Raw genomic sequence first — 224,963 nt, forward strand, 5'->3', positions numbered from 1 at the left:
TGTTTTATGGCTTAATCTAAAATTTAAGCATTGTAAAATGCCACCATATCGTAGCCTAATGAATCAGCCTTAAAGAAATCTTTCGTTGTTCAAGTTAGTTCTGGATACTAATATCAGTAGTGGCTCAGGATGAGAGAATATCTAGATAAAGGAGTCTGGAATCTGTAAATATTGTAGTGAATAAGATTTTCCTCTAATGCTAAAGCGCAATGCATACAGCTCTAAAGTGCAAAACAGCGCAACAGCCGCATTAGTCCTCATTCTTCTCTCTTCCAACACAAAAAGCTCACTCAGATAAATATTTTTTTGGGGAAAAAAAACAAACAAACAATAATTTAGCAATACTGTAAACCACCGCATACAGAAGTCCTGTCAAACGCATGTTCACCACATCAGTAAAAACAGTCAAAATATGTTTTACATCCAGCACTGAGGCATAGAAGCCCCGAAACACATGATAACACTGATGATCAATCAGCATAGCGTAACAAACCTGCACTCTCGCTCTGTGAGAATGCACAGACGTACACTAAAGTCACCAAACGTCTCCACACGCTGTTTCACAGTTGCAAAAAAAGGCTAAAATTCATTAAACCCTATATAATGTACAGCATCAGTACAGTATTTGGCAAATAAAAGTTGAGTGCACACGTGCATGGCATTTGCAAGTATACATTCATTTAAGATACAAGCTAGCTCCATACAAACGCCCCAACGACGTTTGCTCCGAGGCTCGTTTCCCAGTACTTTCCCTCCACCACTGAGTCAGAAGGTATCGCGTATAGTACAGTACAGTAGTTTAAAAGCCTTTGGCATAAACTGGGACAGGAAGCTAGCTGCCAAGTGCTCACCGACAAACCGACCCCAGTTTCTGTCGCTAGCGCCAAGAGAAACCTCGCGACCAATCTAGGCACAAGAGCTTGTAATGGTGGCGTAATATTTTTTAGAAATTCGTTTCTAGGAAGCAACATTCAGAGACAAGAATGATATTGACAACGATATAGACAAATGAATTGCTTAAATATCCTCCTTTTGACCAGGTGGAAGAACTGGTGTCTGCAGTGCATTCTGGGTGCTGCAGAGAGTACGTACGTGAGGCTTTATGACTGAGAATTGTATTGCATGTATGAGGAAGAAGTGCAGCCGGAGACATTTATAAGATTGTTATTGTGTTGTTTTTGTGCTTTGTTTTTGCAAGCACCGCATCAGTACTCCGTGTCAGAGCCGTCCGCTGGGTCGGTGTTGCGGGACAGCATGTAGTTGTCCATGTCTATGGAGGGGCAGTTGTGGATGGAATAGCGTAGGCGCTCAGCTAATATGGCCTGGCTTGTGTAGGGAGGGAGGCGGAGCTGAAAGAAACACGTCTGGGCCGTAGGAAGGCCGTTCATAGGCTGTTGAGAGAACATAAAGAGAAAGTAAAGACACAATGCACATACTGCATGGAAAGTACATACTACAGTATGCTGACTATGCCTTCCAGACACCTTTAATCAATCAGCCAGGCTGATTAATCATAGGCAGATAACTCTAACCCTTTCAGTAACTTCTCTTTTAGTTACCAAATCTACGGACTACGAACCTTTTCATAAAAAAACATTAATAATAGTATAAATAAAATAAGTAATTTCCAAATTCATTTTTGGGTGAATTTTAAATAAATAATTCTAAATTTTATATTCAAAAGTTAATTTCAGTGTAGAAATCTTGTCTACATCTCATTTGCAGTCATTACATTATTATATATTAAAATAATATTATATATTAAATTACCCCCAGTTTTATATATATATATAGTTGTACATAAAATTATCTGTTTATGCATTAAATTTATCAATGACACTAAGACATATACAATGTTACAAAAGATTTTTAATTCAAATAAATACCGTTTTTTTTTTTTTACTTTCTATTCATCAAATAATTTTTATAAAAATCAGCATATTAGATTTCAATTTCAGAAGGATCATGTGACAGTAAAAACTGGAGGAATTATGCTTTACCAAATAAATTATATTTGAAATTATATTAAAGTAGTTCAAAATCAAAATTTTATCAAATAAATGCATGCATACACTTATTTCAAAAACATAAAAAAATCTTACTGACCCCAAACTTTACATATTTTAATGAAATATTTAAGTAAAATAATATTTAAATGTAATATTTAATCATGTGACGGTGGTCTTACCCGATCAACTTTGATGATCTGAAACTTCTGTGTGATGTCTGCCGGATTGGATGGCAGTCTGGAGCGTCCGGACACAAAACGCAGGAACAGGACTCTCTCCTCATTGGTGAATTCCTCGAGGCTCTGCCACAGCCAGCCAATGAGTTGGTGGCTGTCGGTAACATCACGGTATCGTACCACCTTCTTCAGCATTTCCACAGAGACCTCGGGCAGGCCACAAACCAGCTGTTCCAGCTGCCGAGCCGTGAGCAGAGAGAGCAACGGGACTGGGATGATGGAGGACATGCCCTCCCTCACTGCTGCCACCTACATAAACACAGATGCACACTTGCTGCATTAACACTGCTCATGTTCTGTTGGCATGCAAGATCAGTTTATTGTCATTATTATACACTGCAGAGCCACTAACACTGCTTTATGTGGCATTAGTTGTTTTCATTTACCTCTACACATAGAGAGAGGTAAATGAGTCATTGAGTCAATCTGTGTGGAGGTTTGGGGTAATACTTATAAATGCAGACTATCATATGTTGCAAAAAAGAGTCATAAGGATAATTCATAATACCGATTAAAGAGATCACACAAATTTTTTAAATCAAAGACATTGAAATTCACTGATGTGGTTCATGTTCAAATAATGTATAAAGCATAAAACAACCTACTTCCTGGCAATATTCAAAAACTGTTTTTTAATAGAGAAGGGAGGTATAATTTTAGGGGTGAGTGCAACTTTAAACATTTCTGTGTCCGTACAACATTAAAAAGTTTTTGTATTTCTATATGTGGAGTGAAGCTTTGGAACAAATTAAGTTTAGTGCTCAAACAAGCATGACTCCGTTCAAAAGATATGGTTTTCACAAGGTATAGGGATGAAGAAGGTCATTGACTAGGTGTTCTCACAGTTTATTTATATATTTATTTTTTACACAATTTATTATTTATGGTGGATATAAACATAGGTAATTATGTATGTTATTTTTGTATTTCTTGGTGTGTGGAGATAAACAGATTAAGATGATCGGCCAACCGGATGATTTTTAACGAGTAGTGAAGATGAGGTAGGATTAAATAAGCTTATGCTTCTTCCTACTCCTTTTCAGACATGTATAAGTTAATATTGTTTTGCTTTCTGTTTTGTTGAGTATTTGTTTGTTTATTTGTTTCTTGTCCATTAGCTTTTATTGCATTATTATTATTGTTTCTTTTACATGTTCGAAATAAAGCCATTCATTCATTCATTCATTCATTCAGTCAGTTATTGTGGATTTTAGTTCATGTCTGTTAGCTTGGAGATCATCTATATGCTAATATGCTCCAAATGTTGACAAATTCCCTTTTAGCAGAAAAGTGCATTGAACATTTAGACATTTCCAGGAAAACAGATAAAATACTGATGATTTCACAGGTGTATGCACACTTTTGTACATAAAAATACTACACCATTATGAAAGGACTAATAAAGTTCCTCTATCGGCAGCCATTGCAAAGCTATTGTGCATTCTGACTAAATACGATGTCATATTATATTATTTCATAATATTTGTAATGAGAAGCGTTTAATAGCACCCTGCAGTTTTATTCTTTTTTAAATAATAACAGATCATAATAAAATCACATTATTATTATTATTATTATCATCATCATTTTCAGTTATATTGATTTAATTATCACAATATTATTTTTTTTGGCCAAATTGTCCAGCCCTACAAACAAGCACAGCAAACCTTTAAAATAACATTTGTAACTTTTTCACACATTTTACATTTTTTCAAAGAAAAATCACATATTTCCCCCCACACACAAATCGTTCAGCCCTAGTGAATTCCCAACATCTGATTATTTTAATCATGTCACTTTTTCAACATTATGATTTGACATATTATTTAATTATCATTATGGGGCGTCTCAAGATGGCAGTATGCAAATCATGCAGTACAATTCTTCTAAAACCTCCTATGGTGTTTAATGGGAAAAAAAACCCATATGGGTTTGGAACAATAATGGCAGAATTTCCATTTTCGGTTGACTTGTGGCTTTAATTGAGTATTTAGTGAATATAATCCCATTCTGTAAATACAAAGTGTCCAAAAGAGAGGCAGATACCTGTCTGTCCATCTCATGAAGTCTGTAGTGCAGGGCTCTCTCCACATAATCGTTCCTGTTGGAGAATGTCAGGGGGAAGTTATGCCCACCAGGAATCACTGGAACCAATGTGCCATCAGCACTGTGAGCCACAAACGAGTCCAGAGGGATCATCTACAAATCCAGAAAAAAGACCAGACAGTGAGCAAGTGATGTGTTTGATGTCTGGATGGGTAATCTCTATTAGTCTCTCAGGACTGTATGGCTCACCACTGTGAAGTTCTCTTCATTGATCGCGCTGTTGTCCAGGTGTAAGATGCCCTGAAGTGAGCGGTACGTGAGCAGGTCCACCTCCTCCAGGTCGCCGGCTCCCAGAGGAATGCAGCACATTTGTTTCCACACCCACGGCGCCAGGTGCAGATCCAAGGGCTTTTTGGTTCGAATGGCCACCGCCATTAGGATCCCCAAGAAGCGAAACTGCACCATGTGATCATCTGAGACTGCAGCTGGGCTCAGCAAGAACCTGTCCAGACAACGGAGGTTAGCAGAAAAAGAGTCTCTTTTTTCTTTTTCTACCAATACAGTGCTGCAGGGATGACGTATTTTTGTAGGCCAAAACCCAGAAACAAGTTAACATTTTAGCACTTCCGGTTTCAGCGTCCTGGGTTTTCAATGGCCCATCAACTGTTTGGTTACCAAAGAAATTCATATAGGTTTAGAACAACTTATTTACATCTTTTTAATGATGGTTATGTTTAAGTTATTTGACCGTGGTGTAGTTTGTTTATAGCTTGCATTTTCACTTTTTACTTCCGTCGATTGTATTCAGGCTAGTTGTGTTCATTTGTGAAGATTATCATAATGAACAAAACATGTAAGAATCATAAACTTTTGTCGGTCACAGAGCTTATTTTCTAAATTAGTCCAAAAGCAAATGAAAAAAAACAACAATTGGGTTTTTGTCGAGGGAATCAGGGTGATGCGAACTTCTGGGTCGGTCTACAAAAACCCATCATCACTGCAGCACTCTATTACATTCTGCTTACACATCCCAATGTCTACAACGTACCGGTCCGTGTTACTACCAACATCTGCAGTGCTGTTAGGAGTGTGAATAAGAAGGTCGACCACACCAGACTGCAACTCCTGGGAAAAGAGAATTCGGTTTTGAATGCATGAATACAGTGAAAAGCGACCCCCTGGATGTTGGAGTTGGAGTTACCTGGCACATCTCAGTGATGGTGTCATCAAACACGCCCCCGGCGTCATCCGCCCCCTCTCCAACCAACTTCACCTTCCATGCTCTGGAGGGCAGACGCAGCTCAGTAGGGTTCAGGTTCACCACCTGCTTGGCGATCTGCACGAAAATGGGCTTGCTAGAGCGCCCCCTGTGAATTTGGCAAAAACAAATCTTTAGCTAAAAACACGAACATTATCAACTATCTGTCTATACATTCTCTAATAGTGTTGTCAAAAGTACCGACTTCGGTACCAACTGGATACTGAAATTTTAAAAATGTGACGATACCAGCATTTCCCTCTAGCATTTTGAGCGGTGTTGAACTTTAACACCTCTGGTTGGCCATTGCGTTCACGCTCTCAACATGTATGTCTCTGATTGGTAATTGTGTTCATGTGCTCAACATCTAGTCTGTGATTGGCTACAATGATCAACGCTTCAAAGACATGTCATTTTCAGAGTGCTTACACAGATACACATGGGAGCATTGGAAAGCAGTCATCTATCAGCAGATCAGTCTATCAGCAGATATAATAGGGATCCGCTGATAGACGCCTGTGCTTTCCGTGCGTATCTGTGTAAACGCTCGGTATTGTCACATTTTTAAATTTTCAGTACCGACTTGGTACCGAAGTCGGTACTTTTGACAACACTATTCTCCACACTTCTTGTGTTCCTCTAATCCATTGGTTCTCAAACTTTTACGTTTGACTCCAAGGCCTCCTATTTTCCACAATAATATTGTGGCCCCATGAATTTTCCATCTTTTTTGTGATTTATTGGATAAGAATTAAGGATATGATTTAACTTTCTAATTTCTATCTGAAACAATATTTCTGAGCTTAGCAAAACTAGAAAAATTAATATTCATTACAAAAATTTCCATGGAGCTCTAAGATTTACATTTACAAGACTTTTCCAGGTCTAGAAATCACACTTTTAAAAGTAGGATAATTCATATATCCAGGTTTTTCACAATTTCGGTTTTATTTCGATTAATTGTGCAGCTTTGGTTAAATTATTCTTGCACCTGGTGGAGATCCGTTTGACTGTGATCTGTGGGCCGTAGGTCTTTCCTTGTGTCATGGTTCTGCCGATAGTGCGAACGAGAGGAAGAGTGTTGACTTTCGGGGACAGGAGGCCTCGGAGTTGGCCTTGTACGATGGCAGCGGTACCTGAGCTGTAGCGAGAAGCATTCACCTGGAAACCAGCCAGAGAGTTACATGGTCAGACAAAACCCTTGCTCAGATATCGAGCGACAGAGACCTATTAGTCTGGAGGTAAAAAACAGCTATCGTAACAACACTTTCACACTGGACACAAATTCAGCTGAGCTTAGAAAATGATGAAAGGTTCTTGGCAGGAAATCAGAGTACAGTTTCTTTCCAGTGAAACAGCAGGCAATGCAGTGATTAATATGAATGTGTGAGTGTATTTATGTTTTATTATTGATTATGCATACTTGACTGCGAGGGTCGAGGTTCAGAAGCCTCCAGGACTTGTACATAAGATCAGAGAAGTGGTACAGAACTCTGAGGCGGGTGTTTAGCACTTCAGAGCTGCAGTCTTTAAGGGCGTTATACTGCGGGGGCACGGACTGAGGCAAACCCAGCTGAATCCCTGAACAACCTGCAAAACACAGAGTCAGAGTTGTTGACATGAGATGCAAAAACAAATCTCACATCCAACTGCTGAGGAACTGATCCTAGAACAGTACGGTTCACTGAGAAGGTCAGAACCTATGGAGATGTTAAACAAGATGAATTATGCCAGGATTCAGCAGAAAAATATTGCATATCTGAATTGTGTATATTAGCGGATTTCCATACATTTTGACCAATAAATAAAGGATTTTTTCCAGTTGTTTGTGAATACTAGATAAGGTATTCAGAAATCATTCTAATGTGCTGATTTGGTGCTTAAGAAACATTTTTATTATCAATGCTGAAAATGTGAAATTATTTGTGATAATATTTTTTTTAAAGATCCTTTAATGAACTGGATGTTTTTCAGAACTAAATGTAAGGTTTGTGCCACAGCTGCCCTAAACTAACAGTATTGGTGATAACCAAAATATTGTTTTATGTTTCTGTAATGGTTAATTCACCAGTATGTGTAAGCTCTTTAGTCACAGTTGGCGTTCCAAAAAGTTTACTTATGAGGTTCCAACCCAGCTCACAAGGATTTGTTTCCAAGCCTGTGGTGTGTACCTGATGCTCTGGTTGACAGAGCCGGTGTGGTCCAGGCCGAGGTATGACAGCGTCCAGCAGAGATCTGCTTGATGTTCTTGCCCTGTAGAACAGTAACTAGAGCGGGCTCTTTGACGGGATTGGAATGGCCCAGACCCAGCTGCAATGTACACATAGAGGACATAAGCTCAACTAAATATTCACCCAATCACACATGATGGTAAAGGGTCAGTGCAGTATTTCAGCTGACTTTACCTGGGCCTCGCAGTTGCAGCCCCATGCGTACACGTCTCCGGTGTTGGATAAAGCAAGAATGTGCTCGCAGCCCACAGCGATGTCCTCAATAAACACTCCCTCCAAAGCAGGAATAATCTGTGGCCGGTTGTGATTCTTTAGCATGGCGTCCGGCAGACCTATCAGACGCTCTGTGAAAACATGCACACACATCAGGGCTGTCTTAACATCATAAAGGTGCTTTTGAAAAACACACAGTCAGCTTTACGTTCAGACATCTCATTTCAAAAATGTAAATGATGCCACATTTACACACAAACACATTTGGATGAAGATTCCTGAAGGGACTACCTTGGCCAAATGTGTAGACGTGCCCATCTTTTGCCAGAACCACTGAGAAATGCGTTCCACATCCAACCTTTTTGATGCCTTTATTGCAAAGAGCCTCCACTTTCTGCCAACCAATAGAAACGCAGGTCAATCAGCCAATGGACAAAACACATACAGTACAGTTCTGTTTGAAAGTTTGGGGTCAGTAGGATTTTCTTTTTACTTTTATTTGGTAAGGATACTTTACATTGATCAAAAGTGACCTTAAGGGCATTTATCATTCAACATTGATAATAATAATAATAATAATAAATGTATCTTGAGCACCAAATCAGCATATCAGAATGATTTCTGAAGGATCGTGACACTGAAGACTGGATTAATGATGCTGAAAATTCAGCTTTGCCATCACAGGAATAAATTACATAACAAAATATAATAAAATAGAAAACAGTTATTTTAAATTGTAAAAATATTTCACAAAGTTACTGTTTTTACTGTATTTTTGATCAAATAAATGCAGCTTTGGTGAGCATAAGAGATTTCTTTCAAAAATATCTGACCAAATCTTACCAAACCCAAACTTTGAACAGTATTTTAGCTAATGATCAGCCAGTGAGAAGATCAGTACGACGGTACCTGTGGGTAGCACTTCACTGTGCATGGCCCGATACCCAGTTTACCATAATCACCATCTCCGAAGGCCCAAACGGTCAGGCCGTCTGATGAGAGGACCAAAGTATGATTGATACCACATGACACCTAAACAAGAGAGGAAAGGTCATCTACAGGCCATCACGCATTGGTCAAAGGTCATATACACACACAGTAGCATGAAAGTCAAAACAAGACAAAGTAGCACCTGTCCAATGTGACATCCATCTAATGCTGTAACCCTCTCCGGGATCATCTTGTTCGAAGTTGACCTTTGCCCCAAGCGTCCAGAATCTCCGCTGCCAAAGGTGAAGAGTTTTCCGTCTGCTGTGACGACAGCTGAGTGTTTGAACCCACAGGCCAGCTGAGAAGGGGAAAGGTTGTTCAAATGAAAGTGGATCATGTGATGGTTTTGGCGATTATCTTGGACAGTGATTTCCTATACCTGCACAACTTCCTCTCCCTGCAGAGCCTCGATCTGTTTGGGTCGCCTTTGCCGTTCGCTGTTCCCGTGGCCGAGTTTCCCATAATCCCCATCACCCCAGCTGAACACCTCTCCGGTCTCGGTGAGAGCCAGTGAGTGTCCATCTGACCCGTATGATGTCACTAGCTGTGTCACTACATAACCTATTACAGGAAAAAAATAAATAAATCATATTCCATGCAATACATGCAATATATATATTTCCTGCACAAGGACATTACATTGAATTCAAGTTATTTGTATTACCTTGTAAAGCTGAGATGATAGTTGGGGTGTAGAGGTCGTCTGAGTTACCCTGTCCGAGTCGCCCATAACTGCCTTCCCCTACAGCCAGAACTGAACCATTAGCCTGAACCAGGAATGTGCAGTTCTGACCGCACACCACCTAAGAGAAACACACATCAGACATAAACGGATAGGATAACTCTTTCATTAAATGAATGAACATGTGTTGTGGTAGTTTTGCATGTGTTGGCACTCCACCTGTTGAGTCTGAGAGAGGGAGGGCGCAAGGCTGGGCACAGATGCGCTGGTTCCAGCATCCGCCAGCTGCCCGTGACGTCCGTTACCCCACAGGTACACCTCACTTTTACCACCCTGCTGCCAGTCCTGTAAAACACACAAACCCAATTTTATTAGATTCAAATAAGATGTTTAAACTGCCCATATTATGCTATTTTTAAGGTTCATACTTTTGTTTTGGAGGTCACCTCCAATAGGTTTACATGCATCCAAGGTCAGCACTTGATACACAGTGATACGAACTATAACGATGGAGTCGGTTTCACCGCGGGAAAAACGTATTTCTACATTTCGACGACACGATTGATGCGGTTCACGGGCAGCCAATGAAGACCATAGGCTGGTATTATGCAAATTTGTTCCAAACCTACATAGGTTAGTGCAAGAAGAATTACTGGATCTACAGATGACTCGTTTAAGACAGTTCAGGAATGGTTATTTCTTTTGGGAGAAAATCACACTTTAGATTAGGGTCCAATTCTCACTATTAACTAACTATTAACTATGACTTTTGCCTCAATAAACACTTAATTGCTGCTTATTCATAGTTAGTAAGGTAGTTTAGGTATTGGGTAGGATTTATGGTCATTGCAGAATAAGGCATTAATACATGCTTTATAAGTACTAATAAACAGCCAATATCCTAGTAATATGTATGTTAATATGCAACTAGTTAATAGTGAGAGTTGGACCCTAAACTGAAGTGTTACCATAACTTTGTTGTGCACTTTGATCTTTGAAACTTTGCAGACCTTTTACATTCACAAACAGATATTACACACTAAATGAAAGGTAATATCTGCAAAAGCCTAACTGGGACACTTAAAAATAACAACATTATTTCCTTTATACACAAAGCATTTTTCTTTAATGCAATCTCAATGTACTGATGCGAAATAAGGCCATGTCCATTAAATAGCCAATTCAGCAAGCTGTAAAGATTAAAAAAATGCACAGAGATATGCTTTTTATGAGGACAAAAAGAGTTTTATGTAGAGACAGCCAGGTTGTGTGTGCAGCTAGCTGGTAGAGTTTGTGTGAGGTAATTTATAAAAGAAGAATGAATAAAAACATGTGAAGAGCGATAAAAAACTGCCTGAAAGAACAATGCTGAACACAAAGACTATACTGACAGAGACGAATGAGGAAGATCGAGGAAGATCCGGATGCCTTAACGCACACTTTCACATATCTGCTAAACCTCACACACGTCCAGGAACACACAGACTTACTTCAGGTCTGCTGGTCGCCCAGGACATGAGTTGTTCATCCATCATGAAACTCCATTTACTGTTGTCCTATAAAAAGAACAAAAGAAACTCTGCATAAATTCTCATTTCAAAATAACCTTTAAAGGAGAAGTTCACTTTCAAAAAAACTTTTGCTGATAATTTACTCACCCCCATGTCATCCAAGATGTCCATGTCTTTCTTTCTTCAGTCGCAAAGAAATTAAGGTTTTTGATGAAAACATTCCAGGATTTCCCCCCATGTAATGGATTCTATTGGGACCCAAACGGTAGAAGGTCCAAATGACAGTTTAAGTGCAGCTTCAAAGGGCTTTAAACGATACCAGACGATGAATAAGGGTCTTATCTAGCGAAACGATCGGTCATTTCCAAAATAAATAAAAAAGTTTAAGTTTTATAAGCACAAATGTTCGCCTTGCTCTGTTCTGTGATGCGCGTTCGTGACGTCACGTAATACGCAATTACGTTGAAAAGGTCACGCTTGAAAAATTTCTGTCCTGAAGAAAATGTTCTTTTTGGCTTTTTAATATTAAAACACCCAGGATACGCACACGAAATGGGCATTTTAAACGATAAACTGACACAAATACATTTGAAAATGTGTATATGGTCCTCCTTCCGCACATTTGTAAACACGTCAAGTGTGACCTTTTCAACGTAATTGCGTATTACGTGACGTCTTCAACGCGCATCACAGAACAGAGCAAGGCGAGCGTTTGTGCTTATAAAACTTAAACTTTTTTATTTATTTTGGAAATGACCGATCGTTTCGCTAGATAAGACCCTTATTCATCGTCTGGTATCGTTTAAAGCCCTTTGAAGCTGCACTTAAACTGTCATTTGGACCTTCTACCGTTTGGGTCCCAATAGAATCCATTACATGGGGGGAAATCCTGGAATGTTTTCATCAAAAACCTTAATTTCTTTGCGACTGAAGAAAGAAAGACATGGACATCTTGGATGACATGGGGGTGAGTAAATTATCAGCAAAAGTTTTTTTGAAAGTGAACTTCTCCTTTAAGAGGCATATTATGGAAAACAGGATTATCTGTGCTCTGTTGAAACAATGAATCATAACATTACAAGATTTAATACCAAGAAAAAAAGTTATTTGAATTTGTAAATATGTACACCAAGTACACTTATTACTGGAGTACTGTAGTGATTCGGGATAAGACAAAAACACAGTTTGGAAGATAGATTCATGATGTACATGCTCATTACATACATTTTGTAAATTTTGAACAAAAAAAAGTTACATAGTATACCTTTAAAATTCCAAAGGGTCAGTGGAACAGTCAAATATATATGACTGTCATGAATAAGTCATTTATAACTGTTTTTGGTGCAAAAAACTTCACTAGCATGCTAAAAACAGTGTAGAATGTTGTTCCTTTAAATATCCAATTAGCTAAATTACAGATTTGACAAGGATTAACTTCAGCTTCCTTAGCTTCTTACCAGAGGTTTGGTGAACTCTGTGGCTCCAGAATGATGGAACTCAGGTGCGATGAAGGCTTCTGGGAAGGGCGTACCACGAGCAAATGCCTCTGCGCTCTTCACTGTGGTTGAATATGTGGAAAGCCAGTTCCACTCTGAGGGGCAGAAGGATCCAGGGGCCCCGTCCCGATCAGGCCCCGTCCCGCTGTGATGAGGAGGTCTGGGCTGACGGCACAGTAAGTGATCCAAGAAGAGACCCACGGCCAGTGTGGCCAGACTCTGAAGAAAGGCACTGTGGGTCAACTGATCACCCGCCATCACATGACTCTGAGGAGCAAGACACACATGAAGGAATATGAAGTGATATAATACCTAAAATGCACAGAGAATACCTTTGTAATGCATTACAATACACTACCTGTTATAAGTTTAGAATAATTAAGTTTTTTATGTTTTTGAAAGAAGTCTCTTATGCTCACCAAGGCTGCATTTATTTGATCAAAAATAGTGTGGAATTGTGAAATATTATTAGGTTTTCTATTTTGAATATATTTTAAAATATAATTGATTCCTCTTATAGCAAAGCTGAATTTTCAGCATCATTTCTCCAGTCTTCAGTGCCACCTTTAGAAATCATTCCAATATGCTGATTTTGTGCTAAGTTTTTAAGTTTTTTTTTAAAGTTTTTTATTAATAATGGTTCTTATAATTATCAATATTGAAAACTGTTTTTGGTGCTAAATATTTTTTGTGCAAAATGTGCTACTTTTTTTTTCAGAATTCTTTGATGAATATAAAGTTTAAAGAACAGCATGTCACATTCCATCCATGTAATGTTCTTGTTGAATAAAAGTATTCATTTCTAAAAAAAAAAAAAAATAGATAATTAAATAAATAAATAAATAAATAATAATAACAATATATATATATTGAATAAAACATATTTCAAATTGCGATAATATTTCACAATATTACTGTTTTTAGTGTATTTTAGAACAAATAACATAACATGAACATAATAAAAATATCTTCATATTCCTAATGTTTGACTGAAAGTGTACAAGCTAAAAGCTTCATGGAAAGTTTCTTTGATGGTTTTTACAGAGCTGTTTTGGAATATCTGATGTGTGATGTTCATTCAACTATTGCATCTCAATAACTTTACTGACATAAACAGGAACATTTTAATATTTAAAGTACTTGGGCTGTTTAAAAAGCTCCAATGAAGTAAAAATAGGTGGTGCTGAGGTGTCGTTGACCCAGAGAGCTGCAGTTCATTTATCAGAGCAGACGCTGCAGTGTGAACTCTCTCACAGGACTGCAGTTTAACCAAGGACATAATCAGCTGTTAATACAGAGAGACTGTTAAGTGAAAATCTGCAGCAGAACTGGGCAAAGAGTCAATGTTCCAGCAGAACCGCAGATTCAGATTCAGATTATTTTATTTAATGCCATGTCAGCACTCAAAGCTATTTTCATGGCAAAAATACAATTACAAAAATACAAATATCATATAAATACAATAAAAAACAAAACAATTAAACACAGCAAGTCATATTATATGAGATTTTTTAAATTAACACATGATAAAAATTCCAAAACCTTTTCAGGCATAATCTCATTAAATATGTCCTTAAGTGAAGTAACTTTGTAAAAGAGCATTCTGCTTGTAATAAGTCCAGGACAATCCAATAAAATATGTTTAACAGATAAGGGAATTTTACAAAACATGCATAGAGTTGGATCTTCACCCTTAAGCAAAAAACCATGGGTCAAACTTGTGTGACCCACACGACATCTAGTGTAGACAACTTGATCAAGTCTAGTTTTAAAATTAATAAAAAGTCTATTTGTAATTTCCGGATTAGTTCCATACAATTTATTATTCTTGTGCATATTCCACTCTTCTTGCCACTTATTTAAAATATATCGATTAATAATCGGTCTCATATCTGAAGGAGGAATTTGACATTCATTAACTTCCTGATTAAGAGCGTCCTTAGCAGCTGCATCAGCTCGTTCATTTCCTGAAAGACCAACATGTCCTGGAACCCAACAAAAGACAATACTGAAGAACTGATTTAGTAGATAATCCACTTTTGTTAAAATGCAGTCCACTAAAGGATGATCAGTTTTTAAAGTGTCCAATGCTTGAAGACAAGATTTCGAGTCTGTAAAAATTATAGATTTTTTTTGTTGTGCATTTTCAATATGCTCCAAAGCTAAAAGTAAAGCACGTGCTTCAGCAGAAAAAATTGAGCACTGTTTTGGAATACGGATTCCATAGCGTTGATGTCCAGTCACCATTGCTGCCGTTACACTATTTTCCACCTTCGAACCATCTGTGAATACAGGTACGTGAAAAGGGAATTGGTTTCTTATGTCCAAATATTGCTGTCTATATACATTTGGATGGGTCACTCCTTTCCTCTGATGAGCCAAATCCAAATTGATATTAGGCTTCTTTAATTTCCAGGGAGATATAGAATTGAATTGTATTTGATTTAAAATGTTCAAATTTGTATTTAAGTTCTCCAAATGTGTTTTAATACGAATAGCAAAAGATCTGATGCTTTTAGGTTTGCTCTCATACAAAGGAGTAAATTGTGGGTTGAAGACTGTAGAATAAGCAGGATTGGTTTTATTTGCCTTTATTTTGACAGCATATTGGAGTGAGAGCTTCAATCGTCTATTTTGAAGAGAAGGTTCATTGGCTTCAATGTACAAACTTTGCACTGGCGAAGTTCTAAATGCTCCCAAGGCAAGTCGTAAGCCTTGATGATGTACTGAGTCAAGCATCTGCTTATATGATTTTCTGGCAGAGTCATATATTATGCTTCCATAATCAAGACGGGAACGAATTAGTGTTCTATAGAGTCTCAAAAGAACAATATAATCTGCTCCCCATTTTGTTTTTGCCAATACTCTCATTATATTCATAGCTTTAAGACACTTGTTTTTTAGTGATTTCAAATGAGGAATGAAAGTCATTTTGTTGTCAAATAGAAGACCCAAGTACTTGATTTCCTTAACAACATTAATCGGTTCTCTATTAATGAAGAGTTCTGGATCATGATGAAGGGATCGCTGGATACAGAAGTGGGTACAAACTGTTTTTGATTTAGAGAACTTGAATCCATTTTCAACTGACCACTGATATATTTTGTGAATACATAACTGCAGTTGCCTTTCAATTGTACTCATGTTCTTCCCCCTATAACAGATACAGAGATCATCCACATATAGGCTGCAGAATATATTAGATCCGATGATATTCTCAATGCTGTTTATTTTAATGCTGAAAAGAGTGACAGAGAGAATACTTCCCTGAGGAACTCCAAGTTCTTGTTTGTGAATATCCGACAAGATGTTTCCTACTTGGACTTTAAAATATCTGCTAGCCAAAAAATTTAAAATGAAGATGGGTAATCGTCCTCTAAAACCCATGTGGTAAAGATCTTTTAAGATTCCATATCTCCATGTTGTATCATATGCTTTTTCCAAATCAAAAAAGACAGCGACAACATGTTCTTTTCTAATGAAACCATCTCTGATATAAGTTTCCAGTCGGATTAATTGATCCAAAGTGCACTTTCCACGTCTAAAGCCACATTGATAATCACTTATTTGTTTCTTCGATTCCAGTGTCCAAACAAGTCGATTATTTACCATTCTCTCCATTGTTTTACAGAGGCAACTGGTAAGAGCGATTGGTCGATAATTATTTGGATCTGTATGGTCTTTTCCTGGTTTAGGTATTGGGATTACGGTTGCTTCTTTCCAAGAGGGTGGTATTTGTCCAGAAGACCATACAAGATTGAAGTTATCCAAAAGAAGAGATAATATACTTTGGGGTAAGTGCTTTAAGAATTGATAATGAATTTTGTCTGGACCAACAGCAGTATCATGTGAACATTTTATAGAGTGTATTAATTCTTCTATCTTAAAAGGTTGATTATATACTTCTTTGTTATCTGAATAGAAGTTCAATTTTTTCCTTTCCTGCTGTGTTCGTATTAACTGGAATTCAGGGAGGCAGTTTTCTATTGACGAATTCTTTTCAAAAGATTCTCAGAACCGCAGAAACTCAGATTCAGACTGGGTCAGAATTGAGGCAAATATGTGTCAGTTATTCTAATGTATGCAATACAGTTTTGTCATTTCTATAGTGTTCTAGGAGTTTAGTGTTGCTATGTCATAAGAACTCATTTTAACACAAAGGACACATATAATTACAGATTTCCCTGTTTTATGAGCATATTTTATTACCTAAACATATTAAATACCTAATATAACCGTTGGTCCATTAAGCGTTTTCTTGGTTTTCTATGGGAGGGAAACGCTTAACTTGTAATTAAACGTGTTGCGTTTATATTCTGGGCTCATCTGCTTTTCTGTACATAGTATGCATTATTAGTATGGTGTTTACTGAGTTTGATAATATCATGTATTTCTTTTAATATCACTGTCTAATGCATTAAGCCCCGTTCAGAACGTCTCAGAGGAGGATTTCATGACATCATTGCGTACAAAATAGGTCCCATTTCATTGGCTAGGCGCCAACCAATAAAATGACTCCTTTGCCCCCTTGCCCCCTCCCCCGCCTTTCTCTCTCGCCGCCACTGAGTTGCAAGTGCACAAGTTAGTTTTGCATCTAATATAACGCGAAAAGAGTAGCAAAAGTCAAGGCGCGACATTTGAAATTGCAGTGACAGATTTGAGAAGTTGCAAGTGCCTAATTGTGGTTGTACTGCGAACGTGAATGAAAGAATAAGTGCAACTATGTACTACAGGTTTGTCTGTCATTGTATTTTTGTGAATGGCATTTTACACATTTGTGACTACTTGTCTGCAGCTTCAAATTCAGAATACAGGTTTGTGACTATTGTCTGCGAGTGCAAATCTCAAAAGTCAGCTTCAGATTTGTATTTTACAGGTTTTCACATCGGAGCTGTGAGTGTAAATTTTAGCGTACAAGTACGAATATTTATTGTACAAGTTCTCAAATTCACATCGACATGCTCTTGAGTTTTGCTACTCTTTTACCTTCATAGTTATCAGCCATAACATGAAGAGAGCAAAATATAACTCATTAAAAGGACAATATATGTAGCTAATTTAGAATTTTCAGTTTTGATGAGAAAGTGTATGTACCTTTTCATAGCTGTACTGCTCCTGAAGCAGTGTGGGAAGGCGCTCAAGAAAGACAGCCATGCAGGGAGCACGATTCAATCCCAGAATGCCCTGACTGCGTAGAACAGAGCGGCAGGAGGCCAGAATGTGATTCTGAGAGATCCAGTCTGGGGTACAGCGAATTAGCAAAACATCCTGAGATTGGAGAAACAGATAGGTACATGCATTAAGCATTGCTTAAACCATTTTTAAATTAAATATTTATTAAATTAAACACATTTTCCGGAAGTATTTAGTACCTTTGACCTTCCAGAACAAGCAGTCACCCCTATGTGTTGTATCCAGGTGGTACAAACTACAGAGCCCATTCCTGTAACTACAGTCTGCAGGACTGAACCATCCTAGAACAGATGAGAGGAGTGTTTACAATCAAAAACAGGAGTTTTGTAAAGCTAATAAAAGAAACGCCAAAAAGAAGCGTTTGACTCACCCTGAGAGACCAGATGTTGAGCACCCCTCCGATTCCTCCAGACACCAGAGCAAGCCCACTGGGGCAAAATGACAGCGTCTTTACCGCGGTAATGTGTCCACTTAGTCGGAACACACATTTAGCATTTCCTCGCTGAAACACACACACAAAAAACTTCTTTAGAGACACATTTAATCTAACAGCGCGAAAGTGAATTAAAAGGTAAGGTTAAACAGGTAATAAATAAGACAGCTTAATTTATCCCAAGCAAATTATCTCCCAAAAAAAAGATAAATATATTATTCTGACCTTGATGGCACTGCTCTTGTCTTGGCTGGTAGATGGGGTGAGGAAATTGGGCACTGAGACATTAGTGCCCCCTTGAGGAAGAGTCCACACATACAGGAGGCCATTTTGACATCCACTGAGGAAATGAAGAAAGGAAAATCAAAACACTTGGATGACGGATTATACACCTGTGCATCCTTGAGTACCAACATGACAGCTAAATGTCTACATATCCTAAAAATACTTCATGAAGTACAGGTTTAAAGCTCTCAAAAGCTCCTCTGAGATATCTGTTACCCATTATTCAAGTAAATGGTGTGAAGAAATAATAAAAGTGCCATATTATACACTTTTGCAGCACCTTTTAAAGCCACTTATAATGTTAGTCAAGGTTTCATCCACCAAAGCTGTCGTAATTTAATTTAACACATTTTCCTCTATTTTCACCCCCCCTAAGACCTTAAAGTCGGCATGAAATGAAAATACACCCTATCTATTTTGTAAATGCAAATTTTAAATTGTAATGTTTAATCAACATGTCATAACTGGATCTTCAAGTGAAAACGACAGAATTTCGTATCTATTGGCGTATGCAGGACTTTCCGCCTTCTGTGTCAACCACATCTCCTCTTGCTTAATTCTATATGTAAATGGATTCTGTTAGTATTGGCTCACTTTTTCACATGTGAAATGAGTAGTAACACCACCAGCAAGTTGCTAAATACTGAAGCGGTTGGGAATATGTTAATGTGCACTAGTTCTGAACATATATGTCTGCTTTAATGATTATTAAACATATGCCACACTCACACTGCCATCATAAGACGAGGCTCCGCCCCTCTCCCGGGCAGAGGGCACCACTCGGCCGTGTTGACGTTGCCCGTGTGGAACAGAGAGTGGAGGGTGACCCACGCGCCGCTGGCACGACCCCATATCTTCACCACCTCAGAGCGGCCAACAGACAGCAGCAGATGTCCTGTAGGGTCCCACCTGAGTGCACTCACACTCTCCTGGAAAACAAAAAAAATAATAAAAAGCGTCACTCTCAAAAAATATGGGTTTATTTGTGTAAAAGAATGGGTTGGGTTTCACACAAAATCCCAAACTGTCTAGGCTGTGTAGAGTTAAGACGTTTTATTTTATTAAATCAGTTTATTTGTATGGTTTATTTATATAAAAAAATGGGTCATCATTTAAAAGTGTTCCAATCCCCATGTAGCATTTTATTTAAGAATGACATTTATTTTTGTGATTAAATACTGAATCTTTAATGTTTTTGAAAGCTCTCATGTTCATCAAGGCTGCATTTATATGATCGAAAATACAGTAAAAACAGTAATACTGTGAAATATTACTTCAATTAAAAATAAATATTTTCTGATTTAATATATTTTAAAATGTAATTTATTCCTGTGATGCAAAGCTAAATTTTCAGTATCATTACATAAATCGCATTGACCCCAAACTTTTGAATGTTAGTGTAAATATTTAAAAGCTACTATTCCTAACTACTAGGAACTAACATCAGTATTGATTCAATTATATAAATGAGAGTGTTTTTACTCCTTTAATGATGTCACACAAATCAGATCAATAAAAAAAAATATATATATAAAAAACTAACTAAGAAAATATTTTCTAAATCCACGTCACTTATCACTTACAGTCTAGTGATTTATAAATGCTTACAAACTTCGATTCAACTGAATTTCAACTATTCAACTATTTTTCCTTTAATCCTCGCTTATCGGGCTTATGCTACTCTGAACAATGCCTGAACTTCATATTTTGAGCACTTCTTGCGTTGTTTTTGCCTCTTCACGATGACTCGCTTAATTTAGTCCTAATTGTAAATCGCTTTGGACAAAAGCATCTGCTAAATGACTAAATGTAAATGTAAACTGAATCATTAAAATGAGTTGGTGTCTACCTGGTACCAACTCAGAAAGTATGCGATTTCACATGCAGCGCATGAGTGTTTTGATGACTTCTTACTCACAGGAAATGCTGTTAGCAGAATGGGTGGCTCGGTTTCATAGCTCTCTGCTGTTGCGAGGAGAATTTTGCCATCAGGATAGCCCACAGCAAAGGGTTTATCAACACTGTACCAGGCCAGACACTGAGGTGCTGAACAGGAGGAAAAACACACACAAAGTTCATTCGCTACAGAATTTCTCCAAGCACATTAAAACAGAGAGATCTTTAGCACTTTTTTTGCCACCAACCTTCTTTTCTGTGGCAGTGAGTGAGCTCTGTTCTCTCCACCCTCAAGTCCTCTGTGACCTCCAGCCAGCAGAGGGAGCCGTCCAGCCGTCCCACCAGCAGACTCTCAGGAGGACTGACCTGACTACAGGCTTCCTGACTGAGGAACGGAGAGGAGGTCTGAACCCATGAGAGCGCCGTGACCCAGGACGACTGAGCCTCTATGTGTGCCTGAGTACCTACAGGAAAGAAGACAAACACAAATAAAGGTGCTTGTACTAAATCCAATATGTCCAGGACATTTTCAGATGCACGTATATATACTGCGGGACGTTTCTATCCATCAGGATTTGGCTGGATTGGGAATGTTAGACTATGAAATTATTAGTCAAGACAAGCACCACTAAAAGATGATAGAATTTGTGAAAAACATTGCATAGAACACCATAGAACTGCATAACAACTAGCCCCATCACTCAAACATTTTTGGCAAAAATGACGCAAACTTTTTTTGGTTGATATTTAAATTTTACAGTAATTGAAATAAAATTGAAATAAAATAAAAATAAATATTAGATGAAAAATATACACTAATATTTTGCTAGTTTATATTTCCAGTTTCAATTTAATTTCAGTTAGTTTTAGTAATTGTGTTTATTAAAAATATATCTATATAGATATAGATACCACACCGACCAACCGTCACATTCTGCTAGTACAACGATAACAAATGACAACAACAAGCACATCTCTTCATCCAAAACTAGTGCCAGAGCAAGTACGTCACATTGTGTTGACATTTTTATATTCAGAAACAAACGATTTACGAAATCAGACACTAGTAACAGTTCCACGGATATTCCGTATAGCAAGGCATTTTCAGAAGAGTGCTGGCGTTACTCTTACAATCAACTATCAAGTACATTATACATGTTCGATTACACAAGACTTGGCAGCAGAAGAGCTGTAACTGTGTGTGTGCAGGTATGTGACAGTGTAATGCTGGTCTGACCGTTGATGGTCCAGATGTTGATGAGTTTGTTCTGGAACGCAGCCAGTAGAGTTCCCCCTGCGCTCCACAAGACAGCAGACAGCAGATGAGATCCCATCGACCCATCTGAGCTCTGAGCGTCCTCACTGCAGAGAAGACACACACAAACACAGAGCTGTCAGAGCCCAAAGCATCCATTTCCATCTCATTCTACAGAAAAATGTATTTCCCATCAGACCTATGAAACATTTGGATTTCTCCCTATCCTAATCAAAGAGACGAAAAGCAAGGAGTCTCACCTGACAGTGCAGGTGTGTGTGTGCTGCAGCTCTGTTGTGTTTGGTGTTATGGCCCACAGTCGAACCGTTCCGTCCTGTGAGCCGGTGGCCAACAGACCTTGTTCTGTATTCCAGCTGCAGCTGCTCACCTACAAACACAACAGCCAATTACAAACAAGTTAAGACATTCTGTGATGCCCTGGACAAAGTTCACAGTAAGAATAGCTCTGTTTATATTTAGAATGAGACAGACAGACAGACAGACAGATAGATAGATAGATAGATAGATAGATAGATAGATAGATAGATAGATAGATAGATAGATAGATAGACAGATAATTATCAATGTTGAAAACATTGTAGCATGATACAATGTTTTCAGAACTTGAAAAATAGAAAGTTCAAAATATGGTTTTAATATGAAATACAAATCTTCTGTATTATTTTAACATTATTTACTGTTATTTACATTATTTACAAGTATTTACCGTCACTTTTGATCAATTTAATGCATCCTTGCTGAATAAAAGTATTATTTTCTTTTACAAAAATCTAATATACATGTATATAACATATTATTTTTATTTAAATATATTTAAATTTTAATGCAAAGCTTAAGCAGGTTAAGCATCAAACTTTCTGATTGTGTCTATTAGCAGTTGTGTACCAATGAATACATTTTTTCTATAAGTGTTCTATCTCTGTCCTCTTTACCCTGTTCTGATGTCCTTCCAGCTTCCTTACGGGGCACTTGCGCAGATCTCCGGCCATGTCACTGTATGTCTGGGGTCTGGCGGTGTTGTCTTTCTCAAAAACCGCCAGGGCCTGGACCAGCTGTTGTGTTGCCCATTGACGGTGTCTGCTGGTCAGCCTGGCCGACAGGGCACAGGCAGCGAGCGCATTAGTCAGCTCCAGCGGTCCGACCCGTACCCCTGCTTGAGAGAGAGGCGGACCTGAGGGTGGAGGGGTTCCACCTTCTGTCCAATGACATGTGCCGTTAATTAGGATAAATTAATAGCAAATCTTTTATTGGCATTTAAAGTTGATATATGGGTAGACAAGTGAGTCACTAGAACCAAAACCAGCAGGGTTCCCAAAACCACTGTCCATGACTTTTCCAGTCATTCATGATCACTGGTTAGTTAGACTAAACTAACTAAAAATAAATCAAATAATCAAATATAATCACATACTAAAAAAAGAAATATTTTATTTTATTAATTTATTTAAATAAATATTGTATTACTGTTTAACCACCGTCAAAGCACCATAAATATGCAAATGTGCTGTTAAATTATTTAAACATTAACTTAAAATGTTAATTGATCAATTAATCATTTTAGGTCCAATGGGTTTGGCTGACAATACATTTTGGGAATTCCTGGTCTAAATTAAACAAAACTTTTATGGAGCATGAAATAAAAAAATGTTTTTATTATATAAAAAATAATTATAACCATATAATATATATATGTACCTGTTTGAGTCAAGAAAATGTAATTTTTTACCCTTTGATTCAGTGGATTCGCTTCTTTCCACCTTGTAACGGAATCGGATGCCTTTCTCAGTCAGGAGGGACACCAGACTCTGTGTGACCAGGAAGGTGGGCGGAGTCAGTTCTCTCGGCTCCTGCATCGCTCCCTTCAGGGCGGAGCTTTGCCTCATTCTCTGCTGCGGATCGCTGATAGCACTGATGTTCATCCCTGTAGCTGCTGCCATGAGATCCTGAGAGGAAGGACATGCAGGTGAGACAGCATGATTAGGAGGAAGACAGGATGATTAAATGAGCTCAAAGGAGAGAATGATGAAGAGCGTAACAAGGATAATGAGGTGAGAAACATTAGCAGAGTAGTAGGGAGGATGGATAGATAGAGAGAGAGAGAGAGAGAGAGAGAGAGAGAGAGAGAGAGAGAGAGAGAGAGAGAGTGTGTGAGTGAGAGTGTGTGTACCTGGGTGCAGATATCCACTAACTCTCTGTAGGCAGCAGGACTGTGGGCCACTAAACTGCCGATTGCTGAACTGAGGAACGACAGAAAGGCGGAGCCTGTGCGATCGTTCACAGAGCCACGCCCCATCCCCTGCTGGTCCACGCCTGTGTGGACAGTCTGGACACGCCCCCCTGCTGCCAGACACATCAGTCGCACCAGGATACGGATGTCAGCCAGACCCAGAGCTTCCAGACCACTGGACTGATTACACACTGAACTACTGTAACACACAGGGACAGAGAGAGCTTTGAGAGACAGTTCATAATGTACATCGTAATGTACAATAACATATACACATTGTATATATACATTTGTATATAAAAACAGACTATGTTGCGATGTAATGGAAGTAGCAACAGATTATTTGTTTTGTATTGTTATGCACATCTGAAAAACAGATTACAGAAAAAGACAGGACAGGGACAGGGACTTGGTTCTATCCATATGATGTTAACTGGATGGAGGCAGATCTAAATGAGAGCATGTGGTTGATTGTAAGGAAGGGGTTGAATTCCTGGTGAGTTATTTACCATTAAACATCTTGGAAAAATCAGTCAGAATCTGATGGATCATCACAGTAAGAAGATTCTGGATATGTCTGAAGGGATTTATGACTGTGAGAATGCATTGTGCAGAATGCATTTAAATGAAGTAAACAGTGTTAAAAAGAACAGAGTAATATACCTGTATTAGTATTTGAAAGAATGAACAAACTGGTCAAATTAAATTAAAGGGCCAAGGGAAGGGTAAAACATTTTTGTGAGTGAATGATGGAATTCTGCAAGGCTGAGGTCAGTCAGACATTGATGGATCAATCACAGTGTGACATGTCAGACTCGCTGTGAAGGTGATATTCTGCAGGGCAGTCAGGCGGAGGTGAGCGAGTGGTTGTTACCTGGAGTAGGTCTGTGAGAGAGCTCTCATCACCATACTGTAGGCTAGCAGGATCTGAGTGGTGGAGGTGACTCTCCTCAGAGCCAACAGTCTCTCCTGGGGTTCCCGAAGGGATGCTGCCTGCTCCCCTAGACTCAGAGGAACCGAGGAGCTCTTCAGCTCAGTGCTAACAACACCTACACACAATGAATAAACAACAATGTGATGCATTTCACTGTGATTTTGGGAAGCTCTTACATGCAATATGTATCGGACAACTGTAAACATAGCTTTTGATTATGAGAATATTACCTTTGTAAAGAAGGTTGTTGTCACCAGTGGCCAGGCCACTGACCAGAGCTCCAAGAGGGTCGTGTTCCATGAAGGGGATGGGGTCGGGCACGGGCTTCTTCTCACTCAGACCCAAAGGTCTCAGAAGAATCCCAAAGTCCTCCAAACCCGTAAGCCGGTCCGAGTCAGAGTCTTCCTGGTTGCCTGGATCCCACTCATCTAACACACACATTCAAATCATTACACATGAATTCATGGCAAGACACCCCTGGTGAATACAGTAGTTTAAAGCAATTACCTAATAGATATCACTATAATTCCACATTAAATTTAGAATTGTTAACCTTTTTTGCATTACCAGTTTTCTGAAATGTTATGTTTAAAAATGCAAATCAGGCATTATCTAATTAACTTCCATAAATTTCCAGAACAGAAATCTGAACATTGAATAAAGCCAGGTTCAAAATTATTGTTTTATTTTGTTGACATATCCCCATTGGGGATTTTGCATATCTCTTTTTATCGCTCCATATATCTGAAAATACTGTCAACAGCCAAATAAAAAAACAAAAAGATTTACCATGTTTCAAGGAATAAAACGTTGTATAAAGCCAGACAAACTATTTATGAATAAACCCCTCTGTAAAAACCTTCAGTATATAACTCATATATACCCATAGGCGTAATTTGCGGGTGGGACGGGTGGGACATGTCCCCACCAGTTTTTGCCAGGGTCGATATTGTCCCCACCACTTTTTAAAACATCTCACGGCAGGGGCGGTTCTAGAGGCGGGGCCACAGGGGCCCTGGCCCCTGCTGAAATCTGATTGGCCCCTGATTGGCCCCCGTTCCTAGGGGTGGGGGAAAAATCGATTCTTAGATGCATCGCGATGCAGACGTGGACGATTCTGAATCGATTCACAAATGTCAAAAATCGGTTTTCTAAAAATATATATATATATTTTATTTTTTTTCCTAATAACGTAATATTGACGGAAAGCAAAAGGCGGAACTTAAAGCGGACGTGCAGTGCGCGGACAGTCTGTGGCGTGCACAATAGAGACGCGCACATAACAGAGTCGCGTGATGATGGCTGAGCACCAAATTCGAACAGCACCCTCTTCGTTAAAAGCTAACGTATGGAAAATTGGCAATTTCATTGTGACCTATTTAGTATTTTTTGTATGAGAGTTGCTTTCTGTATTGTTTAGTTTTAACATCAATATGCTGTAAACCGATCTGTTATACGTACGTTATACTGCCCTGCAATATGTGCAATGCCAGTCACAAAAAGTTACATTTTGACTGTGCTCTCTGCAGATGGTCATTCACTTTTTTTGTATAAGCTGTTTTTGATTGTGGTAGCCTATACAGCAAACATTTCAAGTCATAACTCTTTATTATTTAGTTGTGAATAAGAGCGGCTTTGTATGTTAGGCTACTAATTATTCAGAATATGCGTAAGTCAAGCATTATGTTTGTATGAGAGCTGCTGGTACATAATTCTATATTTTTGAATGAAAACTGTTTGTGAATTTGCTACAGCAAAATGTTTTTTTGTCTGAAGGATTATATTGCTCATTGGAAATAACAGGAGGATGTTGGTTAGAAGTCTATTATTAAATGCTAGAGATTCAGAATATGCTGAAGTTTGTATTAATTTACTACAAGTACGCTGCTAGTACAGGCACACATTTATTTTCCTGTTGGTTCTTTGCAATGTTGGGACATATGCTGGCAAATGTAACCTTAGTTGACTTGCCAAATCACTTCCATTTGTTTTATTAATAAAATTAATATAGGAAGTATTGGAAGTAAGTTCGTTATGGGTCATCATAAATACTTTGCTTTAAAAGTACAAAGTAGTAAAAAACAAAAAAAAAAAAAAAAAAAAAAAACTTAATAATCGATAATCGTTACCCTCTGAATCGTAATCGAATCGTGAGGTGCCTAGAGATTCCCACCCATCAATCGTCGACGAGAAGAGCAACCGGAGAATTCTTCACAACGATCACAGATGCAATTCCACCCCCAAACAATTAACAATAATTTACTGTTTATAAGCGACGACATGATTATGAAACTTAAAAGGTGGAATTCAGAAAGAAATGCATTGTGTCCTTTATGCACAGTATAAATAAATGGGAAAAAAATCATTAAGAACTTTACTGGCTCATAATTTTTTATTAGACCGTTTGAAAAAGGAATGACTGCCGAAATGTATTTGCACCGTACTGAATAAATTATTTTGTGTGCTTGAATGTACCCTGTGTTTGGCCCCTGAATGTAACATGTGGCCCCTTAATGGCCCCTGTTACAGAAAAATCCTAGAACCGTCACTGTCTCACGGCACGAATGTACCAATTCTACAAATATATAAAACATCTCGCAGAGCATTCATTTCGTTTGTTTTTTAAATAAGAGACGATCTAGCGCTGAAATGTGTTTTTTTAAATCAAGCGATCAAAGTGCTCGTTGCCGCTGTGATCAGTGCACACGCCGCGAGGTAACTCGGGTAACTGCAAGGTAACTGTCTTCACTCGGACGCGCGCTTCAATCCGTTGCGGATACTCTCTATTCGTTCTGGTGAAATCACAAAACCTAATGCACACAAACGTGTCCCTGCTTGATATACAACCACTGATGAACATAATCGGTTTTGATGAGAAAAAAAAAAACTATAAGAGAAAAATAAAAATAATTATACGAGTGCGGATTAGAACCCAGAACCTCTGACACGCTTGGCGAAAGTTCTGCTACTGGACCATTAAGATACATGTTGGTCAAATAGGCGGATCTATGTATTTATTCACACGAAAATTCTCGGCACTGACATATATTACTATTTAAATCAATTGCTGGACATCGTAATGTTATTGTACATATATCTGATTTAGCATTGTATTAGCAAACCCCCCACTCCACCTGTCCCAACCACTTTTTAAAACAAAGTTACGCCACTGTATATACCGGCAATAAAATAAACTGATATTTTCTTTCCACTAGTATGAAAAGTCATGAAGAGCCAAAAAGCTCAAAATTGACCAGTGCATAAAAAAACAACGTTTTTGCCTGTAGTGTTTTGCCTTAATAAACAGCACAAGTTTGTTTTAACAGAAAAATAACTGGAAAAATACCTTCTGATGTACCATCCAACTGACCAATCAGATCAGACGCCAAACCTCTTGCCCTGAAGAAGAAGAAGAACAAAAGAAATCATCTGGGTTGATGTATATAAAAAAAGGTAAATGGCTAAAACATGCTCATAATTTCCTCATCATCACCTATCCTGTTTGGAGTTCATAACGCCCAGGTTGGAAGCCAGATACTTTTCCCTGCATGCACTGCACAGGAGGTAGTATGGGCTTCCTGATCCGCATTCGCCTCCGAACCAGCCGTCCACGTAGGCCCCATTGCTGCGGTAACCACGGCGACCGGCGCTCTGACCGCAGCCTGGGTGGTGACGCTTCATGTGGTTGTTGAACTGCAGGGTGAGAGTGTTACACAGCTCACACTCCACCATCTCATGGGGATCTGGGTGCTCTTCTCTTCCCTGAGACAAAACACACATATGTTGGTAAAGTGAAGGAGAAATGAAAAATACATTCATACACGGACAAACAATATTCACGCAACAGAACAACAGACAGACAGAACAAAACAAACAACAGAAATAATACACAAAAGACAGAACGATGAAAGAACAGACCGACAAATGATACACAGAACGATAAAGTGATAAATGAAAAATGACAGAATGGAAAACAATAAATCATATTTGATTGAAATATAAATCAATGGACATATGGATGGAAAAATAAAATGGTAAATGAGAAAATGATAGATAGATAGATAGATAGATAGATAGATAGATAGATAGATAGATAGATAGATAGAATGATACATGATAGAGTGATAAACAATAGAATAGATAGAACGATAGAATGATAAACGATAGACCGATACATTGAACGATAGAATGAACGATAGTATGATAGTCAGTCTCCAGCACCTCTACCATCCACAGCGTGTCCCTCTCAGAGGTGATGAACTCTGGGGTGAGCAGCTCCTCATAGGGCTCTTCGTGGTACGGATCATCCATATAGCCCAGCTCAGAGTCTTCTTCAGCAGCAAACGGGTGCGTTTCAGCCCGCTCCGGCCACTCTGCCACTCCCACGTCCTGTCTGTACAGCGATGGGACAGGACTGGGAGACGGGGAGTCTGAAACAGATAAGATAGGGGAGCAAACTTCAGGGCAGAGTCACTGAAATGTGTCCTTCTTAATGTACGGTACACTCTGGGTAATCACTTCACATCCACATACATTTACATACCCATGAACACTACCATTTAAAAGTTAAAGGTCGGTTAGATTTTTTATGTTTCTTAAAGAAGTCTCTCATGCTGCATTTATTTTATCAAAAATACAGTAAAAACAGTCATACTGTGAAATATTATTTACAATTTAAATTATTACAAATTATTATTATTTTATTTAATTTATTCCTGTGATGAAAGGCTCATTTCAGCATCATTACTCCAGTCTTCGGTGTCACATGATCCTTCAGAAATCATTCTAATATGCTGATTTGCTGCTCGAGAAACATTTCTTATTATTACACTTTTGTGGAAACCGTGATACATTTTTTCAGGATTCTTTGATGAATAGAAAATTCAATGGAACAGAATTTATTTGAAATAGAACTCTGACCCCAAACTTTTGAACGGTAGTGTGCATTAGTGTACACTGTGTGAAATCTGACCTGCTCTCCTGAAGGATGTTCTCTGACCCACTCCAGACCGCTGTCTCCGTGCAGGAGGAGGTCTGTTCCTCGTGAGGTGAACATCTAAGAAGTTCTCTCTCTCCACCAGGTCCAAACCTGCTAACAGACTGGAAAACACATCAGAATACACACAGTGAATACATACAATATTCCATGCAGTGTGCTCTGTTGTGTACCCCAATTTGTTTGCATAAAAATAGGTGGATGGAAACATAGCTACTGAAACCAAGTGGCCATCAAAATATCTTACTATCAGTTGCGGTTGATTAGGATTCAGATTAATATGCAAGAGATGTGATTTATTGCTTGTCACTTTGTGTTGTGCCTGGATGTGTGAATTCACCTCTCGTTGGGTTCTCTGCTCTCCTGTAAGGTCAGAGGAGCAGGAGACTCGGGGCACTGGACCGTCTCGGGCCCTTCAGATGAGGGTGTATCAGTGGCGCCCCCTACAGACGAGCCCTCTCCCGCCTGCTGCTCCTCTGTGATGGGATGTTCCAGCATCCAGCTGGCCAGCACCTCGATGGTGCGTGAGTCCACCTCTCCAGTGACCCCTAAGAGATGTCACAAAAAGGGTCAGGGAGAATACCCCCAAAAACCTTTGGACACACTTGACTGAATTTATGATTTCTCATAAACTTAAAAAGCTTGAAATGAGCTTGAAATTAGTCCAATTATGTCTGAGAATTAATTTCTTAAGAATTTTTTTAATTTAATTTAAAAACAAAAACAATGAACAATTGAACCAGATAGCGAAGGAAAAGCAGGCAAAATGTAAAAAAAAATTTTTGGAACTGACTAATTTTTAAAGTTGGCTTTGCAATCAAAAATAAATAAAATATATATAACATTTTATTTTTGTAAACCTGTAATGCTCAAGAAAATGTAAGTATGCAATAAAAATTATACAAAGCATACAGAACATACACATACACACACACACACACACACACACACACACACACACACACACACACTTTTTATTTTGATAGCAATAAGTATGCAAAAAATATGCAAAACATTATTAAGAATTTAGTTAAATTGCTAACATTTGTTAGCACTTAATAAGACTTCATGCGGTGCTCCACTAATATTTCCCGTGATTCAGCCGAGTGTTCCAGTGGGGAAGAACAGTGAGGGGTGAATTGAAGCAGGATCTCACAGGGGAAGTGTAATGAGTGAATCACCAGTAAATAATTATTCAGTTACAAAAACAATCAAATGCAATACAAAACTCGACATTGTTATCCAATATTTCTATTTCTGAATAACTGCATTGCTTTGAAAATTCAGTAAAACTGACTATTGCAATCGTATAAGAGGAGTTTAACAGTAATCTAATAACATGATTGTCTCCTCCTCAAACGGGTAAGAATGAGTCTAGATGTTGCAAGCACTTGTTGGTACCTGCTGCCTCCATGGCCCTGTAGATGTGTCTCATTGAGAAGCCCATTTCAAGCAAGCGAACTGGGACAAACATTTGGGGCTGTTCTGAAGGACAGAAATAAAAATTATTAAGTGATGAATCAGAATATGTCTGGACTGGGCTGACTGATCCAGTCAGGAAAATAAGATTAATTAATTATTTATAAAATATATCCATTTAAAAAATAAAGTAAAAGTGCTAAAGCAGGCTGAGGACTTGGACTACAAATTCAATTATTATTAAATTATTAATTTATTTTTACCATTTTATATATTATATTTTATTTTATCTTATCTTATATATTTTATAAAGGTTATATTTGAAGTAAAAAAAAAAAATGCCCAAGATCATTTTTCTTAGTCACTAATCAAATTTGTGATATATATATAAAAAAAATGAATTTCATAATGCCTAATTTTTATTTATTTATTTGTCAATTTACTTTTCACTCAGATTATGCTGATAATATAATTAAATATATTAAGTATCATATACAAATATTTTGTAATATATTCTATTAATTATTACAAATATATTTATTTATTTACTTTATTATAATAACAATATTTTCATAAAAGAAATTGCATAAAAATATAAATATATGTATAGAAGCAATTGGTCTTGTAATGCATTGTGATATTCAAGGTGCCATTTAACTGGGTGTGAAAAACACATTTCTTGCAATCAGTGAGTAAGCAAACAAAAAAAACTTCCTAAGCAAGACACAAGTGTAAAACATGCACTGGCCGTCAGGGTTAAGTTAAAGGAAACTTCTCAAATTCCGGTGCTACATAAACCAATCTTGATGTTAGTTTGTTAAAAAAAACAATTAAATAATCACAGGAACATCATCTGACCAGATAAACCATGTTCATGGACTCCATATGCTAGACATCCACTTTTACTAGTCCCTTATATTCCAAGAGTTTGTCTGGACGTTATGAAACCTGCGCTGCCAGTCTTACCCACGGGGGTCCTGGTCTGACCACAGGGCTCCAGGAAGCTGGTCTGCTGCTCAGTGAAGCCCTCACAGGACGCTGAGCTCGTCAGGCTGAGCCCGGGGGGCAGAACCGGACTGTGGACAAGACCTGCCAATGTGGGAAAACGGGCCAGCACCATCCGCCTAGAGGAGCCCAGCCACACACACATGCACACACAGACACAGGAGAACCGCTAGCACCAGCTCTAGAACAAACATTCTGTTGAGCGTGTGTTATGTTGAGGTGTTAAATCACCCTTGTGTCATTAAGCCATGCTCAGACACTTGAGGTTAAGAGAGGAGCATGTGTTTGTGGGGTTATAACGCACACAGCCACAGCTTTACACTCACACACTTACCTGTATTCTCATTCAAACTCTCAGTAACCTGTGTGAGTGTCTCAGACGACAGCGATCTGGAGTGAGAACATCCAGACACGTCAGAGAGTTTACAGTGTGTGTGTTAGACTGAAACCCTTTTCATGTCCCTTTGGTTTTGTCTTCAAACTGACAGTGAATGGCAGAGTAATTACAAACTGTATACATTTTAAGTGCCAGAACAATCGCCACTAAGGAGATGTTACAGGAGATGTCATCATTAAACTGCCATTACTTCATAGTACTTCATAATTATTTCGCTAATTCATAGGTTCCTTTGAGGCCAACTCAAACTGCACCGACAGACGGCGACAGACACGTTCATCGGGTTTTGGCTGTTGGAGCTTGTTTTCACTGATTAAACATGTTGAATCGGCACTTGTCGGTCTGAGAAGTGGTGGAATCTGGTGATGGTCTACGTTTGTGGAATATATTATATTATTGCTTAATATTTTCATTTCTATTCTATTCTATTTTATTACATAATATGGTGACACTAATGGTGCAGATATTGTTCACTTCACATTTGAGAGCTCACTGCAATGAGATCATATAGAGAATAAATTGTAACGGGATCAAAGAGAAACTCACTGGAGCAGGTTGATGGGCAGGAAAGGGTTAAAGTTGTCCAGGCCGTCAGCCTGCAGGGCGGTGAGGAGGGAGGCTGTGAGGTCATTGGTGGAGGGTGAAGCTGACTGGCCGAAGATGGCGGTGCCCTCAGAGCCGTTGCTGTAAAGCGAGACTGAACTGGAGGATTTGGACACTGGCTGAGAGGAAGAGTGACCCCCTGAATCTATGTACACAAACACAAATTAATTAATTAATACATAAGAAAACAAAGAAATTAAAAATATATCTGTTAGAATTATTAGCATTATCATCATCATCATCAGCTATTATTACAGACTTTTACTTTTCTAAGCTAAATGAAATAATACAACTACTGCTACTATTAATAATATTAATAAATGAAATTATATTATCTTGGTATCAGTCTATGCTTGGTATAGTAGTTATATACAGTATATATACTTGGTATAATAGTAGTTATATATAAATTATATATAAAGTATATATATAAATAAATAAATACTCTGTGTGTGTGTGTGTGTGTGTGTGTGTGTATATATTAACTTATTGTTATTTTTGAACAGTAAAGGTGGTAAACAACTGAATAAAGCACATTCAGCATTTCAGCTTGTTCAGATGTTCATGCAAAAGCAACAAACCTTTGTGTTCCTTGCTTCCATCCTCATGCAGTCTGTTCAATGCTCCTTTAAAGATGATGATCTGGGCCCTCTCGAGGTCTGATAAAGCTATGGCCTGTTTAATGGGACAGGGTCTGACGGCCCACTTCACCATGCTCCGCACCACAAACTGCAGCACAGAGCGCGTTTCGGCGTTCTCCTCCCCACCGGCAGAGGTCCTCGCTGGGTCAGGGCTAGTTACGCTGACCCCTGCATCTGATTTGGGAACCAGGAGAAGATCCGTGAACTTCCCGCAGCTCAGAATGACAGCCAGAGATTTTAGCGCCCCCAAGAGGAGGTAGGAAATGCGGACTGCACGAAGTTCCAGAGCAAAGAAGTCCACCCTGGGTTGGAGTGCGAGTATTGGTGGACAGGGGGCGCCAGCACGGTCCTCGTTCGACTGTGTGAGGGTTCTGAACATGTCATCTTGGTGCTCCTCTCTCCTCTCCTCTGGGTTATTTTCGCCCTCATCCACGGGACAGCTCATTCCCTCTTCGTCCATCATAATGCGAGCGATGTCCTCATCCAAACGTCTCTCCAGCTCATTACGCGGACCGCCCTCTGAGCTGATTCGGTTCCTTGGCAATGCGGATGATCCGGAAGGAAGCTCCTGCTCATCCAAGATGCCGGTCATCAGGATGAGGTCGAACAACACCGAAGCTTTGAGGCCACGGCAGCGGGACACGTCCAGCTGGGGGATGTCACACGGCTCCAGGGAGGAAAGAGGCGTGTCGCTAGGTGACCAAGAATTCAGGAAGCTTTGGGTTAGTGGGACCACAGCAGGTCACAAGCAGAATGAAGATGAGAAGAGGAGTGAGAGGAAGGGGGCAAGACAGAAATAAAAGAGTGGAAAGGAAAGGATACCATGATTAGAAAAAAATGAAGAGGACAAAAGACAATACAAGAAAAGGGAAGTGAAGAAATCGAAAAGGAAAAATGCATGCAACTGGCAAAAAGAACAGGACAGATATAACATACAAAATATACATAAATTACAATGGCAGAAGCCAATGACAGTGCTGGAGAACATTATATTTTACTCTAAAACAAGGGTTTTATATAAATAAATAAAATAAAATAGCAAAATAAAATAGCAAAATAATTATACTGAACTTGGTAAAGGTGTTGAAAATATATTGTGTTAAGAATAAGATACTTGATATATTCAGTTACGGTAACACTAGTAATAGTAATAGTAATAGTAATGTCATAGTCTTGTTTCTCTTAATTTTTTTGCAGACCCCCAAACACCCCCAGAGCCCAGCTTGAAACTAGATTTACACCGAGCATTTTCACTGCCAACTGAATTAAAAATAGGGCAAAGGAAAAAAGTTTTTTGTTTTTGTTTTTTTTGTCTGCATTTAAGAATATTATCACATAGCTCTTGGTGTGAAAGGCTCTTACTCCCTAATTTGATATTACAGCATATTAAAATATAAACTTTCAATTATTTGCATGTCTGTAAGAGTGCTGTATATGTGTGCTTACCTCACAGTAAAATCGGTCTCCTCCCACTGAAGCTTAGCCAGGGGGCTTCCGTCTTTCAAGACCCCAAGCAGGGTGGCCCGTCGACCGCTGGGTTTGTGCAGGCAGGTCCCCCCGGCACGGAGACCGCTGTCCACCCCTCCGATGAGGGCCATGACAGGCCAGACCTCAGTGCACAACATGCTGAGCTGGGCGTCAGAGAGCCCCGCCGGGCCAGAGAGGTGGTCTGTCGACATCCCGACATCTACCCAAGCAGAGCCCCTCTCTCTGTTCACCCTACATTTCTCTTCAGACTCATTACTGGCACGACCTGCTGGCAGAGGACGGAATACAGAATATATTAACCTTTAAATGAGACCTCTGTTCTTCATTGTTTTAAATCATCCTCTGTCTTATAACAGGATATATTACTGTTTACCTGCACTTACTGTTTTACAATTACATAAGTAGTGTACAAACTCAACCTTTGTTTTGTGGAGAGAGAGAGAGAGAGAGAGAGAGAGAGAGAGAGAGAGAGATATAAATGAAGTAAGCATTTAAGCAGTTAACTGACCTATCTTGCCATGTCCCTCCCTCATGAGAGGGTTGATGAGCTGTAGTTTGTTCAGCATGTGCTGGTTGATATGCGGAACCCAGTCATCGTTCACGTACAGTCGTCTTAACAGCTGAATTGTGGACTCCAGCAGAACCGTGGCCCGCGGGCTGCACAGTGGCTCTCCTGGTAAAAGATCGCTAGGCATGCCACGCATCTGCAGGTCACACAGCGCCACCTAAAGGCCAGTGGAGGAACAAGAGGCTTTTGTAAGTTTAGAGTTTTTTTGTAGAGGTTTGCTTATTTATTTTTAGCAAGCTAATTATGGATTGTGTTTCTTTTCCGGTATGAATTGCTTAAAATGCTCTTTAGTGTATATGTTTAAGAGACTGACCTTTTCTCCTGGGTTACTGCTGTAGAACAGAACACAGGGGTAGAGTTCTGTGGCATCCACTCCTTCAAACGCCAGCTTGGGCTCCTACACACACACATAAAAACAGTTAAAGTACTTCGTAACTCAGTTGGCCTAAAAATTTACATTTCAAGTTCATTAGTCTTTATATATTATTATTTTATTTATGTGTGCAAAATTATTTTCTGAAGTAATACAGCTTAACCTATAATATTCCTTAAAATTTGTCAAAAAAATATCAAACAAAATTACAATTTGCAATTGAAAAACTAAAGTATTTTTGACTTTTGAATCAATATTCATTTTTATTTCACATCATCTTTAAGTGTAACTACCGTAGCTTCTAAATCAAGCAACACTTTGTGTGATGGCAATTATAATCCATATGCTATTGCGAATTGTTCTTATCTCATAAACACGCACTGACCCTGTTGTTTTTGGCGAAGGAGATAGTTCTAGCCTCCATGTCTAGGATACAGGTTATTGTGTCGCCCTGGGTGAAGGAGGGCAGGGCTCGGCCCAGTTCTCCTCCATGATACAGGCTACCGCTGTAGGCCCGGTACAGCCACATGTCTGTGGTGGTGCGATGGTTGTAGTCCCGGATGGGCCATCGGGACACTCCGATACACGTCCCTTCATTTCCCCTGTTCTCCTTAGTGATAAAAAACTAAGATATGGAGACAAAAAGCACATTAGAACATGGACCCTGTAAAGGACACCAGTGATTGTATTTTGCATTGGTACCTTCCAGATGAAGCATCCAGATGTGATGGCAGTGGTGGCCAAACCGTACCCCTTCCCCCCCGATCCATGAGATAGTACATTCCCACTCTCCAGAGAACAACAGATCAGTTTATGTGGGTCAAAAGAGAAATCACCAATAGGAATACATTCATCTTCACTTCTGCTGTCCTGGAAGACACATAAGCACATATAAAACAATCTAAAATCAATGAACACAAATACAAGTGTGTAAAATGTGTGCGATGGACACAGAGATTAAATACCCTATTTATATTATCGGAAGTTCTCTCTTTTTCTAATTTTTTTCTCAGGGCCACAGGTTCCTCCCACATGTACTTGGACAAAAGGCTAAATAACTGATCCACAATCTGAAAAAAAAAACAAAAATGACATGGTAAATGCTTATTAGTCGGAATCAATCAAGAACCAATCATCCAGTGTCAAGTGAACAGTGAAGTGAACGAAAAAAAGAAAGAAAAAAAAGCACTTCCTTTCTCACCTGTTTCATGACGACAGGGTCTGAACAGGCAGGGAGAAGAGCTTCTAGAATATGGAAGGCCAGCAGCTTCGTCCGCAGGTTGTGAAGATGTGGATTTCCCGAGTTGCATTTGTATGAGATAATTGTCATCAATGGATCGATCCACTTGACAAAAGCTGAGACTCTTTTGGCGACCCTTAGTGACAAAATGCGCCTTAGGAAGACTAGAAAGTCAGAGAGTTGGGACTCCACAACCCTGCTGCTGCGAACTATATCTGCACCTAAAATTAAACAAAGTTTATATATAATCCAATACAACATATACCATACCATTAAAAGTTTGGATTTTTAAAATGTTTTTGAAGCAAGTAAATTTTGCTTGTTTAAAAATACAGTAAAAACAGTCATATTGTGAAATAATATTATAATTGAAATACTTAATTTTCTACTTTAAAATATTTTAAAATGCAATTTATTCCTGTGATGCAAAGTTGAATTTTCAGCATTATTTCTCCAGTCTTCAGTGTCACATGATCCTTCAGAAATCATACTAATATGCTGATTTGGAACTTAAAGAACATTTCTTATTATTATCAGTGTTGAAAACAGTTGTGTAATTTTTTTTTTCAGGATTCTATGATAAATAGAAAGTTCAAAAGCATTTATCTGAAATGGAAAGCTTTTGTAACAATATACACTACCGTTCAAAGGTTTGGGGTCAGTAAGATTTTTAAAGAAATTAATACTTTTTATTCAGCAAAGATGCATTAAATTGATCAAAGGTGACAGTATAGACATTTATAATGTAGTAAAAGCTTTCTTTTGATAATAATCAACATTGATAATAATCAGAAATGTTTCTAGAGCAGAAAATCAGCATATTACAATGATTTCTGAAGGATCATGTGACACTGAAGACTGGAGTAATGATGCTGACAGTTCAGCTTTGCATCCCAGGAACAAAATACATTTTAAAATATACTAAAATAGAAAGCCATTATTTTAAATTGTAACAATATTTCACAATATTACAGGTTTTAGGATCAAATAAATGCAGCCTTGATGAGCAGAAGAGACTTCTTTTAAAAACATAAAAAATTCGTACTCATCCCAAAACTTTTGAACGGCAGTGTATATATATATATAAATATATAAAATAAATGAATATATAAAATATATAAATATATGAATAAACAAGTCTGTTGAAACAGTAACAACTACAGTAATACTACACTAAAGAACATGTAATCGTGTTGTAATGACTCACTGTCTCGTTTGGATGTTTCTTCCTGGATGTGTTCTGTAGAGTCACTCTCTAGCACCTCCTGCTGGTGGACTGCATGCAACAATCCCTGAAGCTGCTGGCTCATTACATCCATGAGAGCCTGGGACACGTCCAACGGCAAGGTCTCTTCACAGGAACTGCAGAAACACACACACGTTAACTGCAACTGTACAACCTGGATTATCTGTAGCCACGTGCTGTAGCATGTGGCCACTCATTATGGCAGAAGTAATGTTTGCTGATACTAAAGCTTTTAGATGAAATTATGTTTTGAAATTTCTAATTTCTAATTTCTTTACTATGCAAAACTGTTGCATAAAAGCAATATTATGATGTTAACATGAAGAATGCTTTGAACGTGATTATTTAAGGCAGCAGTTTTCAAAGTGTGAGGGCATATCATGAAAGGTGTTTTCTCGTTTTGTATTTAATTAACAGTTTATAATCTCACCTGGCCGCTATGGCGAATATCTGCAGGAGTCTGGCAGCGGCCAGCTTCACCGCCCCACCGAGCTGCATGTGACCCGACATGGAGGCGGCCAGCCAGCGCTGGTTCACCAGCACACAGGTGTTATCAGTCAGTGTGGACAAGATCTCCAGCACTCCACATTTAATAATCACTACCAGATCCACCGGCTGATAGTGGAAGTTCAGAGCAAAGACTGTAGCTAACAGCAGGTGCTGATAAGAGCCTGAAATGAGACAAATCTATGTTAAATCATTACTTAATTAAACTGGTGTATTACTAGAGTAATACTGTGCCAAACCACAAAATGCACTCAAGCTCAATTTTAACCACAAATCAACATCACAAATAAATGTCAATAACAATTGACAATAATAAAAATAACAATAAAAACTAAACAAACTAAATTACTATTAGTAATCACTAATACTATTGTTACTATTATTTTTAGTTTATTATTTAGAATTTGTATTAATATCATCAAGATACATTGTAAAGTACAAGATAGTTCATTTAATGTGAGTTAATATTATTTACACTGGTTGTATATGATCTACTCACTAATAACAAGAATAAAATATAAAACAAATACAATTAAGTAAAATTAAATTAGTAAAAAAAATTGCAAATACAAAACATTTAGTTTAAATGTAACCAATATTATTTACATTATTTGTATAATATTTATTTATATTGTTAATTTGAAAAGTAATTGAAGTATGAAGTTAAAAAAAAGTTAAAATTAAGTATTTATATAAAAATATAAAAAAATCTATGAAATGATACAAAAAATATTTAAGTTTAGCTGGCTTAAGAAATACAAATTTAATGTTTTTTTTTTTTTAGTTTAGATAAATTCTGCATGCGTGAATAAAGGCCCCGATATTCTTCAAGTGAAATCTAATAACGAACTGATGTGACGTCATTTAGAACAAAATCAGGCCAAAACGTTTGGAGTTCGTTTTGGGAGTTCGAAACAGCTTGCCAAAGCGAACTTTCCGGAAATGTTTGCTACGGCTAGTAAACACCTTTGGACTACCATTGGTCCATGGCGATTATGGACCGCCTTCTTTCACATGGAATTCTTTTCATTTCTCCTGCTCTGTCCGTTGAGTTCAGACGTACACAAGTGAAGACGTGAACACACTGGAGAGCCACTTTATAGCAGAAAATGAAGATGTACTTCTGATGAAACGAGACACTGACACTGTTTTTAATGTTTAATACGGTAAAGCTGCTTGTTTTTGAGCAATCTCTAGTATAAACTGCTATTTAAATGAATGTGCCAGGACTCTTTACAAGAGTGCCGAATTGCAGAGCTCATGCAAACATCCACATTGCTATGATCAGATGCTTTTCTTATGTTTTATACAAAAAGTGGTTGCTGTTTTCTCAATTGTGTTGTCTTTATTTTGTTATTGAGAGGAAAGCGTTTTTTTCATATTCATCTAAACGCAGCGTGGGCAGTGTCGGATGTTCGATAACAGTATATATCTGCTCACATAAAACCGGAGAACGAAAAAGAACTGCGCCGTGAGTATATCGGGGCCTTAAGAAGCATTACCCACCTGCTTGCTCTCTCTCTAGCGCCACCTTCTGTCTGAGCACACGCACCAGCTGCTGATAGAGCGTGTGAGCTGCAGACTGTAACTCCCTCTGAACACTGATAGGAGCCGACTGAGTCCCAGCCTACGCACAAAAACACAAACAAAGTCATCTAGGCATCTGCAATCATGTGTTTAAGATCACAGTGATTGTGCATCTAATGTAAGATAGATGTTTGTGATATAAGTGCTTTTGTCTTTGCTTGCAAACAAAAGACCATTTACCCCAAAAAATGGGTGGGAGCTCATTTTTAAACCATTTTAAAAACCAGTCAGGTCACAAAATGATTTTTGTTTTTATTCAAACAAATTATCACCTCTATAAATGTTATTTCCTCAACATTTCTTGCATTAATTTAATAAAGCTCAAAATAAGCATGATCTAAAATGAATGTGTGTTTAGGCTGATGTCATTAACAGCATGTCTTACGGTATAATGGTGAATCTTGTTGTTAGGTGCCACTGGACTGCCGGTGATCGGGGCTCCCAGGCCAAAGCAGCCAGAGAGGAACTGCAGCTGCACTGACTGCAGGAGGCCTGGGAAACGTGGGGGCGCTAGCGAGCTGACACTCTTTTCTTCCATCTCTGACAGGAAGGAGGAAATCTGACACAAGGCCTCCAAGCGCACCTGGACGGAGGGTATGAAAACAACTGTAGTGTCTACATCTTTATTACTGTGTGAGAATATTACATAACTGTTAATACACTTATTTCTTCTGAACTTTAGCCAGTTATTGAACATAAAAATGATCTGCCATGGCTTTCCCACCTGAGCTCTTTGGTGTTGCTGTGCCATGGCTACAGTGATGGCTTTGGGGTCCGCCTGTGTACCTCCATCTTTGTCCATCAGAGAAGAGGTCCGGAGGAGGCTCCCACACAGGAAATGGAAGACCTGGCTCAGGATGGTAGTGCCACCTCCGCCCGGGCACAGCGTGGTAGTGGGACTGATGCACTGCCGCAGTCGTTCCCAGGCGTCTTTCATGATGCCCAAAGAACAGAGCGGAAGGCCTAGCAAGGAACAGGACTGATTAGCTCAGAGGTGTGATATTTAAGATAACTCAAATGTATGACTCCAGTATATATGAAATGAGAGAGAGAGATGTAATGTGAGATATCAGACATGAGAGATTGAACATGTAAAATCAGATTAGATGTGAGATCAGATTTGTGACATTCTTCTGAATTCTTCAGAAATCAGATCAAACGTGAGATCAGGCAAGCGAGAGGGAGAGATCGGGACAGGTGAAAATTAAAATGGGAGAAATCAGATATGAGAGATTATTCTTTTAAGAGATCAATTATGTGGAATATGAGTTAGATGACTCAGATCAGACATGTAAGATATGTGAGATCAGACATGAGAAAACAGAAATGAGAGATTATTTATGTGAGATGAAACACATGATATTTAAAAAAGTTGAGATAAGATGTAAGATTAGACAGGTGAAAATATGAAATTTGATAAATCAGATATTAAAGATCAGGCATTTAAGAGATCAATTATGTGAAATATGTAAGATCAGACATGTAAGATATGTGAGATCAGATGTGAGAAATTAGAAATAAGAAAATATGTGAGATGAGACACGCAAGAAATTAGAAATTAGAGAAGACAGGTGAGATCAGTTATGTTAGATGAGACATGAGAAATTAGAAACATGATATCAGACATCAGACATGTGAAAAATCAGATATGTCAATGGTCTGACATGTAATATCAGATGGGTAAAAGATCACGCATGCAACAAATGCACTATGTGTGAGATCAGATATGTAAAATATGTGAGGTCAGATGTGAGAAACCATACATGTGAGATCAGATATGTTAGAGATCAGTTATATTTGATGAGACATAAGATGAAACATGAGAAATTAGAAACGCGAGATCAGACCCGAGATCAGATGTCAAAAATCTGACGTGATATTGGACACAAGAAACAAATGAGATCAGATATGCAAGATGTAAAATATCAGACATGTGAAATCATACATGCGAGATCAGATATGTGAGAGATCAGATATGTTAGATGAGTCATGATATAAGACAAGAAATTTGAAACATAAAAACGTGAGATCAGACATGTTAAAAATCAAATCTGCAACAGATCCAATATGTGTGAGATCAGATACATAACTTAATATGCTACAATATACACTCACCGATTTTATTCTTGAATGACCCTGAGGAGCTTTTAGACTGATCTAGTATCTTTAAAAGAGAGACGAAACAGACCACAGATGAAAAAAACAAACAAACAAAAAGACCCAAACGAGATATCAATTCATCAATATTAAACTAAGGGGAAACATGGGATGCATAAATACCTCTCTCTCACTGAATCTTCTCTCAGAGGAGGACTGTAACTCCATCTTTGTTCCTAACGCCTCATAGTAGGGTGGAGATCTGTGGAGTGAGAGATTTATCACTTACAGTAGGTTTATCCCATCCGCATGTGCAAGCAAATGTTCTGTAATTGTACTCAAACGCAGACCTTGCCAAACTGCTCTCAGTGGGCGTCTGTGACGACACAATCTCCTCCTGCCAAGCAGCTCGGACCCCCAGCAGAAGGAAGAGGCAGCGGGAGACCAGCAAGTGGCACGCCGCCGGGAAGGACAGGCCCTGGTCACTGGTGCTGTGGTGGTCCCAAGGCCGCTGGGGAGGCTCCCTGTCTGGCGTTCCCGGGCTCTCAGTGCTGCTGGGTAACGTGCTAGTGCCAGACGACTCGTACACGGTCTCGTTCTGTTGGAGCTGCATGGCCTCACGGGTGGCCAGAAAACACTGCAGCACCTCTGCAGGGAACATGCAAACAGTTTGCAATTACACAATACAACACCAGAGTAAGTATTTTAGAGCAAATAATGCCACACATCAATCACAACCATGACACATTGACACTGTAAAACATGATAGACTTTGGATTACAGGTAATAATGCTGTAAATTATGTTCAGTTTCTTGCATATGCCGATCGTTTGGCTTCACAAGACCTCAGTGTATTGTCAGGAGCCACGGGTATTAACTCTTTGACAGGTATTAGAGGTTTTTTTTCTAAGTTGCCATATTTTGTTGAATAAATATCTGAACATGCAATATTATCAAAAGAAAGAACAGACCCTCTGCTTTTCTAGCTTAAAGGAGCTGTATGTAAGAAATGTATTTCAATTAATCATAAAATGGCCATGATATGTCACTAGACATTAAGAAATCATGTTCATTTCAAATACTTATATCACTGACAACAGTAGTACGGCCAGGATATTGTCATTTAAAAAGTGAAGTTGCAGCCCTCAACTGATGTTGATGTTGTCATCTTGTGTTTTGGCCTGAAGCGCCACCCTCCACCTATCTACCAATCACGAAGTCAGTAGTGTTTCGGCATCCGGGTTGCCAGCTCTGCTCTAGTTACCACAGCTGCAGCTACAAACGTTCCTGCTGGATCCTGCAGCCTATCTGGCAACCTCGAGTCAGGGGGGAGGGGGAGGGGATACACTGCTCTACAGTAATTTGAAAGTGATTGCAGTACCAGTTTTGGCCACAATCTTACATACGGCTCCTTTAATGCATTTTTTATCAACACTTGAATGTAAGTTTCATAAAAAAGTAACATTTTGAGCAAAAAGCTGAGGAAAAAATAGTTTTTGTCAAAGGCTACATCCGGATCGGATTCAGAACGATGATCAAAAAAAAAATCACGTTATTTTACAAATGCATATGATTACAAGTGATATCGCTTGTTTCTGCTTCTTCATCACATGTGTTTTGATCAGGAGATTCAGCACTCTTTCAGAAGATGTGTCATTGCGTCCACTACCGCATATTAACGTATATACCGAAATTTCCGTCAATGGTGGGGAAAGAGTTAATTTTGTTTTGCCTGTATTTTTTTTTTTCTTACTCTCAAAGTGACAGTAGCCATTGACTTGTATGATATGAATCACCAAGGACCACGGTTTTAGCTAAAAATCTTTACATTTACATTTCTAGTGAAGAAAAAAAGACACCTACATCTTGGATGGCCTGAGGGTGAGTAAATGAACAGCAAATTTCCATTTTTGGGTGAACTGTCCCTTTAATTCAATGTGTTAGTTGCTGTTTGTTTGCAAGTTTACATGCAATTACTGAGTGAAATTGTTTCAAAATAAATTCTGTGACAATTTGTTTCAGTGTAATGACAACACAACCTTAAATGTTAAATATAAAATGAAAGAAACAAAAGAAAATAGGTCTCAAGATTTGAAAAACTAAGCGAAATAAAAACCATGCAAATATCCTGTGTGAATGTCCCCCTAGTCATTATAGTCAATACTTACTCTTCACTTGTATTTAATTTAAAAAAAAACTATATATTATTATTACTTAATTGATTTTAGGCATTTAATCCCAGAACAATGGCCAATAAAAGTAGGAGTGCACTGAGATTGTAGAACAGGCCTTTTTCTGAGACAAAGAAGCCTTTGGTATTTGGTCGAACAGAAGCACAGAGGGAAGAGCACAGAAAGCAGCGAGTTTACCCGGCAGGTACATACTGCTGATGCTGGGCGTCTCCTCCTCTAGGGGATCTTCCTGGTTGTGTTCAGCTGCATGGGGCGTCTGGCTGCTGGGATCTGTGTCTCTTCCTGTCTGCTCTCCTGAGCTCCCTGCCTCCTGCCTCTCCTCACTGGGGCTCTGGGAGCCCAATGAAGCCTGGAAAGGACCAAACACAAGGAGGAACAGTGATAATATTGGTTAATGCTATTTTGTTCCTGGTTGCATTCATCTGATTTATAGGTAGGGAAACTTATTACATTGCAAGTTTGTGAAAAAAAAAAAAAAAAAAAATGTTTCTAAAGAATAAGTGCATTAAATATAAATATAAAAGACAAATATATGTTAAACTAATGTTCAAAAGATTTTTTAATGTTTTTGAAAGAAATCACTCAACCAAGACTGCATTTATTTGATTAAAATATGTTAACAGTAATATTCTGAAATATTATTACCATTTAAAATAACTGTTTTCTATTTTAATATATTTTGAAATGTTATTTTCTTCCTGTCATGAAAAGGCGAATATTCAGCATCATTACTCCAGTCTTCAGTGTCACATGATCCTTCAGAAATCATTCTAATATGCTGATTTGCTGCTCAAGAAACATTTCTTATTATCAATGTTGAAAAGAGTTCAACTTTACTGATAATTGTAATCAGTTTAATGTGTCCTTGCTAATGAAATTTCTTAAAAAAAAAAAAGAAAACGGGATGTCTGGGATTTAAGATATAAATTAAATTGGGAAATAAATTGGATATGTATATAAAACAAAGACATGTTATAACAAAAAATGAAGAAGAAATATTTATAATTTTGCACTATTTCTAAGTCAATAATGAAATATAATTTGTTACATTAATCATGTGATATTTCATCATTTATGTTAATTTTAACTGAGACATTTAAACCCTATTATATATATATATATGTTTTACCTGTTTGTTGGTAGTCGTTGTTTGGACGCTGCTTGTGTTTCCGATGCTCTCTTTATAGGACAGCAGAGTGCTGCGGATTTTATACACCACTTGATATATTTCAGTCAGCACCTCACAAGGCTCATATCTGCAGTCAAACACACACACATTAATGGACTGTTTAAATCATTCCTGCTGTTGTCCAAACACTGAGGAAGGTTTATCTGGATTCATCACTGTCAATTCATATTTACCAAACTCTCACTCTCACAAATGAGTTATTATGGCCAAGGCATTTATCATGTGAGATTTCACACAGCACAGAGAGCGACAGGGACTGACACTTTAATATTCACATATAGAGCCATTCTTTAAATAGAGCATATATTCATTAAATCTGGGTCAACTAATTACAGAGTTCATTATACTATAGCATAAGTGAGACGTGGGGAGGTAAAGGTGTAAAAAAGAGATCTAGGTAAAGAGAGAGATGGAGGGCGAGGTGTGGATCTCACTCACTTATCCTGCCAGTAGGCTTCATGAAGGCCAGCGTGTTTGAGCAGAGCGGCCAAACTACAGCGACACGCCATCTCTAACAGAGAGTCTCCCACTGATCCACTACTGTCCCAGTCTACAGAAAAACACACACGTCAAGGTCAATATGTGGACATGCACATGATGACAGAGCTTAATGTAACTTGAAATTACTGACTCTTATTGGTCAATTGCAGCATTCTGCAGTCACGGCAAATGCCACAAATGGCGCAGAAATGTAAAAAAGGCAGTAAATGAATATCTTGCAATGTTTTTTACCTTCTATTCATATTCTATAAACCTCAAAAAATCCTGCCTCTCTTACCTCGATTCGCTGCAAACTCCTTCATTTTCCTCCAGAGGGCGCTGGCTGGTTCTCGCGGGGAGCCGAGGGCGAGTTCCACTAGCGTTGTGTTCTCTTCTGACAGGCACAACTCAGCTATTCTCACATCCCCACAACCCACAAACACGGCCTCAGTCAGCCAACCCATTGCCCAGTCTACAGGAACATAGATGAGTATTTATTTATTTATCTATATTTATGCATGTGTCTATGCCTTACAATACAAACATGGGCTGCTGCCCCCTGGTGGTAGGTCATTACCCAGCTGCTCAAAGTCAATCTCCAGCCCGTTTCTCAAGAGTGGGTTACACAGCCAGAACTCTGCCGTCTTCTCCTGGATGGAAGGGGGCTGGCCCTGCAACATACCTCCCAGGCAACGGCCAATGGCAAGAGCTACAGACCTCTCCAGGTCAAGAAGCCACGCCCAGTCATCTGATTCTGGTGGCAGAATTGCCTCAGAGGTTTCTGATGCTTCTGTAACAGGAAGGAAGGGTGTGTAATGATGATACACTGAATGATAAACTGTGTTACACAAGTTTGAATGCCAAACAATTCATTAAGGTATCTGAAATGTTTTCAGAGAATGATGGTGCTTACCCTGTGAGGTTCCTTCCAGCTCCATGTTCTCCAGGTGTGAAGTGTTGGGCAGGTAACAGTTGAGCTCGTTGAGATGTTCAAGCAGAGTGAGCAGGTGAGGGAGGAGGGGTTTGACAACAGCCAATGGCAGCAGGAGCAGAGAGTACATCACCTGACACAGCAGACTGCCCGCCACCGAACCAAACAGCACAGCTACAGAGAAACAGACAAACAACTCAATACTCTGGCGATGGATGGATGGATGGATGGATGGATGGATGGATGGATGGATGGATGGATGGATGGATGGATGGATGGATGGATGGATGGATGGATGGATGGATGGATGGATGGATGGATGGATGGATGGGTGGATGGGTGGATGGGTGGATGGATGGGTGGGTGGCATGTAATGTGTGTTCTTACTGTGTAGTTTCTTGATGACGTGTTTGTCCAGTGTGCTCTCCTCTAGCAGAATGGTGGATCTCCTGAAGGTCTCGGCAGCGTATGGCAGCAGCAGGCACAGGTGCTTATGTAGCAGCACTACGCTGCTGTCATCCTACACAACACACAAGCAAAACAAAAAAATGTTCTTTAAACACTTATGCAGGCTGGCTCCAATTCTGGGTTCCAGAACAAGAATAAAGCATCTTTGACTAAACAGGCTCACACAACGGAATTTTATTTCTTAAAACTACAATCCGTAACCACTGCAACTGGCAGCCTAAAGCCGCCTTTCCACCGCAACGAACATTGGCATATGATTGTCGCATTTCGCCACCCCCTAGTGTCAGTCGGTCGCACAGAACTGTCATTACGATCATACACGGCAACACGGGAGAGAAGTTGATTCTCGCAGTCTCCGAATACCCCATTCTGTATGATATTCTATATTACTGACTTAAGTTTGTACCTGAGACAAATTGCCAGGCGCTCTGCTGGGTTGATGGACTCCCGGAATGAAGTATCCTGCCTGGTAATTTTTGGGCCTGGAGCCTGGAGGATCTCATCAAATTCCTCTCGTGAGACCCGAAAATACTCACGGAAATCTTCCCCGTTTAGGTTTAGATGCATCTCTTGCACTAAACGGTGATACTCACCGAGATGTTTCCTCCGAGACAGGTAGTGTTTTACCCACACTGATTTGGAGTATTTCTTTTTGCGTCTCCAGTAAATGAGTGCAACAACAAGAGCATTTATTCTCCGTGCATTTACCATGGTTGAATGAATGAATGAATGAAAACATCAAAAATGCCTTTAAATATTAAATTCCTAATTTTTTTATTTTATTAATCGGATCCGAATTTTCCGCATACGGATATGATCGGAACTCCCCGCAGCTCCCGTACGACTCTCCATTGGAAATGAATGACTTCTGGTCCGACGGCTGTCGTTTGTCGTGTGCAGTGGAAAGGCGGCTTAAGGGAGGGAGGTATCATATGGAGCAGGTTTTAACAGTAAATGTGTTGTTGTACCTCAGTGCCTGTGTGGATGTAGCAGTGGGCCAGCAGGTGTCTGTGAAGGGCTGACAGCAGGTGGTGGAAGTGTGATGGAGCCTCCGTCTGTTTCTGGGACTGACTGGACCGCTGTTTATCACTGTTCTTCTCCAGCTCACCAAACGCACGCTCCTGTGTGTACAACAGAGTTAATGGAAAGGAGAACATGTTATGATTTGTGTTTTGATTGCTAAAAGTTTCCTCATAATATATTAAACCAAAATTCTTAACTTCACTACTGCTCAAAAGTATTATTCAGATCAAAAGTGACAGTGAAACAATTTATAATGTCACAAAAGTTTTCTATTTCCAATAAATGTTCTTTTGAACTTTCATTTCATCAAAGAATCCTAAAAATCATATCACTGTTTCCACAATAATATTAAACAGCATTTTCAACATTGATAAGAAAAAAAGTTTCTTGAACACTAAATTAGCATATTAGAATGATTTCTGAAGGATCATGTGACACTGAAGACTGGAGTAATGATGCTGAAAATTCAGCTTTGCATCACAGGAATACATTACATATTAAAATATATCAAAATAGAAAACATAATATAACGTAATAATATTTCACAGTTTTCGCTGTATTTTTTTTAAAATCTCAAATAAATGCAGTCTTGGTGAGCGACTTCTTTGAAAAACATTAGTTTTAAAACCTACAGACTCCAAACTTTTGACCACTAGTATATATTCTAAATTATTATATTAAATGTATATTATCAATTATATTTTTCTCTATATTAATTATTATTTATATATGTGACCCTGGACCACAAAACCAGTCACAAGTCGCACGGGTATATTTGTGGCAAAAGCCAACAAAACATTGTATGGGTCAAAATTATCAGTTTTTCTTTTATGCCAAAAATCTTTAGGCTATTAATTAAAGATCATGTTCCATGAAGATATTTTGTAAATTTCCTACCTTAAATATATCAAAAATGTATTTTTGTGAGTGGATGCAGCAAAATCGCCAACAGAAATGGACAACTTTAAAGGCGATTTTCTCAATATTTAGATTTTTCTGTACCCTCAGATTCCAGATTTTCAAATAGTTGTATCTCGGCCAAATATTGTCCTATCCTAACAAACCATCAATGGAAAGCTTATTTATTCAGCTTTCAAATCTCAATTTAAAAGAAAAAAAATACCCATAAGACTGGTTTTGTGGTCCAGGGTCACATATATTAAATAATGATAATCAGCAAAATTATATGATATAGAAAATAGTTTTTTGGTTTTCCAAAAGTCAAATTGTTCTAATGTAGTTCTGAATGTCAGTTTTTAAAGCATATTTCCTTTCCTAAACCAGTACAGGAAAAACTTAAAATCATGAAGTCCATTTCCAAAATATCTTTGGGAAAGAGGGAGTGTCGCAAATGAATATGCTTACTTAATGCTTTTTTTTATTCTTTAAATTAAAATTAAAACTAAACCAAGGCTTGGAAATAGAAAGAATCTTTTGTGTCTGTCAATCTGGACTGACCGTATAGAAGCCGATGCTGAGCAGCAAGGTCTTCAGGAGGACCTCGGCCAGGTGAAGGTGGTCTGGAGCTTCTGAACTTGAGCTAACACTTCCTGTGGGGCGGTCAGGGGTGGGCGGCAGTGCCAGACCTGCACTCAGCTCCCCAGGCGAGCTGTATCCCAGCAGGGACGCCACATGACTCTGTTCCTGCAGGCTGTTCAGCACCATATCCAGCTGTAGGCGCTGTAGAACGGGAAACAGTAATATCACTGAGTAATTAGCAAACATTTACTACAATACTTACATGATACGGTAAAAACAACTGGAGTGCAATGGAACGGCAGGGGTTGAGAGACATAGTTTTAACTCGAGTTGTGTTCATTTGAGGGCTTTTCTCAGCAAATGTGGATATATGCGCGTAACAGCCGAAATTTTTATAGTGTTTTGTGTATGAGTACCTGTCCTTTAGACAGGCTTTCCCAGCTCTCCGGGCCCTGAGGTAACAGAGAGTGCAGCAGCTCGGTTCTCTCCCTGAGAGGAGGCAGCAACAGAGACGCTCCGATGGACAGCGTGCTCATTACAGCCTAAACACACACACACACACACACAAAAACAACAATTAATTACCATGGTGAAGGGAATGACTCATATACTGGCATTCTGACAGATGACTCAGTCGAAGCGGTTACACTGAACTCTTGAAGGTTGTGAAAAGTCGTGTCCTCTGCAAACTCCCTCGAAGAGAAAACAGAGCAACCGATTCCATCATCTTAGTGTTTTTAACATGTGGGCAGAACTCCAGCAGCATATGTGAGCATTCTGATTGGCTGAAGTTGTTTACTGTTGTGTAAGCCAGAAAATATAGCTTGTACTGTTGCGAGTGTGTGTTTTAAAAAACCATGAACATAAAATATGTATTTTGAGATTTTGCATTTTAAAAATTCTAAATGAAAACAACCAGATTTTAATATAATCCACATAAAAAAAATACGTTTACTTGAAGCAGATAAGTTTGTTTAAAAGTATAATAATTTGAAAATATATAATTTAATACGTGTAGTAAAAGAGTCAGAGTAGATTTTACAATGACTACAACTTCCATTTCTATTAGTATTTTAGCACCAATTTCCACAGAAGATAAAGTTTGCTCTCTTGATTGCAAGGTATGGAAATGCTCTTTATTCACAATCTTTCTATCATGCATAAATGTGGATGAAAATATTGCTACTGACAACTAACATATGCCTTGCCAAGTATCATTTTCCAAAGAGCACAATAAATCACACAAGGAAATAGACATCACATCTATTCAGCACTTTCTGTGAGCTTTACTAATTTCTTATAATATGAATTTGAAGGTACAAATTACAACCGTACAATACTGTTCAAAAGTTTGGGGCCGGTATATTTTTTAATGTTTTAATTCTCTATTTAAAGTCTCTTTTGCTCAAGGCTGCAATTATCTGATTAAAAATACAGCAAAAGTAATCTTGTGAAATATTATTACATTTTTAAATAACTCTTTCCCATTTTAGAATACATATTAATATAATAATATTTCTGTGATGGCACATCTGAATGTGGGATTCTTTGATGAATAGAAAAGTCAAAGAAACTGCATAAATTGTAATTTATGTAATTTATAAATGTCTTTACAGTCACTTTTGATCAGTTTAATGTTTCCTTGCTGAAGTGTTCATTTCTTTAAAAATCCCAAACTTTTGAACAGTAGTCTTCATCAAATGGATTACATGAATATACGTGAATTATAAATATAAAAGCTCAGTGTCTGATGGCAGACCTGTTGTATGGAGTCTGGTACATTAGAGTCAATGAGTCTGAAGAGCAGGTTCCTGAGGGGCCGACCCTGAGCACCAAGCACTGTGGCCCCAGTTCCCCCTGCGTGGGCCAGCGACAGGTGGATGGACAACAGTTTCATACACAACAACACAAACTGGTGATGTTCCCTGGGAAAGAAACCGAGAGGGAGAGAGAGTGACAAGTTTAAAGATGAGAAGTCTAAAGTGACCTTTACCGAGTGCCAGGCCATATGCTGCTCTGACCCCATCCCTGTGGGTATGAAGATGGGTATGGGCTTGTGCCAGTTACCCCTGTGGCTGTGTGTGTGTCACATTCCTGTTTTATGAATGTCTTCCAGCAGCTGACGTTGACACAGATAAACCAGATTTCTTGCTTGCCCATGCAAAACTCTCTGCCACAATGCTAAGGTGTGTTAGGTGGATGCTAAGGCATTGCTATGCAGTTGTTTTGGGAGGTTGCTATGTAGTGAAAAATCAAAAACACATGCAGAAACTAAGAGGCTAAAGTTAAAGCGTTCATATGTATCAGAATGAGCAATAGTAACCATGATGCTTACCTTTGCAAGCGCCACAAAAAAAATAAAGATGCCTAAAGCAGCATATAAAGTGATAGGGTATTCTGAGAGCTTCCACATAATGGGATCATTAAGACATTTGACACACTCTCTCTCGCTCTCTTTCTTTAGAGATACTGCTGCAGAAATAACTGTTCTGACCTCAAGGTCAACATATATCACTTACCATCTTGTGGCCTCAGCTGGGAAATATCAGCGATATTATATAATCTGTATGACAGCTCTTATGTAATCTTAAATCTTGCAGTCTACAGCTGTAGACTACTGACATCTGACATTGCAAATGTCAATGCATCAGATTGGCATGGTTTAAACATTCATCCATCAATCCATATCAGGGTTATTATTATAACTGAAACTAAAACCATTTTAAAAAAATCATTGCTTGAAATAAAATAAACGTTAACTGAAATAAAATATATATATAAAAAAATAAATAAAATAAAAAAGTCATTTTGATGTACAGTACCAAAAAAACTAAAACTGAAAATAATACAACAAAACTAAACTGAAATTTAACTGAAATTAAAATGAAAAATATAAACATTAAAACTAATTTAAAATATGATAACACTGATCCATATATCCATATATTTTCATTCATTTTATAAAGTAGTATAAAATGCACTTTTAAACATTTCAGCATAAAATGAAAATATAAAAATTCAACAAACTAAAAATATAAAAACCAAAATAATTTAAAAAGTAAAATCAATTAATTACAATTTTTACAATTATTATTAAAATAAAAATAAACTGATTAAACTGATTAAAAATGAACCGATAAATATAAATAAATAAATAAATAAATAAATAAATAAAATTGTTATTAATGCCTGCTTTCTTTTTGTTGTTTATTTTCCACAAATAAATCAAATGTGAATTTAAGCATGCGTGTTGCTTCCAAGCGTTCCTTGTCAAATAACAGGTGTCTCAGGTCACCCGCCACTGTGCAAAAAGACCCCTGGATGGTAGCTTGTTATAATTTCACACCATGCATCTATCCATCTATCCACCAACCTATCTACAAGATTTGTTGCATATTTTATGTTTCTAAAACAGCAATATCTGATATTCCATGCCTCTATATACATTATACAGTCCATATTTTTGTTTAATGGTTATTGGTTCAAATCACAATTCATAGGACATCATTTGTAAATCTAGGTGGTTTGGTGCTGGTCCAAGTGTTTATTTACCTCTTAGAGGGGAAAGGTGCAGGAGGAGTGTCTCCACTGATACTATCGCAGTAACGCTCCAGGAAACTGCGCAGGTACGTAAATGTGCTCTCCTCAAGATCCACACAAAACGGCCTGTGCCAAGCCACCAGCTGCCTGCCACACACACAAGATACATAGATAATTCACATTCAGTCATGCCAGGAAAACAATGTTAAGTGAACATATTTGAATAATGGAAAATGGAAATGCGATTGCATTAATGCATTAGTGGTGAAACTCACTCCAGATGGAGCGATACGGGTTTTGATTTGCATGACGAATATGAGAATGTTGTCGTTTCCTGTGGGCTCAAACTCATTTCAGGACAAACTGCTTTTGGTTTGGGTTTATATAAGGAAATGAGGGCTTTTTATTTCCATTATCCAGACAATGAGGCACATAAATAATGAAATACTGTACATGCATTGTGGAAGCCCCTTCATATCACTAATCACAACTACTGAAGAGGTCTTTGTCTCTCTCTCCTCACCTGTCTGTAGGAACTGCTGTCCAGGCCAGGCTGTGGGACGTGCCTGCAGTGATCTGCTGTATTGAAACCCCTTCTAGACCAATCACCTTCTTGGGTTTGGTGACTGGCGTTGAGGTGTGGCCCTGCCCACACTGGCCCATGGCATTGTTGCCCCAAGCAAACACTTCGTTTTCTGTAACAAAAAACAATAAAATTGCATAAGCATTTTCGTGAATCTGAGAATTTCATTTAAGTGAATAACGACTTAGATTTAGTCCTTTCCTCACATAGGTATCATAGGGTTTCAAAAGATTTGGAATGTAGTGCATAAGTTGTATGGACTTTTATAGAGTCCGTTTTGAGGCTTGAAAGCATTATTTGCCATTTATTGTGTTTATATCGAAAATAGTACGGCTCTTCAAAACCCTCTTTTTGTGTCCCACAAAATAAAGAAATCAAAGGTTTGGAAAAAACATGAGTATTGTAATTGTCAACTATTAAAAATAGTTTTCTGTAATTAAAATAAAGCTAAAATAAATAAAAATAAAAATATTAGATTATTATTATTATTTTTTTTAATTTAACAAAATGTAGAAAAATGTAAAAAAGTAAACAAAATGTAGCCTTTGCAACTAACATAAGTTTAAATTGAAGTGAAGCTATAAGCTATATAGAAATTGCTAAAAATATAATAAAAATGACAAAGGCACATAAAAACATTAAAACAAACTAAAGTTAAAATAATAAAAAATAATAAAACTAACTAACTAACTAAATAAATATATGTAGTAAAGTTCATTCAAAATATTTATAAATATAATAGTATAAAATAAAAATAATAATAATAATAAAATATCATTGATCTACAAATAATTTCTATAAAATAAATTACTCATTAAATCATTTAATTTAATTATAAATACTGTTAACAACACAAAACTCTGTAGCCTTACTTTAGAAAAAAAGATTTTTGTCTAATAATATTGCAGACAGCAAAATTTGCCTTGTGGAGCAGAAATTACATAATATTGAATGTTTTTTAATCTTATTTAATCCTATTCTTCATTTGTTTCTCCATCTCTCTCACCGTGAGACAGAGCGAGACAGTGGCTGTCTCCACAGGAAATGTCGATGACTTTAGTGATGCTGAGTTCCTCTATCAACCGAGGTCTGAGTGAGGTGGTCTCAGATGAGCCGCAGCCGAGACACGAGCCGCAGCCCCACGCAAACACCTGCATCGCACACAGGAGAGCATAGAGACACAAGAATTTATAAGGGTGGATATAACGGTACATGTTTACTCAGTTCGAGTCTGTGGGATAAATGAGAGGTTGTATATACCTGGCCAGCAGATGTCAAAGCCAGTGATGACTGGCTCCCAGCACACACTTTTCTGATAATAAAGCCATGCAGGGCTTCTATCACTTTAGGCCTGTATACACGGTTTGTGTCCCCATGTCCCAGTTTACCTGTAACACAAACACACCATTCACACACACACAGAAAGAAATCCCTCTGACATGGACAACAGTAATTTAAGGTGTGTTAAGGCCAGCCAGTACTTGCATCAACAACAACTGTCTCTATATTTCGCCTTTATTTCAAACATGTTTAAAGAGCAACTTGCAGGTAAAAAAAAAATCTAAATGAATATATAACCGTGTATGAAAATACCATATGAAAAGATAATGCAGGATTTAAAATGTTTTAAAACGACATAATGACACCAATTTAGTAGATAAAGTGAGCGTTTCTTTGACTGCTCGTACAAACCGCTTTTTTTTCAACATCGCGTCATTTTACGTCACACGAGGGAGACGTGTGCTGTGCTCTGCCGCAGCTCAGTGCAGAGTGGGTTGGTATTCAGTAAGAGCGGTCGTGAGACAGTGTGTTTTCAGTAGTTTTTGTATTTCAATTTATCATCGTCATGGTAAATTTATGTGTTTGTGGAGCTTGCAAAAACTCCAGCCTGTCAGGACATCGAGTCCACCGGTTTCCTAACAGGAAAAAGGACGGTGCTATCTTTCGTGCCTGGGTGCGGGTTGTGCAGGTGAAGAGACGGGATTTCTCTTCCGCGTCGGCTTCGGAAAACGCGGTCGTGTGTAGCGTTCACTTCAGATCGGAGGATTATCGTCCCGGCGATATGAAGGAGTTCAACATGGGATACCGAAGTAAGAACCGGGTGAGACTCAGAGCTAGTGCGGTTCCTTCAGTGCACGCATCTTCGGGTTCTCCCGCTGGATGTAGGCGCGAGCACAACATCAACTGGCAAACGCAATGTAAGCGGAACGAAACTGAGCTAACAGTTACTCGTTATTGTGTTTGTGTGGACCGTTTATCAGTTTGGACCAGTGCAGCGCGAGCCTGATCAAGCAACACTGTAGCCTAACTGCGAGATCCAGTAAATAAAGAATTCGCCACTGAAGTAAAAACATCGCTGCGAGATCTAGTGAGAAATATTCACATTTCTCCGTTATTAACGGATCAAACAGCGCTGACGTGAAAACCAGGAATAAACATTGTGCAATGAATGAACGAACTATCCAGTGTCCACAGATCAGCAACATTCACCATGGCTTTACTGTAGTAACACTAACTGCAACCATGGAAAGTTTGGCATTTTCCACTAAGGCCCAGTATGCATCCACCTCCCTGCAACACTGACTTTCCTCAGCTGTAAACATTGCCTCGCATTTCCCACACAAGCACCTATGGAACAAAAAATGTATCAGGAATAAATATCTCTCTGTCTCTCCATGAGAAACTGCTAAGTTATATCACGTAACGTTAGTCTGGGCGGATATTAATGAGCATGACAAACGCCTGATCAAAGCTTAGTTTCTGTTATTGTAAGTTCCAATATGTTCTGTCTAACATTAATCCTGGCCTGTCCCTGCTCTCTTGGCAGCCTAGCAGGCTCATAATTGTATGGCTGTGGTCCGTAAACAATTTCCTCAGCGTCCGAAATGTCATTGCAATCCATATTTCCCTGTTGTTTGAATCGACCGCTCTCCCTCGTGCTACGTCACGACTCTCGCCCGTCACGCCCATTTTCAGATGCGGAAGTAAAATTTTCTCACAAAAACGACTCCAGAAGCCACTGTAGCATATTTATAATTTTTTTTTAAAGAAAATCTAGTTCCTACATTATTTTTCTATACATTGACTTGTTGGGTCTTCTAACCTGCAAGTTGCTCTTTAAGCTTGTCTGTGGATATTATGTCTGATAGTGCTGCACTGCAGAATTTTTCTTGCTCTACTTATGAAAAGTAAGCGTCACAATGTCCTACTCACTCTGGAGGGCAGAAGACGGAAGAATGTGTGTGTGCACATTGATTTTGATCCAGAAAGTTACCTGAACAACTGCTGTAAGCTGTGAATAGCTGTTAAAATTGTTGTGGCAAATAAAACTTGAGTCAAATACTCCCTCTTTGCATGCCATTCAATTCAAATTGTTCAATTCATGTGGGGAAAAAAGAACACAAAAATCTACTATCACAGATATTCCTTGCGTGAACAGGAGCAATTGAATTTTGAAATGATGGATGGATGGATGGATGGATGGATGGATGGATGGATGGATGGATGGATGGATGGATGGATGGATGGATGGATGGATGGATTAACTTGATAATTAAATAATTCATTCATTCATATTTTGAATAAATTTGTATCTATATATGTTAAGCTAAAAATGTTACTTTGCCTGTGAAGACCTAAATATTTGTAGAATATCAGTGTGAATATCTGTAAAAGAAATGAAATAAAATAATAAATACAATAAAAAAAAAAAAAATCAAACAAAAACAAAGAAAGAAAAAGAAAGAAAGAAAGAAAGAAAGAAGATTTTAAAAAATGGTTGAATACCAGTCTCTCTCTGTTTGAAATCCCAGGCAAAACATTATTAAAATAAAATGACTTCAGTCTTCATGAAGATTTGAGGATTTTCAATCACTAAATAGCAAATTGACTTACTAAGAGAGTCTGTACACGTTACTAACAGCCTTGAAAAAGGCGCTTTGCTAAAGGATGACTATCTTACATTTGTCTGGTAATGTCTCTAAGACTTCAGCGAGATGACGGAAAATGTTCGAAAAATTTAAATGCTTCAGAAGCATATAATATAGCCACTTCATCACAGGCTTTCACTGTCATTTGCTTCCAGTTATTTTAGCTGTACAAAACAGCACATTATGCTGCTTGATATTGCAAACTGGCATTTCTTATATTATTTTAATGTACTTACATAATTATAAACCTAATCAGAAGTCTCGCACATTCACAGAAAAGAAAAACACATTGCAAAATAAGGTGGTTATGAAATATTACCATTGTCCCCTCCTCCAAAGGACCAGACGATTCGGCCATCTTGAGCCACAGCAATGGTGTGAGAGCTGCCACAGGCCACTTGCCCGACTCCACTGATGTCCTTGACCAGAGTGGGCACGTTACGACTGTGACTGTCGCTGTGACCTACATGACAGACAGACAGACAGAGTAAAAATAAGACAGAGACAGGATAGGCAGAACTTCTGACACAACAGCCTGACTCAGTCTTGTCGACTGCCTGACAAATTATTTCTCAGAGGATTAAAAAAACAACAACCTCTGTGCACAGCAGTCTTTCAAACCATTAAAACCACCTCAAAGAAATCAATAGTGAATTGTATTTCACTGACAACACTACATCTGAGAACATATACTCAGGTCTCAAGTGTGTGTGTGTGTGTGTTCAGTGATGTTGAGGGTCTGTAAGAGGAGAGTGATGTACCGAGTCGACCGAAGTCGCCTTCCCCCCAGGTGTACAGCTCTCCGTCATTAGTCACCGCAGCACTGTGTCTGTATCCAGCAGACACACACACCACCACCTGCAATACACACACAGGAAACACGCACACTTTTACAAATGCAATGATAACACACAAACTAGTTTCTTACATTTTCTGAAGAAATATTAGTGGTTGCCAGGGTGTTTATATGCAGTTTCAGGTCATGTGGTAGCTATGGAATAAGGTAAAGGTAAAGTAATTACCAGAGTATTCGGGGAGTTGCTTACTCGCCCAAGTCAAAAGAGCCCAGGCAAATACTCTGGATAAGACACGATTAAAAAAAAAAAAAAAAAGCTACATTCTGCATGTAGAAGACATTATTTCCTCTCACCTTTCCTAAAAGAGGGCCCTGTATAATCTTAGGGTATTTCTGCGTGGCGCTGTTCCCGTGGCCCAGTTTGCCGTAATCTCCGTCTCCCCAGCTGAACACCTCTCCCTCTGCCGTGACGGCCAGCGTGTGTCCGTCTGATCCCTTGGACGATGACACCTTCCTCATGGTGCGAGGCGGTTCCAGAACCAGCTTCTTAGGCATAGACTGGTTATTAGAGTCTCCCAATCCCAGACGCCCATAACTACCCTTCCCACAAGCCTTCACTGCACCATCAGCAGATACAGAGAATGTGCAGTACTGGCCAGCCTCAATCTGCAGGTGGAAAAACAAGAGCACCATTTAGAGCCGAGTGAATTGAATCAACTGTGATCAAGGATGTCTAAACTGTATTAGTGAAAAGGCACAGTTTATTAAGATGCGGTTGCTGTTTTCTAAATTGTATTTCTCAATAATAATGAAAAGACATGTCTGTATTAAAAAAGCAGAGACTGCTGGGCCTGAATGCTACTTCAGATTAGATAACAGAACTTTCCAAAACACATATTCTGTTATCTGCAGGGCTGCCAACTTTTGAGTTTAGCTTGGAGTGAGATTTTTTTTTTTTTGACGAGGGGGGGGTATGTAAAAACAAATATTGCATCACAATAAGTGTAATTGTGATTGTCAAAACATTTGGTAACTAAATAGAATTTTATGAAGTTTAGTGACAACATGTTACAATGTTTACATTGTACAATGACTGGTATAGGATACAGTTTTTATTATTGCTTGACAAAAATTTCAAGATTTCAATTCCATTCTTGTGATTTGATTCCGATTTTGATTCAATATTGACTAATTTGAATACATGTTTATTTTAAATTTTATTTAAAAAAATAATCTCACCTAATGCTGTAAACATAGAGGGCCCAATCTGCTGGTATTATTAAAGGTTAAAAATAATATTAAATTAAATATAATGCAGTTTTTGTTATAATAACAATTATTTAATGACATAAGTAAAAATATAATAAATATGTAATATAGTGCTCAGCAAAATCTCCTCTCTAGCTATTTTTTCTATTTAATTAACATGCTATGGTCGTTAAATGGCTTTCCTGAGGTAAATGTAACGTTATGTGACATAATTGTTCTCCTGCTGTTATATTGACCTCTTTCCGTGGTTGAAAAACACTAATTGGTCGATATTATGTATACTTTCGGTAAGTTGTACTGCGTCTTTAAATAAAAAAGTAACAGGTGATCGGTTCACGTGCACTTGAACTGAGGCGCTCAGCGATCTGTCACGTCACATTTACAAGCGCCAAACGTATTTTTGTCTGAATTTCGTAATAAAATTGACGGAATCTAAGAGCTGAGAATTAGTTTAGTATTAAAAGTACCTCTTTGCTCCACAATTTTTCTGTGCGTGAGAAAATGGATGTGTGGCGTGAGAGCGTGTGAAAAGTGTCAATTGCGTGAGTCTCACGCTCAATGCGTGAGAGTTGGCAGCCCTGTATCTGCCATCCATAAAATCTGACAAAAATGGTTATAAAGCTCATATTAGACTGCAAAACTGTTAATCTAATATAAATGAGCTAACAGCCCAGACAGTGCCTTTACCAACAAAACAATTGGCTCTTTTAATTAAAAGCTATTTTGTACAGCCGTCAAATTGAGCGTTGGAATCTCTCTCATAAAATTTTTCTCCGAGTGGTCTTTCTTTTCCTTCTCATGCTGTCTCTGTTGGAACTAATGTAAGCTTCATGACAGCTTCCAGTTATTTGGGTTTTCATCACACTTGAGTAACACAAAACCCACACACACCATTTGTGCATCACTGAAGCCCTGAGCCAGTTTGGGCTGTAAAATCTTCTCCAGCGTCCCCTCGGCGAGCTGATGGCTGCTGTTGCTACCCCACACGTACACCATGACGGCGTCATTCTCCGAGCCGGAGGAAGAGGAAGAGCCCGTGTTACATGAGCACAAGCAGTTAGAGGCCAGGGTGCAGATCTACAACACACACACACAGATTAAAGATTTATTTATGAGAATAAAGACTCGAGACTCGAAAGAATAGAGGGCAAAGTCTCTCCAACTTGGCATAAGAAATCTTAACAGCCTAATATAAACACCCTATATTACAGTCTGTGAACACTTATAGATTTATTCGCACAAACACACCTCTTCAAAAAGGCAAAGAGCAACATGTGAGAGGCTACAGAGTCCGTCAGCATCTTTCTTCAGCACCTGAGTATTGACGGATTCACCACGAAAAGCCTGTAAGAACAAACAACAAATGAAATGCTGCAGTGGATCGTTCAAAAAATAAAAGGTACTGTAGAACCAAAAAAAACTGATAACATACTCTATTTTTTAACTCTGACAAAATAAAATGCTGCCTTATTGCTTGAAGTCACAATGAAACAGATGTTTTTAATGGGCGAGGACTTCTATCAATTGGCTATTTATTGAATGGAGGCTGAATGCGAGCTTGCAGTCGATAGCAAGAAACGGGTGGTTAAAGCGGAATAAATGTTTGGAAGTACAACATATATCACCAAAGAGAAGTCTGTCACTTCACAGGAAGATCAAATTAACAGCATGTATTTATGTTTTCAAATTTTGCATTCAGATGATCAATTAAAGGATTTGAAGGCAAGATGAAACCAAATTAGCAACCCATGTTCCACTTCTAGCAACCCACTTAATTGATTAAAATAAAATATGAATTGAGAAAACAACATGTAGAGTAGGACTTCTGAGGTAAAAAGTGGCCTAAATGCTAAGGTTTGCTAAAACGCAACATCTAAATAATCGATTGGCTATTGGTTAGTGTTATCCAGTGGCCAAGCAACCTAGGTGACATTATCATGAAAAGAAAATTGGTTCATTATGTTTCGACTGAAGATTACGAAGATAGTCTCAAGTCTCGATACTGGCACCAATGTGCTTAACCAGCTTTGTACTCTGGAGTAGGGGAATCTATAAACAAACAGTTGCTTCAATATGGGGAACACGTTCTGCTGAACTTCAAGCACAAAAGCCTTGAAGTAGACATATTTCCCATTAATTAAGACATGAATAAATAAGAGCATGGCAGGTCTGGTATGGCTCGTGCGGCTTTCAGTGCTGGGAAGTCGGCCAAGAGCTCCCAGTCAAATGAAAGCTGCAATCTTATTTAGAGCAAGGAAAAACGTTTGAGCCATTCCTGCCCTCCATGAGAGGAATACAGAATAATGGTATACTACTCTATGGTGCTAATGTATTAGAAGTACAGTAACAATTAGCAACAATGATTTCGTTTAAGTGCCGAGGGAGGGATGAACAAATGGAGGAAGGTGTTAGCCTAGCCTCAGTTCTGTAACTCTATACTCTCTCTGTGTGCAAAAGAGGCACAGCTTTCTATACTAGTGCCCATTACCCATTAGTATTACTGTGTATATTACTTCACTTATGCTATTAGCATGACCGTTAGGTCAACCGCATGGTGTAGGAACACACCGTGTGCTGGCGCATTTGTTGCAGTGTTTGATGGATCAGCTCGTAGCCCACTCCAACTGTTTCAGAGGTGGTGGAAGAAGCAGAGGCGGCCAACGCCACCTCCACCCACTCCAGAAGGAAGCGCAAGGACCCTCTTTGTAAGGCTAGCGAGAGAAGGAGCTCCAGGGCTAGCCTGCGACCCGCCCGATCCGCCCCGGACCCGCTGACAGCCGTCTTCTTCAGGAAGTCTCCAACTTGCGCAAGACAGTCGAGCCCCACTGTTGGGATCTTGTTCTCGTTGGCCAAGGAAAGAGGAGGCAGGGCGGCCAGGACTGAAGACGCAGTGGCCAATACCTCATTGCACAAAGCGACATCTGGTGGGTTCTCAAGACGCCCCCGCTGCCAACTCTGCCTCAGTAAAGCAAAAAGGAGACTCAACCCAGTCCGGACACCCATTTCAATAAGAACGTCCGTGCCCGACTTTGAACGGGAACTGCCTGTTGGCCAAGGCTCAGACACTGACTCCAGAGTGCCCCCTTCTGCACTGGAGGATGAGGGCTGTGGGGGGAGCGGCGCTCGGAATCGGTCATGATACTTGCTATGGAGGGCGTAGAACACCCTCTGGAGGATCACCAGCCTGTGGTGCAGGGATAGGGCAAAGGGGGTCCTTGCCAGCATGCGGTGGGCCAGGCATCGTTGACTGTGTAGCAGCGCGGATAGATATTCCTCCTTCTCCTCCTCAGCACTGGATTCGTACTGGAAGTCAGGCAAGCGTGGACCCATTAGGTCCTGCACCGGCTGGGCCAAGCCCACAACCTCCTTGTTGTAGAGCAGTTTTGCATAGAGAGCAGACGCTCCGTGCCGTGTGGCTGTCTGAACGCTGTCCTCCGCTGCCCAGGAGCTGTTCAGGTGCTCCTGCCACTTGAGCATCACGTGTGTCTGAGAAGGCACCATCACTGTACATTATTCAAACACAAGAGGCACATAGCTGGAAAAGAGAAAGAAAAAACTAAAGTAAGAGACATTTAAAAATAGTGTACAACAAAGAGTTTTAATTAGGATTGTGTATCGAGAACCGGTTCCAAATTTCCAAGAACCGGGGATTCGATAAGACACATGCATTTCGATTCCGTTTAACAATTCCTGTGTTCACATGTAAACAATAAATGTAATTTAAATAAATTCCAGGGCCTAATAGATTTGAATAAATTCTAATAAATAATCTAATTAATACAGATTCAGATTCAGATTATTTTATTTAATGCCATGTCAGCACTCAAAGCTATTTTCATGGCAAAAATACAATTACAAAAATACAAATATCATATAAATACAATAAAAAACAAAACAATTAAACACAGCAAGTCATATTATATGAGATTTTTTAAATTAACACATGATAAAAATTCCAAAACCTTTTCAGGCATAATCTCATTAAATATGTCCTTAAGTGAAGTAACTTTGTAAAAGAGCATTCTGCTTGTAATAAGTCCAGGACAATCCAATAAAATATGTTTAACAGATAAGGGAATTTTACAAAACATGCATAGAGTTGGATCTTCACCCTTAAGCAAAAAACCATGGGTCAAACTTGTGTGACCCACACGACATCTAGTGTAGACAACTTGATCAAGTCTAGTTTTAAAATTAATAAAAAGTCTATTTGTAATTTCCGGATTAGTTCCATACAATTTATTATTCTTGTGCATATTCCCTAATACATTTAAATAAATAATCTAATCAGAGTTTGTGTCTGAACTAGCATTTCCATTCATAATGGAAACCAGGACATAACCTACCACTGTAGGCATTTGAGGGGCATCTCACCCATAATATTCAGATTATTAGCCAATCAATGTGTATTAAAATGGTTGCTTTCTAAATTATTATATTTGGCCTCCCACAATCTAGAACATTTGGTTATATCCTTGTCAGAAACAGACTACAAACCGCTCTTCCCCAAAAAAAAAGATGTACATGTCTTTTCTCTAGACTAGAGCCTCTCTGAAGGAAATTTCTTGACAGACTGCACTTGTTTTCCTGTCGGGATGTAAGAAATGTATGAGATAGCATATGTAGAAGGGAATCAAGGTCATTTTCCTGAGGCACGGTTTGACAGAACATGAGGAACACATCAGCTTACTTGCCGAAGACAATAGTCATGCATTACAGCTTAGCCTAATTAGCAAATCACTGACCCCTACCCCCCCACCACCATATTTGTGACTCAATCAGAAGGTTTAGACTTCACCCTAATGTGTAAAACTGATTACAGACTCCAGCGGCTGTAACTAGCCAACGAATAACCTAATGAGAGGTGACGTCAACATGAAAACAGCCTGAAAGCACCCGGGTTTCTCCTCTCTGGGTCTCTTTCCAACCTGAGAGACAATGTATCCACTTAAAACCTGTGGAAAAAAAAAATTGTATGTGATGTATTAGCTCAAACTGTACCTGTAAACTCCAGATAAGATGGAGGCATTTTTTTTATTCCAGCATTCACTTTTTATTGCTATCCTTTTCATTTTACGTCAGGAATGTACAAAAATGTACAAATAAATCACGTTGTATTACGCAAGCATATAAATTCAACCTTGGTGAGCGAGCATGTGAGACTTCTTTTAAAAACATTTTTAAAAACTCACTGACTCCATCCTTTTGAATGGCAGCCTGACTATACATTATCTTTTACTTACCAAACACACTATATTAACTTGCACAACTTTACCAAAGCTGTGAAGAGGGATTACTTGCGTTTTTGAGAATAAAAAGAGGAAATGAGGAAACTCCGGCGGTTAGGATGAGAGACGTACTCATGATATTTTATTTCTCGGAAAACAATCATATGAATATGAAACCTCAGGAGCTGTTCAATCAGTATTGGCTGACATGATTAATCCAACATTTGGACGGAAGTATGACTCAGATTTAAAATGAAAATACAGGTCTATAATAACCTGAATGAACCAGACACCATCAGCCTGGGAATTGAGCAACCTGGACGTCTGCCTCCATCTCTGCTTGAAAACTCTCACGTCAATGAACCTAGTGACCTTCTTGTCACTTTGAGCAAGTTACCACCACTGCCCGCTGGTTAGTGTCCATGAGCAACATGACCCAGCACTTCCACGTCTGCCCACGGTCTTACAGCCCAGAATGTATTACACCTGGCAACCTCTACAGTTTCACGATGTATAAAAATAAAAAGGATGCTTCTCAAAGCTGCTTCACAGTTATGTGGGAGATGGTGTGGGACCGAGTGTCACATTCCCCAGGAACTCTGACTAATCCTGCAAAAATCATGACAACAACAAGTCCTTAATGTGGCAGACTATGTAAAGAGACGCTGAGCTTATACTCTGAGGTGTTTACCACTGACATATTGACGCGAGTACAATGCTATGGGTGTAAATATAGACAATCTTAGGTTACACGTTACTATTAATAATGAGAAAGAGGTAGTTGTGCACCCAAATAGTAATTTTAGATCATGTTTAAAAATACAGGCAGAGAACATGCAGTTTTAAACCAGTGTTGATCTGATAGCTCATGGGTGTGCTTTCCAAATTAAAATGGAGGACAAAATAACTGTTGGGTCATTCCTGTGGCGAAGTTCAGAATCATGTTCACATGTCTACATGTGTTGGATATATTAAATCATATTGGTTAATTTTCTTACACTTTTTAATGCTTATTTGATGAAAAATACAGTAAAAACAGTAATAATGTGAAATATTATTACAATTTAAAATGCCCGTTTTCTTTTTAATGTATTTTAAAATGTAATTTATTCCTGTGATGCAAAGCTGAATTTTCAGTATCATTACTCCAGTCTTCAGTGTCACATGATATTTCAGAAATCATTCTAATATGCTGATTTTCTGCTCAAGAAACATTTATTATTATTATCATGTTAAAAACAGTTGTGATGCTAAAAACTCATTTGGAAATGTGATGAATTACTTTGGTTTGAGAAAAATACAAATATCTGATCTTTCTTTGGGAATATCGTTTTAATTGGCAATCAATCTACAGGCTTTTCTGTGTCCTCAATATCACTGTCCATCCTGTTAGTGTTTTGTAAAAGCCAGTTCCTTAATAACATTATCTTCCAGGAAGTGACATCATTTTAGTGAGAAAACAACAGCTCAAACATTACTAGTATGCACCAGCAATGGATTTTATGATTTTTATGAGATACTTTTTTACATTTAGCAGACGCCTTTATCCAAAGCGACTTTTTGTGTAACTTTAAAAAATTAAATTCTGTTTGATAAAATTACAGAAATCATTGATATTATAAACTCGAAAGATGGTTAAAAATATCAACATTAAATATTAACATTGACACCCTCATGCAAGCCAAAATTTTTAATCCCTCACTAATTTTACCATCTTGTAAATTTCCTTTGTCTTTGTGTAAATAATAATCATATCTGACCAGAGCCTAAATATGAAAGTCTGTGACACCTTTTTATGAAAACACTCTCTTAAAAGGATAGTTCACCCAAAAATGTTGTCATCATTTACTCACCCTCAAGTTGTTCCAAACCTGTATGAGTTTCTTCTGCTGAACACAAAAGAAGATATTTTGACGAATGCCGGCCTGGTTACCAATCAGTCAGTAGCCAAAACTAGTTGATGGGCCCCATCGACCTCCATATGAAAAAATATATACTATGGAAGTCAATGGGGCCCATCAACTGTTTGATTACGGACATTCTTCGAAATATCTTCTTTTGTATTCAGCAGAAGAAAGAAATTCATACAGGTTTGGAACAACTTGAGGGTGAATAATGATGAACTATCCCTTTAAAAGACAACACGAGCGTATTAATTTTTAATGTTAGAGTTCAAAAGAATGCTGCATAACAGAAATGACCCAGTAAAAATGTGTATAATCATAGATATCAATCTGGTGTCTCATTTGACTTAATGGAAATAATTCATGAAATGTTTTCAGGTATTTCTTGGAATCCCAGATCCAAATTAGCTCAGTCAAATGTTGGAAACAGGAAAAAAAATGTTAACCGGAAACAAAAAGCGCATGGAACCGCAGGGTCATTCCCAGCCACAGAGGTCAAGGACTGAGCTTGAATCTGTCAGACAAACATAAAGCTGCCCAGCCAAGAGTTTCCACTGCCAAGTGCCCATCACTGCTGACCTTCTGTTGAAGTGAGAGAGCGAATTCAATTCAGCCAGTCAAAACGGGCTGATAGTCTGAACACCTGACTAATCTAGGGCAACTGCGACAACTAAAACTTCTGTCCGGTGTGATCACATTTCACACAGAGGGCATCAAAATATAGGCCAAGAAGAGAAGACGGTAAACGCACAACTGTGAACTAAAAAAGCTGAGCTTTGGGGTTTGTGCTGAGAGACACATGTCTCCTGAACACTGTATTAAAAAAAAATCCTATCAGAGGCGCCTGGCTCGTTATGAGATTTGGATCGACTTGTTTGCAGACGTAAACAATAAAGATGCGCACGCACAACACAGGGTTGCCAACTCTCACGCATCTGGCGTGACAGTCACGCATTCAGCCTCAATCTCACGCTCTCACGCTTAACAAAGAAATCTCACGCTAAATTAGACATTGTTCTGTGCTGTATTTTTTTTCACTCGTGTGCACTAAATTTCAGAATTACTATAAACAATTCAGGCTCTTAACTACTGGATGGACCACTATTTATGGCGCAAATTAGTTAAAATCTCCCGGAATCTAGAGCGAGCACGCATGCGAGACAGAAACTGTAGCGCACGCACGGCGTACGGCAGCGTTGAGCATTGTAGCCAATCACTGACATGTCTGTTGAACGCATTGGCCAATCAGAGGCGTTTAAATGAGTCGCTGTCCTGAAGATGTGTTTTGCGCGAGCTCACCGAGTTCTACACTTTCGCAAACCAGTCATTATTATTGCCTATAAACTTAAGATGCAAATAAAAGATTCACTGCAATGTATTTGATATTCTTGATGCTGTTCTGATGCGCTCCATTACGCACCGCTCTGTTTGGTGTTAGGATGACTAAAAGTTCAGCGGTCTAGCTCTTCAATGTCAGAATGATTAAAGAAGTGAACGAATGCCTGGCAAAATGTAAGTGGAAAACATTTAATATTTGACTGTTTTACAATAGAAATGTTCAACTACCGACAGTATCCGGTGACGCGAATTACTCAACTTTTTTTATTTATTTACTAAATTTAGCCTTTTTGAATTGAAAATATGCTATAATTTCTTTGATTCATTTAGAGAGAATGCATGCATAATTAAAAATAAAATGTTATTTGCAAATAGTTACAATTATTTCACTAATACAATAAGCTTTTTTTTCTTTATTCCCTTAAATCGCTTTTATAATTAATTCCTTTAAATAAAAATACCCCAAAAAAATTGGGTTGGAATACCCCCCCCCCCCCCCCCCCCCCCCGTTGGAGAAGTCTCACTCCGAGCTAAACTCAAAAGTTGGCAACCCTGACAACAATACTATCATGCGGTACGGTAAAGTTCTCCTCTCCCAGAATTGAGAAACTAACAGATTATTAATTATTAGAGCTAATTATTATCATATTAAAACTAAAATGATTATTATTTGTACATTTTTTAATTGTATTAAAAAAAAGTGTACTGATTGTCAGTACACTTCTTATGGGAACAGTAACCCTGGAGTAACCTGATGTTAAAGTTCTGTCATCATTTACACACGTCCACGTCGTTCCAAACCGACATGAATTCTTTCTTCTATGAAAAGCAAACTAATATATATTTTGCATAAAATAAATACAATTAAAGTAAATGGGGACTGGAGCTAATAAAGCTCCAAAAATGACAAAAAAAGCACCATAAAACGAATTCATAAGACTTCTGCCTTATATTCCAAATTTTCTGCATCCTTATGATAGATTTGTTTGGGAACAAATCAGAATTATTAAAGTTATTTACTACAAATTTCCATTCTGGCTCTGAAATATATTTTGCACTTGCGTACATTTAAATTAATTGACTTAACAAATGACGTGCAAGAACCAGTTATTTTTGACTTCACTGACATCAAACCTGGCTCAAGTTGGATTAGCCTAATATTCACATGAATAAATTATATGATATTTAAAGGTGCCTGTCATTTTGGAGCTTGAAATCCCTCGTGTCCATTCGCTATCATTGTATGCAACTTTGACAAAATTCTGCTAAATATTTTTTTTGTTTGCATTCCACATAGGACAGGAAAACATTAGGGTTAGGGTGAGTAAATAATGACAGTATTTTCATTTTTGGGTGAACTGTCCCTTTAAATGTATTGCTCAAAGGAACAATGGAGACAGTTCACGGTTCACCTGTTCTCTGCTGTAAAGACCAAATTGGACCAGCATGAATTTCATAGTTTGGTGCTTGTCTAGCTGGTGGACCAGTAAAACTATACTGTTAAGCAAAAAACAATGCTGGTCAACCAGTATTGTCTTTCTAATAAGGCTGGTTAACCAAGCGAGGCTTGCTTTATTAAGCTAGTTCAAATCCAGGTACGGACACTAACATTCAGGCATCTAAAGGAACACATCCAGGTCTTTTACGACAGTGGTTTGAACCTATAATCTATAACCCTAACAACACATCACCCCAAAGAATCTGCTATTTCTTAAGCATGGTGGACCAGAATGCATCAGTTATGGTCTTTCAAACAATGCTCTATCCATCTAAACCCCACAATCTTGATCAAATACAACACATTATGCAAAATGTGAACACAATTAGATCAGTTACCACAACAACATGTATGAACTGTCACTTGGACAAGACTTAACGTACATTGTTGCATCAGCTGAGACTAAAAACAACAGTGATAGATACAAAAATAGCTGACATATGACGAGCTCAACTGTTTAAAGAGCTAAACCACATTAATTACAGATACGACGAACAATTATCAGATACTGTCGAATGAAATATAAAAAAGACAGTGTAAATAACGCTTACCAAACGATTCGATATTCTCTCTTCCTTCTGTCATTCACGCCCAGCAGAACAACCCACTGCCTGCCCCCCGCAAGGCTCTTTAAACCTGCTGTCTATCAGAAAGGACGTGAATCCTCCGCTTTATTATCAACCTGGATTTACTTTCACAATTACACACTTTTGAATTAAATATAACTAAACGCCACCCGGCAAAGAGGAGTTACGCAATGCGAGGACGAAATGCCGGTTAATCTCGCGCTGGAGGGTGTTTATAGTAGGGTAGGTTGCCGCTCCGCAAGCTGTTGCCATGAAAAATAGCGGCGTTCGGTTTCGGGAATGCGCGTACAGCGGAGGATTTTACGCATACGGCGTAGTGTCGTGACGTCATGACGTTTATATCGTAAGGGTCCGTTATGTCTAGCTTTTGTTTTTGCGATATTATTTACCATTACTGTATCAGGGTTATTACCGTTAAATAAGACTATTATACCATTTTGTTTATTGAAATAACGCTGAAATAAAATTGCTGTTCTTTTAAACTTTTTATTCATCAATCAATGAATACTGAAGGTACCACAAAAAGATTAGGCAGCACAACTGTTTCCAACATTTATATTAATAAATCATATAAGGATGATTTCTGAAGGATCATGTGACACTGAAGACTGGAGTAACGTTAATGGCTGATGAAAATTCAGCTTCGCATCACAGGAATAAATTACATTTTAAAATACTTTCAAATAATAGAAAACCACTACTTTAAATTGTAATAATATTTCACAATATTACTGTTTTTATTAATTTTTTATCAAATAAAAGCTGGCTTGATGAGCATAAGAGACTTCTTTCAAAAACATTAAAAATGGCAATGTTTCCAAGGCATTATATATATACTGGATATAAAATTTAACAAAAAAAACTAACACTGAAATAAAATAAATTAAACCTAAAAAAGTATATTAAAAAATGAAAATAAAAATGACAAAAGCACATAATAAATTGACTAAAATTTTTACTAAAATTAAAACTGTGTATAAAAATAAAAGCTAATTCAAAATATTAATACAAACTACAATAGTATATAAATAACACTACAGTAACAATGTATTTAATATTGTATTCATTTTTTTCTTTTATTGGAAATATTCTATCATTCAAATTATTGAACTTAAATTTCTTTTAAATTATATATATATATATATATATATATATATATATATATATATATATATATATATATATATATATCCTCTTTCAAGCCAAGCCACAGCCATGGAATCCTTAAAGGTCAAGTCAAGGTTCTTAAAGTTTGAGCAACTCTTGGCTATGCATGTAAGATTTTTTACTTAAATTTTAATCATATTGCTTGAGAAGGCTTGAAATATGCAGGAGCAAACGAGTCATCTGGACCCATTCTTAAATACTTTTACTGTGTCATTTGGAGCTTGACAAGCCCATCACAAACCTACAACAAAAGCACACTGAAACCACAGCGTTTTTTCAAAAAGACTTTTTATTACAATTCAAAGCAAATCAAAGTCTTCTCTCTTGTCTTAACTCTGAAACGATGGAGGACAGAGAAGTCACTTTCTTCTTCAACCTTCTAATCCTGGCGCTCTGCAGTTTCAACCGTTTCCTGTAGTTTGTAAGCTCGGCATTGGCCAAGTTGAAACTGTTCTGCAGCGTCTCTGGCGATTCGGCCATGTAGGTGTGATCCATGGAATGACAAACTGTGTCTGATGGCACAGAAGGATGGCAGGGTAAATGGCCATATGAAATGTTGCATCGTCCACCGGGATGAATCTCTGATGCCCCATTGCTTTCATCCACAATAACCCTCACAATCTCCTCCACAGCTTCAGCGTTTCTCAATACAACATCTCCTCGCCTCTCAAGCCTTCGCCTGGTGTGTGGTGGCTTCTTCTGCAAGTGTTTAGGGAAGGAAAAGATGGTGGGAACAGCAGCTGTAGTAAGGCGCACTTTGCCCAGATTGCTTGTAAAGAAACAGCTATCTTCAAAGTGGACAGAACATAGGCGAGAAGAAGGAGTTGGCTTCCACTTGTCCCGCCTGATGTTCACCAGCCACTGCTGCAGCCTGCTCTTATCACCTAAGGGGAAACTGAAGGAGAGATAAAGATAAATAGACAAGTGGATATATATATAAAGAGAGAGAGAGAGAGAGAGAGAGAGAGAGAGAGAGAGAGAGAGAGAGAGAGAGAGAGAGAGAGAGAGAGAGAGAGAGACTTATTCCGACTAGATCAACCGATTCACTGAAAGATTCAAAGATTCGATTCAAAAGAAGCATCGCTGAATGCCCCCAAATAACGTTACAACTGTTGAAAATGTGATTAAATATAAGATGTACTGCTGAAAAAAAAATATATATCATTCTGTTAAAGAATCAGTTTACTTGTTGCTTATAAGAACGTCATCCAGCGGAAAATGTTTTTATAAAAATTGCAGCTTGTTGAATCAAACTCAACCAGAATGCCGATGATTTCTGACAAGGTTCTCCGCGCATAACTTTACTATTATTGTTGTTATTAGTATTAGTATTACATATTGGCAGAGAGAAATCATAAATAAAAGTCAAATCATTCATATAGTAAATATAACTTACCGAAAAAAATTTACACTACATCCTTGTGAGTGGCGATTTGTACAATTTATAGCAGCGCACGACATCATATAAAGCTACAAGTTGAAGGCAATGACTAAAAATATAAAACTACAGAAAAAATAAGTGAGTTGTGTCTGTGTTTACAACTAATGCATGAACAAGAAATACTTGCTCTGAAACTTCTGGCGTCTGACAAACCAATGGAGCATTTCCGCCATCTACTGGACTGGAGTGTAGAGAGTCAGGATGGGGTTGAATGAAAAAAGCACAATTAGTATCATAAAAGTTATCCATACGACTGCGCTCTATTACATATCTTCTGAAGCCAAAAAATGACTTTGCGTGAGGAGCAAAGTGAAGTTGAATTAGTTAAATCACCCAGTTAAAGCCTTCCCTCAACCTACCGTAGATCTCCTGCCATTATTTAATGAAACAGCGCCATCTAGTGGCGGATTACCTTCACTGCAGCGCTGCTGCATGAGTTTCTCGTGTTCCTTTCCAATATAAACATTACGAAACCGGACGCAGATTGCAGAAAAGAGAATTCAAAGACTTTGACTTTCAAGATAAGTTTATAAATGTCTAATTAATATTCAGTGGAAAGCTCTTTTATGATTAGTTAAGTGCTTAGTTAAAAAAAAAAAAAAAAACGTATTACGAATCACATAAACTAAATGGTTCATTCCCTTGTTCCATTAATATTTATTCAAAATGTTTTATTAAGCTCTAGTTTTTCTTACTCATTTAAAATTCTTAATAAAATGTAAGGATTGTTCAATTCAGTTTTATGGAATTTTACTATTAGCCTAATTGAAATGCGTAAATATTGAAAAAGGCTTACAGTTTTTAGTGTATCTTGATGTTTTCTTTAAGAAAAACTAGGAGAGAAAAGAAAAATAACCAGATTATTTTATGGAAGAAAAAAAACTGTCCGCTAAAATAGGTCAATTTATGAAATATAGGCTACTTAAAATTGTTCAGATCATAGGCTAGGCCTACTGAAAGAATGCAAATCGAAACTTTGATATATTATATTTATATTGAATGTATCCATATTCACACACACAATCTCCACAAAGACACTCTTCATGTCATTCTATGATATAGCCCAAATAAAATTAGAAATAATCTAGGTGGTTGTTTTGCTGTAGACTCACTGGTTCATTTACCTGAGCATTTAATAGGCCTATTTATTCGAATAACTGCATTAAATATTTCAAATATTTTAAGCTTTTTGTGACATAATTACAATGACAGAAGAGACTTCATTTCCTTCTCAAACTAGGAAAGGACCACTTTAATGCTCCTCTAGCCGAAAACATTGTCATGCACGTTCACGTCAGGGTCACGGGGGTCATCTTTAAAAGCCTACAAATAAACAACTCCAGACTTCAGTGATGACATCAATTCCTGGATGGCAGCACGGCTCTAATTCCACTTCCACGCCGGATTTCTAAAACAGGGAAGGGGGGGAGGCTGGCAAATAGACAACAACACCGGATTGAGGAAATTGACGAGGGCATACTATGTGCAAAACAAACTTGTTTAAAGCTGACAGGCATGCAGCCCGAGCTGTTTCACTCACTGTCCCATCTAAGAAGAGGACAGCTCCTCCCTAGTGCACAGCATCCAGCGTGGGCTTCGCTATCACTTCAAGTCATGCGTTTGTACGCGATCCCAGTGTTCCTGTTGATGGTGTTTGGAGGAGCCGACGCGTGGGGTCCCGGCGGTAAATACGCCGTTCACTGCCCGGACAAATGCAACCCCGCGCAGTGCGGCTCGACGCAGCGCTGCAGGCGCACGGTTCTGGATGACTGCGGGTGCTGTCAGGTCTGCGCTGCGGGACGGGGAGAGCACTGCTACCGCACCGTGTCCGGGATGCACGGCGTCAAGTGCGGACCGGGACTCTTCTGTGACTTCTACAAGGATGAGGATGATTATGGAGATGAATATGGCATCTGTAAAGGTACAGTCTGCTGTGTGCACCTGTTTAGGCAGATGGGATTGTGGGGAATTCACTTATTCAAAGTATTCAATGATTTTGTAATCAGTTAGCCTATGTTTTCAGTATTAACACAACTGAAGTTAAAATCAAATGCAAATTTCAGAGCAATAGAACACTTAAAAATGACTTAAATTAAGGTGACATGAAGACATAGAAAAACATTGAATTGTTACTTTTCTTTCACCAAAGAGAAGAATCACAGATCATCTCTTTATATAAATCAAATTATATATATATATATATATATATATATATATATATATATATATATATATGTGTGTGTGTGTGTGTGTGTGTATAGTCTACTTACATTTACTTACTTATCATCCATATATAATATATCTCATGTAATTTGAAGTTATCTATCTATCTATCTATCTATCTATCTATCTATCTATCTATATAGTACTCTATATAAATCAATTTACATTTATACATTTACATTTATTATATATTTCTTTGCTAAATAATTGTAAAAAAATATATATATATATATATATATATATATATATATAAATTATGTTCACAGATGTTCTAATGATACACTGTTTATTTAAATTTAAGTTATGTTATAATATTTTCTTCTATTATTTTGATGTTTTTATTATTATTCTATGTATTTGGCAATATTGTATTATTTACAGTCATGCCAATAAAGCAATTTTAAATTTGAATTTATATATATATAATCAAACCTTTAATATTGTGTCTCCTATGGTCAATATAGTTTTCATAAAGTCTTTTTTAAAGAAGAATCATAAAGGAATTTCAAAACAATTTGTGTAGAAGAAACTATGCGAATGCGAGGAAAAAAAAATATAATTACAAAATTATTATAAAATCTTTATAATATATAATATCTGTTAACTGTCTTCACAATTTCAGAATTTATTTTTGAATAGCTGATGTGTCACACAGCTTCATCTCACCTGTTCAATGCAGATTTTTCTTTTTTCTTTTTAGAATATTCATATATTTACCAAAAGCCTCATGGTTAGCTGAAGGTTTTTGTGTGGTCTCAGGTTACAGGTTAAAGACCAGTTCAGCATACTAAAGAAAACTCACCCCAGAGTGTCTTTTCTGTGGAGTCCTTCCAGGGCCCCTCAAATTATCACTTAATGTATTATGTAAGAACAACGTGAGTTGGTGAATGAACACTTTGTATAAGAGGAACACACTCCCTCCACACCAATTCCTCACACTCAGCCCTTTAATTGAGTCTTACCACCAGTGTTAGATGTAAGTGAGCCTTTCTGATCCTTTTACACTTTATACACAAATACTGGATTAGCAATGAGCAAACATCTTCAAAAAGAGAGTATTTGCCAATGACAAGTGGAAAAGTCATGGCAAATATTTACTTCCAGATTCTGTAATGGCTAAATTAGCTGTCACATGTCTTTTTTTTCTCTTATTAGAATGCATGTATGGGACGTACGGTATGGAATGTCGGAAAGTATGCAACTGTAAAGCGGGTGGACTGTGTGACAGAGAAACGGGCGCTTGTCTGTCCTTTAAATTCTTGGCTAAAATGGCCATGCTGAAATCTCATTCAAATGAAGGTGAGTTTGTGAAGTGCACAAAGTAATTCATTTTAATAATACATTTTTAAAAATCACCTTTCATATGTGTCCTTTGATATGATGTGAAATTGTGTAGAATATTATTTGTATTAAAACATTTTTTTAATCACATGACAGGTAATGAACTGGGCTCGGGTGACACGAACACTGAAACCAGCAGCAATCGGTCCTCCGCGCGCAATTTTCTCCCTCCTCGCTGACAGAAGCTCACACTCTTCAGTTTAGTTAGTGTACATGTAGCATAATATATTCAAGGAGCAAACGGATGTATTTTATTATGTTTAAAAGGGTCAAAGAAAACGATATGTTTTATTCTGTATATTTTACAGATGTGTATGCCAGTTATGTATTTATTCCAAAGCATGTCACCATGAATTCACTTGCTCACACACAAACACACACACACACACACACACACACACACACACACACACAAATATGCAATCATCCATTAGAGTTTAGTAACACAATAATAATGTTCCCTCAGCAACTCATTATGCTGAAACACTCAAATGAGATGTTAAAATTACAGTTGAACTGAATGAACACACACAAACACTTTTACATTATGAATGTATTATAATTAAACATGCAGCAGTGTTTATATAATCATATTTAATGACAAACACATTCTAAGAGTATATACCAGGCTCAGTTCCAAGACTGATCAGCATTAGCATCAGTTATGACTTTAATATGCCATCACATATTTGACCTCATGGTCTCTGTAATGCTCAAAAATGTTTTTAATGTGGTATATTAAGGCCAAGGAGATTATTATAATTTATGGAGTGTATATCCTTCTAATATGTTTGTAAATTATTATCTGTAAATCTTTGCTTTAAACCCCCATTGAAAGAGATAATATGAATTCTTACTGCTTTATGTATGAGATTTAAATTAAACCATGTCATTCTGAGAAAAAATATCTTGGTTTATTTCTTTCTTTTCTTTTTTGTCAAGTTTTTAAAGTGGAATCTCTTTTTAGAATATTTTAGAAGTGTATACACACACATACATGTACATAGGCTACATGTATATATACATACACATGCACACATATACACACATACATACACTCACCTAAAGGATTATTAGGAACACCTGTTCAATTTCTCATTAATGCAATTATCTAATCAACCAATCACATGGCAGTTGCTTCAATGCATTTAGGGGTGTGGTCCTGGTCAAGACAATCTCCTGAACTCCAAACTGAATGTCAGAATGGGAAAGAAAGGTGATTTAAGCAATTTTGAGCGTGGCATGGTTGTTGGTGCCAGACGGGCCGGTCTGAGTATTTCACAATCTGCTCAGTTACTGGGATTTTCACACACAACCATTTCTAGGGTTTACAAAGAATGGTGTGAAAAGGGAAAAACATCCAGTATGCGGCAGTCCTGTGGGCGAAAATGCCTTGTTGATGCTAGAGGTCAGAGGAGAATGGGCCGACTGATTCAAGCTGATAGAAGAGCAACTTTGACTGAAATAACCACTCGTTACAACCGAGGTATGCAGCAAAGCATTTGTGAAGCCACAACACGCACAACCTTGAGGCGGATGGGCTACAACAGCAGAAGACCCCACCGGGTACCACTCATCTCCACTACAAATAGGAAAAAGAGGCTACAATTTGCACAAGCTCACCAAAATTGGACAGTTGAAGACTGTAAAAATGTTGCCTGGTCTGATGAGTCTCGATTTCTGTTGAGACATTCAGATGGTAGAGTCAGAATTTGGCGTAAACAGAATGAGAACATGGATCCATCATGCCTTGTTACCACTGTGCAGGCTGGTGGTGGTGGTGTAATGGTGTGGGGGATGTTTTCTTGGCACACTTTAGGCCCCTTAGTGCCAATCGGGCATCGTTTAAATGCCACGGCCTACCTGAGCATTGTTTCTGACCATGTCCATCCCTTTATGACCACCATGTACCCATCCTCTGATGGCTACTTCCAGCAGGATAATGCACCATGTCACAAAGCTCAAATCATTTCAAATTGGTTTCTTGAACATGACAATGAGTTCACTGTACTAAAATGGCCCCCACAGTCACCAGATCTCAACCCAATAGAGCATCTTTGGGATGTGGTGGAACGGGAGCTTCGTGCCCTGGATGTGCATCCCACAAATCTCCATCAACTGCAAGATGCTATCCTATCAATATGGGCCAACATTTCTAAAGAATGCTTTCAGCACCTTGTTGAATCAATGCCACGTAGAATTAAGGCAGTTCTGAAGGCGAAAGGGGGTCAAACACAGTATTAGTATGGTGTTCCTAATAATCCTTTAGGTGAGTGTACATACATACAGAATATATATATACAGTGGGGGAAATAATTATTTGATCCCCTGCTGATTTTGTAAGTTCGACTTACAAAGAAATGAAGGGTCTATCATTTTTATGGTAGGTTTATTTTAACGGATAGAGACAGAATATCAACCAAAAAATCCAGAAAAACACATTTTATACAGGTTATAAATTGATTTGCTTTTGATCGAGTGAAATAAGTATTTGATCCCCAACCAACCAGCAAGAATTCTCAAGGCAGTTGGGACCACAGTCACCAAGCAAACCATTGGTAACACACTATACCGCAATGGACTGAAATTCTGCAGCGCCCGCAAGGTTCCCCGGCTCAAGAAGGCACATGTACAAGCCCGTCTGAAGTTTGCCAATGAACATCTGATGATTCAGAGAAGGCTTGGGAGAAAGTGCTATGGTCGGATGAGACCAAAATTGAGCTCTTTGGCATCAACTCAACTCCGTGTTTGGAGGAAGAGAAATGCTGATGTACCGTCAAATCTTGGACAAGAACCTCCTTCCTTCAGCCAGAACACTGAAGATGGGTCGTGGATGGGTCTTCCAGCATGACAATGACCCAAACCACCAAGACAACAAAGTAGTGGCTCAAGAAGAAGCACATTAAGGTCTTGGAGCAGGTCTCCAGACCTAATCCTATAGAAAATCTGTGGAGGGAGCTGAAACTTTCAGTTGGCAAGCGACAGAAACCTTAAGGATTTAGAGAGTATCTGTAAAGAAAATCCCTCCTGAGATGTGTGCAAACCTGGTGACTACAACTATACAACTAACTACAAGAAACGTCTTACCTCTGTGCTTGCCAACAAAGGTTTCTCCACCAAGTACTAAGGCATGTTTTGCTTGGGGATTAAATACTTATTTCACTTACTGAAATGCAAATCAATTTATAACCTGTATATAATGTGTGTTTTTTCTGGATTTTTTGGTTGATATTCTGTCTCTATCCATTAAAATAAACCTACCATAAACATTATACACCCTTCATTTCTTTGTAAGTGGGCGAACTTACAAAATCAGCAGGGGATCAAATAATTATTTCCCCCACTGTATACTATATATATATATATATATATATATATATATATATATATATATATATATATATACAGTATATAGGCTTGACAACACTGATTTGAGAATTCTACCTTTATATTATATATTTTATATATACTGTCTTTTAAAAAAAACAGTTCTAAAGCATATCTTTATTCAAAATATATTCTAGGAAAATTAATAGATTTTTAGTAAACTTTAAACAGAAAAAGTAAAAAAAAAAAATTCCATGACAGAGTTGTCTATAAGTGTCTTAAAACCAACATCCAAAACCACTGCTAGAGAATTTGTAATTAAATCAATTAAATACAATCAATTGTATTTAACAATTGAATAATTGTTTATTACCCCCCCCCCCCCATCCCCCCACATATTTAATATTACCCCCCACTATTACAAAACCAAATACAAATATTCTTAATAAAATATAAACTTTGAGAATGTATTTAAAGTTCATCCAGATGCTCAAACCTCCTTTACAGAGGTTTCTGTATGAAATCTGCCTGGTGACATGTCCTCATCCTGAACAGAACTACAGCAGATGCTCTGAAAATACCCACCGCTGACTATTAATAACCGTCAGATCCCTCACCTCGAGTTCTCATATGAGGCTGTTTCCCAGCATCCCACTTGTTTATTTCCTGTGTTTCCTGACACCTGTGAAAATGGCCTTACTTCCTGTTGTTGTTGTGTCTGCCTCTGGGACAGGATTCAAGAACGGCTGGAATTTGTCAGCTGACACACGTCACCACAGGACAGGACGCCGGGAAAAGAGGAATGTTACGCTTCCGTCACCTCGGCAGGTTAACAAAATATCTTCCGCAAGACAAATTTATTGACGTGTCTCTGAGTGAAATCAAAACTTGTTACTTAAAAGACTAAAAACATGACAAAAAGTGTCTCAGTGTAAATAGAACTCATAAACATGAACACATCCCATACTTAAGCCCAGCCTGAAATGTGTACATTCACTGACATTTGGGTCATACAATGATATAGAATGGCATATACCACCTAGTCATTTCCATCTAGGGTTTTTAATGGCCAAAAAGCTGACCTTCCTGCCAAAGCTTATTTTTAGAGTCCCGTTTCTAGAGGATTTTCCTTCTTTTCATGCATTGTTTCCTCAACAGGCGCAACGATTCTTTCCTTTATAAGCCACAATGAGCTTAAGTACGAGACACCTTTGACTTCATGGCACTGCTTTAGACACACACACACACACACACACACAGGGGGACTTTCCGCATACAGTACATACATAGTGATTTTATAGCCTACTGTACAAACTGTGTATTTTATCCCCTACCTAACCCTACCTCTAAACACAAAAACTCAGAAAACTTTCTGTATTTTTACATTTTCAAAAATAATCGTTCTGTATGATTTATAAGCTGTTTTCTCATGGGGACCAAACATTTTTTTTCTATACAAGGACAAAAATTACTGATATCTTTGTGGGGACTTTTTGTCCCAATAATGTAGGGTTACCAGGACACACACACACACACACACACACACACACACAAAGATCTAACAAAGATGAATCAGGACCTCAATCTAAAACTCAATTCTCTGACATGTTACATATGTGACAGTGAACATCCTTTAGCACTTTTGCACAATATTATGATAATACATAATTTACTGCAGTACATTTCAACAAAATGTATCTGTTAACCATTCAAACCTTTAGAGTCAACAAGGTTTTTTAATGTTTTTGAAAGAATGCTAACTTAAAGCTGCATTTTCTTGATCAAACATATAGTAAAAACAGTAATATTGTGAAATATTTAAAATGTATTTTTTTCAGCCTGATATTTTTGTGTATATTTTTGTTTGCATCACAGGAATAAAATACATTTTACAATGTATTAGAAAATAAAACAATTATTTTAAATAATTATTTACTGTATTTTGATTAAATAAATGCAGCCTTGGTGAGCATAAGAGACTTCTTTCAAAAACATTTTAAAAAAATCGTAATTATTCCAAACATTTGGCCGGAAATGTACAAGTGAAAAGAAGGACAACTGTGGCTAATAGGCTAATTTTTTTTTCTTTTTTTTTTTTCATTAAGAAAATGTGTGACCATGACCCGGTCAAGACACGAAACATGCTGACAGAGAGACAGACAACAAGAGAGAGAGAGAGAGAGAGAGAGAGAGAGAGAGAGAGAGAGAGGTCTCTGATAACACAGATCTGCTATGCTTCACTCAGGCACGAATGTAGCGGTTCATCATTCCCCTGAGAACTGAGGAGCAGGAGTCCCGCTGCCAAACAAAGGCCTTGTTCGGAAAAACAGGAAGGAGTTGGTGAGAAATACCCTTTATCTGACTCCTAACACGTCAACATCGCCCTTCAGAAACAAAGGTGTACAAAGCACCTCGTAAATATGCCTGATTTACGCCAACGGACCGTGTTGATATTTCGACGGCAACAGGTTGTTTATTAGCCTGGGCGAAGTGCATAACGGTAACCCGAATAACTGTTAGGTCACAACCTTCACAGAAATAAAGCGATGTCTGGGTCGTCCACTTCAACAACAATGAATCGGATGTCTAAATTTAGGAATAAATACGCAGACGAGAAATTGATTAGATGTTTGGAATTCCACAGGCCTACAGAGTCTTGAAATAATGTCTCGAAGTTGCTTTGAAGCCGACATTTCTGCACACAAACCGGTCACGACTTAACCCTTAAGGGTCTAAGGTGTTTTTGGGGTCTTTGAGATGTTTTGACATGCCCTGACATTTCCATACAGTTGCTTATAAACATATTAATGGAAAATGTGTCATTACACTCTATTCAGCACAAACGGCTACCATAATATGTGAGCAACATGTATGTAGCCTACATTTGTATTTTTGAGAGAATAATGTTTATGCATGGTTATTGAAAAAAACAAAAATAAATTTTCTGAAATAAGGCCATAAAAAAAAAAAACATATTAAATGTGTCCACAAGACTTTTGACTAATGGATGTTTTCGCCTAGTTTTTGCTTCAGAGTGAGGTGAAAATCATCCTGCCTACTCATTCACATAAAACAATACATTGATTTAAATTTTGTAAGACACTTTTTGTTTGGAAATGCAATATGCGTGGTGGCGTGAATGATCATGAATTATGCTATGATTCACACCTGATAAGACAATGACTTGCATAATGAGCTGCATAATGAGCCTTTCAGTTAGGTATGTGACTGAGAGGGAACCACAAGGAAGAATGCGAGGACAATATATATATATATATATATATATATATATATATATGTATTTATGTAATCCAAATATAAATGAAAGTCAAAATCACATTTTGAGTACACAGTCATACCTGGAAACAAATCCTGTTCAAATTGGTTCAAAGTTAGAGTTGGAAAAATCTTGGAAAAAAATGTTGTATGCATGCAAATTGTATAATATCCAAGGTAAACATTTCTAGTAATTGTGCAGTTAATTCTCATACTGTATTTACAGAAATTTTTGGAATATTTATCCTCTCCCCAAATTTGTCACTTATAAAATACAATAATAAATCATTTAACAATAAGGGTTTTTTTGTGCTATTTTATTAAATAGTTTTCACATGTAAATCAACAACTACAATTTTAACAATATTTCAAGTGCAATCTTTCTTTGTAAAAAGCATACATTTTATCATTAAAAGTTAAGGATTCATTAGTTTGAATTGGAACAAACACTATAATATCATCTTAGTTGATAATTCAATATACCTACTTTATTTTCGACAAAACATACCATAGGCCTACTATATATTCAACATATTAGCTGAAATTGTCAAACAAAAGCTTATTTGATGTGACAGTAGTCTATTTTACTGTAAAAACTTTATAATCTATAAACATTCATATTTCGTCTGTAACATTTCGTAATGCATTACTTTGTTACTTTTTTAGAAAAGTAATGCATTACGTTACTTTTGCGTTACTTTTTTTCCACCTGTACTGGGCTTTTTTTTTTTTTTTTTATAACAAAAAAGTTATATTTTGGGGCAAATGCAAGACCTTTCACACCAAAAGTGAAATAATAAACCTCAGGCTGAAGGGAATGCAGATTCACATGTGTACAATAGAGTACAGTAGCGTACAGTAGAGGCTCAAACAAACCTTTCAACTGCTGTTATTCTGGATAATGGAAGAATAGGATGAAGGAGAAAAAAGTGACTTTGACTTTACCAATAAAAACAAAAAATCTATAGTCATTTTTTCTTCAACTGAATCATCGAAGGTCAGAAGCAAGTACATTGGTCAATAAATTGAGATTAAATGCATACAAATTTATGTTTTATTTAACTTATTTAGTTATTGCAGGTTTGCATTGTATTCTGATTCTGCATTTCACTGATTTTATTCATTTTGAGAAATATTGAATCTTTTTTTTGTGCAAGTGAGATGAGTAAATGCACACTCACATTTAGTCTAGAACTACACACACACACGCCTCTGCATGTCGATTTGTCTCAACATGAGGACAGGAGAGCTGTCAGTCAATAAATGGGAAAAAGTAACTTGTGTTACTTATTTGAAAAAGTAACTCAGATATTTTGTTGTAAATTTTAAAAGTAATGTGTTACTTTACTAGTTACTTGAAAAAGTAATCTGATTACGTAACTTGTACTTGTAATGAGTTATCTATCGTTTATCCATCATTACTCCAGTCTTCAGTCACATGATCCTTCAGAAATCATTCTAATATGCTGATGTGCTGCTCAAGAATCATTTCTTATTATTATCAATGCTGATAACAGTTGCGCTGCTTAATATTTTTGTGGAAACTCTAATTTTTTTCAGGATTCTTGATTAACTGAAAGTTCAAAAGAACAGCATTTTGTGTTACAATTTTTTTTTGCAATATAAATGCCTTTACTCTTACTACTGACCAACTTAATGTGTCCTTGCTGAATAAAAGTATTAATGTCTTTAAAAAACAAAACAAAACTTTTTTTCTTAATCTGCTTTAAATAAGTTACATTTTCTTTAGTGGTAGATTCTTTACAGAATAAATAAATAACTAAATAAGTAGATGGGAGATTACTTTTAGCAATATTTAGAAATAATAAAAAATATTTTTTACACATCACAAATTACATTTAATTCAAAAACTGTATGATTTGTTTCTGTCAAACTGAATTGTTTTCCTTTCAGATCCCACCCATAACTGAATATAATGTTATTCAAGAGAATTTAACACATCTGTTTTTTAGTGATAAATATTCTGGGTTATTTTAACCTGCTCGTGTCTTTTAGTATGTAATCAGTCTATATTATGGTTCTACACCTTTTCTTTCTATTTTCTGACATTCCGTCACATAATAGATGCAAATATTGATGTTTTCAATTTTCTTTGTTTTTATAAGAGACACTGGCTTCTTATCACTGTTTGGGCAGATCAACATATCACATCACAGAATAATGTAGATGTCAGTGTTTTTTCCCTCCTGTCTTAGCTGGGGCTGTGTGAGCGTGCGAGCGGTGCTGTTGTTCTCATCACTGACTGTTATCTGTCCGGAAAGAAAACAATCATTTCACAAACATGATGAAACACACAAACAGCTCATTATGTCTGAGGAAATTATCTACAATTTTCAGAGATAAATGCGCATTTTTTTTTTAAAGAAAATCATTGGTCATTGCAAAACCAAATTAAAAGAACTAATGAAGGCAAATGGTGATAAAAATACAGTGAAAACATATAAGAAATGGAGAACAGTTGAGAACATCTCATAAACCTTAAATGCTAAGTAAAATCTTGACAAAATAAAGTCCATTATCCAGTGAGGTAGTTCAGAAAAAATAAAAACAAACAATTAAACGCTCAGTTTTTATCAGTGGAAATACCAGCCGTGTCAAAACAAGCGACAAGTGAGCTGACATTATAAACACTGAGGAAATTACAGTAACCCAACTGTAAACTATAATCTATTAAAAAACATGTTTTATCTTCACTCTCACACAACCATGTAATGAGGTGTTCATACACCAGGAACAAACGCTACTGTTCAAAAGTTCGGTGTCTGTAACGTTTTTAAATATTTTTGAAAGTGGTTTCGTATGCTCAGCATTTTTTTTTAATCAAAATATATAAAAACAGTAATATTGTGAAATATTATTACAATTTAAATTAACTGTTTTCTATTTTCAGATATTTTAAATTTTAATTTATTCCTGTGATGCAAAGCTGAATTTTCAGCATCATTACTCCAGTCTTCAGTGTCACATGATCCTTCAGAAATCATTATAATATACTGATTTTCAGCTCAAATAATATAATTTGTGCTGCTTAATATTTTTGTGGAAACCTTAACAATTGTAATGGTCCTTTGATGAATAGAAAGGTAACAAAAAACATTTATTTGAAAAATAAATATTTTGTAACATTACTAATGTCTTTACTGTCACTTTTGATTAATTTAACAATAAAAAACCTGACCCCATACTTTTGACCAGTATAGTGTACAGTACATAATGCAGACAGAGACATTCTGGCCACTGGAGGGCACTAATGTCCAAGAAATATTCTTTATAATCTCATTCTTCACTATAACTTTTTCCCTCCAGAGCTCTGACAAATAGCAACCCACCCAACATGACCTTGCATAATATATTGTTTATAATGATTAATACTTTGTGTGTGTGTGTGTGTGTGTGTGTGTGTGTGCTGGAGAGAGAAGTAAAGAAAATGGGGTAAAGTTAATTTAATAAATTAGATATTTATATATATTTTGTCATGTTTATATATTTTTGGTTAAGCATAAATCCATAATGCAGCCCTGCTTTTGCTTGTTGCATGCATGTAAAATCATTGGACAATTTACATATTTGTTTGTCTTCCTTCATTTTGAAGTTTGTCTCATTTTACGATTCCCAGATGGAAGATGCAGACTTTTGCAAAAAAAAAAAAAAAATGTTGTCGAAAAACTAAATGAGCTACTAAGCTACTAAATTGTTATCTGAAACACTTTTAGAAATACTCCAAATAAGACGGTCATAAAACCAACTGAGGGTGATGACCCCTGACAGCACCTGTCAGCGCGAGCAAACCCCTCGGCTTTGATACTCAAGTCCCATGCTTGTCCTAGCATGCCTGATCTGTCAGCGGATCGCTCCGACCTAACTCAGATACTTTCTTAAGACACCCCAAAACCCCTGTAAATCCTCATTAGTTGAATTATTCATTGAAAATGAACTCTATTTGATGTTAGAGCCTTTAATGCCAACTCAAGCCCAATTTTCACACTTGTAGTCTGGTGGAAATAAGAGTCAGAAACTGGCCGCTCACCTCAACTCAATAAATGGGTAAAAATCCAACAGACTTTAAGGTATAGTTCAACAAAAAATGAAAAGTTATTTATTCACCCTCAAGTAGTTCCAAATCTGTTGAACACAAAAGAAGATATTTTGAGGAATATGGGTAACCAGATAGTTGATGGGCCTCATTGACTTCCATAGTATAGAGAAAAAAACAACTATGGCATTCAATGGGGTTGAACAACTGTTTGGTTACCGACATTCACATTCTTCAAAATACCTTCTTTTGTGTTCAGCAGAAGAAAGAAATTCATACGGGTTTGGAACAACTAGAGGGTAAATGATGACAGATTTTTCATTTTTTTAATGAATTACCTCCTTTAACCCTCCTTTCTATATATTTCTGACATTTAGTGGCAAATATTTTTACTTTGTTCTTGACTAATCTCATAATTTTGATTAAATTATTCCCAACTGGAAGTCGCATACGTTCTTAGCTGCAAAAGTTCAAATGCATCTGAAGCTTAAAGCAGATTTGCAAATTCTCCATGCATTTCCCATATCTCTATTGAAACTGGCTGACTTCCGGTTTGTCAGAGATATAAAAAGGTTCTAAAAGGTGACTTTAAGTTAAAGGATATAATAGAGACTCAGCATGGGACTCTTTTGACTTTGGCTAGAAATCAAAACACCCATATTGCCTTTGCAACTGCATAAAAACAGGCCAAAAGTCCTTCAGAATAACTTAGCAACTGCAGACTCCCTGGCAACCACCCACATCACCCCTAGCAGCAATGTCTTTAGCCCATTTTTTAGAAATGTAGATCCAGATCCAAAACTAGATACAGAACCAAAGCTAGATCTAAATCAGAACCAGATTCATATCCGAGTTCTTAGATATCCTTTGCTGTTGTTGAGGTGTCCTTCTGGAGTCCCTCAAGGTTCTATATTTGGACCTTCTTTCTTTCTTTTTTTTAACCTTGCTATCTCATTCATGTTAAATGAATAAAACACTTCTATTTTGACTTTTATGAAACAAACGTCTATCTATTTCATGTGTCAGGACATGAGGGAGCTCAGAAACTGTGGAATGTGTCAACACAGAAACTATCACCACACAAGCAGATTCCTCTCTACTCCCAGCTTGGGTAAACATGGAGGTTCATCTCGAAGGGACAAACATCTCTCACGAGTTCCGTTCTCAGCAGTATTTTCCCTACTGTTCCCCGGCACAATTTATAAGGGTCTGCTTTGACCTCTGACCTGACCTGACTTCAACACTGTGAATGTCCCATCGCAAAGACAGTAAGGTTACTGCCCTGGGGCTCAGAGTTTGTGAGAAATGGAGGTCGAATCTTCGGACAGACACGCACACGCAGGAAAACATTTGCACATGGGAATAGCGACACGATTTGTGATGTTTACAGCTGGTGGAACAGATGCTTATGGTTGTTCATCAAAAGGTCAACAAGGTCTTGTGTTTATCATTCTAAAAGAAAAAACAGTTTTTCAAGATATGTCCAGGGAAACATCACACACGTAGAGTTGGACATCATGACCTCTGACCTGGGGATTTTCTCTGTAAAAGTATGTGTCTGGGCGGGCAAAAATTCTGAATTAAAGAAATCAATTAATATGTTAAATGAAATTGAATTTGAATAAAAGGAGAAGAGATTTACTGATTTCTCAAGAGAGGGATTTCATTACACCAAATATTTACTAAGACAAGTTTTACAACAAAACATAGTTTCATGTAATGATCCATTTATTTGCTGGTATGTTGAATACTGTTAACTAAAATATAATAAACATTTTATAAATCAAAGTACATTTTAATTTTGCTCTACACCCCCACAAATGGTCAACCATATTGTTGTGAGTTAAAATATGAAAGATAAATATATGAAATGTGAATATTCATATAACAATAATTATATAAATTATTATTTAATTAAGTATGCGTTCTCAGGCCACCAAAACGCGTTGTCATGTAAATGAACAGCCAGACCGCATTAAAAGTTTTCTGTTTTCAGTTGAAAATGGTGTCGTGTAAGTGACCCCTAAGTTAATAACTAATGATTTTTACAACAGAAATGAATCAATTAAACACGTACTTAAGCTAGACACTGACTTTCTTCTAGAGCTGCATACAGCCAAAACGATCTTTGTTTATTGTCACTGTAAAGCTGCTTTGAAACAATCTGTATTGTAAAAAGACTTATAAATGAAGGTGACTTGACTATATATATATACTTCCAGCTCTTAGTTTATTGCTGAATGGCACACAGCCCTGCTAAAGGTCTTTTATGCCTGACTGGTAGCAGGAAAGCATCTATTATTTTAGCGTCCAATTACAAAGACGCATGCCCTGAACAAACATGCCATGTGTTTGCATGCTCTCCCCCATCCGTCCACAAACTGTGAACCTGGCCAACTGTTCTGGACACAAGAAATGAGCCTGGTGAAGCCTCTGCAGGTCTGAACCATGCGGTTGCATTTATAGGGCCAATTGTTACTGTCAGAAAAGTTCTTTGAGTCCATTTATTTGGGTCTCCAGATTTCAATAACAATATCTTTCAAGGAGTCAGAAATCCCCACTTCAGTGTCACTTGCATACACCAAACTTTCCAGTTTTATTACTTAACAGAGTAAGAAAGTTCAACTTATTGTTTGCGCATTATATAAGCATATCCGTAATAACACTAGAGGGCATCCCAAAGGCTCCATGTCAAAGTTAATATAGCCATCGGGTCTAATGAGTAAAAATGGTGTTCAATAAATAATGAATCTTTGTGCCTCAAAAGTTAAAAAATTCAAACCTTCCATGATGAGTCAGACTTTCCAGTGGCCGTCACCACGGCAACAGTTTGATGATCCCAGTAAGCGCTGTGACCTCTGTCTCTCCTTGTGCATTGTAGGAAATAGAATATCAGCAGCTGTTGCACGGTGGGTGACTTCATCCAGCATGGCTGCCCAACATAACCACCATGATTAATTATGACACAGAGATCTGGAACCTCTTGAGTGGACGGCACACTGCGCCAATGAAGCGAGGCGGATTTCCATCTGGATACAGACAAAGGTTAATGTTTTTAATTGTTCTAATCATGATAAAGATATGTATGCTTTTTTATTATACGTTAAAGCCAGTGTAGCTTAAATCGACCTGATCAGCGGTGTGAGTTTGCACACTATCATATTGCATTAAAATCTGAGGCATCTGCCCAGAATAACAGCTCCAAAAATACTTTTAAGTTAGATTTTAAAGGGTTAGATGTTCAAACGTAATGGGCCATAAAAGCAGGTCAGAGTGATAATTGCAACCACAAGTTAAGGTTTTTATTTTTACTTGCTACTTTTTACTGACTGAATAAATAAGGTTTTCCAGATGCCTAAGTCTTCAATATGCTGTTTTTTTTTCTATTAAAACAGCACAGCAACATATAGTCTTATGTAAACAACACATATAAAAAAACGCAAAATAATAGGAACCATGCATCATTACAGACTGTACCAGGTTTTATTTAATATCAAATGCTTAGTATGAGTCAGATTTCATTCAGATCAAGATCCAAATTCAGGTACAAATCCACATTCAAATCTATAGACCCAGATCCATACCCAAAAGCAGATGCAAAAATAAGTTCAGATCCATATTGAGATCCAAATTCAGGTTCAAACCCACATTTAAATCTAGACCCGGATCCAAAACTATGTTCAAAACCAGATTCAGATCTGAATTCAGATTTAAATCCACATTTAAATTCAGACCTGGATCCAAAACTATATTCATATCCAGATTCAGATCCAAATTTAGATTCAGATCCACATTTTATTTTAGACCCGGATCAAAAACTATGTTTAGATCCGAATTCAGATTCAAATCCATATTTAAATCTATACCTGGATCCAAAACTACATTCAGATCCAGATTCAGATCTGAATTCAGATTCAAATCCACATTTAAATCTAGATCCAGATCCAAAACTATATTCAGATCCAGATTCAGGTCAAGATTGAGATTCAGGTCCCAAAAGAGATCCCATTAGGTCCAGATTAATTTATTACAAATCAGATTAAATTAAATTATTAAATTCATTAAAAACTGTTTATTAATTAAATCACATTTTAAATGTTTAGTACGAGTCAGATTTCATTCAGATCCAAAACTATATTTAGATCTAGATTCAAATTAAGATCCCAAATCACATCCCATTAGATCCAGATTCAGTTATTTAGATTCAATTGAAGTATATTCAAAGGACTGGCATGAGTCAGATTCAGATTTTTCTATGTATATTCATGTTCATGAAAATGGTACATACAGTAGCCTTTGCAACGATGGGCTGAGAGACAGTCTTATACACTTTTACAGTGTATGCCATTAGTCTCAAAGCTGTAAAAGAAAACTTAATAACTCACACCAGCAGTAATAAAGTCAGCAACAGCCGTCAATCCTCCCTCTACCCCACACACACGTCTCTCTCCTCCTGCCTGATTCTATCCACTTGAAACTGTGCAGCAATCTTGTCAACAGGAGTCAGGACTACTGAGAAAACACTACAATTTAAGAACCATCTCAAACAATAGAAAAGCATCCTGTCCTGATAAACAGAAGCAGCTTTTTGGAGAGAAATTTTCTTTTGTAGAATCGAAGAATTTTCACTTTTATGTGCCTGTATTGTACATTAAATTGATCAAAAGAGTCAGACAAGAGAATCAACCAACATTCAATTTCAGTCTCATGTTACCTCCAATCTTACATGCACACATCTGTCCACACAATATCTGGCCAGCACATTTAATTTTAAGATAATCCTCTTTCTGACACGACACTTGATTTAACCTTGCTTTGACATTTTCTCATTTCCAGCAACATTGTTTTCCCACCTTGGATTACAGTGGCACTTCCTCTTACATATATTTTCTTATCAAACGTCTTTTTTGTTTTTTTGTTTAAATGGTTGTGGATCCCCACCCCGTTGCCACATTGTGTTTGATGGTTTGATAAGACAGTCATGAAAAAGCAACGCTCAGGAATGTGGCTGTCTGATGTCAGACATCTGTTTGAAGTGTCACTATGACACAAAGATCAAGCCACAGTTAAGCTGGAATACTAAAAGGTTTGATTTTAGTCATAAATACTGTATGGATTTTATGGGAACCAAAACAATTTAGAGTCAAGTTTGAGCAGATTTAGTCAAAATAAAAGTTTTGAGCCAAGATACTAGCTACAGATTTTAATCAAATAACTGCTTTGATTCAAATAATGGCTTTAAATAAAATAATTATTATAATGGTGGTTTTCTTTAGTTCACAGACATTACAGACATTGGCCTAGTAGTTGGAGGGCAAATTTTGTTTAATTGTTCGGAAAATGTCAGTTTTAAGAGTGAGGTCATTGTGTAAGGTGATTGACAGCTATATATGACAGAGGAATATTATGACAGAGATTCATCCTCTATTCTTCTAAAACACACTGTGTTTTGTGGACTAGAATTTTGTGTTGCAAAACAAACAAACAAAGAAAAACACTATGCTAAAAACCCACGCATAAAGTCATAAACCCCAGTAAAATTATTTGTGGGATGAGGGAGTTTGGTATACTTACATGAGAAACATGTTCACTGTTGATATTTGATAAAACACGTCGTGTGTCCCGTATTTTCGCGAATGAATCGCTCTTTTGAGTCGGTTCTTTTCACTGAATCGGTCAAACGGTTCAAGGAAACGGTCTCTGAAACAATTAAATTTGAATCATTTGGAAACTCACGCACTGAATCATTTGAGGGGGAGTCTGTACAAAATAGCCTAACTCAGATCACAGAAAACAAAAGGTTCACTGGAATGAGTGGATATTTACATACATTAACTAAACTTGCAAATCCATCCCATCGTTTGCCAGCGATGTAGAAGTCACCTGCGTGAGCCGCTTGTGAACGACTCTGTACTGCAGGTGCGGACATTTTTAGACCAAAAGCGTATGAAAACACAATACTAGTATAAGAAAGACAACCATCTCGCATTTAGGGGCAGTGAGGGGGACTGTCACCGTGAGTCACTCTGTATGCAATTTGAACCGAACAGGGAGTTTGTGTGTGACTGTGAGGTGTTCGGATCTCTCCTCCTCTCACACTTCCTCAAACAAGCTCACGCTCTCTCGCTCTGAGGTCGCAGTCCTCCTGTCTGTGTATCGGCAAAGCTCGTGTAGTGTGACAGTATGTGACTGTATGTTGAGTGGCTGAACTCAAAGCCCCCAGTGGTCGTCCTGAATGAGAGCAGAGGGAGGCTGTCGATTTCCCCAAGAGACCCCATTGCAGGTGGTGTGTGAGCAGTGAGGGGAAAAGTTTATGACAGCTCTGCTGTTTTCGGTTCTCGGCTGCCCCATGGAGCTTTTTGATTTTACGGATGCAGCTACAGACTTTTTACCAGGCTGTCTGACTCAGTAATGCACTTGTATCGGACAGAGTCACGTTCGGGATTGAATCTTGGGTCACAGTGAATCCACGTACTGGATTGGTTTTGAAAAATTTCCACTTCATTTCTGTGGACGTTTTCTGGATAGCAGTTCTTAAGGTAATAATAGTCTGTTTACAGTCATTTGAATGCTGCTAATGACAAGTTGGCTGTGTGAATGTGGTTATTTTGCTGTCGTGAGACGCGTGTATTGTTTTGCTAAGCTGTATGTAGAGGTCATCCAGCACCAGAGTATGGTGTGCAGCTATATTTATGTCATAGCCACAGAAACACAGAATGAACTATAATCAGTGTGTAATAGGCTAGGTGTTGCTCTTTATATGGGTTGGCTTGACATTTCAATCAGTGACAACAGCTGTGTGACATATCGTTTATACTTTGTCTGTAACTAAACAAGTTTCAAAAAGTTTAAAATATTTTGTTATTTTAAAGTTATTTTTTGTATTTTTAAGAAATACTACATTTTTATAGGCTTGAATGACATGCTATATTTTCATTTTAAATCTTGATATGAAATAAAGTTCATGCATGTTATATTATTTGTCAACTACCCATGTTTAGCATATTGAAAAGATATTTTCTAAAACTAGAGGAGACACATGAGATGTTTTTCTCAGGTGAAAAATCAGGGCATTTAAAAGGTTAGTTCACCCCAAAATTTTGTCATTAATTACTCACCCTCATGTCGTTCCAATCCCGTAAGACATCCGTTCATCTTCGGAACACAAATTATGATATTTGATGAAATCCGAGAGCTTTCTGACCCCCTATAGACTGCAATGTAGGCTAATTGCCACTTTCAAGGCCCAGAAAGGTAGTAAAGACATTGTTGAAATAGTCCATTCGACTATTGGTTCGACCTTAAAGGGATGGTTCGGAGTAAAATCAACCTAGGGTCCTTTGCACCATGACCTCGAGCCAAACACCCCCCCCCAGAAGCCTTTTTTCCTTTGGTTGAACATTATTAAAGTTAGAGCTTATTTAGAGAAATCAGCTCTCGTTGCCTCGTTTTATGAGTACAGAACCTATTTGTACTTGTTTGGTACCATTCTGGGCATTATTAGTGGGGTAATTTACGAGATACATCATAGGATCCTGCACTAAGCCATCCAGTTCTACTTCAGAACGCCGGCTCAGTATTGGCCGGATCCTGCATCAGCAGCACACGCACGTTGTGGTGCTCACGTGAACAGCATCAGAGACTGACACAGAAGAGAAGAAATTGTTGAATAAAGTCGTTATTTTTGTTTTGTTTTTACGCACAAAAAGTATTCTCATCACTTCATAACCTTAAGGTTGAACCACTGGAGTCACATGGACTATTTAAACGATGTCTTTACTACCTTTCTGGGCCTTGAAAGTGTTATGACGTTGCAGTCAATGGGGGGTCAGAAACTCCCGGATTTAATCAAAAATATCTTCATTTGTATTCTGAAGATGAACGAAGGTAAAGGTAAAGTAATTAATGACAGAATTTACATTTTTGGGTGAACTAACCCTTTAAGCTATTTGCTGCTCTTCATTTATTCTCATTGCTATCTACAACAATTGAGATATTAAAGAGCTCTCAATTGTCGTATTTATTTTTTATGAACAGAGAAGAATCTCTCATTTTGTGTACTAATGAATTCTGCTTGGAGTCAGTTTGAGGTTCATGTTGAGTTAGAGGAGGTGTGGAGGAGAGCGGCAGAGGGGGAGAGGTAGATGGAGATGCAGATAGAAACTAATGAAAGGAAGAGGCAGGAATGAACAACAATCTGTCAGCTCTCTGACACTGTAGGAGATGATGATATCTGGAAGAGACGGAAGCACACAGTTCAACAGTAATTCAGAAACAGAATGGGCACCGTCATGCTGATCAGATCTGTGTGCTTAATTATTTAATTTCGTTATGAAACTGAGATTTTAATGACGTCTCATTTGTGATTTTTCTTTTCTATGGGTGACATCACATACAAAACATACTGTACTGGAGGTCGTAACCCTCTTCCAATCTTCTAACCTTATTACGACACATTATGTTGCTTTAACGTTGATGGAAGAATGTTATTTGCCAGTAAGGGGAGAGCGACATAACCGTAGCTATTTAGAGGAGTGATCTCCTTTCATTTTCCCCATCAAACCCTGCATGACCCAACGCTGTGATTGTGTTTGTGATGCGGGCTTGTCTGTCTCTGTCTCGTTCAGGCATTGCGTGCAGCTCGCTGACTGTAAACCATCTCATCTGCTGTTTGGGAGCATTCAAAGTCAGAGAGGCAAACTCATTGCGTCACTTTTGCGTCAGCTATATTTGAGCTTTTTCAGTCTTATTCACTTACTATATTATTTACAAATGTTAGTGTAGATTTGCTAGCAATCCTGGCAGCAGTAATTCATCGATTAGTGATGAAAGACAGAGAATAGTGTTGTAGCACACATTTGCCATTTTTAAAGGGTTGGTTTACCCAAATATTTGGATTTAAATTTAGCGGCCAATATATTGGTTATGGGCTTTCAAATACAAAGAATTACATAGTTCTGGCATGAAACTCTAAATGGTGACGGCTGATAAGTCTTTAACTTATTGGTATCAATCATGTCATTACATAGCACAGCTGATCGGTTGCTGTTGCATCAGCGGCCAATGAGCTTTCTGCACAAACATTCAAATAGCCTACTTGGCATTGTTTGCTGTTAACACTACAGTCTGCAGTGCACTTTCAGAACCCTCCCCCTTCCCTAGCTCCACCTGCATAGATCTGCTACAGGGCTAATTTATGTTACATGTGCAGCAGCATGTCTTACATGCTCACAGCTAGGCCTGTCGCGATAATTAAATAACCGTCTGATCGCGATTATTTGATCTAACCGCGATTGTTTCAGACAACCGCGATTATTGCGCTCTTTTATAGGCCTACGGCACAAGGGGAGTCATGGACCAAAATAAATAGACAAGCACTAATTACGTTTTCCAGCAATATATTCAAAGTCATCTGAAGCCATTCCATAGCTTAATGTGAGGGACAGAAGTATATTTACATTGTTAAATTAAAGTTCACAAACTCGTCTGCAGCTGTCAATCATTCCGTTCAGCATTCAAACAGCGCGCATCGTCCGGTTACTTGATGCGCGTGCATGCCCGAAGCGCGTGCAGTTGCGTCCTCTTCATAAAAGCGCTGATGGCGATCGGCGGTGCTGCTGCTGATGTGGTGCTGATGTTTTTGCGCGTGCAGATACGTTATTTCAAATGGCGCGCGGCAAGCGCGCTCATAATAGAAGCGGCGCGCTCGCTTTTCCATCCGCGTTCATGGATGCATAGCAACAACAGACGCCACGGGAGTACAAACGCTTGTGCGAACTGCGCTCTCCATGACGACGAGGAAGTGTGACATAGGCCTATTAATTGATTTCTAGCCCTTGCATTAGCTTTACTACTAGATATATTTATGGAGATGAGAAATAAAAAGCCGTCATTAATATCAGTCCGTCAGAAAAGCAGTTCTAGTCTTATTCTTGGCTGGATAACTCTTAGCAGGTTTAAAAAGCCCTTTTAAAGTTAAATATGAATACAGTTTTGGATTAAATAAAAGTATAGTCAAGTCAAATAAAACATATTTTATCTCCTGTATAGTTTGGTAATGCTACAATAAGATACCATTCATTAACATCACTTAATGCGTTATCTAACATAACACATGGAGTGAACAATATATTTTTACAACATTAATGTTTGTGAATGTTATTTAATACAAACACTTGATTGGTCATGTTTGTTCACTTCATTCATTGTGCATTAAATAATGTTAACAGAAATAATGTTAACTTTTGATTTTAAAAATGTATTTTTAAATTAACCCCTAAAGGAGAATAATTGCGACAGTATATAACTATTGTTTTTTTGTTAGGTCATTTTATCTAATGTTATCTAACAAATGGAATCTTATTGTAAAGTGTTTTTAATACTACAGTTTCCATCTTTGTAACTGTGATATACACTTTAATATAATTATGTAAATTTAATCTAAATTAAGCTTTGGTACCGAAATTGGTACCGAGAACCGTGGATTTTCACTGGTATCGGTACCGAATACTGAAATTTTGGTACCGTGACAACACTAGTGCAGATGTTTTCAAAAATTACTTTTTGCTGCTGATTTATACACTCACTAAGTTTAATAAACAAATTGTCATAGCTATTGAATATATTTATTTAATATTTAAAGGTGTTAACTGTAATCTTACACTGCAAAATGATAACTTACAAAGGATTAAATTCATCACAATTATTTAATGAATGAAGCACAAAGCCCTAAAACAGACAATTAATCGGCATAATCGCCAAAGCCCTAACACAGACAATTAATCGTCAAAGCCCTAAAACTGACAATTAATCGGCATAACCGCAATTATTTTTTAGACAATTAATCGTCAGCCAAATTTCATAATCGTGACAGGCCTACTCACAGCAATGTCCGTGAAGGTATTGGCAGTAGCAAGTCTCGGTACTTGCCCTGCAGCCGCAGCGTAGCAGATCTATTCCGCCAAGACCAAATACATTAAAGGATTAGTTCCTTTACCTTTCAACGTGATGACATAGTTCCCCGTCCGTTTGTTGATCAGCTCAATCCAAACTATTGAAGGTAAAAAGTCTATAAATTATAACTTTTTTTTTTTAAATGACCTATCGTTTCGCTAAATACCAACCTCTTCTTCAGCTGTGATTGCGTACAGCCCGTTTAAACACTTCAGAGACTTTTGAAACTGCATTGATTTGGACTTAAAAACGATGGTAACCAATGAAGTCCATTGTTAGAAGAAAAATCCAGAAATGTTTTCCTCAAAAAACATAATTTCTCTCCCACTGAGGAAAGAAAGACATGGATATCTTGGATGGCATTGGGGTGAGTAAATTATTAGGAAATTTTCATTTTGGGGTGAATTAATCCTTTAACATTGCCATATCCATTACCATGCCAATCTCTATTACCATACCAATCTCCCAAGAATTGTCACGACAGAATTATCGGTTATCGGTATCGGCCAAAATGTTCATATCGATGCATCCCTATCCCAACCTATAAGACGTTCATCTTCGGAACACAAATTAAGATATTTTTTAATGAAATCTGAGAGGTTTCTGTCCCTCTATGGAAAGTCTATTTAACTCTGACGGTTCGAAATGTTAAAAAAATATATGAATCGAGCAGTTTAATCCAAGTCTTCTGACGAGACATTATCATTTTAAAGTTTAACTCTAACAGATTTTATTTAAGCTTAAGCTTTAAGCTTTATTTAAGCACTGATAAGCGAACATATATAGAGCATTCAAATTTGGTAAACAAGTTAGAACCAGTAAGGTTCATCCTGGCGTGTCACACCTGCATGTTTGTGCTCCCACAAGAACCAATGAGGTTTGTTTTTGCGTTTTGAGCAAGTAGAGTTGAGCTTCTGTTTAACATAAATAAGTGCTTAAGTATGTTGCATGTTATCAATGTTTATGTGTGAATAAAAGCCTAAATTAAATCTGTTCATCATAATAGCTAAAGCGTTCATGTCTCTTCAGAAGACTTGGATTAAACTGCTCAATTCATGTTTTTTTTGTTTTTTTTCATAGACTTTAAGCTTTCAATGGAGGGATAGAAATCTCTCAGATTTCTGTAAGAATATCTTCATATGTTTTCCAAAGATGAACAAAGTCTTATGAGTTTGGAACGTCATAATTGATGAGGTTAACTGACTCTTTAAGAGCCAGTGCTGTGCAATTTTTTGCTATAATTTCTTTACTGAATCAGATGCTAAAACAACACAGCTTGTGAATTCTTCCCAGAACAAGTTGAATGATATCTTTGTTTGCAAAGTTCTAGGTTTGGTAAAAGTTTCTCACCTAGTTGGGAAAGCAGTAAAGGTCTAGAGACTAAGAATATGGTCTAACTTGTCTAAACCATCTGAACCTCAAAAAAAGAGTCAGTCAGGCGGCCCATTGAACTGCCAAAAGCAGAGCCAAATCCATCCCAATCTGAAGGTGGCTGCAGTATCATCATCACGATCCTTAACAATATAGGTTTCCAGAATTTCTGTTTTTAGCAAGTCTTTTTTCCCTTTGTTTGTATGAAAAAAGCCAGTGAGTTTCTTCTGAGGCCAACACCCATCGACTTACCAACCACTTCTGCTAAAATTTCCCCAAATGACTCAGACAGTCATATGCCTAGATGTGTGGTTTTGCACAGATGTAAGTAGGATTCCTCAAGGGGAGTTTATTTTAATAACCATATGGCATTATGCGATTTAGAACTTGACTTGTGGCAATGTGAAAGATATTCATATATGACCTTTTTTAATTTCTCATTAAAGTTCACCAATCTTGAAAATTGAAATATTGCTTTGATTTTGATATACACTGCCATTCAAAAGTTTGGGGTTGGTAGGATTTTTAATGTTTTCAATGATTTTTAATGATTTTGATCCAAAATACAATTAAAATGAAAAATAATTACATTTATTTTTGTAATTAGAATAAATGACATTTATTCCTGTGATAAAAAAAGTTGATCATTACTCCAGGCTTCAGTGTCACATGATCCTTCAGAAATAATAATTATAATCTAATATTGGTACTTAAGAAATATTTTTTTATTATCAGCGTAACATTGTTGATAATAAAAAAATATTTCTTAAGTACCAATATTAGATTATAATTGTTCTGCTTAATATTTTTGTGGAAACGGATACTTTTTTTCAGGATTTTATGGTAAAAAGAAAGTTCAAAAGAACAGCATTTATTTGGAATGCATATCTTTTGTAATAAAAATAAAACGTTTTTACTGTCACTTTTGATCCCTTGCTGAATAAAACCACTAATTTCTTTAAAAAAAAATACAATTAAAAAAATCTAACTGATCTTGCACATTTGAATGGTAGTGTAACAATCTAAAAAAAAACAATCTAAAATCTCTTGAAATGACTGTATTGAAACAGTGTAGATGTCTGAGTTAAAATAGAAACAGGAAGTGGAACCATACTTTTGCTAAATATACTAAAATGGGTGAAAGGAAGCAGCATGCCCTTATGACATCATACTCATTTGATTCATATGCCACATGTGTCAGTCAAACAGCAGTGACAGTCAAACCCTGACCAGAAAGACGTATCTCACAGCACTCTGTGGTTTTGGCAGGTTCTCTCCATATCAACACACTTATCCATCAGTGCGGCAAACCCTTCTTCAGCAGACACATATTCTTATATTATATATCCTTATGTCAGTTAATATCAAAATAAATTCTCTTTTAATAATAAATGTAATTGTTTTTTCAATGTCTTTTAGTACTGAATTAATGTTTTTTTCTTCCACTGAGCTCATTGCAATGCATTCTGGGATTGATTCATAAAGGAAACATGCATTGAATTTCTTTCCTTTTAATTTCTGTGCTAAAATCTTGTTACGCAACCTTACACGCAAGGTCATAACGTGACCTAAAATGCATAATTATTTCTCCTCTCTACTTTCCGTGTGTCTTTTCAGACATCAATATCTCTAATGCTCTCTGGTCTGGGTACCAGGACTTTGTGTTTCACGGTCAATTGGTCAAATGTGGCCATCAGCATTAGCAGACAGCATTAGCTGTCAGGAGCCGTGGACAGAAGTGACCAGCAGCTGTCAGACTGAAGCACAGACAGGCAGACAGACAGACAGATGGCTGGGATAAAGCCCACGACGTGCCTGTTTTAGACCACTCACTTATAGAGACACAAAGAACTGGCTGATATAAAGAATGCATGACCACACAAGAGATTTACTGCCCTTTGGGGCAACTGAACATGCCAGATTAATGGCATCTTTTCCATCTTAACGTCCCTTTAATACGCAATGTTTTGTGGGTTTTTTGTCAGTGGTTCTGGTTTAGCACAAGCAATGGCTGTTGGTTGAAAGTACTAGTTGATGAATCTGGTGCAGGTGCACTGAACTTTTCGCTAAAACCAATGGGTGTTAGGAGGTTGCTAGTGGTTTTTTAGTTGATATTCAAGTATATAATACACTTCCTTATAATATAAAACAGGAGAGACAAAACAAAATTTTTACCACACTTCATATTAACCTTAAACCACAAACATTGCAACCACAGGCATACTTACATGAATGAGTATTTAAGTAATAAACGTATGGCATATTAACACAATGAACATGTTCTAAAACATTTTAAAATCAAAAAAATATGGCAATAACGTCAGATACGCCTTTTTGGCACCAAACATTTCCAAGTGTTCTATGGACATATTGGGCGTATCTGCTGAACAATGCAGAAAATAATTGGTCAAAAGGGGAATTGATTGAATAATTAACACTTGAATAACACTTGAACAATTAATTCATTTTCATTTAACTCATTCATTAATTTTTTTTTCTCATTTCACTTTTCCATTCTGGGCATCTGCTGAACAGTACAGACTGTAATAAAAGTCACTGGACTTGCTAAACACACTTCTGATTGGCAATTCATGATTTCAATTTATTTCATTACATTCATTATTTGTTTTTTCAAATACTCTATACAATTGACAGTTCTCTCGTGTTCTTTTTACTCATTTCACTTTTCTTTTTTGTTCAACCATTTCAATTACTCTTTGAGTCTATTCATTGACCACATCCAAAGAATCATGTCGCGTCTTATTTGCTTTTCTGTTCACTAGTTTGTTTAGTTCTACTCACTGTACTCACTGTTCTACTCACTGTCCACTGTCAGAGCATTGTAGAACTCTGCGTATCTTGTGAGGAAATGCATTCAAAAACAACTCTGACTCAACTTCAACTTCTTCAATATAGGATTCATCAGTTTGTTTCATAATATTCAGCAAAATCTTTTCTGCCTCAGACAGTTCCATGTCTGCAGTTGTGTCAGCCATTTTGAATGCTGTTTTAGGGCACCAACTACACTTACGCCCTTCTGGCTCTGAACAAAAATGTGGGTTTTACATGTCCTACATGTATTTTTCAGAACAGAAACAGAAACAGAAATGTCTCCAAACATTACTCACACTTTTGTGTTAGGTCTTTACAGTTTGATCTCAGATAGGTCTTTTTGGCACCATTGGATAGAGCTCATCGAGACCTTTATTTTGATATTAAGAACTCATATTCGCCCAAAATGCCACTCTGGCTCCAAGCCCTCGATACTGTTCAAACATTTGGGCTTGCTAGGCCTATGTTTTTTATGTTTTTGAAAGTCTCTTATGTTCAAAGCTGCATTTATTTGATCAAAAATAGTAATGTAATATTGTGAAATATTATTGCAATTTAAAATTATATTTTGGATTTGAATTATTTATTTATATTTTTGTTCCTGTAATATCAAATCTGAATTTTCAGCATCATTACTCCAGTCTTCAGTGTCACAAGATCCTTTAGAAATGATTTTAATATGCATTTCTTATAAAAATCCATTTTGAAAACATTTGTGCTGGTTAATATTTTTGTGGAAACTATGACAGATATATTGCCAAGCCCGATATATAGGCTGAAATGTGGCATTTTTTAATTATCGAACAATTTATTGCTGAATAAAAGTATAAAGTTTTCTTTTTTCTTTTCTTTTTTTTTAAATCATTGAAAGAAGGTTGGGGTTGTGTGTGTGTGTGTGTGTGTGTGAAATGATGCAACGCAAATAATTGTTGATTGCCATTTGAACTACATTTGAACTACATTTTACTTTTTAGTACTTAATTACATTTTGCATCCATTCACCATCTTGGCTAAACATTTTCATTGATATCATTGCGCAGTGCATTCTGAAATCTGCATAAGATACATGAGATGCTGCCTTAGAATTTAGCCAGATATCTCAGATAGTTCAGATATCTCATTATAGTGTTCGAGCATATGCTTATAATGCCTAAAATTACAGTCCAGGTGGCCAGATCTCTCTCTCTCTCTTTTCTTCTCTCTCTCATGAGCTGGAGAAAGTGGTTCCCAGTAATAAAAGGGCCAAACAAAGCCGTGTCAAACACTGAGGCCTGCTCTGTGTGCTCAGCCCTGTCACATTCCCATGTGCAGAGCAAACATGCTTAGCAAGCAAAGAGTTCTGAGCGTGAGCAGATGCTACAAAAGGGAGATCTCAAATGAGTCCAAAATGTGTCAGATCACAATTCATAAGCACACATCACATGGTATACATTAGGATGAACCTTTCTTCTACAGGTGGTGATGGTTTTTAGAGGATCTCGCTGAGCAAATTAATTAAAGTTGAAATATTTATTGCTAGACAAATAAGTAACGACACATCTTGCTTATGTACTCAGCACGTTGGAAAAGATATCAGTGAACATGTACCATGTAGTCAGAAGATTCACGCACACACGAAAATTACGAGGTCAGAATAAATGAAGAGAATCAAAGAGATTTTTGATCTTTTTTCAAAAAGATTTTTGTCCAGGCGGGATAAAATTTGGCGCAGGATGCCCAAGTTTGCCCTCAAAACAATTGCCAATTGGGACTGAAATCACAAAATCCATGTTTGCGAGACACAAATTTACCTGACATCCTCAGGGAAAACTTGTCCTGTCTGCTTTAGTTTCCAAGTTCTTGCAGGAAAAGTCTTGTCAAGTAATCCATTAAATCTGATTGAGATGTATGTTACAGAAAACTAAACAGGATGTTTTCTTTATCCGTGTGCCAGGGAACACAAGCCAAACATTGACATACATTTAAAATCCTCTATAATGCCACAGATTGGAACAACATCCCATGGGATCTTTGTGTTCTTCATTGATCGATGTTGGCAGACATGCACACATGTCGTTTTCTGTCCATTGTAATGAAAGTCAGTGGTCTCTGAGTCCATTGTTTACTTGTTCCAAATGGATGGCTTAAAATGTTTATTTGTTCTTTGAGATTAATAAAGTGTGTGGAGTCACTGGCTGAAGATTCACCGCAGTGAATGACTGGATCTGCATGCTAATGTTACACTTTCACAGGCATGCTGCAGTTTCTGCTGAGAACAGCGAGGAGCTTTTATTTCTTTGCAAAAACACAGATGTTCTAGAACGTCATTGTGAATGTAAGTCATGTTTTCGCTGGTGCTTTTATTTGAAGCTGTTGGTTTTCTTAATTGGTTGTTTAACAGAGTTCAGACTCAGATGAAAAAGTGACAATGTCTCTGAAAAAAATAAGCTAAACTTAAATTGTTGGCTGTTAAAAATGAGAAAAGACTTGTGGGTTTTCAAAAGTTTGGTTTTACAGTTGTGTGCAAGTGTTTTGGAGGTTGCACATGATAATCTTGGACCTTGAAGATGGTTCGCAGGTTTTGAGAAAAGCAAAGCTAGGAGCAGGAAACACCTGGAATAAGAATTTCAGAATATTTACATGTTAGGCATTTGCATTTTGCATGCAAATCACTCACCCTGTTATTTTGGTGGAAATGTTGTAGATTCCTGCTAAATAATTATAATAATTTAGGGAAGTGGAAGGGATTTTTGAGTGAGGGATTTTTGTATTTACTCTACTGTTTTCATAATGAAATTACCATAGTTTGTTGTAAAGTAACCATATTTATGAATGTAATCTTGTTAATGAGGAGCCATTGGTCTATTGTTTGGTTTCCATACAGTCTTAAATAACACAGTTAAACACAGTTTAGATCAGTGTGTCCCGGTCAGAGCCGCAGTCTGAGACCGTCTAACCATCTTCTCCTTTCCATAAACATGGGATTTTGTTCCCTCTGAAGATTATATTGTATGCATGTTCCTGTTAATGGACATTATTCTCATATTCCCACACCAGACTCAGACAAACACTCGTACACAGTCCCAAGGTCAAAGAGTGTGAGATATTCAGTGTAGGATTCCAGAATTGTGATTAAAAAAAATAAACAAACAGCTGTATACTGCTGTATAGGTCAGTGTAAGGGAGAAAATTATACATTATTATTATTATTTTTATTTTGCAATAAAAAGAACACGCAGTTAACAGAGCCATTTTTTTAATGGTTTGCATGCTCTTTACCATATATTGAGCTAGAAGCAAAAAGCATGATATCATTGTTGTCCGATTTTATTGCTGATTTGAAATATAGTATTATTGAAATGTAGGTATGCATGACATATCAAATTTGACAATATGACATGCTGATAATTAACAGATAAATGTACAAAAATTTAAATACACTGTAAAAAAAAGTTGCTTAAATTTTTGAAACTTTTGAACAAATTTTTTTTTTAATTTCAGTTAATTTGTGTTATGTTTAAACGTACAGTATGGAATTTTTCTCCACTAGGGGTCGCTAACCTATTTACAATAACAAAGGCGTAGTTTGATGACGCAACACATGCTAAGAATTATGGATGTTGTCGTCAACGTCAAGCCGGCCGATCTAATAATGTTTATGGATGACTGAATACATCGATGCTTTTATCATGACTGTGATATGAAGCAGTTCGGGATTGCTAAGAGACAGCTATCAGCTCCACACGCGACGCGAGTCCCGCGGATATAAAAGGAATATGGACATTTGCATTTGAATGTGTTGAAAAGTATGTGTTAGTTTGTCTGTATGAGACTAGCAGTAAGCTAGATCAACATTAGAATAACATACAGATCATATTCTAACATTTTATCATTGTTGAACTATATAACATTGATTAGTTTTATGTAAATGTGCTCACCTGTTTAATAAAGTACATGTAGGAGCGGTCGAAGTCTCGGACGTGGAGCTCTCGTTTATATACTGTCTATGGGAGCTCTAGGCATCTCGAAAACACCGCGCTGATATTGATTCTCGTTTTAGTTCTCCTTTTTTATCCAAAGTCTGCTTGCCATGGTCCGTAATGTTTGAACGAAACAACAACAGCGTGCAAATAGACATTGCGAACTCCACAGTTGTCTGCGTCTGTCACTTTGGTTAATCAGAGGGCTCTGCTCATAGCTCTGGTTACCATGGCAGTACGAGCGGAAACCATAGGCGGAAACCAGGGACAACGCGGATATGACGCCATTGACTGCGACAAAACGGAAATAAAGAAACGTGCCGTGTCTAAAAATTAAATTAAAATTTCTCCTGGTTTGAAAGTTGTTGGAAACAGTCGGGATAATGTAAGTACACAACAAAAAAAATATATATAACGTAGATATACACTCTAAAAACTGCTGGGTTGTGTTAACCCAATTTTGGGTCAAATATGGTCTCACCCAACGTTGGGTTAAAAAATGCAATTTAAAAATGGACAAATGGGTGAGACCATATTTGACCCAAAATTGGGTTAACACAACCCAGCAGTTTTTAGAGTGTAGTGATTTTTGCTAATTTTAAAGCAAAAAAGTTACATATTGTGCCTTTAAGTCATTTCAAGTTAATTACATTAAACTGACTTAAAAAAAACGAGTTGAATCTTGTATAACTAAAAAAAGTTGAAAATTGCTTGTTTAACTTATTTTGATGAGTTAAAGCAATGTAAAAACATGATGTCATAACTTATTGATAATATAATTTTTTACAGTGTAAAAACATTAAAAACTAAAATCAGTTGTTATAAATTCTACAAGGTAATTTAGGCATCACATTATAATGTACTGTATGTAAAACATTTCAAAATGTAATGATGTTTTTCAATAAAATATAATATAATAAATGTATATTTTTGACATTTGTAAATATAAAAATAGGGGAAATAATCATGCACAATTAAGCCAATATATAATGATTATTTTTTTAAAGAAAAACAAAAATGTTATTGGTCATATTGTGTACAGTATATATTGGCTGATAATGATAAAACATAGAAAAAAACCCCACTATTTGGTAAAGATATGGTATATCGTTTACCCTTACTGAAATTATGTCTTGACTTGATGGCATGTAAAATTGCATGTAATTTCATATCTGCATTGATATATGCAGATATGTGTGATAAATATGTATGATAAATGTATGTATGTATGTATGCATGCATGTATGCATAAGTATGTATTCCTTTATTAATTCATATCTATTCCTCATTGTTTTGCTTTCTGAATCTTTAAACTAGAAAAAAACTGGAGATCTGATAAAGATTAGTATTAATAATGCACTTCTATTTAGCAGACTGCAGGGGATATTTAATTCATGAAGCTCATCAATAAACTCCTTTATGCCAGACAGAGACGCTGTGCGGGAGGACACGTCTGTCTCCGTCATCAGAAGTCCAATCATCCGCCCACATAAGTACACACACACACACACACACACACACACACACACACACACACACACACACACACACACACACACACACACACACACACACACACACACACACACACACACACACACACACACACACACACACACACACACATACTGTAGACAAGCGCCCCACTCGACGCCCATCTTGTCACCTCCGCTATTATCTTGTTATCCCATTAGCCTCATCAGTTGTTTGACATGATAATTGAGGAAAAGAGCAGGGCTTTACTAAATTGTACAAAAGGAAATTATGCAAACAGGAAAACTGAGTGTCGCTCGACTAGCAGAGACATTAGATTTCATTCACCTCTCTAATGTGTGTGTTTCCATGATTACACACATGAGGATGTGTTATGTAGCCTCATGTTGCTTTTGTACAAAGCAAACAGAAAACTATATTTTACATTTTCTGTGGAAAATGTGAGTGGTGCTTAAACAAGCTAAACTCGCTGCTGTTATTTTGGTGGAAATGTTGTAGATTCCTGCTAAATAATTTAGGGAAGTGAGGGACTTTGGGGAATTTTATTTATTTTTATTTTTTTTTTGAGTGAGGGATTTTTGTATTTACTTTACGGTTTATAAATGATAAAGTGTTTATAGATAATAAAGTGGCTAGTGTGTTGCGAGTGGTTGCCGAGATGTTGTTTTGCGGTTGCTAGGGTGTTCTGAATGTTTGTTAGGTGGTTATTCACCAAGCATCACTAATAAGAACAACAATCAAATATGTTCTAAATTATATTCGGCATCTCCAGTGCATCCAGGAGGGTTTTTTTATTAGAGAGAGAGAGAGAGAGAGAGAGAGAGAGAGAGAGAGATTCTGTTTTGCCTCTGATTATTGTGGTGTAAGAGTCTGTGTTTGATGTTTTGAGCATTCTCAGTGTCCCTGTCGCAGCTGTTGGGTCTTCAGAGAGGAGTTTATAGATGGGAAACTTCAGTGACGTCCCACACTGACAGCAGACACTGCACTAATGTATCACAGAGCCTTAGACTTGGCATATTGGCAGTGTTTTACTCTGCTGCGCTGTATTCTCATTCAAAGCAGGTGCCATTAGAAAAGTCAAATCTCAAAACATTAATGGCATCTATGTAGACTGGCCCTATTGTATTGGAGACAGGTAATTAAAACCATTGGTTTATGTATATATTTGTGTAAGGATATCTTCTGAATGAAATACTGACTGCATACTTAAAAAAATAGTATGTGAAACAGTACACAAACATTGTACAAAGATATGACTTTTCAAGCTGTAGTCACATTATCTCATATGGTAGGTAGATATTGTAAATATGACGCTAACATTAGTAGCCTACCTCAAGCGGTTAAAACTGGGAAAAAAAAATACACGCAAGTCAGACCCAAATGTCTAATGTCACGATTGTTGTCACCTATTTGCATTAGTTTATATCGAGCTGGTCGCTTTTATGCATTATTATGCAGTGAATTTGCATATATAAAGCAAGTGACATGAGGCAGAAACATGTAAACAAATCAGAAAAGCATTCGATTTCAGTTCTTTTTTTATCGACACTGTAACACGTTACATGTGCTATTTTGATTAGATAATCAAGTGTTCTACAATAGAAGTACAGAGAGTATACATACAATTTCAATGCTATGGCCTTTGTATAGATATTTATGGCAGTCTGTAAGCGTGACTGTTTAGATATATATAAAAATGGCAACACTTTACAATAAGATTCCACTTGTAACATTAACTAAGGTTAGTAAAAGTATTGTTCATTGTTAAGTTGTGTCTTTTAACATTAATGCACTATGAACTAACATAAATAATGATCAAGTTATAATTTATTTAATATTTTTTTATATATTTAAAAAGTAGAGTACATTTTCATGGTTCAGAATTGTTTTTGAATTTTTGTAATAAAGTTCAGCACTATTTTATGTGTTATGTTTTTTTTCATTCAGAATCCATTTTAAAAACTAATTAAGCTGTTATCGGCCAGCGTGGGCCAACCTACGTATCATTATCGGTAAAATCCACTATCGGTTGATCTCTAATTCTAATACATTTTGACATTTGCATCACATAACCAGCTCCATATGTAAGTTTTTTTCTGATGTAGTAAACTCGCTCGGTAGCTCACCTGGTAGCATTGTACTTCCAAATGAGTCCTATGAAACGGCAGAGTCAAAGACTTGTAGAAGCAAACTAAAATGGGATGATTGATTTTTTTTTTTTTTATCTTACATTTGCTTTGGTTTTATTTATTGGTTAGATATAGGATACAATTTAGTATGGGTGGTAAGTAGGGTGGTCCTTATTTTTAAAGTCTCCAAATGTCATGCTCTTAACCCTTCAAATTGTTCCTTTATATAAGAAAATACAGCATGCCAATTTTTATGGCAGTAACATAATAATTACTGGTAGCTCAATAGCTTTAAACTTTCTGAGATTTTGATGATTTTCGTAAAAACAGATCATTTGAATTGTTATTGTACCTGGCTAGTAAAATTCCAAAAAAATGTCCATAAAAGCATCTAATGCACCATATATTCCTAAATATGTATTTTAGATACATATCTCAGTTTACTTATTGTAGAAACTAAATCCAAATTATTTATTACCAAATTAATTATCCATGACCCAGTTTAGCAGAATTACCTTTCCTGGTGGAATCAATACATATTTCTATTGATGATCACCTTGGTTACTGTTTGGGTTTAGAGCACATTTTTTGGTTTAAAAAATTACATTACGTTCCTTGAAATTGACGCGGAACTTTGGCCGAATCAAGCAGATTATCAGGAGGCACAGGCAACCATACATGCAATGAAAGTAGTCAATGATCACGCCGAGAGAGGAGTGGCTCTGATTCAAGAATACAATGGCTATCTCACACACTCTGAAGAACAATTGCAGTTTCTCCTTCATCTTAGCTCAATCTTCCACATGATTGAGCTACCTCTAAATATAATTTTTTTTGTCAACATTTTTGCATATTTCTAATTTTTAAGTTAAAAGGAACAGTTTAAGAGGTTAAGACACTAACATTTTGCAAAAAAAAAAATTGGACTTGATAAGGACCACCCTAGTGGTAAGTTATTTTCAAATGGCATAGAGCACTAACCTTTTAGCAGCTGTCACTGCCACTGGACATTACAATTCTGAAGTGCTGCAATGAATATAACAACCAACATAATAAATCATTGATAGATTCATGTTAGCGTCACTCACAGAACATTTCATCTCGAAAGTGTCACGAAACGTGCAAAAAGCAGCATAATATTATTTTGCAGAAATGTCGCCACAGGCACATTTTCCCTAAAGTTCATGTGTTGTTTTTGGAATAATACACACAAATGAAAAAAAAAAGATGCATTATGGAAGTATAGGGTCAATTTTGAGTCCATGTTGACCTAAACTCTGGGCAGTCAGATTAGATAATAATTCAAGAATTTTTTTTGGCTGATATTACTTTGGGTTCACTTTTGGAAATGTTAAGTCAATTGTACTTTACAATCTGGCATACAGTTTTCCATGCAATGTGTGCTTAAGCTGTATGCTGTGTACTTTGGCAAATTTAGTGTCATCTGGATATCCCATGCATATTGAAAATTTACATACTGCCCACAGTTTACATACTGAATGCTGCAGAAATAATAAGAGTAGTGTGACAGTATGCGATTCCAAACATAGCTTTAGTGTGTGTGATGGCAGTACATCAGAGCCATCAGCAGGGTCTCTCTCCGCTCCGCAGCCCTGCACTTGCTAAGCATGTGACGGTAGTCGAGCAGACACATCTGGAGTTCATCGTAACCCACACACTTACACACACCGCCACCTCTGTGCATATGATAACGTGGCAGTGCTGCTTTTCTCACTGTGAAATTACTTTTACTGCAGGAAACAACACTATACAGTATTATAACTTTATAGTCCAGCTACTTTCTCAGAAGATAAATTTACACAAAATACAAATCATAATTCATCGCATATAATTCTGTGGAGTGATTTGAATTATTCTTTGAATCAGTTCATGTATGTACATGAACCATCTCAATCAACCAATTCAGAATAAATCAGACTTTCAAATTCTACATCTGAAAGAGAGCGCAAAAGTTGTTATCGGTCAAATTTATGTCAATTTTGCTCAATCACTCTAAAACACTCCCCTATTATGCTATTTTAAAAATTCCTAATTTTGTTTTGGAGGTCTCCTACAATATGTTTACATGCATCCAAGGTCAAAAAACACTTTCATTTTCTCATACATTGCACATCACCTCATTTCTCAAAGGGTCTGAAACGGTTCGTTCAAAGATTCGGTCTCTCTAAACCCCTCCTTTCTGCGAGCCTACTCTGCTCTGATTGGTTAGATGGCTCAGTCTGTTGTGATTGTTCTACTCTGCTCTGATTGGTCAGATGGCTCAGTCTGTTGTGATTGGTCTACTCTGCTCTGATTGGTCAGATGGCTCAGTCTTTTGTGATTGATCTACTCTGCTCTGATTGGTCAGATGGCTCAGTCTGTTGTGATTGGTCTACTCTGCTCTGATTGGTCAGATGGCTCAGTCTTTTGTGATTGATCTACTCTGCTCTGATTGGTCAGATGGCTCAGTCTGTTGTGATTTGTCTACTCTGCTCTGATTGGTCAGATGGCTCAGTCTGTTGTGATTGGTCTACTCTGCTCTGATTGGTCAGATGGCTCAGTCTTTTGTGATTGATCTACTCTGCTCTGATTGGTCAGATGGCTCAGTCTGTTGTGATTTGTCTACTCTGCTCTGATTGGTCAGATGGCTCAGTCTGTTGTGATTGGTCTACTCTGCTCTGATTGGTTAGATGGTCCAGTCTGTTGTGATTGATCTACTCTGCTCTGATTGGTCAGATGGTCCAGTCCAGTCTGTTGTGATTGGTCTACTCTGCTCTGATTGGTCATATTGGCCCAGTCTGTTGTGATTGGTCTACCACTTACAAACACGGAAATGAAACACCCATTACTATATCTGAATTTAAGCTCCAGAGCCTTCCTCAGAACTTGATACTCAGTGATACGGACAATGGTGTCGGTTTTTCTGAATCAATTCCAGCGCGAGTCTTCATCCTTTTGAAGTGCATGCAAAATGGATCTGAAAACAGCATCTTCTTGACATGTCCACGACACGAACCAAACTCTTCCAGGCCTCAGCTTCAACTAGTGTTTAAGGGCAGGTCAAAGTAGACATTGTTTGCAGGCAGCCAATGAGGACTTTAGGCTGGCATTATGCAAATTTGTTACATTTTTACGTATAGGCCGACTCGACTCGATTCTTTTAAGAGACAATAACTTTATGTCTTTGATCTTTAAAACTTTGCAGACCTTTTACATTCACAAACAGCTATATTACACACGTTGTGAAAGGTGATATTCGAAAAAGCCGTAATATATGGGCACTTCACAATTCTCTTAAAAGTGTTATTGGCATCTATAGTTCCATTAAGAATCTTTAAAATCCGTCCTTTCCACTGGACAAAATGCTCTTTAGGTTTTTAGTAAGTTCTTCACACTAAGAATATATGTTTTAATCTTTTCAGTTAACCAAAATGGTCCTTCTATGGCCTTGCTGTGAAAAACACTTTTTGTAACCTTTAGTTTTAAGTGTGAATGAACAGAGCAGTGATTTCTGGGATAAAAACCTTGCTTACTTATAGTTTTGAGTTGTTAAGTATTGATACTTAAATCATTTAAGCTTCCTGCTGAAGGAAAAGAAGGGAAAACAGTGTGTGCATGTTCCCGTTTGAACCTTTTTTGGGGTCTCCGGTGTTGTCAGCATTGAGAAACACCATCATCTGTGTTCATTTCCGAAGCTGTTTGAGGAAATTAGATGCAGGGGCGGTATTTCAAAATCCTGTCTGGGGCTCAACATGTTCTGGCTCTGCCACTGTCTGAATCATTAATGAGTCCCAGCGCAAGAGAAAATAAGCCTTGACCTCTAAATATGACACGAACAAGAGGATTACTTCTTTACACTTTTTTCCTCTGCATGTGTTATCTATTTTTCTCAGCATGTTCACCTCAAAATCAGATAATAAATCCTGATGTAATCTTCTCAGGGTTATGAGGGATAATGACAAGATTAAAAAAAAAATATATATATATTTTTCCAATAGTTAGCAATTCTGAATCTGAATCTTAACTATGCTATTGTTCAAATGTTTGGGGTTAGTAAGATTTTTTTTTTATATAGGCTAATATACTGTACACACACTCCTATATAAACACAAACTTTTATGTTAATTTTCTACGTAACACACACAGAGTTGATTCTAACGTTAGCATGTTGCTAAGCTAATGTTTTGGTACTCTAAAAAACAAAACTTACATACATGTAAATACTGGGTGAATTTTTTTGTCAGTGTACTTTAACACATTTTATCACGTTTACTGTATACAAGTTCTAGACAATCCAGATTTTTTTGTGTGCATATTTTGTCTTGTTCAGTACAGTTTTACTGCGTAATGTTTTGAATAGGCAAGAGTGCACCTACTTAAAACGCTTTCTAGGAAGATAGGAAAATTTGTCTGGTACAACAACAACAACACCACAGAGATTTGAAAGCTGCAGACAGACTCTGTTCTGCTCTACAAGAAGGAGGTCGTACTGAGGAAAAAAACAAACAAATGTGATGAATGTTTCCTCAGTTGAAAGTCCAGTGCCACTCTTTGATTTGAATGGGAGAAATACAAACGTACTCAAAGGAAATGGTTTCCCACACACACTAGCACACGCACAAACAGCAAATATCACACACATGCTGAGGCAGTGACTGACAAATCTACACTGACACGCGTGACATGATCTTGATGTCTCGATGGGCACTAGCATGAAGATTCTAGCTTGGCAGAACCTTCCACCCCTCCTTCTCTGAAAGATTTCATCAAAAATCATAAACACTCAGATAAAACACCCTTTTATGATTTCATGCCTTCATGTCTGTCTGTCAAACAGCCGCTTAAATGAACGTCAGGTGTTTGGCCGACTGCCCCGTTTGGCAGATATGTGATTCCCAGTCTTGTCTCTCTTTGCTGAAGCACTTGTGGTGGACAGATACACACTTATAACTCCAGCTCCCAGCAAAAGCAGCAACTGTTGAATTTTTAATGCTTTGTTCCTGGATGGCGTCTCCTGGCTCTGTGTGTGGCACCGATTTTAATCTCTTGAGCAGAATGTTGTTGAGGAAGGTCTGGTGATCTCGTAGACTAATGAAAACACACAGTCTTATTCCAACATATGAGTTTTCTTTTGGCAAGGTGAGAGAGAAGATGGAAAGGGAGAGCAAGGGGAGTGAGTGGTGGAGGAGATCAGTTAAAATGCACTTCCTCTCTGGTGATCACAGATTTGCTGAGCTTTTGATTATATTCATCGCTACCTGAGCTCATAAAGCAAAGACTTGCAAAGATCTTGTGGTCATTGTGAAAGTTAATGTCGGTAGGTCATAATATAAAGCCAGTGGGGTCAGACTGTGACTTTTTTTAAACATTTTTAAATTTAAAATTTATTTTAAAATTAACATAATATATATATACAGTGCTACTGTATGCATAAGTTTAGACACCCATGCTAAAGTTGACTAAAAAGAGGAATAAAAAATCATCTTTTGGAAATTGAACTTAATGCCTTAATTAAAAAAATTAGGAAAAATCCAACCTTTAAGGACACCAATTTTCTTTGTGAATGAATAATGTATCGTAAATAAATAAATGTTCTTCCTTAAAATACAGGGTGCATAAGTCTGGACACCCCTATGTTAAATTCCCATAGAGGCAGGCAGATTTTTATTTTTAAGGCGAGACACTACAGGTGAATAGGGTAAAATTGTTAACTTACAGATATCACCATCAAACTTTACCAGTTGATTACTCGCATGAATAGGAGAAAAAAATGTATTGCAAGTTTTTTGTAATTTTATTTTTAAATATGCTAATGAGGCTATATCTAATTAAATATGCGCTAATTTGCATATATTTTGAAGTGATGAATCTGACCATTGAAAAAAACAAGGTTCAAAATTACTTTTGCATTTTGTTGATATATTCAATGAAAAGACATGTTCAGAGGGGATTATGAATATCCCCTTTTGTTACCCTGTAAATCAAAAAATACTGGCAATAGCCTTAAAAAATTGATTTCCGCCCTATTTTTAGGCATAAAATGTCATATAAATCAGGCCAAGAATGATATATCAACAAATCCCTCTGAACAAATCTTCACAATATAGTTAGGAATACGACTGTAAAGTTTGGTGTATGTAGGTGCTACAGAAGTGGAAAATCGTCACTAGGAGTGCAAGAAAAAACTCATTTTGAGAAAACGGCCTTTAAAGATTTTTATGGCAAAATTCCACTAATTTCTATTGACAGCCATGAATTACAGACAAAATATGCTTTAGGTCCAAGTAAAATCCATGTATCACACTGTTTAACATCCAAAACTCATTATTGCTTCATCCATCACTGATCATAACATCCAAAACAACACATCAACAGTCCATCACACAGGTGGAATGGAAAAACTAAATACCGGTATCACGGTATCATTTAGTCAGGATCTGTCTCTTCTTCTCTGACAGTGTGCAGATACTCTGTCAAATAACAATTTAGTCTACTTTGTTTGCTTTCTCCAATGTTCTAAATATTGATATTTTGAATGATTCATAATTAGTTTTGTTCTGTTGAGTTGTTTTGAACCAGTGCTGAAGGGAGCCTGGTTGGTTAGCTTCACCATCAGCTGACTGAGGGGACTGTTTTCAGGATTTGGCTTGTGGGTTTTAAGTGCTTTAAAATGTAATTTGTCTTTTTGACTTACATTTAGATGTGTTCAAAATGTTACAGCTTGTTCGTAACGCATCAACGCACTATGGTTACTCATTGCGCGGCTCGCGGGCCTCGTGCGGCCAAGCTTTAATTTGTGGCTCGCATGGCTGTAAAAAATATGGCGATATCATGCAGCCACTCACTACAGATATTTCTTAAAAACATTAAAAATAAGTAGGGCTATAACATAACCCATTACAAACTCAAAGTGTCAGCTATATTACAAATAATTTCGATCGGATTGAAAGAGGTGGTTTATCGAGAGAACATGTAAACACTTGGTCGATTGAGAACCGAAACTGAAAGGACGACGTATGGCTGTCCTACTGACTTGTCCTATCAGTGCGGCTCTCATGAAAAAAAATGTGAAGACCCATATGGCATTTCATCATCTTTTGTCTTTGTTGGTAATCCCTTGTGTCTTCTAGCTAATGACAACTGTTTTCGACTTCTCTGAGATAATTTTACACGCATATCTTTCGACATTTTGAACTACCGCGGAAATGTCAAAGCGCGTCACGTGACGATTCTAGACGAATCACGTTGTCAGAAATTGGCATCAGCCAATGAGATTGCGCATTTCGAGTTAAATCACCTGTTTTACTTTCATGATTTGTTGCTGATAGACAGGAAATTACCATATTTGGATCCAACAGCATTGAAAAGAAGAGAGAGAGCTTTCCAACGGTATACGAGATGAAGGGGTACAGAGAGCGATCGTGGAGCAGTGGGATGATTTAGAACGCCAACTTTTGATGAATTTAGGCGAAATCTGCACACTCAAACAGACAAAGTGTAGTAAAATAAAGACCTAAATGTGTATTTTGGACTTTTTTTCAGCACAAGTCTGAAAGAATACATATTATTGAAGACAAATAACCCAAAATCTGAAAATTGACCAGTGAAAAAAAAACGATGTTTTTGCCTGCCGTGTCTCGCCTTAAAGGCCAGTTACTTCATGGATCCAGGATACTATGCATCCTGATAAAGTTCCCTTGGCGTTTGGAATTAAAATAGCCCCACATCATCACATAGCCTTCACCATACCTAGAGATTGGCATGGTTTTATTTCAGTTAGCCTAATAGCTGGTTTGATTTGCATTGAGAGATGATCTTATGGAAAGTACTCCATGCCAATCTCTAGGTTGAAATTCCATTTCATTTTTATATCTGAAATTTTGATATCCCTTATATCTGAACAAATGTTTGTTGGCTGGAATAAATGAGCACTGCCTTAGAAGCCAAACTAATGTTTTGTGAGAATTTGCTTATCTTGACAAATGCAAATGCCGCATGGATGGAGTGAGCATTATGGTGTCATAGCAGGGCAACGATACCGCCCTTCCTCCGTGTTAACACCAAAACACCTGGTCATGTGACTTTTATCACGCTTTCATTTGTCTCATGTGCTAAAACATTACCGTCTCGCCTTCTGTCTCGGATACAGGGAGGTTTTCCGGATCGGTGATGGAAGAGCAGGCTGGCAGCGCGGGCAACAGCCCTCAACACGGGCGCGGGTCGGCCAGGCAGGACGTCCTGCGATGCGGTTGGCTCCGGAAGCAAGGAGGTTTCGTGAAGACCTGGCACACGCGTTGGTTCGTCCTCCGAGGAGACCAGCTGCACTACTACAAGGACGAGGACGAGACCAAGGCTTTGGTGAGAAAATTCTTTTCACGCCTTTACATGCAAACACGCGCAGATGTGCACATTACATTGTTTACACTCCACACATTTTAGCCAGTTAATTCACACGCAAATATCACGACAAGTTCAAATCTCATGCCAAGGCCCAAACAAGAGAGGTGAGGAAAGAGTGACCTGCTTTTTACCTCTCATCAACCTCTCCTGAATGATGACTTGTCACGGTTCCTCGTCCAACAATGGAGATTTTTATCCTCGAGGTCATGCAGCTGGTCTTGAGTAGGTGGACAAAAGTGTTTGCTATGGAATCAGGCGGGAATTTGAGAAGGTTCCATAAATCTCCCTTAAAACCCGTCCCGTCTCGTGCCTCCACAGAGAGGAAGACAGGCTCTTTGCCCACAGGAATATTAAAGATTTATACCTTCTCGTCTGCATTTTAAGGTCCATCTCCTCTCTGTCTTTGAAGTTCCATGTTCTGCTTTAATTTTCATGTTTAATGCTCTGGTGGAGCTTGTCGCAGGTTTCGTCAGCAGTCAGATATTGGATTTCAAGGGTAGGCAGCATCTTCATTCAGGGTTTGGTTGACAAAGCTATCAAAGGACATTAAATACGCCTTTTAAAGGAATCCAGAGTCTTTGAAGTTCTTCAGACGAGCATGTTTGAGGTTTTTAAAATACTTAAGAAAGGATCGACGCTGTGAAGCTCTTCTAGAATCCACTGGCAAATATTTACACAAATATGAGAAAGTCTTTTATCAAAATACTAAAGCGTGTTCTACTTTGAGTTGTTCTCAAAATAAACCCTGCAATGGCATGTTTTCGTACAAATAGTGCAGTAAGTATTATAAGTAGATATTCTAATAAATAATATGGTATAACAAAGTGATTTATTTATCATAATATTTGTATAATATTTGTTCTAACAATATTATTATGTGTAATGTTATAATATTATGAAGCAAATATAATAACTGTAACTTAATTATTTTTTAGTATGCTCTTTATTATGGTAATCATATACTTTATAATTATGTGCATCATACTCTTTACTTTAATATACTTTGGTATTATTAATATTTTGCTTTGGTATAAAGATTTATCATAATATTTAGATTTACATTCATCATAATTTATACATAATTGTTTAAAGTAAACATTTTTATAATATTTTCTACAAATATTTACTATTATGTATTACTAAATAAATATATCATTATTATTTATCTTATCTTATATAACTTTTGTTACAATCATCATATTTGCTTTATAATTGTAATATTTACTTTAATACAATTTAGTATTAATAACACTTTACTGTTAGTATAAAGTTTTAAGAAGGGGTTTATTTATCATAATATTTACTTTTACATTTATCATATTTAGTTTATAATTTGATAAAGTAAACATTTTATAATATTTACTTTTATTTTATAATAATATTTAATGTATAACTTATGATATTATGTAGTAAATTTAATGAATAAATACATTATTTATTACTATTCTAATTATTATTCTAATCATATTTCCTTTATTATTATAATACCATACCATACCATCTTCTTCCGCTTATCCGGTATTATTATAATATTTTCATTATTATATTTATTTGTCTAATATTACATCATACAAACCCCTCTATAATATATTTTAGAACAATTTCCGTGAATAGTGTTTTGTGTGAATGGACTTGTTTGTCTGTAATCTATTTGTACGAGAATTCATTGTAAATAAGCCGCCATTCAAAGTCCCTAAAGCTGTTTGTGGGTCAAGTGTACAAATATTTCTGTCAAATTAGTTGAATTAGTGATTGAATGTCATTCATGAGTTTCTGTGGGTTAATCCCTCACTATGTCTAGACTAGTACTTTTCGGGCGTGAAGTGTGTGTCAGTGTTTACGTCTGTGTGTATGAACGAGAAAGCAATAAGAGGTCATGTGGGCTCAGTCATGCTTTGCCATGACAAAGTAAGTGCATTAATGCGAATCACCACAATATAAATCATACCCATGTGCCTAGAGGTGGACTATGTGCAAAACTGATTTATAAGACCTCTGATGACCTGGTAACATCAAAACTCAGGATATACTGATGCTTTTGATCTGTTTTCCTCCTCAGAGCCACTGCTGAGTATTTGAAGAGTAAATGGAAAGGCAGACATGAGTCAGTGACTGTTATGACAGGCTGTTGTTGACACGATAACCAGACATTCAACCATGAAAGAGCAGCGTTTGTCTTTTCTTTGCATATTGTTTAATCATTGCCATGAACTATTCCATATGCGCAGAACTAGTCAGAGAGAAGAAGATCTGCTATGTATTCTGCACTCGTCTAATGAGAAACAGACGATTGTTTGCTGTTTAACATAGCAGGCTTTATTACATTTCTGCATCCAGTTTTAATCCATCCATCCATCCATCCATCCATCCATCCATCCGTCTGTCTGTCTTTTATCACTCTATCTATCTATCTATCTATCTATCTATCTATCTATCTATCTATCTATCTATCTATCTATCTATCTATCTATCTATCGTTCTATCTATCTATCTATCTATCTATCTATCTATCTATCTATCTATCTATCTATCTATCGTTCTATCTATCTATCTATCTATCTATCTATCTATCTATCTATCTATCTATCTATCTATCTATCTATCTATCTATCTATCTATCTATCATTCTATCATTCTATCTATCGTTCTATCTATCGTTTGTTCTGTCTGTCTGTCTGTCTGTCTGTCTGTCTGTCTGTCTGTCTGTGTCTGTCTGTCTATCTATCTATCTATCTATCTATCTATCTATCTATCTATCTATCTATCTATCTATCTATCTGTCTGTCTGTCTGTCTGTTCTATCGTTCTATCGTTCTATCGTTCTATCTATCTATCTATCTATCTATCTATCTATCTATCTATCTATCTATCTATCTATCTATCGTTTGTTCTATCTATCTATCGTTCGTTCTATCTATCTATCGTTCGTTCTATCGTTCTATCGTTCTATCTATCTATCTATCTATCTATCTATCTATCTATCTATCTGTCTATCTGTCTATCTATCTATCTGTCTGTCTATCTGTCTGTCTGTCTGTCTGCCTATCTATCGTTCTATCTATCTATCGTTCTATCTATCTATCGTTCGTTCTATCGTTCTATCTATCTATCTATCTATCTATCTATCTATCTATCTATCTATCTATCGTTCTATCTATCTATCGTTCGTTCTATCGTTCTATCTATCTATCTATCTATCGTTCTATCTATCGTTCTATCGTTCTATCTATCGTTCAATCTATCTATCTATCTATCTATCTGTCTGTCTGTCTATCTATCTATCGTTCTATCGTTCTATCTATCGTTCTATCGTTCTATCTATCATTCTATATCTATCTATCGTTCTATCTATCTATATATCTATCTATCTATCTATCTATCGTTCTATCGTTCTATCTATCGTTCTTTGGTTCTATCTATCGTTCTATCGTTCTATCTATCGTGCCTACTTAGACATTTTCAAATTTAAAGTTTAAACACATGATCAACACCCAATTTTTATGGGCTTTATTATGTTTTATAATGCATTTTACTCTTTAAAGGTGTTTTCAATTATTTCCGAAAAGACATGGATTCGTTTGTATTATATTGTTTTGAAAATGCTTATAATGCAAAAAGTGTTTCCCAAAATAGCTCTTTAAAACGTAAGAGGAAACCACAATGCCCTATAATGCTGAAACAGTGTTGTCATCTAACTTCTGCATTAGACTGTTTTTCAGAAGATCCAGCTGTACTTCAGTGCAGTAAGGAAAAGGATCCTATCAGTGGCTTCAAAGCCTATGAATAATCTGAGAGTTTGCAAACTTTTAAAGCCAGGGCTGCTTTTGATCGTATAAATGCAGTCATTTTGTGAAAGTCGGCACAACATGTTTATGTAAGAAAAGTTTGTAAAAACGGCTTTGCCTTAAAAGACCTTGCTCGTTCTTTGCTTCTTCGAACATGCATTTCTAAGATATTAAGAAAATGACTCCTTGAAGATTGAAAGTTCTTAAAAAATCAGCCTGTCTTCCCATGGTGAACCTCTTTTTGCACAAAGCAAGCAAGAGTACTAAAAATGTATTTTGCCATATTTCAGCATATTTAGTGATCTGAAAGAAAAAAAAAGAAGAAACAAACCGATTTTGAATACCGTTTAAACACATTTACATATTCATAAGTAGTACAGCATGTGGTTTTCATTGGCCAAGATTTAGCCTAACCCTTCCAAACTTATTCTGTCTTTGTTCATCTCTCCAGCCTACACACCAAGGTTAGGCTTTCAGAAAAAGGGAGCTAGACGGCAATGGAAAGAACAACCGTCGGCCCACAATGCATCTGTTGTTCTGCTCTCTGTTTTATGAATGAGATCCCTTATGAACTTCAAAACGTGGAATATTACGCAGCCTGCCAGGGAAGAGCTCTCAGTGAAGTGAACACAGATGTATATTTTCAAGGGCTTGTGTCCACCTATAATGTGTGAGAAGGGTAGAGTACAATTTTTTTTCCCTGACCCTGTTTGAGAGGTTTGTTACTTTACCTAGACTGGGTGGTCCTTTAAGAAAGTTTGGGTCAGTATTTTGTATACTATATAAGTTATATATTTTTAAATATATGAAAATTGTTTTAATTAGTTATTTTAAATTTTAATAATATTTCACAATATTTATTTTTTTACTGTGTGTATATATATATATATATATATATATATATATATATATATATATATATATATATATATATATATATATATATATATATATATATATATATATATCATATTTATATATCATTCATATAAATATCTTCACTCATATTGAGATTATACTTTTTATATTTTATATATTATATATTTTTTATATTTATATTTTGTATATACAGTATATATATATATGAATGTTACAGTATATCTTTCCAAAGAGCTGTTTTTTCTTGATATGGCCTCTTTAAGGAAAACACAAATGGTAAATTTAGATCCTTTGTGTGTCTCTCTTTTCCACAAATAATGGTGACCAGCGAACCAAAGACAAGTGCATTAATCCCAACTATCTCACCTACAACATGCTCCGTTGCTTTAACATTCTCCACAGCACAAACAACCAGCTGAGTTTGTTTTAGAGATGGAAAACTTGTCTGTAAGTAGGGCACACAGAGACTGTCTGCGCTATTTGCACAGAGCCCATCATTTCCCCGAACTGTCATGCAGCAAACAGAAAGATGCACCGGCTACACCTTCGGAACCAAAAAAAGAATAAGACTCGTCATGATACCAAAGTTACATCATGCATCCAAGACCAGAGATGCTGTCAGAATAAATCTCATAATTCATCTGTTTGTAAACGAGGAGGGAAGTGAAGTGTAATTAAGACGTCCCACAATGCAACAGAGCCACAAGAGGTGATGAAGCACTATCATTAAAGTGGCTATTAATTAGCATCTTCATTCAAAGCGATGGCTCCATTAGTTAACTGCCTCATTAGCTTAATTGCTGTCTCATTCCGGTGCATGAACATCTGCCCCCTGATGTTGCCCAAGGAGAAGTCGCCATGTGACACACACACACACACACACTGACAGGATCATATTATTCGCAACCGTCTGGGGTCGTGTGCGTCTGTCACGTTGGGAATGCACACAGCAGCCACTGGAAGGGTCAGAGGTCATCTGCTGGCATGCAGAGAGGGGCGGTAGTGGGCAGGGGACCAACGCATGTGGGTTCATTTTACGCACTCAAGTACAGATAGATGTTCAGAAAGGGGTTTTTGTCCAGCTGTATGGATTGCATAATCATTGTAATTCAGCTGGAAGTAGAATAATTGGACTTGTGATGACACTGAGGTCGGAATGCTGTTTTAGGATCATTGAAACTCTTAAAATAAATCTGGAAAAATGAAATACATTTTTATTTTAATTTGAAATCTTCTTTTATTTTAATTTTTAAATCTATCTTTATTTATTTTGAAATGTATTTTATTTTACTTTTATTTTTGGGATTTTTGTCCGATATAAAACATGGATCATTAAATTAGTAGGAATTCTTAAAAAAAAAAAAAAAAAAAAAAAAAAAAAATTGACCAGGAAAATTTGGTGGCAAATGTGACAAAAATTTAATAATATATTTGGTTAATTCTAATATTTAATACTTGCTGTTTTATTTGAATCAGTAGTCTTCTTCACTCATGTTTATATTTATATTATATGAAAAAAACATTTTTATCTTTATTCAGTTCTTGCAAAAATATATTTCATGAAAAGTTATTTTATTAATTTAAATGTTTGAAATTTGTTTTTATTTTATATTTACTTTTAATAAAAAAGTTATGTGAATTTTGTGGCGAATCTGGATTTTTGTCTGATATAAAACACAGACCATTAAATTACAAGAACTTCATAAAAAGGAAATAATTTTTCATGACTAGGTTTTTGCCTTAGTCATGACAATTTGGTGGCAAATGTTACAAAAAAAAATATTATTTTTATTTAGTAATCTTCTTCACTCATATTTATATCTGGCAAAAACATTCATTTATTTTATTTTTTATCATTCAGTTCTTGCAACAACAAAAAAAAAAAATTCATGAAAACTTTTTGAATTTTTTGGCATATCTGGCATTTATTTTATTTTATTTTATTTGTCTTTGATGTAATCAAATCCCTGATTATATGCGCAGCAGCATCTGTTTTCATGAGCTTATTCACCGATATGTCCTAAATGACCTGCTGAGCCTCAGTTTCCTTTTGTTCTTCCTGTTCCACTGTACTTAGAGACATCAGAGGTTGCCTATAGGGAGCGAAGCATCTTTCAATGCTCACTAAATGAAGTCAGGGCTTATAGTTACAAAGCGGGATGAAAAACAATGGAGACAATAATCTGTTCACAAGGGATTTTTAAAGAGAACAGGCAGTGTCAGCTAAAATTAATCACAGGTGAATCGATATTGTGGCTCAGAATGCTTCACCTTTAAATAAGAGTTGATCAGCACTTTTAAGGGTGTGTAATGGGCAACATAGCTTCTACGACGAGAAAAAACAGGTGTGCTTGAGCATTTTAGGGCAGGATGTGACATTACGTCTGTTTTTGGTTTGTTTTGATATCTTTGGTCCATCTTGCGTTCATATTTCAGTCGAAGCATTTCATTTGAAAGCGTGTTTGGTGTGCACCACTTATTCAAATGATCCAGACTAACAGAGCAATCGCACCAGAATTCACTTTAACTGAACCAAACCAAGTGTGAACACACTCTGAAACACTTTCTTGTTCGGTGTCCTTGAATATGTGTCAAAACTTTGCCAAGTCTAGGAGACATCCAGACAGATAGAAGGTTTATGCAAGTATCTCTCTGTCTTTCCTTTTATTCTCCTTTGTAATGTGCTGTGCAATTGTGGCAGGTGATCTCTCATTATCCACTATATCAGCTGTAGTTAAGAACAGAATCCGGCATTTGAGTCCAGTCTGAATATCTCTCTCTCACTCTCTCTCAAGCGTTAGATATAACAGTAATTAGTATTCTGAGCACATATTGAGGTTCTGGCTCTAACTTTTATGTCTTAGTTCTGTAATCTTTTTTATGTCCTCTGTGCTCGCTCTCCCGAAATTTTTTTGTCGCCATCCATCCTCCACCGAACAAAATGTGTGGCACTATAACTTTACTGCAAGGTGTATTATCACCATAAAATAATATCCCTTTTTAATGAGACCGTAAAATAACAGTAAACGCAAAAGTTTGTTAAAAGGCAATATTTCAGCTGCAGAAAAATGCACCCATGTTGTGTTCGGAAGATAATTTGTGCAAACATTGATCTGAAATGATGCGATATGAACTGAAATCTGAAAATGTTGGTGTTGTACTTTTTAGGAAACTGAAGTGTAGTTTTGCATGATAAATGAGAAGAACTCAAATAATCAAAGTTTATTCTTGTGCATGGCCAACAGAAAACAAGACATGAACTATAAAGGTCATGACAGCTACAAAGGAGATGCTTGTTTAATAGTTACTTGATCCCCTTTAAAGTCACCAATAAAATTCAAAATTGATTTTTTATTTTTAAAATAGCTCCCCCCCCCCCCTCCCCCCCATCTCACTCACATGAGATCATAGCAATAGCAAAACACAACCATCCAATCAATTCAATCAATTCCCCATGTACAAAAACAAGTCTCGCCTTACATTTTTTTTCTTGTTCAAGAAGCCGTTTTTTCACTCGGATATACGTCACAATAGCGAATCATAGCTTCTGTTTCATGCCGACTTTAAGAGACATGCGACTTTGCAGTTCACTTTACTTTTCTAGCTTTGAAAAACTTTGAGAGAGTTTACTTTCCTTCTTATTAGTGGTTGCAAACAATGGTGGAACTCCAATATTAGAAGCAATTAGCATCCGGAGCTCCAGCATTAAGCACTGCACAAAGGAATTATCTCCATTGCATTTGTTGTCCTTCTTAGATCATTTGCATTTTATCTGTAAGCTAAGCTGGCTAATTGGCCTTAGAAAGCACTTAGTGACTAATGTGATTAGAAACTACTCTACATCACAATCTAATGATCTTGCTTTTCCCAGGACAAATCATATCAGAATGTCAAGCAAGAGTGCAAACACACAGTTTCCTAAATCTGCTCAATGCTGCTCGCTGGTCAGTAATTGAAGAACAACACTGCACAACCACTGCAGGAAATTTACTCTTTTCTTGGAAAAGATTGGAAGTTGACAAACACGTGTAGGGTTATTGCAGTTAACTATCATCCCATAATTTACTCACCCTCAAGCCATCCTAGGTGTATATGACCTAGGATGCCTGGTTTATAAAGTTATAAATATAGATTTATTTCTTACAATAACACATTGCTTTGCTTCAGAAGGCCTTTATTAACCCACTAGAGCTGTATGGATTACTTTTATGATGGATGGATGCGCTTTTTTGGGCTTCAAAGTCTATGGTACCATTCACTCCCATTATAAAGCTGGGAAGAGCCAGGATATTTTTTAATGTAACTTCAATTGTGTTTGCTGAAAGAAGAAAGTCATATATACCTAGGATGGCTTGAGGGTGAGTACATTTTGGGATCAATTTCATTTTTGGGTAAACTAATACTTTAAATAAAATAAACGTTAAAAGAGCTACATGTAGAATTCATAAACTCTTGTTTTTAGAGATGACGGTGGCCATTAAGTGAACTGCAGACAGCAACGTATTTAAGGAGATGGTCCTCACTGCAGAACACAAGATCCAGGAGGCGGGGTTGGATCCAGATCCAACTCCTCCCACCTTACATATACCTAAACCTACCCATCTCCACCCCCTGATCCCTAAACCTACCCATCTCCACCCCCTGATCCCTAAACCTACCAATCTCCACCCCCTGGATCTGGACCCAACTCCGCCCCCTGGATCTCGTGTACTGCAGTGAGGTGCTACTGTATTTAAGAGACTGAACATGATTCAGTGCTCCGATATACTCACGGTGAAGTTCTTTTTCCTTCTTTGCTTAGAAATAAAAAGTTGGAAATACCTTTGCAGCGATATACTGTTGAACACCCCGAAGCCGTCCACGCTGCTGAGAGCGACGTTTAGATGAATACGTAAATATGTGCTGCATGCTTTCCTCTCAATAACACTTGTGTTCACAAAATTCACTTGTGACTATAGACTATATAGATCAGACTATATGAGACTATGCTTTGAATCAATCCCTTTTCTTTGCACATTGACGTTACATTACAGAATAGCTCTTTCGGCATTATCCTGAACATTGTATAAGCATTCATTTCATGTGTTATAGAACGTAAGAGCTCTCGGGAACGCACGTAAACGTTACATCCAGTTTTCCTGGCACATGTGTCCACACATTGCCATTACAAAAAGCGATTCATATATGAAAATTCTTACATATAGCCCCTTTAGCTGAAATAAAATAGAGAAATCTATCAGATTTCATTAAAAATATCTTAATTTGGTTTTTGAAGATGAACGAAACTCTTATGGGTTTCGAACGACATGAGCATGAGTAATAAATGACAGAAACTCATGGTGAGCGTTAGTTGAGTTTCTTGTGAAGAACTCTGTTATATGTGGTTGTTTTGGTTGGCTTGTTGTTTTGACATGAGGCAGCACACTAAGTTTGGAACAGAGATCTGAAAGGAAAAGGTGAAGGTAGCCAATCTGTTTTAACCCTGAGGGATATTGTTGTACAATGTTGTACAAACTGCAGCTTTTGACTCTGAGCTATGAAAAGATCATATTAAACTAGAGAAGATTTGTGCTCAGAGTGAATTTGTTCCTACTAACTGAACACAACAAAACAATGACCATGAAGATGAAAGACCTCTGAGCTCTGAGATGGTGTGTGTTGCATGATTCCCTCTGACTCATGCAAGTCCAGGTTGTGAACGCAGGTTTTTCTCACCAAAGCTCAAACCTGCAGCAAAAAGGGAATTTAGAGTGATTCATGTGGCCTCTTATGTCTCTCGTATTATTCATGATTGGTCATTGGTATGCTAGGCTAGCTGGCAATTTGACATTTTGCCTCGGTGCAATTGCTGTTTGAAATTAGAGTTCTGAAATATATAAAACAAAATGAGGTTGATGAGTCATTTTGTTTCCGCAGCCTAGGCCTAAATGAACATCCAACATTTTTGGATCCAATAAATAACAAGTCTCTTTTGTTTTGGAGGCTGGTACCCTGGTTTCTGTGTTTGTTAAAAAATAATAGGCAGTAATATAGGCTATGTGTTTATTAAACTGGGATAGGATGAAGTATTTTATCATTGAAGAAATCACACACTTCAGCTGATTCATACTGTAAGATACAAAACCTCTACCATCAGAGCTTTTAGCAAACTACAGGAAAATTGCTTCATTTAAGCCACTCACAAGTATACGGTTAATACAGATAGTTTACAGGACATTCATTTAGCGTGCTCTAATAAAACCAGCTTATTGGCTACATTTACATTTATTTCAAGGCGTTTGCTAAATGAATAAATGTAGATGTAGCAAGTAAGGTTTTATTAGTGGACTAGACTAATGTGCACTCTATAAACTGATGCTGGAAATAATAAATAGATTTGCACTTGAAAACAAAAGTGAGTCATTTTAATGCAAATTTTAATTTTCCAAAATTAGCTATTAATATCTACCAATTAAAGGCTAATTTTATATTTAGGTAGCAAATGCTGTCAGAGTTGAGTGGCATATAAATATATACAGTAAGATTTTTTTTAATTTTTTTTTAACTTTTATTCAGCAAGGATGTATTAAATTGATCAAAAGTGACAGTAAAGACGTTTATAATGATTACTTAGACTTACATTGTTACAAAAGATTTCTATTTCAAATAAATGCTCTTTTGAGCTTTCTGTTGATCGAAGAATCCTGAAAAAAATGTATCATGGTTTATAAAAATAAGACATTATAAGAAATGTTTCTTGAGCAGCAAATCAGCATATTAGAATGATTTCTGAAGGATCATGTGATACTGAAGATTGGAGTACTGAAAATTCATCTAAATTACATTTTAAAATATTTTCAAATAGAAAACAGTTGTTTCAAATTGTAATAATATTAATTTTTTCAGTATTTCATAATATAATATTGCGATTCATATTCATATTTTTGATTAAATAAATACAGCCTTAGTGAGCATAAGAGACTTCTTTCAAAACATGAATTTTCTTTTCAGCTTGAACACAGGAAGACACCTTTTCTCACACAAACACACACTCACATACACAGACTATGTGGCCTATATATCTCTGTTTTCAGATACTGTATATAGAGCATCTCACAGGGGAACATTGGTCAGGATGTAGGTAATGGAAAGTTGAGGTTAATCACATTTCTGAACTGCAGCAGTCTGGTTGTGGGCTGACCCCCCTATCTACAGGTACACCAGACGCCAAACCTGATTTTATCAGGTCTGCCATTGTGGGCATTTATAATATTACTGGCAGTAATAGGTTTAGTCTCCTTGGCCCTCCTCAGTGGCACAGAACAAATTTCAGCAAACAGTGAAACACATTTGGCAACTCACTTGTGACCAATCAAAATGGCTAGATGGATGCTGTCCATTTCAGAATTAGTTTTTGATTTAAACTCTTGGCAAACTAGCTAATTTCCCACCTGTTTTCTGTTAGACAACCACAAACTGCGGTGAGGGAAATTATGTTTACCTGCGGCTACTCTGTGGTAGATTTTATTTTTTAGGTGGCATATATCTGAACTGAAAGGTGTCAGGATGGTAATCTGCAAATTGACTTTGGGAGTCATTCATAGGCTACCACACTGGTCACTCTCAATGTTTTTGAGAACTGGTTCATAAGAGTAATTTATTCGGAATCATACTACACTGTGGCGCTGTGTGTTTTTATTCTCTTAAAAGAACCAGTTCATAAGAGTCATTCATTCAGAATCGTACTACACTGTTATGCTGCATATTTTGTAATTCGTTCGGGAATCATAGGCTACCACACTGGTCGCACTTTTTGTTTTTGATTCACTACAAAGAACCGGCTCATAAGAGTCATTTGTTGAGAACTGTATTACCCTGGTTGGACTAAATGATTTTGATTCATTAAAAAGAGCCAATTCATAATAGTAATTCGTTCAGAATCATACTACACTGTTGTGCTGAATGTTTTTGATTCACTAAAAATAGTCGGTTCATAAGAGCCATTCATTCGAAATCGTATTATACACTGTTGCACTCTATAATTTTGATTCACTAAAAAGAGTCGGTTTACAAGAGCCATTCATTCGAAATCGTATTATACACTGTTGCACTCTATGATTTTGATTCACTAAAAAGAGTCGGTTTACAAGAGCCATTCATTCGAAATCGTATTATACACTGTTGCACTCTATGATTTTGATTCACTAAAAAGAGTCGGTTTACAAGAGCCATTCATTCGAAATCGTATTATACACTGTAGCACTGTATGATTTTGATTCACTAAAAAAAGAGCCGGTTCATTAGAGCAATTCGTTCAGAATCATACTACACTGTTGCGCTGTATGTATTTGATTCACTAAAAAGAGACTGTTCATAAGAGCTATTTGTTCAGAATCATGCTATACTGTTGTGCTGTATGTATTTGATTCACTAAAAAGAGCCGGTTCATAAGAGCCATTCATTTGAAATTGTATTACACTGTTGCATTGTATGTTTTTGATTCACTAAAACAGCTGGTTCATAAGAGCAATTCGTTCAGAAACATACTACACTGTTGTGCTGTATGTTTTTGATTCACTAAAAGAACTGGCTCACTGAGTCATTTGTTCTGTAATCGAATAGCGCTGTACTGTAGATTCTGTAGCATCGGTTGCAGTGGCTTTTTTAGTACAGAGTTCGGTCAGCATCGGCAGAAAAACATGCTTGAGAGAAGCGCTGATGGATGGACAAACACTTCTCATGTAATATAAAGTTACTTCAAATGCTTTAAATATTAAATTGCTGTTATTATAAACATTAAATCTGTCTAGACTATCTATTATATTACATGCAAACTATGTTAGAGGCAAAAAGCATCTATTACAATAAAAAAAAAATCAAGCATAAACTCAGGCTAAAGTAACAAAAATGTTTTGTTTTCCATAAAAAGGTACAAAAATTGGCCTCTCTTTTTAGAAACAAAATATTAATGTACTGTACTGTACAAAGAGAAAATAACTTGCATTGTAAACAGCTGATTTCACTTGCATACGGGCACATTTGTTGCACTCACACTCGCTGCAGGCAAAAGACTGCATATTAAAAAGCAGAAAGAAAGAAAGGTGAGTGAATGTGGCTTCTAAGTGTGAAAAATCGCTGCAGGACAAACAGGGGCCACTAATGAACTAGACATGAGGGCAACCCTCTGAGGAAAAGTCAAGGTTAAATGTTCAAATGTGCACCTAATAGGACCATTCCACAGCAAATGGCTTTCCCTTAATTAATTCCATGGGACCGTTTAGGACTTCAGGCCTAAGCACTGGATTGTAGCTTGTTTTATATTCTCCTGTTCCCTTTGGTCCTCCACCATCAATCTCCACTGGTTGATAAACAAATGAAGCAGCTCTTCTGATCTGATCTGGGACTGGATATTTGCGTCTCTGTGGGGGATTCCCACATACCCGCTGGCTCTGTGTAGGCAAGTTTCTGAGAAGCTAACTTCGTTTTGGCACCAAGGGGACTGAAATCTAATTAAAGATAAACACTAGTGACATAACAAATCTTTTTTTTTGCTTTGTTCTGCTTCTTTATTTTATTTTTTCTCGAGCAGGGAGGGAAATTCCTGAGATGATATTAAGCTAACCTCTGCCCCTGCTCAACGTAGGACAGCTTTCTGGGGCGATGGACCCAATATCTAATTTCCTCTTCCCACAGTTTCCATTCCTGTGTTGTCCAGATCATCCAGAAGGCCCATGGTAGTTTCTTTGATCTATCTTTGCAGTATATTTCTGGTTGGTTGTGTCAAAGTATGAACCGTTGAGGTCTGGCTTGAGGTGTTAATGAGGACGCAATAAAACAGCCAGGACTCCAGAGGTCAGCGAGGTGCAACACCTTACTGGGAGATGAACTGCTGCCCCAAAGCAATGATCATGGGAACCCAAGGGGTGTATTGGTTTAAAGTGTGAGATCATTAGGTGCTTGAGGAAGAAGTGCGTCTTCAGCTGTTTCTTAAAAGATGTGATGTTCTCAGCAGTTCGGGTGGAGGTTGACAACTCATTCCACCAGAGAGGAACAGAGAGAGTAAAGGTTTTGAAGAGTGACTTTTTACCTTGTTGTGAGGGAACAAGAAGACGTCGCTCATTCAGTGACCTAAGCTGGTGGGAGGGAGCATACATTTGTAGTAGTTGGTTCAGGTAGAGGGGAGCCTGAAAGCCAGTGTTAGAACTTGATTCTGGCCCCAACTGGAAGCCAGTGGAGTGACTTGGGTTCCCTTAGGCTGAGTGAAAACTAGACAAGCTGCTGCATTCTGGATCGTCTGCAGAGGCTTAGTCGTGCTGGTTGGAAGTCCCACTAGTAGAGCATTGCAGTAGTCCAGTCTTGAAATTACATTTCAATGTTGCATGTTGCATTACATGTTGCGTATTCTGACTGGAAGGGTCTGATTATCCTAATGTTGTAGAGCGCAAATCTGCATGACCGGGGCGTTGTTGAGATGTGGGTGGTAAAGCTCAGCTGTTCATCAAACACTCTCCCCAAGTTCCTTGCTGTCCTGGATGGTGTTAGTGTTGTGGACCCCAGTTGCACAGCGAAGTTGTGGTCAATTGATGGGTTTGCAGGGATTACAAGAAGCTCTGTCTTCGCAAGGTTGAGCTGCAGATGATGATCCTTCATGTCTGAAAGGCAGGCAGAGACACGAGCTGAGACAGTGTGGTTAACTTATTTTAACTTGAGCGCCACATTTTTAGAGCAACGTGTCATGCGTGAGACGCTGCAAAAGACACAAGACGCGGACGCAACGGTTAAAGACGTCTGTCTAGCGCGGGTTTACATAGGATAAACAATGGAAAAGTAGCACAGTGGAATGGAAAAATGTGTTCTTACTGTGGTAAGGTTTTTTTAAATGGCCAAATGCGGATCAGAATAGTACACTGAAAATGTAGGTTATATATGAAAGTTGGCATGCTTGAGTAATCGCAGCATGCTTTGGGCCATACTCCACCATATATATCATGATCATTGTTGTTGTTCACCAAAGCAAATACAAATTCTTTCACATCTCTTAGTGTAGAGTAAGCAAGGAAGTGTGGCAAGGAGATGCATGGTTCCTCTGCTCTGGAATGGGCCGGGGTTTTGTTCCCGGCCTTTTGATGATGTGTCTTTCCATGTTTTTCCACATGGAATGTCTCTGGGGGCAACAAAAATGCCTTTAATTGAAGGGCCCATGTCTTTAGTAACCCACCCTCAAGCCTCCGGTTCTAAAACAGGAACTGCTGCCCACATCAAACTGGTGACCTGCCTCATTGTGGGTTGAAATTTGTGCTATCTTCATGAGCCCCACCAATGTTCCGGCAGGTAGAGTTTCCATCGCTTAAGAAGTTCGAGTTCAACTTGAACGCACTGTCAGCAGGATCCCGCTTTCAGATCTCGTAAAGGTTTATGATGTTTTAACAGAGGCAAGTATCTGCACCACATGCAGAGAGACTTTAAAACCCCGGGGGAAGAGGTCATTGTGTAATGATCGTCATATGTGGCTGCTTTTTACTTATTTCACTCGTATTACCATGACAGGCACCACTTACATCCAGGAACCCTACAATCTAGGCCAAGTATTTTTATAAGGACTTGTTTACTGAGTCTTATATCATAGTAAACCGATCCTAATGGTTCAAAGACTCCATGAAGTCTAGAAAACGACAACTGGCTTGTGACATTTATGGACACTGCTGCATGTTTATGATTGCTTTATGAAAACCCAAACTAGTTATTAAGTCAGACCTCACTATATCGCTTATATTTACAGCCAGGAATTTACACTACCATTTAAAAGTCTCTTATGCTCACCAAGGCTGCATATGTTTGATAAAAAATACAGTAAAAACAGTAACATTTTGAAATATTATTACAATTTAAAATAACTCTTTTCTTTTTTGAACGTATTTTAAAATGTCATTTATTTCTGTGACGCAAAGCTGAATTTTCAGCATTATTACTCCAGTCTTTAGCGTCACATGAGAAATCATTCTAATATGCTGATTTGCTGTTGAAAACAGCTGTGCTGTTTATTATTTTTTGGAAACTTTGATACTTTATTCAGGATTCTTCAGAATAGAAAAGTCAAAACTAAGAACAGCATTTATTGGAAATATAATTTTTTACTTTACTATTGCTTTTGATCAATTTAGTGCACCCTTGCATTTTTTATTTAGTTTTTATTAATCTCACAAGTTCATTACAATTCTGATAATGTCATGTAACCAAAGCTCTAGTGGAGAGATTTAAATAATGCATCAGCCACTATGTTAAGTATCCTTCTTAAATCTCTGCATCCTAAATGTTCTCAGTGTTTCCAAGCATGTCGAGATACTGGATACGGAACATATGCACTGATATTTGATAAGGTAGTAACTGAGCTCTCTCTCTCCTAATGAAAATGTGCCTTTTAAGCCCCACAATAGCACATATATGAAATACTCTCCTTCAAAGGTGACTACTTTAGACCTCTGCAGTTGTTTCCCTGCAGACCGTAAATAACCCCAGTTTGCTAGCGCGTACTGTAATGCTACTATTAAAATCTGTATGAAAACATTGCTCAACACATGTTGTGTTAATGGCGTTCATTGTGCTGTCTGACCACGTGTGACTGTCAGTCATTTGTATCTCGATTCTGTAATTTAAATAGCAGGATGAAGTTACACCTGGCGGTAAAATGGTGGGAAATTCCCTTCAAGCAGTTAGACCCTTATTTAAGGTACAAAATAATAATCACATATTTTTTTTTTAAATATATACCGTAGACCCCAATATGCTGATCCCCTTGTGTGAGACCCCTTCTTAAAATATAGACAGCAATTTATTTTGATCTGTAAAAACTGATTTTTACTCTAGAAAATAAAAATGTAAAAAATGAAAATAATATATACTGTAATCACAATTAATCAAGATTTTTCTCAGTTTCTGGGGATGAAAGGAGTAATTATAGCCATTCAACATAACAGTATAATTGAAAGCCATACTTTGTAACATTTAATAGGCTATAAGAGTATAACAACTTTTAATTTAAGTGAACTTAAAGCAATCTTCACTCGAGCTGCACGATTAATCGTTAAAATATTGCGATCTCTTTTCACACCTATTCGATCTTATCCCTACATGACAACGATTCAGCTCTGTCTGTTAAACCTTTGACTACAAGTACGATAACATTATACTGTCGTGTTGAAATATAGTAGATGACGAGGTACAATATACAGAACATTTTCATTCTGTGCACATGACACATACTGCATGATAGTATGGTAATAATAAGAAAGAAAATGACAAACAGAGAAATACAAACCAACAGAGAAGAAATCATTGCTAGAGGAGGGCGAGAAAGCAGAAGGATGAAGAGACGGACAGATGAGAGCAATGGGGGAAATCAGGCTGCTTTACTAGTGCTCTGGTGGTGGTAACATGGCCATTGTGGTGTGCTGATGTTGGGGCTATTTAAAGCACCAGTTCACCCAGCGTGTCAAACACTGATCTATAATGCCACAGCAGTCGCAGTGCTGCTTAGGATCCGATTTCTACATAATAACAAGAGCTTTGTCGACTCTAATGCCGCCTGCGCTCTATTATACAGACCCCCAAGGGATCCATCTGTAACCTCTGAACTGCCAGCGCTGCTGATTTCTGCCTTCAGATGCCCAGCACACACACACACACACACACACACACACACACGTATGTATGTATGTATGATATTTTTATATTTGATTTAATATATGTGACCCTGGACCACAAAACCAGTCACATTGGTCAGTTTTTTTAAATTGAGATTTATACATAATCTGAAAGCTGAATAAATAAGCTTCCCATTGATGTATGGTTTGTTAGGATTTGACAATATTTGGTCGAGATACAACTATTTGAAAAACTGGAATCTTGAGGGTGCAAAAAAATCGAAACATTGGGAAAATGGCCTTTAAAGTTGTACATTTATGTTTGCGATTGTGCTGCATCCTCTCACAAAAATAAATGTTTTATATATTCATGGTAGGAAATTTGCAAAATATCTTTATGGAACATGATCTTTACTTAATAACCTAATGATTTTTGGCATAAAAGAAAAATCGATGATTTTGACCCATACAATGTATTGTTGGCTATTGCCACAAATATACCCGTGCGACTTGTGACTGGTTTTGTGATCCAGGGTCACATATATCATAATTATATAAAAATAATAAATCAAATATAACAAAAAATATAATACACATATTTTTATTTTAAACTAACTTAACCTAAGTTTACTTTTTATAAAAAATATTTGTATTTATATGTTTTGTTATATTTGATTTATTATTTTTGTATAATTTTGATATATATTAAATAAAACTTTATATTTATATATTTTTTTATATTAGTTTTTAATTCTATAAATTAAATCAAACTCAAATGAAATCTAAATCAAAATATATAAATGAAAAATAAGTTTTCACATTTGACTTTTTATTTTTCCTCAGTCCAACAATTCTTTTCTCCAATGCATCGGAGCTTTTTCCTTTCTGTGATTTATTTTTCTCGGAGGTCTTGCTTTCTTCAGCAGTTTGTGTATGACTATTTTTTTTATTTTTGGGCTTTTTGGTTCCTCTAGGGCACCATTTCCCTACCTGGCAACAGAGTCACCGAACATCCCAGCAATGGGGAGGAAAGCGGAAAGTTCCTATTTGAAGTCATCCCAGGTAAGGAGAAACCTTTTTTCCTTTTTTTTTTTACCATGTCTGTTTTTGCAATACATTACTTCTTTGGCTTTCATGATGGCACCCAAATGACCTCACTCGCGGAGAAGAGGTCTTCAAAGACATTCATCAGAGATAATGAGAACAGATCAACACTGGGCATCTCGCTGACAAACACAGCTGAATCCTGCTCCAGACACATGCAACACATCACAGGAAGTCTGTGTCATTTCTGTTCAACAGTCTCTTGCATTTGTTAACAATTATATAAATCTCTTGTCATCCAAACCAACCAATGTGTTCCCAAATAGATCCGTCTTTATAAAAGTTTTGGTGTGATTTGTTTTTCTCCCAAATGCAGTTTAGTGATGAATGATGCTGGATCTGCCACCTGCTGTAATTAGTTTACAGATCACGTGCTTCTTTCTCTCTTCGGGCTCTGGTTGTGTTTGGAAAGGGTTCAGATAAAACACAGATGTCCCTCTCGTGCGGTGGATGATGAATCACTGAGGACAGATGAGTGCTTGAGGAGCGCTGCTTCCTGTTGAGTTCTGGGGAACGCTCTGATAACATACACACCTACATACATAGAAAGTAAATAAATTACTTCAACAGAAATCTGCTTTCTAATAGCTGTAAATGTGGTAACACACACATTCAACAACACTTACGGTTACTGGTATTAATCGTTAAAAGATTGCGATCTTGATTTGAACACCCACATGTGATATTACTCCTAAATGACAATAGGCGCGTTTCCATTACAGATTTGTGCCAAACTTTTGCGATTTTTTTCTAAATGTCGACAAAAAACTATTGCGAAATGACGGCGTTTCCATTAACGATGTTATGCGACTAAAACTTCATTTTTTCCTCTCGCAATAAGTAAAGTCATTTCAAAAACCATGGCAACGGACGTTGGTAGGTTTATGTAGCCTACTAATCCCAGCCACTGCACTAGCCATTATTATATTCCTGTAATTATTTTGTCTCATATGAATTTAATAAAGAACTCTGTCTCGTATTCTGTCCAAACATACCGCGTCATCTATGTCAGGTGACCTATAAATGCGCAAAAACTGTTTCCATTGCAGTTTTTGCGAAATATTTCTTTTTCTAATTGCCTGAAAAACCACCTCATGCGAGCGTAAAAACTTTTTTGCGATTAATGGGAGTTTTTGTGAAAATTACGTGTTTCCATTAAGCGTATTTTCAATTCGCAATTTCAATTTGCGCAATATGAAGGGTAATGGAAACGCCACTAATGATTCGCCTGTGTCTATTGAACCTTCGCACTTGAACTGTCAGATCTGGGTTTGGCGCTGCCGCTGCTTCAGAGAGAGCATTTGTCATGTATAGGTATAAAACTGCTTAACAAATATCTTTTCAACCTTACAGTATGGTTATTTCTGTTACAAATATTCAAATTATAAAAGTTTTTAGTTAAGATATAAACACTGATGTCTACGGTAGCAATCAAAATAGAACAAATCATCTTTTTGAAAGTAAGGCGCTTAAAGTAAATATTGTATCATTACATCGTTACACCACTAGGTGGCGATGCGACAAATGACTGTTAAAAACTACGGCTGCATCTAAAATCACATACTTATTTTGAATTAGTAATAACTTCATGGTCGCTAAAAAAGCATGTTCTATATAGTATGAATGTGTGTAGTATGAATGTAATCTGTACTACATTCGCAATGTTGTCACTATCATGTGACCTACAGCATCAGTTGGGTCGCTTCACTGCCATTCACAAATCCTCTCCTGTGGCCTCATGGGATAGTAAAGTGTCCATCGTATGCACACTTCAGAATCTCGCCGGAAGAAGTAGGTCATCCGGGTACTTTTTGCCCACTCTTTTATGAGTACTGTGAATTCGGACATACTTCTTTTGTCGCATACTGTTTTTCACCTACTGTGTAGTAGGGAAGTATGCGATTTCAGATGCAGCCTAAATTCGTCATTGAATCATTCATTCAAGAGATTCATTCAAAAACGCTGATTCATCCAGTAATGAAAGAAGTGAAGACTTTATTCGCGAGTCATCGAATCATTCATTCAAACCGATTTTTTCTAATTCATTCAAATTAATTAAACATTTTTAAATAGACTGTTGCAATTAACATTTTTGTCAGAACCTCTTGTAAATGACGTTTTTTTAAGTTGTCTTCATAATCATGTGAGAATCGTGATCTCTTTAGTTATAGCTGAGTAGGTGAAAACTTGAAGGGTCATAAAGTGCACAGATAAATCATTTTAAACAAATACTGCAATAATCCATAATAAAATAACAACTGTAAATTTTGATTTCGTGGTGACTTTAAGTCTAAGTGATAAAAAATAAAATACTTTTTTTAATAAGGATTTCTACGGTGACATTCACATCACCTTCTGCGGTGGAATGAACCGTGTCTGTTGTCATCTGCGTTTGGTGAAGCACGTGAGCACACTGTGTCTTTGTTTCGCAGACTTGTGACCTTGTAGAAGGCAAAAAGTTAGTTTTAGGTCTTTGTAATGAAGCATTTGACCTTAATCTACGGTGACACTGTGGCATTTACATGAATAAGGCCTTTTTGCAGAGCAGATTAATATGACACATCACTTACTGACCCTGTCATCATGTTCTTCTTATTAGTGAAGGAGGCAAATGCCACGTTGTATCTATCGGCGATATCATCACAATCCCACGCGCCAGCCGGGCACCTGCAGTTGAGATGCACGGGAATGCTAACAGATAGCTCCTGGTATTACAGGCGTCTTTGGCCTGCGTGTAGAAATCCATCCTGGGCTGCGTATCCCCAGCGGAGAGCCGTGAGAGTGTGTGCACTGTGCCAGAAAACAGCAGAAACTGAGATTTATAGCATGTTTTCAGCTCTTTGGAAACGCAGAACGACTCCAACTGTCCTGCCAGCGGACTGTGAAAAACCCGAGCCATTGTTCAGCGTGTCTGTCTTAGATGAAGGCGTTTAGGAGCGATTCCATGCTTACGTGTGCTTTTCCATACAGTGGTGTTTTATCATCTTTATCCCGTTGATTCCACTGTTCATCTCAGCAGTATTTTGGAATATAAGCATAGTTTTTTTGCTGCACAGGCCATGAAATCACTTGTCCTTGAAAACGGCTTTTTGGAGGTAGTGTTGTAAAGCTCAGTTCATAAAAGAGGGTTGTTAAAAGTGCATTTAATTTCCTCTCGTCTTTCATAAATACAGATGGGAGTGTTTTGTGTAGGGATAACATGGACTGAATTTCAATTCTTGCCGTCTGTTAATTTGGTTCCTTATCATGTCATTTTGACTCGAAACATTTCTCAGAGCTTTTTGTTAGGGATGCGTGGGGAAATGTGGGGTCTCTGTTATAGGAAAGAGCTCATAAAGAGTTAAATATTTGTCATAATCTATAGCTCGATCCCTTTAAGTTTGCAGCAGATGACAGCAGAAGAAATCTAAAATCTAAAAAATTGACAGAAACGGCCGTCTATTAATATATATCTGCCAGTAAATTAGGAATTATCACATGAGCGAGAGCACTGTATTTCTGAATATTTTATATCTTAATAGGCGGGAAAACATCACGTTTGCAAGAGCAATGTTGCTTTTATACAACAGATCAATAATTTAATAATCACATTTTACATAAAAAATCACAGTACTTTGTCTGTTTTTGTGCTGTGCTAATGAATCATTTGATGAATCATTTCAGTGAACGATTTAATGACTCCCTCAAAGATGATCACTCTTTTCATTTTTGAATAAATCTGTATTTTTAATGAATTTGCTAAATGATTCAGTGACTCCCTCATGAAAATAGTCACTTGTTTTGTTCCTGAACGAATTACGCTGCGTCCAAAATCGAATACGGGAGAGGATTTGTGAATGGAGGTGAAGCGACTCAAACCAAATTTAGTACTATACTATACAGTGTTTTTGAATGAATCGGTTTAGAAAATGATTCAGTGACTCCCTCATAAATGAGCATTTTTGAATGAATCGGTTTAGAAAATGATTCAGTGACTCACTCATAAATTAGCGTTTTTGAATTAATCTGTTAATGAAATGATTCAGTGACTCACTCATAAATTAGTGTTTTTGAATTAATCTGTTAATGAAATGATTCAGTGACTCACTCATAAATTAGCGTTTTTGAATTAATCTGTTAATGAAATGATTCAGTGACTCACTTATAAATGAGCGTTTTTGAATGCATCGGTTTAGAAAATGATTCAGTGACTCACTCATAAATTAGCGTTTTTGAATTAATCGGTTAATGAAATGATTCAGTGACTCACTTATAAATGAGCGTTTTTGAATGAATCGGTTTAGAAAATGATTCAGTGACTCACTCATATATTAGCATTTTTGAATGAATCGTTTGAATGGACGGATGATTGATTCTCTCATAAAGGCAGTCACTTGTCGCTACCCAACTCGAAGAGATAGAGATGTTTTTGTACCATTGTGTAGTACCATGGCTTTTGGGATATGCAAAATAATTTCATAGAGCTTGAGACTGATTCACTTACAGATTCAGCACACATTCTTGGATTCGTTTCTGACCGATAAAAAGCTGCGCTTATCAACATAAATTACGTTATCTGTCAGTCAGGTCGAAATGTTAATTTCGAATGTTCCACAGTGTAGTATAGGAGTCCTTTCCAATTTCACAGGCCTGTTGCTTTGGATTTCAGACCAGCGAGAGAAAATCGAGTACCTCATGAACGCCAAATAGGATTTTAATTAAAACCTTTTTTTCTTGAAAGTTTTAATATGTGGGGTTCAAATTTACTCCATCTGTTGCTGCAGTCCAACAGCTCATAATACGTTTCTCTATCATGCAGACAAATCTATTGTCATAATAACGTGAATAATTACCTACCCAGTGAACACCAGAATGAAATATCAGGCCTGGTTTCGCAGAGCATGGTGATCGTACCACAGCATGACAAATTTCACACTGATTTTTTTCTGGAAAAGCAAATTAAAACAAACACTACACTGGCAGCTTTGTTTCATAACTCCAAACCAGACAGAAAATGGATCCTGCCTCATAATCTTTAATCATTTCCCCATCTAGACCGCTGTTTACTCACTGATTCCTTATTTATCAGTTTCTAATTTATTTATGACTCAGTGACATCCAGTGATAATAATGGGGAGCTGAGAGAAAGCCAAGCTAATGCAGACAAACCTGCGATTTGAAGATTCCTGCAGGAGTATCTGTGGAATAGTTGAAGCTGACGTGAGTTTGTGTTCTGTCATGTGAAGTTTCTGTTTCACAGACACGAGTGTGATTCAGGCAGTCGGAGCTGAAGTGGACAGAAACCTTGCAGATGAGGAACTGAATCTGTGTTTTCAGAGAACACCTGCAAAATCATCAACTGAGACATTGCTTTCTTTCTTTTGCTTCTTCATTCCTGTCTTTTTTTCACTTTATTTTTACAGTTACACTTTATTTTGAAGTGACGTAGTGACATTGTTACTCAAATAAGTAGTGAGTAATATTAATTAATTTGCACTTACTAGAGTGTTACGGTTAGGGTTTGGTTTAGGGTTACTTGTAGAAATTCACTGTTATTATTAAATACATGTGGTAACGTGTAACCACGTCACCTTAAAATAAAGTGGTACCATTTATTCCTTTTTTCTTATGCCTTTTTTTTTCTTTCTTTCTTTCTTTCTTTCTTTCTTTCTTTCTTTCTTTCTTTCTTTCTTTCTTTCAATTGTTTGTTCGCTTCATTTGTTGGTTCGTTCAGTTCTCCATTTTTTTGTCAGTTTTTTCTTTCGTTCGTTCTTTCTTTCTTTCCTTCCTTCTTTCTTTCAATTGTTTGTTTGCTTGTTAATTTGATTGTTCGTTTAGTCCTCCATTTTTGTCAGCTCTTTCTTCCTTCCTTCCTTTCTTCCTTTCTTTCTTTCTTTCTTTCTTTCTTTCTTTCTTTCTTTCTTTCTTTCTTTCTTTCTTTCTTTCTTTCTTTCTTTCTTTCTTTCTTTCTTTCTTTCTTTTAATTGTTTGTTCACTTGTCAGTTCTTTCTTTCTTTCAGTCAATTTGCTCTCTTTCTCATTTGTTTGTTTGTTCTTTTTTGTCATGCCTTCCTCCATCCATTCATTTATTTACTTGTTCATTGGTCGGTTAGTTCATTCATTTGTTACTTTGTTCATTTATTCCATTCCTTAGTTCTTTCTTTCTTTCTTTCTTTCTTTCTTTCTTTCTTTCTTTCTTTCTTTCTTTCGATTGTTTGTTCGCTTCTTAATTTGATTGTTCGTTCAGTTCTCCATTTTGCAGTTCTCCATTTTGTCAGCTTTCTTTCTTTCTTTCTTTCTTTCTTTCTTTCTTTCGATTGTTTGTTCGCTTGTTAATTTGATTGTTCGTTCAATCCTCCATTTTTATCAGTTTTTTCTTTCAATTGTTTGTTTGCTTGTTAATTTGTTTATTCAGTCCTCCATTTTTGTCAGTTCTTTCTTTCTTTCTTTCTTTCTTTCTTTCTTTCTTTCTTTCTTTCTTTCAATTGTTTGTTCGCTTGTTAATTTGATTGTTCGTTCAGTTCTCCATTTTGTCAGCTTTCTTTCTTTCTTTCTTTCTTTCTTTCTTTCTTTCTTTCAATCAATTCACTCTCTTTCTTTCTCATTTGTTTGTTTGTTCTTTTTTGTCAGTTCATGCTTTCCGTTGTTCCTCCATTCATTCATTTACTTGTTCAGTGGTCAGTCAGTTAATTAATTTCTTTCTTTCTTTCTTTCTTTCTTTCTTTCTTTCAGACCTACATAAATGAGAGCGTAACGGAGCGATTGTTGAATCTCCTGCGGCGAACTATTATTCTCACCTTTAGAATGACTTAATTACAGCGCATAACACCTCCATCTCATGCACTGGCAAGGCCATGTGACTTCTAGAAAACAGTGTGCGGTTTAAAACATGGAGGTTGTGAACTCTTGAGATTTACGATGGCTGTAATCTCATTCTGAAGATGAATGTCAAAGTCAGGGTCAAAAAGCTACTGAAACCACAGGACCCTGGGTCGTTACTTACTGTTCAATCACAGTGGCTACGGCAGCCAAATGGATCAAACCCGAAAACAAAGGGGAACTTAATACAGTGGCAGATTTATTTGGGTATTTATCTCTCCCAAGTCCCAACAAATAAAAAATGTGCAACATGCAAATCAAGATATCAGATAACACTTTTAATTTAAGACACTGTCTATTTTAGAGCTGCTTTACTATTATTGTATAAAGTGCTATATCAATAATGGTGACTTGACTTGAATAAAACAAAACACTACCTCATGCTTAACCAATACATTTTTGATGCACATTTAAGGTCAACTAATTTAGCATTGTTTATTGAGATGATATATGATTAATGAACGTTATTATAAAATATGAACAAAACATTATTTGTCTCTGAAGTTCCACTGTTTTTCCATACTCTCTGATGACATGAATCCGTATAGAATGAATCAGTGTTTTACCCGGACGGGTCTCATCAGGGGGTCCGAGGGCGACACAGGAATCCAGGGGCTTTTGTCTGAAGGTCGTGGCTGTTTATTTACGCTCTTGCTGCTGTCTGTGTGTCTTCGCAGTGGAAAACGAGTCGTGTCCTCTCGTTTACCGCCAACTGTGCAGACGTTATTCTTTGACTTGATCGCTGGTAATTTGCATGGCAATTTATTTCACATTTAGCTTCGACTCCCTGCCAGGACGGTCCTAATGTAGCGAGAATCACTAACAAGGCAAGTTTGACTAATGCATGTGTGCATGAGACTCGGATTTCAGTCACCAACATCGGTTTAAATCCAGGTGCATTGTTTTATTGTAACTGGTTTTCTACGGTTGCTATTATTAATGAAGTATTTGCAGTTGGTTGATGCCATGCATACTTGTGTTATCTCTGCTAGAACAAATAAAAATAAAAAGCCTAAGCACTTTTCAGCTGGACAGGGCAGGGAAACCACTTTAAAACCAGCTTAGACCTTCCCGTTTAAGATGTGGTTTTGCTTTTTAAACATTTCTAATATTAAATTTAAAGGGATAGTTCATCACATCTTTTACTCACCCTCATGTTGTTCCAAAACTGTATGAGTTTGAAAACAGAAGAAGATATTTTGGAAAATGTCGTTATCCAGATACTTGACGATAGCCATTGACTTCCATAGTATTTTTTTCATACTGTGGAAGTCAGTGGTTACCTTCAAATGTCTGGTTACCAACATTCTTCAAAATATTTTCCTTTTTGGGTGAACTATCACTTTAAAATCTTTCATTGACTGACATTGATAGAATATTCCAATTCTGCCAATGATGATGTTATGAGGTCATTTTTGTATGCTGAATTGTGATTGGTTAATAACCTGTAAAATAATAATTTGTTGGGTAATAATGGAATCTGAACAATAGAGTGCAACAGTCACGTTCTAAAAAAAAAAAAAAAACTCCATTCTTTTTGGAACTTATAAAACTTTAAAGACAGCCTTACTGTGTCTGTGAGTTACCAGGTTGTTATTTGATGGTATTTGCTTCTGTTGAAGACGTAAGTCCGCATTATTTCATCTTATTTTTAAAATAATTGTTTAAAAACAAATTTTGTGGTGAAAAGTTACATTACCCATGATGCTGTACAGAAAATTCCCCCAATCAGAGAGTCGAGACAAGATATATAGAGATATATATTTTATATATATATCGTTTTTTTTTTTATTATGCTGTTCGCAATGCTTCATGGGATAGTAGTTCTTTCTATCACTAAAGATGTAATGTACACAGTCTTGTACCTTTGTATTTTTGTATGATTTTCAAATTTTGCTTGAAATCAAAGTTTATAAGGTTATGATTCACCTTGTAGCTGGTTGGCTTGATTCATGCCTTATAACGCTTTAACAAAGACTTTTTTGAAATCCCTATGGGAGAAATGAATGGAAAAAATACTTCCGGAACCAACACCGCTGAAAAAGTGTGCGGGCTCTGTTGCACGCTATAATTAAATAGGGAGTTATTCTGTATATTTAATAAAAAGTTAATACTAATTGAATACTAAGTGAACAAAATATTCACTTTAACTCAGTTTTTCATTATATACTGTATACAGTATATCAGGGTCATTACATTTTGACACATTAGCATAAAATATAAGTTAATGTAATGAATCATACAGATACATGTGAGTTTTGCCTCAGCGTATTATGGACTTAAATATTATAATATTGTTTTTTTCCCCCACTCACAAAATTCATTCTAAATCCGTCATGCCTCTTAGCTGTAACTTAATTCTTTGGCGTGGGGTGAGAAAGAAAGTGCTATAGATGTACGTCTGCTGTGTTATCATCCAATGTCTCTCAGACCCCTCCTTGCATATCTTACATGCTTTAAGAAATATGATAGTCATAGGCACGTCGCCACAGGCTGTACATATATTATCATAGACCAGGTGAAAGGTCACCTAGCAGGCAGAGATTTTTCTGTTGTTTATGAGATAGTGGAGAATGTACGGATAGAGATACAGATGGAAAATACATAATGCATGTTTATACACTCTAAAAAGACCATAAAAATAGGGCCCAATGTACTTTTCCATGTTGATTTCTCACAGGTGTTTTACCAGTATTTTATACACAGGTACCTTTTCCGTTTTTCTGTGGATGTTTTCTTAGTGTAATTCTTGGACCAGTACTATAATAGTTTAAATAGTTTTCATTCTCTCAAATAGTTTTCATTCTCTCTAGCAAATAAACTTATGAAATATTCAATTCAATTCAAATTTATTTGTATAGCGCTTTTCACAATACATATTGTTTCAAACTATGCTCGGAATACAGTCATAACCCATTACAATCAGTTTTAAAAAGACACACTTTTCCAACCAAAATGTTTAATCAGAGAGAAACTTAATCAGAGACTTATATAATGCAAGGTTTCTCCATAATTGATTTAACATTTAGTTTGAAACATCCTTGAACGTTTGTATTGGACCATTAAAACAATCATTAAAAAAGAAGAGTATGAAGCAACCTCTCTATGGCTAAAAGCACACCTGTACTAAATTTTCATTATTCCTATTTAATTATTTTTTAGATGTGTGCCGTATTTTCTTTGTGCACCTGTCACACTGTACACAGGCCTCATGCAGTGAGGTTTTCACTTTCCTTTCACAAGGTCAGGAAGAGCATGTCGTAACAGCTTAGGGTCACTGCCTTTGACCTTTAGCTGTATCATCTCCATGGCAACAGCTGATGACATGCAGCTCAATTAGCAAAAAGACCTTCAGCTGTTGCTAACACAGTGTGGAGACGTGATAGTTTAATACGGCCTGAGCTAATAAAATGCATATTTTATTTTAGCTGTCATCTAATATTGACATTATTCCAGATGTTTTTTGTTTGAAGAAAACTTTAGTTGGATCCTCTATCCTGGCACAATCAAGAGAGTGGGTTAATTTTCCATCTGTTCTGCCACTGTAAAACCTTAGTGGGAAATTTGTATTTGACAGATGGCGTCAGGGAAAACAATCAGAGCCACATCTAGAGGATTCTAAAGCCAAGAATCTCTCTCTACTGTCGCATATTTTCAGAAGTGAGCTTGCAATATACAGACAGGATCCAAAAATGTACTTTATGCAAAAATTTACTAAGCAAAAATATTTTTTTACTGCCACAAAACGTATTTACGGTTTTTGAACTGAAGGATTTCCACAGATGTTTGGATATATTTAAATTTGTCTGAATAAAGATCCTAAACAAAGGCTTTTTTTCACATTTAAACATTGATCAATGAACATAAACAGAAGCTCAACCGAACCTGCTTAACACTAGAATGAATCTCATTGGTTTTTGATGAAGCTCAAACGTGCTGCGTAACACATGAGAATGAATCTCATTGGTTCTTTCATGTCAAGCGAACATGCTTGAGCTTACGCTTACCTCATCTAATGTGGGAGTTGATGAATGTTTATATGTGAATAAAAGCCTAAATTCAATCTGTTTATCAAATTAAGTGATCAAGTCTCTTCAGAATATTTGGACTTAACCGATCAGTTCATATGGATTCGTTTTATGATCTCTTTATGAACTTTTTGAAGAGTCAATGTGGTAGTTGCGTAGCTGTCAATGGAGGGACAGAAATCTCTCAGATTTCATTAAAAAGATCTTCATTTGTGTTCCGAAGATGAACGAAAGTCTTACGGGTTTGGATCAGTCTATGGTTTATTCAGGAACAATAGGGGCTTTCGCTCCCGGGAGACGATTTCATAATTCATATAAATATTGACGGATATACCTGCTTTTTGGCGTGTTCAAAATTAAATATAATAATAATAATAATAATAATTTGTTACATTTATATATAGGTTATACAAATATAGGTTCATCTTTGTTAAGCTGTATTTTTTTAGTTTATTAAAATTATTGAAAGACAACAGCAGGAATATTAGGCTGCTGTCACTAAGACCGAATGTACAGGCCGAATATACTGACACACATCTGGTTTCTTTCTCAACTGTTCAGATAACAGCGTGCGAGTCCTGATTTTTGCCTCTTCCTCCGCTTTTAAACTTGTTTGAATGTGTAAATTGGTAAGACAAAACACGTCCAAATGATAAACTTGCTATGATGGTTAAACATAGCAGTTAATCTGCTAATCACATGCGTGCCGAATCGTTGGGACTGGTCTGTACGGATCATGGATCAACTGCGATCCGTTGCAACCCTCATAATTAATGAACGCACGTATCATCATGATTGCTGTCTTACCAGAGATGGAGAAAAATCTTACTCCAGTAAGTAAACGTGTCCCCAAAAATGTTGGTACTCAAAAGTGCTTCCCTCTACGTTTTCTGCTGCGCGTCGTTTATTTTTACCACGCATGCGCACCCGCACACCAGTTTTATGCACCCCTGGCTATAATCACGGCGTCTTCCATCCACCAGTTGTTGACGTTGTTGAATGCCATGCTTAAATGACGTCCCTATTGGTTGGCTTATGTCACTTCAGAGTTCGTACTGGTGGTGCGAATGCAACCAGGAAAATGGCCTAGAGGAAAATTTTGTTCTTGGCGGGCCGTCCTGGTGACTAGTTCCTATAACTATCTGGTGCGAAAGCCCCTTTTCATTGTGAGTCTCTAGTCGGTTTAAATGTCCAAAACATGTTTACATCCTTGGAAACAATTGAACAATCCATTTTAATGATTCAATCGAGTACTATGCAGAAATTATGAGGATGCTATTTCATCATTCATAGTTTCAATAACTTTATTTGATGAGAAAAAGATGACCTTTTGGATGTTTCACAGCTGTCCCAGAGAATGTTTCTGGTCTTTTGTGACATTCCCGTCCGTTCCAAACAGATGGAAAGTAGAAGCGCTTCAATGGTCAAAGCTATGAAGGACCCCAAAGAGAACCGGCATGAACATCGGACAAACAAATTCCCGAAAGCTAAATCTGTCCTACAAGAAGAGAAAGGGCGAGGGAACTTGCGATATAGAAGAAGACGGAACAGAGATGTCTATTGTCCTGACTGTGCAGACTGGCCTGTGTCCAGGTGTGTGTGGCCCGCTAAAGATTGCGTGAAGGAGCTCATTCTAGGGGTGAAACAAGCTGACCTTTTCTCCTGTCCGCTTTGTATAGAGATACATGCTACTGAGCTTCACACTAGAAATGACTTGGGAACCATTGGTTCCTATATGTATGTATATATATACAGTGAGGAAAATAAGTATTTGAACACCCTGCTATTTTGCAAGTTCTCCCACTTGGAAATCATGGAGGGGTCTGAAATTGTCATCGTAGGTGCATGTCCACTGTGAGAGACATAATCTAAAAAAAAAAATCCAGAAATCACAATATATGATTTTTTAACTATTTATTTGTATGATACAGCTGCAAATAAGTATTTGAACACCTGTCTATCAGCTAGAATTCTGACCCTCAAAGACCTGTTAGTCTGCCTTTAAAATGTCCACCTCCACTCCATTTATTTTCCTAAATTAGATGCACCTGTTTGAGGTCGTTAGCTGCATAAAGACACCTGTCCACCCCATACAATCAGTAAGAATCCAACTACTAACATGGCCAAGACCAAAGAGCTGTCCAAAGACACTAGAGACAAAATTGTACACCTCCACAAGGCTGGAAAGGGCTACGGGGAAATTGCCAAGCAGCTTGGTGAAAAAAGGTCCATTGTTGGAGCAATCATTAGAAAATGGAAGAAGCTAAACATGACTGTCAATCTCCCTCGGACTGGGGCTCCATGCAAGATCTCACCTCGTGGGGTCTCAATGATCCTAAGAAAGGTGAGAAATCAGCCCAGAACTACACGGGAGGAGCTGGTCAATGACCTGAAAAGAGCTGGGACCACCGTTTCCAAGGTTACTGTTGGTAATACACTAAGACGTCATGGTTTGAAATCATGCATGGCACGGTAGGTTCCCCTGCTTAAACCAGCACATGTCAAGGCCCGTCTTAAGTTTGCCAATGACCATTTGGATGATCCAGAGGAGTCATGGGAGAAAGTCATGTGGTCAGATGAGACCAAAATAGAACTTTTTGGTCATAATTCCACTAAACGTGTTTGGAGGAAGAAGAATGATGATGAGTACCATCCCAAGAACACCATCCCTACTGTGAAGCATGGGGGTGGTAGCATCATGCTTTGGGGGTGTTTTTCTGCATATGGGACAGGGCGACTGCACTGTATTAAGGAGAGGATGACCGGGGCCATGTATTGCGAGATTTTGGGGAACAACCTCCTTCCCTCAGTTAGAGCATTGAAGATGGGTCGAGGCTGGGTCTTCCAACATGACAATGACCCGAAGCACACAGCCAGGATAACCAAGGAGTGGCTCTGTAAGAAGCATATCAAGGTTCTGGCGTGGCCTAGCCAGTCTCCAGACCTAAACCCAATAGAGAATCTTTGGAGGGAGCTCAAACTCCGTGTTTCTCAGCGACAGCCCAGAAACCTGACTGATCTAGAGAAGATCTGTGTGGAGGAGTGGGCCAAAATCCCTCCTGCAGTGTGTGCAAACCTGGTGAAAAACTACAGGAAACGTTTGACCTCTGTAATTGCAAACAAAGGCTACTGTACCAAATATTAACATTGATTTTCTCAGGTGTTCAAATACTTATTTGCAGCTGTATCATACAAATAAATAGTTAAAAAATCATATATTGTGATTTCTGGATTTTTTTTTTAGATTATGTCTCTCACAGTGGACATGCACCTACGATGACAATTTCAGACCCCTCCATGATTTCTAAGTGGGAGAACTTGCAAAATAGCAGGGTGTTCAAATACTTATTTTCCTCACTGTATATATATATATATATATATATATATATATATATATACAATCTATTTATGACATTGTTTTTGAAAGCATCCTCAATTTTTACACAAGTGCCTAAAACTTTTCACAGTGCTGTAGCTTTGCAGGAAGGTTTCTTCAAGCGTCTTGGAGACGTTGCCGCAGTTTTTCTGGATTTAGTCTGTCTCAGTTTTTTCTGTTTCTTCATGTAATCCCAGATGGACTCTATGATGGTGAGATCAGATCTCCGTGTGGAGCACCGGCTGTTGTCAGACTCCTTGTGCATACAGAAATCTCACTGGATTATTACAATTATTGGGAAAAGGAATGTTTGGAAATGTAAACTGATACTTCCTACTGACACACTACAGCAAAATATATAAATAACTGGCTTAAAACGTTAAGCCTAAGACATTTGCACAGTACTGTGAGTGTGCATATATAATATATAATATTGTGTTGATTACGGTTCCAAAAATCCAACAATGTTTCCTTTAAAGTCAATTAAAAATGACCTATAATTGGACCTCACTTTGCCAAACAAACAATGACCATATATATATATATTTTACTTGTTTGACCAACTGACATTTCAATAATAGATCAAATATATCTGAAAACATAAATATCATATTTTTTAGCTTTATAATTTATCAAATGATATTGTAGTCTGTATGTTGTTCTCAGCAGATGATACAGGGTCATGGTTGTTTTGTAGGACTCTTACATGACTTCTGAACAGTTTATTTCTATGTGGCTTGAACCCTGTGGGGAGGTTGTGTAGGTTTGATATGTGGCGTGACTGTTTAGTTTTTCTAGACTTTTACCGGTGCGACGTACTGTAGCAGGGGTTTCTGGGAAATGCATCATATGATCATTCTGTTTTGTAAATATAGCAGATGATGTGGTGGTTAAAGGCCTGTGCTTTGAAACCAAACATGAAATGAAAATTCTACTTACTCAAGTTTTTACTTGTGTTCAAACATAAAAAGCTTCCTTGCAAAATTATAAATCATCTTTTGAAAACCTGAGAATAATACCGCAGTTAATGCATGAAATTAAGCTCCTCCATCCAACACAAAAGCATGAAGCTGTTATTGGAGCCGACAGAGGCACGTATAAATGAGATCCCCTCCAGCGTGTTCTGAAAGGATTGTTGTTTGCTGCGAGGCTGTTTGAGTAGTTGTTCAGTCAGAGTGTCCTATTCATATGGATGGCATCATTATCTGCCTCTCCAGATGGAGCGAGTGCACCATGACTTAGATGTTTTGGTTTGCTGTGATGGTTTTGCATGTGGGCCTCTTGCTGAAACATGTGCAGAGGATGTGGAATCAGAATCGTGCATGTGGTTTCCCCTCTAGGCAAACATTCTTTTTTATGTCGGAATATTTGGAGGGTGTATACACACACAAAAGGGCGTTAAATCAGATTAGATTTTAATTACAGGTTGATTTTAACCGATTGGATGGTAGGTATTTCATTTTTTTATTTTATTTTTTTATGTACAGATAAGTTAAATCCACCACTCTTGTGGCAGTCTGTAACTATTTTATGTTTTGCCGAATTGATAGTGAATTTGTTTGAATTTTTAACATTTTTGTACGATCTGCTTTCACCCCATTGAGCAGCCAACCATTTATTGTTTAGTTCCTTGTTGTTCACTAACTTTACCTAATTTGCCGGCTGAAACTACACAAACTTAGTCCCGGTCACGTTGGAAGTTACTGAGCTGGGGACTATTTTAATGCGCTGCGTCATATCATTACGCCTGCTGCACCCATGGTACGGCAGCAAAGTTTCTTGATTATTACGCAGGAATGAGAGTATAGTTCCTAGCCATATCAGCCTAGAAAATCGCAACTTTTCATTTTCCGTCGGTCTTAGTACACGATGTAACTACAGAAGAGTCAAGTTTTAAATAGGAAAAATATCGAAAATCTTTGGTAATTTTTTTGAGAGAGATGCTAATGGTCCTGTCCGATTCAATGATCTATGTTAAGCTATGCTAAAAGTGGTACCGCCAGACCCGGAGATCGGCTGAATGGATTCGAAAACGGTAAAACACAACTGTTTAACTCTGGGGAGTTGTAAAATGAGCCTATTTCCAAAAAAAAGTGGAGTATCCCTTTAATTGTTTCTGCTTAACTTATGTTCAGTGTTACTTTAAAACACATGGTAAACTGTTTTTCTATTCATAAACTGTTTTTTAACTTTTTTTAATTTCAATTATTTATTTTAGCAGAATAGATTAGTAGAATATATATAAACAAACAGATTTATAAAATTTATATTGGTTATCCAGTATTAGACAAACTCAGCACACAATAATTCATCTGATTCATCCTTCTGCTAAAAGGATAAAAACGACAATTTTACTTTACAGCCCAAAGTGATTAATCAAGAATAAAAGCACCATATTTCGATGTTGAAACTTGAAACCATCTTCCATTGTAAGTGCATGACAGATGCAACATTTCATAAGTTTGTTAACCCACGTTGTGTTAGCTACTGCACAACTGAAGGTCTGAGTTGGTCTGAAGGTCTTCAAGGTTTGATCTTTTGGAGATATGTTTTTTTTTAAAACATTTTTTCAAATTTATTTTTAACTGATTAGTCTGTATCAGAACCCAACACACATTCATTATATTCACTTCCCGGCCAAAAAGAGAAAAAAAGTTGTTGTTTCGATTTAAATATGCAAATGATTAAGAGTCTATCATTTTTGTAGTGATTATTGTTTTTTTTAATACTCTTGCATTGTCAATACAAGATCTGGTGTATTATTTATTTATTTTTATTATGCAGTTCTAAGAAATATTTGATTCTGTTTGGTCAATAACTACTGTTTTTGTGCACAATGATGGTAAACAATATGATTGACTGATTTTACTACCTAGCCAAATTTGTGTTTCTCATATTGTGAAGTCATAAGACTAATATAGAAGAGAGAGAGAGAGAGAGAGAGAGAGAGATTGTGTGTGTGTTTTCATTCTCTCATGCTAATAAGCCCTTGCAGATCTTTTGAACAGTGTGAGTCAGTGAATAATGAAGAGTTTGCAGTTTACTGCCGTTCGAACTTCGAAGCAATCCAGGGGTTTTCTCTCACAAAACGTATGAACTGTCTTGCAGGCTATAAAACTACATCTGACAGCTGCATTATCATTAAGTCTGTCCTAAAATATTTTTAGATCTTTTTATTTTCTGATTTGAGGGCTGTTGTCTTGAAAAAGATGACGCTGATGCCCCCAAGTGGTCGCAAAGCCGTTTACAGCAACATTGTCACAGATGATATATCACTGCAGGCATTATGCTGGCTTTTAAATATTCATTGAGCTGTTATTTTGCTTGTCATACACTCATTACACTCTATTCAATTCCATCTAATTATCTTGTCAAATCAATAAGTATGCATATCTATAATGAACTGTAGGGAAATGTTTGATGGCCTGAAGTGTTCTTCATGACCTGCTACATCTCATATATTCTGCAAGAATCTGAATTGTGGTTTTGTTTACTCTTTATCTTCTATGGTTATTCCCTTGTTCGTCCTGACATTTCGTTTGAAAACTTGTCAAGACTTTACAGCTGGTTTTCTCATGGGTCCTAGGAATGATAACAGTGATTGACACAGGCTGTTGTTGGACACATTTTATAGTTATTTCTCTGGGAACCAAGGTAATAAAAACCAATCTGGCTTGTTGCAAAAAAGCAATCTGCATTTATCGGCCACTGCGTGAGAGACTTTCTTGCCTGAAATTGGAATAAAATTCCTAATTGACTCCCTACCAATATTTGTGTTTTTGTGTGCGCATGTTTTTGTGATGTACATTAAATGGTTTGTCAGGCTAAATTTAGATTGTCCAGTGACATGTGTCTGTACATTTTAAAAAGCATGGAATACTGCACTGTGTGTTAATTAACCTAACAGGACAGGAAACCATGGCAACAGCATAAGTCCGAAACCCAGTTAATGGAAGGACACCGCCTCCGTCCTCATTTGCACCGCAGTGGTTTTATCTGAAAAATAGCTTTACGTTGCAGCCTAGAGTATATTGAATCTTCAATCACTGAGTGAGTCACACCTCGTTTTTCATTCTCCACCCAAAAGGTCATAATAAAATGACTCAAACCCCTGAAAATGAGACACATCCATCATTACAATACCTGTGAGTTCTATCAGCTTAAAAACTGATGCTGTAAGTTTGTCCTCATATGCAGTGAAGTTCTGAGTTTTTCTCAGTCTGATCAGAGAAGATAGAAATGAACAAACCTGCGTAAATGTCTGGCACAATCATGGCTCGACCAGTTTTCAATGACTATGTAGCAAGACTAGCATCTGGAAAGGCTAGGCCTATATTATTTCACGACATTAGTTTTGATCTATTCAAATTTTTATTTTATTTTTATGTGTGCTTTGTTTAATGTTGCTGTTTAGTTTTTTTCTATGCTATTCCGTCCTTTTCTGTGGTTTGAAATGTGAGGTTGTTCTGTTCCGTTTCATTCCATTCCGTTCCATTCTGTTTGGTTAGGTTTCTTTTATGCTATTCTATTCTATTTAACTTTGGTCTACTATATTGTAGGCTTATAACGGAATGTTCAAATGAACTAAGACTCTTCAAAGTCTAACTGTCAAAAATTCACATTTAAAATTCACCAACACAAACTTTAAACTATTAAAACTACCTCAAACTTTCTGTTGAAAGCCAGACTTTCTCAAGCCAACATCAAAGTTTGTTTTGACAAACTTTTTTTTGTTGTTGATTTGTATCTAGTTTTGTTTTAGAATGTGTGTTTAGATTTATTTTGTTTTGTTTAGGTTTGTTTTGTTCTATTGTTTTGTTTTAGGAGGTTTGTTTAGGTTCTTTTTGTTTTGTTTAGGTTTGTTTTGTTTAAGTATGCTTGTTTAGGTTTGTTATGTTTTGTTTAGAATTTGTTTTGTTCTATTGTTTTATTTTAGAAGGTTTGTTTAGGTTCATTATGCGTTGTTTAGAATTGTTTTGTCCTATTGTTTTGTTTTAGGAGGTTTGTTTAGGTTTTGTTTTGTTTTGTTTAGATTTGTTTTAAGTATGCTTGTTTAGGTTTGTTTTGTTTTGTTTTGTTTAAGTATGCTTGTTTAGGTTTGTTATGTTTTGTTTAGAATTTGTTTTGTTCTATTGTTTCGTTTTAGAAGGTTTGTTTAGGTTTATTTTGTTTTGTTTTAGCATGTTTGTTTAGGCTCATCATGTTTTGTTTAGAATTTGTTTTGTTCTGTTGTTCTGTTTTAGTATGTTTGTTTGGGTTTGTCATGTTTTGTTCTTTTCCATTTCTGTTCTGTTGTATGGAGAAACCAAAAATTTCATCTTTTAAGTTGGGTTTTCCTGTATAGAGAGTAATCTCATTTTGAAGAGAGAGATTATGTATGAGTATTCAGCAGTGCAGCATTTATCAGTCCCCAAGTAGATGATGAGATTGAGTTAATTATCTTTCCAATGACAGTGATGTCAGAAGCACCCCAGAGACAGTGACCTCATAGAAGATACAGCCTCAGATCACTCTGAGTAATTAGAGACATTTTATAGCTGTGGATTTTTCAAGAGAAAACTGATGACTCTCCACATTAGCCTGTCAAGCCCGGCTGCCTTCACTGTGTGCATTCTGAAAGCAGGACTCCAGACTACACCTCTGCTGAGAGATAATGCTCTGGGACACAAAATAAAAGAACTTCTATCATAGTACAGTGTTACATTGATATTTGATCTTCACAGACAACTCAGCGCAGCTGAATGTCTTGTGCTTGTGTGTGTAAATGATATACCTGGTTTTATCTTGGAACTAAAAGCTCTGTGTTTTATTTAATCTCACAGAAGCACCGTACAAAATGAATCACTGTGCACTTTGTAGTTCGATTTCTTTCACTCTGCTCCTGAACCCCTTTGGCTCTTGGCAATTTGCTCAATCGAAGCATTATAAATTACGGTTTAGCACAGAATACGTATCAGTTCCCTCTCATGCACCACTGTTGTTAGTCTTAAAAGTATTCCTGTAATGCAGGTAGGTCTTGTTCTAGGTTCTTGTTTAGCGTTTACTATTATTAGTGAAAGAACATCACTGGTGTCTGATCAGATCAGTGTTTCTTTAATGTCACGTTCTTGTCTGTTGGCAGGCATTGACCCTTTTGTTTGTCCTGTCTAATTTGATGGGTTCCCCCTGTTCTTCAAGCTTTATTTATGGGCTCTTCATGTCAGCATGGTTCATATTTATCTGTGCTTCTGTCTTATATAAATAAAGCTCTGGCTGAAATGAGTTATAACCTGGCATGTTTGTATGAGTAAGTAGATATATTGGCTATACTGTGAGTTATATTTGCATTTCATTAAATTGAGATATACAACCAAAAATGACATTTCTGTCATCATTCACTTACCCTTATGTTTTTCTTTCTTCCATGGAGCACAAAAAGATCATTTAATGAATTACACAGGTCACAGTTTTCCATGAAATGCAAATAAATAGGAACTGGAGCTGTCAAGCTTGGAGGAAAAAAAGATGCAAATGCATCATAAAAATATCCTAAAAGTATATCCCCAAGTTAATTGAAAAGATCCAATTTCAAATGAACAAGTTGTTTACAAATTAGATAATGCTACTTTTCTCATTAACTCTCAATAAACATGTCAAGATATTCAGTGAGTTTGAATTTGAGTTTGTTCCATTTTTCATAAAGAGGGATTCGTTTTGTCTCTCGTGGTTTTGTCAACCGACTTTATTACGATCAATCTTCAGCCCCAGTATATGGCAGTCTGCTATGATTTGTAGGTGAAGGTGCTTATAAAATTCATCCTTTTCACTTTATACATTGAATCTGCTTTGATAAAGTAATTGAACGCCATAATCTATCATCTGTCATCCATCATGTCTCTTTTGGTCTCTCCACATAAAGAGTGGTAGTGTCCTATAGTGGTATTGTGTTTGAAATTAAAATATCCCATTAGTAACATCATCACCATTATCATCCAGCTTAAAACATTGCTTTTCTACGAAATTTAAACGAATATACATTATAAGAAACGGAAAAGAACTATATCAGGGGAATTTGTCAGTTGCTGTTGAGATGAATGAGATCGTTAATGGTAACTTTTTCAAGGTATTATGGCCTCCTTATGTTTTAAATGTGATATTGTTTAATTGTTGCATATTGTATCACTGTAACCTGTTTTTTCAGTTAAAATTTTCTCTTATAATTCAATGATATTTGTGATTATTTGTGAAATTTACAAGCAGTTCCTGAGAGAAAATTCCTTCAAAGTAAATCCTACACCAGTTTTCAGATTTGCATACTACACACTAGACAGTATGTGCTTATATTCCAGTTCAAACACAACTGTGCATTTGATAAAGCCGGTTTTATTCCATTCAGAACCTGGTGCATTGAAGCTGAAACTTCCATCAATGGATTCACCCTAATTAAGAAACTGATTTAAAAAAAAAACAGTTACGTGTCCAGCTGTGAGGGCCAACGTCTGACTGTGTGTGTGTGTTTGTGTATTTCTCCGAGCTCTCCTGCTGTTTTCCTTCTTGCGTTCAGTCTGTTATCCCCGCTGTTCCTTCATCCTCTGAAGTGTTTGATTGATGGCGGTCATTCATTGAATCATGTTGTCACACGGCGTGTTTTCCTCGTCCCCTCATTTCTCACGCCGTAGCCTGGGGGACCGAAGGAAGAGTTTGTACGCAATTTGTTTCATCGTTCACTTCATTCAAGTCTGATTAATCGCCCGTCTCTCTCCTCTCTCAGTCCTGGTCTTTCATAACCCTCTGGTCTTGTGTGAGAACTGATATTTCTCAAGTCAAAAGTGTCTGCAGGGGTGCTGATAGCACAATCTCGGACCTGATTGAGAACAGTGTAGCTCAGCGACAAACGGAGGGATTTCTATCACAGTTAGACCTCTTTGTCAGCGTGCTCTGTGTGGGTATGAGTAGCTCTTCAGATCTGAGACCTGTTTTCTGATTCTGGAAATTTACTGGTATGCTCTGAGTCTCAGGTTTAGAAAATGTGCTTGAGTTTTGAATATTTTCCTGGAAAGTCTCCCTGAGAACATCCAAAGTTATAAAAGAACAAAAATAATACATTATGTCAGTTCTTTTTGGAAGATTTTTGTAAATGAACAGATTAAATAAAAATATGAACCTATTTTTTTTAGTTTAATATTTAGTTAATCACTGTCTTTGAGTTATAAATGATACAGTATTCTAGTTTTTTAGTTGTACTAAAATGATCTGTACAAGTTAAAAGTTTGATGGTGTCACCTTATTCAGATTCATTTATATAAATGTGACTGATTAAAGGCTAAAATGATATAATTGGATAGTCATACATTTAAAAATATAACTGACAGATACAGATAAATAATTTAGGTACCTTATTTGAAAGTCTGATTCATTCTAGTGAATCGATTCTTCATAAATGTTTTTTTTGTTTGTTTTTTTTTCATTTTAGTGAATTGTTTCAATTTTACCGGTACTTTTTCTCATATTTAGTATTTAAAAAGTGATTCATTCTAGTGAATCGATTCGTAATAAATGGTTCTTTTTCCTCATATGAGCATTGGAAACTCTAATTCATTCTAGTGAACTTGTTCAACCTTAACAGTTCTTTTTCTAATATTTAGTATTAAAAAAGTCTGATTCATTCCAGTGAATCAATTTGTCATAAATGGTTATTTTTTCCTTATATGAGCATTGGAAACTCTGATTCATTCTAGTGAATTTGTTCAACCTTAACAGTTCTTTTTCTCATATTTAGTATTAAAAAAGTCTGATTCATTTTAGTGAGTCGATTCGTCATAAATAGTATTTTTCTTTGGAAAATCTGATTAGTTCTAATGAACTGGCTCATTTGGATACATGTAAATTGCCTTTTTTATAGCAGATAACTTCACTGTAATATACATTATGCATGCAGTATTCTAGTTTTGTAGCTGTACTTTGTAAATTTTCTCAGCTGAAGTTTGATGTCACCCTAATTGAGACTGTCCATTCATTGAAATATATGTGGCACTGATTTAATGATAAATTTAAATAATTGAATTGTCATACATTTAAAAAGATAAGTATTTTTGGTATAGTTAGCTTGTAGTATAGATATCAACTTTTTTAAACGAGTAGCTTGACTGAAGTACAGTATAAACAAACAAATAATCAAATTCTCACAATTAAAAAAAAAAAGGCAGCCACTATTTAGGTACTTTGAAAATGCCAACCCGATCTCATGAGGAAGTGTAACTTTATACGATGTATGAATTTGTACGATTTGACATATGAAAGTTTAAAAAAAGGTCCACCTCTAAACCTTGTTTGCATGTTTTCAAATACAAATGTATGCAAATGAGATCATACTAATTTGCCACCAATTCGCCAAATTGTTTAAATAGTTAAGAATTGCCATAAGAGTCTATTGAAAATGCTAAAAAAAAAATAAAAAAATAAAAAAGTGTTTGAATTTCATTTTTGCAAACCTGAATGAACCCCTTTATTACTCAGCATAGGATTTAGGTCGAGGAAGGTCTTCTGGGGTGAGGAGAACCTACGCATGCAGGTTTTTATCCTGAGCTGAAGGGAAACTCAAACGCTTTCTGTCATCACGAGCTCTCGCACGCCATAAATACCCCTCTGATGTGTATTTAAGTTCACAGGACTCGTCTTGGCAGAGGAAGTGGCGAAATGAGCTTTATTTTTCCTCACATCTACATGTCAGACATTTTTACTGAGTGTTTTATGATTTCCAGATGTCAGAACCGCCCTGTGTGCATGGGCTGGACTTGACCTTAGTAATATTGTGTTTGTGTTTATGTCCTATTTTGAAAGCTATATCTTTTGAACACCTCGGCACGGAGCTTCTTTTGTACATCAGAGGAAGGGTGTAAACATTCGCTTTGCTACTGATACACAAAATATACTCTAGAGATGACATGAATGTTTTTAATAGCAGTCCTCGCAAAGGCAGTGCCATCAGCCAATTAGAATAATGTACTGATGAATATTCATGAATACACATCCCTCTTGGTGATTGTGTTCTAATACAAAGGATTATTATAAAATACATATTTGGGGACATTGCCACATAAAAGCACACATAATTTATTATGCAAAATTCACTTTTACATGGTGTTTAAACAAATGTGTCAGCAGTGTGTGTGCAATATGGTAATAATGGTAAAAATCCACCCACTCCTTTTTTTACAGTTTTTCTCCATTGGTTTGGCTCATTTCTTGAAACAGAAATTACATTCTCAAAACTCTAAGATCATTTGGCAAAACAGTCTTACAGTTCAGCACAACACTATAGCTCACTTGCAAAAGCTCTCCCAAAACTGTTCACTCATGCTTCAAAACTAAATCTGTTTCCCATATAAAGAGTCAGTGCCACGAAAACGGCAAAGATCCTTCTCAATTGCTTTGGCTCATTTCTTGAAACAGACCGGACGTTCTCAACACTCTTGGTGCTTTTGCCAAAATAACGTGGATGGTTCGGCACAACACCATGGTTCATCTGCAAAAGCTCATACCTCTCCCAAAACAGTTCACTCATGTATCAAAACTACATTTCCTTCTCATTTAAACAGTCAGTGCCCCCAAAATGCTTCGTCCCTTTGGCATTGTGTAAGCACTGCAAGTCAAAATGATTAGATGTTTTGTCACTATGGCAGAGGACCATTGAAATATCCCTCATGTCTACCTTTCAGTCTTAGCCCAGTCCTTCATTGACAATGGTTACTGTACTGTTTTCTGTCTAGCTAACAGAATACAATTGTGTATAAAACTGAAAAAAAGAAATAGGATTTTAGGGTAAGAGTAGCCTCCAAGGTTTGACATCACACATTGCACTCATACTGCCAAGGAAATTGTAACCATTATCATTCACACACATAAAGTAACTTCCATACATCAGAGTAAAAAGAAAATGTATACAGCATAATATACTGTAATATAAACACACAAACAAAAAACAATGAAAATGATATGCAGCCTACAGTGCTGTAAATAAAGCTGGAGTTTCACAACTAACAGTTCTTCTGTCCTCACCTTCCCTCTCCTGGCCACCATCCTCACCCTCCTGGCCATCCACACGCTGCTGTCTGTCTGGCCACAGATTCTCGTCCACATCACAGCGTATATTCTCCCTTGCGATGCAATGAGGGAAGAAACGGCGTGCATGTCACAACCATCCCCTACACTGATCTCCTGTAATATCCTCACACGCAGCGTCCATTGCATGGAGCAGGGACCTCTGATCTTGAGCCCGATGCTCATACACTCTCCACCTCCAAGCAGGCCACGGTGGAAATTCACATTGTCCCATACAATGACATATAGTGGTAGGTGAGGCCCTACGAGACCTCTCTCATTTTCAGGGATCAAATAAAAATGAAAGTGGTCCAAGAAGATGAGGAGCTTCTGTGTATTGTATGGGCCAAGACTGGGGATGTGAGTGGCCACACCATTCTCAGATATGGCAGCATACATAGTTATATTGCCCCCTTGCTGGCCTGGGACATCCACCATTGCCTGGTGGCCAATAGGCCAATAATATTATATGGTATAATATATATATGTACAGTATATATATATATATATATATATATATATATATATATATATATATATATAATATATACACACACACATATGGTATTCATGGTATTATGTTTTTGACTAATTTTGACAATTGAACAGAATATTGTGCATGTGATGACTTATACAATGAAATGACGCTGACATGTTTTGGAGCGAACAACCATTAGACTGAGAATCAACAATCAGTTTAGATCAACAAGATCTATTCACTTGGAAATTGTGCTAAATGTAGACTACCTGTACTTAATCATTTGCAAAGATGTACTGAGACATTGAGACATGTACTTAGACATTTGCAAATTGATGAAATGAATGAGAAATTCAATTCTGTTGTGAACAATTGCCAAGTGGTTTGGAGGTTTGTCCATGTTGTTTTGAGAATGTCATTTCTGTTTCAAGAAATGAGCCAAACCAATGGAGAAAAACTGTAATCCCCATAAATCATATGCAATGTCTCAGAATAAGCCATTAGCAGTTTTCATGCAATATGAAGTCACATTACACAGGCTCCGCCCACGACTGCTGACGGACTCTGTCCTATTAGCTTAGCTCCTCCCCTGAGTGAGCTGTACACAGTCCGCCATGTTTATCTCCTCGCCACAGCATTTAACACCAGCATTCAAGTGAGAAATGTGTTCTTATTAAAGCTACTAAAGTTATTCAATCAAGAGCAGTTTTTTCTTTCGCTGTTTGATTCATATTAACAACATATATAGCAGTATGTACCGTATATTACCCTGCTTTTAATATAGGCCTACACATGCGATTTTTTACTTGCTGTTTACGTTCACAGACATAACCGACTGTGTTTATGTGAACTTGGTGTGTTTTGACACAACCTTGTGTGTATTTGACTGTTTAAGCGCTATAAGACTTGAAAGAGAACTTAGTTTAGACAGCTTTCTGTGCGCGTGCTTCGGATGTGTGCGCTCAGAAAACCATACAACGGACGTCTAAACTGATATGGCTTTAAAACACATGCAGATAATAAACTTTCATGATGATGAAGAACTGCAGTGTCACAAGAAAGTGACCACGATAGAGATGATAATCAAAACAAAACCGATGTTTTGTTAGTTTTTGGCAGAGAATCGGAGGCATGAGCTGTACAGGCTGTACAGGGAGCAGCAGCTCATTTGCATTTAAAGATACATGCACAAAAACGGATAGGGCCTACATGTTTTTCCTTCCACTCAAAAATGGGCATTTACAAAATGGTATAATAAATGAGTGGGGTATTTTGAGCTGGAACTTCACAGGCACATTCTGGGGACACCTGAGACTTATATTACATATTGTAAAAAGGGGCATAATAGGTCCCCTTTAAATTATAAATAAATTATCCATGCTGAGTTAGATTAAGGCATATTCACTCTAAAATCACAAAACAACTTGTTGAATCTAAGATACTGGGGGTTATAAAGGGAAACTGGTTGATTCTTCAGGCCTTTATCTAATATAGCTAAAGTTGTGACTGGGCTCTTCGTCAAAGGAAATAATGGATGCCACCCGAGATTGAAAACAGCCGGCAGCAATAACACGAGGGAACGGCAGATATCCAGAGTGCTCTTGGTGTGGGATATGTCTCGTGTGCTCAGCATGATTGAAAAGACAGAGAAAAGGAAAATGAGTTCGTAATTTCTTTCTCGAGGTCTAGTTCTTTCCACCATTTTCTACTGGCTTCCTTACAATTTTGAGATAGCTACAGATGTGTGGCCATGAATAGACATAAGTAGGTCAATCTACTACTATTAAGATTTAATGCCTGTAGTGTTTCCTCATAAAATAATCTTTAACTTTTTTGTTAAAATGTTTATGCAAATTGATCCTTCATGAAGCTCCAACCCCTTGGTTACTGTTGCTTACTTTATAAGAATGAACTGAAGATTTCTGTAAATGTCAGCATGATTTTCAGTAAAATGTGTTCAAAACGGTAAAACAAAATTATTTGATGGAATGAATTTGAGACATTAGGCATGTTCATGCTGCCTATTTATGTAGATTGAAAGTGATTGGAGACAAATACTGCTAAGCTCCAAAAATGACAAAAACATTTAGAATTTGTTAGAATTTTTTATGCAAATTCCCCCTTTGTGAAGCTCCACCCCTTGGTCACTGTTGCTAATTCCATATTGAACTAAACATTTCTGTCGGCATGAAAATAAACGGCATGATTTTCAATAAAATGTGCTAAAAAAATGACATTGTGACATTTCCTGCTAGTTTTCATTGTTTTAATGTCTATAGTTTTTAGATTTAGTTTATTTAGTTTTAATTATGTTAGTACTTAAACTAAACAAAAATGATAAATGTTACTGGACTAAAATAAATTTAAGTTTTGTATATTTTATTTCTATTTTTATGGTCTTAGTTTTAGTTCACAGTAGTCTGCTGAAGTCACAATAACAGCTTAAAACTGTCTTTAGATTCATTTTACATGCAGCATAATCAAATATATTGTATATATTATATAATTCACTTTTTATTTTCATTTAAAACATTGGTTTTCTTAGCTCTTTTGTGTTGGTTACATTGTATCACAGGTATATAAATACAAAAACATGAATTTCTCATTGTAGAACAGTCTGATGTCTGGATTTGGCTTCCAAACCTCTTTATTAATCAGAATGAAATATGTGTGTTTGTGTATCTTAGTCAGAATTACGTCGCACATTTCTGGCATCTGTCCACAGATGGAGGGTTCTGGCATCGCAGTTAAACGGCTCGGGCGTCACTGCATGACACTGAAGCTCTGGTTATATCTGAGAGATGTAGACCAGGCTCGCAGAAAGAGACTTTAGTACTTCTCAAGGGCTAAAATTGATGAGTGAATTTCACTTTTGGCAAAAGGTCAAGAAATGTGTGTATTCAGGGAGAGTGAATTACTACTGTGTGTTTGTGTGTGTCTAAGGTGGCATACAGACGCAAGAGACAAAACGGGAAACACAGACTATTACATAACCTGGTAACGGAGAGGATGTTTAGCTGTCACAGCAAACTTCTAGCCCTCTATACTCGTTCTCCGTCTCACAGACACGCACACTCCATCAACACAGATCAGGTTAAGCCTTTACATTCAACGTGTTTTCAACATCTATAGTTCATGTGTAAGTGAACACTGTGTTGACACTCTAGGGAACATTCTAGACTGGTTTTGCACTCCAGACATATCCAGCATAGCAGATATAACAGGAATACACATGACGGTTGCACACAGGGCGCTTTTCACACAGAGTCAGCAGCCCAAAGCTGTCATAGACTGTCATTGACTGCCAGGTCAGTGGATGCTAAAGCTATTTGGGTAACGTTTACGTAAAGGAATAGTCCACAAACATTCCACAAACATGTAACTTTAGTAACAAAAATAAAAAATAAAAGGTTTTTACGTAGAATGAATGGTTACAGATGCTAAAAAACGATTAAAACTATTTGTTTATTTTATTTATTTGTTATTCTTATTTATGCTTGAAAAATATGTATTTATTATTTATAAATTCATACATTAAATATTTATTTATATTATTAATTATTATTGAAAAATAATAATTTATTAATAAATAGCCTATAAACATGTCAAATATTTATTTATCACTAAATGCATGCACAAGTAGTTATTATTGTATTATTTATTGATGTATTAATACATGCATGTTATTTTTTATTATTATTATTAATTTTATCACAAATCTTTATTTATTAACCTATACTTGGTAAATATTTTTTTTATTTATCAATATATACATACATGTTAAATATTATTTTAATTTAATTATTCATTTAATTAATTGATTAATTATTTATGAATTAATTTATGAATACATGACATATCTTTATTTGTTTATAAATATAGGCTATATGTGGTAAATATTGATTTATTTACTTCTAAATCGTTATTCTCTAAAATCCTGGCCTCCGCTTCCAAATATTATATTATGCAAACAAAACATATACTTTTACAGTGCTTTTCTGTAATTTTTGGAGCTGTGTTTCACAGAAGAAATGAAATCATCCACATCATTCCTTTCAGGCAGATTGAAGTGAAATTTAGTGGATTATGAGATTTTTACAGATCAAAGTGCAACTGGAAAAGAGAGCTCAAGGAATCAGTTTCCTCACCGTAGCGTGAGGTAGCAGCTCTGTCTGTATTTATAGAGCCGCTGTAAGGGGCCGAGCTGTTTGGCCGAGTGCCTGCTTTTCGATCATCAAATTTACAGGCCAGGCCGAGACCCCCAAGAGCCTTAGCGGTCGTGATTTATGAGCCAGGCTCCGCTGCTCGCCTTCCAGATCGTCACAGTGCATCATTGAAAACCATCCTATAGCCAAGACACTGCGTTCAGGAACTGCCCCGTCTCTGCACGCAGCCGTAGAAAGGAAGTGAACCTGTTGAGCAGTGATGGTCTGACTCTGTCATTTAGATTGCAGCTCGAATCAGATCAGGCACAGGGAATATCATGCTGGAGGGAGATAAAAACAGGATAATGAGAGGAGAGAAACCTTGAGAAATGCACAGATGAGAAGAGCAGGACTGATCTTTGTGTTCTTGTTGAATCACAAAAGCTGGATAGATAGAGCTCCTGTCCCATCATGGACTTGAACTACAACCCAGGTGGGTGGCATGGAAACTGAACCTGTTTGTCAGGAAGTGCAATTGCTCAGAAAGCTTTTTATTGGACAAAAACAAAAGGGGAGGAGAATAAATCAGGTTATTTGTGATGCTTGTTCTTTCTGCGCTCTCTATTACTGCTTTTACTATTGGTGTTTTTTCAAAATCAACTTAACACAAAATGTGTACAATCATGCATAGTTTTACAATAAAGGAGAATCCCAAGTCATATCTAGACTAGAATATCTCATAGCAACACCCTAGCCTAGCATTTTTACAAAGGTTTGCATTTTGAATGTTCTCGTGCTTGACATTTTTTCCAACTGTTAGCTGTGTATTTTAGGAGGTGCATTTTTGATTGTGTTCTCTGCATGATTATTTGCTTGCATGAATAAGAAAGAGCTTTAGGGAGATTTCTTCCCGTCTCTCTGTTGTCTTTCTGGCTCTGCGGTTAAGTGCTTCATTCTTGGACTGATTTCAGATGCCTTTTTTGCTCACTCTCCTTATCTTTGTGCGTTCCATTCTTTAAGACTATCTGAAGAGCTGACGTGGCACTCTGGGGTGTCAGTGCTCTCTGATGGTTCCTCTTGCACTGCTGTAGCTGTGGTAGATTAAGAGGCCGTATATGAAAAATAGGATTTTCTTACCATTTTGAAATACGTATTAGATCACTATGTTGAAATACTCCAATATTCACCCAGACTATGAAAACTAATAATGCACAAATGTCTCATCTTAAAGGTATAGTTCACCCAAATATGAAAATTCTGTGATTAATTACTCACCCTCATGTCATTCCAGACCCATAAGATTTTCGTTCATCTTCAAAACACAAATGAAGATATTTTTAAAGAAATCTGAGAGATTTCTATCCCTCCATTGACAGACAACTCAACTACCACTTAAACGTTTCAAAAAGTTCATAAAGAGATTGTTAAACTAATCCATATGAATTGAGCGGTTTAGTCCAAATTTCTCATTGGTTCTTGCAGAAGCTCAAACGTGCTGCGTGAGACTGAACCTCATTGGTTCTTGCAGAAGCTCAAACGTGCTGCGTAACACGAGAATGAACCTCATTGGCTCTTGCTGAAGCTCAAACGTGCTGCGTAACACGAGAATGAACCTCATTGGCTCTTGCAGAAGCTCAAACGTGATGCGTAACACGAGAATGAACCTCATTGGCTCTTGCTGAAGCTCAAACGTGCTGCGTAACACGAGAATGAACCTCATTGGTTCTTGCAGAAGCTCAAACGTGCTGCGTAACACGAGAATGAACCTCACTGGCTCTTGCAGAAGCTCAAACGTGATGCGTAACACGAGAATGAACCTCATTGGCTCTTGCAGAAGCTCAAACGTGCTGCGTAACACGAGAATGAACCTCATTGGCTCTTGCAGAAGCTCAAACGTGCTGCGTAACACATGAGAATGAACCTCATTGGCTCTTGCAGAAGCTCAAACGTGCTGCGTAACACATGAGAATGAACCTCATTGGCTCTTGCAGAAGCTCAAACGTGCTGCGTAACACGAGAATGAACCTCATTGGTTCTTGCTGAAGCTCAAACGTGCTGCGTAACATGAGAATGAACCTCATTGACTCTTGCAGAAGCTCAAACGTGCTGCGTAACACAAGAATGAACCTCATTGGCTCTTGCTGAAGCTCAAACGTGCTGCGTAACACGAGAATGAACCTCATTGGCTCTTGCAGAAGCTCAAACGTGCTGCGTAACACGAGAATGAACCTCATTGGCTCTTGCAGAAGCTCAAACGTGCTGCGTAACACAAGAATGAACCTCATTGGCTCTTGCAGAAGCTCAAACGTGCTGCGTAACACAAGAATGAACCTCATTGGCTCTTGCAGAAGCTCAAACGTGCTGCGTAACACATGAGAATGAACCTCATTGGCTCTTGCAGAAGCTCAAACGTGCTGCGTAACACATGAGAATGAACCTCATTGGCTCTTGCAGAAGCTCAAACGTGCTGCGTAACACATGAGAATGAACCTCATTGACTCTTGCAGAAGCTCAAACGTGCTGCGTAACACGAGAATGAACCTCATTGGCTCTTGCAGAAGCTCAAACGTGCTGCGTAACACGAGAATGAACCTCATTGGCTCTTGCAGAAGCTCAAACGTGCTGCGTAACACGAGAATGAACCTCATTGGCTCTTGCAGAAGCTCAAACGTGCTGCGTAACACATGAGAATGAACCTCATTGGCTCTTGCAGAAGCTCAAACGTGCTGCGTAACACGAGAATGAACCTCATTGGCTCTTGCAGAAGCTCAAACGTGCTGCATAACACATGAGAATGAACCTCATTGACTCTTGCAGAAGCTCAAACGTGCTGCGTAACACAAGAATGAACCTCATTGGCTCTTGCTGAAGCTCAAACGTGCTGCGTAACACAAGAATGAACCTCATTGACTCTTGCAGAAGCTCAAACGTGCTGCGTAACACAAGAATGAATCTCATTGGTTCTTGCAGAAGCTCAAACGTGCTGCGTAACACGAGAATGAACCTCATTGGCTCTTGCAGAAGCTCAAACGTGCTGCGTAACACATGAGAATGAATCTTGATTTGTGTTCCGAAGATGAACAAAAGTCTTACGGGTTTTAAACGACATGAATTAACTATCCCATTAACAATTCTGATGTCACAACCTTGTGACTGTCACATTTAGATATAAACACCAGTATTCAGCAACTTGGCAGGCATTATTACTCATTGCCCATGTCCAGTCATAACAAAGGCAATTCACATATGTAAATCAGAAAAGGTACAGCAACATAATTGTTAGAATTAACCTTGGTAAAATGTAAATTACCTTTGTTATAATTGGCTACCATTAGCAGTTTACACAACTAACACTTTACTATATAGTAGTGTCAAAGTGTTAGTTCTAGGTCTCTATTTGTAGGAGACACTTCTTTGGTCTGCATATCTGCATTCTCTATCTTTGTATATCAATTGGACATCATGAATATTGTGCAGTAGAAATAACTTTCCAAGGCATGCATCTGGATAATTGTGCATTTCCAGCCCACATAATAGATCCTCCCCAAATCTCTGAAGTTGGATTAACAATAATGCTGGTCTAGCAATGTCATTATTCACTTCATTTTATTACACAAGGATGTTAAATCTTCTGGCTCCTAATAGCTCAAAGGTGAATATTATGTCCAGAGGACAAGTAGTTGAGAATGTAAGATGATATTGCAGTGTTGTGAACATAGGCGAGACACAATGGCATGTCTGCTGTATTTCCCATGGTCGTTGTTGAAGACAGACCTGTCTTATACATCCAGTCCCCAAGAGACTGCACAGTCTTTATTAGATTAGCAGATGTCATGATTCTCATCTCCTAGTGAACGCTGTCAACACTTTTTTGAGGGTTTGCGTTGTCCTGCAGAGATTTTACTCACATTTCGAACCGTCAAAGTTGGTTAGCCAGAGAGACAGAACGAAAGAAAGTATTTGTATAGGACTGAATGGGATTTGTCATAATGTCAGAGCGGAGGCTGTGATTGGTTCAGATAAGGTTCAACTACTTCCCCTGTCAACGACCCTTGTGAGGCCTTCAACAAAAACATCCAGTTACAAGGATGTTTAGCGGTTGCAGTGACATGCGATGTTGAAATTGCAGTGGTCATCCATCAACTGCAGAACTAGACAGAAACCATGACATTTAATTAAGCAGTCTGAGCGTGGGATTATTAGAAAGGGGAAAATCAGCACTGTCGGAAAAATTACATCTCTGTTTCGCCTGGATCTCACAACTCCAAAAACGGCGAAGCAAATTTTCAAATAGGCTCTATCTTTATAAATAAACCACAGATTTGAGCTTTAAACAACTATTCTCGACTGAAAAACTCTTAAAACTACATTTCGTGACATAATAACAGCAGTAGTTTTTAAATTATGCAGGTTTTCTCCTCCGCCATTGACGCTTACTAGTTGGTGCGAGATGCATTCTGGGATACCTGGCTGTTTCAAGTTTGCACAAGTCACCTCCTGATGCATCCTCGATAAAAGGGGTAGAGCAAGAACACATCTGGGGATTTAAACTGTACTTGGCTAGATGTGAACTTTGAATTGGAACTGTACTTGGGCAGCGACTGATGACGTTTCACAAGAACACAAGTACGGACAAGAACACAGATTGAGAAAGGCCTAAGGAAGGGGTGCCCAATCCTGCTCCTGCTGATCGACTGTCCTACACAGTTCATCTCCAACCCTAATCAAACACACATCCTGAAGACGTTAATTGGTTGCTTCAGGTGTGTTTGATTAGGGTTGGAGATGAACTGTGCAGGACAGTCGATCAGCAGGAGGAGGATTGGGCACCCCTGGCCTAAGGTCTTACTAGGCATACTAGAAACTTCCAGGCCGGTGTGTTGAGGCAAGTTGGAGCTAAACTGCAGGACAATGGCCCTCCAGGACCAAGTTTGGACACCCCTGGTCAGACACCATGGTTTATTTCCAGGCTGGTACACAGATGACACTTGCACTGGAGGTCTGTGGCTCACAGGAATGACTTATCATCACAGCCGCAAGTGTTATAGTAAATCACATTAGTTAAGGGAGAAAAGGTAATTGGACCAAATAATACATTTACTCCATTTGGCACTTCTAACCATGATGTATTAAATTACTAAAAGATCTCTTCCCCCCAGGTCTGTCTGTCAGACGGCCACAGGCCCTGACTTTAATATCATTGACTATCTTCCACACTATGTCCCTTTTTCATTGCCTGAAGGGGTAGACAAAGGGTTAATGTTATTTGAAGTCTGACACACCTGTGGGAAAGATTTATACGGTACACTAGTTGCTGGTGGGGAATCAGATAATTGGGGATCTTGACTCATGAAACTGGTGGAAAATTGGTTCTACCAATACAAAAACACTCTAAAATCTTTACGCCACAACAATTCACAAATGAATAACAGATAAAGTTGAGAATTAGTTTTTACTACTTGAAAAGCGCAGAGGTAATTTGTCAGCATTAGCTTCACTGCCAGCTTGTCTACTCTACTAAAAAGTTTGGACACAACTACTACTCCTTTATTATATCTATTTCCGCCTTTTTAAAATAATAGTAAAACCATGAATTAACATATGGAAAATATGTCGAGACCAACCTTCCTGCACTATCCAACCTATCAATTTAAAAAGGAATAAATTAATATTTAATAATTTGTGTCAGCCAATGAATTCTAAAAATATGTAAATAAAAATAGTAAACAATAAATAAAATAAAATTTCCACTTTTTATAATAATAGTTAAAAATTAATCTTCAAAACTATGATTTAACACACATGGAAGTATGGATAATATGTAGGGACAAAAAACCCCCAAAAAACTTCACTGTCACACTTGTCCATACAGAAATGAATTAATCAATAAAATGAAAATTAAATGAGTTTTGTAGACAAAAATAAACTGTTTGAAATTAAGAATTTAAATATATTTATATGTATTTTTTAATAATTACTTTAATTAGTTTGAATAAAACATTCATATTTTCAATAAAATAATAGTTTTTAAAGAAATCATAAGCTGCCACCAGTGTTGGGTGTAATGGATTACTAAGTAATTAATGAATGTAATTTAATTACTTTTCCCTTGAAAAAGACTATAGAACAATTCTATATAAAATAATAGTGGATCTAATGTTAAAATGTATGTTTTTAATGTAACCTTTTAAATACTTTGGTCAGTTCAAGAATAATGTATCCAATTTTATATTATGTATTTGAAAGAATTAAAAAAGCAGTTTCATGTCTATCCTTGTATTGTTCAACTGGCTGAGGTTGATATGAGATTTAGAAAGTAATAAGTAATGCAATACTTTTAAAGAGAGTAATTAAAGTAATCTAATTACACTAATGAATTACTTTTTTACAGTGACTTACCCAACACTGGCTGGCACAATTTATTTTTGTCTAGAAAAACACATTTCAAGGTTTAAAGCATAAACATTTGACAGGTAGTATACTTTTTAATGCAGAATATGTTTGCATCAGCACGTAAAACATTGCTATAGCTTGGCTTGCGTTATCCTGTTTTAGGTTATCGGAAGAGACTCCCATTTCCCACTGACAGGAAGACTGAACATAATCCCTGTATAACAGACGGGACTTTCTACAGGAAACCCAGAGCTGAGTTCTACATGCTAACGCACTAAACACCTGTTACAGCACATGTTGTGTCAGTTACTGATGGATCCCCTGAGATGGCATTCACAAGACACAACCAGAGAGCTAATGCTAAGGCTCAACTCACTTTGGAAAAGTTGAATATTTAGTTTGAATACCTGAAGTATAAACAGTGATGCTTGCTTAATCAAAATCTAAGAAACACTCATGATTGCAAAAGTTAGTGTGTGGAACTGCAAGTCCCAGTTATCGTTTTTCATTCGCCATCGGCAGAGACGAATAAAGTACAAGCTGTCCTAAACCCCTGTGCGCAGCTCCAGAGATCATTCTTCACACAACCATAAAACATTTCATTTCTGCACTGCGCTCGAACATTTGCATATCCGAGATCAAATTCCTTCGTAGAGCTTCGAGCAACAATCTGACAACGCACACATCAATCTATCAGACAGTTTCCACCGCGTCCCTGCCCTGAAATACAACGTCAAATCAATATGAGAGACAAATATCTCAGATATAAACGGCAAGACAGCCGTGCATGCATTGTGCATGCGGATATCACATCTGTAATTTATGATATATCAATGTCAACATGACACTTGAAGGCAGAACTGAATGTTAATGTAAATACTGGTGTTGGTGTGAATCCCTTGAGCTAACAGCCTGATCGAATCGACAGGGCTCAATATCTCCAGCTGTCGGACAACAGACACAGATTAAGGTGAATCTCAATATCAATCAATGCCAACTGTATCTTTTCAACATTAACCAGTGAAATATGAAACTGAGCAATATCTCCTATAGGCAAGGCAGCAAACTTTATATTCAAGTCATAACTAATATTTCTGTAATGATTTGGTTAGCACTTGCAAAGTAATTATTTTTATAAGAATCTGTTAGCCCAGGAAGCATCGTGAACAGTTAACAAATCATTTTAACGTGAAAAAATAAATAAAATAATTTATATATATATATATATATATATATATTTATTATTATTATTATTATTAATTTTTTTTTCAAAAGTTTCTGAAATGATTTCTGAAGGATCATGTGACACTGAAGACTGGAGTAATGATGCTGAAAATTCTGATTTGCCATTTAAATTACGTTTTAACTTAAATAGAAAACAGTTATTTTAAATTGAAATAATGTTTCACAATATTATTGTTTTACTGTATTTTTGATCAAGTAAACGTAGCTTTGGAGAGAGACTTCTTTCAAAAGCATAAAAAAAATCTTAATGATTTATGTCATACCTGATATTTCCAGGTTTTATAATGAAAACCTCTTTAATTTAATAAAGGGGTCATGACATGAGAAATTAATATTTCCTTGATCTGTTAACATATAAGAGATAATTGCGCCGTTAAAACATCCTGCATATTTCATAGCTTAAAAAAACCTCATAAAAATAATAATAATTATTATTTAACCATGCAAGCTCCAAAAACGTTTGGATATTGTGGGATCTGTGGTGTCTTTTTTTACAGTCTATGGCAGGGGTCTCCTGGAGGGCCACTGTCCTGCACCTGAACCAGCTAATCAGTGTCTTACTTGGCAAATATGTCCACAAAATACCTGAATATGTACATACACACTCTGGCAGGAGGCTGGGCCTGCTCGGATTATTATGACAGTCCATACGCAGCGTCCGGCCCAAAAGCGTTCAGACAGCTGATAAGAATGTTTGTATTGTAAGCCCCGAGTGCTCCCGTCTGCTTCACCAGCGCAGATCGAGCTTGTTTGCTCTGGCAAAGCTGCTGGCCAATACAAACTGCCAGAACGGAGAGCCTGCAGAGAACAGAGGGGATTGTGGGATTGAGATCTCCAGTAAGATAGGGCTTAGATAGAGCTGGTGAGAAAATGCTGACGATCATAGATTTAGGCTTTAGGACTTTAGGAAACACCCTGTAATGCCATTACCTCATTATCTCCCAGCAAAATCCAGGCAAAAACAAGCACACATGCACCCCAAAACACCCCATGCTCAAACAAACAGCACACTTTGTGTTCCACATTGTATTTTTTGTGTCATGCAAATTACAGTTTTGCAGAATAAACATCAGTGTACCTGCTGGAGGGGTCAACAAATTTCCAGGGAAACTAGTTTTTTCTAGAAACATGTGATGCTAATATGTTCTGAACATTACAATGCAGATGCTAGGGTCTTGTCAGGGTGTTGCTATGTGGTTGCTATGATGTTTTTTTAGATGTGTTGTTGGTGTTTACTAGGGCATTGCAATGCAGTTGGATGTTGTGGGTGGCTGCTATGCAGTTGCTAAGGGTTTTTACATAAGTTTTTACAGCTACAGTATGTAATGTGGTTGCTAAGATGTTGCTAGGTGACTGTTAAGAGTGTTTTTTAAAGCATTGCAATGCAGCTGCTAGGTTTTTGAGTGGTTGCAATTGAAAGCCTTTCAGTGTGTGGGTGGTTGCCAAAACTTTGCTATGCTTATATATATAAGCATAGCAAAGTTTTTTATATATATATATATATATATATATATATAATTTTTTTTTTTTTTGTGGTTTGTACAACAATGTAATGTGGTTGCTAGGTGGCTGCTAAGGTGTTGTGTGTTTTTAGAATGTAGCAATTCTAATGTGGTTGCTAGGGTGTTGCTGTGGTTGCTAAGGCGTTTTGAGTGTTTTTCACAGCAACATAATGTGTTTGCTATATGCCTGCTAAGTGTTTTTAGAATGTTGCAATTAGAGTGTTGTGGGTGGTTGCTAAGGGGTTGCTATGCAATTTTCAGAGCATTGCAATGTAGTTGCGATGACGTTGTGCAAGGAGTATTCGACATTTAAAAATTATAGTTTGTTCTAATGAAATTCTGTACACCTAATTTTACAGAAAAGATCATTAAAAGATAATTAAAAAAGATAATTAAAAGAGAAACCGTAGGATTAAAATCTTATTTATGACATCATTCATCATTCTGGGCCACAGGCCAACCAGCTGTGCAGATGCTAAGGTGAAATGATGACACCAGAAGCAGCCAAGGGCTCCACGTGACCTTGTGACTCTTGGCTCTGACTCAGAATGAGACTTTAGAAGTGTGAGGTTACTGACTTTGTACCTTAACATCTCTTCACATCACAAACCTGACAAGAGATAAAAGACAGGGATATAAAAGAGAGGCAAGGTGAGAAAGAGAAGACAAGGGGACATCTCCACCTTACATTGCATGAGATCTTCCTCAGATCTGTCTGACATTCACCATATCCTCTCCACCCAACTATCTACTGACAGGTTTAGAAACCAATCTTTTTTTTTTAAACCACTAAAACTTGAAACACCCTGGCTGAGAGAGTTGATAGAGTGGACTGTTGCTTTGGTTGTTTGTCCCCATGTTAGCTTTTATCTGGTTTATTAGCATTCATTAATGGCAAATAGCTTCAAATAATGAAGTCACAGTACGAGGAACGTGAAGGTGTGTTTCGTTCAGGCCAATTTCAGTAACAATTCTGAGCTGTAAAAAGCCTTCGCATGCATGTAGAACTTGTAATTACAAAGTGTAACTCGTAATTTTCTGAGAGCCACAACGTGGCCTCTGTACCACCTGACCACTGCAGATTAAAGGTGTGTTTGACTTGAAGGCAAGGCAAGTTTATTTATATAGCACATTTCACACACAATGGTAATTCAAAGTGCTGTACATAGAAGGATACAAATAAAGAATAGCATAGTAATAAAAATGGAATGCATAAGAAATGAAAATAACAATAAAAGCAGCCTATCTGGTTGGAAGAGTCGGAGAGTTTCACAGCTGCTTTGTTTTACTTTGAGATTTTCCCATATTGATTGAACTGTGCCTGCGGTGTTTTCTCGCCACCTAAATAATCTATTGGACGTCTCCAGATCAGAATTTTCACCTCAAATCAGCCAGGAAGAGCTCTAGGACTGACCTAGAGCAACACTGTGCAGACCGATCAGTCTATAACATTAATTATTGTTCTGGCAAGCATCCTGACTATTGAACATATACAAGACAATTAATATGTTAAGCCATTGTAGGGTTGTTTTACTATTAAATTCGCCACTTTTGTTGTTTTCCCAAGCCTAAGCATTAAGCAATGCGATTAATTTACTTCCTCGTTATGTGTTTCCTAGTAGCCTGTATCTGATGGATCAGCAGACTTTGAGCAATTCAGCATTACTTACTGTGTGCTACCAACCCTTCGGAATATTGATAGTGCTCGGTGTACTCTGTAATGGCTAAATACATTTATTCATTTGAATGGGACTCTCTTCACAGACAGACTAATGTTCATTTGATCCTGACCTGAAATGAGACACAGAGGCTGTTTGACCATTGTCAAGATTACTTTTTTTAAACTTGAGACACATTATGAACATGTTTCTGATAATGCTTAGAAACAGTAGCTCTGAAAATAATGAAAATGTTAGTGTGTCGATTCATTTGTATTGATTCATTGATTCGTTTGAGTCAATTCACTTGTATTGGTTCATTTATTTGTTTGAATCGATTTAATGTTTCATTTAATACACTATATAGAAGGTCTGTTACACGTTTTTTACGTCTGTTACGTTTTTTTTATATATATATATTTATTTAATTAAATACTGATGTTTATGTGAATATCTCTGATTAGCCTACATTACACTGATTAAATGTTTGGGTTAATGAATCAGGTATTTCGGCTACCAAAGTACAGTTCTTGCAGTCCAGTGATTAATGTGATAAATCATAGTTATCATAATCAAATCATATTTCCTTATTATTATTATTAATGTTATTGCAAAGAATATGATATTTATAATCAGATTTAATCATCTGAATCAAAGTTCAAAAGAATATTTAATTCACGAAACAAAAGAGTTGAATCAGTATATTGGATGTATTTAATGGATTTCCAACTTGCTTGATTACTGCAACACTGAATTGTAATTAAACAGCACTGTCTGAGTGTGTGTGCATTTGGCAAAATCTGAAAGAATTATCTTATGAGTTTCTTTGCCTGATGGGAAGATTACATTTGCCTCCATACTGTCGGCATTCAGACATTCTCCAGCAATTCCTTCTGCTGTCGTGAGCCGAGGAAAACAAAAAGCCACAAAACAATCAATGCCAATAAAGAACCTTTATTTTTAAGAGTGTATGACGACTTCCACTTCTGAGAACTCCGGAAAATCACATTGGCTGACGATGCACTCAAATAAAAGTATTTAAAGATAACAAAAATGACCTACACTTTAAAGCACTTTAGATACAGATTATCAGTATGGCTCAGAAGTTGAATGCTGATGAACAGTTGCATCGAATTTCATCTAAATGAGCAGGACGTCTACTTCAGATCCTTTACAATAGAGATGTGGCGTCTGTCCTCACAGGTGAGTGTGTATGTCTGGTCTCCTGTGCACTTTAGTGTGGTTCGTATGCAAGCCGAGATTACTTTCACATACATACTGAGTTACAGTCATGAACCTAGCGACCACGTAACCATACACTGCAAAGCATACTCCCCCTGTCATTAAGACACATTGAAGTGCTCTAAGTGGTGTCATGTTGTAATGTCAGTGCTAGTTCATTGTGGTTGTCTTTTAGGGTGGTAACTATTCCGGTGGAGATGTATAGAGTTGAACAACTAGAGTTGCCTGTCACCTTTGGCTTGACCTGGTCTTTTCAATCTCAGTCTCAATGGATATCGAATGGGCTAGATGGGGCTCTTCCGCCCCTGGAGTCGAGCTCGGCCTCTTACAATGGCTGATGGGAGCTTGTGGATGCAAGATGTGGGCGGAGCCTGTTGATATGAGTCTGTGGATCAGATAAACCCAGTCTCCCACTTTCCCCTTCTGGGGGGCACTGAAACCAGACCCTCGGACATGCACCGGAGGAGCTGGAGATTGTTCATTGTTCAAAGAGAGTTAAAGCATTTATCTGCAGTTGGAATGGCGACCAAGTTGGTTCAAACCTGAGAGTCTGCTTGAGTATTTAATCAGGTTGTGTGAAGATAGGTCTTCATCACACTCATCAGTGCCCTCGGTTTTTAACCTCATGTTATCTTAAACAAACTATGAGATTAGAAAGTTCTCCATTGATGTTTCTGGTTAATGATGAGAATGGCGAAGATTGTGTAGTACGCTCCTGACCTCCTGAATTCTGAGGAAAACTTCAGCATTCCCTAATAAATATGCAGATGTTTGCAAACAGTGTGGGATGACCAGAAACATTGTCCTGAACCCCTGAATCCTCCAAAACCTGTGTCAGTGGGTCATTATTACAAAATAACCTGATCAGGACCCTGACATACTGTATAGTAGAGGGGTCTTGTATCATCCTTTTCTATTGTTCTTTTTAGCAATAAAGACTCGCTGACTGTATTTTTTCCCATATAACATCATGGATACTTACTTATTTATTTAGTTTTATTTATTTATAGTACCATTTAAAACAGTCTTTACAAAGTGTTTTGCCAAAAACATGTTGTGATAATTATATATATATATATATATATATATATATATATATATATATATGTATAACAATATAATATGTAATATTTAACAATTAAGCAATTTAATGCAATAGTAAAGAGTAAAAGAGGCAATTTTTATAAATCACATATTTTGTATACTTTTTTTAAAATATATTTTTACACAATTTTTTCTTTTAATCATTTATATATAGGGCTGTCAACGTTAACACATACGATTAATTCAAAATCAGATTTTTGAATCCTGTGGTTTTTGCAATTAAATTTTAATATATATATATATATATATATATATATATATATATATATATTTTTTTTATTATTATTATTATTATTTATTTTTTTAATGCGTTAAGGGTTTTGAATGAATCGCATGCGTTAACGTTGACAGCCCTGGTGTCATACATTTAAAAAAAAAAAATAATAATAATATATATATATATATATATATATATATACATACACCATACATATCAAACTAGTTTAAAAGATATGCTATAAATAGCCACCCCTGACAGCCTTTATACAGAAAAAAAAAAATCCTCTGAAACAGTTTATTCAAAGCTTTGACTGACAGACTCTCTGGAGAAGGGGCCGTTTTCTCTTCTTCTCTTTAAAGAGATTCTGGGACTGTTGAAACTCTCTATTGTTCACCGAGTAGAGTCACAGAGAGAGAAGTGGGTGTACCCGCCCCGACCCCCTCCCCTTCAGGTCTTTCTTCCCTCCTCCTCGGTCCTCACTATGGCCCATGTCAGCGCTCCTCAAGTCTGCAGGCCCATAGTCTCCTGACAGACCCACTCTCCTTCCAGCTCTTCCCCACTTCTGAGGCCTCTTTTCTGGGATAGGTGGAGCAGGAGTGCTGCTTCATAATGGAGGTGGTGCAACAGGTTGGACATCAGCTATCTCCATTTGGGATATCCGAGTGTCTGTCTGCCTCTGCAGGTAATTCTGCTCTTAAACGTTCAGCACTGCAGCTGAGAAGTTTTTTGGATGACAGAATTGTTTTTGTTTTTGGCTAGATTTGCTATAAGTTCAGTTGTATTGAGTTTGTCTGATTTTTCCTAGTAGTTTGTGTGCCTAATTGTTGTTTCAGCTTGTATTGTTATTCATATGATTCATAATTCAATTATAGTCACATTATGTGTGGAAAGAAATAATTTAGGCCAGTCATTTTCTGTAAATCATTCGGGTAAACTGAAGATTAATATCAACACTCACAGATGCCAGAATGGTTGTATTTGTAGAAATAAGCAGGTTTGGGCCCTTGCGTCTGTCTGAGTCAAACATTATTTATGAGTTTAAACCATTTCATGAACAACAAACTGTCTCTGCTTTCCTTCCCACTCTCACTTTTTCCTCCAAACAGTCCTAGTTTCTGTGTTTCTTCATCATGATATTCTCAGATGTGTTGATGGATCTCGGCTGTCTCAGAGTACCTCAGATGATCTCTGTACAGCATGTGTTGTGCAACTCATCTAAGTCCCTGTTAAAATAATACAAAGCCATTCATATTTGCATTATACTGTATCCCCATGCATATTTCTTTGCTGCTCCCTTAAGGCTTTTAAAAAGTCTTTGCAGTAGCTTAGAGGAGTTCAAGCTCAACCAGGATGTATGAATTATGTTATGTCTATCCTGGGCAAACAATGCTATACTGCAATTGTCCTTTTTCCTGCCAACTCCTGGTGCTTCCTTAGTGTACAGTGAGCATCTAAATCAAATATTTGTGGTGTTTCCCAACACTGTTTTGAGAGGAACATAAGAAAAAATCATTATCTGTATCTTTGCATTGTTGGTACGACCACAAAACGATTCCCTTGTAACAATGGGCTTATTTATGTGGCTGTTTTGTTAATAAAATGGCTGTTGATCTTTGGGATTAGCGAAGTCAATGATGGGAACACACATAATGGAGCATTTAAGGGTGAGGGGGCGTTCCTGGAGAAGGTATGTGACAGTAATTGCTGCTCACTATAACCCTTTTGTTTGGTTCCACCTGGTTTGAGCCGTCTTATAGCTCAGGTCACTCATTAAAGAGCAGCCAAGCTCATATTTGATGAGACACATGCACAGGAAGAGACATATAGCACAAAAACGTTATATATTATGTTATTACATTATGTTTATAATCAACATTTTCTGCCATCTTGGATAGATTTTTCCACTTGCTGAAAAATGCTAAAAAAGAAAGCTTCTTTTCTTGGAGAAGTATTTGCACCAGTAGTGTCTATGATGCATTTGCTAGATTTGTGTGACAGATCCTGAGTCTAAAGCCTCGGGTCTCATTGGTTTTGTTATTCCCATGACAGTTCACTCTGCTTACTTTTAAAGTCCTGTGGCGTGACAGGTTGTCTAGTCGGTTCAGAAGAGCCGTCTGCCCATCGCCCCGTGCCATCAGTGACAGATGGTGTGAGTTTTGAGTTGTTAAAATCTCAGGGTACCTCAAGCACAGACACTGACCCAGAGACTGGAAGTCTGAACAGACAGTGTCTGACTGCAGCTGTTACAGACACTTTAAGACTTTAATAAGAGGACTGTCAAGAAAGAGTCCCCTTTTCCTTTGATCCTATATTAACATAAAACATATATTATCTCTTTTTCGTAATATTGCATTCAAACTGATGCTGCCCATATGTTGCATATGACAACTCTCTGAATAGTTTTAGCATGTTATTGATGGCAATGTTAATGTATTTGGTCTTGGAGGACTAGATCTGCCATGCTACTGCTGCTGCTGCTGATTATTGCTGCTGCTTCAGAACAAGTATGGACTTGCTACTGCTAATAGATACAGACACACTGCTGTTAGCATGTAAGATATGCTGCTGCTGCATAAATAAACATACATAAATCCTATAGCAGATCTAGGCAGGTGGAGCTGGGGGAGGTGGAGGGTTTCAAAGACTAGCTTATAGTGATGTGTCGTTCATGAACGATTCGTTCATGTTGAACGAATCTTTAATATGACTCGGGACTACAGAGTTGTCTCAGAGAGTGATTCGTTCTTTTTTTGTTGTCCGCGCGTGCGCGCAACATCCCATAGGTTATGTACATGAAACAGAAATGATTAGTTCGAGTCTTCGGGAGTTCGGGTTCGGCTCGGCCGGGTCCTCCGAGTCTTTCGTTCTTCCTGTGAGTCCCATAGAGACTATGCTGTCAGTAGCGGAAAGAGAAATGATTAGTTCATCGAGTCTTTCGGGTCTGAGTCTTTGTTCTTTTGTCACGTGACCGCTGATATCTCGCTACAAATACAACATTAGATTCGTACATGACTGTGTGTCTGAATGTATATTGTTTTATATTTAGGAATTAACATACAATTATCAAAATATATGTGCAATAAACTGAGGTCAGGTGAACTAAATGGACTGCATTAGTCTGAACTTTAGACCCAACTAATCAATGAATTAAAAATTTGGATTTGGCTGCATTACCCTATAGTTTATTTTTGTTTTTTCAAATGTAATCAACATTTTCGTAAGTACTAGATGTGTTGGGCTATTTAACATGGCATTTTAATTATATTCTGCTGAAATGAACGAAATGACTCAAAAAACTTTGATTCAAAGATCCGAGTCCGTAAAATGACCCGAACTTCCCACTACTACTAGCTTACAGCAAACAATGAACCAGTCTATTTAAATGGTGAGTAAGCAATCTCATTGGGTGCAAGATTAGCAAAGGCCAATCAGCATGTGCCATGAGGTAATGATGTGCCTGCGGATTGCATGCAAAGGACCTATCAGCCTGCGCCCTCTAGAGTTTCATTAATGAACTAGATATATTTTTCACCACAGATGAATTTCTGTGTGTTGCAGTTAGCAGAAGCTAACTTTTGTCTCTTCCATTTAGTGTTGTCCACGGCACTGAAATGTAAAAAATGTGACGATACCAGCATTTCCCTCTAGCATTTTGAGCGCTGTTGAACACACGGGAGTGTTGGAATGCAGCCGTCCATCCGCCGACAGGCGCCTGTGCTTTCCAACGCTCCCATGTGTATCTGTGTAAATGCTTGGCGAAGGCGACATGTTTTTGAAGCGTTGATCATTGTAGCCAATCACAGACATATATGTTGAGCACGTGAACACAGTGACCAATCAGAGACATATGTTGAGCGCATGAATGCAATGGCCAATCAGAGGCGTTTAAGAATCCGTTCAACAGCGCTCAAAATGCTAGAGGGAAATTGCTGGTGTTGTCACATTTTTTAAACTTCAGTACCGACTTGGTACCGAGTTCGGTACTCTTGACAACACTACTTCCATTTGAATCTGCCAACAACTCTTATTTCTGTAGTTCAGGAATGTCACAATAGAAGATTACACTGGCTTCAGCCAAATCACAAATGTTATTTGTCATGAAGGTCAATAGATTAGGAATGGGCATGGAGCAACTTCTCACAGTCTCAGGAATGGACAACAGAGAATACCGCCATGGGATTGCTGAAAACGGCCACCTTTGGAGATATAATCCTGTTTATTGGTCAAATCTCCTGACAAGCATGAAGTCTCCCTGCTATCTTTCACTTTCCCCTGTAGTACTTGGTTTATCTCATACAGTGTTTTCCCAGACAACAGTGTGAGATTGACATAGTGCCTTTGATTGGATTTACCGACGGAAACAATGGCCTGGGTTATCAGATTGGTAGAGAGCAGGGACTATGATTAGCCAGTGATTCACTTTATCTGTATACGTACCTTCAGATTAGTTCACTCACATTGCCAGCAGTGAATAAGGCCTTTGGATTTACAGGCTAATCATTTTTCTTTTATGATAAAACTAAATTACCCATCTGTCACATAGTGTACTGTCAATTCAAAAAGTATTAAGTGCACACACATTTACTTTAAACCTGCAGGGAATAGGCAGCAGAATAAGTTTAATAGATATTAAATATACAGTGTTGGATGTAATGCATTAATTACAAAATGTAACGTCTAATGTTTAAATGTGTGTTTTTAATGTAACCTTCTCCCTTTAAATACTTCAGTTCAAGAATAATTTATGCAATTTTATATTATTTATTTGAAAGAGTTAAAAGAGCAGTTTTTTGTCTATCCTTGTTTTGTTCAACTAGTTGAGGTTGATTTGGGCTTTTAATGCAATTCTCTTTTTTAAAGTAATTAGTACAGTAATCTATAATTCCATTGTTGAGGATTAGTAGCTAGTAATTAATTTCTTCTTTAGAGTAACTTACCCCCCCAAAAATTGTATTGTTAAATAATCATTTAATATAATATAATTTTTATATATTATTATATATAATAATTTATTGAATTTATTTTTTTAATCATATTAATATTAATTAATTTGGAATTGAGCATGCAAAATTATTTAGGACAACAAACTTGGGCAACAAGATGTAATGTACTGTAGTGCTTTTGTTTTTAATAAATACTTGTTAAAATATTTTTTTGTATTGTTAAATTATTAAATTAAATTCATAAAATACATATTATATTTATTTTAATCATGTAATCATATTTATGTTATTTATTTACATTGATATTAAATATTATTACATAATACTTTATTTAAATAATATACATTTTTAATCATTGTAAAATATTAAAATAACCATATTAATGGAAGTCTAGTGTGACAGCATTTTTAGACAAGCAGTTTCCTCATTCGAAAACTATGATTAAGTTTATGTAAACTGATTATGTTTATGCCACGTATCCGTTCAACTTGGTCTCTCGATCATCCGTAATAAAATGCACGGAGTCAAATGGATTGCATGTTAATCAAGTGCTGGATTTATTCCATGACTTTCTAAGATCTAGTTTCTAAATGGAAACATATCTTCTGACAGCTGCTTGGGCTGTTGGACAGGCAATCCATCAAATTCTCATCAATTATGTTTCATATTTATCATGACGGTGAGTCCAAATCTCTGCATTATTCGGTCTCGTCAGCTATCGCAGGAGAATGGTGTCTCTGTGCGCAAATGATAAGCTTTTGAGATCACTACCTGTTTTATTTACATAATTAAATGTGGTTATTATTAGACATTCTACACTCTGGACATAATGAAATTGTTTTACTTTATGTACTTAGACTAATGGAGACATGTTTACTGCGTAAGCCTTGCCATGGGTTGTAAATCCAAGTTAAGATTATTAGGCCCAAACACAACAGACTATTTGTGAGTTTGTCTAATCCTTCATGCCACACTCCTTATCAAGACTGTTTTACGAGGGTCACGATATGCAATTGCAGAAGCAGTAATCTAAATGACGTAATGCTGAATAATCTATTGCGATGTGCAGTAGAGCGATATGATAGCGGTATGACAGCTACAAGAATTGATTCAGTATGTCACTGGACTCAGAGTGCAGCTTTCCGTGCAACAACATCAATCATTCATGCCACATTAGCGCTAGGAGACAGAGTTCGTCCCTGAGAGCTCGTAAGCATGGCTGTATTACTGAGACTTGGAAAGAAAGCACAGAATAGAGAAGGTGAAATATGTTTTGTTTGCAGGAGTCATGGAATTGTGGCTTGCTAGTTTCATGGAACATGCTAGCTGGAGATTACTGTAAACATTGCACCTCATTCCTTTGCCATGGCAACAGAGGTGCAACACCATGGTGATTCCCTGACAACAGACAACAGTAAACAGCGATCAGGCAACCCCCTGCAGAACTATAATGACTGTATGCATCTTAAAATTAGGGAGAAACAGTTGCTTTCGGGCTCATTTTAGCCAATCATCATGCACTCTCAGAACAAAATGGTACAAAAGCTGTCACTGGGATTGTACCCTTTAAAAAGGTTCTATTTACCATTTAGGTACTAATATGTGCACTTGTAGTACCAATATGTACCTTTGAGGAACTAATATGCACTCTTTAGGTACAAAGGTGCATCTTTTGAAAAGGTACCGCCCCAGTGACAGCTTTTGCACCTTTTTTTTTCTTCCTGAGAGTGTATAGGCCTATATTCTGTGGCCAAAAGTCAATGTTTTGGGTTTTTCATACTTGAAATTGTTAAGGCTCGTACATCGTAAACATGCAAATAAGAACTTTTAACTCAGAGTTAAAAGTTCTTATTTGCATATTTATGTGGTAAATCACTCATAGGTCTCATTCACTAATAATATAACATAGATTATTTGTACTTGTAATTTCTCAACACACAAGAATTTGTTCTGAACCTCGTTCTGATGATTTTGGAGTGTTCTAAATGAGTGTTCTCGCATAAGACACGCCAAAACCATCTCCATATAAGGACTTTCCACACTTCTTTTCCCTCATAGCCTTTCAGTACTCTCATCAAAAAGATGACGCTCTCTAAACATGGACAACTCAAGCTATTTCATCTTAACACAATTATTTTTAAAAGATTTTTGCGTATGTGTGGTTTCAGTTGTTCCCATTTTTTTTTTACTTTTAGAATAACAAAAGTTATTGGTAAATCATGATTTATTTGTAAGTCACCTACAAGTTTTTGCACATGCACACTTAGTGAATGAAACCCAGCGACTGGACAGGTTTTTTTGTGGTTTTCATCTGTCGCTAATTACTCACTGTTGTATTCCAGCATGCCTTGGTGAAATCACAATGCTAAATATTAACATACTATCGCTGATAGAGTTAGTGATGTTATAGGCTGTTAACGCTCTCAATCAATTTTAGTCATGTAGAAAGTGTGAACATGGTGGGATACATGAAAGATAAATGATTAATGCTTTTCTGTGATTGTGATTCGTCTGCATTTATGTTGATGTGCATAAAAAAAAATACAAGTGTGAGACATTGATTAACCCAGAGTTAAAGTGGTGTTAAAAAGGCAATTAAGGGGCCATTCATACAGAATGAATGATGAGCAGACTGAGTGGTTTCGTATTCCCTTTGGTGTAAAACAGGGGGATATTTTGTCACCAAGCCTGTTCTCTCTGTTCATAAATGATTTGGCTCTTGAAATTAAACATCTAAATTAGGGGTGTTTAATTTAAACATCTAAATTAAACAAGCCAATTTAGGGTTTAAATTGGCTACTTTTGTTTGTAAAGCCTGGATGCGGCGGCAGACTTGTTTATTTAAATAAGTTCATGTATGTTGTGCCTACTGTCTGACAACTGGTTTTTTTGTTGGTGGTATTGGTGTCTTACAAGCCCATTAGGGCTGGGCATACAGTAGTATGCAAGATACAATAATAAAAACTATTCATTCATTCATTCATACAGAACTAATTTCTGGGTTGAAAAGTGGAATTTGAAAAAAAAAGAAAAAAAGCAAGGTCTCAAAGTTTAACTTATTTGAACTTGACTGTCACAATTCTTACAATGCCGTGTCATGCGAAAGGCTCTGCAAAAGATGAGCTCAATTGTTAAAGACATGCATTTAGCTCATATTTACATAGAAAAACAATGCAAACGTAGTGCATGGGAATGCAAGGGTTAAGCATAGTGTGAAAAGCGCTTTTAGTTTGTATGTATTTCCTTTCCATTGTGGCTATCTTACACAATATAATGGGTTATATAATACTTGTTTCATGACCGGGTCATTAGATCAGAGGAGGCTAACACCATGTTCCAAACAGGAAGCAATAAATCACTTCTCTTTCATGATAATCTTAAGTTTTTGTCCTAAGAAACCATGATCGTGACAATTTAGTTTTGAACTTTGCAGCATTACTCTAGGTAGTCCCGTCCGCAGTGAAATCCCATTGGTTGAAAGTCTTGATCTTATAGCAGTAAATTAAACATTAAATGTGTTCTGATTGGCTGTGAATGTGTGGACTAGTTAAAGTCGGCATGAAACAGAAGTTGCGATAGTGTTTTCTTCCCTACTGTGACGGATATCTGAGTGAAACGGCTTCTCGGACAAGAAGAACAAAATGTAGGGCGGGGCTTGATTTTGTCCAATGGGAATTGGTTGGATGGTTGTGCTATTGCTGTGATGTCATGTGAGTGACAGGTTGCCCCGCCCTCACGCCAGTAAACATGTCATCAGAGAAGAGAATAGATGTTGCTGCAAGAGGGATGGGAAGTTATTTTGAATTTCATGGATTTAAAAATAAATAAATAATGACTTAATAAATATTTCAAAATTCCATAACAAACAATTGTCCATTTTGATTTCATGGTGACTTTAAGATCTCTTTACTCACTTTTGACTCATAAGTTTGAGTGTATTTTCTTGTTAATTATTTGCACTCCGGCAGTCACCATAAAATACTGGTCCGTCCTGGATGTTATGAAGGAATAAACAGGAAGAAGCAGGAAAAAGGAGGTCACTGGGTTTGTTGCATTAAAGGAAGGCAAGTCACTTCTTCCTGTTACTCATGTCTGTAAGTGTTATATGGGCTCTGAGGAAAGAAACAGAAAGAGTCAAAGTCAAACTCCTTCAGGAGTCAAAGTATGTTTGCATAACAATCCGTTCACACAGCGCAGCCTGCGAATGCCTCGGACAGCTGCGTCCTAAACACCAGTGACATCTGAATAAAGACCTTCAGTTGATTATGTCAGCGCAGTTGCTGTTAAACCCACAAGCATGTGTGACGGACGTTAGCTCGAAGATCTACTGTACTATAAAACCACTATCCTGAAGATCTCATATATTTTAATGAGATGAATGAGTTTGTGGGTCACCTGCTACTAACCGACTTACTGGATGGACACATGGTACACATTGTTCAAGGAGGAAAGATATTGCTAATCGGTTTACTCATGGTGAATGCAAAGATGAGTAAGTTCAGAAACACTGGAGCGGTTGTTCAGGACTTCCTGAGGAAGGAGGGTGTGCGTTTCTAAATCAGGGAAACAGGAAAAATGCAGGGAATTCTGCATAGATGACTGAACAGGGTGTCGGTCAGGACAGATAATGCTTGGGTGTGTGTGTGTGCGTGTCAGAAGGTCATGACTAGACTAGACAGTTTTATATGTTTTGCATCATGAAAAGAAATGAATGCTCCGTTTAACTAATTTATAGTGTGCAATAGGTATTTTATGCCCTTATAAAAATTACCATGGTAACCACAGTATTGTGGTAAGCTTTTATAGGCATGGTAAGCTTTATTCCCTCATTATTTTAGTGCATTAATAAAAGTAATAATAATAAAATCATATAGCTATTAATATGAATGAGGTTTCTTTATACCTTAAAGGCTTGGCTTCAAATAATGGTAATAAAAAAGCAGCTGAAAATTTCCACCATTATTTCTGAGGTAAAAAAAAAAAAAAAAGAAAGTGAACAATTCACTGACTAAACATGGACACATTGGGTAAGTTATCACATTGGGATATGTGCCATTAAACATAATATCAGCTTTTCAGCAAAGTGTAAACTATGGCAAATGTGAAAGCAAACTATGATGTCAAGAAAATGATGAACAAAATATAAACCAAGTAGCTCAACTCAAATGTCAGTCTGTATGACGTCACGCAGCTCTAAACGCCAAACAAACAGCGTAGTGGCAGCGAGCGCGTGAGGGGAGGGACTGACAGCGCTGGTAATCCTATTGTGTCTCGCGCTGCCGGTGCGCGAGGTGCTGGTGTGTGGAGCAGTGCGCGCGGCCGTTTGGAACATAAATGGGATTTATTTCTGCAGTGCTTTGAGTCCATACGTATGTAACAACTACCCGCACCTGGAAGCCTAAGGGTTAGTATGCATACTGAGGCGTTATTTTATAGTTTTGGCTTGTGTGGTGGTTTCATTTTGAAGCGCGCAAAATCATGGACTCTGTTGCGTGTGTGATTTTTACAGAGAGTGTAAACAAGGCTTGATTTATGTACTGAAATCGCAAATGTGGCCATTTGCATGTTAAATATACACAAGGGGGGGATCTAATAGAACGCGTTTGTTCTTGCGTTTAAAAAATAGACATAACGCAAGCCTCTCGAGACGCGTTTTAAAAGTTGAACTATTTTTAACACTCTACCGCATGTTGCATGCATTACGAAAGTAATGTTAAACAAATTGATTTTTTTTTATAATGGAATTGACCATTTCTAAAATAAAACAAGTCATATGTGTATATCAGTTTAACAATATTTTACTGTGAAATGTATGAATCTTATGACGAATATATATAATGTATTATTATGTATTATTTATAATGTATTATTTATGACGAAAATGACATTCCAATAATTACATTTGTTTAGGTTTTAATTAAAAAGTTAGTTCCTTTTTGTTATTAGTTTGTATATTGGAATTTTGCATTAGCCTATGTTAAGTTATTTGACACTTGTGTTATTTAGTTCATATTTACTGTAGTAAAGTTGTGTCATGTGGCGATGGTGTTTTTGTGGGTAACACTGTGCTCTATTTTTATAGTATTATTGACCACAGTTGCTGGAAGCACCAATCTGGTGAACTTGAAGTTTGGCTTTCCACATGTGTTATTATAAGCTCAATTTACAGTAAGAAACTGATTTTATTAGCTCAGATAGGCTTGTATATTAACATTACATGATGCATTGACATATACAGTTAATAACTGTGAAATATTGAGCAAACTAATTATCTAAATAATGAAATGGTTGGTCATTAATAGTGAGTACTCATTGCATCCACTGTGCAATAGAGGGTTAAAATGTGAAACTATCTTAAAAATGTATCACTTGTCTGCTCGTCTGATTCATATATGCATACATCAACCATTAAAAGTAATCACATATGCAATGCAAGAATGCATTCTGAGACTTTAGATTATAAGGGCGCTGTTATGTCTCTGGATGTATTATGACATTATCTTGACAGATGTTAAAACTGAAGAATTTTTGTTTGTCTTTCTGGGATGTTTAAGGGTTTGCGCATGTGATGGATTGTTTCATATGTGAGAATTCCATAGGAGCAGCGCATGCAGATAAACATACAGAGCACAAGAGGAATGTGTGTCTACAGATCATTCTAATGTTGTTTATTACACACACACACACACACACACACACACATGCACTGATGGTCCATGCCTATACATTACACTATGTAAACCTTCTCTCTAGTACTTAAACACACTGTCAAATAGCTCTCTATATAAAAATATATTGCTGTATGTGGTGTATGTTTACTCAAGTGTTATGTCCTTGTATGAATTCCCAGTTAATGGTGCCAATAAACATCATAACCTTGGCATTTGCATATTAGTTGGTGGCATTATATATCCAAAAAGAACTTAGACTATATCCTCAAAATGATGTGCTTTGCAAGTATAACTCATACTATAATTAATTTCTCAACTGCATAAGTGCTTTTCGATGTGTAAGCAATGCGTCTGGAAAAATAAGCACACCAAAAAGTATGCAATGATGCATTTCAGAGGCATAATGATGTTATTTTAAATGTAATTAGCTCACTCATTTGCATATTAGCCTTATTTATTGAAGATCGCTGGAGTAGATCTGTCAGCGGTGACATCGTGCTTGGCACATTATGGTTTGCTAACTGGCTCAGTCGTGCCCTGGTCATGAAGATGGGTGATTGTTGAACGCTCAGCGGGCACAAAGGGCTCTCGTTAGCCTCCTGAGTGTGTGAACTGGCACCGGGATCAATGGCAGTGGGCTTGTGAAAAGCTGGTTCATTATGAACCCTTGAGAACTTGTCACTCACCCGCTGCGAAGTAGAGAGGAGCCGAAAGATGGACGGCGATCTCAGATCTTTAAAGCTACTGTTTACAAAGGGGTGCTGATCCTAGAACAGCTTTATGGGTCGCCTCTCTGGATCTATACTCATGGGAAAAGTCTAGTTAAAGAGGCACATTAAGGTTAATGTACAGCCAGGTGATGGAGGGGAGGGGAGAGGAGAGAGTATGGGTCATAGATCGTTGAGTTCATTTGGAGAGGAAGGTAATCTATTAGAGTATCTGTAGGTAGTAAGTGTGGGGTCATGGGTCTCTGGAGTGAACTGAAGTGCTGATTAGAGCTGGTAAAATGGTTGAAGAAAGAATCATGGGGTAGTTGAAGCAGTGTTGATGTTTGTTATAAGGAAATGCAGTATAGTTAGGCTGGTGGTATTTGTTTCCATGCCATTGTTTGGTGCATTGGTTCCATTTAAGACGCTGTACTAGATTAGAGAGTCTTATTTTTTTGAATGGCTTCCAGCCCCTCCCAATCTCTCTTTTTTTTTTTTTTTTTTTCTGTACTGCACATTGTACCTGTACCATTTCTTTCATTGTTTACCAATTAAATCCATTTTAATCCATGCAGTGAAAGTGAATGGGGATGAATTCCAAAAACATCAACAAAAGCACTGTAAAAATAGTTCAGACTAGCTTTATGGTGTAATACAAGTCTTCATGAGCCATATAATTATGAACTACACTATACTGTACACAAGTTTGGGGTCAGTACTATTTTCTGTTTTAAATAAATTAGGCCTAATACTATTATTGAGCAAGAATGCATTAAATGTATAATGTCTTCTATTTCAAATACATTCTGTTATTTTGAACTTTCTGAACATCAAAGAATCCTGGAAAACATTGATAATAGCAAGAAATGTTTCTTGTTTACCAAATGAGCATATCAGAATAATTTCTGAAGGATCATGTGACACTGTAGACTGGAGTAATGATGCTGAAAATTCAGCTTTGATCACAGGAATAAGTGTGATGCTAAATATTCTAAAATAGAAAACAGTTATTTTAAAATTGTAATATTAGCCTATTTCAAAGGCCTTGATGAGCATAACAGACTTCCTTCAAGAACATTTAAAAAAAATCTTGCCCAAAATTTTTTTAATGGTAGTGTATGTCTTTTAACCTGTAATACCAATTGGAGCTAAAATTCAGGTCTTTAGTTTATAATCATGCCCTCTCTATTCTAACCATTGAATTGGAGAAATTGACCTATTTTTAAATGTCCAATGGTTTTAATGAACCAAATGTAAAGTGTGAAATGTAAATTCAGATCCCTTTCTGTAGCAGTGACTGCTCACCAGTGTCTGTCCTTTCATTTCTATATCTTTGGCCTCAGTGATAAAGCAGCCATGCATTGCAGCTGAGAGGAATGAGCTGGCTAGCACTTCTATCCATTCGTTCTCTCTTGGATGAAACAGGTGTCGTGTTAATTGGGGAAGAGGCCTTGTTTACTGCTAGATATACTCATTTACGATTCATTTACCCTCCTCTTGGTCCTCAGACGGTCTGTTCAGGCCTCTTGTGTGAGTGTGCATGTGTTATATGTGCTCAAGTGGTAGGAAGATGAGACCGCAGCAGATGGTGTGTAAACTGTGTTCTAGCCGGACCCCTGTCGAGTCTGCCCTTTGTTGCGCGCATGCATTCCTATGTGAGCGGGTCGGTGCATATGCCATGACACTTTAGACTTGGCTTAGGTTGCCGTTATCTTACTCTCCATTCATCTGCGGCCTCAGGCGGTGGGCTGCTGCTCAGCATTCCAGCTTTTGTCTCCTTCATTTCCATTTGTAAAACAGGTGTGGATGCCGAAAGACTAGAGCAAGTTTACGTAATGTAAATGAGATGGGTTGTGCTGACTTTTAAGATTTTTCTTTGAATGGCTTTGTGTTGTTTTAGTAAACAAAAATGTATCTTAATAGGTGACATGGTAGGTAAAGTTTTTAAAGGTAGTGACAAAGGCTCCAAAATGTTGCAAAATTGCCATGAAAAAGTAATATGTGGCAATTTTGGCAAGTGTGCAATAAAATTTGACTAAACTATAAAATGGCCTGACCATTCTTGTTTCTTCTGAAAACCGTTTGCTTAAATGTTTTTTGGTCAAATACTCCATTGCCATGTCACTTAGGTAAATCTTTAAGATAAAGATAAAATAGGCAGAATTTGTAAATTTAACCCCCTGTTTGGTTACCCAAATAAATTAAGGCAGTCGTTTTACATAAATAAAACTAACGCAAATATGACAATCAAAAACAAATCTGACACAACACTCTCGGTTGTAGCACGAAAGCTACTTCCGAAGAATCAATCGCTCCGTTTCCAGGGGTGCTGTGCAGAAGTCAATGGAATCACCGCTGTCATTGTTCCTTCTGTGATTTCCATCTGCTTTGCTTCTCGACAGTCTATAAATACATTTTTAATGGTCGCCAAACTGATCTTGTTGCAGATGAAAATCGATAATCAAGACAGCGGCGACTCCCCGGAGAACTACACAAATGTATACAATGAATAATTCAGTCTTTCACTCAAATCATATCTCCATTAACTCTTAAAAATCTCCCTCAGCAAACGGATCGGACGTGTCAGACATGCTTTTAAAGACTGGTAATCATCTCTCTCCATATGGATGAGGGACAAAACAAGATGGATCCAGTATTGATCAGATTTTCTCTTGCTTTTTCTTTCTGAATCTATCAATCTTATCTGTCTATCTATCTATCTATCTATCTATCTATCTATCTATCTATCATCTAAAATTGATTCAAGTCAAGTCACATTTATTTTTATAGCGCTTTTTACAATACAGATTGTTTCAAAGCAGCTTTACAGAGATAACAGGAAAATAATGCAAAAAAGTTTGTTTCCAAAATAGCGTCACAGTCCAGCTTACTGTAAGTTAGTTCAGTGATGTTTCATTTTTGTAAAAAAAGTTAGTAATTTAGTCGCTTTGGAGTAAACAGTGATGTCATCGTCCAGCTCAGTTCAGTTCTCATATAATAGTGTCAGTGCAGGCAGATCAATAATATTGTTGAATATTAAATTTAATGTCCCCAACTTAGCAAGCCAAGCCAATGGCAACAAAGGTGAAAAAGGCGACAATGGCAAGGAACCAAAACTCCATCAGCTGGCAGAATGGAGAAAAAGTGATGCTTTGTTAAATTAAGTCTATTGTTAAGACTTTTTTTTGCTGTTGTAATATAGAAATGTAGCAGTTTTAACCTAAAGTAAAAAGTCTTTATTTTTAACACTTTTTCTATCAAAGTTGTCATTTTAATTCCTCAAAAAAACAAGACAGACACTTCATTCCCCAGCAGACTAAACATGTGACATCCACCGAGACAAACCCGTGCTCAAAAGTCTCTGGCTCAGCTCCCTTTCACAGATGTCAACACACCTGTACATTTGTAAATAATGGCTTTGAGTCAGGGGTTAATGACAGATCACAGAAGTGTCAGTGCGGTTTAGTACACAAAGGCATGTTCATGTCATCTTTCATGACGGAGACCTAATTGGTTGTTGTCGCGGTTTGTTGAAAGGAAAGTTTTGGGGGCTGAATGTGAAGGAAGCGAATGAGATTTACCTCGCTCTTGCAATTGAAATTGTGTATATGAATGATTTTTGCTATATTTTAAAATTTCATGTCAAATTGTATTTTATTTTTTATTTAAATGTGGAAAAAATGTTAACATCTCAAATCAACAAACATCTGACCATTATTTCAATTTTCTCTCTTTAGGGGGCGACAGGGAGCGAATGACATCCAACCATGAGACGTACCTTCTTATGGCCAGCACACAGAATGACATGGAGGATTGGGTGAAGACCATCCGCAGGGTGATATGGGCTCCGTTTGGAGGAGGTGAGCTTCTGCAACCAGTTGGTCTGAATAAATCAGCGTTGGTTAATGGCTATGAACAGGCTGGTCACAGTTTAACTTTGCTTTACTTACACAGCTCAGCTCAGCTTTGCTATATATTATACTACTTTATCCCCTGGTTTCACAGACAAGACTTAAGTCTAGTCCCAGACTAAAATGCAAGTTTGAACTGAAAGCAACTTGCACTGATATATCTTAAAAGATGTCAGTGCCATTGTTTTTTCTCAAGATTCACACCAGTAATGTTTTTTCTAAGGCATGTTTATAAAAGCTACTTAAATGCTCTAATTGAACTAAGGCATAGTATAATAAAAGGGCTAAAAATAAAAAGGCCTAATATAATATAAGGTCTAAAATATGCAAATGAAGCCCCAGTAGAATCATCCAACAACAACAACATTTATTTATAAAGCACATTTAAACACAATATAGATTGATCCAAAGTGCTGTACATAGTACAAAGCAGGTCTACACTATCAAAAAAATAAACATAAAAATCGAGCAACATGCAGTAGATTGAATCAGCGTTATGAACAAATAGTTGAGTGAATGAATCAATGACTTACTCATTTATTTGTTTGTTTGATTGTCTATTTAAAGTTATACAAGTTTTGCTTTGGATAAAGACCTTACATCCTTTTGGATTTTTGCATTGCATTTTTTGCTATTTTCATGACAACTTTCAATATTGTAATGCAAAACAAATATTAAAAAATATGATTCTTCGTTTTTGCTTTAATACATAAATTGTAGCAGTGTTTTAAAGAGCCTAAATTAAAATGTCCTCATTCATTCATTCATTTTGACTTTTATTCTATTTTAATTCTGTCAGTGTCTAAAATTCTATTGAACTTTTTTAAATGGTTACGTTTTAGCAGTGGTTTGGACTAGAAACAATCATTAGAAGCTTAATGATTTTCTGTAGTGTTTACTCAAGTTGTATCTCTGGGTCAAAGTTGGAACAGGTTGCATATATTTAAAGACTCAATATGGATTTCATTTCTACAAAAAAATGCCATTAGGCCTTTGAGATAGTTGTCAGTTTAATTGACTCTCGATGTGAATGGTGTAATTGCTGTTGGGTTATCCATGTCTCTCTATGAGCGTGGTAACGAGTGATCTTGTTCGTTGCTGTGTGGGTGTTATGTTTTTCAATCTCACATACAGCACCAACATCATTAGACTGCCCACTTTCCAATTTCGGCTTAAAAGGTTTGTTCACCAGCCTGCAAGAATGGCTCATACGTCTGAATGATCCCACTCTGTGTGGGCAGAAATGTGACCCGGCCTCAGGGTTGAGGGTACCAAGCCAGACTGACCAGACAGACTGCATACTGACAGCATTGAACTTGGAGAGGCATGTTGTGGATTTTACAACTTATCCTACATGATGTCCTACATTTTTCGCATAAAAAAAAAACAGTGTTTCATACATCATTTGTTTAATTACTCAAAAGTTCAGTTATTTGTAATACCTGGGGCCAGCACAGTGCTTTTGTGTTTTTGTGACCGTTTTGTAATCTCTTTAATCTCCCAGTTTGTTTTAATCTATATTTCTATGTGAACTCAATTGGTTCACTGGACTTTGACAAATGGAGACTTTGTTATGATTTTGGTGGCATTTCTGTGTACAGAGCCATTCAAATCTCATAGCCAAAATAATTAAGATTCCTTAGGAATGCATTTAGTGTTTACATTTGTAGTTGTGAAAGTGACATTCCCTCCCAAAGTCAGTTGATTTACCTGATAGGTCAAAGGTCACTGAGTCAAACAGTGTACAATATCCCACTGTAGGGGTTCTGTGGGGTTTTACGACCACCCAGTTGCAGTGCGTGTGTTCTAGTCTCCTCTCCTTGACCTTTGACATCTCCGTCTCAGATTTGATTTGAGCATGTGTGTGCAGCTGCAACAAGTTGATAATTCATTAGATCGCAATCGTTGTTTATAATCATTATCAGATGTAATTAGATTTTGACTTGTTAAATGTTATTTGGCTTTTGCAGTGTGATTACCCTTCTGTCAAAGACTTTATCGGCTTTCAGAAGTGACATTTAAGTGTATTTGTAGTTAATGGAGTATTGACTCTCCGAGGATGACACTTCCAGTGGGATTCAAAAGAGATCACATATTAGTTAAAAGTTTACTTTGACTAAACAAGGAACTTTGCCAACCTACTTGTGACCTATTAGACCCATAATGCAAGATGTATAAATTACAAAATGCCAAACTATCACCTTATCAGAACATCCAGTGATGTTAATTTCATAATAAAGGTTAAAGTCCCCCTGTAGTCAATAATGTTATCCCTTTAAAACTAATCTTTGATCACCAAAATGACATATTTAAAAGTTTTTTCCTTGAAAAAATGTAACACACTTGAATGTAACACTACACCCTTGCCTCATTTAGTATACACGGTTCTATGAATATGCAAATTAGCCCCGCCTCCACTCACTCACACCAGCTCAAAGATCCACTCGCTGACGTGATTGGTTACAAGGTAGTTTGTGACGTCAGAAACACCAGCGATTTCAAACCGTGTTTTTGAGACTGTCTTTGGTTCAATGCAGTTTTAAGGAGAAAAAGACTCAGCAATGGTGTTGACTTATGAATTTACACATGGTTTGTCTTAAAGCATATTAAAAACACCACATAGACATATACACAACATTAAAAACTTTTCAACACAGGGGGACTTTAATTTTGTAGTAAAGTTTGTAAATCAGAACTTTAAGACGATGAGATTTTGTTGTGGGCGGAGCTACCCAGCATGACGTGATAAAAATGGCTAGAACTAAAACTAATAAAGCTGAAATAAAATACTACAAATATTAGAATGTGAAGAAGCTGCAGTATGTATGAATATTAAAATAACCTTATAACAAAAGGCAAAAGCACATAAAAATACTAAAAGTTAAAATAAAATAAAGGAAAGTCATTATTTCATTTTCGTTATAGTGTTTGAGATGTTAATCCTGCCCTAAAGGCTTAGACAGAGAATGTTTTTATTCTTCATTCAGGAAGATCAAAGAAACAATCTGTCTGTGTTTAATCTTTTCCGCCAATGAACTGGAAGACCTTCTAGGCTGAGAGTGATTTGCCCACAGCCATTGTGGAGCTTTGTGCGGAGCACCGTTGTTCAAACGTCTACCAAAAAACACGGCGGTGTGAACAGCAGGAATGAGGGCAGAAGGCTGGGAACAGCCACAACAGACGATTACACAGCTAAGAGCTTAGCAACTTTTTTTTTTTAAACACTAACCTATAAGGGGTGGAGTGGAGGGAGGGAGGGGGGGGGGGGTGTTTTGGCCCTGTCGTACCCGAGTACAGGTCAGGTCTGAGCTTTGGATGGATGGAGCGGTTCGTCTCCTCCCCTTTGAATCCAAACCTCCTTAAAGGAGGGAAAGCACTCTACTTCCAGACATACAGGAGAAGGGAACCGTTAAAATACGATGAATGGCCTTAGGGCAATCTGACCAATCTGTGGACGAAAAGGAGACAAGATGAGACGAAAAGAGGGGATGAGAGTGGAGGGGAGACCAAAGAAACTGCAAGAGAAGAGCTCAAAGGGTGTGAAACCATAACGAGGGATAAAAAGAGATGAGAAAAGACCATCAAAAAAAAGAAGAGACATCCTCAAAGGTATGAGATGAGACATGAAGACCCAAAAGGTGCAAGAGCGTAATGAGAGGAGAAGATAGTTTGCAGGGAGAGCCGGTCTGCCAGCTGCTCATATTTGATCTTCTGTAGGATAAGAGTCGCAGAGCAGCACAAAGAGCCTTGTGTGTGTGGATACATGAGGTCAGCAGAAAAGCCCTGGACAACTTGAAGATGCCATGAAGTTAAGTGTGTGTGTTTGTACAGTGCTGATAATTGCCTACTGTTATTGTGAAGTCAAAGTCAATATGACAAAAGACAACTTAACCCGAATGTGATATTAAAGCGCTGAGCCGAGGATTCACAGACAGAGTGCTTACAGGAGATCCAGTCATGAGAAACCAAGGTGAAAGCCAGGAGAACTCACCGAAGGGAGAGAAAATCCATCAGGAGATTACCTTTGGCTGGAAGCACAAGTCTGATTCATCAAACTCTTTTCATGGGAAACTAGAAACTCGTGCAAGAGCTTCTGCATAAATCATTAAGAGTTGAAGCCAAGTGAATGTCTACATTCAGTTTATTTACTTTAGTTCCTACTGTGTTTTAGGCAGATCACTATCTCACACCTGTGTGGTCACCGTAATAACAGACATTGCTTGTCCAGAGATGCATCGTTGGAAATTTCTGTGTTTATTCATCCAGAAAGGATCTATGTAGTAAAAGGAACTATACAAAGCGAGTCCTTTTTCAGTCAGCATTTTGAGTTCCAGTTGCGGTCCAAGTGTGGATATTCTCAGAGTTACAATGTTCCCAAAGCTTTTTCCCAAGATTTCGGTTGAAGGAGACTCTAAAGTACTAGCTGGGACTTAACGTTTTGGATGATATTCTTGTGCCATTGTGTTTTTGTACGGATATAGTGTGACTACAGGCCACGTCGGACTTATTGTTGAAGATGCTCGGGGGAAGACAGTTCGGATGCACTTTCTTGCATCCTTTATTTTACTATAGTTTCATGCACAGAAGTGTCTTCCGTAAAATTAAAAGTTGCGTCAGCTTCAAACATGGTGAGTCAGACATTCTTTTCAATGTGAAAAAGCAAAGAAAATGTCTTTTTTTTCTCTCCATCAGCTCAGTCAGGAAAGGGCAGTAAATCCCCTCCTGTCTTCTAGGTTTAGTTGAATTTGTACCATCTTGTACCCTCATCTGAGTCCGGAGACCCGGAAAGCGCCACCGATCCAAAGCTTCCAGGAAGTCTGGCCTAATCCCGCTCATATGCGTGCCACATGTGATTCACGCTTGTTTTCAGCCTGACTGATGCAGACAAAAGAACAGGACAGGAGAGGAAGTGTGCGATTTTCTTCTCAGAGGGCATGACATGAAAGAATAGCTTAAATCAGGCTTCTTTAGCAGCTCTCTCCTCACTGTTATGGGGCTTTTTTGTCTCTGATACAGGAGAACAGGGATCAATCTATATTTCCACTTGAGTTAAAACTCATTTTTAACGCTCTAAAAGATCTGTCAAATAGCTCAAGACTTATTTTCCATAATAATATTACAATAACACACTAACTGAAAATATTCACATTTAATTTAGGCCTGTAAATTCAAAGCATTATTAAGGAAAAATAAATAAAGATTCAAAATAATTAAATATTAAATTAAAAAACTGTAGAGCATAAATTTATTTTAACTGAAACTTTGCAACGTCTTTTAATAATGCGCATTTTGATGTCTAAATATTGATTTATGAGAATCATTTGATTAATGGGCATATGTAAATAATTTGATTATTGAATCTATATAAAGTTGTTTTATATATATATATAGTATATGTATTAACAAAGAAAAAAAAAAATTCAGCAGGGGTGTGTCAAGGTTGTGTAAAATCAGCAGAATTTTCCTATATGTTAGCTTGTGTTTCCGAATTTTCCTTTATGTTGGCTTGTGTTTCAGGAATCTTTGGTCAGAAGTTGGAAGAGACAGTTCGGTATGAACGACGTTATGGCAACAAAATGGCTCCCATGCTGGTGGAGCAGTGCGTGGACTTCATCCGCTGCTGGGGTCTACGAGAGGAAGGGCTCTTCCGTCTGCCTGGACAAGCCAACCTCGTCAAAGAGCTTCAGGATGCTTTCGACTGTGGAGAGAAGCCATCTTTCGACTGGTACTTGCTCTAAATACACTTATAGTCTCTGTATGAATTATTTCAAAAGGTGGTTTTCACAGCGATGCCATAAAGAACCAATTTTGGTCCCCCAAAGAACCTTTCAGTGATCAGTTCTTAAAAGACGTGGACTTATTTTACTTGGTATGAAGAGCATTTTGAAAGTCTAAAGAATCTTTTTCCACTATGAAGAACATTTTGTGCAAAATTAAGGTTCCCAAAAGGGGTTTTTCCAGCAATGTCATAGAAGAAAAATTTAGGTTCCCCAAAGAACCTTTAAGTGAACTATTCATAAAAGAACAATTTTGTTCCTTAGTGTGAAGAACATTTGAATAATCTAATGAAACATTTTCCACTATAAAGAACCTTTTGTGGAATTGAAAGGTTCCATGGATATCAAAGGTTCTTCATGGAACCCCAGATGCAAATAAAGAACCTTTATTTTTAAGAGTGTATGACACTGAAGTCTGGAGAATGGGTAAAAATTCAGCTTTCAAAACCATAAAAACATTTTTTTTTTTAAATCTTACCAACCCCAAACTTTTGTACAGTGGTGTTTAACTTGAATGCAGTTAAACATTCAGATATGCTTTGGATAAGCATATCTGCTAAATGCATACTGTGCATGGTGACCTGCAACATCTTGCTCCTTTCAAATACCATAGCATTTAAATTCACTTGCTGGTATCACTTGCTGGTATCACTGGTATCACTTGCTGGTATTCACTTGCTGTTTCGAATGCGCATGCGTCGCGTCTGAACGCGTTGTTGTCTTTGGAGCTCCATCGATTGATTTATAATTCTTGATTTCTCTTTAAACTCACTTACAACGAACATTTTCTATTTTTCCTCACCTCATAGTTACAACGCGGACTGTTGAGCAGACGCGTCTCAAGCCTATTAGTGATCCAACGTCGGATACTCTTATAGGTTACTCCTGTGGATCACGGCTGAACGCGTCTTCTCCACACTCACTTACAAACAAACATTTTTTTCGCCTATCGTGCGTCTACTCTACACCTGTACCACTAAAAAGACGGATTATATCCAAGACTTCAGTCATAAATTAGTATTAATATTGATAGCATCACTGGTAGCGTCGTTGCTAACTTAACTTACTGTCCATCTGTTAAAATGGCGAATATATCAGATGTAAGTAGTCTACCTTTTGGTGCAGGTGAGGACACATTTGAGCTACACGCGTTGCAGTCTGAGCTGGAAGCTGTTGAGAAACAGATCCACGACCTTTTAGTGAGAAAAGCCGAGCTGATAGACCGGCGGTTAGCTCTTGAAACATCACGCGCCGATGCACACAAATCAGTGATCAACGTTACTAACCCGCTGACTCCGACCTCGTCTACTCCGTGCGTTACTCAGCATCGGTCACGAGCGTCGAGGCCGCGATCAGCCATGGTCTCGTTTACGCCGGCTCCAACATGCCACCACGAAGCCTGGATATTTCCGCAGCGGAAGACGCGAGTCAGGTCTAGACCAAGAAAACTCTCTCCGACCCTCCCGGTTTTCGAGATATCCACACAAAACCGCTTCTCCCCTCTTCGCGAAACAGAACGCGATGCTGTGATCATCGGTGATTCCATCGTTCGACACGTACAAGCTACGTTAAATAAAAGTAAGGTGCATAGTCACTGCTTTCCTGGTGCTCGTGTTTCTGAAATCGCTGCTCACGTTCCCGAGATTCTGAACGAGCGCGTCGGAACTGTGGTCCTGCACGCGGGAGGGGCCGACATCAGGCTGCGACAGACAGAGGTTCTGAAGAAAGACTTCAGGAATCTGATCGATACGGTACGCAGCACATCGCCTGATATAACGATCATTGTGTCAGGACCGCTTCCCACGTACCGACTAGGTCATGAAAAGTTTAGTAGATTATTCGCGCTAAATGAATGGTTAATGTCATGGTGCAATGAGCAGAAACTGCTCTTTGTAAATAATTGGAATCTGTTTTGGGAGCGTCCTAGGCTTTACCGTGCCGATGGCTTACACCCAAGCAGATTCGGATCGGATCTTCTGTCAGATAACATCTCCAAAATGTTAAATACCTTTTGACTAGTAACCAAAAGTTCAAATCATAGTCTCTGCTGCACCAAATTAACTGATATAAATAGTGTAGAACATTGCATAGAAACTGTGTCTATTCCTCGTTTAGTGAGATCAAATAATAAATCTACTGCAGGATCTAGAAAAAATCTAATTGTTATTAAACCAGAAAATGTTGCTATTAGTAAACAAAAACAATTTCTAAAGCTAGGTCTTCTAAACATTAGATCACTCACACCTAAGGCAGTTATTGTAAATGAAATAGTCACGGATAATAGCTTCGATGTCCTTTGCCTTACTGAAACTTGGCTTAAACCTAATGATTATTTCGGTCTAAATGAGTCTACTCCATCAGGATACTCCTATAAGCACGAACCCCGTCTGATTGGTCGTGGCGGCGGTGTTGCAGCGGTCTATAGAGATATTCTCAATGTTACTCAGAAAACGGGTTATAAGTTTATTTCGTTTGAAATACTTGTACTAAATGTTACGCTCTTAGATGTTAGAAAAAAATCCATATTATCTCTAGCCTTGGCTACCGTATATAGACCGCCTGGGCCTTACGCTGATTTCCTAAAAGAGTTTGCAGATTTTCTCTCAGATCTATTGGTCAATGTAGATAAAGCATTAATTGTTGGAGATTTTAACATACACGTAGATAATCCAAATGATGCGTTAGGGGCTGCGTTTATAGATTTATTAAATTCCTTTGGGGTCAAACAAAACGTCACCGGACCAACTCATCGTCTTAATCACACACTCGATTTAATTATATCATATGGAACCGATCCAACCGATATAGATATCATTCCACAAAGTGATGATGTCACTGACCATTACTTGGTAACTTGCATATTACGTACTGCTGTAATATGTCATGCGGCGCCGCGTTTTCGACCAGGCAGAACAATCCTTCCATCCACCATAGATAATTTCTCGAGTTGCTTGTCTGATCTGTCTCAGCTGCTGCCTGAACCCAAACAAACAGATGAACTAGAAGAACTAACTAGCACTATGAGCACCATTCTCTCTAGAACATTGGATGTTGTTGCACCTGTTAGATTAAAAAAGGTCACAGAGAAAATTAAAGCACCATGGTACAATAATACTACGCATGTTCTAAAGAGAGAAACCCGTAATTTAGAGCGTAAATGGAAACAAACTAATTTAGAGGTCTTTAGAATCGCGTGGAAAGACAGTATGTCACGTTATAAAAAGGCCCTAAAAGCGGCCAGGGCTGAGCATCTCCGCAAACTAATAGAAAACAACCAAAACAATCCTAGGTTTTTATTTAACACCGTGGCTAGACTAACAAATAAACAGACGTCACCCGAACAAAATATCCCGTTACAGTTTAGTAGTAATGATTTCATGAACTTCTTCACTGAGAAAATAGAAAACATCAGAACCACAATTGTAAACGTTCAATCCTCAATCGCACCTCATAATTCAGCCTCAATTTTCCCCCCGCAAGAACAATTACAGTGCTTTACAACTATAGAACAAAAAGAGTTAAATAAACTTATCACTTCATCTAAAACAACAACATGTTTATTAGATCCTATACCAACTAAACTACTGAAAGAAGTGTTACCTGTAGTAGAAGAGCCTCTCCTCAATATTATTAACTCGTCTTTATCTTTAGGTCATGTTCCAAGAACATTTAAACTGGCAGTGATAAAACCTCTCATTAAGAAACCACAATTAGACCCGCATAATCTAGCAAATTATAGACCCATTTCAAATCTACCTTTTATGTCTAAAATACTAGAAAAAGTTGTGTCCGCTCAACTGGGCTCTTTCTTGCAAGAAAATGATATCTATGAAAAGTTTCAGTCAGGATTCAGGCCGCATCATAGCACTGAAACTGCGCTCGTTAAAATCACAAATGATTTACTTTTAGCTTCTGACCAAGGCTGTTTCTCAATACTAGTTTTACTTGATCTAAGTGCTGCGTTCGATACTATAGATCATACAATACTCTTAGATCGACTACAAAATTATACTGGTGTTCAAGGACAAGCATTAAGCTGGTTTAGATCATACTTATCAGACCCCTACCATTTTGTCTATTTAAATGGAGAAAAATCGATCATAATTCCAGTAAACTATGGAGTGCCGCAGGGATCTGTGTTGGGCCCTCTATTATTCTCAATATATATGCTGCCACTTGGAAATATTATAAGGAAACATGGAATTAGTTTCCATTGTTATGCTGATGACACTCAAATATATATTTCATCACGGCCGGATGAAAACGCTAAATTATCCAAATTGACAGAGTGTGTTAAAGATATAAAAGATTGGATGACGCGTAATTTTCTATTATTAAATCCAGACAAGACAGAGGTAATACTTATCGGTTCAAAAAACCGCCCACAGAACCTCTCACAATACAACTTTGACATCGTAGGATGTCCTGTTACTTTATCCTCTACAGTAAAAGACCTGGGTGTTATACTCGATTGTAACCTGTCTTTTGAAAATCATATTTCGTATGTTACAAAAACAGCCTTTTTCCACCTTAGAAACATTGCTAAGCTACGTAATATGCTATCAGTTTCTGATGCAGAAAAGTTAGTTCATGCATTCATGACCTCGAGACTAGATTACTGTAATGCTTTATTAGCCGGTTGTCCTGCATCCTCAATAAACAAGCTACAGTTAGTCCAAAATGCAGCCGCTAGAGTTCTTACTAGATCAAGAAAATATGATCATATAACACCGATTTTATCATCACTACATTGGTTACCTATAAAGTTCCGTATTAATTACAAGGTATTGCTACTGACTTATAAAGCCCTAAACGGCTTAGCTCCAGTCTATTTAACGGATCTTCTATCACCCTATAATCCATCGCGCTCTTTAAGATCAATAAATTCAAGGCTTTTGGTCATACCTAGGATATCCAGATCCACCAAAGGAGGGAGAGCATTTTCACATTTGGCTCCAAAACTCTGGAATAGCCTTCCTGATACTGTTCGTTGCTCGGACTCACTCTCCCAGTTTAAAACTAGATTAAAGACGCATCTTTTCAGCCAGGCATTCATATAATATTGTTAATCTCACAGTTTCAAACTACAATCCGGCCTCTAGTTCATAAATGCCAGAGGAGAACTGGCCCCCGACTGAGCCTGGGTTCTCCCAAGGTTTTTTTTTTTTTTCTCCATTAGGTCGCCTGATGGAGTTTTAGGACACCATTAGGCCGCTTGATGGAGTTTTTTCGGTTCCTTGCCACTGTTGCCTTTGGCTTGCTCAGTTGGGGATATTTTGGGGATATTTAATTTTATTCTATCAATCAATAAATTCCACTAGAAACAAACTTTGTTGTATTATTTTATTTTAATACTGTGAAGCTGCTTTGATACAATCTGTATTGTGAAAAGCGCTATACAAATATACTTGATTGATTGATTGATTGATTAAACTGGAGCTCTGGTTCCAGTGACAAATCAAAGTGAAAATACGCAGTTGACAGCTCTGTTTAGAGCCTATGAAGCTTGTTCAACATACTTTCACTTCATAAAAAACCCCATTAGTGTGCCATCTTTTTGCTTGATCAAATTGATTTGCTTTCTTCTCAGATGTCTGCCATTACAATTAAGCAGAACCTAAATCTGGAATATTTATCCACACATTTGCATTTATGAATTAGCAAGACAAAATCTTCCTTTTTAACAACACCAGGTTTTTATTTAGTCTTTTTCTCCCTTTATATGACGTTCCCCAAATGACCTATTTTCCCTTTAGTATAGTATAGACTGAACGTGCAGTATTTTGTCCATTTTAATGGAATGTCTCCTCATTACATTACATTAAAATGTAGACGTGGACACTTTCTCTTTCGGGAGGAGCTTTCTCTGTACTTCCATGATACCAAACGCTTCAGATAACACCAGCAGCTGTTTTCCAGTTGATTTACAGTCTGTGATTTTAGCGATGGCTGTCAGAGCTCCTCACAGGAGGAGACACCAGGAAAAGCACACTACATACTTAACACCGTTCGTATTTAGATCTCGTTGGTGTCTGAAGCAAAGGTGATAATTATAAAGGGTCATTGCTCAGAAAATACATTTGGCAGTTACATTATACATGTGCCAGCTATTCCTGTACAGCCCACCCAGGAAGTGACAATAAATCCAGCATGTTACGGCGTCACCACAAGCCCAAGTCCTCTACGGGGCTGTTATAGGGCTGATCAGTGACAGGCTAGTACTTGCTTTGATTTACTACCAGCTTCCTGTTACTCATCATTAGATTACACTGGGATACCGACACAGGGATGTCCACATGGCCCACAATCTCTCTATAGGGTGTGTTCACACTTGTAGTTCAGGTCTCTTGGTTCTTTTGGTCCGGGCCAAAAAAAGAAAATGATACATTTAGTCCCGGTTCGCTTGGCGTTCGCACTGTCATTTTTAACACCGAACCTAAAGATACAAAACAAAACAAGTTCATTTGTAAGCAAACCGAGACCCACATTTTCATGGGTCTGGAAGAACCACACTATTAGAGCAATTGAACCAAAGTGTGTTTTAATCGAAGTGTGAACACATCCTTTAAGTGTCCTATACTGTTTTACATGCTTTATCTCTTCTGTAATGTTTAAAACACTGGATGCTTCTAGCTTTTCATTGGTCACTTTAACATTAATATGTCTACACTTCCCATCTTTCTCTGCAGTAACACAGACGTTCACACCGTGGCATCCTTGTTGAAGCTGTACTTGAGAGAGCTGCCTGAGCCGGTCATCCCGTTCTGTAAATATGAAGAGTTTCTGGCCTGCACCAAACTCCTCAGCAAAGACCAGGATGAAGTGAGTCACCTCATAACACATTTAATAAAAAAATTAAGGCATGAATGGTTGACCATCACATTGCTAGCATGCGGCTCCATTGTATTTACTTAGCGGTGGTAACATACCTCAGTACTCAAAAGTTTGATTAATGAGTGTCATTAATGATGCAGGTTGCCATATACTATATACGCTACATTTTTTTTTAATATTGTTGAAAGAAGTCTCTTGATCAATTAGGTTGCATTTATTTGATCAAAAATAGTGAAAACAGTTATTTTGTGAAATGTTATTACATTTTAAAATAATTAATGTAATTTATTCCTGTGATGGAAAAGCTGAATTGTCAGCATCATTACTCCAGTCTTCAGTGTCACATGATGCTTCAGAAATTATTCTAATATGCTGATTTGCTGCTCAAGAATAATTTTTTATTATTATCATAAATACAGTTGTGCTGCTTAATATTTTTGCGCAAACCGTTTTTCAGGATTCTTAGATGAAGAAAATAAGAAAGTTCAAAAGAACATAATTTAGGCCTAGTTAAAATAATCTTTTGTAATATTGTCACTTTTGATCAGTTTAATGTATCCTTGCTAAATAAAAGTTTAAATTTCTTGCAAAAAACAAACTACTGACAGTTTAACTTTCTCAGCAAGTGTACATCAAATTGTTGGAAACATTAAGAATACAGTGTGTGTATGCATTGTGTTATGAATTTCATTTAGCCGCATTGTGTTATGAATTTCATTTAGCCACATGTTGGACATGTATATTTCACTCCTTACTGTTTAAATAGGGATTTTTTTGTTTGTCTTGCTTACTTGTTATACTATTCAATCAACTTAGGTAAATTAAAATGAGGCAAAATAGGCCTAAACTAAGGGAGTTTAGCACTGATCCTGCAGTTGTTTGTAATTTAGTGTTTTACAACACTTGGTTTAACAGACTGAATAAAAGTAAAGGATGTTATCTTTTTCATAATGCATCTCCTGTAGACTCAAGGTATTGTTGACCACTTTGTTGCCATTCCTCGTGCTATTTCTGTTTGAGTTTGGTTCCCACCAGCAGGCTGAGAGAGTGGCATATGACTCATCACATTATTCTCCTTTCATCTTGCATTTATCCATTCCTTATTTTCGCTGAGCCCGAAGAAGAACGGGTCGACCCTGAGGAACGGAAACAGCCTCATTCTGACTTTAATGTTCAACTTTTACCTTGCATAAATCACCAGTGTGTCCAGCCAGAGGCTTTTCAGGATAGATTCAAAGTGCACAATGGGGTTTTGCAAGATTGAATTTAATTTACTGGCCCAAGGTTTTGAACGAGATTCGTACCTGTGAGAATCCCTCGAGTACGGTACACACAAAGAATCGTGGTACGATGTCAAATGAAGCTGAAGGCTGTACTGGATCCATTTGTTTTTGAGAAATAGCTTTCTCATGTGGTGCAACAAAGTCATTTTCCTCTGAGAGAGCCTGCAGGGAAAAGACATATCAACCATGATAAAAACAGATCTGGGATGGAGCGCATCATTAAATCTAGACAGTCATCAATTGTTAAATTCATTGACCCATGCCTAGACGAATAGCATAGTTATAACAAAATAAATTGCAATATGAATATTTAAAGTCAATTAGGAAGAGTTTTAAAAGCAATTGGATAGGTTAAAATGTATTTTGATTTAGTAAGTCTTTAAATTATGTATATTAGTCCAGATCATTTCAAATTGAATTACAGAAGTCGGTTCAAACAAATGCATATATTTCCTTTTTTTATATATATAATTTTATTTTTCTTTATACAGGGAATGAAGGAATTAAGAGGGCAAGTAGAAGGTCTACCTCTGGTGAACTACAATCTACTTAAATACATATGCAAGTAAGTGATTTGTTTTATTTTATTCCTTTGTGGCTCATCACATTATGCATTAATGTTGTGAATTTTTCAGGTTACATGATTCTGCAGGCTACATTGTAATGCCTATATGGCTATATATGGCAACATTAACTCACTCAACGGCAAAAAATAAAGGAGCAACAGCACTCTTGCTTGTTATATATTATATTATATTTTAAGGAGCCCTATGACATGCTTAAAAAAAAATAATATATATATATATATATATATATATATATATACACTCACCTAAAGGATTATTAGGGACACCTGTTCAATTTCTCATTAATGCAATTATCTAATCAACCAATCACAAGGCAGTTGCTTCAATGCATTTAGGGGTGTGGTCCTGGTCAAGACAATCTCCTGAACTCCAAACTGAATGTCAGAATGGGAAAGAAAGGTGATTTAAGCAATTTTGAGCGTGGCATGGTTGTTGGTGCCAGACGGGCCGGTCTGAGTATTTCACAATCTGCTCAGTTACTGGGATTTTCACGCACAACCATTTCTAGGGTTTACAAAGAATGGTGTGAAAAGGGAAAAACATCCAGTATGCGGCAGTCTGCCTCATGTGGGCGAAAATGCCTTGTTGATGCTAGAGGTCAGAGGAGAATGGGCCGACTGATTCAAGCTGATAGAAGAGCAACTTTGACTGAAATAACCACTCGTTACAACCGAGGTATGCAGCAAAGCATTTGTGAAGCCACAACACGCACAACCTTGAGGCGGATGGGCTACAACAGCAGAAGACCCCACCGGGTACCACTCATTTCCACTACAAATAGGAAAAAGAGGCTACAATTTGCACAAGCTCACCAAAATTGGACAGTTGAAGACTGGAAAAATGTTGCCTGGTCTGATGAGTCTCGATTTCTGTTGAGACATTCAGATGGTAGAGTCAGAATTTGGCGTAAACAGAATGAGAACATGGATCCATCATGCCTTGTTACCACTGTGCAGGCTGGTGGTGGAGGTGTAATGGTGTGGGGGATGTTTTCTTGGCACACTTTAGGCCCCTTAGTGCCAATTGGGCATCGTTTAAATGCCACGGCCTACCTGAGCATTGTTTCTGACCATGTCCATCCCTTTATGACCACCATGTACCCATCCTCTGATGGCTACTTCCAGCAGGATAATGCACCATGTCACAAAGCTCGAATCATTTCAAATTGGTTTCTTGAACATGACAATGAGTTCACTGTACTAAAATGGCCCCCACAGTCACCAGATCTCAACCCAATAGAGCATCTTTGGGATGTGGTGGAACGGGAGCTCCGTGCCCTGGATGTGCATCCCACAAATCTCCATCAACTGCAAGATGCTATCCTATCAATATGGGCCAACATTTCTAAAGAATGCTTTCAGCACCTTGTTGAATCAATGCCACGTAGAATTAAGGCAGTTCTGAAGGCGAAAGGGGGTCAAACACAGTATTAGTATGGTGTTCCTAATAATCCTTTAGGTGAGTGTGTATATATATATATATATATATATATATATATATATATATATATATATATATACATATACATATATATACATATACATATACATATATATATATATATATATATATATATATATATATACATATATATATATATATATATATATACATATATATATATATATATATATATATATATATATACACATTTCTGACCACATATTAAGAATTTGTTCCTTGTTTTAGTAAATTATGGCCACAAATTAAGAATTAATTCCTGCAACTTGTTAATTTGTTCCCTCTTTTTAGTAAATCATGGCCATGTTGTACAGTACAGTTTTGACTGACCTGAAACAAAGGAACAAATTATTACAATGTGGCCATGATTTAGTAAAATTAGGGAATGGATTATTAACTTGTGGACACAATGTAAATATTTTTTCCACGTCATGTGCTGGGTTCCGTATAATTTTTCCGTTTATCATCCAATAAACCAACCAACAAATAAGGAAATATTTCTACATGGCTATTTTATATTAAGTTAACCATGTGATAATGGCTATTTTTAAATAGTGTTAAAAAAAAAAATGCCATGATATAAAATTTGGGTCATACCTCTCACCACTTCATTTTCAGTTACTCTTACATTTTTATGTATTTACATATTTATTTATTTTTATTTATGTCTTTTGTTACACATTCAGATTTGTACATTCAGTTGCAGAAATCTCAGTTGTAAAGTTAAGACCCTTCTTTTTTTGGATTTAGGTTTTTGGATGAAGTTCAGTCTTACTCAGGTGTGAATAAAATGAGCGTACAAAATCTGGCTACGGTCTTTGGGCCAAATATTCTGAGGCCAAAGATTGAGGACCCAGTGACTATAATGGAAGGTAGGTCTTTTTGTCCTTATCTCTCACTCCAGACAGCTCTAAATCGTGATTATTTTAGTGTTTGAGCAATCTGTTTGTCATGTGTTCAGGCACAGTACTGGTCCAGCAGTTGATGGCCGTTCTGATTGGCCGGCATGATGTTCTTTTCCCACCCGAAGAGGACCATACTTCCACCCTGGAACTGGTTAATAATAACAACAATGAGACACAGAAACGGGCTACAAATGGTCAGCTACAAAACAAAGAGAACAATAACACCAGTGTGGTGCGGCAATGCACCTGGGACGCACCCGAATCACCCACCCGGGCTCCTCTGGACAATGGCTCTCCCCGCTCGGGCAGCCCGCGTAACGGTTTCACCGGACAGCGATTCGAGGTGACCCGCAGTCCGCCACTGGCGGTAAAAAAGAACCCGGCTTTCAGCAAAGGCAGCGGGATTGTCACTAACGGATCGTTCAGCTCGTCGTCATCGTCCTCATGTGACGCCAATCAGGAAAAGAGTCAGACTCTACCTAATATAGGCACCCTGCATGCCCGTCGGACGGGTGCGATAAAGGGCTCAGGCACTAAAATGGGGGTCCAGAATGGTGTCGTTCGAATGGGCATATCCAGCACTGACGTGACGATTGGGACTCTGAATGGGCGGAATGGACTCTGGGTGCCCAATGGTCACGTCACAATGCGTGAGGTTAAAAGTCGAGACGCCGAGCACCAGCAGAACCGCCTGTCCACATACGACAACGTCCACATCCATCAGCAGCAGACGACACAGCCCAGTCTGAGCAGCAGCTGTGAGGACAAACAGAGCGTGGATAGCGCCACATGGTCCACCTCGTCTTGCGAGATCTCCCTACCGGAAAACTCAACCTCCTGCCGCTCCTCTACGACCACGTGCCCAGAGCAGGACTTCTTTGGCAACAACTTCGAGGACCCTTTGTTGGACGGGCCAGTACAGGAGGACAACAGACTGGTGGCGGACGAAAAGGAGCAGCGGACCAGTGTTGGAGGAGGCCGGGGAAGCAGAGGAACCAGCAGCAGCGACAACAGTGAAACGTTTGCCATCACAAATGGACCGACCAACCACAGTGCACTACACAGCCTGGTGGCCAGCCTCAAACAGGAAATGCTCAAGCAGAAGAATGAATACGAAGCCAGGATCAAGAGGTGAGAGCCATGTTTAACCATAAAATGAACTTTTTTGACTTAAAACTAATGGTACCAGGCTACTGTTTGCCTTTGTCCTCGTCTTTGGTAGGAGAGTATTCAAATAAGAGATGTTTTTCACAGTTTTAATGAAATCTGATTTAATTTTTCACCCTGATTGTTTCCAACCTGCATGCCTCTCTATCTTTTGTGGATCAACAAATCAGTTTCCATCCATACTACATTTTTTGGGAAACAACAATGGGAAAACACCAATTATCACCAAAAAACAAAACACGCACACACACACACACATATATATATACAGTATATAAGATGTCAAATATTTTAAATATTTTCCCTGTTGCTTTTTTTGCATAATTTATCACTGCAAAAAATGTTTTGCATTTTTTTAAAGCAAGTTAAGGAGGATTTTGCTTATACTATTTGCCAATGGGATGGAAACACCACAACAGCAAAAAAAAAAAAAAAAAAAATATATATATATATATATATATATATATATATATATATGAAAAAGTCCCTTTTCAAATGTGTTTTCCCACTTAATAAAACAAAAGTAAATGTGTATTTAAACATGTATTTTTTTATTGTTATTACAATAACAATAATAATTTTATATAATAATAATATATATAAAATAAAAATTAACAATAAAAAATACATGTTTAATTACACATTTACTTTTGTTTTATTAAGTGGGAAAATACATTTGAAAGTGACTTTTTCACTTTCATTGTTTTGTTCTCTTGAACACACAGCTGGGTCTTTTGCATAACTTAAACTTGGATGGAAATATAACTGATCTGATGTGATTTCTGGCAGAGATTATTCACGATGTTTGTTCTTTTTGGAGTTAAAAAACAACAACAAAAAACTGTCCTTCATGATAGAATTAACTTTCACCTAAATAAACCTTTTAAGTGTTCTATTAAACTATCACAGTACTAATAGTGTATTCACCCACCCTTTCCCATCTTCTCTGTAGTCTGGAGCATCGGAATCTAGAGTTGGAGACAGTGATGGCGAATCTACATGAAGAGCTGGACCAAGAGAAGAAGAAATACACCATGGTAGAGATCAAGCTGAGGAACGCCGAGCGAGCCAAGGACGATGCAGAAAAGAGAAACGAGATGTTGCAGAAAGAGATGGAGCAGTTCTTCTCCACCTTTGGAGACCTGACCGCAGACCCGCGACGGCCCGACAGAGCCAACACCATCTGGATCCAGTGAGTCTTTTCATCCACGCTTGTGTTGAGGACAGTCTATTATTAACATTACACTGTGTGGGCTGTTCTCAGACAGAACGTGACTAAATCAGCCTTCACGGCATCTCCTCAGCCGCTGTCACCTGTCCGTTCGATTCAAAGGTTTCGACGCGGCTGAGCGAAGCCCTTTGAGCCAAATTTTCAGAGCTGATTGCGGACCAGTTGTGAGATTGCTGTTGGATTGAATTCATAAAGAAAGATGATGGGATGATGCAGCTTGGCTAAGGTGAAAGATGTCATGATGAAACCTAAAGAAGGGGATATGACAGAAAATGAGTGTCAAACAGAAAGAAGTGGATTCTGACTCTAAATAATGACAGAAAACCTTTGCTCTGAAAGCGAACAGTAAGATGAACTCTTGGTTGTTATAGTTGAATGTGAGAAAACGAATGAATTATGAGAATGAACAATGAGTCTTTGATGATGGGAAACTCCTGAAGGACGACAGAACCAGGAATGTCACTCGTATTTCTTCTTGTGATCCAACCAAACGTGTCCTTGAGCTGTCGTGTGTCCTCTTGTGTATATAAAGGCGAAACGATGTTAACAATTCCACGGTGAAAATCAAATGTCTGTATAAATGCAAATTAATGTTTAATGTACGTACTGATATTTAAACAGAATTCTCATTGTGTTACGTATACATTTTATATCAAGGCTTTTCCTTGCACTTACTGTAAGCATACGAGTTGCTGTTGTTTTCAGTATGGTACGAATATGAGATGTGGCAAACATTTTGAATATCATTCAGTCTTTCCTGGTGCTTTTGTGCATTAATTTACCACTGCAAATAAACATTTTCTTCATCAGTATTAAAAATAATATTTTTTTAAGCATAAATCTAACAATTTAATTTAATCAAACATTTTTAGAGGTACAAAATGCAACTTGTGGCCAGCGGTGCTGTCTATATATATAGACTTTGAATAATGAATATATATATGAAGACTTCAGATGCAAAAGCCTCTAAGTGCCATCTGAAATTTTCTTCTAAAATGAGTATTTTTATCAAGCTTGTATATTTAAGTTCAGTAATTTCACTTTAATGACAATTAATAGGTCATTTTCATTGCCATTAATGTGAAATAAATGAACATAAGCATACAAGCTTGATAAAAATGATCATTCTAGAAGGAAATTTCAGATGGCACTTAGAGGCTTTTGCATCTGAACTCTTCATATATATATATATATATATATATATATATATATATATATATATATATATATATATATATATATATATATATATATATACTTTGAATAATGTCTCAGATAAATTGTAAGGGGTTTAATGTATTTTTATTGGGAAAAGACAAAAATACTGATGGAGAACATGTTTTTTTTTGCAGTGCATCCCGATATGACCAAAACCAATTAGACAAGGAAACCTGTAAATACTGGGCAAAATACTGGGAAAACAGGGCAAACGCTCAGCCTGTCTTTGTCATTTGTGCCTGTCGCACATCATTTGCTTTCAGCGGTGCTAGACGAGAGGAAGTCTGTTAAAATGAAGACTAAAGACTTGACGATTCTAACCCGATGGGGTTTGTTCATCTCTCGGACCATGTGTCTGTGCGTTTGCGGTCATTTGCCTTGTCACAGCTGTCCATGCTTCTGCTGTAGCTTGATGCATTCAGTGAAATGCAATGAAATTAAATTATGTGACCTCATTTAAACTGTCTTAAATTGTCTGGTGTAATTGTATCAGTCGCTGGGGCCGACCACACATGAAATCCGTGGGTGGTCTGATGTGTACAACCACAAAATGAACATTATGAATCACTACAGCATGCTCCCAATTCTGGACATTGACTATGAAAAATCAATATCCCTTATAGTGAAAAATTGTGATTTGCTTTGAAATATCCAATTGTTATAATTCTTAAATGCAACATAAAACACACAGAATGATGCAGAATGCAACAAAATCATGGGGATATTGACCCGATCTTGTTGTTCTTACGCTGGGTGGGCTTTCATCTTTTTTCCCACTTTACAGTGTAAATGTGCATGTGTTTGCTGGTGTTGATGTTCAGTTAGGCAGAACATTTCGTTGCAATCTCTCACTAAAAGATGCAAAAATAATTTCGGACATCATTTACTCAACCCATAGAACTCAAAAGAAGAACGAAAGCATCAAAAGTGTGTTCCATTTGGTTATATTCCAAGTCCAACATCTTTTATTTCAGCTTTATTTAATTACTAAAAAATATTTTTAATAATTATAGTTAATGATATTGGTTGGAATGACAAGAGGTATGTGTGGAATTCAGGAACCCTTGTTATTAGCGACACCGGTGGCCGGTAAGTGAACTGCAGCAGGAAACTTATTGCTCGCGCTCGTGCAGACGTAACGTACAAGAGACTGAATGTGTCAAGGCCCGTCACGGTGAAGTTCTGTTACGGTCTTCGCTACTGGCAGGAAATACATTTGCAGCGATATAGGCCTACTTTTAACGAACATCCAGATGCAGTTCAACGCTACTGTGAGCAGATTTTCTATCCAATCAAATGCTCTCTAGAATCTAAAGCGTCCCGCCCCCTATATTATAAATAGACGCTGAAGCTGCGGCTAAAATCGGTCACTTGTTCTCACAATTTACTATTTTCTACATGGTGAACTAGTGCACTATATAAGGGATGGGGAACGATCAGACTATTCAGTTAGGCTGAATCCCAATTCTGTCTTACCCCTTCCCCTTCCCCCTTCCCCTTAGTTTTGCACGTTCACGTGAGAGTAAGGGCTATCCCAATTCTCATTTTGATCTAGGGGTAGGGCTAAGGGGAAGGGGTAGATACCCCTTAAAACCAAGAATTTTCGCAAGCTTACTTGAAACCAAGGGGTACCCAGAATGCACTGCGCAACCGGCAACAATGGCGGACATGCCATCAAGAGAGTCCCGTAAATGTAAGTATTTTCGGCTTAAATGATTGATTGAAAAATTATGACAGGCTTGTTTTGTGCTCTACACAGTCATGTACATATATATTTGCAACCATGTTGTTAATTGAAATGTTTTTAAACGTTTTTAAAAATCGCTAGTCTGCTACGCTAGGCTATGCTAACGATACAGTGCTGGTTTGCACAATCAGTCCTGCATTTCTCTGATTAGCCTTGAATGGACTCCATGTCTACAGTTTTAACTAAACTATAAGCAGTGAATTTTCTTTTCCCCGGACATGTCTGGCCAGGATTTCGAGATAGCCCAAAATGTCCGGGATTCGGCTTTTGCTTTCTACAGTCGCCATTCATTATGTGTACATTATTTGACACTGACACGTATGTGCCAGCTTTGCAGGTCATGCATTCAGCTTCAAACGGATCCCGACTGATACGAAAACACAGGAATTTAAGCAATGCTAAAACGCACAGAAACCGATCACTTGTTTAGCGTTCATGTAAGTTAAACACTACATTCAGATTCACCGATTTGAATGAATTCAGTCCGATTGAAACAACACCTTGTGCATGTAAACATAATGAATAGCGACGGCAGAAAGCAAAAGCCGAATCCTGAACATTTTGGGTGATCCCGAAATCCAGGCGACATGTCCAGGAAAAAGAGGACGTTGCATGGTAACCCTGGAGACATCGATACGTGCTTTAACGTTACATATACTGTCCTGTATCACACAGGGACGCAGGAGGAAACCCGGCAGCTGATCCACTTTCGGGATGAAAACGAGCTGAAGTTTTTAAGATCAAAATATGATCCGATTTCTTTGCCTGTTATGTTTACTTTATTGGCCAATAAAGACAATTTTTTGTTAACAAAAAAAGTGTTTCTGAACATCAGTGACATTCAAAACAGTGATAACTGAAAAAGATATACAAAACACCATGCAGTGTGTATAAAAAATATTAGTAACGATGTATGATGACGTAACCAAGTGGTGTCTCATTTCATAGGGGTATGTTTTCACCCCTAGCGCTTACCACTCGGTTTCGAGGGACACGGGCTAGGGGTAAGACGAAGGGGTAGGGGTAGGGGAAGGGGTAAGACAGAGAATTGGGATTCAGCCTAAATATGCTTTCCATTGGGGCGAATGAAGTCTGGTTTCACGTTACGCTATTGGCTATTTTAAAAAAGGGGAGGAGCTGTTTGATATGTCTTCCTGTTTCAGTGTAAATGACGTCAACACACTGAGTAATGATGCGCGTTTCAAGGCACTTCAGTGGGCCATTAACTAATCCTTTAACTTTGCTACAGACCTGTAACGCTGCCCCGGTGCACTCTGGGGATTAACATCCATGTCATTTTTCCCCAGTAAGGGTCTGCTTGAATTTAAAGATCCCATAATGTATTTCAGCCTGAACCTATTAGAAGACACACCAGGGGGCCTGCGGTCTCCATCCTCACACCAGCAGCACATAGAGGGAGTCTGGCTCACACACTCCGCACCTTTCTTCACTGCATAATAGGCTTATAGCAGCCGGACAAAGTAAACGCAGCCCGCAAATTCCATTCTGAGCTACAGATGACAGAGAGGAGAGGGATCCAGGAATATTTTCACGCCAAGCTTGATCTGAAGAATACGAACCTCTGGAAGCTGGAGAGAAGCACAGATAATAGAGTGCTTCTCATGCACGGATCGGCCTTTGTTGGCGAGTCAGGTTTTGTTCCATTTTATAGAACTAAACCAAATGAGATGGAAGTCCACTGTAGGTAACAGAGCTATTGAGATGATAAATATGCTTCAGTCAAGTGTGTGTGTGTGTGTGTGATCCTGGTATTCCCTACGTTATGGGTACCAGATGTCCCCACAAGTATAATACTAGTAAATTTTGACCTTATGGGGACATGTGTTGGTCCCCAGGAGGAAACAAGCTTATTAATCAGACAGAATTCTACTTTTTGAAAATCTAAAAGTGCAGAAAGTTTTCAGTGATAGGTAGGTTTAGGGCTAGGGGACAGAATGTTTGTACAGTATAAAAACTATTACGTCTATGGAATGACCTTGATTATACATAATTGTTTCAAAAAATCATGTTGAAATGTGAGTATCAAATATGATGCATCAGGCTTTTGAGGAATGTTTATTTGTTCATCTCTCAATCATTGTTGTATTGCATTGCATTGTTTTTTCCTCCTATGAGCTCCATATTCACAATATATATGAGCCATGATGCATCAAATATGATACTCCACAAAAAAACGCATGCAAACTTTTTTTTTAATCTTTTGTCTACGTTTTTTTTTTCATACTATTATTTCAGGTCAGGGTTAAATTGTCTTAAAGTTGTTTTCGCAAACAAAAGCTGCGAGTTTTTCTCACAATGAATTTCACTTTTCATTTTTGCAGTCACTTTTAAATCATCTGGGTGTCAAGGTGATTTATAGGATGTAGATATAGTCAGTTCAACTGAAGTTCACACAGGTGTTCAAGCACAATTATTTTATCATTCAAAACATTAAATCATTTTTTGAAATGTTTAGCTTGAAACGTTCCAAACTGAGTTCCTGTCCCCATGAATTAGACATCACTATGGCTTACATTCAGTTTAACTCCACATGTCTATCTGAAGAAATATTTTAGCGCTCAATGTGGTTAAAAAAATGTGGATTTATTACAGAAACTCCAGGAGTTTCATTCCTGGAAAACAAATTAAAACAATCTGATAACAAATTGTGATTAACTTATGTTTGTTTTTTTCTCATTACAGTCATCATGGTCAGGTGTGGGTCACACTCTTTTTTTACAACCCAACTTTGATTTCCTCATCATTGAAACTGCTTAGAAAACTGATTTTCCAGGTTTTCCATGACTACAGGAACCCTATATGGAAACCTGAGCTTGTATGTTATAAACTCCCTGGTTGGCTCATAGACGGTCTGAGAAGAAACATGCATTGGTAAGGTATTAAAATAAGCAGATATTATGGTGAAGCCTCTGTGTTGAAGAACTCATTTATATTCAGGAATCCTAAATTGAGGACTCTTCAGGGCCGGCTTTGAGAAGGACCGAAAGCACAGATCTCAAAAATGACCCTAATAGAAAGACGGCACTTCTTCAAAATCTGGCTCTCTGGATTCTGTGAAAACGGTAAAAAGAAAAACAAAACCCGAAAGAACAAAAGAGATGAGAGAAGCCTCTCTCTACCTCCTTGCTTTGAATTGAAAAACCAAACCTTGCTTTATTCCTCACTCTTTTAAAACCCCACATTCTGAACACACTCTCTCAATAATCCCACTCATTCCTTAGTGATTCCTAGTGATGTCCGATTCTTGAATGAATCGTTCGTTTGAGCAGGTTCTCAGGAAGTAACCGGTCGAGCAGATGTGGGGACGAATCAGGTCCTCCCTCGAAATCGTGTCTCCATTCGGACCCCAAGCGATCCCATTACTTTTAATAGGTATACTCTCTTTTTAATAGGCATTCTCCTGATTACAATTCCTACAAGATCATGTTATGATAGTGGTGTTTGAACTACGTTCTAGTGTCCGTTTTAGCTTATGTACTAGCATAGCATACAGATACCCAATTAGCCTGATAGCATACACATATTTGCACTTATTTACCCACAATCATCTTTAATGTAATAACGTGTTAAATTATGTTACATCATGTCCAAATATTTCAGTTATAAAAAGATTGTAATGATGTTCAGTTATTCACTTAAACTATTAATTCATTAACAGAAGGTCATGTGGTGTTGATATGCTAAACTCTATCTAATAATAATTTAGACAGCACATTGCTGTTAATGCAGTTATTATGCAAGAAGTGTTTATGACCTCATATTAATTGATCAACTACATAGAATATTCATACTTTTTAAAAATCCCTTTTCTCACCACAGGAAGATTTAAAATGAATGTCACAAAGGTAATTAAAAACTAAAAAACAACCCATATAAATAGCTACCAGTCACCATGTCTATGCCTATCTTAAACTAAAATGCCTATAAAGGCATGCGAATTCAAGAACAGATGACAATTCATTTCAAGGTCAAAGGAGTTTATTTTCAGTCACATACAGATATTTATATTACATACACAGTACCTTTAAAATGTCGGGTGCTAACAGCAATTCATAGTGCTGTTTAAATCTTTACGTTTTATTTTTAATTTTTTTTTTTTTCCCAAACCATCTAATTTTATCTTGCATTTGAATAATTGAATAAAAAGCCTGGAGCAGGTGGTGTGAAAATGGCGTTAGATGTCAAAAAGAACCACAGCCTCCATCTTAAACTCTCAACAGAATGGCTCACTGACAGCACAGAAAGAGACAGACGGAGAGAGAAAGAGGCTTTAAAATACCATCTGAGTCCAAATGAAACCA

The 224,963-nt window shown here is 37.3% G+C and overlaps 3 protein-coding genes across 10 annotated transcripts in view; 2 read left to right on the top strand and 1 right to left on the bottom strand.

The window, feature by feature from the left end:
* The window catches only part of LOC311097490 (putative E3 ubiquitin-protein ligase HERC1), a 71,870-nt gene extending 99 nt beyond the window's left edge, over positions 1-71,771 (bottom strand). Inside the window, exons 1-78 of one of the 6 annotated variants that reach the window (XM_084137194.1) lie at positions 71,482-71,771; positions 63,531-64,497; positions 62,211-62,306; positions 61,854-62,039; positions 60,048-60,359; positions 59,659-59,755; positions 59,217-59,360; positions 56,229-56,356; positions 55,975-56,119; positions 54,909-55,080; positions 54,398-54,532; positions 52,605-52,770; positions 51,262-51,387; positions 50,825-51,046; positions 49,312-49,464; positions 48,263-48,395; positions 47,858-48,049; positions 47,522-47,734; positions 47,243-47,416; positions 46,903-47,014; positions 46,405-46,531; positions 45,468-45,624; positions 43,434-43,731; positions 43,267-43,345; positions 43,102-43,150; positions 41,711-41,949; positions 41,372-41,569; positions 40,906-41,026; positions 39,323-39,563; positions 38,854-39,008; positions 37,608-37,867; positions 37,372-37,476; positions 37,109-37,276; positions 36,792-37,031; positions 36,347-36,430; positions 35,974-36,190; positions 35,424-35,733; positions 33,918-34,693; positions 33,280-33,481; positions 32,298-32,455; positions 31,314-31,397; positions 30,253-30,460; positions 29,889-30,016; positions 29,138-29,346; positions 28,410-28,678; positions 28,263-28,315; positions 25,147-25,344; positions 24,857-25,031; positions 23,923-24,181; positions 23,482-23,698; positions 22,688-22,950; positions 21,995-22,122; positions 21,717-21,841; positions 20,728-20,943; positions 20,502-20,629; positions 19,313-19,512; positions 18,524-18,638; positions 18,236-18,367; positions 18,045-18,146; positions 17,767-17,940; positions 12,634-12,939; positions 11,156-11,221; positions 9,885-10,010; positions 9,648-9,786; positions 9,363-9,544; positions 9,126-9,281; positions 8,903-9,025; positions 8,285-8,387; positions 7,955-8,124; positions 7,721-7,859; positions 6,973-7,139; positions 6,541-6,710; positions 5,493-5,658; positions 5,340-5,416; positions 4,541-4,793; positions 4,292-4,444; positions 2,189-2,494; positions 1-1,391 (exon numbers count right to left, since the gene is read on the bottom strand). The exon at positions 1-1,391 is cut by the window's left edge and continues 99 nt beyond it. In XM_084137194.1, the coding sequence (XP_083993320.1) occupies positions 1,206-1,391; positions 2,189-2,494; positions 4,292-4,444; positions 4,541-4,793; positions 5,340-5,416; positions 5,493-5,658; positions 6,541-6,710; positions 6,973-7,139; positions 7,721-7,859; positions 7,955-8,124; positions 8,285-8,387; positions 8,903-9,025; positions 9,126-9,281; positions 9,363-9,544; positions 9,648-9,786; positions 9,885-10,010; positions 11,156-11,221; positions 12,634-12,939; positions 17,767-17,940; positions 18,045-18,146; positions 18,236-18,367; positions 18,524-18,638; positions 19,313-19,512; positions 20,502-20,629; positions 20,728-20,943; positions 21,717-21,841; positions 21,995-22,122; positions 22,688-22,950; positions 23,482-23,698; positions 23,923-24,181; positions 24,857-25,031; positions 25,147-25,344; positions 28,263-28,315; positions 28,410-28,678; positions 29,138-29,346; positions 29,889-30,016; positions 30,253-30,460; positions 31,314-31,397; positions 32,298-32,455; positions 33,280-33,481; positions 33,918-34,693; positions 35,424-35,733; positions 35,974-36,190; positions 36,347-36,430; positions 36,792-37,031; positions 37,109-37,276; positions 37,372-37,476; positions 37,608-37,867; positions 38,854-39,008; positions 39,323-39,563; positions 40,906-41,026; positions 41,372-41,569; positions 41,711-41,949; positions 43,102-43,150; positions 43,267-43,345; positions 43,434-43,731; positions 45,468-45,624; positions 46,405-46,531; positions 46,903-47,014; positions 47,243-47,416; positions 47,522-47,734; positions 47,858-48,049; positions 48,263-48,395; positions 49,312-49,464; positions 50,825-51,046; positions 51,262-51,387; positions 52,605-52,770; positions 54,398-54,532; positions 54,909-55,080; positions 55,975-56,119; positions 56,229-56,356; positions 59,217-59,360; positions 59,659-59,755; positions 60,048-60,359; positions 61,854-62,039; positions 62,211-62,306; positions 63,531-64,463 (14,394 nt within the window). In that variant the 5' untranslated portion in view covers positions 64,464-64,497; positions 71,482-71,771 and the 3' untranslated portion in view covers positions 1-1,205. Of the gene's footprint in view, positions 1,392-2,188; positions 2,495-4,291; positions 4,445-4,540; positions 4,794-5,339; positions 5,417-5,492; positions 5,659-6,540; positions 6,711-6,972; positions 7,140-7,720; positions 7,860-7,954; positions 8,125-8,284; positions 8,388-8,902; positions 9,026-9,125; positions 9,282-9,362; positions 9,545-9,647; positions 9,787-9,884; positions 10,011-11,155; positions 11,222-12,633; positions 12,940-17,766; positions 17,941-18,044; positions 18,147-18,235; positions 18,368-18,523; positions 18,639-19,312; positions 19,513-20,501; positions 20,630-20,727; positions 20,944-21,716; positions 21,842-21,994; positions 22,123-22,687; positions 22,951-23,481; positions 23,699-23,922; positions 24,182-24,856; positions 25,032-25,146; positions 25,345-28,262; positions 28,316-28,409; positions 28,679-29,137; positions 29,347-29,888; positions 30,017-30,252; positions 30,461-31,313; positions 31,398-32,297; positions 32,456-32,670; positions 32,727-33,279; positions 33,482-33,917; positions 34,694-35,423; positions 35,734-35,973; positions 36,191-36,346; positions 36,431-36,791; positions 37,032-37,108; positions 37,277-37,371; positions 37,477-37,607; positions 37,868-38,853; positions 39,009-39,322; positions 39,564-40,905; positions 41,027-41,371; positions 41,570-41,710; positions 41,950-43,101; positions 43,151-43,266; positions 43,346-43,433; positions 43,732-45,452; positions 45,625-46,404; positions 46,532-46,902; positions 47,015-47,242; positions 47,417-47,521; positions 47,735-47,857; positions 48,050-48,262; positions 48,396-49,311; positions 49,465-50,824; positions 51,047-51,261; positions 51,388-52,604; positions 52,771-54,397; positions 54,533-54,908; positions 55,081-55,974; positions 56,120-56,228; positions 56,357-59,216; positions 59,361-59,658; positions 59,756-60,047; positions 60,360-61,853; positions 62,040-62,210; positions 62,307-63,530; positions 64,498-71,481 lie in introns of all 6 variants that reach the window. The other 5 variants (XM_084137192.1, XM_084137195.1, XM_084137193.1 and 2 more) reach the window with 5 other exon arrangements.
* Positions 71,772-75,496: 3,725 nt separating this feature from the next.
* On the top strand, positions 75,497-78,588 carry esm1 (endothelial cell-specific molecule 1). The gene is made up of 3 exons (XM_084138217.1): positions 75,497-76,046; positions 77,504-77,647; positions 77,786-78,588. The coding sequence occupies exons 1-3, from the start codon at positions 75,641-75,643 to the stop codon at positions 77,866-77,868; spliced, it is 633 nt and encodes a 210-aa protein (XP_083994343.1). The 5' UTR covers positions 75,497-75,640; the 3' UTR covers positions 77,869-78,588.
* Positions 78,589-94,482: 15,894 nt separating this feature from the next.
* On the top strand, positions 94,483-218,272 carry arhgap24 (Rho GTPase activating protein 24). 3 transcript variants are annotated; one of them, XM_084136737.1, is made up of 10 exons: positions 94,483-94,885; positions 119,234-119,442; positions 138,742-138,829; positions 198,258-198,380; positions 203,949-204,156; positions 210,898-211,030; positions 212,817-212,890; positions 215,124-215,245; positions 215,335-216,409; positions 217,398-218,272. In XM_084136737.1, exons 2-10 carry the CDS (start codon positions 119,254-119,256, stop codon positions 217,639-217,641), a joined length of 2,256 nt encoding a protein of 751 aa, XP_083992863.1. In that variant the 5' UTR covers positions 94,483-94,885; positions 119,234-119,253; the 3' UTR covers positions 217,642-218,272. The 3 variants fall into 3 exon arrangements, with proteins under 3 accessions (XP_083992863.1, XP_083992864.1, XP_083992865.1); XM_084136738.1 differs by lacking the exons at positions 94,483-94,885; positions 119,234-119,442; positions 138,742-138,829 and adding an exon at positions 182,744-182,881; XM_084136739.1 differs by lacking the exons at positions 94,483-94,885; positions 119,234-119,442; positions 138,742-138,829 and adding an exon at positions 192,391-192,546.
* Positions 218,273-224,963: the final 6,691 nt, after the last annotated feature.

This window comes from Abramis brama, assembly GCF_963993115.1.
Source record: "Abramis brama genome assembly, chromosome: 15".
NCBI classification, from domain to species: domain Eukaryota; kingdom Metazoa; phylum Chordata; class Actinopteri; order Cypriniformes; family Leuciscidae; genus Abramis; species Abramis brama.

What these genes read in the sequence shown, in the direction of transcription:
- esm1 (XM_084138217.1), top strand. Translation starts at nt 75,641, where the DNA reads ATGCAGCCCGAGCTGTTTCACTCACTGTCCCATCTAAGAAGAGGACAG. An exon ending in TGAATATGGCATCTGTAAAG is followed by an intron (nt 76,047 to 77,503) that starts GTACAGTCTGCT and finishes TTCTCTTATTAG; the next exon opens with AATGCATGTATGGGACGTAC. An exon ending in GAAATCTCATTCAAATGAAG is followed by an intron (nt 77,648 to 77,785) that starts GTGAGTTTGTGA and finishes ATCACATGACAG; the next exon opens with GTAATGAACTGGGCTCGGGT.
- arhgap24 (XM_084136737.1), top strand. Translation starts at nt 119,254, where the DNA reads ATGGAAGAGCAGGCTGGCAGCGCGGGCAACAGCCCTCAACACGGGCGC. An exon ending in CCTATTTGAAGTCATCCCAG is followed by an intron (nt 138,830 to 198,257) that starts GTAAGGAGAAAC and finishes TTCTCTCTTTAG; the next exon opens with GGGGCGACAGGGAGCGAATG. An exon ending in CCCAGTGACTATAATGGAAG is followed by an intron (nt 215,246 to 215,334) that starts GTAGGTCTTTTT and finishes TCATGTGTTCAG; the next exon opens with GCACAGTACTGGTCCAGCAG.